This window comes from Rissa tridactyla, chromosome 1 (assembly GCF_028500815.1).
Source record: "Rissa tridactyla isolate bRisTri1 chromosome 1, bRisTri1.patW.cur.20221130, whole genome shotgun sequence".
NCBI classification, from domain to species: Eukaryota; Metazoa; Chordata; class Aves; order Charadriiformes; family Laridae; genus Rissa; species Rissa tridactyla.
The window spans coordinates 76,250,013-76,464,114 of NC_071466.1; the positions used below are offsets into that span (position 1 = coordinate 76,250,013).

General features: G+C 41.3%; 5 protein-coding genes across 18 annotated transcripts; 3 read left to right on the forward strand and 2 right to left on the reverse strand.

The window, feature by feature from the left end:
* The first annotated feature begins 34,188 nt into the window (after positions 1-34,188).
* On the forward strand, positions 34,189-50,179 carry NIPA1 (NIPA magnesium transporter 1). Its single transcript, XM_054188061.1, is given in 8 exon segments — positions 34,189-34,230; positions 34,232-34,252; positions 34,254-34,397; positions 34,399-34,564; positions 37,783-37,830; positions 41,700-41,790; positions 43,031-43,191; positions 44,476-50,179. Coding segments are annotated over 8 exon segments (1,185 nt in total). The 3' UTR covers positions 44,988-50,179.
* A 2,688-nt stretch (positions 50,180-52,867) lies between these two features.
* Positions 52,868-63,043, forward strand: NIPA2 (NIPA magnesium transporter 2). 5 transcript variants are annotated; one of them, XM_054190507.1, is made up of 9 exons: positions 52,868-53,082; positions 54,440-54,610; positions 55,784-55,840; positions 57,132-57,192; positions 57,542-57,764; positions 59,478-59,534; positions 60,303-60,393; positions 61,029-61,189; positions 62,057-63,043. In XM_054190507.1, the coding sequence occupies exons 5-9, from the start codon at positions 57,626-57,628 to the stop codon at positions 62,692-62,694; spliced, it is 1,086 nt and encodes a 361-aa protein (XP_054046482.1). In that variant the 5' UTR covers positions 52,868-53,082; positions 54,440-54,610; positions 55,784-55,840; positions 57,132-57,192; positions 57,542-57,625; the 3' UTR covers positions 62,695-63,043. The 5 variants fall into 5 exon arrangements, with proteins under 5 accessions (XP_054046482.1, XP_054046447.1, XP_054046462.1 ...); XM_054190472.1 differs by lacking the exon at positions 54,440-54,610; XM_054190487.1 differs by lacking the exons at positions 52,868-53,082; positions 54,440-54,610 and adding an exon at positions 53,209-53,364.
* Positions 60,300-147,687, reverse strand: CYFIP1 (cytoplasmic FMR1 interacting protein 1). Of its 3 annotated transcripts, none has more exons than XM_054190453.1 (31): positions 147,481-147,687; positions 126,765-126,888; positions 126,506-126,595; positions 125,029-125,106; positions 124,127-124,228; positions 122,706-122,887; positions 121,351-121,447; positions 121,083-121,211; positions 119,652-119,756; positions 119,386-119,477; positions 118,031-118,148; positions 116,110-116,232; positions 113,504-113,629; positions 113,049-113,215; positions 111,522-111,669; positions 109,951-110,098; positions 108,104-108,260; positions 107,266-107,362; positions 106,838-106,914; positions 106,638-106,746; positions 105,956-106,075; positions 104,614-104,813; positions 97,531-97,618; positions 85,165-85,308; positions 83,457-83,547; positions 73,407-73,537; positions 70,767-70,839; positions 69,486-69,580; positions 68,081-68,319; positions 67,028-67,175; positions 60,300-66,548 (listed from the first exon to the last, which is right to left on the reverse strand). In XM_054190453.1, the coding sequence occupies exons 2-31, from the start codon at positions 126,879-126,881 to the stop codon at positions 66,384-66,386; spliced, it is 3,756 nt and encodes a 1,251-aa protein (XP_054046428.1). In that variant the 5' UTR covers positions 126,882-126,888; positions 147,481-147,687; the 3' UTR covers positions 60,300-66,383. The 3 variants fall into 3 exon arrangements, with proteins under 3 accessions (XP_054046428.1, XP_054046418.1, XP_054046437.1); XM_054190443.1 differs by lacking the exon at positions 109,951-110,098 and adding an exon at positions 109,493-109,646 and having other exon boundaries at positions 147,481-147,686; XM_054190462.1 differs by lacking the exons at positions 111,522-111,669; positions 113,049-113,215; positions 113,504-113,629; ... (10 more) ...; positions 126,765-126,888; positions 147,481-147,687 and adding an exon at positions 109,493-109,646 and having other exon boundaries at positions 109,951-110,073.
* LOC128905069 (fibronectin type III domain-containing protein 9-like) lies at positions 91,106-91,777 on the forward strand. The gene has a single exon (XM_054190521.1). It carries the CDS (start codon positions 91,106-91,108, stop codon positions 91,775-91,777), a length of 672 nt encoding a protein of 223 aa, XP_054046496.1.
* A 7,631-nt stretch (positions 147,688-155,318) lies between the features above and the next one.
* On the reverse strand, positions 155,319-182,362 carry TUBGCP5 (tubulin gamma complex associated protein 5). 8 transcript variants are annotated; one of them, XM_054210943.1, is made up of 24 exons: positions 182,085-182,362; positions 179,168-179,221; positions 178,981-179,089; positions 176,887-176,983; positions 176,190-176,300; positions 175,555-175,634; positions 174,746-174,881; positions 173,606-173,723; positions 171,164-171,253; positions 170,529-170,622; positions 170,041-170,287; positions 169,632-169,834; positions 168,763-168,878; positions 167,163-167,431; positions 166,006-166,204; positions 164,349-164,537; positions 163,216-163,398; positions 162,849-162,933; positions 162,625-162,745; positions 161,469-161,647; positions 160,634-160,759; positions 159,954-160,042; positions 157,372-157,472; positions 155,319-156,378 (listed from the first exon to the last, which is right to left on the reverse strand). In XM_054210943.1, exons 1-24 carry the CDS (start codon positions 182,243-182,245, stop codon positions 156,332-156,334), a joined length of 3,204 nt encoding a protein of 1,067 aa, XP_054066918.1. In that variant the 5' UTR covers positions 182,246-182,362; the 3' UTR covers positions 155,319-156,331. The 8 variants fall into 8 exon arrangements, 7 of the variants coding, with proteins under 7 accessions (XP_054066918.1, XP_054066945.1, XP_054066927.1 ...); XM_054210952.1 differs by lacking the exon at positions 155,319-156,378 and adding an exon at positions 158,552-158,742 and having other exon boundaries at positions 157,394-157,472; positions 163,216-163,302; XM_054210936.1 differs by lacking the exon at positions 155,319-156,378 and adding an exon at positions 158,552-158,742 and having other exon boundaries at positions 157,394-157,472.
* Positions 182,363-214,102: the final 31,740 nt, after the last annotated feature.

The window sequence follows — 214,102 nt, forward strand, 5'->3', positions numbered from 1 at the left end:
TAAGTCACTTTAGGGACCATCTGCAAGTTCTAAGTATTTCAGAACAGAAAGATCAATATTGAGTAGTTGAGAGGCAGACAAAATGGCAGAAACAGCCTCAAAGGGTCGAGGCTGGAAGCGGGAACGTGATGCTGCTATGCAGAAGGGCAGAAGGATGCAGGGGGTGAAATGAGCAGCTGGCAGGTGGCGGCGGGGGCAGCCTGGAGGCAAACTGTAGCTGCTGGTGGCCCAAGTGAGAATCATAGAGTTGTCTAGGTTGGAAGGGATCTTTAAGATCATCGAGTCCAATCATCAACCTGACACTGCTAAAACCACCACTAAACCATGTCCCTAAGCACCATGTTTACATGTCTTTTAAGTACCTCATGGGATGGCGATTCAACCACTTCCCCGGGCAGCCTGTTCCAATGCTTGAGAAGCTTTTCGGTGAAGAAATTTTTCCTAATATCCACCCTAAACCTCCTCTGGCACAACTTTAGGCCGTTTCCTCTTGTCCTATCACCTGTTACTTGGGAGAAGAGACCGACCCCCACCTCCCTACAACCTCTTTTCAGGTAGTTCTGGAGAAACTGCACTGAGGCAAATAATCAAGCTTCAGCGTAAGTCTGTTGAGGATGATGAACTGTATCAGTAGCATGAAAATTAACCAAAAGTAAAGTTTCTCACAGTGCTTAGACTACAGTTCCCTGGCAGTTAAGGAATTAGGAAAGTAGGAACAAGGCTTGGCAGACAGGACCATGATTGGCTTTGGCCAACGTGAAGCCACAGGCTGAAGGTCAATGAAATTCTAACAGAACTGAGACCATTTGCTGGCACTTAGGCAAAGGTACACAACATTTAGTTTTTATTAGTTAAGAAGCACTATAGTAAAACACAGTGAATTTGGTTTTCCTGGGCTCATTTTCAAAGTAGCAGGTGCAAACATGACCTAACCGCTTAGCCCGTTGCTTATCACAGACCTCTCTTGGATCAAGATACAGTAGTCACCTTAAGTAAAACACTACAAAATTTCTGAAGTGCCTGAAAATTTATATAAAAAGATAGAAATATCCGCTTTTCTCAACTTGCTCTCTGAAACTCTGAAATAGTAACTTTCAAAAAGAATAGTGGTTTCCCTTGAAAATTCTGCCCAAAGGCTTGCATGTCAAAAGCTTTAAGTTTAACATAAAGGCACTGGAAGTTTTATCACGCATATCATGTTGTGTCTGTTCTGACTGGTCTGTGGCTAAGCAAGAGCTACCACACCAGAATGGGAAATATTTTAGCCTCTTCTTACCTGGTAGACTGGAAGTATAAGAAAACAACACTGGCACAGCTTGCCCAGAGAAGTTGTGGATGTCCCATCCCTGGAAGTGCTCAAGACCAGGCTGGATGGGGCTTTGGGTGACCTGGTCTAGTGGGAGGTGTCCCTGCCCATGGCAGGGGAGTTGGAACTAGATGATCTTTAACTAGATCAACTAGATCTCCTTCCCATCCAAACCATTGCATGATTCCATGAAAATAGTCATATTGTCATTCCAAGTAAGAATAAAAACCACTTTGAAATGTATGGAGCCCAAACCAGAAGGAATTAGCAAAACTTGGTTGAAAACAGTGTCCACTGATTGTGCCTACTGCTTGCTTAAGTGATTTGCAAGTCAGATCTAAATGAGATGCTTTGCATGTACAATATTCACTGCTGGTTTTTGTTTGGCTCTCCAAGAAGAATAACTTCAGACAATCTGCATTTATTTCAGAGAGTTTTCTTACTTTTATTAAATAACAAATGGCAATAGCCTTTGGCTGCCACTCTTGATGTGAATAATTTGAAGAGTGCATAACTAGCTAACTTTTTAGACTTGAATCACTGGCCCAATTAGCAGGTATGCACTTGCTTCAACAAAACTCAAAACCTATTTGGGTGCAGTAACCATGGAAATTCAAAGCTAGAGATACTTCTGAAGAATTTATGCATTATTTTGTGTTTCCAGATTTAGATTTCACTTCTGATGAATAATTTTTGTTTGCATTTGAAATGTACTGTAATAGCGTGGTGCAATCTCAAATGGCATTCTCATTTATAAAAATACGTGCCCAACACATTTTCCAGAGAGAAAAGTATGTCTGGTACAATGACATGAAAAAGCACTTTGATAACATTATTAAAAATAATTTTATTTTTACAAATAATCAGAAAATTCAAAGACTCTGGAACCTGAAGTTTGTCTCTATAGACAGTACTTGCAGTATTAAGTCCATCAATAACTGTTATTTTGATGCTATTTAAATAACAGTGGCATGTTGTTTCACTTCAGACTGACCAAGGTAACAAAGGTGTTGTATGGGTCTGACAGACTTTGGAAGGCAAGTTCAAGCCAAGCAGCTTGTGTTACCACTCCTAGCCTTGTGCTCCACTCTTCTGATGCACATTTCCCTCTTAAAGCAGGGTTATATGGGTTATAAAAGAGTTCTCCAGCCATCATCCTTCGTGCCCCAGCTTGGTAAAGTAACCTACTTAACACCCAAGAAAATCATTAAGCGGATCTGATGTTCCTGCCTTAGAGACACCGACATCCCCAGGAGCTGCAAGGCAGGCTGCTAGTGAGGTGGAAGTAGCTTCAGCTCTCTGCTGTCACTGCAAGTCTGCCAAGACCCTCGCACATCTCTCTTGCTTTCTCCAGAGAAATGCCTGAACAGGGAAAAATCTAGTTTTTGTGGACAGACACAGTGAATCTTTTACGTGTATCTGCTTCTAGGCATATAGTCAAATCACTATTATTAGAGATTAAAGCAAAAAGTAAATATATCAGAATGAGAGGCACACTAAAACCAAGGGGTCACATTTTCTGGTCCAGGTCTTAGAGCTCCTACAAACAACACAGAGTGCTCTAAAAACGTCTGGCTCTGGGTAGGAGACCGCTCTTTTGTTGTAAATGTGGCAGGGAAGCCATACCGGCTTCTACAAGGGAAGAGGCACTGTAGAGGTGCAGGATGTAGAGGAAAAGAAGGATGGTGGTGCACATGCAATCTGTGTAAACCACAAAAGGCTGAAGAACGCAGGAAGGGTGCCGTCCCCTCACCTCCGGGCAGTGCCAATTTGTGGCACTGTCAGGCAGGCCTAAGGAGATGGGGAAGAATAGGCACTAATTGAATAACATAAAACTATCTCCGTAGTCTAAAGCAGAACAGGCAGAAGGAAGAAAAGGATCTTTGGACAATCTGGGCAACACCGTATTTCTTTCTATTTCACTTGTGACAATGGGATCATAAGTATTGACAAGATCTGTCTCAAAAATTGAGGCAATGGCATTCTCAAGTAACTAAATCCAAAACCTTAAGAGCCAACAAATGAGTGGTGAGAATGAACTTTTTTTTTAATCAAAAAAGACGAAAAATAAGCAAGTGTATATTTACATAAAGATAGTATCTAGTGCTACCTACAGGCCTTCTAGGTATAAGCATGAAATCTTTACTAATTAATAATTCTTTTAAATATGTGAGCTCTAGGGAATCCATTCTAGTTATAACAGCAGTGGAACGTGGGGCATTTTTTTCTCTCATTAGTGAATATCAATAATTGTTATGCATGCGAATGGGACACAAAACCATCTCTGTAAGAGCAGTGCCTAACTGTTCACTGCAAGACAATGCCTTTATTGTTTGTAATTTTTTTTCAAGAGCCATTTGTGTTGTGCTCTCCCACTGAGTTTGGAAGCTTTTGTGTATTATTATCCATAAAATGCAAAATCCAGTCCACTCGGGGCTTAAAACAAGTCTCAGAGAATTTCCTGGCTTACTTCTCAGTGATGAAGGCTTTCCCCAGGAAAGCGATAAACTTCTACAATTAGCCTTTTTTATTTTAATACTCTCTGAACTGAACTGTTGGCCAAAATTTCGGTTTTATACAATTAAAAGCTCATAATGAGGCCCATTATTTCTTTATTATATTATTCGCAAAGAATACCATCAGTTCAAATTGGTCAATATATATGATTATGCCTCAGCAGTGCTTTCTACAGGGGGAAAACAGGACTGAGTAAGGACATAAGAGGATTCTCCTCCTTCCTCCACACACTAGTATTTCTAAAAAGTCACAATGGCACTTGCTACTAGTCATTTTTATGACTGAATAAATATTAATTATGTAAGCAGCAAAAAAAAAAAACAACAAACAAAGGATGCAGCTTCCATGCTCGAAAACCCAAGCCTCTTGCAATCAATATCTTTCCTGCTACTTCTCATCTTTTTCTCTAATATATCTCTGCTCCAACCCATAGCCTTCACATGCAGCCACACTTCCAAGATGATTTCACTCCTACCTTTACTGGGCAGTGATATGTACCTGTTCTAGTTTGGAAACTGTATTGTTCCTCCTTTAAACAGAATTAGGTTAACCCCTCCCTGCCTTTTTTTACCTAATTTTTAAATGACAAATTCTGCTTATACCCAAAATTTCAACAAGTGCTTCTCCTGTGGCAATTTTTCTTTGCGAAGTCTTGTGTGAATCACAGTACGTTGTACAGCTGACACAGCTCAGTTGCAGAGGTGGTGCTGGAAAAGCAATTCAGAGTACAGAGAGCTGAAAAAAAAAAAGAAGGGTGGAGCAACAAAAAACTGTCACACTAAAGCCACAATTTCCACGGGTAGCTAATTAGAATCCATTGTTAATTACATTTTGCATAGTTAATTATTTTTAAAATTAGAGTGAATCCTGTCCTTGTTAAAGCAAACAGTAACGTTTTCATTGACTTCATTAAGCTCAGAAATTCAGTCTCATGTATCCTTTATTTCACCCGTCCACTGCCAACCATGCTAATTTTCAGTCCCCCAGAAAAACGGAATCCCAAAAGCTTGCTTTCCAGGTTACATCTTCCATTACAGAGAAGGAAGGTTGTTTTGCTTTCCCCAGGCCAGCCCCAGTGTTTTTATCCAGGGAGTCTCTCACTTTACAGCCCAAACCAGTCTGATCTGATTTCGTCCTACATCTCTGCACTCAACAACAATAATGAATTGTCTGTGGCTGTTCCTGTTATTTCTTTAAATTATCAATTCAAAATGATCACTTCATAAAATATTTGAGGGGGATGTTATTCTCTGACTTGCAAAGTAGCTTTGGAAATGCCAGCTTGAGTATGCTCACTAGACAGATCTTTGGAAATAAACACTACGTAAATATTCAGATATCCATTACAGACCTGTTGAAATTAAAAGTATTTGGTATAGAATAGGGGATATATCAGAAATTCAGATGGAAAATATACATATTCCATATACTAAAAAATAGCAGCCTCCATAAGCTCTCTTATTGTTTTCAAATTTAATACCGTTATTAACTTAAAGCCAAGCAGAAAATGTTTGCATTTAAAAGACCTTTTCAATTATAGGACTATTCTGTATAAGATTTGCTAATAATACCATCTAAAGATATATCACAGTGCTAAACTACGTTCATAAAACTGTTCACCTACAAATATTAGATTTGTGAAATGATCAAGATATAATTTAAAAATCCACCCAAACACCAAGGCAATGCTAACGGTGATAAAAATCAACATGATATTACACTGGAAATTGAACTATATGCTCACTATTATACTAACCTATATATTGAGGGCAGAACGATTCTGTATTATCATAATACCATGCAAATAGATCATCAGTATTTGAATATATTCTATCTGACAGGAGGCTAGTTGCTTAGTTAGCATTTACAAATTAACCCATCAACGGGCAATGCAACATGCTTAACAATCATTTAACATGCTGGAGGGATGTTCAGTAGGCACTTTGAGCAGCAAGAACATTTTGAATTTTGAATTTAGAGCAAATAAACAAGAACGTTGCTTTTTTTACTAAATTATTATGCAAAGCATAGCTCATTGCAGAAGACTTAAAAACAAAATGGAAATTATTTGGCAAAATGCAAAAAGCATTAAATCCATTAAAGCTCTGAAATGAAAAAGTTTACGCCCTTTAGTTTGGGTAGGTGGACGCAGTGGGATGAAACCTTACTAGACAAAGATGGGAACAGTATCCTTTAGCCAATAATCAAAGCATGAGAAAAGTGTCCTAATATATAAGAAGGAAGCACGATACTAATTTTAATTCTTTCCATTTAGAAGCTACCAAGTATTGAGTTTCCCCCAATACCTGGAAGGTGGCCAAAACCACTTTAGCTTTTATACAATGCTTAATATATAGGGAAACACTTTATGAATGCTGATAGGAATCTTTACTCATTTAAGCAGGAAAGGAAGCAGTATTTCTATAAAGGATTTGTTAACCTAGAGCCATATGGTATCCTTTCATACAAAAGTGCTTCATAAGGGAAAAAAAAAAAAGCTTACTTTAAAAAAAAAAAGGAGTTAGAACATGTTGGACTTATGCCATGTTTTGTCCTTGCTGCAGGGTGTTGGAAAAGGCATTAGCAGCGGAATAGAAAGGTCAAGGACAGCTTGGCCAAAGCACAAGCCCAGGGATATTGGCCGGGGCAGGGGGAGGAGCGAGGGGAATCAAGACAAATTGTTAGGTCTGTCCTTAATATGCAAAATGAATACCAGCCCAAAACACCATCAGTCTACTTGGCTTACGAATGAGGCAACTGTCCACAACTGCCTTTCCACAGATGTGTAAAACCAGTTGTGGAGAATCTCTGCTGTGTTTCTCCAACGTGCCGCTTACAAAGGGAGTTTTTTGCACCTCTGTTTTGCCAATCCCTACCCCACTTACTACAATTTCAAAACCTGTTTTATCCTCAAGGGAGAATCATGTGGTATTTCAGACGTGCTAATCTATATTGCGCCTTAAAGTTTGGGGAGGAGATGCCAACAATGTCAGTGATCTAACATGAAGTAATTAGTTCAAACAGGAAAGAAAACAATCTACCAAGACAATGTGTGCTCCAGCTTGTTCCGGTGCTAGTCTTCTGTTGATTTTGCGGTATGCAGGCACAATAAACTGTTGCAACCAACAGGATTCCCACCTGTCGTCTTGTCTGCTTTCCGTACAACAGTGTTAACGCCACTAAATACTACATAGCAGTTGCACCCATCTTTTAATGCTTTCTTCAGAGCCGTAGTTTTGTGTCACCTCCCAACCAGATCACAGATTTGTCTCTATGCCATGTCATTTCAACATATCAGTTATCGGTATGTTTGAAAAATTAGACCTTGAATGTCTTTTTCATCTCATCTCATTCATAATGCTTTGAAGAAAATGAGAGCCTGGGAAACTCCAACATTGGGAAATAAGCTGCTATGAATCTTCTCTTCCATACCAATTTCAAATTACTGTTCCATTTACAGACAGTATATAGGATTTTAACATTTATGAAACCTTTGCTATAAGGTTGTCTGACTGGTACACTATGATCAAAAGCTGGTATGTCTATGCTGTGGTGGGAAGACTCCAGCTTTACCACAAAGAAGGTCAGGGTCCTTCTACAAGATCCCTGCCACTCACACAATGGCCCCTAATAATTGTGTGCACTTTTGTCTGTGTACACACACGTTTCAAAACACTAAGTGTATGTCTTCCTCCACCACCACATGGATTCTTGCTCCTATTTCTGTCGCAGATGGACTCTAACTTTCAACATAATACATTTGAGACACCAGTGTTTTTTAAAGTTTTTAGCCTTTGTCGCTCATACCATCAACCCTTTCAATTACTGATGGTGTTTTAAATTCTTTTCTCGAATCAAGAGAATCTCTTGATTCTCTCTGTGATATTGTTATTTATTAATGTATTATTAACATATTTATTAACAGGCTTAAGAGGACCTGAAGAAATCTGAGCTGGCTTTGAAGCTAATACGCATTTGAAATCAGAGCCAAGAGGTAAATCTAGTTTTACAACCTGTTACATTTATAATGAACTAGTTCTGGGGCTGACATTAATGAAGTTGTTTATTAATATGCTATTAATAAACAACATTTCATAAGTAAAAAGATCGCTTTACTTTTATGAGTTACGCAAATCATAAAAGCTTCCTTCCTGTGTTGAGGACAGGCAGCTCCAATCCCATCTGAAATCTCCAGCTGTACTTATGTCTTGCGTGGGTAATACAACTGCAGACACAAAGTTTGATGTAGAATAAATCAGATAGAACTGATTTACAGTGGCATAAACTAGATGTAATTGGAGGGGTGTCACTGTGTTTATACATCTAAAATGTAAAAATATCACAAATAAACCTCTAGAAACATACTATTTTTATTATAATCAGTGACCTTCAATTCTCCTCCCACTTACACTGTTGTAAAATACAGGCAGGATTCATTTTGGGTAGTATCATCAATTCTAAGCTCATTCTTTGGACTACTTCTAGTGCCAGTGACAAAGGATAGGCACCTCAAATGCAACTCATTGCACCCTAAAGTGGGATGAAGGAGTTAGTTACACTCATAATACAGGCATCTCTTCACTCCCTACACAGTAAAGACAGTGAAATGAATTCTGCAGCAAAATAATAAGACTGAAAGAATGGACTTACACTGATGGTGCTGAGACTAAAATCTTATCTTGGCTCTTTCAATGATCTTTAAGAAAAGTATGCAGCCCTTTTTTTTTATATAAGACGGAAGGTCACAGGACTCTGATCTCATTTCTAAAATCAATTCTGATAATAAGTTAACTCCATTCACTCCAGTTATGTTAGTCCTGTTACATTATGTTAGTGCTGGCTTACTCCCAGGAAATGTCAGACTGGATTCAGTTTGCATTTTATGTGTTGTTTTGACAGTAGAGCTCTCTGTTCAGAAAATGCTAGTTCAAAATTGTCACTACAACTTCCTTGAAGTATCAGAATAGTTTTCTAGCAGAGAATTATGCTACCCAAGTTTAAACAAATTTTAACCTAAGTCACCACAGCAAAGCTAGCAATACAAATGCAATGCTTCTTGTCATAGAGGTTTTCATTGTTTAATAGTAAAATAACAAGCTAGGATATAGTATTTCACATGTACATGAAAAACAAGATAGTAAAAAAATAATTCCAAAATATAAGACGACAATATATTTAACAAAACAGTTACTCAATCCAGTTGGGAACCTACTAGGGAAAAAGCACTATAGCCAGAGGTCATCATTTTTCTCAGATCTTCAAGCTGACATGAGTTTCACTAGGAGGTAACTTTTACTGAAGGCTGTTCTACAGCGAAATTCTTCTCTAATACTGATTCTCCAGCACTGAGGAGAAGCTCCAGAAACCTCCATTTTACAAGTTACGTTAGCACATTCTGACATTGAACCCTGGTGTGAAACCATGCTGGATTGGGGCGTTATAGCAGAATGCTCTCTGGAGTCTTCCTGCATTCCTGCTTCATTCAGTCTTTGGATACAAAAGGAGGCTGCAAACAGAAGTGTCTGGTGTCTATATTCACTATTCATTAGCTGGTTAATTAATAGTAATTTGCTTCTATCTTTCCTTCTGGGTAACAGATACAGGAGTTATTCAGAGCACAGTCCAAAAAACCCCTTTAGGTCCTTTTAGGTCCTTTTACAAAATTCAGGGGGTTCCTCCAGCGTTTAATGCAGTGTCGTCACTAGAAGAAGAAACACTCCACAGAGCAGAGTAGATGAGATAAATCTTGACTGTCATAGAGTGAAAGCAAATTGAATTGGAAACAAAAGGGAAGAGCTAAAAAGGCCTGCCCATGGAAATGTTGCTGCACATCAACCGACTCATGCCCTAGTTTTTCACCTTTTACAGATTGTCTGGAATATTAGAGATAACGCTGAGGTAACATCCTCGCCACTATGTCGATCCCCTGCCTATAAGTATAGGTAAGAGATGCTGCATATCTGTGGATGGATGTATTCTGGCACATTTTTCACATGCGCAGAAATTAGCATAAGTTTTAATTATCTTCAACATCTTGCGTAAACATATATTACATTTTAACATCCTTTACTGTTCTTTGGAGGAGTCGCACGCTGTCTTAGCTTTAAGTTGGCTTCGCTGACGGAAGTCAGCGGAGCCAAAATTAGCCAACTGCTTAGTGCTTTATAAGATCAGCAACAAAGAGACCTCCAGCTAATGTAAGTGTCGTAAGTGGCTTCACAGATGATACTTTAAGTGGTCAAAACTACATATGGGTAGAGGTTCTGCAGACTTGCATTCATACAAACAGCTATCATTTCAGTAGCTAACACACAGAATCACAGAATGGTTCGGGTTGGAAGAGACCTTAAAGATCACCTAGTTCCACCCCCCTGCCATGGGCGGGGACACCTCCCACTAGACCAGGTTGCTCAAAATCCCATCCAGCCTGGCCTTGAACACTTCCAGGGATGGGGCATCCACAGCTTCTCTGGGCAACCTGTTCCAGTGTCTCACCACCCTCACAGGAAAGAATTTCTTCCTGTTATCCAATCTAAATCTCTCCTCTTCCAGTTTGAGGCCATTACCCCTTGTCCTATCATTACGGTCCCTGATAGAGTCCCTCCCCATCCTGCCTGTAGACCCTCTTTAGGTAGTGGAAGGTCGCTATAAGGTCTTCTCGGAGCCTTCTCTTCTCCAGGCTGAACAACCCCAACTCTCTCAGCCAACACATCATTGATTCCTCTGCATGTAACAACGGCTTGCTGACTGCTGACTCTGGTCAAGTGCCATTTTGGTAGCAATGAGGACATCGATACAGCTTTAATATTTTGCTGCTCTAATACAAAAAGGAAATTATTTTATTCCCAGTTCTTTTACAGCTGCTTCTGGTAAATTGGATGTATTTTAGATTACAGTGATCACAAATACATTTTGGATAGACTGTAAGTGATGCTTTGCCTTACTTCACTGGCATATAGTGCCTGATATTAAATCTGCATGACAGTCTGGTTAGATTAGTTTAGCTGGAAAGGGCTGCTACTGAGCTAAATTAAGTTAAGAGTTTGACCCTTAAAGCATTAAACGTCCATCATGTAACTGCAATAAAAATTAACACATCACTAATTTTAGTATGTCTAAAATATTACTACAACAAATTACAGAATAATACTGGAAAAAGTACAAAACAAGTAACTCGGCCAATTAGTTCAGCTCTACTGTTTAGCTTTTTAGAGTTTTGTTTCAGAACTGTGCTGGTGATACAGAGTGAATATGATTTTGCACTGTAAGACTTTTTTGCCTGTTATGCAAATACTATATGCAAATTTAGCTCTCAGCAGCACCCCGTGTATTTCCTTGGCACACCCATCCTGGATGCGAGAAGAAATGACAAATGGTCTACAGCTAGTCTCCGTCAACAACTCAGCTGGTAAAAAAAGTAACAAACGATCCATTTTTTCGCTCATCAGTGCCATTTATAATTAAAGCATATTGCAGAGCCATCTTAAGTACTTAACAGGATTCATCCTCTAAGGTAAAGACTATAACTCTTGAGCAGTCCTGATTATCTGTGTTTCACTCAAGTTTATTAACATGCCTCATGACTATTAGCATACCATATAGACCCCACAAGCTTTACTATATTCATCGCTATAATGTATAGTAATTTGTTGTGGACTTCCATAATACTATATCAGCCAATTTCTGTTTGGTTTTTGGTTTTTTAATTTGGTGCAATTCTGAACTAAATATATATTCCCGACTTCTCCCATTCGTTTTATGGACATTAATGTAAACATTTATTTTTAAATGCATTCAAAAGCCAACATATAACATGAGTGCAGGTAACAGCCAACAAGGTTACCTTAAGCAACAAGGTTAATTAAAGTAGAAAAGAGCAGTACCAGTACAGTGATCATCAGAATGGCACTAAAGGAAAATTGAATATTGGAACTAAACAGCACAGGTCAAAACTTCTGAAGGAAAAGCAGGTTGGTAGACATCTGTTTGACCACTGTCCACTTGGGTGAGATGTTATAGCCTCTGCCTTCACAAGTCACATCATTCAAACTTTGTGAACTGTCCTACTGTACTGCTGTGTCATGGCTAAATCTGGAACAGTTTTATTGTTGCATATTTTGAACAGAACCTCTCATAAATTACTTAGATGGCTAAAAATATTCACCAAGATTTACAGTATACTGCATAAGCAGATGAATGACCTCCAGAGTACTTCGACAAAAATCAATTAAAAATTTCTGAGTTGCAGCAACCAGATGGCCAAAGCTGAGACCACATCTGGACTGCTAAAAGTTTTAAGCCAACCCTGTTATGTCAGTGTGTAAAAATATTACAAGAAAAATCCCAGATGATTTCAATGAACTTGAAAAAACCCTCTCCTGTTCTAGAATAGGCTTATTGGAGTAAAGGATCAATGCCTGGGAGAAGAGCCAGAGATTTATGCAACCGTTGCATCTGAAACTGTACAACAATTAGGGTTATCAGCTTTGTGTTTTTTGGAACTTGTCCACTTCACCATACCCAGGACATTGCGGAGATCAAGGACGGGGAGGGTGATTTTTACCTGCCCTACCATTATTGGACAGAAGAAAGGTTTTAGGAGCTGCAGCACTGGCTGTGTGCCTTACAGATAATTAGATCCTTATTTCCAGTATTCTACCCGTATATTTAGAGGTGGCATTACACTGCAGCAGTTAAAAAAATGCACTAAATAAATATACGTTGCAAAAGGCCTGTTAATACCTGAGAGACCTCCCATCATGACGAAAACAGAATGTTTCTACTATAATCGCAAAGGCATTCCTTAACTTCAAGTAGGTAAAAGGTATGGTGACTAGGACCCCATTTAAGTGTTGATTCAATGTCTTTCTTGTACAAGAGGTCTTCCGCCTCTCCATGCAAAAAGAGCAGCTGAAATGCTCACCTTGTGTATTTTTATTAGAAAGGGTCACAGTTGTACGTTTCCTAGAATTCAAGTACCGACACTTTTGCCCCTTTGTCCAAGACCTGTTTATGTAATTGAAAGGATGCTGGACTAGCCTGGGCCCTGGCTCAGAGACCGTGTCGCACAATGCAGCTGATTCTGTCACGAGCAAAGACCTGCCGGCCTGGAGTATGGCCAATGGGCTGAATAAAGGCCGCCTGAGAGCAGCCTGGAAGACACACAGCTCCGGGGGGCTGACCGCTCATTCTCACAGTGGGAGAGGCTCTGGGGGCAGTGGGCTTCTCTGCAGCAGAGGCAGAAGGGAGATGCTTGCCAGCGTTTCAAGTCAGCTGTGAGGCGGCCAGAATACTGGGAGATGGGGTCGAGCGACTCGGCTGCTGTAGTCCATGAGAACAAAGCTACTGAAAATGGTGCAGCAGGAAGGAATAACACAAACAAAGAGATGGCAGCGAACTACTGGCCTTACAACCAGAAAAGCCTAACAGGATATGAATTAAAATACTTCAGTGCAATTAAGGACGAAGAAAAGGAAATTGTGGCTGTAAATTACTGTACTACCCGCTTGCATAGGTGAACAGGAAAAGCTAGCCAGATACAAAGGCTTTTCTTCACTAAATGTTTTCTGATCAACTCCCACAGTGTTGCATTATTACCTTCCACATCTTAAATTAACATAACTTCTAGAATTTGCTCACGCATACAATTGTAGACCTTAATTTCAGAATTACTGCATCACCCAGTCCATTTTTCATTATAGCATAAGCTGTAAAAATTTATGCTTTTGGGATCAAATAAAAATGGCATAAAATATGTACCCAGCCCAGATGTGATGCAATCAAGAGGCAAAGGTCTATCGGGGGACCGAGTGTATCCTCCCCCAGCTCCTGGGGGTTTGGCTGCTTGTGCTCCAGGCTGATCTGAAGCGCAGCTGTCCAGCCTTGAATCAGAACTGTAGGAAGCCTTGGTGGTGGGTCACCCCCCTTCTCTCAAGAGGTGCTTTTGAGATGAGACTCTTGCCCTCAGTCTCTGCCTAAGCTAGGTGGCAGCTCCACCACGCCTGGCATATATCCCAATCGTCCAGACTCTGACTTGCTGTCTTGACTTTCAGGCTTTGACCTCAGACCTGGCTCACCACTATGGACTTGTCCAGTGATCTGGAGACTGTTGGATGAACTTGATTGCACTCACTCTACTATGGGACTGCACCCCTTGTCAGTGAGGTCACTGCCCCTACCTGCCTGGCTGTCATGCCACGCTCCCTTTCCTTTTACTGGGCAGCTCATGGTTGGTGCTTCCTGACCAGATCTTCTGTTGCTTCCCTTGGGAGTTTGCTCCAGCAGGTCTTCACCACAGCTAAACAAAATCAAAGAAATACACCCCTTTCTAACTAACTAGTAACTACTAATTCTTGCGGCTTTTCCCACGGAATTGAAGAACATCAATACCCCCTCACCGTGAAGGAAGGGATTATATGTTTTGATCAAATCACCCTTTGATTGCCTGTTGAGATGTCAACCAAGTTTTTGAAGTTGTTCACTCTCAGACATTTTCTTTTATCTCTCAAATAATTTACAAGCTTTTTCTACATCACTGGCTTTTCAACATGCTTTTAAAACATTATGAGCAGAGCTACACATCCTCTTTCAGTATGCTATATATAGTACATCACCCTATTCTGTGTCACATTACCTACTTCCATAAGTCCTCTTTGCTCTGGCATATCAAGGTTGCCCATTCAGGTGCTTGCCCAATAATGTGCCTAATCCTATTCACAGCAAACTTCTTCTGAGGATACACACCCTTCCTCTTCTTCCCCAGCTCCCACCCCCCCTTCTGCTAGTGGTAATTTGCCTGCTCTGTTCTTCGGATGAATATGATGAAGCCCAGATGTGGTTTAACCCCAGCCAGCAACCAGAACCATGCACCTGCTCACTCAATCCCCTGAGTTTGTATGGGGGAGAGAATAGAAAGAGTAGAAGTGAGGAAAAACTCGTGTGTTGAGATAAAGGCAGTTTAATGAATAGAGCAAAAGCCGCCCACTCAAGCAAAGCAAAACAAGGAATTCATTGCCTGCTTCCCATTGCCAGGCAGGTGTTCAGCCATCCCCAGGAAAGCAGGGCTCCATCACGCATAATGGTTACTTGGGAAGGCAAACATCATCACGCTGAACGTCCCCTGCTTCCTTCTTCTTCCTTCAGCTTTATATACTGAGCATGACGTCACATGGTATGGAATACCCCGTTGGTCAGTTGGGGTCAGCTGTCCTGGCTGTGTCTCCCACCGACTTCTTGTGCACCCGCAGCTTGCTCACTGGTGGGGCGGTGTGAGGAGCAGAAAAGGCCTTGGTTGCTTAGCAACAACCAAAAACATCAGTGCACTGTCAACACTGCTCTCATCCCTAATCCAAAACATAGCCCCACACCAGCTGCCAGCAAGAAAGTTAACTCCATCCCAGCTGAAACCATGACACCAGATTATGTGACAGGACAGGTTTCTCTGAATGATGAGAGCAGGGCACTCCTCCCGTCCCGGTGTTATCTGCAGGTTTCATTATCTGTGCATTGGGAATAGTGCAGAGCCCCACTGGAGCACATCTATTCAGAGATGCCACAATGACAGCTATGTTAGTGTATATTCGTGATCTTGGTATCGCTCAGTTACACCCCAGTTATTTCGTCTGATATGTACTTGCCTAAAAACTAATTTCCGGTCACAACAAAGTCTAATCTCTTAAGAAAGTTATGTCTATTAAACATATACAATTACTTTTATCAAATTTGTCATCTCAGCAAAGATGAAGATCTGTTTTGCTTAACAAGGAATGTTTCCAAACCTCCTTACGTCGATCCCTTCCTACTCTTTTGTAGTGTAATGCTGTATCAGTTTTTCTCCTGTTATTTTGCCTACAATCAATGTCAATCCAACAAACCTAATTATCCAAAAAGGGTAGATGAAACGTCCTAAGGATGAACCAACATTAACACCCCATTTTTCTTTAATTTCTACAGTATTCCCAGATGTGTTAGCATAAGCAATGCAGAGATCATCTCAAATATCTCTGTGAGAAGTTACCTAGACCTGCTGATTCCAAAGCGTCCATGGAAAGGTGATTGCAAAGACAGCCTAATTCCACATCCTTTGGCTCCTGAAAGATAAGGGCAGGGATTTTAATGATACCATGAGGCCAGAGGAGCACTGGAGAGGGCATACAGCATGATGGGACACACGCTGCTGTTGGCTAGAACTGCTGAGATAGGCTCTGCATAGTTGAAGGACTGGAGTTTAAGTCTTCAGCCCCAAAGTGCTGAACATACGAAGCCTGTAAGAAAATGACTTCAGATAGTCATTACACACCTCGTGTCGGCACCACTGGCAGGCTGACTCCGCAGGGCCTGGGCGCAGACTCTTCGAAAGCTATATGTAGGAGACTGCCAAAGGATGTACCCCCTTTCCTACATACATTATGAACTTATTACACAAGGATAAAAGGCTTGGGGGTAACTCGTAAGAGTTTTTTCTTCTTCATCCCAGAGAAGATGGAAGTGCTGCTGCTGCGCTAGCCCCTCATCCACGGCATAGCAGGAAAGTACCTTACCTACTGCATAGAGACAGGCCTAATAGAATTATCCACACCTGTTGCCCAATATGACTTAGATTTGCACTCTTAATCACAATGAAAACTAGGTTTAAATTTCTCTTCATAATGTCAGAAACTCAGCCTATTTTCCCCCACCCATTATCCTTGCAGAATCCCTTCCACTTTATCAAAACACCCACACATTTACGCTTCAGACTGATTTATTTCTTAATATTTCTTGCAGCGTCTTTAAACTACATTTCTGGACCAATGCCAGTATCAGGTGTCTCTCTAGGGAAATGAATTTAAGTCATATCCCGTCTTGTTCTTCTGCTTTTATTTCTCTATCATGCTTTTCAGAAATATGTATTCATTTGGGACTCTTTTTAGAGCTCAGTGCTCTCTGAATGTAAATCTATCTATTGTTCATCTTATCCTGGTCTCGTAACTGCAACAGCCTTTAAGAGTTAATCAAAAAAGAACAGACAATTATAATTGCAAAATTCACATTGAACATTGTCTTAATGTTTGTTAGCCTCAGCCTGAAATCATATTTAATAGTAGATGAAGTACTCCTGATTACTGTCAAAATTATCTTGAGCCTCTGAACTGGGAGATGGCAGGATCCACTTTTGGTATGAAAGCCAAAACAGTTCGAGATCTTGCCTGCTGCTCCTCTGGCTGGCTGGCAGTATAACATTTCTCTAATATTGGCAAATATTTGGCCCAAAACCACTCTGGTGCTGACTGGCCAACCTTTTTTCCCAGAAGGGGTCTCAGAAAGGGGGGGCACCTTGTTCTCTGACTTGAGGAAGATAACAGGCCTTTCATGAAGGGGCAGAGCAGAGAAGCAGCACGTGGCCTGCGTTAATCCCAGACCAGCTGCTGCTCTGGGCACCTCTCGTTCACGGTTCATGGTCCTCGACTTCACAGTTGTTGCCCTAATGCAGCGCATTTTCAGCAGCATCGGATACTGCTCCTACTCATCACACTAGAGATTGAGCCAACAAACGTAATTATTGATTTATATGTAGGATACCACCGTGAGCAGAAAAACAAATGATTCAGTGCCTCTGTCAGCATTAGCCTTATTAAAATTGTTGTATGAGTTAATTGTTACCTCCGTGCTCTCAGAGACTACTAGCTCCTTTCCCAGTCCAAGAAAGAGGACAATTATTCTAGGGGAAAAAATGGAATTTGAGGGGAAAAGGAAAAAAAGGAATTATACAAGTGGAACAAGCATTTCTCCCTTTTTCTTCATGCCTCAGGGCCACCTGGATCTCATTTCCAAGTCAACTACACTTACAGAATTTCACAGGAACTGGATTTGGAGGGGAAAGACTGTTTGTGAGGAACAGGGAAAGAACTCCTGCCTGTGGGATTGCCCTCAAGCTTTATTTTTCCAAGGGAGGAAAGGGCTATTGGAGACATGTGCTGACTCTACCTTCCAGTAAGAAGCGTCAAGGGCCATAAGTGGCTGCCCTTCCAGGCAGTGTGATTCTCTCACATAGTGCTGTCAGGGACTCACCTGCCTGTGCTGTTTTTAGCTTCTGCTATAGATAGACCTTGCTGCTCAAAAGCTCGTCCGTTTTCTTCAGCAGCATACGCTTTTTTACTAAAAGCACACCTCCTGCAAATCCTGCTCTTTAATAGGCAGGCGAGTGCTCCAGAAAACAATTCAGCTTTGACATTTACTGGCAGCAAAGAATCCTTGAGGAGCAAGGGGATGATTAATTACCATCTAGCCCTCCTGCCTTTAGCATCCAGTCTCCTTCATGCTGCCTGTGCTCTGGACTTCGGGGAGGGGCTTGAAGGGAACCTGAACAAGTGTGAATTCCCATTTGATGCTTCCTTTCCTTAAATCTTTTCCCTTAGGCTTTAGGAATAGCAGGCTACACATATATTTGCACGTGGGTTAATGCTAAAAGGAAGCATATGTATTTGCTTCTGTCTCTGTGTCTGATGCATTAATATTTTAAGCCTTAACTCTGTAACAATAGAGGTCTTCTGCTAAGTTTTCTTTGAGGCAAAAATAGCATCACAGTATTATTGCATATGGTTAAATTTGAAGTACAGGAATCTCTATCAATAAATATGACCCCCTAACTTTAACTCTGTCTCCCTCGGGTTGAGACCAAGAGTGAGAAGTTTGAGCTGAAGTGCATCATTCAAAGTTACAAGAAAGTGAAAAATGTTTACCTAGCACACATCTTAACAATTGTATGAAAGATTGCATAGCTGAATATTTTTTTTAGCGCAGACGAGACCATAAGCATCTTGCACGTTAGTGAGCACTTACACAAAGCGAGTGGTAGAATTAGAAACACTCCTTTCTCATTTCATGAAGATTACACACAAAAGTACCAGTTAAGAGCGACAGCCTAACCAGCCTCTCCTTGGAAGAGAGCAAAAGCCCCAGGAGGCAGTGGGTGCTGTAAAGCCCTGAAGGTCTTTTAGTAGAGGAACAAGTAGATTCTTTGTTCTCCTCCAGACCTTTTACCTCCTCAGAGATACATCTAAGGGTTTATGGCCCACTTCAATGGTGTTTGCAATAGTATAGTTCACCTGTAACTGGAAGTTACAACTTCCAGTGAATGAGAAATCCTTTGAATAAATCTTATTGATTTAAGCATTAGTGAGGTAGTTGAACATAAAATAACTAATTTATGATGGCCTTAGTGTGCATGGAATGTAAATAACAAGCTGTAGGCTCCACTATCTTCATATAAATGGCACCCCTTAGAATAAACAGGTAGGTACAAGTAAAACAGGTAGGTACAAGTAGCGTTGTGTTTTGGTATGGAGATTCACAGGGTTAGGGACGTTGAATCCCATGGTTGTAGGACCATGCACAGTCCGTCTGGAGGCCAAACATTTCTCCATGGCTCAGAGGACCGTGAGTCAGCCAACAGCAGGGCTGCATTTCCCTCCTTCCTCCCTTTCTCTTGAAGTAAACATGCCACAGGGCTTTTGTGTGAATCTTGCGTGTTATAGTGGAACAAGACAACTGTAAATAAGCAAGCCTTAGATCTGCTGGGTAAGTCATATTAAAAAGACTTGAAAATGTGGCCTTTGAACAGTGCCCTCCCCTCCCATTTCTCTGAGGTCTAAAAGCACCTCACAGACAGTTTTTGTGCTAACCAAGTGCAGAGTGACACAGAGAAGCGTACATGAAAACTCTCTTTTACATGACCTCTGAAGATGGCTGTGGGCCTGCGTTCTACAGAGGCAGGCTCCATGTTTTGACCAGAGTTTCTCTCCCCTCGTTATACTTGCTTCCTTCTTGCTGACTCCCTTCCTCCCCGCTTTGCCAGCAAGTCCTTTCTGCTGGTCCTTCCACGGGAGCCGTGGTCCCTCCTGCCTCCCTGCCACGACGTCTGGCATGACCGAAGCTCAGCAGCTGAGGAGGAGATAAACAGGCAGTTTTTCTTCCTGCTGCCCACTGACACGACTTTTTCATAGGTATACAACACGCAATGTTCCCACGTTGAAGCATAGGCGAGTTAAAAATAATTCTGTCACGGGGATACTACTTGATAGTCATACTGGCATTCTCCATTTTCGTAGCCACGTAGCACAAGATTAAAATATATCAAGACTTGTACGAAGGCCAAAATCTTTCAGACACCTTTACCCTCCTTTTCCATGAAGGAGGGGAGGAAACCTACAAGCTAGTGTAATCAGTCTATACAGGTACAGTAAACCATGTAGTACGGAGACGGCTGCTGGCCTAAATAAGCTATTCTGAAATGGCTTACAAATGAGATTTATCAGGGTTCAGGGTCAGCTCTTGCCTTAGCTCCGAAGGATTTTAAATGGATTCTCTCTATGAAAAAAACATAAAGTGTTCCTTTTAGATATGCACTTAAAGAACCTATTTTTTGCATACTTTCTAAGAGCTGCCTGTGTCTTTGAGCTGCTTGAGTGAGCCAAAATTTGAAAAAATCCAGTTCAGTACTGGGCAAAGAAGGGAAGGGGACCCTGGGAATGAAGGGCTGCAACTGTCTTGAGAGCTGGAAGTATTCGCCTGATGGTTTGCAGCCCATTGCTTATCTTAAGCATTAGATTTCCTTCACTAAGTGAAGAGAAAATCATTTAAGGCATTAGAACAAGGTGTTAAATATAATACTGGCGCTCCCCTCTTTAATAACCATCCTTCCTTCCAAAATGATGGCCTACTACCCAAGAATTTAGCATAGTGCTGCTCTTCAGTGCAAGTCCCGGATTTACCAGCCCATCCTCCCATTTCCCTGGTGAGAGAGCTCCACATTGTGGGAGGAACGTGCACGGTGAGCAACAAAAATAAGGGCCGTTGAAAAGAGAAGGCATTGCACAAAATTTGCCCTGCTGTTTTACTAATCACTTTTTCATGAGGGGAGCGTCAGACGAAAGATCTAATTTCTCTCTTTTTCAAAGGGGATGGACTTAGGATAACAACATTGTTTTACTCTGCTCTTCCCAAGCTTGTCAGCACTGCTAGAGAAAGATACAGCACAGAAATAGGGAAAGGCAGAGTGATCTCAGTTCAACCAGCTATATAAATACATACCCAGCTAAAATGAAGATAAGTTTAGATGTCTTGGAATCATAGACACAGATCAGCATCCAGAAGCAGCTAAATCTGAAGCTAGTAAATGTTTTCATCTTGCTGAAGCAATGATTTATTTAAAAAGTGCATGTACTAGAATTTTCTGTGCTGTCATTTCATACCTGTTTAGTTCCTTAATCCATTTTAGACATTAAGATCTAAACTGATATATTCTAAAAGGCACGTGCTTACCTCCCTTGTTTTTAAGAAAAGGTAACAGCGGAGGCACTGGCTATTAGTTAACTGAAATGCAGGATATGAGAATCAGAATGCCATGACGTGACCTTTAAGATTAAGTTGCTCAGTACCATGAAATTTTGTTTGCATGTGGTGATTGGATGACGTTTTGTTGTGCCAAAGTTGTACTTTAATTAAACTTTAATTAAAGTACAAAAACTTTAATTAAAAAAACCAAACCTGATTTCTTGCACCCTGTGACAGTGGCTAGCCTATTCCCTGTGACACCTTTTCTCTTGAGGCCAAATTCTGCTACCTCTGGGTGGCACACAATTTTTACTCTGAGAATCACCCCTTCTCATCACCATATGCTGACTTACCCATTTTCTTTCTGGTTTTGAGTCTCACTTCTTTTGCAGTTCCCAATCTAATCACCTTTTTCCTGCTCACAATCCTTTCCTTCCCTCGGTGTTGACACGTGAGCCATCATCTTTTCCACTGCCCTTTAATCTTCCATTTTTATACTCCATCAAAATTTAGCAAGTGATAAACCTTCCCAATCTGACACTGCAACTTGGGCCCATTTCCTTGTCACTTCATAGTGTGCTTAGATGCTGAAAAACAGATACCGAGGCAGCATCTTACAAATAGGATGAACCTTTAATGAAAGAAAAGGCTTATATAAGGAAGGTTTGCCTCTTAGGCTGCTCAAACCAGAAATTCAATAGAATACTGTTTTCTCCCCAAACTCCTAAAGGCTGACACCTTTAAAACTATGCACAAATCAGTTTACTTTCACAGCTATTTAATTTAATCTAATACTGTAGACTAGCAATCTGCATAGAGACGGAGACCCCATCCCTCTTCTTGACAAGAAAAGCATAAGGGCCCCAGCAAGGGAGGCAGTGGGATGGACGAGCCCACGTGCCAGGTTGCCCTTGAGCGACTCGGCTAATTCAGAGAGCGACAAGGCACAGATGTGCCTAAAGGACACCTCCTTTCCTGTCATCATGTCAATGGGGCAGTCATATGGGCGATGGGGTGGTAGAGTTTCTACCAGCACAGTGGTCCTTCCCACCCCTTCTTTCTGTCTGGGATGAGGAGTGAGGCTGTAGGACACCTACCTCTGTGGACTCCTCCTCTGTGGGTAGTAAGGGAGGACGTGGCAGGGATCCTCCAAGGGTCCAGGTACACTCCTCTCTGGTGCACCAATTGCCGTTGCTGAGCAGCTGGTATCTGTTGAGGGGGTCCCTGAGTAGGCAGTGAAGATTAGCTGCATCTGACTGATAAATTCCCGTACCCTTATGTTTTGCACTAGGATGATACCGGTAAGAAGGTCATTCCAACTCTGTAAAGTGTCATATAAAATCCTATTTATTAAATCTAACACTATAAAGAAAGAAAGAATAGTATAGATAATTGTATGTCCATTTAGAGGCTGGGAACCCCAAGTCATGCAGCATCAAATGGGCCTGTGATCCACGCACAGCCCACTGTGCAGACCCTGCCTGTGGGAAAGGTTACACCATTTTAGTCATTGCCGTGGGTTAACCCCAGCCAGCAGCTAGGACCAGGCAGCCGCTCGTGCAGTTCTCCCCGTGGGAGAACTTGTGGGTCGATATAAAGGCAGTTTAATAGAACAACAACAGAAAAGGAAAATAACAATAATAATGGTAACGACACAAGTCACTCTCACCACCCAGTAAATTGGTACCTTCCCAAGCGGTGATCATGAGTACCCGTCCCCCAGCCAACCATTAATATACTGAGCATGTCTCTCTGGTGCAGAATATTCCACTGGTCATTCCATCTTTCTGTCTAGGCTCCTTCTCAGCTTCTGTGGGAAGCTGAAGACAGTCCTTAAAAAATATGAACATCAGCTGGCAACAACTAAAACAATATGCATTACTGACATTCCTTTCATACCAAATCTGAAACACAGCAACCACTAGAAAGAAAATTAACTCTGTCCCAGCTGAAACCAGGACAGTCATTCAAGCGCTTATGGGATTTTCCTGAAAGGAAACAATGCTATTCATCATTTCTACTGTCAAATAGAAAGGGTGCTCACATGATAACTTCTTGCTGCACTGGGCAATGGTTCAAGGAGCTGGGGGACAGAGGTTGCTGTGGGTGCAGGGGATGCGAAAGAAGCCTGATGGGCTGCTGTCTGCCTCTGCATGCCGACCACAGCTTTGGATGTCTGCCAGGAGCAGCAGGGGGAACCATAGGGGCAAGCCCCTATGTGCAGCCTGGGTAAGCTCTTGGGGACAGACCCTGGCACAGCCTGGGCAACAGGCTCCATGGTACTCAGCTCCAGGCTCTGGAAGACCTGAGCTAGCTGCCAGGGAGCAGCAGGAGCAGAGCTGCTCTAGAAGGGAACACAAGCCAGGAGCTGAGGGTGACCATAGCGCAGGCAGCGCCTTCACCAACAGGGCACAGATCCTGAGCTGGGTAAGCAGGGCAGGGCAGTGACAGGCAAAGGCAAGGGGAAAAGTCAGGTCTGAGGTGAGTCTTGGAGATGCAGACAGCAGTTCAGGCATGTCAGGGACCTGGCCAGGAGCACGCACTGCCGTGACATAGCTCACACCCGGGCCAGAGCTTCAGCAGAGCTTCTGCATCAATGGGCAGAGAGTGTGGGTGGAGGTCCTGGCTGAGGCTGGTCAGGACAAGGCATACCTGCAGGGGCACTCGCGGCCCTGACAGCAGTACAGTCCAGCTGTCCCACATGATATGCAGTTGTTGAAGAAAATGACAGTGCCCTACCTCTGGACCCCTAAGTCATCTTTCAATTTCTCCGAGAAGCTGAGGACCTCTGCCTCATAGTAGCACCCTTCCTGACTTTTACCCATCTCATGCGGGTGCAGTGATTCACAGCTTTATGATAAAACGTTGCTGTATCTGCATATAGTTTCACAAGAGGGCCATATTAAAATTGCATGGAAAGGCTGAATTTGGACATTTCTTGTCTGAACCATCATTGTAAATAGATTTTGTGTTTAACCTGCATGGATCATCTAAACTGGCCAGACTGTCCAACTAACCAACTATAAAAATATGTATGCTACAGTTAAGTTGCTGATTCAGTTGGCAAGTGTTTGTCACACTGAAGAAAAATAGCTTCACAGCAAGAAATGTGTTCATTTAATTCTAGCATACAGGTAGGGCATCAAAGTTAATGATTACTGTTGCATTAAAGTTCAAGAAGCTATCTTGATTTCCTATTTCTTCTACATTTCAGTGTAGGAGACCTATTGCAGTAATATTTAAATGTCTGACTAGAAAGGAGTTAGAAAGCACAAAGTTTGACCCCTTCAAAAACATCATTCAGTGGAACATAGGTAAGCAACCAGAAAATACTTAGCAGAGTAGAACAGGAGAAGAATTTGAAGTTTGAAAAAAAAAAATCCAAGCAAAAAAAACCACTAAAAAAACAGCAGAGAGGGAACTCCAGAGGAGAGAGACTCTGTCAACACTCAAGTAACGGTAAAAATCAGCAGCCAAAATGAGTTTTCCCAGCCATTAGGTTTTGTATGAATGATGCAGATTGTAGTTCTTGTTACGTAATGACAGGAGATAGCCCTAAGGAGACAGACCTAAAGAGACAGACGGGAGATCTCTCTGATGGAGGGAGCTCCTCTGAGCACCACCCCAAAGGAGGCTGGGAGCTTACCAACAACAACACACTGAAATATTTCTACCTAAGTCACTGCTAGGCAGGGCTGACAGGCTGGACCACTGCTTAGAAGGGCCAGAGAAGATGAATGGATGCTGCCTGCAATTTCTTCAGGGTGAGCATCTGTCCCCACAGGTTCCCTAGTTCTTCCCCTGGGTACCAGCATGCTTCAGCCCCTACAGAGATATTTCCTGTGACAAAGGGAAAAACCCCTGGTATTTTATGTGCAAAGTGTCATTTGGGCATTCACATCTTGCCATGCTATTTTGGGATGCAGAGAAGTGCCACTTCCTCCTCGGCAGTGTGGGAGAAGATGCACCGAGCCAGCAGTCCTCAGATTGCTTTTCTACATCCGCCTCACCAGAATTGCGTTGTGGATTTTGGGTGCTCTTCCCACATAAGAGTTGCTTTTGGATGGGTGCAAGGGGAATGCTGGCTGGAGTGCAGCAGGGGACAGGGCAGGGAGAGGGTGGAGGGAGAAGGAGGCCAAGAAGCAGCTCCTGACAGCCAGGCTGAGAAAGGCAGCAAGAGAAGTCTGTGACTGCTGCAAGCTGCAGAGCCAAACCGGTGCCCCTCAGCAGGGACACCAGGACCAGAGACAATAGAAGGCTTTTCCCGACAGCTCTCAAAATCCAGAGGTTGCCACAGCCACGCTTCTTGGTGCTGCCTGTCTCCTCACCCAGAATGAACCTTTTAAGCGCTTCTTCATCTCCTGGCTCTGTTCCCAGGCCATCTTCTTGCTTTCCTCCCTCTCCTACTCATCTCTCAGCAGCTCCCCAGGGACAGGCCACCTTCCCTTACTACGAGCACCAACCATTATCAGTTTGAGAATAGCCATGCTAAAATGCCGTGTCCTCTCCAAAGATCATAAACAGTAGCCCATATCCCAGCATCCAATTAATTAATCAAGATGTACGGCTTTACCGAAGAAAATTGTTGTCAGGCAGCAAAAGAGCCAGGCAAGATAAGAAAAGCACACACAAAAAAAAAAAAAAAGGCAAAATTGTTGACTCATATTAGTTATTAACTCAAGGCCTCAAGAGAAAAATACTAATGTGCAAGTTTTAACACTGAGAAAAAAACAGAAAGTAGTTAGAAGACAGCAACTTGGCAATACGGAGGATTAGCCTGCTCCAAGGAGCAACAAAGACGGGTGTTTTCCCACATGTCTTAAAACTGTGTGGCCAACAAGAACATGACACCCTGCACCGGGGTGCTGTCTTGTGCACTAGGCATGTTAGACCTCGCTATCTTCCGTGTGCTTTCACCAGTGAATAATGGCTGCGTACTCAAAAAGCTGTATACTCCTGCTCATACCGTAAGATCCTCCGTGCATGGAAAAAGATGCCCAAATGTTAGAGAACCAGTGGAAAAGAAGACTCACAGCCCAGAAACTCAGGTGGCATTTAGGTGTGCCGCTTCCTGCTCAGCATGCTGGTGTTGGCAGATCCGTATGCTTAACCTTAAGTATTGAGAAGAGCTCAGTACTGAATTTTGGAAGCTAACGGCAACACATTCATTTCACAGTTCAGATGAGCAAGTGTTTGCCTGCATTTGCTGCTGCAAATAGCAGGTTGTTTTCTTACTTGATCAAAAAAAACTTCCATCCACTTTGTCTCAGCATCTGAGCATGGCGGTCATTTCCTCAAGCTACTGCATGGCTGTAGCCTATCTTCTAGCTGCAAGGCAAGCCATGGCTTTGATCCTCCTACTCCTGTTTTTCTCATCACATAGATCATTTGACAAAAGTTTGTGTTTTACAATGTAGGTGCCCAGGCTCTACAGGGAACAGCGCTTTTACATCCCGTTATATTGTCAGCAGCCACTTGGCCACACTCTCATTGCAAAGGCAGAAGGAAGACTGGGCTAATGCTTGGTGGACCCCCATGACTTGTGCAGGATACTTTATATGCAGAGTGCTCCCATTCCCACAGCAGGGAGCACTGGTATGGGTATAGGCACCCACAGAAAGAACCAGCCACTACCCAAAATGTGTCTCCCTCCTAAGCCGGGCAGTAGTCCTGGGCGTAGCGCAGTACTAGTGAAGTACATTTCTGGTTCCTGAGCTATGGTCGCTATTTTCCTACTTGATACTGCAGCTGGCATATTTCCTTCTCCCTACACATCTGACCAATGCCCATCTCAAAATCCAGCTGGCTTTTTGCTTTTTGAGGAGAGGGAACTCTGACAACGGTGGTTGAAAGCCTTCCCTGCTCTAATATGGCAGGTGTTGCTGCACCTGTCATTGTCTGAGCTCAGCTCAGAGTGCATCAGAAGAAGTTAAAAGAGAGATAGGGGGGGCAGAACCCAAAACCAAAACAGAACAAACAAACAGACAAAAGAATGATTTATTTAAAGGCCAAAAGAAGGAAGTCTCCCAAATATTAATTTTGGGTGTTGGCAGAACAGAAGTCACCCGAACAGAAGTCACGCAAACAGAGTCCAAAAGAAACATTAAGGTAGAGAATTATTCTGTTCCAGCTACTGGCTAAATCACAGAGAGGAAGGAGCTTCAGACGTTCCCGCTGTTCTATTGCTGGGGTAGCAATTATCTTATCTGCCTTTCACGGTGCTATTATGCAGTCAGCCTCATTTGAAGGAAAGATGTCCTGAGACAAAAGATTTAAAAATACTCTTTTGTTCCCAGGTTCCTTTTAAAAAGTTTTGGGTTGTTCTGATTCTTTTTTTTAAGTCACATTTATTTGACAAAGGAACCTCATCGTTTCATTGAGTTTAAGATGAGATCGTTAGACCCAAGACGCTATTATTTGTTACAGTCACCCATGACTCTCAACCACAAGATCCTATTTCAGCAGTGGTTATCATTAAGATCAGCATTAAAATACTTTTTATCATTAAAGCTAGAGATAGTATGATGTACATTAAGGACCACTTTATGCCTCTGCAGTCTGTACACAGGAAGACTTGCCCTGAAGGTTGACACTACCTGCAATATTTGCTGGACATCTCATATAGCCAGTAAATGGTTTTAGGCATTTCAAAGTTAGCAACGGCCAAGCACAGGGATTGCCCTTCGTAGATCTCTTTCTGACAGGTTAGCAACCCCGAATAACTTTTGCACAGAAGTCAGTTGTCTTCAGGGTACCAGTAATCATGGTCTTCATATATCCAGGAAAAACATAACACTGTGCCAACTAGCAGTAGAACTGTAAGAGAGAATGACCGCTTTGGAGTAAGCGCTTGAGGAACAAACACTATCAAAGAAATCTTTAAGTCTGATGTATGTCAAAGAGAGCCCAAATGCATAAGTGAAATAGCTGAAATAAGAAGAAACTCAGTAATTCCATCTGATAATTGTCACATAACCCTGGTACCTCATCCACTAAGGACCAGAAACATGACTCCCAATTTCTTTTAAGTTTGTAAGCATTCCTGTCGGCTGCTTTGCATGAACTCAGACCAAATTCAACACAAGCATTTTAGTCATCACTAAAACCCACTTTATGTTAGGTTCCATGACATACAACAGGACATTAATATTGAGCTATCACATAATCAGCACCTTAACTACTACAAAAAATGACTTTTCAGCATAGGTGTTGCCAGGATTTAGAGAAGATGAATGAATTTCCCTAGAAGGTGACAATGCCTTTCTGACATTGCCTAACATCTTAATGTTACACTTCATATAAATATAGCCTTGTCTTATTGAAAGGTGCAGATCAGCGTGTGCGATGATGGTGTGGTAACAGTGAACATCTGCCGAGCACAGCGAGACTCACCTCATGCCAATTGGTTTTCTTCCAGCTTAGAGAAGTAACTACCGCAGCTGCCTTTCATTACAGCTCTCAAACCAGCTCTGTTTTAAATATTAAACTCAGTTTTAAATATTAAATATTAACTACTAAAGTAGCTGGCTCTGCAGCTGCTCTGATTTGGAGCAGAGGAATTTCATGGAAAGCTTCCTTTTCCATAGACTGTCTGGTAGCCTCTCCCTAGAGATGGTTTGCATCAGCTCATCACCCTTGCATCAGCTCATCACCATTTCTCTTCTGCTAGGGCCCTGGTTAGGCAGGCTGCTGCTTTGTGCCCTCAGGGGCAATGGTGCGTGAAGTTGGAGATGTAGCTTTGTCGCTGACAGGGCACACATTTAGTAGATAAAACATATTACTAGGATGGTGGCATATTGTAAACACCTAGAATTGAATAACTGGCTCCCTGAAGCTCAATGGCTTGCAAATGCATGGTCAGTGAAGCTTCAGGAGGAAAGCAGTTAAATATGGGCCATTCTCATGATGAAATTCGTACCATATTGTTTAGTTTGATGACAAAACAATTCCAGTTCGGGTACATTGCAATGCATTTACAGTCTTCCAACAATATTGCCTTGAAACCCCATTCAAAAGCACCCATATAAAAATAAACCTTACAGTGAAACTCAGGCTTTGGAGTACAGGATGCACTCAACCTTACAAAGACTGATCTCCGAGCAGGCATCTGACTGTGTATTCTTACAGTAACGTACTGACAACATCTTTAAGTCTGAAACATGGCCCAGAACTCCCTTTAGCTCAAGCAGAAGATTAATGTGGCTAATAAGCAGCCAAGGTATGGGAAAGGCATTCCTCACATGCAAGATTGTGATCGAGCCTGCTTTTTTTGAAAAGATGATTGTGATGACCATACCTTCATTGGAAGACTTGTTGTGAAGGTTCATGTTAAAATACTGGTGTGTGCTAGGCTTTCCCCACCCTTCGAATGTATGAAGACAAAGAGCTGGGTGTACATATACTATACTCATCACATTAAGATGGCGTACGTAACTTCTGGAAATCAGCATAGAAAAGTATGCCCTAGTGAGAGTTTGCAACTAATGTAGGCGGACCACATCATCTGCTACAAGACTAACTGGAAAATCTGTGCTTTCTCCTGTGTTCCCTAGTCACTAGAAGTGATTTCTGCACAGCAAATGTGAGTAGACACAATGTTAATTAACATGGGTTCTCCACAACGTCATCATGAACATAGACCAGACCTAGCTGCCTCCCTTCTGCCTGCTGCACAAAGGACAGATTCTTTCTGAAGAGGTCTGTTTTCCTCGCAGGAGAGCTGAAATGGTATGATCTGTTTGCAGTAGACCTGCCATGATGTTTTTTTGTCCATAACCTAACATCAGTCTTGCACCACGTCTTCAGGAAAGATGCAGAAGTTCTCCAAAACTCTCAAATTATATGCGTCATTTAGCAGAGAATTTGTTCTCCACGGGCAAAAGTGGCAGCAAGCCTCTATTACTCGTTCAGACCAGACTTTAAGAATTGCATGTGGATAACAAGCTCCATTGCTTGAACCTTGGACCCTTTAACAAAGGAAACTGAACCTGCCCTCGCTTTTCCACTCAAGACTGCGCTGGATGGTGCTGATTTGCAGCCTGTTGTCCTGCCCTGGAAAAGAGCCGCTATAGCCCAAGGGCTGCCTTTCTTCTTGTAACCTGTAGGACAGAGAGACCACGGATGCTTGTGTGGCCTCCTATATTGCAGATAGGCTATAAGGCAGCAGTTTGTTGCAGTTTTGGTCATTCAATTTCAGACATCAAGGCTTAGCCTGATTATTTTTTTTTTAGTTCTAGCTCCAGAGGATATTTTCAGGAGTCTCGTGGCCACTGTCTACAGCACAGTAGAACCCAGCGCTACAATTTCATTTCACAAAGACCACTATGGACTTTAAAAGCCCAAACCTGGGCCCACAGACTATACACTATGTTCTCTGCCCAGTTCAAAAAGGTCCTTATTAATAGAGTAGAGAGCAAAAATACTGACAGGAGCCATCAGTGCAGTGCAGAACCTTTCAGCAGGTTTCCATTCATTCTCCCATCCGCAGGTATGGATGCCCATAGCAAATCAAGAGCTGGATTACAACCAAGATTCAAGTCACTTCCTTGCCACAGCAGGACCCATTCGTACCAGTGATGGCCCACTCATACCAAATCCACTTTTATAGTCCAGGCAACTGCTCACGTCTCCTTAGAAAGGATTTTTAGGACATCTTCAGGCCCAGGTTCAGGGGGTCATTACACAAATCTTCATATAACTGCCCTTACTGTGGTCATTGGTTCTCAAAAGCTGGCAAAAATTAGCAAGGATTGCCACTGTCTTCTTGCTGTTTTCGTTGCGGTCACAGTTCTTACTGCTTCAATTGCTGGCAAAGTGGATCTCTGTAGTGCTTCTGCCAAGCAGAATTACTGCTATTGCCTCAGGGTCTGAGGCAGCTGTTGGTAAACTTCCACCCTCCTCTCCCAGCTATTTTATAAGGAACTTCAGATTATCTTCTGGGCACAGCTACTGTGTTCTTATTCCATGTCAGATACAAACTGATCTGATTTTTCTCTAGCCTAGATAAAACACTAAAACAACTGCTTTAATTTTAAAAAAATATATGTAATTCTTATTTTACATACATAAACCAAATATAATAGAGGAATCCAAGACATTACGGAGGAAACAATAAACTCCTTTAGATCAGGCACAAGCATTTTTCTTCCCCTTCAGATAAGGGAATCATAGAATCATAGAATGGTTTGGGTTGGAAGGGACCTTAAAGATCATCCAGTTCAAACCCCCCTGCCCTGGGCAGGGACACCTCCCACTAGACCAGGCTGCTCGAAGCCTCATCCAGCCTGGCCTTGAACACTTCCAGGGATGGGGCATCCACAGCTTCTCTGGGCAACCTGTTCCAGTGCCTCACCACCCTCACAGTAAAGAAAAACCCGTCCTAACCAGAAAAGGTCCATCACCCCCACAAAAAAAAAAAAAATAAGGTGAACCCTCTACCAAATTTGCTTACTCACTTCCAAGAGACCTACCTCAATCACTCATCCCTTCCTCTCGGTAGGAGCCCTACAGAAGTCTATTAAATATTGCTCACACCTCTTGACTGATTGTGACCACCCACACTCTACCAGAGTAGAGTTAGCGACTTCTATACAGCAATCTGTACGTTTTTTATACCAGCTCTCACATATTGCTTGAATTAAGCAATAAGTGGCCAACAAGTGAGGAACTAGAAGTACTACAAGTGCTTAGATTGGAGTTGGAAAAGACAGACGGAGAGGAGCAGAGTTTGTTGGAGGAAACACCATATCAATCTGAGGTTCCTCCTATGCAATTTGTGTGTTCATGAGACATCAAACTGCTGTGGCATCAGTAATATTACAGTATTGCAACGTACAAGGCAAAATAACCCAAAGCATGTTGTTTTGCAGTGTTACAAACATCATGACACAACCTCGGCAGGAGGAATGATGCTATCACAACGGAACAGTCTCAGAAGACTAGGTGGACCTTAGGAGTTTATATACTGGATATATGTAATGGTTTAATGAAGGTCATCTGATTTCCACTCAAGTAGTGGTAACAGCTGTTATCTTGAAGGTACCTTTATGTTTTGGTCCGAAGTGTTTGTAAACTAGATAATGCAGATTTTTTTGCATCAAGTGACCTTATAAGACATTAGTGAAGTAAGGCTCTGGTTTTTAATGTATTTGCAAATTTAATATTTATCAGCACTGTGTTTATTACTTTAGTCTATGACTAATCCTTAAGAACGCTACAACTATTACATGGCAAGTGTAATCGTAACTAACTGAATAAGGCAGATTAAGTGTATTTAGAATTACCTATTCGAATACATACTTTAGAAAGCCATATGTAAGTTTTACAATTAGGACATTAAAATGACATGGCGGGAGAGCAATAAACTGTTTTCTTGAGATCTCTGGTACTTGGTTTTGTCTTGGTTCAACCACACCGGAGAGAGATTTTGAGTATAAAAATTGGTCAGGTTTGAGCTTTGTTTAGAAACTTGCCTGATAATTAGATGCAAAGGCTGTTAAATATATATCCCTATTCCACTGTGCAAGCATAAATTATTTCCTGTAATAAATGTCACTGTACATGTTACTAGGCTGTATATAGATCAGAAATGGGTATTTATAATTAGCCTGTATTTGTCTTCACCTCTATCTTTGTTTCCAAGGGTTGCTATGGATAACTGTTCTTCCACCTCCTGTGTTCTCATTTTGCAGGTCTTGTGAGTCTCACAAGGATGAATCCTCTCTCTTCCATAGCATTAAGTATTTACACAATGACCTGGTGAAGCAACCTAGGTGAAAATAGGGGCAACACTGCAGTAAGTGTTACCTCTTCTTGCTGTTAAACCTAAACAAAAGAGTATTGCAGCCTTCCTGTGCCTTCCTAGGACAGCTGCCTCAAGCAGTGTAAGGCAAACTGAGAAATATGCTAACAAGAGAAACATTTTCGGGAGTCTGCTTCTTCTCTAAACTCGTATCTCCTGGGAATGCTAAAATTTACGTTATGTAGTATGCCCAATGGTTACGAATGACAAAAATGTCCACTTTCTTTTACACCAAGTCAAGATATCCCATCTCCTTCGATGGATATTGCTACAGTAATCCATTTATGGACTGATTTATTTCAACACATATCTGGGAATGGTAAGAACTGCAATGAAATATATGCGCTACAAAATATTTCTGCCTAGCAAGGAAGATTGCTTTCAGCTCAGCACTTGATGCTTTGAGAGACTAAGCTCTGCCTGGCACACTGACCCAGCCGGTGGCAGGGTGGATGGAGCTGCAGCTCCAGGTCACGGGTGGGGGCCTCAACGGTGGCCTCAAGCCCCCGCCTGGCCTTCGGCTTGCTTCTGCCCTGCCACTGCAACACACCGTGCTCTCGGCCGGACTAGGGAGCTGACACAAATTTTAAAAACCCCAAGGGAAAGTGAGAGCGCTGAAAAGCAGGGCTGCTCCCACACCAGAAACCCTGGCCAGGCTCCCTCTGTCCTCCCGCAAACCACGTCCTTCCGCACATCTTCTCGCATCCCCTTGTCCTCCCGCATCCCTCTGTCCTCCAGCTTCCCTCTGAACATGCTCCTGCATCCCCCCCGTCCTCCCGCATCCCTCTGCACGTCTTCCCACATCCCCCTGTCCTCCCGCATCCCTCTGTCCTCCAGCTTCCCTTTGAACATCCTCCTGCATCCCCCGTCCTCCCGCATCCCTCTGCACATCTTCCCGCATCCCTCTGTCCTCCTGCATCCCTGCCCTCCCGCATCCCTCTGAACATCCTCCCGCATCCCTCTGAACATCCTCCCGCATCCCCCCGCCCGTCCTCCCGCGCCCCTCTGCCCACGGGCGCTCGCAGCTCCCTCCAGCGGGCCCCGCAGCTTCCCCTCCGTGTTTCCCCCCGCCGGGGACCCCCCCGCCCGCGCCCCAAAACGCCGCCAGCCGCGGCCGTGGAGTGGGGCCGGCACGGCACCTCTCTGCCCGCTGCCGCCTCGACCCCCCCCCCCCCTCCATCCGCGGCGGCACAAAAGCCGTGACGTCAGAGCGGCGGTTGGGGTGGGGTGAAGGGAGAGCAATGCCACTGTCATGACGTCATCCTGCTGCCGTCCCCGCGCGGGACGGGCGCCAAGGAGCCGCGGCTGCCGCCGCCGCCCGACCCGGAGCCGCCCCCCGACGGGGCGGGCCGCGCAGCGCGGCGCGGCGCAGCGCAGGGCGGGGCGGGTCCCGGGACCAGAAGCCGCTGCCGGGTGCGCTGGGCCCGGTCAGCCGCCGCCGCCGTGCCAGCAGCTGTCGGCGGGGGCGATGCGGATGGCGGTGGGTGCGGCAGCGGGCGATGGGGCAGCGCAGAGCCCCGGCCCCGCCGCCGTGTCGCTGGGCTTGAGCGTGGCCGTGGTCTCCAGCCTGGTGAACGGCTCCACCTTCGTCCTGCAGAAGAAGGGGATCGTGCGGGCCCGCGGGCGAGGTAGGAGCCCCCGCCGCTGCGGTCGCGGCGGCGGGCGGGAGCGCTTCTCCCCCGCCTCCGACCCCGGGCCTTCCCATCCTCCCTCTCCCCTCCCGTAACACCTCCCCGGTCTCCGGAGCATCGCTCCCGGCGCCGTGCGGGACGGGTCCCCCAGCTCCGGCAGCAGCCAGGCCTCCCCCGGCGCCGCTCCCGCCCCTCTCCCCCGCGGACCCCGCGCTGCGGCGGCGGCCGGCCCGGGCGCGGTGCGTGTGGGTGGGAGGGTTTGGGGTGTCGCGGGGAGGACAGGCACCCCCGGGCCTTGGTAGACCTTCTGCTTGGGGAGGTGACGGTGTCGCCTGGAGCGGGGGACACCTTCCAGGCGGCTGAACGGGGGGAGGCGGCCTTAGTTTGTCACCTGAAGCGTGTTTGACATGGGAGGTGGACGACGGGAGCGCGGCGTGCGGGAGGAGATAAATCAGCGAGGAGGGACGGCAGGTGGGGAGCAATGGGGCTATATTCAGCGTTGTCATCAGCAACAGCTTCCCCGCGTTCGGCCTGCGCGCGGGTCTGCTGTCACACTGGAACACGCTGCTGGCAACTCCTGTGCGCGTCCGTACATAAGGTTTCTCTTGCGGTATTTTCACATACTTGTGGGATTTTTCTATCTGTTTCTCCGGCCCGTGGAGTTTCTTGCCATGAACAGCACCGGCACATCTTGTCACTTGTTTAATTCTCGCTCTTCCATGGACAGACGCGACAAGTTACATCAGTCACGTGGTGGTTTCCTTTTGTAGAGAAGAAAAGCACACCAGGAACATGAAATCATTTCTTTCTTTTATTTTTCCTAATGAAATCCCATACCTCGTTATTGTTCTCTGAGATGAGCGCATTCAGGAACTGACTGTGCTGTCTACACAGTTTAACCGAAACAAAGCTGTAAATTCACAGAGTATGAAGATTTTCTGTATTTTATTCTGAAATTGGAGCTCCCCAAAGCATGCAGCCTCTGGGCAGCATTTGGTAGTTGCATTTTGATGCTCTGAATATAGGAAAATGCGATACATTTATTTGTTCTTAATCTTGCGTTTCTGTGAGGGGAAAGTTGTAAACGTGGGTTGCATGAGACCTTTTAATTGTATTTCTGTGGTCAATAGCCATTTGTTTTGCAGATGATGGTATCTGTGTGTGTGAGTGTGTGTCGATAACTTCTGGGAACTCTTTCTTATGCAAGACCCTTTTTAATGACCAGGATGTGCTAGGGATTTTCTCTGTATCCATGCGTGTATGTCACTATAGGTGTACACATACATGTATTTGAGATGATTAGCATTAGAGCAGCAGTGCCATTCCACTGCCTGCTGCATCTAGCATGTTCAGGGGGGATGCAGCGGAGCAGGGTGAGCTTGCAACCATGTTACTACCAGCTGGCAGCCTGATCCAACAAGTTTATTTTGCCTTTTCTGCAGTGACCTTATGGTTATGGGCCTCAGACAAACTACTGTTTTGCAAGCGTAGTCTCCCTTTCCTTCCAAGATGGCTGTAATCCATTTTTATTGTCCACAGAGAGATCATGTTTGCATCATAAAGATGAATTTTTTTATTTTTTTTTTTTGTAAGGGAAACAATGAGAAAACACAAGGAATAACTTTCCATCCCAAGGCAGTTGGAGAAGTTTCCATTTTGCAGTATAGCTGGGTCTAATTACTCCTGAGGAGCTTTCAGTGGAGCACTGGGTTAAGGGGGTGCTGGGTGTGTGCCTGCCTTCTCAGCACTGGCAGCTCAAAAATATCCTGTTTGGAAGATATTACGGATGTTTATTTATGTGTCTTACCGAGTGATCCGCAGTATTTCCTATTGCCATGCTCAGTTTGGAGACACCCAGGTAAATACCTGGGGTTTCTCTCTATCTAACACTGTAGAGCAGTGTGGTTCTGCCTTGAATCTAGCAGTTGGAGCTGCAAGCCAGAGATCGTCAGTGTCGGATGATGTCTTTTTTCCATTGGCTTCAGTAGGTTTTGTATAATTAACAAGGAGGCACGTCAAGTCTTTTCTGTCTTCTCTATTGAATCAATAATATAGTATCGATGCAATTAGTAATCTTTGCTTAGTTAGAAACAGCAGTGGGTGACAAATATTTTGCAAAGTTATCTTACTTGAGTCAATATTTTCTATAATTTGTGCCCCCAACAGTGTTTTTATTTTATATGCAATAACAAAAGCCTAAAAAAACGATTACACCCACTCTAAAGCTGGCCATTTTCATTAGTCATTTTCCATCTCATTTCAACTATATAGTGTGATTTCCAAGCGCTTAATATTTTATATGCCTCTAGAGTTATAGATTATTGTGTTTTCTTTTGCTTGGAATTTCAGAGTGGGTACAATATTGCCTATTGCTCCAGCAGCTCTTGAGAGAGCATCTTCCCAAATAAATGCGGAGCTGAATTGCTAGAAAGAGGAGCAGAACGTGAGAGCAAAACGTGATGGCAAGGTCATGCTCAGCAGAGGCCAGGCTTTAGTTTAGTAAGCAGTCGTTAGCCTTGATGTTGTACAGAAGCAGAACTGATAAAAAGTGGTGCCCAGGCTCCGCTGGCGCATCCCAATGCCAAGAGCCTCTAATCTGACAATGAAAATAATCACCCTTGAGTTTAGGAGACATTAAGGGACAACCCCGAGTTTTTACTCCTCTCTTTGAAATGTGACGGTATGTCGGGAATTCAGAGGCTTCGGCTGTAGCACTTTCCAATGCTCAAATGCAGGAGGATCAGTCCATGCTACGGTACTGCCAAAACTGCGTGCCAAAACAATTTCTCTGCTAGAATTTCTCCAATGCAATTTCATTGAGGCTATATTAGCAAACTAATTCATCCAAATTATGTTTTGTTTCCATAGGTTTCCCATTCTCCTAGTAGTGGTTCTAACGTGTATGTTTCATTGTCACCCTCAGACGCATTTGGTGACATTTTGGATGCTCTTCTAAGTAACACAGTGTTAGCGTCCCATAGGTACTTCACTGGAAACAAGAACTTCTGATGAATATGTTGTTTTAAGGTCCAGCTTGGACACTTAGGCCAAATCCAGCACCTTCTCTCTTGTTTTCCTCCCACTCAGTTGCCTTGAAGAACAGGGTTAAGATGAAGGTCCTTAATAGTTGAGACTGCTGAAATAGTTCTATTTTGTAATTCCAATATTGCGATTTCGTATTTTTCTAATACATCTTCCTATACTTCCTCTTTCAGGTACTTCGTACTTAACAGATATAGTATGGTGGTCTGGCACTATTGCAAGTAAGTATCTTAAAAGGTTTGATTTTTTTTTTTGAAGGGAGAAGTTGCGGTTAGATGGTGAAATGAGACATCATGAAATCTGGGTTCTCGTCTTGAATCTCACGCTCACTTACCAGGAAGCACGCATCCCTCAGAAATATCCCACCTTTAGTAAACTCTCAGTGTTTGAGAAGGCGAAGAGCTGGGACAATCCCAAGTCAGACATCTTTCCAGATTTCCAAACTGCTTGGTACTTGCAGCCCTTGGGAGCCACGTGCTGCTCTGACTCTGGGTTCCTGCACGGTTTGTGTCTCTGGATTGCGCTGCTCCACTCGGTTTTTAATAAAAGTCAAAGCTGAATAAGAAATTGTCACTCTGCACAAAAGGGCTCATTGAGGACATGTTATTTTTTAGATCAGAAAGCACTTAGCCAGCCTCAATTAAAAAAAAACAATCCTCTTTGATTTCTAGTTTGACAGATACAGTTTCAGTTTTGCTTTTAATCTACAAGATTAATGGGAAGCCTTGCGTGGTGCTGATAGGAGATCAGTGTAATTTTGCTCTTGGTATCTTCGTAAACTCTGCTTAGGCCAAGTTCACTCTCTGATGTGAATCCAGAGCAGGGGGAGCAGTTAGCTTTCTCCTCTTGCAGTTCAGGCCTAGTTCTACCCACGAGTTTAAAATCATACCCCACTTTAAGACTTCCGTCCAGCCTTTTGTGAATTATTTGGAAATGTTCTGATGCTGTTTCTGAGAACTATAGGAGTCCAGTTGTGCCCCTTGTTTCACGGCAGTGAGGTAGGTCGCTGTTTTTGTTGTCTTCAAGCTGTGCAAAAGAAATGGAAACTGATAGATCTGTTGAAGGACAAAGTTCGCAGCAAGTGTAGAAGCCAACAGAGCTTCAGAGGAAAGTCCTCAGCTAATTTAACTTGAGTTTAAGTAGTTCTTTGTCAGCTTCCTCTGCCAGGATCACTACTGCCTAAGTAGCAATAAATCTGTGCATTAATCACTGTTATCGCTTGTGAGGCTCCTGTCTTGAATCTCCAAGCAGAAGGAGTTAAAATAAGAGAGGTTTTATTACAGGAGTTTATCTTGGTGAATCAGAGAAAGCGATTTCATGCTTAAAAGAGCTGACTGAATTGAATGAAGGCAAAATAGCTGAAGGGAATGGTATCAGTTGGCTTTTGTCCAGTAGCTCGGTGCAGGTATTTCAAAACAAAGCCTCAGTAAGTTTACAAAGGAACCACGGGAAGAATTGCTTAAGGATATTATAGATTCAGAATTGCAATGGAGTCACAAACAGCAATAGCGAGGGCCAGGCAGGCGCCTCTGGGATGCAGAGAAAGGTGACGTTTGGGGAGTTAGCAATATCCCCGGTTATCTGGGTGAAATGATAACAGCTAACATCATTTTCTCAAGTAGGGATTTTGGAGTTTGGATGACTAACAGACCCCACATAAACTCTGTCAACTTGTTTCCACAATATTTGTTCAGATGGTGAACAAGCATTTTGGTGTTGGCGTGCTGACTCAGCACAACACTGCCTAACCCATGTGGGGCCTTGGGATCCGCTGCAGGACTGGAGACTTCCGAGGAAGGCCCACAGGTTCTGCTAAGGGACTTTTTTCTTACACTCTAGCCAAAAGAGTGATTGCAGCATGCGTGCAGGTATTCCAATGAGCATTAAACTAATTAATTGGCTAATTAATTAGTTTCTGTGCAGGTTTTGATAGCAGCGTGGATGTGGCTGGCTTTTATAGTGGATACATCTATGTTATTGCAGATGGGGAACGCACTTGTGAAGCGAATCTCTTTGTTTGTCTCCATGGATTGGGCTTTATTTCACATTGTGGAGCAGTGTTGGAGCTGCTCCTGAACTGGACTTTAAGATGAAGCTAGGTTGGAAGATGCACTCTAGGAACACGCCTAATGCACACAAGCTGCAAACAGACTTTCAGTCTGGGGAGCAGGCTGAAGCTAGTCTGAAATAAAACGCCTGACATGCACAGAGCAGGCGTCTTCTGCTGTATGCATCTACTCCTGGTCCTCTTGCTAATGTAGACGTGTCAGTGTGCATCAAGTTTTGCGTTGCCATAACTTCGGGGATATCGGTACTCCTTTAGCAAGTTTAGAGCTTGGTGTGCCTTCAAGAACTGAAACCGTGTCTGTATTTACTGAAGCCATGTCTTGATTTACAGCATTAATGTATCTGGAGAGGAATTTCTCTGCAGAGAGGACTGGATAGGTTGGCAGCAAAGGTCCTCAACATCAGATAGATGGTAACAGTTACTGAAATATTTTTTTTAAATTGGTCTTAATTAGTCCTGGTCTGTTGGTGGTGGTGGTAAGAGACTGTTACTATTACTCTATGGTGATACTGAAAACCTCTGATAAGTTCAGTTGCCTTACAATGTGTGCAGTTTGACTGAAGCTTCAGAGACCTAATTTATGGTGTTGGTGCCATCTGTTAGGGTTCTTCCAACAGAAAGTTAAGGCACCTGACCTCCAAAAAAAGCAACCTTTTGTCAGAGTCACTTGGAAATGTATGTAATCTGCAGAAACACGGCGTGCCGGCTGTGCTCCGTCCTCCGTGCAAGATCTGGCCCAGTGCTTTGGGATGCCTTGAAGATAATGCCAAAGTTGCTACATACATCTGCTGGAAATCAAGCCCGAGGCGGGTAGTTGAGTTACTCAGTTCCCAGGGGCAGGGAGACCATCACTGACTCTTGGGCTCTAGAAATGCTGCTCATTAACTTTTCTGGCTCACTCCCGCACTTGGAGAAAGCCGCAGTGAATTGAATTAGTATAATTTTGCCACACTCTGCAGTTTTCTAAGTTTGTTTGTCTCCGTCATTGTTTTCTGTAGGTTACACAGGTCTTCGGCTCTACTGATAATGTGAGCTAATTTGGTAAATTAATTAATGTTTGCACAGTGTTTTGCAGATGTAAAGAACTGGATGATGGTAATGATATTTGATAGTCAAAGGCAATGCCAGCCTGAGCATAAAGACAGCCTGGATTCCTGAAATGTTTTTAAATGCTGATAATGGTTCTTAAAATCAACTGGAAATTTAAGCTGTGTGTAATTTGTGTTCAATCTCAAGGTTCTTGCCAGTTGCCACAGACCCTGTAACTATGCAAGCATCATGTTGACCTATTATAAACTTGCCAGCACTTGCGAAACCATCCAGTTTTTCTTTTTTAACTGAAAACTTGACCGCATGAACTGTTTATCGCAGCTGTGATGTGCAATAGGGTGGCACATCTTGGAATTTGCTTTTATTGGGGGAAAGAAAAAACCAAGATTGTGAGGCTGTTATTGTGACTTCTTTTTATAGCGGTCAGGAATTCCTTTTAATATTATATAGCGTTGTGATAATTTATTGCGATCTGCTATATATTGAAGAGCCTTTATGCATGTGCTTAGTATTTCATTGTTAGATTCCTTTCCTCAGCACTGTCCTTATTTTCCCCACAAAAAGCAGCACTGTTGTTAGGAACTATAATCAAGCGCATTAGTGTTACATGTATGCGCGTTCTAAAGCAGAAATCATGGGTTATATATACTTTTAGCCCTCTTCGTATGAATATTTGAGTGTAATCCATGAGTGTTTCTAATTCATAGTCTTATTTATATGCAACTAAGAGAAGTCACAAATCAGATTTACTATGTGCTCTTGGATCTTCGTGTGTGGCAGATATAAATCCTGTATTAAAAAATAATTTAAAAATACAGAAAAATTCCAGCCATTTTGTTTACGTGCAAAATCAACAGAACTAAGCAAATCTGTAACATCTGTTTTCCAGTCTTTCCCAAACAGTATTGGGTAAGTTTTCATTACTTCTTTTTACAAAGGGATTTAAAGGCTTATTTCTGGTTCTCTTGACAGTGGCTCTGGGTCAAATAGGGAATTTCTTGGCCTACACTGCAGTCCCAACTGTGCTAGTGACGCCCTTGGGAGCTCTTGGTGTTCCATTTGGGTAAGAGTTTGCTTTTCTTGTTCTTATCTGAGTGTTGTTACTACTTAATAAAATGTCAGATAGACTCAGTGATCACTGAAGGCTTATGAGTGTTAACGATGGGTTACAACGTCACCTATTCCTGTTTTCACCAGCAAAGTGTGGAGGCGACGGAGGTGAGGCAGTGGTGAAGAAAGGGTTCCTGAGTATCTTCTGCTTTAACTATCACTATGATCTGGAACAGACAAAAATCTCTTTTTTTCTTTTTTTTTTTTTCCCTTCACTGTGATTATTCCAGACTCTTCTGCCTATTCTCTTATTCACAGTTCCCTTACTATGTGGATCTTTCCTTTTGTCTCACATTCTTTCTCTCCCCTGCTATCCACAGCCCACATGTGGGTTTCAATGCTGATTTTCATTTAATTGCATTTGGCCCCATTTCCTGAAGCGAGGGAGTCCCCTGCATATGCATACCCACAGCTTCTTGAATGTTCATGGCGGGGGGGGGGGGAGGGCGGGAAACAGTAAAGGCAGTGAGTGTTCCTAAAAGGAGTTTAATATGCGACTGTTTTGTGAATAGTTAAACTACAATTGTGTAACTGCTGCAGTGAAAAAGTACAATTATTTAAAAACAAAGCTAGGCATTGCTTCAAGATTTTTCTGTTGCCTACTGTTGTCCGCTGAGTTGTGTCTCTGACTGCACTGGTCATCTACTACAGAGTGTAAATTGCTTTGTATGGGTTTCTTGTCTGTCTTTAGTTTTATACTCTATGAAGCACAGCTATTATGTTATCCTAGGCCACATAATTTTGTGTGTTTTGGTCAGCTACGTGTCTGAGCTGAACCCTGTGATCTTTGTAACCAAAGGCCACTTTTATCCCATGACTGCGTGGCACCTATAAAATGGGGCTTCATGACAGCTCACCAGATTGCTAACGGGTAGATACCTGCCTCGGGTGTCAGATGCCTGTTTTGGGGGGTTTGGGTTTTTTTGGAGGTGGTGATGTGGCGGAGTTTTTGGGGTGTTGTGGTTGGGTTTTTTGTTGTTTGTTTTGGGGTTTTTTTCCTGAGATGAAACATCAAGGATTGAGTAAGACTGAGACCGGATGAATCTTTCCTAAGATGAGTCAGAAATGCATTTTGAGGATCCACCAACATTTGGTACTATTCCTTTAAGAGGGAAATTCATGTGGCACATCACTGCTGGAGCATTATTAACAGGATGTAGTCAAACTTTTAATTTTCTTCCCCTTTGTGAAAGGTCCATTTTAGCATCTTACTTACTGAAAGAAAAACTGAACATTCTTGGCAAGCTGGGGTGTTTGCTGAGCTGCGCTGGGTCTGTTGTTCTCATCATCCATTCCCCAAAGTCCGAGAGTGTAACGACTCAGGCTGAACTTGAAGAGAAGCTTACAAATCCAGGTACTTTGTTCTTTTATTAACTCATAATGATTTTGTGGGATTGATCAAGAGCACGCAGGAGGAAGAGGCTTACCGCTTCCATCAGGTAGGAAAATTGACTTCTGAAGAAACCATGACGTGACAGAGGCAAACCAGTACAGCTTGTGTGTGGTAAAACTGTGACTTGCTGTACTTGGAGCTTGACAGATTTGTTGATACATGTGTGCAGAAAGGAAAATGCGAATGCTTTTGAAAACATTATCCTGCACAGTAAACCCAGAACGATGGCAGTTTGAACTTGTAATTTTCTAAAATGATGAAAAAGTATATCTTGCTACCTAGAGATGAAAGGTATGATTCTAGGATCTCAATTTAAGTTGTTTTATACAAAACAAAAAAATGCTGATTGTCTTCTGTTCTATTAAAATTTTATTAAATATTTTATTTATTAAATTTTTTTTAATTAAAAGTTTATACTAGATACCAGTTATGTTCCAAGCAGATTGCTTTGCACAATAAAGGTGTGTAGAAATACACTGTTGAGACGTGTGCTGAAATGCTTGTTCTTTCTCACAGAGAATGTCCTGGAGGACACGTACTAGTGGTAGTAAGTGCCAGACCCACTCCTGTTTTTCTTGCATAAGAGCTAAACGGCCAACTATTGTTATTTTCTTTAATTGCTTTAAGTGAGAGGAACTCAAGCCTAATAACATCAGCTATCCAAAAAATTTGCAAACCAAGAACAGAAAACAAATACCCTGGTTTAAATTTACCATTTCAACCTGACCAGAATGAATTGGAAATATATTTATTTAAAGCTGTAAAGCATGAAATGCTTTTCACCAGTCTAACCTGTGTCCTGATGCTGTAATGTAAATGATACAGCCTCCCAGATCTTCCAGCTCTCCCTACTCACCTTAATGGGATCTAACTTTATGTTTAAGCCCTCTGCTGGATCCACACACCATGCTTTATAGAACTGGTTATGAATGAGGTGTTATCACTGCTATCTGTCACAGGGGACTTTAAGGAGTATAATCCTGATGGAAGAGAGAATTAAAAGAAAAAAAAAAGCCATCTTAAATCCAGTTCAAATGTGCAACAGTGTGTATCTTACTACATGATGATTTGTTTTACATCAAGAACATGACCACATCATCAGTTGCATATGCCCCCCTCATCTCTAAAAGCAAGTCTTAATCATGATGTATATGTGAAGTTCACTGGTATGACATGATTTGCCTGCTAAAATCCTTCGAAGACCAAGAGTTCTCACCTTGCTATTATCTTGTTTTTGTTTTCCAGTTTTCGTGGGTTATCTCTGCATAGTGCTGCTAATGCTTCTCCTGCTTATCTTCTGGATAGCTCCAGCTCATGGACCTACTAATATCATGGTTTACATCAGTATTTGCTCTCTGCTGGGCAGTTTCACTGTTCCCAGCACAAAAGGCATTGGGCTGGCTGCTCAAGATATCTTTCACAATAACCCCTCGAGTCAAAGGGCTCTGTACCTCTGTCTGGTCCTTCTGGCAGTATTAGGATGTAGCATTATCATTCAGTTCAGATACATCAATAAGGCACTGGAATGTTTCGACTCCTCTGTGTTTGGTGCCATCTACTACGTTGTGTTTACCACCCTAGTCCTGTTGGCTTCAGCCATCCTTTTCAGGGAATGGAGTAATGTAGGAGTGGTAGATTTCTTGGGAATGGCTTGTGGATTCACCACAGTATCTATTGGAATTGTTCTTATACAAGTCTTCAAGGAATTCAACTTCAATATCGGGGATTTAAATAAACCAAACATGAAGACAGATTAAAATATTTTTTGAGGGGAAACTGGATGGCTCAGGGAAGGACGCAGAGCCTTTCATTTCTAGGTCACTGATTCAATTATGATTCAGGTTGGTAGTCACCCTCTGACGATTTGGTGGCCTACGTGAAATGAATTGGAGGCCTCCATCCAGTTTCAAAGGAACAGTTGTCCATGTACCCCAGTCAACACAATACATGACCTTAATTGGAACCACTGATTGAGTGAGCATAGAGACCGATGTATTTCCTTATTGTAAAAGGTAATCCATCAGAAAAGATCGGGGGATGTTCTGACAGACCTGTGTGTGAAAGCTTGTTTTGTGGCTTTTGAGGTACTGTTTCTGTGGGCAGAGAACATCAGTTTCTAATGCACTCAATCTGACACCTTTCATGAGTGACGTATACCTTAAAATATGGGGGGGGAAAAGTGAGTGGAACAATTTGTTAATCTTAATATAGCAATGTGTTCACCGTCCAGGCTGTGAATTCTGAGACAAATGTTGGTTGACCCACAGACTGCAGATTTGTCCTTTTTAGAGACTGTCTCGGCAACTTGGTCTGCCATGCGGTGAAGACACTGGGGAGTTTTAAATTGAATTCTTTATACAGAGCAGTGGACCCTTAAAAATCTTTCACTAATTACTTATCAGCTGATGGTAGTGTCCAGGTATGCATTTTTCTTTGTAACTTACGTGCATTAAGACATACTGCATTCATCTGAGAGTTTTTATTTGGGAGCAGACAGCAAGACCGTGAAGGATGTGGAAATGATGCACAGACTCATTGCCTATATGGTGGCTTACTTGTAAGCAGCTCAGAACTATTTCAGTGCCTTTGTAATCCAAAAATACTGCATACATGTGAATGTATCTGTTTCAGATGGCCTATACTGGCTTAATAATTCAATTTCACTCTCTATAATATTGGACTGTATTCAAATTCTAAACAGGTAAAGCATCCAGAAGGAGCTATATGTTTTTGGAAGAATTTGCAAACCTGAACTGAAACCCTCAGATGCCTTGACAGCTTCTGAAAAACCCACAGTCCTAATAGGAAGAGGTAATCTATGAGAGGACTGTTTAAAGCAGTCCAGCATACTTGTATTCTAGTTAAGTGACTACGTACAGGAAACCATTTTGTGAAGTGGCTAATAAGCAGCGACCACAAAAAAAAGAAATGTAAGAGAGAGAAGAGCAATGAGATTTGTCATAGCTCGAACAAAGACAGTTTGATCCTCTTGTAAAGTGGGAAAATGAGGTTTAAGACTGAAAAAGCACAGGCATTCAGAGAGCTGAGTTTCAGATAACCAACAGGGATATACATTCAGATCCAGTAATTCACAGACCTATGTGAACAGTTCAGCAATAATATTTTGACAAGTACTACAATAACCTTAAGCTTTTAAGATTGGAATGATTCTGAACTGTTCAGTTTAAACCATTTAGAGAATACTGCTGTGTCAAAGACAGAAACAGTTAATTTTCATGTTGTACTTATATTTGGTAATTAAAACATCACGAGTCAAAAACTTCTAAGGAAAGCTTGAAAATTAATGAATGTTGGTTTCCATTTAAGTACAAAAAAGGAAAGGTACGGTGGAACTCAACATCTCTAGTTCAGAACATCTCTTGAAACAAACAAAAATACCCAATGTGATTACGAGACAGCATTTGAAAAAAGTCCCTGACGCTTTATCAAGAAATCATGAATGTAGCTTTGGGGCTGGCTGACAGGAATGCGGATGTTGATTAATGGGGAGTAATACTGTCCACTCTCATGACGTTTTTTGTTGACCTGAATTACCTTAAAACTCAGCCTCCACCTTCACTTAAAAGGAATGTTACAAGCCCTTCTGATAGCAGCAATAATCATGAACAGTGAATCCTAAAGATTTAGTATTCTGAAGGGACCCACTATGTTATTTGGAAGCTTCTTTTATAACTCCAGACTGGGGGGGAATGACTCTGAGTTGGCAGAAATGCAGGTTGTTATAGACCAGCACAGAAATTGCGTATCTTGGTGAAATAAAATAGCACTAGCAGAGAAAAGGCCATCTTCATGGATTTTCAAATATTGCGTATGGTTTCTAGAAAGTTTGAGAATTGTAGATGAGGGGAATTGGACTATGAAAGCTTGTTAAAACTAACCTCTGTCGATTATTGATTGGAAGATGGTGTCTTGGTTGTCAGCAAACAGTTACGTTTTGTCATATTAATTCCCTTTTTCTGATTAAAACTAGAGCTGTACATAGGTTATGAGACCTGTAGTGACCTACTTTTTAAAACAATGTTAGCTGTTTTCTGAAGCAGTCAAGTTGTCTTTTCAAAATTCAGGTTCAGAGTTCATGAGTTGCATGTTGGTTTTGTACTAGCCTTTAATCTCTGAAGACTTCTGTGAAAATCTTTAGGTTAAAATGGAAATGATTGGGGTCTCATCTTAGTCCTCTTCTGGCCATATTTTTTTGTCTTGTTTTGTTCTAAAATTCATTCCTATTTATTTAGAAAGTGCCTATCCTAATATGTTAGGTGCATATGCAAATTATTAGTAAACATTAGATCTAGAAAAATTTGACTGCCCTGTCTAAACCTTGCCGTTTCCTGCACCACACACACAAGTTGACTTGATAAGCACTCACTATGCAGAGTAAGAATAAAGTAGCAGCTGTGTTCTGTGGTCCTCCAACCATCTTCACAGCTAGTACATGTCTGCATAGGTTTCTTCTCTTCTTCCCCAGCTGCTCCTCATCTGTGATGAGCTTTCTAGAGATGCCTAGTTAACCTTGTAGTTTAAAACAGAGATGTCAAAAGCCAGCACATAAAGTGAAAGAAATTCTCGTGGCCTTGCACATCATTTTTATCTGCAGCCTTTTACATCATGAATGCTAAATAATGGAAACCTTTATTTTTGCTACTGTATTCAGTATGCAGCAGTTCTGCTGTACCTGGATCTAGTTCAGTTCTAACTTTAGAAATGTATTAACATTTTATGTTGTCACTGTTGGTATGGTTCTTCCCCCCACCATCCCACACCCTCCTCGTTCTAGGTGTTCTGCCTTTTTTAGACCCATTGCTTTTCTGATCTAAAAGGAGGCACTGTTGAATTTGCATTTTAGCCATTCCCTCTTTTTTCTTTTTTTTCCCACCCCTTTGACAAGTAAGCACTTTGAATAAGACAGATATTTGAATTCCATCATCTCAGGGAGCAAATGTGCATAGTTGTCTCCTGAGCTTTGGTGTCCCTCGTGGGTCTGCCCTTTTCACCTTCTCTTTGCATAACATCTATCGATAGCTACGAGCCAGATGACTTCAGTTCTGATTCCAAAGTAGACGCGGGAGAGGCTACACGAACAAAAAGTGGACTCGTTGCAGTGGTGGGATGCATTTGAATGAAATTCAAATCCATCTGAAAGGTGTTTCACACTGTATGTCTGGCTTCTATTATACTTGTCAAACACATTTCCTTGGTACTCACTTGAAGACAGCTCTTTGATCATTATCCCTTCAGTGTATGGAGGATTTACATGTGTCAGTCACGATCTTTATTAGGTGTCAAACACAAGAATCCCTCAAGTATTCAGTAGGAGAATAGAAACCTTTTTGATACAACCAAAAAAAAAATTTGATACACCTTAAATAATTCTGTAAAAAAAGAAAAATATCTAAACAAGTTATCTGCTGTATTGACTTTCCAGGACTCTGTATGTGTAAATAGAGCCTATTTATTAGTGAGCTGCAACTAACATTAATAAGAACCTGTTATATCACAGTTTGACAACTGAGGCTTCCTATTAATAATCTCAGTTTATATTGAACTTACGTATTTTTCTGAAGTAACTAGCACGGAAAAATGAAAACACTGGATTTTATTTGTTGAAATACTAGAATCTGAGGTTTAGCTTTCCTTTTTATTTAAAAACAGAGGATTTCTATTTGAAGAAAGATTTGGGGTTATTAAATATGGGGTGCTTAAAATGGGCCATTGTTGCGTGTTCTACCCTTCTCACCTTCTTGTTTCATAAATATAAACCACCAAGAAGGATTCTACAGATCTTTGTCAGTTGTCTTGAGATGGTGTAACTGCTGAAGTTTTGCTGTTAAATCAAATGTTCTCAAATGTTTATCTATCACCTGTTTTCTTTACGGAGATTAATCTTTGTAATAATTCTTTGGTGCTATTGAATATGGGCTTAAGTGACGCATAAATTTAGCGTGCACCATGTTAGGCACCAACGATGTCAACAGTTATTATTACTACTGCCCAAGTGTTTCAGACAGCACAGTTGAAATGTTATGGATTAAGAAATCTTTTTTTTAAAAGCTGCAAATAATTTTTTATGGGTTTTTGTTGTGTTCCGCCCCCCCTCCCTCCCTTCCCTTGACAGTCGCTCTACAGAGTGGAAAATATTACACAAAAGGGATATTTTTAAGTTAAATCCTTTTTCAACTGTGGAACATTCTTTTTTTTTTTTTTTAATGACTACTTTTTTTTTTTCCTGGAATGTAAAAAATAGTTCTAATGCGATATGGGGAAAAGGTGGATGGCAACAAACATAAGTGTCAGGTTTGGTTGCTTCAATGCTATTGCAATATAGTTACTACAGATTACATAAAAATGGTTTATTTTATTAGCTTCCAAATAATGTATATATAGATTTGTTAATGGCTTACAAGTCAAGCTTACTCTCTTTGCTTTTTAAGAAATAGTTATAGGCATGTTGTATTTGCCTTGTGTAAATTATAAAAGGCTATTTATTAAGTTTTCTGATAACTAATCTATTTATTAACCTGTATTGTTTTAAAATAAATGATTTATTTCTAGCTCAATGCTTGTTTAGTGACTCCTCTTTATCACACAGGGGAAAAAAAATAAAAATCAGTTTCCCACACAACTAGCTGCTGTACAGCCTGATCTCAATTCCTAAGCCCAAACTATTTCCCTTACCCTTTAATAAAATAGCAGCCTTGCTTTTACTAAGAGTAGTGGATTCTTTCGTGTTTACAGATCAGTTGCCACACGAAGGGCTCAGCTGTCGTATAGAGGTGTCTACCAGCAAGCTGTAGACTTAATTTCTTCATTGTTTTGAAGTTGTCTCACAGGTAAAATGACCGCTTCTCTGGTAGAAATGTCTGTTGGGGGCTGAGCTGCTTTAAACTGTGTCTTAAGGGTCACCACGTGCTCTGTTCGTGCGTTGCTGTACGTTGGCTGCTTGCTACAGCTTTTATTTCAAGATATGCTGCTCCACAGTTGGGTATGCGTTGAGTGGCAACAGCTGTAAGGAAGTCTGTGTCACCAGTCTAATTTACTGTCATAACAGCTTCCTGCAGAAAGAATCACTTGGAAAATCACAGTGGCTGCCCATCTAATGCTTCATCTGAAATTCCTAGCTCCTCACATCAGGTACTGGCAAATACATGACTTTCAGGCATGTTTTGAGGTTTTTTTGGTTTGGATTTTGTTTTTTTAATTGTGGGATTTATGATTAAGAACTGTTTCAGTCTTTGTGCTTGTTTTTTGGAGGATGCATCAGTATTACTACTGGTCAAAATTAAAAGTTAACTTTTAAACAAGGAAATTAGCTTCTCTCCAATATAAAATGTTGTACGCAGTGGAAAAGATTGGCATGGATTCTTTACAGGGTATGTCACTGCAATTTTATTTTTAAAGGTGTTGATGATATTAATGCAACATACAAGATAGACCAGAAAACTAGAGAGGCTTTTCTTTCTACATGCAGCATCTCTGATCTTTAAGTAAATAGGATAAGGAGTATGTATTTTGAGAACACATTTTTAGCAGGAAAATTCAACTCTCTATTTTCTTCTTGTGCATCTCTGGAGTTAGGCCTCTATGGCAGCGTTGTGGTAAAATCAAGTATGCCATTTATGCCACCATTATTGAAAGTCTGGGATATAAACAATCCTGAGCATATGTATCTCACACACACAGTTCGTATGGGAAGAGTGTTAAAGACTAAAATATGGGGGGGGGGGAAAGTCCCATTGATTTTTTTCTGATGTTTAGTTTAATATCTTAAGCAGAGTGTCTTAAATCCCTTGTAAGGGACAGCACAACTGTTGTATGAGTATACTTGCAGACATGGCTTCTTTGTTGTGCTCAGCTGTCTGCGTTGAATCATAGAGTTGTCTAGGTTGGAAGGGACCTTTAAGATCATCGAGTCCAACCATCACCCTAACACTGCCAAAATCACCACTCAAACAAATGCAACAGGGGCGTGCCCACCAGAGACTTTGTTACAGCTGCCTGATTCCCTGATCGATTTTTCTGCCAGGTACAGAGCTCGCTGGATTCACCACCCTGGTGGGTTCCTTTAAAACTGCCAGCTGGCACCATTCCACCCAGGGACCATGTACCAGAGAGCGTCTCTGGGTAGCCGGCACATGGTGGCTTTCATCGCAACCCCTTCACTGCCTGTACGCAGTTGAAAATCACTGCACAAGGGTCCGTTGGTGTGTAACACAAGCTAGACTACCTGCTAACCCGGTAATGTTTCACGAGGCTGTGTGGGTGGCATTTTTGCTTTGTCCTTTTTAAAGCTTATGAGATGTTTATACACGTAGTAGATACTGTGCCCTAAAAAATCCTGTCCATTGACTTGCAAAAGTACGTACACTGCCTGACCTCTCTTGTGAAATTCTTTGAGCACAAAGATGGCTTGTGCTGCTGAGCTACTCCACAAGAATGGGTTAGGCAGGTTACCACCGTGCTGGTATTTGGAGTTCTTTCCAAATACTCTGCAAACATGCCTGAAATACCATGCTGTTGCAAATTATTGAGAGATAAACTTTGAGTATTTTCTGTTACTGATCATAACCCCTGGCTTTAAACTAAAGAGGTAATCATAGAATGGTTCAGTTGGAAGGGATCTTAAAGGTCATCCAGTTCCAACCCCCCTGCCACGGGCAGGGACACCTCCCACTAGACCAGGCTGCTCAAAGCCCCATCCAGCCTGGCCTTGAACACTTCCAGGGATGGGGCAGCCACAACTTCCCTGGGCAACCTGTTCCAGTGCCTCACCACCCTGAGAGTTAAGAATTTCTTCCTGATATCTAACCTAAATCTCCCCTCTTTCAGTTTAAAACTGTTACCCCTTGTCCTATCGTTACACTCCCTGATGAAGACTCCAAGGTCTCCCCGGAGCCTTCTCTTCTCCAGGCTGAACAACCCCAGCTCTCTCAGCCTGTCCTCACAGGAGAAGACACATCTCTTTGCCTTCTCATTAAGGAGAAATCTCTTCATTTATTGTGCCAAATTGAGAGCACTAAAAAATTTGTATTTTGTGTAAACAGATGATAGCGTGTTAAGTGGAACTAGCAATTGAAGAAACATGAAGAGGAGGACTAACAGATTATGACTTAAGTCCCACAAAAAGTCTGTAATGCTTAAATTAGTCAAGTTAATATTTTCAGGTGTTTGTTCTCTTCAGTATTATTTTAACTCGGGAATATATACATGTATGTGCTTCCAGAATTTGGCATGATCACAAGCTCATTGATTCCTTTAGCTCCTTTAAACTGTCATGGCTATGGGTACTTACCCGGTAAAAACTGGAGGGGGGGGGGTTGCCGGCCGTACCTGGGGTACGAGGGAGGCCGGCTGCCGGAAAGCGGGTCGCCCTGAGGCGCCGCCCGCCATCCGTGACAGGGCACAGTGAGGGCCGAAGCAAGCGCTGAGTAAGGCGGAGCCGTTTCCACAACGAGCGTTTACCCCCGTCCCGGAGCCCGGCGGTGCCCAGGCGGGCCGCTGGGGGGCGCCGCGGGGAGGCGGTTACCGGCCGTTAACGGCGGCGGAGAGGCAGGGGCACGTGACCCGCGGCGGGCGGGGCGCCCTCTACCGCCTCGCTCTGCGGCGGGCCGCGCCCCTTCCGGCGGGCGCTGCCGGAACCAGCGCGGGGGGGGCGGCCGGGCCCGGGACGCCGATTGCCCTCTTGCCTGCCGCTGCCCGCCGCCGGTCACCCGTCCCCTTCCCTCATGGCGGTGGAGCGCCCGCTCCGGCCTCCCCCTCCCCCCTCTCCTCCTCTTTGTCCGCGCGCGGGGGCGGCGGTGCCGCTCCCGGCGGGGATGTGAGGGGCGGTGAGCGCAGGTAACCGGGGACGGGGCCCGGACGGTGGCGGGGGCTGGCTGGGAGGCGGGGGCGGTGGCGGGCCCGGCCGGCCCCTCGGAGGGCGGAGTGAGGAGGGGAGGCGGCGATTGGGGGCGATCGGGCCGTTGGCGGCGGAGGGGAGGTGGTGCGTGCGGCCGCCTGGCCGGAGAGAGGCCCCCGCCGCCGGGAGCGGCCCTGCCCATGGCTCCGGGCCGGCCTCGCCGCCCAGGGACTCCCGGCTGTTCCCGGTCGCCGTCTGCCTCCTGATGCCACCGGTGCCAGGTGTCTCCCTTCCTTCCTTCCCCGCCTCGTTCCCTCTCCCTGAGCCGCGCAAGGTGCGGGGCCTTGGGCGCCGCGGGAGAGGAGCGGGCAGGCCGGGGCGAGCCGTGCCGCCTCCGGGCGGGCGGCGGGGGCTGCCTGGCTGTCAGGGCTGCGGCCGTTTGAAGCTGCTTGCAGAAGGCCACGGAGACCTTGGCCGGATTGGTTTCCGCGTAGCGGGGAAACTTGCAGTGGCTTGGGCTCAGAAGACCAAGGTGAAAACATAAAAATCTGGGTGTTTGATAGGCGCTCCGGCTGGGCAGAACTGGCGAGTTACGGTATGTGAGTTCTGCCAGAGCTCCGGAGCTGTTGTGCTTCTTCACGGAGCGTGTGTGTGTTGTTAATCGGGGAGCTAAACCAGTTTGTCTTCCGTTTGGCTCAGGAGTGAGTTCAGCTGGGGCTGAGGGCTGTGCAGCTTGGTTCCAGATCAGCTTCGGCAGAACTTCAGGGCCCTGGCAGTGCTTTAGTTTGAGGGGGAAAAAAAAATAATGTTAGCTTTGCACTGTAGTTCAGAATGATGATTTGTGTTCATTCTTATGCTGTGAAGATATAGGCTGGGTTTGACTCTTTAGTCCCTGATTTGTTTTTTTCTGATCTTTTCTTTTTCAACCAGTCAACTTTCTCCGTTTTCCTGCAACGTTATTTTTAATGAAAACGTCATTATAAATATGAAAAACGTAATGCAAACATTATTTTTAATGAAAGTATAATAAACATAAGTCACCGTGGTTCTTTATGAATGCTTTTGATGTGTCTCACTGTATACAGTTAGCTTTTTTTTCCCTTCCAACTTAAAAAATGAGTTGATAGGAAATTATTGCATAACTTTTCATCAGGATCATTATATGTGGATTTTAGTGTCACACCGGTTCTGGTTTTGTTAAAGTTACTAATTCCCAGGATAAAATCCCAGCAAATACAATGCAGGCTATAACAGATTATCAGTCACGTCAAAGGAAAAACAGTGACTAATGTCTAGATTGGACTTCAATTTACTGGGTTATCTTAAATTTGAAACCGGCTATCTTAAATCCTAAAGGTAGAACTTCAGTGAACCTGTGCTGGTGACTCACCCTACTGAGCATGGAGCTAGGGTAGCAGGTACAGCAAGGATGAAGCAAGTCATGTCATCGGCTCTGGTCTGTTTTGATACACTTCCAGGAAACACAGTCAATACAGTGTTACTTCTAAAGCTGTAGTTTGTGTTTAGGTAATAAATAACACTCTGTTTTAGTGAAGTTACTTTTTAGTTTTATGTGAAAATGTTTTAATTGAAGAGCATTCTTCTTCTAGAAGAGAGAGTAACTACAAATAGCAAACACAAAGAATAAGATGTACAAAAAAGTTTAGTGTGGCCAGTTTCTTAAGATGGAATGCTTGTTAGTTTTACTTTATCAATAGAAATCTGCTATAAAGGATAAGTTTAACTAAAACTTTTAAAATAGGCAACTTTAGAACTGTTAATATATGTTTTGCTTTCTGATTACTTGTGCTAAGTGCCTCTAACATTATATTATATATATGCATATATACAACATAATTTTTTTTTAACTTGCATATGTAATATGTAAATAATTATGTGTACAAGTTTGCACGCTCATTTAACTTTGACAGAGCTGGAAAACTATATCTGTATTGGGGCAGACTTACAGTGTAAAATTGAAGGTTCTCTTCCTAAATAATGTATACAGAATCTTTGGGTACTCTATGCGTGCCTCTTGGTGTTTTAAAGATGGACGTGACTAAGTTTTGAACCAGCAGCTCTTTTATCTTAATGCTATGTTACATCTGTCCCTTCAGTGTTCTCCCTATACCTATGTTTAAAACATATGTTCAGAACATAACTGAGGAAGACTTGGATTAAAGAGTTAGCTATGTTTGGGGGATTTTAATAAGCTTACTGAGAGTATTTCTGTTTTGATACTCCCCGCCACCCCAGAGTTCTGTATATAACCGTCCTCTGAAAACTCACCATACCAAAGCCTATAATTAAAACTTTATATTAGTTTTTGTAATAAAAGTGCCTTAGCACTTAAATTGCAGAAAAAAACCGAAAGGACGAGGTAGTATTTCCGTTAAACTTTAGCGTGTTACCTTGCAAAGAATAGCTTAGATTGCAGACTAGTTTCTTTGATTAGTAAAGTGAAAACCAAAGGGATGAAATAACTATAACATACCTAAGGAAGATGAAATTTAAAATTACACTACTTTGTTATTCAAGTGTTTTAAAAACAAATATCCTGTCCCTTTTTAAAGCACAGATGAGACAATATATGGTCTTGTGTGTCATGTATGAAAATGAAATTAACGGGAAATGATGGACATAATTTTTTAGCTGAATTCTTAAAATGCCAATTAATGTTATTTTTAACTTATATTTTAGAAACCTAACATTGAAATACTTAAGAAGTGAATGCCTCTGGATTTTGGAACAAAATTGGTATGTATAATGAGCCTTCAAAAGGCTCATCTCTGAACATTTGCATTTTTGTTGTTTATTTGTTGTTACTATGCGAGGATTAAGAGAAGAGGGTTTGAGAATTTTGAGCTGTGGATCTTGCAGCACTTTGAACAGTGCCATGTTGCGTGCTTATTAGATGGGACTGTTTTCCTATGCTTTTTCACAGCAAGTAAGAGGATCTGCGTTCAGTGTTAACATTAACCTACCTGGAGCGCTCTGCTAGGTTTTTCCTAGGGGTGTAGCGAATTAATCATAGTTGGAAGGAAGAATGTACAGGGAAGGGTAGTATTGGAAGAAAACAGATTTTGAAGAAACAAGTGCAGGAATCGGAACTGTGAACTGGCGTGGCTGACAGGAATATGATTTTATCTAGTCCTGGACTCCCAGTGGGCGCATCCACCTCTGCTGGAGCCTGGGCATGCAAGAGGGTGCTAGGTATCGCAGTGTCTTCACACCAGCGTTGTACTCCTGCTTGAGGAGCCTCCTGCTATATCTCAGTGTTCAGCTTCTAATAAGCACTAAAGTAGAAATGTTTCCACCCCCTTTTCTTTGCCTCTCCTTTTCCTTTTAGATGAGAAGGTTGTTAATGCAACTTACGTCATATACCATGCTTCTCAGTATGTGGAAAATAATTGCTTAGGGAACTAAATTGTTTTATCTATAGATGTTTTCTTCCTTTAGAACAGTTCTCTATGCTGTCATAATTATCAGTTGTCTTGAAATCAAAGCCTAAAAATAGTTTTCATTTCCCGTCATACTATAGAGAGGTTAATCACCTTGACAGTACTTTGAGCTTTTTTTTTCCTTCAGTTTAGAAGTTATTTATGGAGATAACCTTAAATTCAAAATCTTATGTGTTAGATGGAGTCCAGGATATCCTCATTGCAGCGTGTAACAGGAGAAAAGATGCACTGAAATAAATTTTCAGCTGGAGGTTGAATATGTAAAATCCTGATTTCTAGCCTAAAACTTGCTGTCTTCTGCTAAGCTGTTGTTGAAAGTCTTACCTAAGGAAAGTTGGAGTCTTAGCAGTGAAAGAGTGTAAACTCTAAACTCTCGATAGTTACTGTAGCTGACCTGAAAAGATGCTTCGTATAGGTATGGGGAGTTCTTTGAAAAATACATCAACAAACAGATGCCTTATTTCGTGTTCCGGATTTCTGTGTTTGTTACAGGATAAGTGCACATGCGTACATCTCAAGCTTGTTTGTGTTAGGGAAATTACTATATGATTAAACACCCATTCTAATCTTCTTTTTCATTTTTCTAGTGAGTTTATATGGAAGAAATGCTGTGGCTGTTCTCAAACTCTCTTACAAACTGATTTCAATGTAAGTAATTGTTTGATCAGTATCGTCAGTTATATGGTGTGCCAGACATAGGTCTGTGTACTTACTGAAAAGAAAAATAAATCACAAGCCTTTAAATTATCCTTAACTTTTTTCAAAGAACTTTGATTTGTTCAGGTTTCACTTTTTTATATGCTGGGTCTGAAGCCCCTTTTTCTGTGTGTTCAGACTCATTAGTTACTCATCTGTGGTTCAAGCTTACACGTGCTTCAAAGATTGCCTTTGTTTGTTTGTTTGTTTGCTTAAACACTCACAGCAGAACCAGTCACATAAGCTGTTGAGATTTTCTTATATAGTACTGCTTTAATTCTGATGTGTTTATTTTGCTCAGGTTTCAGTGTTGCGTCATCTTGTGTTGAGTAACAGAAGTTCTGCTGTTCATTGATCAATGTGACAGTCTTTAGTAGTTTACGAGATGAGCCAAACTCGTGGGAAATATGACTTCTGTATTGGTCTGGTGTTGGCTATGAGTTCCAGCATTTTCATTGGAGGAAGTTTCATCCTGAAAAAGAAAGGCCTTCTCCGGTTAGCTAGGAAAGGCTCCATGAGAGCAGGTAAATACACGTTTAAGAAATTTGCTGACACTTAAGTTTTGCTGTTTAACAGAATATTACTAAACTTGTTTGACTTTTTTGTTTGTTTCAGGCATATGTAACCTAAAACATAGAGATCATGTGTTTTTTTCCTCTGGGTCAGATACACCTAACTCTGTGTGGGATACACACTATTTAATTTGCATGTAATGCCCTCTAGGGACACTTGTTGAAGGATTCCTTCGCATGTCAGCTAAGTCTGAATTCTACTTACAAATCGAAGTTGGAACCAGCATTCTTAACTAAATCTGTGCCCCTGAAAGAGTGACTTTAGGAGAATGTTAACTGCGTTTGAGTGTCAGGAGACTTTTGGAAAACTAAAAATCACATGCAATAATCACATGTAACGAGTAGTGTTCCTCAAGGATTCATGCTGGAACCAATACTATTTAATGCCTTCATCAATGACGTAGACCGTGACATCGAGTGTACGCTCAGCAAGCTTGCAGACAACACCAAGCTGAGTGGTGTGGTTGACACACCTGAGGAATGGGATGCCATCCAGAGGGACCTGGACAGGCTTGAGGAGTGGGCCTCTCTGAACCTCATGAAATTCAACAAGGTCTAGTGCAAGATCCTGCACCTGGGTCAGGGCAACCCCCGGTATGAATACAGGCTGGGGGATGGAGGGATTGAGAGCAGCCCTGAGAAGGATTTGGGGGTAGTGGTGGATGAAGAATTGGACATGAGCTGGCAACGTGTGCTCACAGCCCAGAAAGCCAGCCGTATCCTGGGCTGCATCACAAGCAGCATGGCCAGCAGGTCGAGGGAGGTGATTCTGCCCCTCTACTCCGCTCTGGTGAGACCCCACCTGGAGTACTGTGTCCAGCTCTGGGGCCCCCAACATAAGAAGGACATGGACCTGTTGGAGCGAGTTCAGAGGAGGGCCACAAAGATGACCAGGGGCCTGGAGTACCTCTGCTACGAGGACAGGCTGAGAGAGTTGGGGTTGTTCAGCCTGGAGAAGGGACGGCCCTGGGCAGGCCTTATTGCGGCCTTTCAGTACGTAAAGGCAGCTTATAGGAAAGACAGAGAGAGACTTTTTACCAGGGTCTGTAGTGACAGGACAAGAGGCGATAGTTTGAAACCGAAAGAGGGTAGATTTAGATTAGATGGTTGCAGCATTCTCAGATTATTCAGAAGGCTGAATCTAAGTATTTTTCATTCAGTACCTGTCATCTCTGCTTCTAAAAGATGGTTGATCTTGAGATACGCAATTCATGCTCCCTGGTTTGGAATGGGAAATTGTGACTACATTTCACACGTTAGTATGTGTAATCAACCCCAGAAGCCACACAGGATTTCCACAAAGTGGCACTCTTGTAAGAGGCATCTAACTTGGCTTTTCATGTCATTACAATGAATTGAAAGAACTGTTTTTCCGGGTCATGCAGATATGGTCATCAGTGCCATTTCTAATACAAAAGAAATAAAGTAACTTGTTTTCCAAGTAGGCTGTAGGAGGCATATGCATATCAGAAATTTGAAGATTTTATTTCAACCCCTTTAACTATAAAGCCTAAGTATGAAAAGGCTGTCCATATTATTAAGGGCATGGACTGCAAAAATGATTTTATGTTATGGCGATGTTATCAATGACAGGGCTTACTGTTTGTTGATACATGTTTTTAATGTTAATATGTTTGTATATAGCAAACATTCTTTCAATTTTAGGTCAAGGGGGTCATGCATACCTTAAGGAGTGGCTGTGGTGGGCTGGACTTCTTTCAAGTAAGTATCAAAAATGTATTTAAGTTAGTATAAAATACAATCTGCATTATATAATTTCAGTAAATAACTATGCCACCGATGGCAGCAATGGTTACAAAAAAGGAGCAAGGTGGGGATTCAACAAGGTACGGTGATGCTGTCTGGTGATTTGATGGGTGTAGCTTAACGATTCTAATAAAACTTCTCTGACACCAGAAGTCCTTTCATTAATTTAATTGCCCTCTTTGGGCAGTGGAACTAGGTAGATGTTTGTCTTCCTGTATCTCTTTGCTAGCATATGCATTCTGGCTTTTGTCTTAGCAGAGAAGTGCTTAGATATACAGGTTTCTTTAGAGGGAAGCATATTTTGGGGTGATGTCCATTTCCTGAAGTTTAATTCCTTAAACTCTGTACTCTCTGGCTGTGTTCAGGTAACTGTGGCTTAATGTATGCATTGCCCTGTATCCTGCTATTGCAGATTTCTCCATGCAGAAGTTCATGACTCAGGTTTGCAGGCTGGGGAGCTACAACACAGACACCAAAATAAAACACTTTCTAATTTGGCTGAATTAATTTTAATACCTGTTGTAGTCCCCTGGCCCGGTTTTAAAATATAATATCAGGGCCGGGGGTACGGGGTGTTCTGCTAGTAGTACTGTTCGCTGAACTCTATAATTAGAATTTTCCATTGTTCCCTTACTGCATGTTTGTGTCTGCAAGAACACTTGCACTGACTCACAAGTTTGTTGCGTAAGGCATCCTAACTCCTTTTTTATTATTACTCTGCAGTGGGAGCTGGCGAAGTAGCTAACTTTGCTGCCTATGCTTTTGCACCAGCTACGTTAGTGACTCCTTTAGGAGCTCTCAGTGTTCTTGTAAGGTAAGAAACACTACCAGCGGTGTGACTTCGGAGAGAGAAGTAAAATATTTATTGAGAAATGTGTCACTGAATTATGCTGTGATAAATGTGGTTTGCTCTTAACTACACATAAAGTGTGCTTATAAACATCAGCAGTAACTTTAAGTTTCTCCAAATGTGAAGTGACTGTGCTCTAAAAGGGTCCTAGCAATGCATCTACACCTTGATCTGTGAAAAGCTGTCACCTTCAGCATTTCAAAAACATGTCGTATACAACACAGTAGTATTTTAATTCTTAACTACAGTTCAGATTTTTGTCTTTTAAAATAACTTTTACAAGTGCTTAGATACTGATTTTTTTGGGGAGGCAGCACAAGAAAAGGCATTCTGGGGAAAGATGACAAATATTAACAGTAGTTCTGTCCATAACAAGTATCTTGAGATAGAAAACGAGCTATGTAGCTATTTTAAGGAAATGCTCAATTAGTAGATTACCATAACTGACGTATGGACATTCATAGTGTTCCCGTTCACCAAAAGCTGCACACTCTGTATGCTAGTGACCTCTACGGTCAAAGCAACCTGTAAGTTGATGAGCAAATCAAGAAGATATTACTAATTCCATGTTTCCTGGTGCATTTTTTTTTTATTCTTAGTGCCATTCTGTCATCCTTCTTTTTAAATGAAAAACTTAATCTACATGGAAAAATAGGGTGTTTGCTAAGTATACTGGGATCAACTGTGATGGTAATTCACGCTCCACAAGAGGAGGAAGTAGAAACTTTGAATGAAATGTCCCACAAACTAGGTGATCCAGGTAAGAAAAATGCTGGCTTGACACATACGCAGGCCACCATTTCTTTATTATAGTTTCATTACTGCTGCTTTCAGGTTCCAGGAAGATAACTCGTGTCTGCTTCGTGTTGTCAAAATGAAGTAGAGATTTGAATTCTGTGACATAATTCCATAGGGGGTTTGCATGATGCCAGTGAACTTGTCTGGCCTTGAACAAAGCGTCTTGATGTGAACCACTAAGGTGACAGTTTAAACGAAATGCAGCAGCACGGCTGGATAAACACAACTTCTATAAATTTTAATGGACATGTGTCAGTCTCTAAGCCCAAATTTGAGCTATCCTTAAAATGAAAAAGTAGGTGCTGTGGTAGGTGTCTGCTGAGAAGTGCAACCCTGGAGACTAGCTCCTATGCTTACGTGGAAGATAAGGCACGCACAGGTACACATCTGCAAAATACTGCATATGCAAAGCCAAGTTCCATTTTAAACATGAGGAAATAGCCAGCGCTGAGATGAAAAAACTGATCTTAAGGAATTACCTGATAATTGGAAATCTGCGGATGAATGCAGCAGCCTGCCAAAACGTACCTCCCTAAAAAGCATTCAGACACGAGCCTGTGTCCAGTGGCATCTACACCTCAGCGAGTCAGCACGTGAGGCAATCTAATCCTGTAGAATGGTAAAAATACAGCATGCCCGAGTCTCATGCTTTGTTTTAGCTAGCTCACTCTAAAATGGTTTTAACTTTGATGTTGGAGGAGTAATGAGAAACATCCTGAACTCTTCTGTTTAAGCTTAGCAGTGTTAATGTGTGTTTTCTTGGTACCTCTAAGATGCTTTTGCTAGCGTACATAAATAACAAGATTTATTTTTTTTCCCCCAACCACAGGTTTTGTGGTCTTCGCAACTCTTGTTGTCATTGTGTCTTTAATTCTAATATTTGTGGTGGGACCTCGCCATGGACAGACCAACATTCTCGTGTACATAACAATTTGCTCTGTAATTGGAGCATTATCGGTCTCCTGTGTAAAAGGTTTGGGCATCGCTATAAAGGAACTTTTTGCAGGAAAACCAGTGCTGAAACATCCCTTGTCTTGGATTCTGCTGCTAAGCCTTATTGTCTGTGTGAGCACGCAGATCAACTATTTAAACAGGGCTCTGGATATATTCAACACTTCGATAGTGACTCCAATATACTATGTAATCTTTACGACATCCGTTTTAACTTGTTCTGCCATCCTTTTCAAGGAATGGCAACATATGGCAGCCGATGACATTATTGGCACCTTCAGTGGCTTCCTGACGATTATTGTGGGGATCTTTTTATTGCATGCCTTCAAAGATGTTAATTTCACCCTAGCAAATCTGCCCCTCTCTTTGCGGAAAGATGAGAGAGCAGCGAATGGCACTTTGCTGAGCACATACGACTGCTTTAATCATGACGAAGAGAGTTCTGCCTGTCTGGGTGAAATACAATCCACTGAGAGCCTCTCAGCCAGGAGAAACGGAAGTCTGTCAGCCTTCTGAAAATATCTACGTGTTACTTAAGAAAAGACGATTCTGTAACTCTGGAATTTTTTTTTTTCTGCTGTGAAATGTCTGAGCTTGTCTGGAAACTCATGTACTTTTTAACAGTATGTGTAGACAATCGTTAATTTTTATGTTCAATTAGTTTGGATAAAGAACACTGAAGGGGTTTTTATTTGCCTTATTTTTACTTTAAAAAAATACTAAAATGACCTCAGACCACAGTCGGTTTTGTTGCTTAAGTTATGTGTAAATACTTTCATTTCATTCTTCTGGTTTAAGATGTATTGCACTAATGATGATTTTATCAAAAATAAATCGCTTTATTTCTGCATTGGTGGTAAAAAGATTGCAGTGAACCTGGATCCTTTGTACTTGTGCCCTGGCTGAACGGAGTGACCGTAAATGTCAGGAGCTGCAGTAAGTGCGTGCTCTTGTCCCAGTTTGGAAAAGAGAAAAGGGAAAGCTACAACCAAGGCAGGCTAAAGCTGCTGCTCAACTACAGCTGTATGTTAAACTTCAACCTCTGCAGGATTTACATCAAAAAAACCCCCAACCGTACCAAATCAGAGTAACTGGCTGGCAGCAACAAAGCAGGAGCTTCTCTGCTTGGGTAGGTGAGGCGGGAGTTCCTGCAGTGCCAGTTTATGCAGGAGGAAGAATTTGAGTTGTTAACAGCAGCAAAAAAGCTATTCCCTCTTTTGTAAAAGAGGCCGGGTCCGGTCTGTTTGCTGCCCTGCCCTGGCTCTGTAGCTGCTCCCTGCTTTTCCTGGTACAGCCTGAACACACAGAATTGCAGTTTTGTTTGCGGGAACATGGTTACTGGCTGTGACACTAAGGTTTTAAAAAATGGCCAAAAAATTAGAACATAACATTGTTGCTTAAAAAAGGGGTGAGGGAGGGGAGTGGTAATTTAAGTTTGCAAAAGCAGAAAATAAAAGTTAGTGATACAATTTTTATAAGACCATTTCTACCATAGCTGTGAAAGTTAGATATTATTTGGGACAGATAGTTACTGCTGTAAGTTGTCAGTTTTAGTGCTTACTGTTCAAGAGTCTAATTTAAGATTACTACTAGGGCAAAACAGTTCGCACCAGTGTAACTAACTCTGCTGCCTTCCTTCAGCGTGTCATACGTGCAGGAGGGGCCAAGAAGTCAAGCAGCAAAACGGTTCTTTAAATTCTGGTTGAAGAATGGGATTTGAACTTCTACCTGATTTTAAGGGACATCATGTCAGCAGCGCTCAGTCACGGAAACGTGTCGTCTAACGCTTGCACAAAGAGGACTGTCACGGGGAGCAGCGGGGAAGTCGTCAAACTGCCGAGGAGTCACTGAACACCGGGTTGTCACTTGTGGTACCAAAGCACCAGCCTATCCAAAGAGCAGGTTACAATTTCACGTGGTGGAGTCTGTTACTTGATGTTGTGATAGGCACTTCGGCCTCCAGGCGCACCGGGTTTTGATGATAAATAATTAAAAATGAAAACGTTAGGCCTTTTGTGCACCTTGCTGCTTTTTTCCGTAGAGGTAGGAGAAGCAGTTATACCAGGTGAAGAGGTTTTAGCTCCCATCAAGTCTAATAATCCTGTCGAAAAAACACTAATCTACCTTTGAAAAATGTGAAGCAAACATCTCATAGGCCTAATGTCTGAATTCTCTTAAACTCATGCTAAAGGGAAAAAAGTGCGTAATGCATATTAATGCTAATAGTTTTAAGATGTTAGAGATGACTCTGTTTGCTGATGTCAGCTAACTAGTAAGAATTAGAACTTACTTTACTCACACCATGATTAGTTATTTTTAAATGGTTCTTAAACAAAAAAAATCGGTCTTTATTAATTAGCCATTTCTCCACCATAGTGCCAAGGCAAAGCCTCGGTGTGAGACTTACCCCTAAACCAATGATTATCTCAAATTACGAAGGTTATTAATTTCCTTAATTGAAGCCTGAAGCACAGGGAATACCATTTGGTTGACTAGAAATCTTTGCACAGTGCTGTGAAGGACAGAAAAGAAACATTTCTTAAAGAAAACTGTCTGTTAAGCATCTTGTAAAAGAAATCCTGGAACAAGCTGGTGTAACAAAGCACAAGCGTTGCCTGCTGCTGTCTCCCACACAGCGGGCAGCCTCCTGTGCGCTCTCGCCACAACAGGGAGCGCTCCAGACTGGCAGCTCTCGAGCACAGGCATCCTGGGAAAAGCTGTGGTGGTGGAAATCTGCTTATAGATTGGCTGGCAAATCTCTATCCTCTGTTTTGCCATGGAATTTCACAGTTAATTTCTTTTCTTTCCTCAAAATCCAGTTCCCAGCCACCCCGGTACCTACACGTTTCTCGTCTCCTGCGTATCTCCTCTGTCAGACGCTTGTTTCTACCCATTACTGGACGCGATTCTGTTGCTGTGAAACATCTGAAAGGAGCCGAGCAGGAGAAAAGATGGGCTGTAACCTTGAACCAGCAAGAGGGAAGGGAGAAAAACAGGTTCTCAAAGGGATGCGTTCTTGGTGTCACAGTGGGTGTTAGAAACAGTAACCAAATAACAACTCCAGAAATCCATATCCTGGGTAAAACATGTAATTATCTGTCTGGGTCTCCTCCAGATGTCTTAACTCACGTTTGTTTTGGGTTGATCCTAATTGCCAACTGAAAATCTCCGTTAGGATCCTGCAGTAAGCGTGCAGGAGTTAGTACTTCTGGCTGAACAGGCTGCTTTAAAATTCAAGTTTTACAGCTGCAGAGTTTTACAAACAATTTTACTGATGCCGTGTTTGCAGAATACAGTTAGTGTAATTAAACAAATACTTTCCATAAGTAAATCATGATTAACATCGTTAGAGCTTGTGTACTGGGACAGATTACACCTGATCACCGTAGTCAAGATTCTTGTAAACAAGAATTCCTTATCGCTTGTAAACGTATTTTGGTACACAGGTACGTATCGCCAACCAAAATATAAATTGTGTTAGAAGCTCTCATTAGGAAAAAGTAAACAGTCCCCATTCTAATCAATCAAACTACTGCCTTTTAAAAACATCAGAATACTGTCAGACACCTCCTTGTTAAATAACTTCGAAACAATCAACCTTAATTAGCCTTCATTTCCATAATGACTGATCCCAGAGAATAGTTTTGCAAAGAGGAAAAACAATCAACTGACGAGAAAAATTATTCACAAAGCACCAGCAGAGTTTGTTGGTTGGGTTTTTGTTTTTTGTGGGTTTTTTTTTTTTTTAATAAAGGCTAATTAAGCAATTAATGCTCTAATACAAACAATTTGGAATTCATTTCTAAAAATTTTTTTCTACAGAACCCAGTTTCCTACCCTCCACAGCTATTACTGTGATAGCTTCAGGGGGGAAATCACGCCAGTCCAGTCTGAAACGGCCACCTCCGTACAGGAATGCAAAGAGATTTCCAAAATCTTTTACAGTCACAGGTTTTTAATCAAAGTGTATAAAATTTTAGTCTAGAAAAATAAGTATAGATTGTATACAGTTACTGTGCTTGGGAGACCGAAGAGGACAGCGCACCACCGGAATGGCACAGGCATACTGAAAAACGCAGACGAGAGTACTCCTTAAAACTGTCGGTGGGGTTTCTGGTTGGTTTTTTGTTTTGTTGTTTTGGTTTTTTTTCCTTTCTCATACTTTTAGCCTAAATAGGTGCAAAAAGTATCGTTAGGTGGGAAGCCTAGTTGCTGGCAAGGGACTGATGAATAGGCGGCTGGAAGCAGCGCACGTGTTCCACGGGTGTGCTCTCGCCATCGCCGGACTTCAAATACTTGTCCAAAATAGCAATTATTTCATCATTCAGAATCTGGAACTTGCGAATTCTCTCAACCATTTTCTTCAAAGGCTGCAAACGTCAAAAAAAAAAAAACCAGACACACGGGACTTAGCTTTGGAGATAAAAAGCCTTAGACACAGAAGCAGCAAATGCTGTGACCCCGCCTCTCCCAGCAATGTTACGAATGTTTCCCTTACACGGCTGAAAACCCAAGGTGCATTTTTGCATTTTCATTTTCGACACTGCTGCTTTTTGTACAAAAAAGGGCAATTTACAGCAGCCTTGTCATAATCTGAATGCACGTACGAGAGATGGAAAGCTTTAAGAAAATCCCACATGGTCAGGAAATCGGAATTCTCACTGACCAGTCTTCAAACTCCAGTATTAATGCCTTGATCTTTTGTTCCTAAGAACTCTGGTGCCCTCATTTTCAGCATTTCAGCCTAAAAAGTGATTGCTACATCTATACTGCACCCGAGTACAAGCAGCTCTGATTTACTGTCGTCTTTATTACTACACTGAAGGCAGAACAGATGTTTTCAACTCACCACATTCTTTATGACCTCGTCTTTGCCATCATGCTTTTGGACCTTCAAGAGGTGGTAGCAGAAATCCAAGACATCAAAGCGACGCTGCTGTCCCAAAAGCACGATGATCATACAGCCAGCCCAGTGCAAGCCGTCTCCAAAGCACTGCCTGGAACAGGGAACACACTGCATAAAGCACGTTTCACCTAAACCTTCAGAAATATATCCACAATAAATGCTCGTGAATCAGCCATTATACTAAACTACGCATACAGCACTCTAGCGTACGTAAGACATTAAGCTAGGAAATACTGCAAGATCTCTAGTAAATTAAGTTCTCTTTTCAGAGATGCAAGTGGATGCTTAACAAAAAAAATAGAAGCCCCCTCCAAATTTTACACAGGGCAGAATACCTCCAGAAACATTTAATCCCCATTAGACTCCAGTGGCATTACATGTCATTTCCAAAGGAAACAATAAAGTGGGAATTCAACATCACTCCGCTCCTTTGGGCTGCGGGCAAGCAAGGAAGCAAACATCCTAGGTCCGATGCTGTTGCCTCCACCACTGCTCACTGAAAAGCACGTTACAGCTCAACGGTTTTTCAAAATAAGGATATTATCAAAATTAACACAACCAAGAACTAGAGTTTCTGGTTAATTCCTGTTAATCATGTTAACTTCCAAGTGCTCATTTTTGCTCTTAATTCAAAGAAGGATATACTTGTTAGAAATACATCCACCGACGTTCAGCTATTTTATTTAAGTTCAGTGCCCGCAGGGGTCTGACGGCTATTGAAGGAGGCATGCTAGGGCCTGCAAGTCATGAGATCATCCATTATACGCTAGCAATACTTAAAATAGAGGGTTATTTTTGTTAAAGATACAATAATATCTGTGTTCGGGCATGATGAGCCCCTCCCAGCGATCGCAGCCCTTTCCCTTGTTTTCGCTCTAAGCTCTTGCAGACGGGCAAACAAACGCCTCCATTCTAAGGCCCCCCACCCCAGTGACAGGGAGGACAAGCAATGTCCTGTTGCCGGCAGGAGTATGGCGGGCAGCTGGCAGTACGTACTCCACCGTGAACTCGTGCGTTCCCACGGGGATGCAGTAGACGAACTGCATGGCGCTCCAGAGGCGGTGGAATTCCACGCACTCATCCACGTGCATCACCCCGTTGCTGGGCAGGGGTCCGCGCCAGATGGGATCGTCCAGGAAGGAGCGGATCCTCGTCAGGATAACCTCAAACATGGAGAGGCCGCAGCAGAGGCGTTCTTTGGTCAGCAAGTCCCCTTCCCTTGCGATTGCTATTTGCTAAGGCGGGGAGAAAGAAAGTGCAAAATCCTGGTAAAAGCCACTTGACTATGAGAACTTATCTAAAAAGAAATACAATAACACGTTTTTCAGTTTCACTCGGTTCCTTCTAGGAGAAATATCTCCTGAGTTTAAGTGAGGTCAGAGGCCACTAACCTGGGGTTCAGTTCAGTGGGAAAAAACATTCAGAGAAAATCCTGAAAGCCTTTTCAAGCAGACAGGCCTGAAAGCAAGTAACGCTAACTGCGGCAATTCTAATCCTGGACTAGTCCCAGGAAAATTTAAAGAATTCTTTGCCTGGACGGGGGCAGAAAGCAAAACCAAAGAGTTCGGCGCTCGGCTGCCAGTACAGGCTGTAGCTCCTGCCTGCGCTCTCCTGCGTATGGCCCTCAGCTGCGGCTCTTAGAGATGGGAAAGCTCCACGAACAGGCTCAGGCAAAACCCAGAGATGGCAATGCCCGTCGGGGCTTGTCCCAGCTTGTGCCATCACAAGGAGAGCCCTCTCCTACAGCACAACAGGCACCTACCGAGCTGTAGCGCGTATGACAGTGAAAGCAGCCTGCGGTCTGCTCCAGAGCACCGCAATCTTAGTTTCTACTATTGGCGCCTCGATCACTTGTAAATTGCCACGGTTAGTGGGGAATTAATGTACCCCTCACACTGAGAGAAAAGGAAAATAGTGCTGAAGCTGTAAAGGCAGTTCAAGAACGTTCTCATTGATCACCATGTTTTCAGGGAAGCTCAACTCAGCTCATTTTCCAAGAGTTTCTACTCATCTGGCTGAGAGAGGAGCAGTTTGTTTTAAAAGAGATACAGATATACGCATGCACAAGAAAACGGATTGCTTTTGGTTGAATTTGCACTAGGACCTTCTAAGCTGGCCTTTATACCGAGAGGGTATCACATAGCAACATACATACAAATTAGCATTTTCCCTAAAACATGTCCGTTCCACCCCAGTCTCAAATGTTTTAAACTTCTGAGCTTTAACAGCTTTACCAAATCCATGGATCTGAAAAAAAAATATCCTACTGTGTGAAGGAAATAGGAAAATATCTTATTGCTGAATGTGCAGGTTGAAGTTGTGACACAGCTGTCAGCACATGTGAAAGGACAGGCTTCCCAGTGCTCAGGAATTTCTGATACAAATGAGAACGATTAATTACCTGGGGCGTTCCCAGTCTTTCAATGAGAGGAACCAAATGTAGCGGAGCATATTTTGATTCTAGTCTCTTCATTTTAGCATCGAGTCTTTCACCCTCTGAAAGAAAAAAAAACAGAGCACTGATTCATTTAAATGGTAGCTGACTTAATTTTATAAATTGAAATTAAGAAAGAAAATTCTTATTTTTGCACAACCTTTATTCGGTGCAGTAGAAAACTGGGTAAGTTATTTTCATGGGTCTAAACAGCTGGTTAATCTTCAATGTGCTTTTAGAAAAATATATATTTAAAAATGTTGCATTGTATGTGCAAACAGAAAGAAACTAAGGATTTGTAGTAGAATACATTTCATTAACTAAATTGAATATCGAATATAAGGCTCTATTACGCTGCTGCTGCTAACATTCGACTCCCACTTGACCTAAGCCAAACAAGCTGTCCTCATCATACATAAAATGCTTGACTCTAGAAGGTGGGGTAAAATGAGGGTGAAATTCTGTGTACAACAAGGCTTTAAAAAGCAGTTGACACCCCCTCGTCACGGGTAAGTAGGAAATGTTCTCCATTAAACAGGAAAATACTGTTTACAATGGTCTGGTTAGTTTTACGCAGAGATGCAAGTAGCTCCAGTAAGTCTGGAAATATTCTCAAAGGTTTTTAGCTGATGGATTTCTCCGAGCAGAACAAATCAGCCACTCTGTCAGCAAGAAATGGAAAGGAAAGGAAAGGAGGCAGGGGAGCAATACAGAAAGAAGCGAAGCGTGAAAAAAAAAAAAAAGCTCACTTTCTGATGATGAAGGATGAAGAAAGCAGCTACGAGAGGAAGCAATCTTGCAAACATTCACCACTGCATGCCCAGTTTAGTAAAAAGGCACGTGAAAAGTCTACTAGGACCAGGGACCACTTGTATTTACTTACTTTGCTGACAGATTTCCTATACCCTGCATGATCAAGCCTACCCCATTTAATTGACAATCATATAAGCTAAACAGCACCTTCGGAAAAGCCTCTCACCACATGCATATAGAGGGATAATACTGCCCTGGGTATCCATCCCACTTCTCCGTCACGGTATTCCTCCTCTTCCTCTTGTAATTTGCACTAAGCCTCACCAAGAAGCACATTATTTTTCAGCCAGGCAAACAGGCCCGAGTCTGTTACTTCTGTCCCATAATTAACAGCAGTGTTGTAAAGGATGACTGGGGACGGTCACCAAAATGGCAGCAGCAGGCAAGACAAGTGGAAAGCATTAACCAAGGAAGGTGTTTTCACTTAGCCAATACCTTTGACGTGAACTCTGGGCAGGATATTTTGGAACGGTGCCGCATGCAACAGGTCACACACCTCCTCTAGGGACTGGAATGAGAAGGAAACGAGATGCATTTAGGACTGAAGAATCCCCAAACCACACCAGATCCCCAAAACGGGCTTCCAAAAGCACGCCCTCGCAGAAACACCAGAGGGCAGCCAAGCCTCCGCCACCAGAGCCGCTCTGAGCTCTCGCTCTCCTCATGGGATCGCCCCCAAAGACAATTTGATTTCACCAGGTTACCTTAGCTTCCCAAATAAACCCCAGCAGCTCCCCTCCCACCCTCAGCTGGCAGTTTGTAAAGGCCAGGGTATTTATTAAAAAGACTAATGCAGAATGAATAATTTCAGTGTGAAAGCGGCAGACGGCTCCCGCGCAGACAAACAAGAGGGGTGAGGATGATGATTCACTGCTTGGTTATTTTTACCAACGCTATTCCCACAACCCATTACCGCGGTGGGAGCATCTCCCCGCCAGGCGGGCTGAGACATACGACAGCAACAGTGAACCACCTCTTGGGAAGTATTTTACATCTTTAGGGACAACGGGAGGAGACAGATGTCTCCTGTTTCTTGGCTGCCATACGTGCAGAGAAAATGCAGAGATGAGCAGAAGCAGACGCATGACTTTGCTATGCCCCTCTCCTCATTTCTAGAGCAGAGGCCCTGCTCATTTGTACTCACCACTAGTACTAGGAGAGATGTGCACAGCCATACCCTCAGCAAGGCCAGGGCACCAGAGCTCACATGCCTTTCCTAGGTCTAATTCCTTGATGGCAACACCACGAAAATGCATGTGGTAGGCAGTCAAGACTAACGAGACCCACCCACTAGCAGAGACACACTACAGACCTACATTTTGCACTGGGGTAAAGTCCAGGTAAGTTGTGATGATGACCACAATAGAAAAATACTGAAACACGTGACAGGACACCGGGGCACCACCGAGGGCAAAAACAAGAGGAGGGGCAGCAAGCAGGGGTGCATTACTAGAAAGTGTCACCCAAGTGGCATCCCAAAGATGGTACCCTCTAGTGCTGGTGTCACTTTGGTACACTCCCAAGCAATCCTCCGGAAGCAGTGAAGACCCTTCACCTGTCTGGCCTTTCACCACATCCCCTGTTAGCCTCTGGGGAGACCTTATAGCAGCCCTCCACTACCTAAAGGGGACCTATAGGAGAGATGGGGAGGGACTCTTTATCAGGGAGTGTAGAAACAGGATGAGGGGTAACAGTTTTAAACTGAAAGAGGGGAGATTTAGGTTAGATATTAGGAAGAAATTCTTTACTGTGAGGGTGGTAAGTCACTGGAACAGGTTGCCCAGAGAAGCTGTGGCTGCCCCATCCCTGGAAGTGTTCAAGGCCAGGCTGGATGAGGCTTTGAGCAGCCTGGTCTAGTGGGAGGTGTCCCTGCCCATGGCAGGGGGGTGGAACTGGATGACCTTTAAGGTCCCTTCCAACCCAAACCATTCTATGATTCTATGATTCTAATACAAGGCAATCCAGTTTTTCATTTTGTTTCAGCTATCCCATTACTGGATAACGGGTTCACTGCTTGTCACCCACCCCTCCAATTACTCTCCACCACAAGGGAGAGTTCAAACACCATGAACAGGATGCTGAGGAACAGCATGTCTCCATCACCTTATCTAACATCAACACCTTTAATACACCCTGGAGGAGGATTCTTACGTGAGGATTTATTTTTGTGCAGCAGCAGGCCCCCAGCCAGCTTGCTGAGGAAATGACGTGGCTGGTTTGCAGTCAGCAAAGATCTCTACGTGATGGGCAGCCCAGCCTCAGCGTGGGCAGAGCGACCTGTACTCACAGGCAGGGGATAGACTCCCCACCCAGCTCTTCAAGGCACAACGCAGGTAAAGAAAGGGAAGACTGCACACTTGTTGCTTTTCTGGTCCATAAGCAATGCCCACCTTTCCCTCTGTAAGCACCCGAAAGCATGAAGACAAAGAAATTATATGTGTGGCCATTCTGTTTGAGCAGCAGATAGTAATAATGTGGAAGAAGAGTGGGAAAAGCCCATGCTGTCAGCAGCAGGCAGCTTTGCATGCCGTAAGGTAGAGGCTAAGCATATAGGATGCAGCTGAAAGACCAGACATGTTTCGCAGCTCCATTCAAGCTAAGACAGACGAATGTGTGGCAGAGTGAACGCCACTGTCAGCCATCCAAGCAGCAAGAAGGATGTCCAAGAAGTCCACATTAACTTTGCAGTGTCTCAGATGACACCAGGAATGACAAGCAGGAAAGGAAAATAACAGTACCAGATGCACAACTCATTGACATAAAGAGAGTAGCCACTCTGTGACAGACTGCAGGAATAATGTCTTTGATCGTAATTTATGATCAAGGTCATAATATTTGATCCCCAGGTACTACACACAAGGCAAAGTCAGGCACCCCTGCTATCTCGCAGACACGAGGAGTCTTGTCCCTGCAAGACTGTAAGGGATCAGAGCAGGGAACTGTTTCTATCCATCTGCCCATCAGCAATAGCAAACTCGCAGATTTCAACCTCGTTATTTGTGACGTGAGTAACAAAAATTGGAGAGTACATTTTGAGAGACAGATGGATTTTAAACTAGCACAGCAGGCACCTACCAGACTCTGTTCAATGAGGAGGCAAAACAGGACAGCATTTCCCACTTCCCGCAAATTCTGGAAGCAGACAGTCTTCAGTTCTGCATATTCAACGATGTCCTTCAACTGATGGTGAAAAAACTCCAAGATCCCTGAAATCAAAAGAGAAGCAAAAAAAATTAAATCTCGGGAGCCAGAACAAAATTTAGCGATGGTCACACAGGCACACTTACTACCTTGGGAAAGCAGACAAAAGATTCCAGTCATGTGGATAAGTCATACAGATGAGGACTAATTTTTCTTTCTGCCTCAAAAGCACACCAATTTTCTAACCAATTTGCCTATTCAAAGGTTGCACTGAACGTGCACTGTATCAGAGCACAACTAATGAAGGGTGCAGGTTTAGAATTCTCTCTCCACGTATCAGCACACAAGACTTTTTATCTCCAGACATGCAGTCTAGAGGAACCTGAAAGAAGCATACATTAAAAAATCAGAGATTATGAAGCGTTAAGCCAGTGGTGTGCTGACCTTCTTAACTGGATAAATCATGCACAATGGAGTGCCTAGCTTTTCCCTCCTGGAAAAGGGAGCCAGTGTTGAGAGGTAAGAAAATAATTTCCAGGAGCAGGAAGACAGACTTGGGCTCTCATCTGCTATTAGTCCTGTTCCAGCTGCTGTCCCCCAACCTGCTGCACCACCCAACGCATTCAATTTGCAGCTGTTATTTTCCAGGATGACAGAGCCAGCAAGGAGCAGAGTGCTAAAGATACAGGTAACAGGGGTGGTGTCACACCATGACTCTGACAGTGCCACAGACAGCCAGAGGTGATCTGCAACCTCACATAACAATTAAATACAGAAATCACAAGTCATGCTCTGCTGGCAAGGGTACATCAGATCCTGCTGACAAGCACAGTCAGAAGACTGTTTCCGTTAAAGTTTTGCCAAAAACTGTTAAAAAAAACCGCTAAAATGATGATTTTTCAAACCACGTAATTTACATAAACATATGTCTTTTCCACCAAACCTCTCCCAAACAACAGTGATGTGTAACATGCTGGTGGGTTTCCAGCTCCTTCCTCCCCTAGCCCCAAAAAGGTTGCGCAGTCCCTTGGTTAGAGACAAGCCCAGGAAACCCCAGGCTCGGCAGTTTCTGCAGGGACCCGAGCTGGTCAGCACTGCAGAGGTTAAAGCAACGTGAAGGACAAGCGAGGAAGGATAGAGCAATGCAGCAGGTCAGACAGCTCTCTGGCTTTTTTACAAGGTAATTTTTATCAGCATTTTTTTCCATCCGTCTGCACAAGCCTGGCTCTTTTAAAAAGCCACCAAAACCCTCGACTGATGACAGAAGAAAATCCATCCTGAAAAGCTTTCAAATTGCATGCTGGGTATAGCAGTTAATTTCCATTACAGTGAATTAAGTCAGACAGTTAAATCTCCACCCAATCACATCTAAAGCAATTAAGAGGAGACAAGGAAAGGGAGCACAAATGCCCCCCCACCACCTTCTCATGTGTTCCTTGGGCACAGCTGACCAACACTTCCCATGCAGGAGATTAGACTTCGCTATTTACCCAGCAAGGCAATGGCTGAGAGCGGAGTGTGGAAACATAAAATAGAGCCTGGAGCATATCTATGCCAAGGAAATCCCTCAAATTCAGCTGAATAACTTGAAAACATACCAGCGAAGGAAGGGCGGTACAGCTAACCCACACAATTTTACAGAAACCCTCACGTCATTAAAATTAGTAACACGAACCATCAATAAAGTGCATGGTGAAGGGATGCAGGGCTGGCTCTGTTACATCTCAACGAACTGTTTGTCAATAGAAAATTTGCAGTAAATGAGTAGTGTTCCCACACACGTTCAGTGGAGATAAATTTCAGACCTAACTTGAGTAGTTCAGTGACTCAATAGAAAGGCAGAACTGAAAAACTAATGGAGATAGGTCAGATGTAATGAGTGCTTGCTGAGCTTGATTTATTCAAAGGAAAAAGCATTTAAATCTAACTAAAAAGCAAAGAAGTCATGCCAGAGCATCACCAACTCCCCCCTTCCCATAACACGGGGACAACACAATGAAAAAGCTGTGCAAAAGACTGTCCGTGTCCATTCAGTGCTGTGGTATAAAGGCCAGCTGCAGTTCCCAGGTGGTCGAGCAGCAGCGAGCACTTGTGTTTGCTGTTTAAACACGCCTGCCCACCACAGCAATGAGATGCTGCAGCGCTGAATACTGGGATTCCTGTTTTAAAGATGAGATTGAAAAGGTACGTTGGTATGGCAGAAAATTTTTCACATAGAATTTTTGATGCTAGATGCAGAGTGAGGGAAGTGAAGCAAGCTTTACCACAAGTCCACAGTGTGTTTTCATTACGCGCCCTAGTATTTCCTTTGTTTTTCTCTGTCGATGGAAGGGCTTCTACACCTAGCAAGAAAGATCTTCTGAGGATCAGCTGCTAGAAGCCAAGACAAATATTTTTCTCATACCAAGACTGGATGCCTTTCTAGAAGCAAAAGTCCATGGCGTTATCCTGGACTTAGGTCTGTGCCATAGAGGAAATCAAACTAGAATATCTACCAGTGCTGTTGGTCTTAGCATCCATGGCATGTACAGAGATTGATGGTGAACTGCCAAAAGGGCTGGAAGACACCCTGAAACCCAGTGGGTAACCATAGACTTCCCATAGTTACCATGGCAAGAAAGCACTATCTGAGCAAGTAAGATACCGGCTACAAGAACAGACACGGGGATGTTTTTCCCTTTATCTTGTGTGGCGAGTCAGGAGCAATTTGGTGAGAAATAGAATCATAGAATCATTTAGGTTGGAAAAGACCCTTGGGATCATCGAGTCCAACCATCAACTCCACTCTACAAAGTTCTCCCTTACACCACATCTAAACGAGTCTTAAACACATCCAGGGATGGTGACTCCACCACCTCCCTGGGCAGCCTATTCCAGTGTCTGACCGCTCTTTCTGTGAAGAATTTTTTCCTAATATCCAGCCTAAACCTACCCTGCTGCAGCTTGAACCCATTCCCTCTTGTTCTATCACTAATTACCTGTGAGAAGAGACCAGCACCAACGTCTCTACAATGTCAAGTAATTGTAGAGAGCGATGAAGTCTCCCCTCAGCCTCCTCTTCCTCAAACTAAACGGCCCCAGCTCCTTCAGTCGCTCCTCATAAGATTTATTCTCCAGGCCCTTCACCAGCTTCGTTGCCCTCCTCTGCACTCGCTCCAGCACCTCGATATCCCTCTCATATTGAGGTGCCCAGAACTGGACACAATACTCAAGGTGTGGCCTCACCAGTGCTGAGTACAGGGGGACAATCACCTCCCTCCTTCTGCTGGTCACACTATTTCTAATACAAGCCAGCATGGCATTGGCCCTCTTGGCCACCTGGGCACACTGCTGGCTCATGTTCAGCCGCTTGTCAATCAGAACCTCCAGGTCCTTTTCTGCCAGGCAGCTCTCCAGCCACACCGCCCCAAGCCTGTAGCGATGCATGGGGTTGTTGTGGCCCAAGTGCAGGACCCGGCACTTGCCCTTGTTGAAGCACATTCCATTAGCATTGGCCCATCGGTCCAATCTATCCAAGTCTCTCTGTAGAGCCTCCCTATCCTCATGCAGATCGACACCCCTGCTTAGCTTCGTGTCATCTGCAAACTTGCTGGTGATACACTCTATGTCCTTATCAAGGTCATCAATAAAGATCTTAAACAGAAATGGTCCCAACACCGAGCCCTGAGGGACACCACTTGTGACCGGCCGCCATCTGGATTTAACTCCATTGACCACCACTCTTTGGGACTGCCCATCCAGCCAGTGCTTGATCCAGCAGATCGTATGCTCATCCAGGCCATGAGCTGCCAGTTTTTCCATGAGAATTCTATGGGGGACAGTGTCAAATGCTTTTCGAAAGTCTAGGTAGACAATGTCCACAGCCTTTCCCTCATCCAATAATCGGGTCATCTTGTCATAGAAGGAGATCAGGTTCGTCAGGGAGGACCTGCCTTTCATAAACCCATGCTGACTAGGCCTGATCCCCTGCTTGTCCATTATATGACTTGTAATGGCACTCAAGATGATCTGCTCCATGACCTTCCCTGGTACCAAGGTCAGACTGACAGGCCTATAGTTTCCTGGATCCTCCTTTCTGCCTTTTTTGTAGATGGGTGCTACATTTGTTACCCTCCAGTGCATTGGGACCTCCCCAGTTAGCCATAACTTCAGGTAGATAATGGAAAGTGGCTTGGCGAGCACGTCTGCCAACTTTCAGCACTCTTGGATGTAACCCATCCGGTCCCATAGCCTTGTGCGCAGCCAAGCAGTGTAGCAGGTCACTGATCACTTCCTCTTTAATTGTGATGACCTCATTCAGCTTCCCCTCCCTGTCTCTCCTAGCTCATGAGGCTGGGTGCCCAGGGAACAGCTAGTTCCACTGCTGAAGACTGAGGCAAAGTAGGCATTAAGCACCTCAGCCTTTTCCTCATCCTTTGTGACTATGTTTCCCTCTGCATCCAATAAGGGAGGGAGATTTTCCCTAATCCTCCTTTTGTTGTTAATGAATTTATAGAAACATTTTTTGTTATCCTTAACAGCTGTAGCTAGGTTGAGCTCTAGCTGCGCTTTGGCTCTCCTAATTTTCTCCCTGTATAAAAGCTGAGCAGAGCAGCAAGGACGACGATTCTGCTGTCACAACATGGAAACAACTATTGGTCATGATGGAGGTGGAAGGGTGGGGGCATGTCACACTCACTCAGTCCCCCACCCAGACCGTGGATTTTGTGGAGAGTTTCAGAAAAGAGACTGATGTCCAGAAAAACAAGGAGAAAGTTTTACCAGTGTTATATGGGCAGCTCTGCAGTGAAATTCTGAGAATAACTCAAGTCGCCTACAGCAAATATAAAGGAGCAGGATGGCACAGAAGAGAAACCAGGAGCAGCAGAGAGGACTGTGACTGGCAACAAGGAACGCTATTACCTAAACCCATACAGAAGGTGCGACTGAAACCAAAGCAAGTCAGTAAGCGCACCCAAAAGCGGCAGGATAGAAGTCAAAGAGGCTTGATGTTCATATCATAAATACTACACGTTGTCTTTTATAGTCACTCCAGGTGACGGAGTTGCTATCAAAGTCCTTAATAATGATCCTTCTTTCTTCACCAAAAGCCCCAGTCTCCATATACAGACATATAAACACACACACCCACACATATACATTCATGAACAAATTGTGTCATTATTTTGAAAATCTGACACCCGGTATTTCGCATGCAGTTGTTCCAAATGCTGCTATCAACGGTGCATTGCGTCCTCTTAGATGAAGGGCTGATTTACTGGCAAAACAGACAAAGTTGTCAGAGCTACATAGGCTATTTTTGACGGAACAGAACTGACACTGAAAGCATGATCTGTTCCTCAGTGGAGTCCTGTGGCAGAAATACCTCACCATGTTTTCATCAATGTTTGAGCAAAGGCATTCCCAATTACACCTCCTTATACTGTACAGTACACAGAACTGTATTTTTATGAAAGACTACATGTGCATACTGAAGCCCTAGAAAAAGAACAAGTGTCTTAGGAAAGTTAATTTCACTTAACTGCATGCAACCTTCCTCTTTCCCCTGATTTTATTTGTTGGTGCAATTTGTAAATTACCGAATTAGTTATATATACATAGCATTTTGCAAGGCAAATGAGTCAAGGCTTTTTGGTCCTTCTCTCCAAGAAACCAAATTTAATTAAACCCCTCTATTACTGCAGATGGGATGACATTAGGTGTCATAATAATTGATCTTATAATCCTCGTTTCTGATTTACACAGATCTCAACAGAAGTAAAGGCTATTGATATAAAATAGATCCAGTAAAGTATAGAAGATTACTTAGTAAAGGATTAGGTTCCATCTCTGCTTCCAAAATTCTATCTCAACAGACTTAAACAGCAGATGCCAAGTTTCAGCTGTGCAGTCTGTACACTAATTAATTTAGGAAGTCAGAACAAATCAACACATGCAACGCAAAGCTGGTTGGATTTCTTCACTTTGGTTACCTTTCGTTTTCTATAAAACAATCTCAGTTTACACCTACAGACTCAAATCAAACACGTTCCAGAGCTTGTAACAATTCTGGCACGTAAAATATTAGGACAAAAATTGGGTATTAATTCTAGAACTGAATTGCTGACTAACAACAGACTAAGTCTTGAATATAATTCTTGGTCTATTTGTGCTATGGGTTATTTTCTGCAGAGTACTCACTCGACTATTGTCAAGTAAAATCTGCTGATCTGCAACAGCAAAACTATTCCCAAGAAACTGGGTGCTATAATGACCTTTAGTTTATGTTCACTTTCACACAGACCTTCAAATGCTAGCTACAAATATGTTTTTGGGTCACAAGAGACGTCATTAACTCTGCATATCAGCATCACGTCATTTCTTTTAACAGAAATATTCGTAAGGGTTAAGCATATACGTGTATCTGGGAATTATGATCAAAGAGCCAGTGCACTTTATTTATATTGCTAGAAATAAATATTCTACTGTTCTGCATATCTAATCACTCTTTACTGTCCTTTCACAGTCATCTAGGTGATTTGGGTTGCTCCCAAATTCTTTCAAATAGTCTGTGATTCCCTCCCAAATCTTTCTCCAATGGACAGGTTCCAGAAAAACCTATAAATAAATTCCCTTCATATTCTTCCCTACAAAGACTCAAACCACCGCACTCCCACCAAGAAATTAACTTATTATCCTACTCATCCAAGTTTGATCAAAAACCTGGGATAACGGGAAACATTACTAGCCCTTCTGCTGTGCCCCAAGCAATGCTTCCCCAGCAGCCTCTAGCCACTCCTGGCCTCCACCACGCTCCCCAGCCCAGGCTACCTCCAGTTCCTATTAGATCCTGACCCGAAATACTCCAGAAAAAGGAGAGGTGAAAGACTGTTTTTTGTCAAGTTGCTGTGCTGAAGCAGTTCAGAAGGTATTGCCAGCAGCACAGTCATCCCAGGGAGAGACAAGAACACAGCAGCCATCAGCACGGGACACTGGGAGGCTCCCCCAGACTGCCATAGGAACACATGGGATTTCATGAGATCACCACCTGGTGTAATGAATGTTTTCCCCTGCACCAGCTTTGGGTGATTTGTTTCCTTGATTTTTTTATTATTTTTTTTTTTAAGAAGAAACATGGAAACGTTATACTTAGGAAAAAAATACACAATTAGGTTACATTCTCACCGATTTTATATCTTGCTAAGCTCATCGCCTTTTTAAAAAAACCATTCTTTCGGGGGGGGGGTGATATACCAGTGACAAAAATCTAAGCCTCATCTCACAGCAGAGCTGACAAATTACTTTCCTCATCATGTCCAATGACACTTCAGAGTGACAGGACATGAAATACTCATTTTTCAAAGGCAGGAATGCTGTATTCAAATAGTAGAAAAATGGCAGAAGAAAATGTTACCTCCAAGATGAAATTTCAACTTTAAACTCTTATAGGCCAATATTCCTTTAAGAGCTTTAGTGACTTTAAAAGGTCCCTTTAAAAATCCTTATGCTTAATGTATTTTTAGACAAATATTTTTATGACTACAAGATGAGCAAGTTCCCCACTACTTTAGACTGTTCCTATGGAAACAAACCCATTGGTGAACAGGACTCCCTAACAACTCTGATGACACTGTCTGTACCCTGTTCCTCTTAGCAGGAATAAATCACCGCTTAGAAATCCACAAGTCTAGAGGGCTGATTAGGTAGGGCTCAAGTAATTGCAATCCACAGAGTGCAAAGAAAGCTCTCCAAATGAAAAGTCTGAAGTGCATGAAATAGCTAGAGGCTTACTTACTGAGCATACTTAAATCACTTTGCACATGGAGAATGGACTCAGGAAATTAATTCTGAATTGATAAATGCATGTTATATCAAGACAGATGGGCGTCTACATTTTTAATTTGTAGATCAGAATCACAGTTTTGGTCTCTATGCGTAGGTAGTCCCAATTATAAATAAATGATTAAATGATTTGTTATGAGAGAATAGGAGCAGCATACAGACATGCTCCGTAACACTCAAGCTTACTACTACAACTACTAACTTCTGCAGAAAGCCTTCAGAGGCAGAGGAGGGAACAGACAACAGTTAGCGAGTATTAGCTTGCTTTTTCTGTGGGGAAGCAAGTAAACAAGGTGTGACAAAGACTGCTACAGAGGAGAATTTAGCACAGAAAGGAGAGGACAGGGATTCAAATCAAACACCGTGTGAGCCTGCCCTTCTACAATCTGGCAGTTCCTCTCAAGATGCCAGATGAGGGGTACAATCTACAGCACGTCCCCATTAGAGAACATTTTCCTTCTTCAGTCAGAGCTCCTCCAAGGGCAGACAGCTCCATGACGGAAAGGCATCAGAGAGTGCAACGTGATTCTTTAGTGATGTGAGAGCGGGGTGGAGGTGCCCTGAGCTTCCACACACGTTTTCTGTCTAGTGTCTTTGAAAGGGACAAGGGTTATAAAGGTTGTCTCTGCCATTTCTTTGAAGAGACTCTCTGGGAAGTTATTAAGTGTCCACTGCTAGAAATAGTTCAGAACAGGAAAAATAGACCTGTCAAGACAAAACCTGTTAGGAACAGGGGCAGTGAAGGAGCACAGAATCAGGCTGGATTTTGAGATCCAGTCCAAATCTAGTTGCGATGATCTTCCATCGTAACACCAAGAGTTACCCTGATCTCTTGGTACAGTAGGCATCTAAACATACGGGATTTCTTTTGAAAGAGTAAATATGAGGTCAAAGCAGTTTGTGATATCTACAGAACAGGAAAGTGATGAAGAATTTTAAAGTGTTTTAATCAATCCTGTGAAGGCTACCGTTGCACAAGTAAAGTTTTGCCTTTCCTATTGGACAGATTGCCTTTTAACCTCAAGAGAAAGTTTCTGCCTAAGTCCCTGGGCATCCCCTGCCAAATACTTACTCCTTACGGGTGAGTGTTTCTGGCAAGAGACTATGAGCTTCCTAATGTCACCTGCAGCATCGCAGACCCTGGTGATGCATAATCTATATTTGAGAATACCTACTGCTTGTGCGGTCAGACCTTAATGTGTGGCTAAAAACCTCAGATAGATTATTTTTATACTGCTAATTACCATGATTCATCCATTTCTACGCTCTGGAGAGAAAAACAGGAAGGAAACACTTAGTAAGTCCTCGATTTCGTTTAACATTGGTAATGAGCGTCAAGCAAGCTGTGGGAAGCAGAAAAAAACCAACCTCATTCCAGTTGGAGTGGCATTTAATAAACCTAAGCGACTCTGGAAAAATAAAGATATACTCAGGAGGTGGGTGGCACATGGAAGGATTAGTTTGTGTTAATTAGAAATTGCGGAGGAGGAATATTTTGAAGGGGGGGGGAGGAAAGCAGTTTCAGAATTTCAGTGAACAATGTGATAAACACTAATTAGCCAATTATTTCTCCATAGTGGCAAGCAGCTTTCAAAGTCATTTCTTCTTCTGCAACTGTCACACCTCCTGTTAAGTGGCTACGATGCACCCCACACAAGCCTCAAACTATTCTGGCAGGACCAGTTCGCCTCTCAGCAGTAGCAATCCTTTTATCTTATATTTGATAAGGGCAAAGGAAGAGGGAATAGAGGCTTTTCCAGAGAATCAGGGTTATCTAAATTAGACATTTAAACAGAACAAGTGTGAGAGGCTAACTTGCAGAGGGAAAAGCTCAACATGTTTATGAGAAAGACTAAAAATAGAAACTATTGTGAACATCCCAGCTCAAGATTAGTTCTGTCATAAGGCTGTCATACATATGTCATATACAGACTGTCATCCTTTGATTTGCCCTAAGCATAGAAGTCTTAAAACTTTATTAAGTACTTTCAGAAAGCCCAGCATTCAATGATTCTTGTTATGGAAAAAAAATGAAAAAGACTAAGTGCTGATTACTGGGAGAGAGAAGAGAAGGAGGGCAAGTGAAAGGTACCCATAATCCAGAAGACAGTGATTAGTATCATCTTATTCGGGCTACTATGGTAACACCAAACATGAACTAACCTGGAGAACCATACTCATGTCTTGGTAACCTACAGATCTTAGGCATCACTTCCATTAGGGTCTTGACGTACTGAAGAATGGTCCCTTGTAACTAAGAGAAAACAGACGTGTGTAAACATGTCAGTCTTATTTGAACTAAGAAGCTTCACAACAAATTGCATTCAAACTACACATGAATTGAACAAGCTCTAAAAATCTTGTATTAAATTCTGTCAGCCATCATCTTCAAAAAGGCATTTTTTTCAAATGAGTACAGTTGCACTTTCCTTCATATGGCATCAGCCACCTTTTGCTACAGGAAGAGTGGCACAACAGCTACGGCCATGAAGGTAAAAAAGAGGAAATCATGCTCCTCTCTTGCAGACTGTCTCTTTTGTCTAACCAACTTATAGACTTTTGGTAAAAAAAGTTGCATTTGAATGCTTTCAAAAGCAACAACAAAAAAATCCTTAGCATTAGGTATGTCTGTAACAGCTCAAACTGGCTACTCCAGACATACCAGTTAAGACACATTCGCAGCCTACAGTCCACATCAGTTAAGACAGTCCACACCAGCCTACAGTCTGCCTTCCTCCCACTAGAGACCTAACTCATACCTGTCTCCCTACATCTGGAGCATCTGCATCAGGCATCAGCAGGATACCTCCCCACAGGCCCTTAAAAAACACCTTAATAAAGGCATTTTAACCTTAATAATCCCCTTAATAAATGCCCAAGTGTTCAATGCAATCTTTAATGAATCAAGACAATTTACCACTTAAATACATAATATTTTAAAAATCCCCCCAAAAAACAACAAACCAACACTTGACTCCAAAGCATGAAAAATCTCTGTGTTTTCCTCTTTCCCTGAAGACTAGACCACAGCATACCTTCAAGAGGACTCCAGCCTTTTTAGAACATCAAAAACATACTTAGAACACTGTGAAAATTACTGTAAACAAACTGCTAAATGTGTCAAGTGCCTGAAGTGAGATTATGAATACTACAGCTATCCCCTGGTACAGTTGGATTATTTTGTCAGCATGCTCCTTACAGGCAACAGGGACCAGGAGGAAAAGACCATTTCTTTGGCTTAGACTTAACTGCAATGCATTATGCCCATACACATATACAATATACCAACAGGCAGCTCCTCAGCCTCCTCCTAGTTACAGAAAAGGTCCTTTCCAATATGAGATACCCAGGCTGTATGGATAACTTCTTCAACATCTGGTCTGAGCACTCTTCTAAATAGGCTTGATGCTATCTGTTGCTAGATTAAGCACAGAGATTAAGCCTTCTTGTTATTAAGGCATCATCTGTCACTGATGTTATTAATGAAAGCCCTGAAGTTAGGCAAGGCAGAAAGCACACTCCAGCTGTTCTCAAAAAATACTGAGAAAGTGAATTTACAGTACAATCTTTAAGTGGAAATCAACTAATCTGAAATGTTCATACTTTCCAGAGTTTGCCCAGGACCTAACAGCATAGGTCTACACAAATTAAATTCATGCAGAATCCAAGGTTTTCAAAACACTGTTCAGGCTACCAAGGCACATCTTCTATTGCTTTCATGGGACATCAGGTACTCTCAAACACAGCTTATATTGAAATTCAATTGAAGTAACATTTTAATTAGTTTTATCTGAAATCTTATTTTCACTTTGTTCTTCTTGAGACATCTCCTACCAGAAGAATAGCAGAAAATGAAAGACAATTGGCATACCAGGCTCTTGACAACTTTCAGCAGCTCCTCCATCACGACAGCAATACCCTGATACCCAAGAAGTCTACAGATGACTTTAAAGTGAGGGGGACCAACAAAATTCCTGTAGTTGCTGTAGATGCTGGAATACGCCAGATTCAACGCCTAAAACAAGATAACAGATAGGATTAATGAGAATTTCAGCTGACTGTACCTTTATAATAATCTCATTTAAACAGCATTTTAAAGCATATTAAAAGTAAAAGAATAAATTTGTATCTCTCTCTCTCTCTCCAGGAAGTTAAAATACAAAGCTTCCCCTTTCTAAGGCAGAACCAAAAACTCTGTATTAGCAAGAAAAACTTGTAAATACTTTTTTTTCACCAGGCATCTTCCACTTAACCATTTCTAAAGCCATGAATATTTCCTCCTTCATACTTTACTCAGTACTGTTTACTCAGGTAAAAAAGGACAAGAATAGTCAATGCCAATGTTCAGATCCCTGAATTTAAATCACAGCTTCTATTCCTATATCATCCATTTTATGTACAAAACATCTTGAAAGAAGTTACTTCAATTTTCAGTTCATAATAGGTGTTTTAAGACTCTGAGGACTCAACTACAAAAAGCCAGTCTTCTGCAGTTACTGCTCTCTGCAACTAATTAATAATGATCTCTCTTTTCCAAACCCCTTTGCTTTGATCTTGTGTACAGCTAATATAAGTCTGGGATGTAACCTCACGAAAATTATTGCAGAGTTGCATAAATAGGATCAGGTGCTTTGCCATATTAATGACCATTTCTTCTGAACACAACTGCAAGACAGATGCTGTGTAGGGATTTAGGAACTGTTTGCTGAAGCCACAGATCAAAGAAGAGTTAACTAACTTAACATCCTCCATTTCTGCATGTTCTCCTAATATCCTGAAATTTAATTTTAAAGGGAAATCTTGTCAACCTTCCTTGCAGAAGGTTCTGTTCTCTTTCCTTTTCTTTTCTGTAGTTTTCATTCTCTCTAATTCACGCATGAAAGACATACTGTTGAAATGCATACGCATGAACTACTGTTAGACTTTCAACTCCACACAAATCAGCTGTAACAGAAAATTTCCCTTCACCAGTATCAAGGAAGAACATTGACCTTCCCTCCAGTGCAGGCCCTGCCCCGATTATCCATGGAAGTCAATACCAAATACTGTGATACATGGCATTGCACAAAGAAACTACCAGGAATTCAAGTCACACACAGAATCACAGAATGGTTCAGGAACTCTATCAAGCTCTTGGAGGATTTTAGTCTCATAAAAGGAAAGGATTTATAAATCATCTTTAGAAGATATCAGGATAGAAGATACACATCCACTTTCCAACATGATTTGAACTGTGGTCTTAGAAACTTAAAAACTGGATTCTAGACTGATGATATATGGCGAATGCAAATTTGGCAACAGGTTAACACTTCCTGGTCACCTTTTGTGGATGCCTTAGATGTAGTTCACAAACCCCCATGAGTCAAAAATTGTTGCACTATGAAAGAAGCACACGAAAGCACAGGCTCAGAAGAGACCATCTAGGTCATAACAAGAGAGAAACAGAGATCCAAACCCAATTTTCTGAATCAGGCAACTTCTTACCTAAGTGAGAAACTTTGCATATGTTATTAAATCACATACACATAGAAAATTACATAATTTTATTATGCTTCAACAACCACACATAGTTATAACTGGCAATTTATTTCTGCAATGTGAAAATTCAAGAAATTGCCAGTACTGAAATTTACTTGAAGGTTTAGTTATATTTCTTACATGCCCGAACTGCGTGAAGAAACTATACAGCAGGACAGCCTGACCTGCAGAAGGTGGGTTTTTCAGGAGGGGACGTTTTTCTTATCTTGAAGGTCCTGGTGAACAAGAAGCTGTCCACGAGCCACTAGCCTGTCCTCGTGACGAAGACGGCCAACAGTCATCAGGGCTGCATCAGGCAGAGCATGGCCAGCAGGTTGAGGGAGGTGATCTGTCCCCTCTACTCAGCACTGGTGAGACACACCTGGAGTACTGGGGTCCAGTGATGCGCTCTCCAGTACAGGAGAGACATGGAGAGACGTATGGGAGAGAGTCCAGCAGTGGGCCTCAAAGATGATTAAGGGACTGGAGCATCTTTCCTATGAGGAAAGGCTGAGAGAGCTGGGACTGTTCAGCCTCGAGAAGAGAAGGCTCAGGGGGATCACACCCATGTGCGTAAATAACTGATAGAGGGAGTAAAGATGAGGGACCCAACTCCGCTTAGCAGCACCCAGTGACAGGACCAGGGGCAATGGGCACAAACAGGAAATCCCATTTAAACATCAGAAAAAATTTCACTACCGTGAGGGTGGTCGAACAGAGAGGCTGTGGAATCTCTGTCCTTGGAGACTTTTGAGACCTGACCAGACATGACCCTGAGCAACCTGCTGCAGGTCACCCTGCTCTGGAGCATCCCCCGGCCTCAGCCATCCGTCGGTCTGGGAAGCTCTGTTTTAAGGACCGTGGGCTTGTGTTGATTTTGTGGAGGAGTGATGTTTTCAAGTTCTCGGGTATCTTTTCTGTGAACACAAACTAACATAGACACTTGGCTAATGATTAGACTCCTAATATGCAACACAATCCTGCTATTAGGTCAGAACTGGCTAAAAGGCTAAACTCCAAACACACTCCACTGGCTAGGGAGCTTGAAGCTGCACCCCTCTAAGACAACGTGTGAGTAGCTCTGCCCTTACAGAAATGGGGTCTGGGGCATCAACAGGGGAAAGAACCGGTAAAACCTTACGAAAACACATGCAGACAAATGTCCCAATACACGAAGCATACATACAGTTGTCCATAAAAGGTGAGATTTCACCTTTCACTTTTAGTGTTTTCAATCAAGTAAGTCTCAACAATAAATGCATCCAAACTATCTATTTCAGCAATAGCACAAGGAGAATCTTACTTCAGTAGGTTAAAACATTTTACTGCCGTGAGGTTAAGGGGAGGGAACTCCTCTTCACAAAGCAGAAATTTGTCATGGAAAAGCAAGCCCTAAAAACATGATTTCAGTATTAAAAACCTCACCAGTACATAACAATAAAAAGCCAGCCAATCTAAAAGTACATCCTTCTTTAATGTTATCCTCGTGGGGAAGTACCTAAAATGGTCTACCTGTAAATGCTGGATTAGTAGAGCTTTACAAACGGTGACAAGGGATTTAGAAAACACCATCACACACCACTGCTTCCCCCCATGATGCACAAAAGCATAAAAATCCTTCAGGAAGGAGCCACTAACAAAGTTGGGGGGGGAGGAAAAAAAGGAAAGAGCGAGGGAGCTCTTTTTTTTTTTTTTTTTTTTACGTTATGTTTGCTCCCTCCCCTACTTAAATAAAAAAAAAGAGAGAGAGAGAGAGTTCCTAGTTGCTGATGTCATCAAAGTGCTAACATTAATCACTCACAGCATCACTGGTGGAGGCACAAGAGCATATAACAGGGATGTTCAGGCAGTACAGTGTCCAAGGGGAGGCAAGCAAGAGAGGGGGAGAGAAGACGTTATTTTTTCTCCTGTATGTTCTTTGAAGAGCAAGGCAACAGCACCTTGAGACGAGATGTGCTCTTGCACGAATTTAAGTGGAAGAGACAAAGAACCCATGCCACCATCAGCGTCAGAGAAAAAAACTGAAAGCACCAAGCAATAAGAATTCAGCCCAGGGAATCTGAGGGAAGGAAAAAGCAAACTGACAAGGAGAGAACAGGTAGCAAATAACTCATGCGAAAAAGGACGCAGAAAATTTAGTGTTTATGTCATTTTCGCAGCAGCATCACCATATGAAAATTCTGTTCTGAAATTTCCGTCAGGAAGTGACGGTAAGTACTGACTTTATAATCTGTAAAACATCGAATGGGTTTTCCAAACATTTACATGTCAGTAATTATGTGTTTTCTAATAACTGATGTTTTGTAACAATAGAAAGGTACTATTGTTATTTAATTAAAATCTAAACATTCTACTTATAAAGTGCTACAAGGATGAAACTATTGTTTCTAGACTGTGTTAGGAAGTGCTCCATAAAAAATAAATTATAATTTTAAAGCAATTGGGATCTACCAGCTAAAGAGAAGACAACTGAGGAAGCAAAAGCTCTGATTTTACTAATGTGCCCAATTTAGTATCTGTAGAAGTTGGGTAAATGCCAAAATGTGTCCGTCTAATAAGTTTATTTGATAGCAAACTCACTTCCTTTATACTGCTGCTGTATCAAAAAGGCTGCACTTAACACACAATTAGAACGGCAGATCAGTCATATCTAAGGTTTTACATTGTAATGAAAATGAACATAGATCTTTTTCTTCCCACTTCCCAGTAAGTATAATCCAAAAGCCTCCACCAAGAATTTTGATACATAAAGTCACAGAATTCTTACTATTAGTGTAATGTAACTACCAAAATTGCACTAAAAATAATATATATTTTGCCAGCTTCCTATCTAGTATAAAATACAATAAAAGTATTACACAATAATTTAAGAATATGTTATGTGCAAATCTTTTAAGCTTTCTTCATCAAGAGAGTTTTCAATAGTCAATTGTTATTTAGCCAGAAGACTTAACATCTGAAACTTGATCATAAAAAAATTTAATTCATTTTTATAATGAAGTCATAAACAATGAAACACAGTGTTACTGTCACAGGCATTTATGTTCATTTAAAAAGTAAGAAACTTTCACAGTGGAAAAAACTTTCATGAGTGCCACTAGAAACTGACTACTAAACTAAAAGAGAATCAGATTAAATTGCTGAGGTAGGTTCTTTTGAAAAAGTTACCCTCATAACAGTAAAAGCAAAAACCCCTGCCAAATGAACAAAAACATACACTGTCTGTTATTAAGGTTTGTTTTGTCATAAAATAACAATTTTAATTAAAAGTTTACCAAGACAGAAGCCAACTTTTTGTCCTGAAAGGAAGATATGCTTTAACTGAAGCATTTAGAAAATCACAGAAAATGGATGTGGTAACATAAACTTAGAATCTCAAAATATTGGTAGACAAGTATTTTGTGTGACAGGTAAAGAGTTAATTAGTTGGATGGTCAATCTGTCAGTCTTTAGTTTAATGCCAAAGCAGACAGCAGTTCAATTCTATTTAGATTTCAATGATATTTTTTCATGACAGTTTGACTCATAACATAAAGTTATGTTAAACATTAAGGTTTTTTTCCTATTAGAAATGTTTGTTCTATTGAAAAGAATACTCCAGCATTGCTCCAAAGGAGTGAGGCATTTATAAACGCATCTGTTTAAACTTCTGATCGTTTGTTTTTCCCTGCAGGAGGGGTATATATATCAGAAGTACAAAGCATATTGACCTCTCCTCTTTAGACTCTTGAAGAGGCTTTGTTTCCTTAATGTTACCTAACCACAAATTCCTTATTCTAGGGACTGTCCCAAATGTGCAGGCAGCTTGTATACCAAAGTTGACATAGAGTCAAATTTTGAATGGGATGCTGAGGGCCAGCATCCCCTTGCTACCTGCTGCAAGCACAGTCACCTGAAAAAAAACCCATGAATGGAAATGGTTCCCCAATTGCAAATTCTGCAAATACACTACCTCATGGAGACAACATACAACCGATCACCTGGACAGGCGGCAGCTCCAGTTGAGTTCCTGTAAGCATAGCTCTAGTCTTTCACTTGGGAAAAAAGTACACAGTTTAAAATATTCCAAATTTCATGAACTACCCCAGCTCTCCCTTTGACACAGCAGTACCAACAATAAGAGCGTAGTTTCCTAATAAAGTCCTTTCCTAAATTACAGAGCATTACGATTAAAATCCACACAACATCTCCAGTGCTGCAGCTTCTCAGGTACCTCCCTGGGAAACGAACACCTCCCCTTTCCACAGCGAGATCAGCATCAAGAGAGGAAAAACAACTACTTAAGCAACATCCCAATGGGAATAACCGTCCAAAACATCACTGGAAGCACGGCAATGGTAATTTGGCCAAAAATGGCCAGTTGTGCCGACACCTTTTATAGCGTCATGTACCACCCTAACTGGAACAGCATGCTATCCAGTTACTCAAGAAAGAGCTTTCAGAAGGAAGAGAGGGTGCCCACCACTCGCTCCTCCTTTGTTGTTGAAAACCTGACTCCGCTGACAACGTACATCGTGTGCGTGACCTGTCAGTCCGCCAACCCCTCCAGTGACCAGTGCAGAGTTTTCAACACACTGGAACGAGACCCGGCATCTGCAAGCAACACCAAGAAAGAGCTCGCGCTGGGCATCTGGCTCACCAGCAGCGTCCTGCTCCTCATCATCGCAGCAATCCTCCTCTACGGCTGCCTGCACATCCTGTGCCGCCGGAGACGCGAGCGTTTGCGAGGGCAAAACGGAACCTCCAAACAAGACCACGGGAAGGCGTGGACCAAAAACACAGCGCAGGACTCAGAGGAGCTCGGCCGGCAGAGCCAACCGATGCAGGACACTGAGGAAAAGCATCCAGGTGGCATCCAGCTGGCCACAATCATAGAGAATCCCTCAGCATGCAAGGAGCCCGTCATGCCGACTTCCAAAAGCCGTGAACGCGTGTCAACGACAAGACAGTGCTCTGCCATAAATTAGAGAGGAGATTTTTACTACATATGACATCCCAACTGCTTCAACCATGTTGCATGCACTGTCAGCGCTCACAACGGGGAGCTCTGACTGCTCACCGCAACATTCCCAGCTGTACCTCCGGTGTCACATCCCTCTCCAACAGCCCGCACGCAGCCAGAGGTACTCAGAGGCAAAGGTTCAGATTCCCAAGAAGTGAGAACTTTGACCACTCTATTATTTAAAAATGAAGCATGTAGCAAATAATCCGGTTACATTTTGAGGGGAATTTTTGGTTACTTTTCTTTAGCCTAAAACAGCAAACAAATATAAAAACGCATCAAAAGTGACCAAGGGACTTTTTTTTTTTTACTAGCATAAATTGAAACTGAGCAGAAGTTTTCAGATGGCACCCCAGAGTGCTAACCTACAGGCAACTGGAATGTACACTCCAAGTGCAGTGGTTTGCCAGTGTGAGTTTCACCCCCACAATCCCGACTGCTTCTCGAACTACACACTACAAGCTACTACACTCAGACTACATGCTTCACCGACCATGGTACTCTCCAAAGCTCCCATCTGAATGAGTCTCAGCGTGTAAGCTAAACTCACCAGGATATTACTGGTACCCTTTCGCCCATCTTTGAAATTTCCCCTTGGTCTAAAAACATATGCAAGATAGCAACTCTCTAAAGACACTTATAATGAAACTAAGGAAATATCCTGAGTTATCGTATTTTGCACTCTTCCATACCCACCACAAGCCACCTTCTGCTCCACGGGCAAGTGACTCCCTGTAGAGGAAACAGGAGTTCAGAGAAGTAACTCCTGGCTCTTTGTTCTCCCTTTCCCTTTCAGTTTTAATGATAAAACTCATTCACCAGCTGCAAATTTCTATCCAACCACAGAGTACGTTTTGTGTAATGAAGGGGGCAAGGAACTAAAAACATGCCAAAACACATTTTATTTTTGTAACAACCAAACCTGCCGATCATCTCACTCTGCCTTGAGCTTCATGGCAAAGTGCCAAGAAAGGCCCTTGGAACAGAAATTTGTTCACCCTCACAATACAATGTGTCTCACCTGGCTTCCATGTATAAGTCACCCTGTTTTAAATCTCTTAAGTGCATTTCTGTTCCATAAAAACGTAATAAATGTTAGTATTGCTGTATAGTATGGTATGTCTGAAAAACTAAGATACACTGTGACAGCAGGCATTTTAAACTGCTATCAATAGGAATGTATGCGTAAAGTCAGCCCCGGCTGACACAGCTCGGTTTTATCAGTAAAGGCTGGAGAACTGCTGGCTGGGCAGCTGCCATCCCTTCCCACCGCACCTGGGAAGCCGAGGGAGTGTACAGTTTTGGCAAGAGAGCACCCACCAAATATTTCCCAGCAGGCAGTGGGTCTTTTCAGCTACTGTATTTTGACAACATTTCCCACAACTTGTGAAAGACGTCAACTCTCATATTGCTAGGAAGACAGGAACTGGCATAAGTTTGATGCGTCGTCTTTACTTTTTTCTACTAGGATAGGTACGACCCACAGAAACGCGTGCTGAATGGGGGCGAGTATTACTTTTAGAAGACACTTCAAAAGGCGTGTTTATAGTGTTAAGTTAGCAATAGCGTGTCCTCCAGTCCCTACATAGATAGCATTTCCTCTAGATGACACACATTTTTCTTTGTCTTACACACCAGTCTTAAACAAACTGTGAAGATGACAACAGTTTACTGCTGTTTCAAATGAAGGTGTTTCATGAAATAGACACTGAAAAACTCGCTTCAGAGCATGAAGCCAACACTACAGGATTACTGCCAAAAAGGGGTGGCCGGGTAGCAGGGACACAAAGAAATGCTCTAAAATGATTTTGTAATCAAATTAACGATAACAATTTTCTGACTAGGATTTAATCAGAAAGAGAAAAGATTATTTTAATGTTAAGGGGATGGAGCCAAGAGACGTATATTCTCATCTCTGCCAGCATCTTGGACTCTTGAAAATCTGTTTACTTCTCTGCATCTCTGTTTCTTTACGTGGGTTTTAAGGCAGTCCAATACATACATTTACAGGCATTTATATATTATACACACATGTATATACCATACTGAGAACAGGGAGCAGTTCAGTCTTAAAGCAGTTTTGAGGCAATTCACCTACTGCATTTTGTTATTTATACACAAACACATGTATACAAAAAGACACATCTATGTATCAGATTGGGAAGGCAAGGAGCTACCATGGAAGTGCTCCCAGGAATGGGATCTACCTCATCTAAAATAAAACCATCCCACCCAAGAAGTTTACTGTGCACTACTTAGATAAACATATCACCTCACGAGGAACGGACCATCTTGCACCCACTGCAAATGAGCAATGCATGAAGAATGTCACCTGAAGTTGTCGCCAGTTGTCACTGGTTGTGAAGCACTCATGTCATCACACATGTGAGCACAGTGCTGCGCAATTCTTTGTCTCTTGCTCAGAAAGTTTTATTACAGATTCATTGAGGTTTACCCCGGCAATTCAATGTCTTTGTAGCTCACTGTCCAGTTTTAAGCGTGCTCTAGTAAGAGGCAAGCATTCTAAGTGATTACTAAACCAATAACAAGATGCAATATAATGCAAACTGATGTTAATTTGTGCACCAGCAGGAGGTAAAAACCATTATATTCACATTGAGAAGTATTTTCCAAAGGGGTCTGTTTTCACAAAACAAATGAGTTAGCATCTACAAAATGCAGAAGACATACAAACATTAAAATCTTTGGAAAATGTTGTATAAGCCAGCAAGGAAGCTCTTAAATTCTGGTCTACACAACCTCTATAAAACCAAGTACTTCATTAAAGTGCAAAGTTAGTTTCAAATCCCCAGAAAAGACTCTTTCTTGTATGTGCATTAAGTATTTTATGCACCCATCCCATGTTGCCAAATTTCAATCTGCTAACATTCATTTCATTAATCCTACACACACTTCACCTGAGTAAAGAGATTTCAACAACCACGCTCAATGAGCTTTTAAAATACTCCAGCTCACTTAAAAGACTAATGAGCTTTCGCAGGTCAGCTCCTTCCCACCTAACAGCTCTGCTCCCATGTCAGCCAGGAGAAGTAACTGGTATCCGTGGGTTTCTGTTTTGCTAATTGGATGAAGATACCGCTTAGAAAACTTTAGATGCAACAGAGAATCTGGACACAACTGTCTATGCCAAGCAACAATGCACATTAATATAGACCAAATGCTTTGATCCATTTAGAAATATCTAAGAATATGTGAATGCTTTGAGATCAAAACAAAAAATTCCTTTAATTACTCTTAAGCAAGCACACTGCTTGGGCAAAGCTTCTGCACAGAAAGTGTTTAGCTGTTACAGTTCAATAGTTCAATACATGCATATAAGAGTGTACATATGCACGAGACACCACAATGCTCTTGTTTTGACCTAAATAAACAGCACAGATTGCTAAAAAAATACCAAAAACCAAAAAACAACAAAAAATAAGAAAACAAAAAAAAACCCCAAACAAAAAACAAATCCAAACACACACACACCCCAACCCCAACCTAACCAACGTAAAAAATACGTATCTACTCCATAGCCCACTATTATCCATCCAGGAGGCAATTCAACAATGTAACTGTTAAAGGAGCCAAAGAAGGATGTGCTCCGTGACAAGTCTGGCTACATAATACAGAGAATAATATCATGCAATTATATCACACACTAGAATGTGTAGGCTCTATCATGTAAGAATTACTATCTGTTAGATACAGTAGAAATGTCCTCCTAAAATTCCATTCAGATATCCTCAATTCCAAAATACATTAGATTCAAGAATAAAAACATACTCTTGTAAAAATTGAGTCAGGAATATCTGCTAATATAGGCATATCTAGTCATTAAACTTGTTCCAGAAATGAATCTAAGAACCCCCTCGATTGCTCCTGCTTATATAGAAAAATAAACATACTTCTGAAAATGTATAGCACTCAGAGTAAAGACTACTAAATTCATTTTAATAATGTAACCTGACTGATAAAAAAAGGGTTCCTCAGTTAATCCCCACTGTATCATCACTTAGATAAATTAAGTTAGCAATCTCTACTAAATTCAGTGGGGTTTTTGCTCTTTACACTGCATCTGGTGAATTCCTAAAATAGTAAGGAACACAATAACTCTAATGCAAGAAAATCCCACTTTCCTATAATTTACTGTTCCCTGTTGGAGAACAATTATATAAAACACTATTCACAGTACCAGACAATCAGCTGTTACATTCCACATTAAAGACATGTGAATCCTTTTCCATCCCCTTTACATTTTAAAAGCATGGAAGTTTTACAAATGCAGCAGATACATTAGCACTGAAATTTGTAACTTCTGAGCTATCTTTTCAGCTCTCAAAAACTAGCTTGCTGGGCAAATCACTTCACAGAGATCGCACTGTATAACTAGGGTATGACGTGCAGAAAATAACAGTAAGATAAGCACTAATTATGCTCATGTTTAAGTAGGAGCCAGATAATGAAAGTAGCTAGACATGAAAGTGACATTTACAGCGCACTTGTATAAATTATGAGGATAGCTAAGTACATAATTTTAAACCTTTTTTCTTTTAGTCAACGATCCTCTCATTTCATCCTTATATTTTTATTGATCTTTTCCATACTTCCATTTTGCCTAACGGATACTCAAGAAAACAATGGAAAATTAAGAGTGACATCTTGTTAAATATTCTCAAATGAATTTTACTGCTCTTGGAAGTAGATTAATATTTCTGACTGGATATTAAAAATGCAGATATATATAACGTGCTATGCCTTTAATTGTTGTTAAGACTCAGGTAATAATTCTGAAATGTAAGAAAATACATCTGCAGTGATGAGGGAGAATAAATCATCCCTCAAACATACAATACTGCACACATGAGCATAGCATTGGTCCTGTGAATACAGGCTAACTTTCCTCACTTGTATAGCTCCATGAAAGCCCACAACTATTCTCTTGTGCCACGTACTCTTTCAACTTGTCACCTACGTAAGCTCCTTTCCAGCCTCAGTACTGGGCATTTCCATAAGGCACAGAGTATGTGCCTGCATATCATGTACACTTCTATTGAAAACTTGCATATACCTTCTAGGCGCTCCTAATCCACAAAGGAAGAAAGATGATGCTAATACAGGAGATAAGATGGTCAGAAGGACAAGTTCATCACAGGAACTTTGAGGTCCTTGGGTTGAAGATACCAAAGAAATGCTACTTTTTTTTTTTTTTTAAATAAATAATTTGAGCGGTTTGGTATCTGATAGTTTGGGATGGTCAGAATCTATATTCCTTTTAAGTCAGATAACATCTGAAGCAGTTTTTTCCTCGCTGTTCCCTTTTCTCCTGCCATCACAGTCTTCATTCCTGTAACAAGTGAGCAGCTGCACTCAAGATGGGCTCTTGTTCTCACTTCACCAGATGACTAATTAATCTTTTCTTTGAGTCTGCTCTGCCACTATAAGCAACTATGCAATGCAAGGTGGTTGAGAGAAGGACTTATTTTTAGCTATGGCAGATAAGACTAACCATCAGAATAATCACTTGCTCTTTGGCTGAAAAATATGGTAAGCTTCACAGCAACGTCAGGAAAAAAACCCATCTGTTGAATTTAAAATAACCACAAAATGTATCTGAGTCCATTTTAATAACTTTCATATTCCGTGATTTCTATAATTAAAAAAGATACCTTTAAACATTAGCAAACCATAAATATAAAGGGAATTAGATCCAACCTTTGATCCATAGAGATACTGCGGCTGTGCATTAGGCTGCTTATCTCTCTGAAACTCCTGAGAAAATGGTAGCACGGTGCGAACAAATCTATAAAAACAAAATAAAGAATACATTAATTATACTCAGGTTAGTAGGTGTGCACCTAATACACCTTACCCTGTATAATACTGCTTTTGTCTACATATAAAATCAAAGCCAGACCAGTAGCCTTTCAGCCCAAGTTGAAACTGGGGAAGCACATAGCCTGCATTGCCCAAAAGCCAGGACACAAATCATAATGCAGTTCTCCATCACTTACTGGGACCCTGGTCTTCCAGGGGTGTGCAGGGTACCAAAATATTTGTCACCTCTCCTCTAGCCCAGCCCAGAAAAAAGAGAAGCAACTAACAAACTAGAAATAGCCTCTCACAGAGTAAGGAAGTTCCCCGTGTTCCAAAATAAAGTCCTTGAGAATGAACTACACCTTCAGAGAAGAACATGACATTTCTATTTAATGTTTTGAAGCTTTTTCCCCCCAAAAGAAACTCACAAATACTTTAGGTTAATACCTTTAAAAAAAAAATCAGGAGGAAGGGTATAATCCCTGTAGCAAAACTAATGTTTCAAAAGTGATCATACTGTAGCGTGAACATGTACCAATACAAATCATGTTTAGCTCTACCTTTTGTATACTGTTAGGAGGATGACAAGAGAACTACAAAGCTATGGAATACTGCAAAAGATAGGATCAAACAGCCCACTAACAAACGAGGGCACCGGCGCCTGAAGAACGGTGCTTGGGCCAAACTCTGCAGGCATGAGTCCTCTCGTGAACAAGCAGCACAGACCTACTCCCCTGATGTTGCTTGTTAACTGCGTAACGCACATTTTGTGGCACTACAGTTTCAGTGCAGAAAGAAGTCAGTCAACACCTACTACAATTCTGATTCTGCTTAACTTCATGAAGCCGAGCAAAATTATCCGTGCGTGTGTTTACAAGGTTGGATGGCTACTTTATTTTTTGACTTGATAAAAAGGATTTCTTGGTAAATGGTGCAAAGCTGTATATACACAGAGAAGATGAAAAACAGCTATTTAAGAAGTGTACATCAATTTTTATATCAGATCAGGCTGTTCTGAGCGATAGCTGAGTAAAATAAATGCATCTAGAAAAGGTTTCAGGGAAGGAAGTTTGCAGTACATTATAATATCATAAGATACAATTATATCTTGATTTGGTTTTGTTTAAAATATGTTTGAGTTTAATCAACACACAAAATAAATGATTTATTAATAATTTTTCCTGGAAAGAACATAGAAATCCTATTTTTAATACATCCATTTCCTAGCTGGAAACAAAAGCAGACACACTAATACAAAATTATTTCACCCAGACACGTATAAACTGCACCATTATTTCCACTGTGTTTTATTTCTGAGTAATCTAAATCATTCTTGTGAGAATCTCTAACTCCAGGACAAGGCTTTCTATATTTTTTTAACCTGCTCAAAAATAGGTATACCCACAGTTTCATCTACTTATTTATATGTATTTTAGCCCTGTCTGTCCAAAAGTACTTGTACTTGCTGAAATCCAGACAGTGCTTGCATTTAGAGCTTTTGAGGAAAAAAAAAGATCATTTATGTGTATTATTTTTGATACTATGTATATAATGTCTCCTTACATTTACATTTCCTCAGCTGACAAGTTTCCCCCCTTCTCTCTCACTTACATAGCAACTGAAAATTTCGTCTTGAGATTACTTGAACCTGTTCTCGCACAGATACTTAATTAATGAGTTTACCAGAGATGATGTAAACATTTGGTGCAATTCAGAGTAATCTGCGACATATGACAGTCCCAGAGATTACTCTATTCCATCTTCCTTCTCTCCAAATCCTATTCCTTTTTAAACAGACACCAATTTTCAAGCCCTAAGAAAAATCTCTAAAATGAAAGAGACCAAAAGAGATACTGTGTCATTTGAGATAAGACTGGGTTTCAGTGTGCAGATGTATTGGGCAAGAGCTGATTCGTTATCACTAAGTTAAAAGCCTCACAACGAAAAGAGTGTTTCAGAATATAAATGTGGGTGCATCCCATGACTTGGGAAGCTGTAACTATTATTCTTTCTCTTTTCAAAAAGGTATTACGAAGATATTTGAACTACAGTGTCATTAGTGTCTGGGAGCTAACCAGTCAGACTGCATTTGGATTGAGAAGAAATCACAGCCTCAGAAATCAAATACCAGAGAAATACTTCCAAGACACAGCCTCCTAAGTTTCATTAGCTCTGTACAAACACAACTAACTCTTGTGTGTTCCTCAGTGCTCCTCTACGTTCTTGGGGGTTTCTCCATCATTAATGTTTTAGAACAGTAGCAAAATAACTTTAAAGGTTTCTTAAAGACTTGAAGCAAGCACCCATTTTATACTTTCTTGAGGGATGTGGGCAAAAGATTCCGAGAGAGGAAGAAAGAGGTTAAGGAAGCAGGAGCAAGAGGTACAGTCACTTGGTATCTTCTGGCAGGGCTATGGCTACATACAACAGGCAAATCAGAGTGCATCATTCTAGAAGGTATGTGACTAATCCAAATATATAATTCAGATAAATATTAGAGATCAAAACCGAGGGCTATATAGAAACCTTTACAGTTCAGCATCATCTGCTATTCTTCAAACTTTTTCAATGTGTGCGTGTGTTTTCTTTTTGATATCCTGCTCGCTGGCTTCCTCCTGCTCCTCCTCTGAGAAACAGAAACCTCTCTTTGAATATCAATGCTAAATCTAGGCAAATTTTTACCTTCCCTCAGATACTGATGGATGCAGGTTTTTGGCATACTCCAAGATAATCAGTTATTTTCATTTTTAATCAGTGTTGATGATCTCACGGCAATTTACCCATTTTAATCAACGCAAGTTGTAAGCAAAGTAGATTAAGCAGATGAAAAGCCTGATGGCTTACCAAAGCTTTACAACAGTGATTGCTAAAGGACAACATGAGCCCCAAAGCAAGTATTTTAGGGATCAAATAATTTTATGTCTGTATTTCTGTGATATCTACCAGGAAGCTGTTCATAGTGAGCACTTTACAAACTAACCTAGATGATTATGTGATTTTAATCACCATAATCTATTTAAGAAAATAAGAAGAAATCTGAAAGAGATCACTTTAGTCAATGAGTCCGCTGCGTTGCTACTGCAGGCACCAGATGAGACAGACAATCTCATTCTTCCTGAGCTTCATCTCAGAACTGATAAAATTCTTCCTGCTCCTACAGAAAGCATCCCTCTCCACTTCCCTGCCTAATTGGTATGAACACTTTTAACTTCCAGCCTTCTCAAATCAGCTTGTCCTGTCTAACAGATCTAGAGCAGCCCCCACACCTCCTCTCTTAGTGAATGCTAGGATCTAATTCACCCTTCTTGAACATGAATGTCAAGATAGAGAGAACAGGAGGCTACAAATTGAAGTGTGAAGAAACAGTAGACAAAACAGAGCACGAAAGAGTAACAGATATCTGCCACTCCATTGCTATCACCTTTCCTTTTGGTAGAAAGACTTTTTTTTTTTTTTTTTTTTTTAAGGTGAGGAAAGATAAAGTGCTTGTTGTCAAATTTGATGGAGCACTTGACTACAGTCACCCCTACTTTGCATCAGACTATAAAACTGCACCATTTGGCTTTTTGTAGCAGAAATTAGGTAGTTTTCACTGCCAGGCTGCTTTTCAGATTTGTTCCAGCAATGTCTCTAAGGGCTGAAAATTTTTTCTGAAGAGTGACTATCACAGAGTATACGCAAGACAAGAAGACACAGCTGTTCTCTTGTGAAAACTAGTCTCAAAAGCAGTATGAGAGAGACAGAGAGCTCGCGAAAGGAAGGGGAAGGCAGGCAGGCAGGCAGAAAGAAAAATAAAAAGCTGGTCTTTTTGTTCATTCTGCGACAAATCTGTATCCTCAGAAGAAATATGCCATACTGCACTTGGAAGAGTGCTATACACATGAATTTTTAGCACAGAAAACAGATTTGGATACTGTGTTGAGAGGAAATGGTGCTACAAGTCTGACTACTGTCTCCGGAAGCTTGTATTATTTCTGTCAAGAAAGCACAGAAAATCCTCAGTTCAAATAAACGTCTAGGTTTTCTCACAACTTGCTCCTCTGTTAGCCCTGAAAACAAAACATGCTATCATGGAAGGAAAAGACCAGCTTAGAATTGGTAAAAAAAAAAAAAAAAAGGCAGAAAAAGGAACACTACAGAGAGTGAAAAAGGAACAAAGAATAAAAATCTGGAAGTTGTCCTGTCATTTGAACCCTCTGGATAGCCCTAGTCCTCCCAACTCCATAAAGATACGGAGGAATGAAAAAAGTACAGATGTGGGCATAAGCATGAAAGAGATTCCTGGTGCGGAAAGACCTTTGGCTTGGGAAAACACACAATTGAGGGCTCTTAAAAAACTCCCAAGCTGCACAGAAAAGGCAACAAGTGGGAAACGGCTGCTCGTGGTCCCTTTCAGTTGGAGAACTGGCAGTCAACAGCTTGAGACCAAACTAAAAAAGATACTTTTTTGTGCAGCACACAGCTTCACTGCAGGCTCCTCACTACAGCACATCATGAATGCCAAAAACATCACATAGCTTTAAAAAAGGTATGGACAAAGCAATGAGGGAAAAAAACCCTAACTGTAAAGGGCTAGAAATGCACTAACATCCCACCATTTTTTTTTACTAAACGCCTGATCTTTGCTAGAGGCTGGCCTGTTTCCTAGGAGAAAAATCCTCCCTTGTTTTCAGACTCGGCCTCTGCATGGCTGCTGCCAGCACCAGGACACTGGGCTTTGACCTCACCTGCAGTTCATATTCTCATGCCATTTTCCAAAAGTTTGTTCTCTTTCTTTCCTGACTGACAACAGGTGGGTTAAAAACACCTTTAGATTTCACTGCTAATGCCCATCTGCAGACGTCCCTTCGCTCATCTCCCCATTTCTTCTCCACAACTGTTGCGTAGTCTGGACATGTCTGCGCAGCTGGCCAGCACTAACGAGACTAAATTTCAGAAAACTGGCAACTGCAATTATTAAATTGCTAAAGCTTTTAATAGCAGACTCACTGTTTAATCTCAATACATTGTAGGATATAAAAAATTCCTAAGTCTCAAATAATTAAACATGCAGCATGTTTCAATACTTCTGTGTGAATAGCCTTGCCTTTGAATCAAACCTACAGGGTTTCTAAGCACTCTTTTACAAATGTTTGAAATCATCACGTTCATGCATTCTTGGGAAAAGAGCTTCAAAAGGTACTGGATACAAGTTAATCTGCCAATACGCTAACTTTAAAAGAAGGACACTTACACCTAGGCTGTGGTCAAATTAATGAGAAGCAAGCCACAGGTATTAACACATTTCCCGGGAGCTCTACCTCCAACCCCTCACCAACCGAGCAACTTCTCTGCTTTTCATCATACTTATTTCTCTTCCAGCCTTTCATTGTTACTTTTCTTCCCTTGTTTACACATAGCTTTCATGCAAGACATTACCTATTGAGAGTCACAAATTAAACTAGCAGCTCTCACAGAGCTCCTCACTGCGTGTTCCTGTATTTGCACACAATAACCTGTACAGTTGAATGCAGAGAGCTCATCAATTTAAAGTTCATGCTAACAGCAGGGCAGCAATAGATATAATGACTGTATTTAAGAACTAGGAAAGGGCTAGAAACTCCCTGTTCCCTTTTCTAGCAAAAATATCAAAGGGCAGCACATAGCATGTGCACCACACACATTCATTCTCTCCACACTGCTGGTTTTGACTGAAACCAAAGCAATTCTGTGATTAATTGGACACGTGGTACACACACTGCCTAAGATCTGGCTCCCTTTATCATTTCTTAAATAAATTATCCTGAATTAATTACCCAATATGCTTGGGTATCAGCCTAACTCGATTTGTGCATACAGTTTTTAAATAGACAAGCAACAGTCCTACAGGATCCTGCAAAGTTTCCTTCAGTGCTCCATGCTCGCTTCCCAAGCATTGTGGTCTGCAGTAGGGCACTCCTTACAGCTAAGATGAACAGAGACTGGACTGTTATAGGAGCTGTTGAGTGTCTTTCATTAAAGCTGACAGGTGAAGGATAAGCATTTCATCAAGATTTTCTTTTAATATTATGCTTCTATGATTCTTAATACATCACGCTGAATATTCCAGCATTGATCTCCAGATACATCAACTGCTCAGTAGCTTCCTCGGAAATCCATTCAACTCTCCTATGTAGACAGATTCATGTAACAGAAGTTTCTTGCCTAAAACTTAACCCAAAAAACACACTTCCCCACCACCACCCCCCCCGGACAGAATGTTGGATCTAAAATGCAACATAACCATCACGGAAGATGTCAGACAGGAAAAACTCTCCAAGGAGACAGTGAAAGATGAGAACAGGCTTCCTCCTCTTCCTACACCTCAATTATTCAATATCACTTTACTGTCACTTCACAGTGCTTTAACCAAAACCTGAGCAAAGGCTAAAAGCAACATCAATCTTAAAAACAACACACAAACAGGAAGCCCAGAAATGCAAAGTCTCAAGGATTGCGCCTTCCACTCATTCAAACTTTAGATCCTACCTTTCTGTTTCTATTACTCACTGTCCTTAAAGTCTGCAACTATAGTTGCAGTGAACACTGAACTCTTCCCTTTTCCAGTAAACAATCCTTTTTGTCACATTAACACAGAATCAGGAATATAATTTTATTTCCACCGCCTCATAGTTGAGGATCCTGTTTACCAAAATATTTTCCTGACACACACTTTACAGCATTTTTGCGCACACTTTATTTTTCAGTATATCATAGCTAAGTCATTAAAATGTCAGAATTTGGATGCTGCAGTTACATTTGACTACTTCTGTGGACAAATAACAGGCTTTCATACATTTGACAGTACTTAGTAAAATGACTCATGCTCCTTCGTTTCAAGTAAAGCACTAGAAATGAAAAACACACTAAATGAATGGAGATGGACTTGTCGGCATTTGCTAGGAAAAAAGTTGCAGGAGGGTGATAGAAGAACTGCTGCAAACAAAAGGCCGCCATGCTAACCTGTTAGTGGATCCATTGTAGCAGTAGTTTGGAAGGAAATCGTAATTGAGTTCCCAAAAGACATGAAGAGTGATTCTTCCATAAGGGGCTGACACATTGTGATTGGCTTCTCTGAACATGGCATCAAAGCTGTCCAAGGTCATATATCTACTCAGAAGCTTGTGAGTCATTTTGTTTATCTCTATCAAGCCATCCAGCTCCTACAAAAAACAAGAGGAGAGAAAGTGAGCAGTGCATTTAATAAAGTGGAGAAACTCAACAAAGTACATCAATAACCTTGATAAATAGAAGACTAGAAAGAAGTCAAAATGAACAACTGACTCTCCCCCAGTCTCTTACTTTAACGATAAGAGCTGGAAAGAATCAGTGCTCTTGGGATTGTTTTGTAACCATCTCCAACCAAAACCTCCTGAGACTTTAAGGGTATTCATTAAAATTGTTCCACACTGCAGATGGGTCTCAAACACAGATCTATGCCAAATCTTCTTCCACTGAGAAAAAGTTAAAAATCCAACATTTAAATGGGTTCAGGCATAGGTCAAGAAGCATCTTCTGCATTTCCTACTTTACAAGCTGTCACAAAGTGATTTCTGCTCAGTAGGACAACTGGTGAACTAACTTATGTAGTTGTACTAGTAGGGATAACATCATATTTACCATAAATTCTTCTCATGGTTTACTCCAGGGAAGAATGCACTAGGATACAATGAAAGACCAGACCAGACTTTTACAAATGTTGTGAAGGTATCCAGGAAGTCACTAGCTGCAGACTACACAACCATGCCTTTCATAATGTTTCTCCTCTTGACAAGAAGGTGACTAAAAGAATGCCTTTTGCAAGACTAAGCTGCTTCTCTGCTAAGAGGTTTTGTCAATCTAGATTTTGTAAACCAAACAAACGTCTACCATAACATTGTACGATTTCACACCTACAGAAAAATTAAAACAAAACACAAGAGGGAAAAGTGTTGTTATTTTTCTAATAACACTGCTTAAATTATTTCCCATTCATATATATTTAACTAAGGTGTAGGATAAAACAAGTCTGCCTCTTAGTCATTCAGCCTCTTCTTTCAGGAGTGACTGTACAACTATTTGCTGAGAGAATACTTAGAGGACTTCTAGCAAAACTGGAGAAAACTTTTTTTGCTTCTGCCATTAAAAATAAGTACAGATTTAAAGTGGAGGAAAAAAAAAGGCTATATGCCTATCATTCTCAATGCAAATAAAAGAAATAAAAATTAAATTAAATTAAAATAAATTAAAACAAACCAAACCAAAATAGCGCCTAGACCCCAACTGCAGTGTTAGCGCTCTGGCAGAACTGCAACACAACACTCACCACAATGGAAGTCAAATCCTCACTTTCAAATCGACCAATTGCCAGTTCCATTGACCTGTACATGGCTGCTGAAATTCGCTGAGTGATCAATCGGTTCAGGTCTATTGACCTACCAAGAAGCTAAAGAAAAAAATGCTATGAAGTTTCAAACTGGAAGTCAAATTAGAAGACAAGCTGTACAAGGATATGAGACTCCACGGATTAACAGCCATGGTGAACTTGGATTCCAAACACACAGAAACAAAGTAGATGGACAAAAATTATAAATTCACGAACAAATGAGGTACTACAATTTACATCCCAATTCTCACAAAAAGAAGTAAAATCATACGTTGCATTTACATCTAAGTATTTATATAGCATTTTATGCTACCATGACATTGTGCTGACAACATATTGAGAACTGGTGAAAGACACTACTAGGAAGGCAACGCTACCAAACGTGACATTTTTATTTGGCTTGTGTTTGCGTAACTGCAACAGACATTTGCACTAAAACAGGATCTTTTAAGTTTTTTTTTAATTTATCCTTCATATGACAAAAAAGCTGATCCCAAATGTCAGTTATGCCACATAGATGACAGAACATATAGCACAGAAAGAGTTTTATATACCTACATAAATCAAAACCATTGGAAAATTGCCAAGCAACTCGAATACAACAGAGTATGAGTTAACTCACTTGGACATGTCTCTGTTTCAGCAGTGTCTCGTAGCGGTTGGACTGTAGCAACTGAATGGTTGCTCCCTGATTCTTGCATTCTGAACGTAATCGTTTATCCAGAAGCAGGCTATTAAGAAAGGAAGAAAACACTTAAAGTACATTAGACAGGAAAGCAGAGCAGAAATGCATGAATAAAAGTTCTCTACTGGAATACGTACCTGCCAGCCATTGCCTTGTAGTACGCAAATATTTGGTCTGCCAGCTTGTAGACAAATTGGTCAAAACATAGGTTTACCTTTGGGGGGGAGAAAAAAAGTGCATTTAGAGATACTTGAAATTAAGAGGGGAGCTTATCCAAGACCTCCCATTGTTTATCAAATGTAATTAAGATAGTTAATGCATCCAAATTTCCCAGTACAAGAAAAGATGATGTTCCGTTTTCAGCATTCATGTGAAGCATTTTGCACAGGTCTACAGGTTTCCTCACAATGTATCACCCCACCAGTTACCCATCTTCCGGTCTTTCTTCTCAGTTTGTTTTTTTATCTCCAACTGTTCTGAATCTCTTATAATAGGTCTTGGCCTTTAGCATCATTTTCACATTCAGGTACAGACTATGTTTCTCCAGTAGCTAAGGTTACTTTACCTCTGCCTCAATCTCATCATAGAGGAACTGCTTCTTAAATTTAGTAAGTGCATAATGAGCACTGTCATTATAAAGGTCCAAAGAATACAGAACATACCTGAATGAAAAAGAATAAAGAAAAGTTACATGTCTATAGAAATTATGATTCTTTAGAATGGTGCAGTCAAGATGATGTAAGCCAGTCAATATTGTAAATCATGCTTATTTGAGTTTATATAAAAAGTATCACAATTTCTCCTTTAAGAAAGTCTTTTGTTAGTTCAAAAAATTGTAGAGATAAGTATACAGCCTGAAACTTGTTTTCTAGATGTAGCTTTCAATCAAAATGGAACTATGCTTTTATCACTATGCATTATATTTGACATCTTGACGTGAAGAAAAACTTCTTTGAGGGTGGCAGAGCACTGGAACAGGCTGCCCAGAGAGGTGGTGGAGTCTCCTTCTCTGAAGACATTCAAAACCTGCCTGGATGCGTTCCTGTCCAACCTGCTCCAGGTGAATCTGATTTGGCAGGGGGGTTGGACTAGATGATCTCTGAAGGTCCCTTGAACCCCTCCAATTCTGTGATCTTTGAGGACTAAGTAAGGAGAACTCACTCAGGGAATAACATATTCGACTGGTGCAATGATACTTATATGAAAGGTTTCGTATTTCAATTATTCACTTCAAAAAGAAAACTTTGAGAATCTGGAAACTGGAAAATGTAAGAGGAGAATTTTATAAAGGTTTAAAATACCTTCTCAGTGACTGCCTATTAAAACCAATTAAAAAAGTCACATCGTAATAAGGAATGGCAATCATTAAGAATAATCATTGAGTGGAAGAGCATATGTCTTACTCCATCATTGATGCTTCTTTGGTCTCCAAAATATGGTCTGTCAGAATCCAAGGCATGGACATCTCAATGGGAAATTGGATTCTTCTGCCCATGGTTAGCTCTAAGAAGAATTCCCTGAACCACAGCTGGGACAGATCACAGCATTGCTGCAGGGTCTCTTTTAGAATAAATAGGTGAGAATTACACTTCTTATAGAAATACATCAGCAACAATACAACTGTGATTCTGATGATGCGATGTGAAACAAAAAAAGCAGGCGTGAGTCACTAGAGCTATACATAGACCAAATATGTAAACCAAATTCAAAACATAAAGCCCATGACATTTTCAAAGAGTTTTAAACTCCACGTTGGCCCCCATAGTGGTGCCTTATTACAGAACAAAATGTGGAAGTGGGCCAGACTACCAGTTAAACAGAAAAACCATGTACACCAGTAAAGGGGGATTTCTCGTTTAATTTCTCAGCTGGGAGCTGAGAAAGTCGTACACTGAACTTGGGAAGCAGCAGGCAAAGAAGACAAAATTGTATCAGATCCACCAGTACCATCTCTCTGGAGGACTGAATCGTTCCACATCTTCCTGTTGATTAGATGGGCAGGAAATGGCAGACAGACACACAAAGGAAGGATTAAAACAAAAAGTTTCTAAGGCTGCTGTCAAGGGCACGGAGGTGTGCTTCCCACCTCTCCAGAAAACACTCAGCACAAGCCTTCTTTTGCAGAAGACTTGAAAACTGAAACTTTTTTGGAGTTAACTTTTTACAATAAGATTCTCTGAAGACCTTTTGAAGCGCTGTTCCCCAGTAGCATTATGACTGACATTAACAGGCTCCCCCTTCTCTGAGGGTAAAGAAGTCTGGCAGCAAAACAAAAATGAAAGACAACACAGCATGGTGATGACAAAGACTAGATACATTCAATGTCAGTAGGTGAATTCTTTAGGACAGCATGTTTCCGATTACAATTAACTGAATAGTAAGAGTAGTGAAATGACATCAAATTTACCACAACAGAGAATTTGTTGCCTCTGCACTTAAAACAAAAACAAAAAATCCCCCAAAACCCAAAACACAAAAACTACTTCCTTTTTAAAATTTCAATGTGTATAGGCTTATCTGTCCCTTGTTTATATAAATATGTACATTAAAAAAAAATAGAAAAGGGAGGTAACGATATGAAATTTGACGCGTTATAAACAAATGTATAACAAGTCAAAATAAAAATCCCACCACAATATTGAATATCATGTCTCAGAAAAAGTTTGGACAGACCAAGGCTTTTGATAAATAAACCAAAGGTAAGTTGACTTAGGCAATCGGAAACATTTTCCAGGTCGTGTTAGAGGTGTTAGGACATGCTAAGCTGGACACTGATCATCTACGTATCTTACCACTGAAATTTATCAAATGAGTGTAGAAGAAAGACTCGCGATGGAATTTTTCTATGTCCAATATGGTGGGCCCCTCAAGGCTACTTCTCAAGGTTTTCTTGGAACCACTTTTGTCAGCAATGAGGGACTCTAACATAGTTCTCACCATGTAAAGCTGTATCATTAAAGGAAACAATTGTGGTGGAAAGGGGGGGGAAAAAAGGAAAATACACATGGTACATTAGTTGAGCAACACTGAGAATTACTATCAGTAAGCGACTGCTCCACTTCAAATTGAAAACTGGCACTGTGTGGGTAAAAGCCTTTCAGGCGAGAGGAACAGATGCAACGCTAGCCTACACACCAGCACAAACACCTACCCATGCCAAGGGGACCTCCACTGACACTTAGCAGCAGACCATTTGCAGTGGAACAGTTCACATCACCACAAAAAGTAAAAGTAATAAGTAATGTCTTACCACCAAAGTTTAAAAGAGGCGGATAGATGTAGGACTGCCTCAGAAACTTGTGTGTCACATGCAATAGCTTTTCCAATCCCAGAGACTTGAGCTGCTTCAACAGCTCAGCAGAGTTTAAGGACTCTGTCATAGTGCGAACCATGTAGAGCTAAAAACCAACAGACAGGGGCAGGCAGGGGAGAGAGAATCCGTTAATAAAAACACATGGGTGAATAAGGAAGGGGAAAGAGAAGCAGAGAAAACGTGTTAGTTTGTTAAAGATGAAAAGCAGCACAGTAAGCATGCAGAGGAAGACATACAGAAGGGTTTCTTTGTTCAGAATAATCACTGCAATCCAGCGCTCCCTCAAGCGAAGGGAAAAGTTCCCGTTCATTTTAGAGGATGCTCAGAGAGCCATTAGCTTCTCAAATGATTTTGCGAAGATTTCCAAGTATTACCAATTCATTCATTCATTACCAGCCATTTTACAACTGCATGAAACTGAAAAAAACCTATCTAAAATCCATATATTTGACATCCCTTCCTCCTGTCAGCCAAGACAAACAAGTGTGCCAGCCCAAGAGCAGAAAAAGCAGACAGAACCATGTACTCCCAAACAGCCTGTTGCAGCCAGTGAAACAAAGCCCTTAAATGTACCAAGCACAGGAGAAGCACTGGTGGTGATATTTAATTTTTCCCCCCAAAAAATTAGAAAGCAAACCATTTTTTTCCAATTCCCAGAACAAAGTCTTCATTAAACCCATCATACCATAATTTAAGCAACTTTTTATTACCCAAGATTATTATCCATACATGCTCTCTTCCCCACAGATTTTAGGTATTAAGAAATTGTCTTTACAAACCACAGTTGCCTTCAATTTTTCACCCAAAGTGCTCAGTACCTCATTTTCTCAGGTGAGCTATGAGTACCAGACCATACACTCTCCAAACAAATCCACAAAGAAAATAAAAAAGATAATTATATGGAGGTAACAAGAACGAGCCTCTAGGTATGGGATTTCAATGACTACCACAGAAAACACACTTGAAATACCTTGTTTTAGCAGCAGCAGCAGATTAAATAGATTTTAGGGGGCAGTTTTATCATTCGTTACTGAACAGTAAGAGGGATCTTGTTAGAAGTCAAATACTCTCCCATATTTTACTTTACAGGCAATCATTTGTTTTAAACACATTTTAAAACTACATAGACATCTATTGAGTAATGGGATTTAACAACAACAAAAAATCCATCAGCCATACCAGAGATGGGAGTCAGTCAATAAATAATTCAAATAGTTCAAAAATATTATTTAAAAAACATTATGAGCTCAATGAGAAAATATTTCTTCCCAGGAAGTCAAATTAAAGAGACTGAACAGTGGAAAAATTATGCGTCAGTAGAAAATGACTGCAACAGAGGATTTTGGTTAAGTATATATAATTTTATAAATATAAATCTAATCAGAGTAGACTTTTAGCTTTAAAAAAGAACAACCCAAAACTGTGATTTTTAAATAGCTCAGGCCAGAGAGAAAACATTTCATGCAATAATTGCTGACAGATACCACAACCACCAGACAGGAAAATACCTGAGTGCTGGAGGGTCCCACTGCACGCCTTGGGACTTTGATGTCAAAACCACTTTTGGGGTCCTTCTCTCCCCTTAGAGCTGGGTCATTGAACGGTTCATGACCCGCTTCCCAGTCACACACTGTCTTTCTGATGGCCTGCAAAACACTGAACACAATTCACACTACTTTAGACCAGTATCCAAGTGCACTGATGAGAACATTTTACTTTTTTTTTTAAGCACTCTTCCAAAAGCACAGAAACTTTGCAAGAGCATTCAGGAGCTCGGAGTAACTCAGAGCAACCACAAATGATTTCGCCAACAACTTCAAGAACGCCACATCCACCAAACAATCGCTCCACGCTATTTATCAAAAAGGATGGTCCAGAGCTCTTCTCCTCTGTCAGAAGAAAACTGACCTCTGAAACTGGTTCACCAGAGACAAAAGTCACCTGTCAAGAATTCACCTCTGGGATCTCTACCAAGTGCATCAAGCCAGTTTGTTCTCCTAAACCACAAAAAGCAGATTATTCCATCAAACCAAAGCAGATTATTAACCAAACTAAAGTGAGAGACAATTCTGGCTTGAAATGAAAAGAAGCAGCAGAATTCCTGTTTCCAGCAGAACTCCAGAATTCAGCTGGAATTTGTACAAACAGCTTCATACTTCTAAATCCAAATACTGAACTGGGCTTCACATACTTGTCAGAAACACAGTCAGCCATATCCTGTGGCATGCTGAATGATCAAGCAAATGTCTCCTCCCAGATCTGAGCAGGTAAGAAAGTGTTACTTCCCTATTTCATGAAAGCCCCTGGCACAAAAAGACTCTCCCCGCAAACTTGATGATTTTGGAATAATTTGTTTGGAGTAATTTTTAGCTTCTGACTGGATTTTTGTGGCAGTCGGAGCATTTAGCAATAGCTTAATTAGCCGAAGACTTTCACCTCTAAGAATTTTGCAATGAAATGTGGGAACGAACAAATAGTAAACAAGTCAAGATTACAAGCAAACAATTAGGGACAAAAAGATAAGGTCAGGAAATGCCACCAATCAGTGTGGGCAGATGGAGCACTTGAAAGAGAAGTGTAAGGCTAATAAGCCAAAAGCAGCAGAAGCTGAGAAAGAAGGCAGGATGCTAAGAGCACAGAGATAAGACTATAGGGTGTGAAACACTGGAATCATAAAGAAGGTGGGCAGTAACACCTTTCTTCAAAATAAAAATACTAGTCTTGCTTCCAGTGTTACAGAACTTAGCTTTCCTTAAAATAAAAATAAACAAGGAACACAAGGCTTCCTGCAGTACTCCTAAAGGGCTAAAGACAGCCTGGACTCTCACTGTACCCATGCTGGCAGCCATTCATTTTTGACTTCATATTTCTTCAGCTTCCAATAGATATTCAGCTATGCTAACTTTGAGTACCAGACAGACTAGTAAGGGATTACAGACTTGAAGAGGCAAAATTTAACAGCTGTGCAGTTCTGCAACAAACATAGTAAGATTTGCGAGAAAGAATATAGGAGAAGATGACAAGAAGAATTCTACCTCTGAATGACATTTTTCTTCTTTTTAATGGCTTGTCTTAACGGCTCTCTAAGCGTGACCTGGGCAAAGTCCTGAAGAGCTGCATAAATGGTATGGCGAATGGCATGATTGAAAACACTTTCCATCCTTCCCATCAGCACCTGAAGACCTTTGATCATGGCAATCACCTGCAAAAAAAAAAATTGTGTATTTTTCTTATTTTGTTTGCATAATTGTTTTAAAACCCCCTTTTTAAATACAGAAAATGAGAAAAGGGGAATTAACAAGTTCCAAAAGATAAAGGATAGTTTTTCTGTACTCCTCCTACATATTGAATGGAGGAAAAAATGCTCTTTCAGAGTCAACAGAGGGCATGCTGTCTTTTTGCACTGGGTATAGAAAACGCTTGTAGAGAATGTTCTCCTTTGTATAGAATTAATCTTTGGAAAATCCCCATAAAAAAAGGTTTATCTTACCTCAACCAAAGCAAACTTCTCCTCACTAGTATAGTTGTATCTTGTTGCTCTTTCATACTCTTCCGCATTGTCAGGACAATCTTTATTAGAATATTTGTCAGTTGGGTGTACCAGCTTCCACGAATACTGCAGTTCACACAGCAGAATAGGGAGAAAAAAGATGGGGGTAAAATAAAAGGACTGAGAAACACAAAACCCAGCTGGACACAAATAACATAATTTAAGAAATACTTCAGTGTTTTCAAGAATATCTGAAAAATAATATTTTGTACTATTCTCAAAACCTGCATAAATTCTGAAACTATTATCTAGTGGAAACGCCAAACAATAATTTGCCTAACAAATTTTCTTTAAAGCCAGCAATCCTGTACTAACTTAAAAAATGCAATACACACTCAGCAGGTAATGCACTCCAGAGTATTTTTTACTGAGCAAATGCTAGCATAGGCAAAAGTTTCTTCTCCACTTCAAGCACAAGAAACACAGAGACACCTCAAAAGCATAACAAAAAAATCCATCACACCCACACACAAAAAAAGGAGCTTCCAACTTGGCCAAATATTCACATATAGAATTCAAAAGACAACTGGAAAACTACATGGTTTGGGTTTTTTTTTTAATGTTTACTAGGCTTAAAGACACGGAAAGAGATGCATTACCTGTGACAGTATCATCTGCACAGCATGCATTTCTCTTAAATACTGCCTTTTCAGTCACTGCAAACACAGCTCAAAATGTTCCTGAGCAGTGTCAGGCTGATCTAATATCCATCAGGGTACATCCACTGAAAAATCCTAGTCACGTTCAAATACAATTTTCTCACAGTTTGAGTTCAGCAAATAGCAAGGTCTGACTGATATTATCTTTGCTTAAATGTTAGATTACAGAGCAATATAAATTTGCTGGAAAATGGATAATATAATATATAAATATATAAATAATGGATTAGTATTTGCACCAATTTGCCTACAGCAAAGAAGAGCACCACACCCTGCAACCCAAGTGCTACACAGAGGACGCTGGGGAAATTATTAAACAAAGATTATGTATTTTGGGGGCATCAACTTCACAGGGTTAAGTTGGACATCAAATGTATCCTGAAACTTTTTATCTGAACATGATGCATGTAACAAGGTTCATGGATTCTGAGTGAATGCAGAAGACAGGTAAATATGTAGGATACTCCAGATCAGAATAAATCCTCAGTAGGAGGACAGGGAGAAGGTGAGCACGAACTTATGTGAGAAGTATTTAAGAGAATCCATATAAATCAGAAAGACAAAGAAAAGCAGTGATAACAGGCAAAAAAACCTGCTGTGGTCCTCAGAGAAAGTATGTGCTGAAACTGGAAGGATTAAAACAGAGCTGAGAGAGTTTCTACATCATTTCTACAGAGAAATAATAAAATAGAAAGATTGTCACTGTGAAGAGAAGCCTGAATGCAGCAATTTGCAGTGACAGAAATAAAGGGAGCAAGTCTGCAAGTGGCAGAGGCCAGAAATAGATGACAGCAACCTCTCTTAAGAAGGAGAAAAGGAGAATAAGATTTTCACCATAAAACACACTGTTGATTTAAATAGGAATAGAATAATACAGGAAAAAGCATGACTCATCTATTGGCTTTTAGAAGAGGCACTTAAAAATACAGAAGAGAAAGAAAACCGGGTCTCTATCTATGCCCACTGTGACCGCACTGGATTCACGCAGTACAAATGGCTTGATGCTCCCTCAGACATCAGAGGCAGACGAGGAGCACGTCTGGCTTCTCTCATACAATACGTCACCTGTTTCAACCCTTCCTAGAACACACTTTGGTGCAGGTAAGATGCAGCTTTTATCTAAGTGTCTGCAGCATAAAAAGGACTCCTGCATCCTCCTCTTCAGTTTCTGCCTGAAGCAGTTTCTTATTGAAAAAATAAAAACAGTCACTTTTCTGACTGGCATCTGTTTTAAAAATAAATTACTAAAATACAGAGAAACAACTCTGCAGGTTCTTTATTTCCCCTCCCTTATCTCCTCTCAAGTTTTCCTTTCCCCACATTTACTTTCCTTTTGACTAAAAGCCTAATCTAAAGCCAAAGGGAGCCTTTCCATTCACTTTTGTGCCTTTGTTTAAGACCTTACATGCTTCATTTTACTAAGTGATGATGTCTAAACGTAGCCAGGTGAAGCTGTTTTATTGCCTCCTGTGTGACTGAATGTTGGTATGGATATTTCTAACAGAACATAATTTTAAACAACATTTAGAGGAAAATAATGAAGTCAGTCTATGAAACGTAAGTATCAAGAGCAAAATAAAAGCACCTGGTCAAGGCTTACAGGTGATCACCTATCCTTTAAATATAACAAGTTGAATGTACTGTATGAGATCATACATGCTACCGGAGCTTCAAAGCAGCGACATTACTCATAGCTTCTTAGAACTTCATGTGCCTTCCTCTGAGAATGTGGTTTGCAGCAGGAGGAGAAAATGAGTGAAAGAAGAAGGAAGAGGGGAATTAAGGAAACAAAACACAACACACGTTTTTCATGCCACTGAAGCAAAGCCTGTCCAACCTCACCAAACTGCCTCCTTTTCATCTGGTTTTATTCCCCAGATAACATACCACTTCCATGACGTGTGCACTCCACTGGGAGAGAAGCTGCAGGCCTTGGAGAGAGAGATCAAAGAGCTTCCGATACTCTGCATCTGTTTTTTGAGCTTCCTGTCGACCAGACCCAGTCACCACCTAGAACATTGTTAAACAACAACAAAAAAAACCAAACCCACATCAGAACATGCTGTATCCAGCATCCATAGACAAATTTCTACATAGATTTCTTTTAAGCATTAAAACAGCATCAGGTACCAACACCTGCATTAATATCAGCTTTTTCTTCCAGAGACTTACATAGTTAAAACTTTACAGACTTTGGTCAAGTGATGGAAACCACTGGTACCCCTAATCACCAAAATATTTGACTTCAGCAAGGCGTTCGACATGGTCTCCCACAGCATCCTCATAGGGAAGCTTAGGAAGAGTGGGCTTGATGAACTGACAGTAAGGTGTATAGAAAACTGGTTGAAAGACAGAGCTCAGAGGGTCGTGATTAGGAGCACAGAGTCTAGTTGGAGGTCAGTGACGAGTGGTGTTCCCCAGGGGTCAGTACTGGGCCCAGTCCTCTTCAATATAGTCATCAATGACCTGGATGAAGGGACAGAGTGCACCCTCAGCAAGTTTGCTGATGACACAAAGCTGGGGGGGTGGCTGACACACCAGAAGGCTGTGCCGCCATACAGAGAGACCTGGACAGGCTGGAGAGTTGGGCAAAGAGGAACCTTATGAAATTCATCAAGGGCAAGTGTAGGGTGCTGCACCTGGGGAGGAATAACCCCATGCACCAGTACAGGTTGGGGGCTGACCTGCTGGAGAGCAGCTCAGCTGAAAGAGACCTGGGAGTCCTGGTGGACAACAGGATGACCATGAGCCAGCAATGTGCCCTTGTGGCCAAGAAGGCCAATGGCATCCTGGGATTCATCAAGAAGTGTGGCCAGCAGGTCGAGGGAGGTCATCCTCCCCCTCTACTCTGCCTTGGTGAGGCCGCACCTGGAGTACTGTGTCCACTTCTGGGCTCCCCAGTTCAAGAAGGACAGGGAATTGCTGGAGAGGGTGCAGCAAAGGGCTACCAAGATGATGAGGGGACTGGAACACCTCTCTTATGAAGAAAGGCTGAGGGATTTGGGTCTCTTCAGTCTGGAAAAAAGGTGGCTGAGGGGGGACCTTATCAACACTTATAAATACTTAAAGGGTAGATGTCAGGAGGATGGGGCCAGGCTCTTTTCAGTGGTGCTCGGCGACAGGATAAGAGGTAATGGGCACAAACTTGAGCATAGGAAGTTCCACCTAAACATGAGGAGGAACTTCTTTACTTTGAGGGTGGCAGAGCACTGGAACAGGCTGCCCAGAGAGGTGGTGGAGTCTCCAACTCTGGAGACATTCCAAACCCACCTGGACACATTCCTGCAGGTGAATCTGACTTGGCAGGGGGGTTGGACTAGATGATCTCCAGAGGTCCCTTCCAAGCCTACCATTCTGTGATTTGCAGGTGAATTCAAGACACTAATGATATATATATGTTATAGGTTCTATATATGTATAGATGTGTGTATATACATGTGCAATTTTTTATTTTTAGCTAATCTCTTAACTTTTAGTTTCATTTAAACTGCTATGAGCACCCATTTGGAGTAAGGGCTAGACAACCTATTCCAAAAGAGACATGCCAAAAGTTCTAGGATACATATCCTAGACAGATAGATAAGCAGAAGAATACTGCAGTTTGTATGATGTATCATTACTATTGTAAATTTAAAGAGTGTAAATATCATGCAGAGACTGGGTCCTAGCCCTACAGTCAGCTTTTCTTGATTCAGGTGATCAAGCTGTGTTATTTACGTAGCCTGAGGTTTACCTGCTCTTCAGATAGTTAACAAAAACTGTTAATCAGTGACGCAAAAATTGCATAAATAGCTGTAATCCCACACACCTCGCTGTTGCTGTAACGAGCCAGTTCTGATATGAAACGCATATGGTCTTCTCTGATTTGGATCATCTGTTCACATATATTGTATTGGGGACTGCTGCTGGAAGACGTGCATGTCCATCTGTTTAAGATGACAAGAAACACCCCATCTAAATCAGTTTAGGCAATAAACAGTACAACTGATACTGCAAAGAAAGAATCACAATGCATGACTTAAAAAACATATCTTCCTTCTCTATCTGAGGCCTTTCCTCTCCTCACATCTCTACCTCTGTCCCTTCACAATCCATTAGTTATGGATTGCCCTTCTGATTTCAAACAGTACTTCTTCCAAGTCTTAAAAAGAACCTTTTTTATTTTCTTTTCTGTATTTTTAAAGGCTGCTGCTATGAAATACAGGAAATAATCCTCTGTTCAGGAGCGCACACTTAGGGACAGGACTGAAAAGTATTGAAAGGCAGGGCAGAAGTATAGGTATAGGCTGCAAGATACATCTAGGTACCTTCAGGTTGTTTTTCATTACTCTTATTTAACTATGAAGAACCTACAGTATGCTCCCAACTATTAAAAAAAAAGGCATTATTAAATACTATCAACATGTTACCAAGAGGGACACAAAAGACATGCTACCAGGAATGTCATGTTAAGCAGCCTTATATTTTTAGTAGCTCAGCAGGCCCGCTGCTGTTGATTTTCTCTTAGCAATTACATGCAGGTTATGTGTTTTTTTTCTGCAGGAATTAAAATGCAAAGCACCGCATTCTAAATTCATGTAACTGCATGGAGGGAAGGTCTTGGAGGAGCATGGAAATGTTCACCAAAACAAAGCAATAACCATAAACCATGGAACCATTTATGTAAAACCTGGCTGCATTTTCCATCCATTTTGCTGTGCTGCACGCCTCGCCAAACAAAAAAGAGGGGGAAAAAGCTAAGTTGCTGCTCCATATACAATATACACATGCCTATTTACCCATGCACTACTACTGCTCACCTTGCTTAGTAAAATCCTTCATTTCTTTTAAAGAAAGTTTCATATTTAAAGGAAAAAATAAAAATGAAATTAGTGTAAGTTAAAATTCATTTTCCTCCAACCCAGGTGATAAGAAATGTCACAGATGCAAGAATGAGCTCAGCAGCAAAGAAGGTTCTTTAAACAACTTGTTTCTTCAGTTGCATCTATTACACGAAGTATATTAATAGGGAAATACCCACGCCAAAAAGTAGACCAAAGTGAAAATCCTATTAAAGCAATTACCACAAACCCACAGACTAATGGATGATTATGAAAATATACTCCAAGGATCTGACTTTCCCCAGCCCAGACACTCCCCTATTTGTTTCCTTCTTGTCCTTACCTGGATTTATTTTCCTCGTAATGGGCACTGGTCTTAATGTATCTTGCAAGTTCTATTTGCATGTCACCAAACAGTGGGACAACCTGCAACTGCTGTACACAGGGAATAAATCAAATTAGATAAGTTATTAAACACAAATCTTAGTGAAAGGAAAACATTATTTACCTATAATTTAGTCCAAAGTGATCTTTATTCTATTTAATTATATTTAAAATGAAAGGGGAATTACCTTTGAAATCGCATATTAAGATCGAATCTTAACCAACCTTAAAGAACTTGTCTATCTTGGCTAAATTTATCCTTTTCTTTGCATCCAGCTTGTAGATGTTACTGACACTTCCATCCATCAAGTACAATCCAAAGCCCATAACCTGAAAAAGAAAAAACAAACCTCTCTGCAAAAGGACCTCAGAGGGAAAAACCTGCTGCAGTAAGACCGTTCTTCAGATCATTAAAAAAAAAAATTAATGTTTGAAATTATTCCTCAAAAGACCTGAAAACTCCTGAAACACCCACCCTCCTTCAAACAGAATATATTCTCAAATACATAGCTTTCTGTAGTATTCTTTTATGTATAAGTTTTTACATTAACATTAGCCTGATCAGTTATCCTTGTTTGTATCCCAGTTATACTTGTTTGTATAAAGATTTAACATACAAAAAAATCTCACTGAAACTAGAGTCTGGCTATTTTTAGACAGGTTTTTTTTCCACTTCCATTTTATTAAAATTCTGTATGTGCAAATTGATCTGTAACAGAATTTTAGGCCTATCATCTCTGAGCTATTGCTTTTTACGGCTTTCAGCATATCTCTGAATTATACACACAAGAGCTGAGAAGCATCCAAAAAAAATCTAATTACATTTTGACCAAATTATTCATTAACATAAAGTTATAATTCAGTATTCACAGTAGTAGGAGCTGACCATTAGCCACTTAATACGTTCTAAGCACACGTTTACCAAACAAAAAGCCTAAATATGAAATACATGGTGGACATCCTTGGAGATAGAATACAAATGTTCTAGAGTTCATGTATTGTTTCAGGATGCTTCCATTTGGTCCTAATAAACAGAGCTCTTCAGAAGTTAAATGCTGAAGTGACTCAAAATATTTGTCATGAGGCAAATTTTCAATTCTTACTCTATACATTTTCTTCCACTGCAAGACATGCAGCTGATAAGATCAACCATATTCAACTTCATATTGCCCAACACTCTCTTATTACACGTATATACTCCAGCTAACTAAACTTATCTACTATCCCTAATTTCAAAATACTTGTGCCCTGAAATCTTTGATACACGGTCTCACCTCCAAAAGCTTTTTATACAAACTTGCCACATATCTAAAAATAAAACGTAGTAGTTCCTTTCTGTTATCATACTTCATAGAAACACAATTCCATAGAACCGTTTTCCTAGCAAGGCTGCATTTCAATTGGGACAACTTCAATTTATGAAAAACAAAAATGGATTAGAAACTTTCTAAATAGTTCTAACGTGCAATACAATAAAAAGGCAATGGAGAGGAAAAAAAGAAAAAAGGAATAAATGGAGTTATTTGGTTAATATCGTTTGGGTTTTTTCTTAAAAAAAAAAAAAAAAAATCACCTACAAAACACACCCCAGGAATTCAGACATCTGTGTCCTGCCTGAACAATTCTTTTTTAATTTTGTACCAGAAAGAAACTTACTTTCAAAAGCATATGTTTCTCACTAGGCGTTAGATACATTTTGTTCTCATAGTAGTCCACACACAAATTTACAATATCTGCAAGCAGTTCTTCATAGCCAACGATCACCTCCAACTGCTGCTGTAAGGACTGGAAAAAAAGAAGAAAAGGATATTAGTCAACTAGTTATACTCCCTGGGGAACAACAGTTACTACCAAACTGGAAGAGTTTTCTTTTAATAGTTTTGTAAAGCATTGGGTATGTTAAAAAAAGTCAATGAAAGCTTACTTGTGTTATCTTGTTGTGGTTTGCAAGGAACATGGAGAGGTTCTGGGATTCTTGAATGGACTGAGGATCTGCCATTTTCCGCAGAAACTGAGCGGCTCTTTGAAAACAGAAGGAAAAACAGCATTTCCCTTCAGCAGGACTGCTTGTAACCAAATCTGTCCCCTCTTAACAGAAAGACACTCGTCCCCAAATCTACAAGGGAAACTGTAAATTGTCAGCACATCTCTAATTGCCAGTACAGTGGTATATTATTCACTGCTCGTACAGGATTGTCAACCTCAGTGCATCTCCCATCTCCAAACTCCTGAATCAAGCAGAAAGAGAACACAAGAGAAAGAGACAGCCAGTACTTTTTTGCCACAGCTTTACAAAAGCAAGTTATCCAAACACAGACTTGAAAAATCTGTATCAAGAGCCTGTTTCATAAAACATAAAGGGAAGATTTAGGCAAACAGCTGAAAATACAGGTGAGAGTTCACTATAAGAGAGATATGGACTTAATTAATCCCAAATTCCCACTGCACCTTAGTTAAAAGACTCAATCCAACCCAACACAAAAACCATTGGGATATCTCTCAACTGATGCGGGCAGCAGTGGCTCTGTAGACCCAAGCCATGCAACAACTCAGGAAAAGTCAGCCTGCCAGAAAACAGAGTTTGTCCTCCAGAAGCATGTCTCCAAAGAAGAAAAACACGCAAACCAAGTAAGTTTAACAGGTCTCCAGGCACAACAACAACTACAAAAGGTAACTACTGGTAAAGGTAGAAATGAAATCTCATGTAAGTGGAAGCAGCACAGATCAAATTGGCTAGTCATTGCCTGAATAGTTTTTATGAAAGACCACAGATGCTACAGCTGGCACAGACTAGCTTCCCCTGCTGCTCTGACCACCGTGTTCGACGAAAGACACCCAATACCATCTGGCAGCTCAAGCACAAAACTTGGCCACTGATATCCCACCCTCCTCTCCTCTCTGCTACACCTGTGATCACAACCACCTTGAATGGCAAAGCTGAAATGTCTTAAGAACAAGCGTAACAACTCTCATCTACAAATGTCAAAAGTGGATGCCTAGGACAGGATACGACATGATAGGACAGAACAGAAGCGAAGTGCCAGAAGCAACCAGAAAGCCAGTTTCCTCTCAAACTTAAAAAGAAAAGCTTTATTGAGCTAAATATACTCATTACATTTAGTGTACACTGCATCCCTAATCTCAAGGTAATCTGTCCCACACATGAAGAGACTACTTTTGAAGAGAAAGCTGTCAGAAAAAGAGCAACTGCTGCCACCTCGTGGGGAGGCCTGTATCCTGGCAGCAGAAACCCGGCTCCTCTTGCTCCTTGCCACTTACCGCTTGTAGGCTGAATGGTCATTCTTCACGCTGCACTTCATATTTTTCAACTCATCCAATACCGCAAACATGTTGATGAATTTGCCCAGCGTGATCAGATATGCTTCAGACACGAAATCCTTCCTCCTTTCTGCGTGGCACAAGCGTCTCACCTCCCCACAAAATCGTTCAATCGCATTTCTCTAATGGGGTAAAAAAGAGAAGAAATAAGGAATAAAAGCCATGAGATTTCCAGGAAAAAAGTTTAATCGTGTAACTGGAGCCAGTCCAATGAAAAGTGCCACTGAAGCAGAAAAATGTTTAAAGCATGCAAAGCTAACAAGGCGTCAGCACAGACTTTCCAGCTCCACCTCTGTGTACTTGCTGTGTGCTACAAGCGTCACCAGTGATTTTTGCCACAGAGCTTGCCTGGCACAAGGGGCAAAGTTATTCTTTGCAAATTGAAGTCATAAAAGTTGAAAATCCCTTTGAAAAAAGTGATTTCATCTTCTTCAGTGAGAGAGCGTACATGCATTAAGAGGCAGATTGTAGGTATATTCTCTTAAAACAAAATACCCCACAGCACACTGATTAATAGCAGTACGTGCCAACTTGCAAAATCATCCTGCCACATGTTTATTTGAGGGCTTATGTCCAAGAGCACATCAGGGCCATCTGAGATAAAGATTACAAGTACAAAAAAACACAGCAACTTCGAATGTAAAGAGGAACCTGTTCTGAGCTTAGAGCACTAATCTCCTTAAACAAAAGGAGATTGTTGGTAGTCAGTAAGATCCGCCAGTTGGGGAAGAGGACAGGAAATGTTGCATTTCATTCAGTCTCCTCTTCCGGTGTGCTTGGGGGCTCTAGCTGCTCTGGCTCCCACCGATTAATGCCTGGAAACATCCTCAGTCCATTGATATTCAAATGGCAAGCTGCCAGCATGGGAGGAGAAAGCAAGACAGACTGCTTTTCTCCAGTGCCCCGTGTAGCTTGGGTGGCTGGCGGGTCACGACAACTGGGTGAGCTTGCCTCAGTTATGAATTTCCATAGCAAAGTTGCACCTGCTGCTCTGGTGTCCAGACTTGTGGATCCCTCACTCCCCAACAAATGGTTTCTGTGCCAAGACGCTTTTATATATACATGTGAAACATATTATTTTTCTATTTCCTTTCTTCCTAAAGTGCCAGAACTGTCCCCATGTGCTACCTAGGGACCATATGCAGTTATCTTTGATTTTATGCTGAAAGTCTTAATGGAGATCGCCTGAAGTTTTTAAGATAGGCATTACAAATTCTGCCCTTCTGTGAGACAATATGCGTTAGTGTTTTTTTTTCCAAGTATAATGACTAGGTTAGGTATCTGAGCACACAATATCAAGCATACAAAACAGGAATATAAAAATACAAGCCTACTGACAAATTTGTTTCCATTCCATTTACCTGAAAATACATAAAATTCATCAGTTTTGTGACTTCTGGCTCCAGAACTTCCACAGTTTTCTCATAAATTTCTACTCTGTTAGGCTGCTCATTGCACTTGACCTGAGGACAATTAAAGAGATATTACACTTGGAACTTTTCCTGATAAAGCCTCAGAAACTAAGATCCCCAATGACAACTTGAGAAAACATATTATCATCCTAAAGAGACAAACTTAAGGCATAAATTGCCGGTTTTGGCAATTTTATGCTAGTCTTCTAAGATTGTATGTGTTTAAAAAAAAAATTCTAAGATTTTTCTCTCTGTTACAAATAGAGAGAAAATCTCACGGCAAATAATTTAGTGTTCAAACACCTCTGTATCGTTAGGACAATATTCTTTCCACCTTATTAAGTCACTTGCTGAAAGTCATATGCTAAAATAGGGCCAAAACCAGAAATTAAAACAGATTACCTGATTTCCAATCTAAATATTTAAACCACAGGATAATCCTTCCTTGCATTTCAGTACAAAAATAACTGCATTACAAACTCCTTATAAATCAGGCAGGTGTCAGATTGTGGCTATAATATTCTTCAGTTTTCTGATGCATCTTAATATTCTTCCCACCCCACCCCTATACAACCATTCCCAGACACCTGAGGCTGCCTATGGACTTCTCACCTATTCACAGGGTCTTAATTTGCATACAGGTCAATAAAACACTGCATAGCTCTGACATTCAGAAAATTACTACCTAGGATGTCTAGAAACTTAAATGTTTTAACTTTAAAAAGAGACCAACTAGACCCCAAGTGCTAAAAGACACTATGGCATGCCCAGCTTGCCTATTCATGAGTCAAGAAGACGACAGCAAGACAGAAGTTCACAAAATGCACAACAGTTTAATTTGCATCCTTTACCTGAGGAATGGCTCTTGAGCAGCTTCTCCATGTGTATAACATGACTGCGTATTCCTGACCCTCTTCTAGCATTTCATTCTGTAAGAAAGACACTGGGCATAATTAAGCATTGTAATACAAAGGGTTAAATCCACTGGTCTTAACATCATTCCAAAACCTTGTCCAAACAAACCTATTTCTCTTATCAGAATGTATATGTACAAACACAAATATATTGCAAGCTGAATGATACATCATACTGTATGTATGTAAAATAATATTACCATAATTCATAGCCTCATCTGGCATATTATATGTATTAGACCTGACCAGTTACTGATGTCCAGCTTAGCTATAACCCAACAGCTACAAAAAATTTCATTTATTCTCAGTCATCTGTTTTAGCACCCAACCTAATTCTGAGAGAATTCACATCATCATCTTCATACCGTTAAGCCAACAAACACCTACCAGATCACCAATCAACAACTGCAGCAATTATGCCTACCTAATGACAAAAATGACCTCCTCAGATCATATTTTTTTTTGTGTCGTTCTTTCTTCCCAAAACTAAAGACACCGCAATCTAGAAATAAAAATGCTAATCTGAGATGGGGGGGGGGGGAGGGGGAATATTTGTTTTTCTTTTTAAACTCCGGTACTGCAGGTGGAATGGTCAAGGATGAAAGAGTCAGCACATGCAGAGCAATATCCTTTTTTACATGTCAAAGGAGAGGGCCTACATCTCCAAACAATCAAAACAGGCTAAGGAGTTGTCAGATAATTTTAAGAGTAGATTGGTGTAAATTTACATAATTTTCAGTAGCATGTAATCAGGTGCTTAAGCTGCTCATTCAACTCTTTCTGAACTGGCTTCTAGAATTACAAGACATATCATTCCTTATTTTCCAAGAGTGCATGAAACAACGACAAGTTCAGTACAGACCAGTGCTTGCAGCCTGCAACTTCCTGCAGCACCACCATCAGAGATGGATGGAGTTACTAATATGAAGTCTTATCTTATACTGTGGAACTGTTAAAAACCACAGACTACCTTAACAAAAACATGCCAACAAATGACCAACATACACACTCCACAGTGAGGAAGCCAACAAAACCCTTCAACACCAGTAAACTGACAGAGAAGTAGTGGATATTTGGGAGGATGGAAGGTAATATTTCACTCAAGTTACAGCAGTTAGCTGTCAATACAACCAATTCACCTCAGAATAATGGAAAAATGCACAATGAAAGCAAGAGACTTTTAAGCAACACTGTCTGATCAAGAAGAAAGACCATTTAAAAATTATCAAGAAGTACATGTATGAAAAAAAGAAAAGCCATACACTTTTTCATCTCACTGCCTCCTGGAAGTGTTGTAGGTTACCTGGTTTCTGGTTTTCTGTGATCACAATTCTTACAATGAAATGCAAGAAGATATGTTCCTCTCCTTTTACTCCAAGTTAACACAAAAGTACACATCTGAACATCTACTTACCATGCTAGAATGGACAGTAGCTTGCTCAATGTATCTTGCAATGCCAGTGACAAATGCATTTCTGTCTTCAAAATTAGTGTTGAAGTTTGGCTGCAGAGAAAGCAAAATGTAGAATTTAATGCTTGGTAGGGGAAAAAAAAATATATATATTGCAAATTAAACACACTTTGGTTTGATCGTTTTTTGTTTTTTTTTAAAAGCACATACTTTTTTTCTTAACAGCAATGGGGAATGGAAAAATTCTGCAAGGACAACACACCTGGTAAAGCAAAGATGATGGCGGGGGTTCAATACACGGTTGCTGATCTGGCAATGGTAACTCTTCCAGGAGATCCACATTGGACAAAGCATCCTCCAGTGTTACTTGAGCAGTCATTTTGCACCTGGTTAAAAAATACATGCGTACATATAGATATGTATACACACATACATATATGTTATTATACCCACAGAAAACAAATGAGTAATATGCAGAGCAAGGAGCAACTTATGTTGTGGGAAATGTGCAGTTTCCCTTCAACAATAACAGAAGGGAAACAGTCAAACTGAAACCCATCTGGTTTTAGTACACAAGTTCAAAAAAGACTTTTAGGACTAACATCCTCCTCCTTACTTTTATGAGTTGAGAAATGTTCCTCTTCCCCCATGGACACGCACCAGAAATACACAAAAAATAGAGGAAAGGGTGACATCTATCTAACACACAGTAAAGAAAGGAAGACTGCTATGTAACCTTCTCTGGTTAAACTAGAGGCAAAGTTATTCTGTGGTCTGCTTCCGTTACAATAAACACAGAAAAATCCAGTAACAAGCACAGGTATAAAACTTTCCTGTAAGGATTCAGTTTTGGGCCGACGACTCTTCAAACCCTTATCTACAGATAAGGATACTACCAGCCCATCTTCAGGAGACCTGGCTGTCACAAGGTGCTGGCAGTCTCCACTGTTTCATGTTCTAGGACATCCAGATCCTCTTTGAGTAGAAAGTCATGAGAAGCACAAAACCCCTCAGGGTCATGCCAAAGGTCAAAGAAAGTGTACACACACACACCCCCACACAAGAAGGTCAAAGAAAGGGTATCCCCCCCTTGATAAGCAAGACTGGCAAATTGGTAACAATGGACAAGGAGAAGGCTGAGGTACTCAACAACGTTTTTGCCTCAGTCTTCGCTGGCAACCTCTCTCCCCACACCTCTCGAGTGGATGGACCACAAGGCAGGCACTGGGAGAGGAAAGTCCCTCCCACTGTAAGAAAAGATCAGGTTTGTGACCACCTGAGGAACCTGAACATACATAAGCCTATGGGATGCGTTCCAGAGTCCTGAGGGAACTGGCTAATGTAGTTGCCAAACCACTCTCCATGACATTTGAAAAGTCATGGCAGTCAGGTGAAGTCCCCAGTGACTGGAAAAAGGGAAACATTGCAACCATTTTTAAAAAGGGTAGAGAGGAGGAGCCCAGGAACTACCAACCTGTTAACCTCACCTCTGCCCCAGGAAGATCATGGAATGGATCCTCCTAGAAGCTATGCTAAGGCACATGGAGGACAGGGAGGTGATTTGAGACTGCCAGCATGGCTTCACCAGGGGGAAGTCCTGCCTGACCAACCTAGTGGCTTTCTACAATGGAGTGACTGCATCAGTGGACAAGGGGAGAGCTACAGATGTCGTCTATCTGGACTTCTGTAAGGCCTTTGACATGGTTCCCAACAACATCCTCCTCTCTAAATTGCAGAGATATGGATTTGATGAGCAGACTGTTTGGTGGATGGTCACATCCAGAGGGTAGTGGTCAACAGCTCAATGTCCAGATGGAGATCAGTGACAAGTGGTGTCCCTCAGGGGTCCATATTGGGACTAGTACTGTACAGTATCTTCACCAATGACATAGACAGTGGCATTGAGCGCACCCTCAGCAAGTTTGCAGACAACACCAAGCTGAGTGGTGCGACTGACACACCTGAGGAATGGGATGCCATCCAGAGGGACCTGGACAGGCTTGAGGAGTGGGCCACTCTGAACCTCATGAAATTCAACAAGGTCAAGTGCAAGATCCTGCACCTGGGTCAGGGCAGCCCCCAGTATGAATACAGGCTGGGGGATGGAGGGATTGAGAGCAGCCCTGAGAAGGAGGACCTGGGAGTACTCATGGATGAAAACCTGGACATGAGCTGGCAACGTGTGCTCACAGCCCAGAAAGCCAGCGGTATCCTGGACTGCATCAAAAAAAGCGTGTCCAGCAGGTCGAGGGAGGTGATTCTGCCCCTCTAGTCTGCTCTGGTGAGACCCCACCTGGAGTACTGTGTCCAGCTCTGGAGTCCTCAGCACAGGAAAGACATGGACCTGTTGGAGCACGTCCAGAGGAGGGCCACAAAAATGATCAGAGGGATAGAACACCTCTGCTGTGAAGACAGGTTGAGAGAGTTGGGGTTGTTCAGCCTGGAGAAGAGAAGGCTCCAGGGAGACCTTATAGCAGCCTTTCAGTACTTAAAGGGGGCCTAGAATCATAGAATGGTTTGGGTTGGAAGGGACCTTAAAGATCATCTTGTTTCAACCCCCCTTCCATGGGTAGGGACACCACCCACTAGACTAGGTTGCTCAAAGCCCCATCCAGCCTGGGAAGATGGGGACAAACTTTTTAGCAGGACCTGTTGCCATAGGACAAGGTGTAATCGCTTTAAACTAAAAGAGGGTAGATTTACACTAGAGAGAAGGAAGAAATTTTTTACAAAAACTGGGCAGTGAAACACTGGAACAGGTTGCCCAGAGAGGTGGTAGATGCCCCATCCCTGGAAACATTCAAGGCCAGGCTGGATGGGGCTCTGAGCAACCTGATCTAGTGGGAGGTGTCCCTGCTCATTGCAGGGGAGTTTGGACTAGATGATCTTTAAAGGTCCCTTCCAACCCAAACTATTCTATGCTTCTATGATCTCCATAAACCTCTAACTGCTGCCACTGCATGGAAGATTTGAATCAAGAACGGCAACAAGAAGAAATTTTAGGAAGAAAGCATGGAATAGTACAACTCAATCATCCCCTTTTGTATAATGATCTACTCATCTTCCTCGGTGAAGTAAAAAAATGCTCATTTTTAAGGTAACACCTCTAATCAAGCTGTCTCTTTTTTTCTATAGGGCTTTGCAAGTTATTTTCCCACATTTACCAGAGTAAAACAATGCACCTACTGTGAAAGGAGGAGTCAAGCACTGCCCTTGGCTCTAACCAGGAGGGCAGGAAGACCAAGCACTGCACTCTGGAGGAGCAGGACCCTGCCTAGCACATGTCACCCCCACGGAGCCGTGCCATCCCCACGTGCAGGGGAAGATGAGCAGATCTCGCCGCAGCTTTGCTGATAGCTCACCATCAGATTCCCAGGACAGGCTGGCAATCCCACCATTTGCTGCACTTGTAGTGGCCTGGCAGAAAAACCTCCTCACTTTCTCTTACCTAATTATGGTTTCCTGGGGAAAGCCCCACAAAACAACAGCTTTACCACCAAGAAGAAGCTCAGCTGACAAAAAAGAACCAAAACCCAAAGCAAAGGGAAGGAAGTAGCCAGAAGTGATTATCCATCTACCTTCAGAGAGCAACCCTGCATCCCAAGCCATCGCCACAAAGCTTGACGTACCAGGTATGGAGAGAGCTCACCAACAACTTCAAACAACCACCATCAAAATGGTGCAGGGTCCTTTTGCTTCTTGAAACCCCAGCCCAAACCCTTCTTCAAGCCTGAGCATATCCGGTTTTGTTAAAATAAATAAATAAACACCCATAATGTGCAATTTATGATCCCTGCCAAAAAATGAGGAAGGACTGGACTGACAGGAGTGCTAGCTGGCAGACCTGCTCCGGGACGCTTGCCCAGCACCTGCTTACACCCATCTCAAACTCCTTCACAAGAACCACAGTTATTCTCAAATTAGAGAGCAGCAAAACACAGAGTCCTCCCTTCAATAAATAAACAAATGCCAAAAAAATTCTACGTGTGAGCAAAAGTCCTGTGAAGAGGTCAGACACTCAACAGTTTTATCCTAGAGAAAATGGAAGAGAGTTGCCAATAAGTCATTTCAAATAAATAATATTTTAATTTTTGGTCTGAGTATCTATAGATCAAGCTTTAGCGAAAAAAGGAAATAACACAACACATTACTTGAATTAGTTTAACTGAGAGGCTCCTTCCAACTTGTAACTTTTCTTCCTTCTAGCCTCTCCAGCAAAGAGAATCACCTGGCTGTGTGGCTACTGTGGGACATGTCGACGGTGGGACCAAAGGGCCCCATAGTCCTCTCCCCTGCTGCAGCCCAGGACAGGCACACAGCCACTAGGCAGCTCCAAGCAAGAGCAACAGGGGCATGCTACAAAAAACTGCTCTACCCATGCTCCAAAAACCATAGCTAAAAATGGCTGCCCATTCTACACCAAAAATTACTGCACCTATTCGCATAAAGGGGAGCAGTCACTGAGTGCAAGGAAAGTGTCAACACCCTCTCCCCAATCCACACATTCCCAAAACATGGTCCATCAATGACTCAGATCCCTGCTGCAGAAGAGAGCTGGGCATTCACAAAAGCCGGGTCCTGACTTGTGTCTCCTCATCACCAGAAGCCCTTAATCCCCTTACGTGCTATTTCAGAAAGCACACCTGCACGCTTTTGGCCTCAATATTTACAATTGCACAGGAGTGCAATCCTCCAGCATCAGCTTTCTAAATTCAGACTATCAGACATTAAAATATCTGTGGATTTTTTTTTTTAAATACTTGGAAAAAAATTTAAAAATAGAAACCAAAGCATAAGCAAAACCAAAATCCCATCTCACTTAAACTGCTATCTACTCAATAGCACAAGTCTGGAAAACCCCTGTTGCCAGGCCAGACGCACAAGCTAAGAAACAAAAGCTCCCCGCTGCCCTCTGGGTTGTGAAGAGAAACAGGGGAAGGTGCATTTCTCCAAGCCCTTCGGCATGATTTCCCAGAGACAGATCAGCATTTTTCAAACCAGGAAAACATAAGCAATTGGGCACAGACTGTTACAAAAGCCTTCTTGTTTCAAGGTTGCTCGCTGACAGTTCCACTTTGTAATTTTGCCAAAGGGATACACATGCTCGGTGTTTCATTGGCCAAGTTCAATGCTCCTGTTCTCCAGCTTTTTCACCCTTGTACCTCACAAGACGTGAAAGAGGAAGCATCTCCTTCCTGCCCAGCTTTAAGACATTTGCAAATGTTGTGAGGGCATGATTCACCCTTCCCCTCTGCCCCAAGAAGTGAGCAGCCGAGGTTTGACAACAGCGGCAGTGGTGAAACAGCCGGAGCTTGGCCACGCTCACACCGTGTTAGCCGGAAGACAATGTCCCACAGCCAGGTGACACCACCACAAGGTCCTTGCCACATCCGCGCCTGATGTGGAAGCCCTGGGACCAGGACAGAAAAGATTTCCTTGAAGTCTGGGGGTTTTTCCCCCTTTCTTTTCTGCTGCTGTTGTTAGTAAAACCAGCTCCAAAAGATGTCTGTTTCTAGTGTACAACGATGGAGGGCTGGCAAAACCAGATTTTTTTTTCCTCCTAAGTCTCATAAAAATTAATTTAAGAAAACTAAAATTCCAAAGACAGAAAATTAGATAGTTTTGTCTCCTTAAGAGTCATTTCATTATGAGTTCTTACAGGTGAAATTACTGGGCTGGAGAGCTAATACTTTAACAGACTCCTTTTTGGCAGAGAACATCAGAAACTTCAAAGACCTACTTAAAAAATTCAGAAGCTGCACTCTGATTAGGAGTTTAGCTAAATGAGAACAGATTAAAATGCTGTAGTCATACTGATAATTATAGTTATACTAGTAAATTTACCCAAGCTGTGAGAAGAACTTTCTTACTAAATTCTACAACGTTTCAGCTTTGAACCTACCTGAGATTTTCCAGGATGGATTTTCTCAGGTAGAAGACGTATAAGAATTATTTCTGAAATAATCCTCCTTTTCTTTTTGTTATCTTTGTACCAGGACACGTCATTACAGCAGTAAAGTCAAAATGCACTCCAAGAACACATTTTCCTGGATGTACACAACTTAATTAAATACCATTCATTATCTGACATCCTCTCTCCAGCACAGAGAATCACATATGCCAGCATGCTGTTTTGCTAAATTTTGGTGTTTGATGAGCACACCCAGCTTTCTAAGCAGGAGACAGCAGCATCTGTGCTGATTCTCAGCTCCTTTTTTTGGATTTCAAATCAAGAAAATCCTTGTCTCCTGCACAGACTAGCTTCAGCCTTACGATGCCAAGTCCCACCGTGTCCAAGGATCAGAGGTATCAATCACAGGGTTTTTAGGGAAACTTTTGAGTATGTTAGTTAATGCAGGCCACTGGCTAGCTAAAATTAAGACATTCTCCTTTTCTTTGGTTCCAAAGGAGGTGAGCATTGAGTGAGCCTGACGCTGCTCAGAAGAGCTTGGGCTGCAGAGAAGCTCACTGCGCCACCTCTATCACGTTGTCCACAAGAAAAGCAAAATAAAAAAAAAGGCACCAGACCTCAAAGTCTCTTAAGCGTTGTTTACATTTTGATTTAGCTTCAGAGCTGGCTTATTATTTAAATATACTCAGACAAAAGATTTGCCACTCTTTTTAAAATGTCATAATTCTGTACTGTTGTTCAAAGCTGTGCAACTGCGTGTTATGCAGTTCTCTGCTCACAACATTGCTCTCGTATTTAGACAAGAGGAGGTCAATCCTAGTAAAAACACTGTTCTCACATCTCCTTCCTTACAGAATAATGTTGAAGTCTTTGCAAAAAATCTATATTCTTAATTCCAAGCATATTAGAAAACACCCAGCATGCACCTCTCAGCCTTGCTCTTTTAGGCCTCCTGAGGTTTCAGACTATTTGTAAAAAAAAATATGAACAGGGCAAATTATGGCAAAAAGTCTTTTGGAAAAAAAAATTAAAAAGTGACCAGAAGAAATAATAAAACAGAAGGTACTGACTGAGAGAGCAAAAAGTAGAGAAAAGAGCATTAACTTCAGAATCTCTGAGAGAAAAAGGACTGCTGTAACGCCATTCATCTCTCAAGATCAAAGTTTAAAAAAATTCCCCCAAATTCTAGGGAATTAAGTAGATACAAAAAAAACTTTGAGTTTTTAAGATTTCTTCCAGTGGCAGAGATAAGCAGGTCAAATTATTTATCAAAAAGAAGATCAAAAGGCAACTCAGGCACTCAGTCTATAAATAGCTAAAACAGGAAAATGATGCTTGATGATAGGAGATAGTTCTTACACGTGTTCAGCAACGGCACAAACAATCCAACTTGTAACTAGCAACCAAGTTTTAAAAAAATAAATGCAGCTAAAGCAAATGAACTTAGGTAACTGTAGGCTTCTTGAGACCTTGTTATAAATGTAGAAATTACCACGCAGTTCCTCTTTAGCTTCTGCCACAATCATTTGGCCAAGACTTCCCCAAAACCAGCCTCCAACGGCCTTAAGAATCTACCCAGCTGAGCTTTAAAAAGATGTAGATTCCAACATACAAGTTCAACCTCAAATAACTGGGTTTGATAATATCTACTTACAGGTGAAAAATAAAGCCTTTCACCATAAAAATTATCAGATGAAATTCAACGGCTGTGTTAGACAAGATCAGGAGATAACAGGGATGGTATCATGTCATCACAGAACATTTTAAAAAATAGAAAGCTATATTGAGTATCCTGAAAATACATAGATAAAGAATAAGAAGGAATTCCTTGGATAGGTACAAGTACATATGCCATTTAAATTACTTGCAAACTGGCATTATTCCTTGGACTGAGATTGTCAAGTGACCATTCCCACAGAAAACAGAGAAATAGTACAATTCAGTCCTTTGGTCAAAAAAGAAAAAAAAAAGTAGAGTATCAAGCTACAGCAAAAGCAAATTTTCTTCAAAAGACACTGATTTAGACCATTACATAGCAAGCAGAGGCATTCACTTTATGGCAATCCTTGCTCTCCTTTTTGAAAAAAGGAGTAACAATACTAAACTTCCCTCAAATAAACAAAAATAATTAAAATCTAAATCCCATAGCTGACAGGCATTTTAGCTTTTGCATCACTCATTCAAAGCTTCAACAACCTGAGAACGCCTAAGCACCCACACCTTGAAATCTTTAAGGATTTATCCTCGCACAACTGGTAGAGCTGTAAGCCAGCACTTGAAACATGGCGGGGGGTAATTTCCAGGTGGTTTTTACTGTCAGCGCCTTACAGCACATCTTTTGCCATACTGCTGCACACCGGAAAGATCAGGCGATGGACACAACTAGGTCTATTGCTACCACACGCTCATCTCGTGCCCTGGAAGGTAAACTTTAATGGAAAACAAAAGAAGGGTTTAGCTGATATCACGGCAAGGGGAAGACCTGAGGAGTGAGCAGGCAATGCCACAGAGAGGGAACGAACCTCTCCCCAGCACTGATATCGCATATGGAGGCACAGCAGCCAACCTCGCCGCTGAGGGCACTCAAGCTGATAAGGTGAGCAAAGGCTCACCTCATTTAAGCAACGGCTCAGCTGTTCATGGATGATGATTTCCTTTTATCATTAACCTCCAATAAAAAAAAAAGTATGAATAAGACAATGACATAAAAGATCTGCACCTTCTTCAGCTTAACTTCAGCCCAATTACCAGAATGTCCCCAATAGTCTGAGAGTAAACAAGTGTTTACTGTTCAGCTGTGTTCAGTTGGGTCCTCAAGCCACCCTGGCATAAAGTGCTGCAGCATGCTAGTAGTGGTAGATGAAAAAGCAATGGATGAAAAACTTCCCTCCACTCGTTCAATCTCACTTTTTGGATGGACTCTGAAAATGGGTGCTGAAAAATGAGACACATCCCATCTGCTCCTGAACGAACCACCAGCTGCCTAGGCTGTCCCCACAGCAGCCGCAGCAGAGCAAACCTCTCCTGAGTTTTGCTCCTGATGGGGCAAATCCCATCCTCTTCAGAGCAGCCCACCTACCGCTGCCTTCTCTTTTGACCGAACCCCTCCCTCCCTGCCCCAAACACACACACCGGTACCTCCAGCAACACTTGGCTGGGCAGGTAGGAAGAGCTAAATGGGTAAAGAGTTGAGCCACGCTGAATATCAAGGTGGGAAGAGACAGGGAAGTAGCACCACTGGCTAACCTCCCTCCGTAATTAATGAAAAGCAACAGGGAGCACAGAGAAGCACAAGAGCCCAACATAGACAGTGCAAGTGCTTTTCCTGGAACAAAGCATAAAACAAAGTCACCATTCAGATACAAAAGAGAGCACTGAAATTATCATAAACTCTTCATTTTTACAAACTGTACAAGTCAGACCACAGGGACTCATTTACTTCACCATTCTTGGACACAAGTATCACATCTCAGAAAAAACAAAATTAAGAAATTCTCAAAAGCTTATCTTTTCAGTCGTTTAACCACAAGCTCCAAGAAAACCTGATGTTTAAAAGAAGCATGAATCTATTCAAAATGCAGATAGTTACACTTCAAACGGCCTGAACACAGTTCAGGAAAAACATATCCTACAGCCACCATAACTGCAGGGCAAGTTCCCACCGCTCGAGAGGAGAGGTTGGGGCCCCCCAGGTCACAAAAGGCTGGGTCAGCAGTTTGGGGCTGCAGCTGGCAGCCGGGGGCCGCAGGACAGGCTCCAAGTTGGGATCAGCAAAGCCTGACCTGTTTCTCTCTCTTCCACCACTGCGGGAGAAGTTCCCACAGTATGTTCAGCAATGTGGTAGTGCAACCGCACAAGTGGGACAAGAAGAGATGCTGCGGCAGTCCCCACCTCCTGCTGCACAGAACGGGCCACAGGTGCACCTGGTACAATGTAAGCTCTTGAATCCAACACCAATAAAACACACACTAATATTAGTGTGAGAATACAGCCCAAGAAAGCAGAGGTGTTTTGGGATGTTCAGGGAATTGGTTTTGCTAAGACCATGCTCTACGTAACCCAAAAAGATCTCAAACACTGAAATTTGTAAGTGGAAAAAATACTTTCATATCCAAAAAAATGGCGAAGGATCATGCCAAGGAGTGAGATAATTAAGGTGGAGTTTAAACGACTAACAAAGATCTGCTGGATTACAGAAATTTTAGAATATTTTATGACTTTGCAGATGAGAACACTGTTTCATTTGACTGAAAACAGGTGTTGGGAAGGGATGTCCTGTGCCTTTTTGCAGTCCACTGGACACATTTTTTTCATTTTGCTTTTAAATAGATGCATTTGATCTCCAAGTGCTAGTACATGTTCCCAGGCTCAAAATAAGACAAAGAGGAAGTCTGTCTGCACTTTAAACAGCACTTCCTTTGACATTGCCTCTCTTCTTTCCTATGTCTGCAAAAGCATCTTTGAATCTTAAATTAAAACAAAATCTCAAGCCTGGCATGGATACTGAAGATTACAATTGCTGTGCAATCCATAAATTGAAATATGCATCCACATGAGTTGTTTTGTCTTTTTAAAACAGGCATAAATAAATAAATAAATAAATAAAGCAAAGCTTACCCTACTTTACAGGACAGAACACCATGATGAGAATCAGGAAAACTCTATGTATAGCAGTTAAAGAGGGAGAAGAGAAGCATATCCTTCAAAAAGGCAGAACAAAGGCATTCTATAGTCCATACACAGAAGGAGAGAAATTAAAAGAGAGATAAATTTAAAGAGATGCTTGAATGGCCTGCTGAACCGGGGTCTATAGGTCCAATCTCGGTGAACCCATGGGAACTAATGACAACATTCCCACAGGAACAGGCTGGGTCTGCACAGCAGCAGAAGTTAAGTTTTATCCCTATAGCAACACAACATTTTCAGGTTTCTTCTGTTCCATTGTGCCATTCTTCTATGTTACTGGCGTGCAGAAAATCAATTAAATCATTTTTCTATGAAGAAAATTTGATTCAATATTCTGTGTAATGTTCCTAGTCAAGTTAAACCATAAACTGATCACAAAAGACCCTTGTGAAGGGAAGAGTTAACAAAAGGAATGGATTTTCTCTTCCAAGAACAGCACAGTGATTACTATAATATTCACTTTTCTTTCAAGCCTCCAAGATCTCTCTCAAAAAATCCCTTTTAGTTCTATTTTAATTAAACTTCAAAAGCCTCAGCCATTTAACTGCATACCTATCAATTCAAAGTGAGCAGAAAACATTTTAACAGACTGATAACTAAAGTGCTTCAGAGAACAGCGATGTGCTGGATCTTCTCCGTTTGAATGCTTTTTCCATGCTCTGGACAGCACAATCCGCCTTTTTGCCAGGGGGATCAGCGTAAGATGTTCCTTTCGGGACTGGAGCTCCTCTCCGTTCCTAAGCAACAGATTTGCATAAACTGAAGGAGCAAAGAAAAATGCTTTTCACATCATTTACTGGCCAGCCTGATTGAAGTAAAAGACAGGAGAAAGCAAACAGCAGCTGACAGTCCTTTGTGCAACAGATCTACATACTGCTAAGCTTTCAAAAATACATCTGCGACTGGAATTAAAAAAGGCTCAAGAAGAGAAAAAGAGAAAACAAAAATTCCGGCACTGAATTATCCCAGCACCATAGCAAGTCTCAGAAGAATGGCCATAGAATAGAAACAATTAATTTGGTATTAGACTCCTATGGGGCCATGTGGCTCACATTTAACTGCTTTGTCTTGCCACTGGAGGAGTGCAGGGGAGGAAGCAGGCTTCCAAGAGCAGACACAGATTTGGGGGAAAATGTAAGGCTAAAGGGCAGAAAATTCTTTTTTTTTTTTTTTTTTTTTTAGAAAAACTCAACTTCCCAAACTAAAAGCTCTTTGCATTCAGTCATATGTGAATTTTTCAGGCAACCTTCTTCGTTAAAGCAGCCTACACTGCTACCTGTCCAGCTTCTGTCCCCTGCAGGGAAACATCACGACCGGCAATCCCTGTCTATTTACGCAAGCAATACCTACGCTATAACTGTGCAACCAAGGTTCAAGCGCTCAGTGATACACCCGCCTCGAAAACCAAATTCTGTGCAGTATTGGATACTTCAGTAAGCAATGGCAGCGCCATTTATGAAACCTAAAAGCCACGCTTTCATGAGTCAGTACTGTTCCTCCCTCCCACAAGATAATCAAGGTCAGGAAGACACCGCTCCTAATGATGCTGTCATGTAGCTGAAATGGCTCGCTGACACACTGACCACCAGCACTCAGATGACAAGCGGTCACGCTTGTCAAGTAACTATAGGTGTTCCCTTCCAATGTCCTGGATGAATTCAAGCACATTCCCAATGACAGGAAGGCCTTTTGTCACAACAGGTTACGAACGGAAACTCTCAGGCTCTTTGGACAAAGCCTACACCAAGACTGGTGAGCCACGGTAGGACAGAATCGCCTTTCTTGATGCCTGCCACCAGGTACAGGTCTACTACATACTCCCTTTTAAAGCATCAGTAGGAAAACTCTCCCACAATTAGAGAACAGCATGTAAGCCTAGCACTCCTGTATCACAGCACAAGGCTGGAGTCACTATATTCTTGCGAGCAAGTCAGCACAAGAGTGGGTTTATCTTTTCCTGCTGTGTTAGCAGCCAGCAGAAATGCATGGACAATGCAGCTAGCAATCACCAGGTACGCTGATGGGCAGCCCGGCTAGTGCTATGCATGTGCAGTACCATTCCACATCCTGAAGCTTTGGAGGAGAGATGCGACTTCCTGATGGTAAAATGCAGCGTCAAGTGCTATCCCCATGCAGGAATCTCAAGCGTAGTGCGATGCACACACTTCAAAAATGGGAAGCTGATTCTGCTCATCCCCGCTTGTTTTATTTGAGAATCCATTACAGTTATATGGGAGAAGCCTAACCCTGCAAAGTTTGCCCCAAAGGCACCCCAAGGATGGCATGGGCTGTCACTGCACCTTGGTCTGCAGCATGCAACCCCCTCTGCAATGGCACTTGTGCTACAAGAAAAATGCACAGAGGGGTTTTGCTTGGTTTGTTTTATCTGTGTATCTAAGCCTGAACCCCAACATATAAATTGCCAATATAAAATCATCTATTGGTGGGGCTAGATGGCTGAGGGGTTTTGTGCTGATTTACTAATTAATTCTTACAGAGCTGAGTTAGTTCTGAGTGAACATGGAAAAAAGTATTAATCCTAAATTTATATACATACTAAAACCCCTTTTGCAACGTTTGGCCTCTCTCCAGGCTGGAATGAAGTTAAAGATTTAACTGTTGTCTCATTCCAAATTAGGTGTGCTGAGATCTGTTTTGCTACACTTATTTGCCTCACCCCTTTAACATTCCCTGATATTACATCTCTGAGTTGCACCAACTGCAACTTACATTTTGCTTGTCCTTCAACTTCCAGTTCTTTCTTCTTACTGCTTGTTGACTAACTCCCTCCCCTTCTCTTTTTCATGTTGTTCTCCTCTCACCCAGTCCACTCCTCCCCTCCCCTGTTGTTTAACCTTCTTGTTTTGCAGCACTGCTGCTGTCATCTCCTGCAGCTGTCCTCAAGGCACATTTCTTCCATACTTGTGTTTCTGATTCTTCCTGCTGCTGCATGGGTGTGTTCTGAAGCAATGCTCCATGGCATTGCTTTGGGCAAGACTTAAGTTCAGCACTGCGGCACAGCACTTATGGCATGTTCAGCAGTTGTGAAAAGCTCTCTTATTTCTTAGCAAAGGTAAGATTCACAGTGTAAGGATTCTGCAGAGAACAAGGAAGGAAGAAGCAAGACCAATAGCCACCCCAGAAAGAAGAGGAGAAAGCATGTGCACATGGAGTTAGCCTGGCATCGCTCAGACACAGCACTATTCAGGCTGCAGAAAGACTGCTACCACATGCCTATTCAACATGGGTTTAGTTGGTTGTCCTTTATGTTTGGGGTGGGGGGGAATACGGTTACTTTAATCAAAAAGGGCACACCTGTGTGCATATGCTGAAAGGAGCAGTGGATGTTGGGCTGAGCACCAGTCTGTCACATCACAGGTGAAGGAGATGAGCCACAAAGATGGAAAGACAAGAGTCTGGCGTCTTTCAATCTAAGCAATAATGCAACCCCTCAGCCTTAGGCAAACTCTTTATTTAAGCATGTGAGTTCTTGAGCTGTACTTTCATCTCACAAGACTGGGGAGAAATAAAGAAGAAAACATTGTTTTCTCAGGGGAGGTGAGGATAGCACTCTCTTCCTGAGCCCAGTGCCAGACATGGTCGCTCCAGGGTCAGTCTCGCCACTTCTGGGCCAGCCCAGCAGCAGCCCCCCAAATCTCCCTTCCATAGTGCCTCCACATTACACATCCATCTCCATCTTACAGCATAAGCCCCCAATGCCGTGGCAGGCATTAATTATACCCAGCAGGTTTTTTCAATGCAAACCTGCAGGTGAAACTCTGACTTTGGCACTGACTTAAATTTTACGTTTAAAACATGAACAAAGGCTTCAATAATAATGACTCTTCAAAACAGAGGCTGCGTGCTGTCATTCCTACTCCTTCCCTCTACCTGAAAGTATTTACCAAAATCAGCAATAGAAGTCCCTCAACTTTCACTGAAGCAAAAAATGTATGCTGCTTTATCTGAAAAATAGGTTTGAAGATATTTTAGGCAAATTTGTACTTATTCATGCTTAAAAGCAGATTTTTTCTTCATATCCAACACAGTTCAAAAGTAATGTACAATTTTTTGCAAAATTAGAGTATTAAAAAAAAGAGTGTCTTCAGAAGCTGTTATAAAAAAAAAAATGTACCACCACATGCATTTCATGGAGGAAGGGGAGAATCAGACAAGAAGCAAGTTATAGTTTAATAGTTCTCTTAAAAAAAATTAAGGAAATACTATAGGACAGGGTGAAGGAGAAAAAGGAAATAAGCAACTAGCTTTTAGTTTCTTCAGCTTTCTTTTTCCTCTAAATGAGTTCATCATCTATAACATTTTATACTTTCATTTGTTATACTATATATGAAAATATGCAGTTTCAGTGAAAATTCATCAAAAGCTTTACTTCTGGTATCACCTGATAAGCATCCACATCTATCTTGAGCAATGTGTCATGATAGTTTACCTGAACTTTACATCCAAAACATATAATTCAGTGCACTGTCCTCATTGATTTAATATAGGTCAGTGAATCCACTTAAAATAATTAGAGCTATATTGAAAGAAGACTACAAATCAAGTTCAGGTCTATAGCATTTTTATTTCCTGCCAACAAAGTGTCCATGTCCCTACCAGAATTAAAGTATTTTAAAGTGACACACAGCAACACCATATTTTTATCTAGACCCTGGAAACAAATCTCTTGCATACCTGTAGTGCATAAAGGCAAGCATCTCTGAAAGCTCTTTGTACCACTTACACAACTGGATGTGCTACTTAGCATGTCAACTCTTGGGACTCATTTCCTAACAATAAAACCACAGCGCTGGTTTTGAAATCTGAGTATTTGTTTCTAAAATGAAGACTGCCATTTATTTTTTTTTTTTTCTTATATTTACTATTGTATTCATTCATAAGAACATTACTGAGACTCAACCCTGCTAATCATTTGTAGGGAATGTCATCTAACAAGCATAAGTCTACACGCTGTCTGAAGTCTTCAGATGTCTTTTGGTGGAAGGAGGAGAAGGGGAATGGCATTTTTTTTTGCTCCAAATTAGTAATCCTTGGCTTTAAAAAGTTGCTTGGTCATTCTACTACCTATTGACCAACATTCCTGAAAAGCAGACCTGCAGAAACCAGCCCTGTGAGAGGCTTTTTAGGAGACACACCATTAAGCTGAGGAAATCTCCCAACATCTGGTCCAAACATGGAGAAATCATGCAATTTCACTCCACAAGTAACTGCTTTGTAAACCAGGAGCACTCACAACCCAGGGAAAGGGGGGCACCAGAGCCTGCTGCCCTGGCATTTACCTCGCAATGAAAGCAAGAACAGAAGCATCAGTTCCTCATGTGTTACCCAATTACTTGAAATAAGAAAAGCTTTATCAAAGTTAGCAGTTAGAACCTCCCCTCTTGCACAGGACATTCACTTTAAGCTGTGCCTATGCCAGGGCACCTGTCCCAGCCACACCCACACCCACCCACACCCCCACCCACAGAACCACAGAGCAACCACCAAACTGAAGGGCCACCACATTCACCTTCAGTTCTCTCTGGTTAGTGAGAAGAGTTTAAGAAGGACCTTGCTGCCTGACTTGGAGGGTTGCAAATCCACACCTGGGTGAGTCCCAAACAGGGAGCACTCAGCAAACAACTCATTTAGCTATGAAGGGATTTCCACCTCAAGAGCCCTCCCTCAGCTCAGGGCCTCACTGGGCTGTGGCACTGATGCCCCATTTGGGTCTCTGCCAGCAGGAGCAGGGGTCTGGCAGGATGAAAACAGATACAGAAAATTTTGGGAAAGGATGTGGCACCAGGGCACAAGCTCTGCTCCCAGCCATCCCTGGGAGCAAGGACCACCACCTCCCAGCCAGGAAGGCTCGGAGAGCTGGGCTCTCTCCCCAGCACCCCCAGCCAGATCTGCTCTCATGTCTGCTGCCCACAACCTTAAATCACCTCTCCCACAACGGTCTTTCTCTAGAAAGGCTACACAGCTGTAAATCCACTTGCCGTCCTGCTGACGATCAGCCTGAGGGGAGGGGTTGCTACCAAGGTGGTAAGTGCCTGGCAATTACTTGTGCCATACCCACGTTTACCACCGTCCTACTTTTTCCAGTTAGAAGTCACAGACTGACACTTTTCCCCCAAAATACTGAACTTTCTGAAGAAAGGATTTTCTCCACAATGCACACATTTACGAACGCACATATATTTACAGACATAATTGAGGTAGAGCATAAACAATACATACTGACACAGAGAAAATCTTTTAAGTCCTATCAAGAAAACAAGCTTCAGTGTTTTTTGCTGGTGTGTTTACGAGAGATAATTCAGCTTACGAGAGATAATTAACAGCTACCCAAAAGATTAGTTACAACATTTTTGGTGCCAAGAGACAGAAAGATTTTCTGCTGTTTTGCACCCTCTGCCTTCCTGTAGCAAGACTCATAGAGGCACTGTATGTTAATTTTACCACTAGAAAGACAGGTGATGTGGATTAATGGAATTATACTTAAAACAAGCAAATCAATACACACTCTCAGTTATCAGTATTACAGAGCAAAGTGTAACCAAGCCCTACAAATGTCAGCTTCTAAGGGCAGATGTATAGTAAAGAAGAATCCTAAACTGATGTCCGTAGCTTAAAATGTAAGTATCATTACTAAATTCTCAGTAAGTTTTTGCAGGTATACAACCATGTTTCACCATGTTGAAATGTCCTTATTTCATGTTACTATATCAGATCTGCACACAAGCATGAAAAAAAGGACAAATGTAAGTAGCTTTCATTTGTTATGCATTCAAATAACACTGTAGCCAGTAACTAACAAAATGCCTTACAGGAGTAAGGTCTGCCACAGGCTACTTGTAACAAATTACATATTCTAAATATCAATAGTTTCCGAATCTGTTATATTTACTACTCCCTCTCTGTACGATCTAACTGAGAGCACGTCCAAACGGAAGCTCAGGATTGTTTAAATGAATCACATTCCCAAGTGCAGGTATGGATCCACCCAAACCACTTCACTGGCCATTCACTCCTGGTTTGTGTCAAGCTCCTGCAGCACCCCTAGGTAAATAAGCGCTTAATTTGGTTCAAGAATAATTGCTCACTAAGTTGGGGCTTGCCATAGTAAGTACAGCTATTTAAAAATATATAAACAACAAAAATTCAGAAACTCGCAGCATCACTGTTTCAAGAGAAGTGAAGTCAATCATACAGCTGACTTCTGATTGACTGTGACATAACACGCGGCCTGACATTAAAGTTTACTTTACTTTTTGGTAGAGCAAAGGAACCACATGAAGAACTTGCCCTGAGAACGTAGAGCAATGACTGTAAAATGAAACTATCTTGATGCACGCATAAAATATGCGTGGAAGTTATGCTAAAGTTAATTTTCTCTTATGTAGCACTGCAAGCAATTCTAGCAGCTTTCAGGCCAAAGAATGAATAAAACTGAATCCAACAAAAGCAGCTTTGTAGGGATTTTTTGTTCCATCTTTTTGTTCCAACTTCGCAGCTCAAATCCAACCACCCTGAAGGTTCCACCTCAGCCTGAATATCTTTGAAATCTTCAAGAAACAAAACACAAAATAAAAGTCAGATGATTCCGAGAGTTACGACAAGATTGTGAAACCTACCCTCGGGAGCGAGCCACCTTCCACGGCACCTCTCTCACAGAATGAATAAGCAAAGCACTAACCAAAACTTACAGAGTATATCAGGCAAACTTTTAACATAGAACACACAGCTGGAACAGATATCTTTTAAATATTTAATTATGCTTTGAAGTCTGTGTAATGGGTCAAGAGAATTTGTGTGTTCAAGCCCAGGGGCTAATTTTCACCTAAGGCAAACTGAAGAAACAAGAATTTTATTAATGACTGCTTTGGATATTGCGGGTACATCAGTTAAGGACTAGCAGCTTTTCTAAATCACACATTTGGGAGTTAAGAACTGAAAAGTCTTGACTGTTTGTGGAACATTCCCCTTCTTATAATGTAGATTATTTTTTTTTTAAACAACTTATGTAATTCAGCTCCTCTTCAGTTTAAATACTGTGGTATCTATTAAGTGAGAATTTTTAAGTTAACATTGCTGAACACATTTCAAGCACCACTCCACTCTGTTCACCATAACCCTCAACAGGAATTGACCAAACCCAAGGTTTGTAAGCAAAACACGCAGAGTCTTACTCATCTTCAGCAGCACAATTTGAAGGGTGCCTTGTTTATTTTTATAAGATCTCAAGAAGTTTATTCTCAAAATAAATATATAAGTAAGTTAGGTGTAGCAATCTGAAAACCACAAAGTACAACTGAGATATTCCATCGATCACATCATCCTTTACAAAAAAAAAAAAAAGCACAAAAAAAACCACCAACATAAGAAAACCATAAAACTCCCACCAAACAAACAGTAAGCTTCTGCAGAGAAAGACTACTGTACATTTCTGAGAGGGCAAGCCAAGCAAGCTTTGATGATACCGGGACTAAGCCTTCCTGCTGTACGTCAATGCTGTTCGGGCTGCTTACGAATTTGTCCTCCACCTCCTTCCCCACAGCTACAGAGACACTGGCTGCCTACACCAGATAGACTTCACAGACCAGTCGTCTGGGAATGCTTAAAAGAGCCTTTTACATTAAATCAGGAGAAGCTCAGTGTTTAAAAAGCCAAAGAGTTTTTAAAAAGCTAGAGCAGGAGTTAGATAAAGTCAAGAACCAGAGCATTGAAATAAGGACTAACAACGCATTTTCAATATATATAGCTCAGAGATACTCAGTCTGAGCATGGAACAGTTTGTGTAAGTGCAATAATATAAACATAATCCAGAGATCACAGAATTGCATTACAGTATTATTAGAAGTTCCATTTTGAAAAATATGCTAACCAGCAACACTGCATGTGTACGTGTTCAGTAAGTTTATTGTAATGAAGTTATGGCAAATAAGTAACTGGAATGCAATAAGGACCGGAGCTGCTCATTAGCCTAAGCTTTCAATTTCCCACAGTTTACAGCAAAGCGTGGTATGACCTTCTAATTAAGGAGAAATTCGCTCAGACAGCTTTCCTCCCCCTCTAACGCAAACTCTCCAGCCATCACTTCAGGCAGACTGGCTACATCCCACAAAGACAACTTCCTCCTAACAGCTTCCCTGGCACAAACAACCATTTACATGTTTAAATGCTTCTCAAACCTGTCATCAAACTGGGCAGGAATAAAAAAAATCAAGGCAATGAGTGCCGACTGAAAGGCAAAGACGGTTAGCAGAGTTGTTGATGAACTACAGGAATACTCGGAACGGATGATCAGAGGGTTAGAAAATCTCTCCTACAAGGACAGACTGAGAGAGTTGGGGTTGTTCAGTCTGGAGAAGGCTCCAGGGAGACCTTATAGCAGCTTTCCAGTACCTGAAAGGGGCCTATAAGAAAGCTGGGGAGGGACTTTTCACTAGGGCACGTAGTGGTAGGACGAGGGGTAGTGGCCTCAGACTCGAAGAGGGCAGATTTAGGTTAGATATTAGGAAGAATTTTTTCACCGTGAGGCTGGTGAGACACTGGAACGGGTTGCCCAGGGAAGCTGTGGATGCCCCATCCCTGGAGGTTTCAAGGCCAGGCTGGACGGGTCTAGTGGGAGGTATCCCTGCCCATGGCAGGGGGGTTGGAACTAGGTGATCTTTAAGGTCCCTTCCAACATAAACCATCCTATGATTCTATAAGCACATGTCTGTCTTCATTTCTTTGCTCATTGAAGAGGGAAGGGCTACCGGACCATCCATCCGGGGAGTTCCCTGCTTACACTGCTGCTCTCACTAAAACATAGTTGTGTCAACAGGATAAAAGTCAACTTCCTCAGGAGGAAATTACTCGATGTCCGCAGACAGACGCTGGATCATCTCCTTTACCTGAAGAGCGGGACGAACTTGCATAGGGGCTTTTTATTTTTATTCCCCCCCGCCCCATCTAATCCGCTCCCAGACAGCCTAGACCTCCCACCACCTCTGCGTTATGGACTAAAAAAGGAAAAAAAATTAACTTGCAGGTTAATTAACCCCTCAGGCTTTTTCACCCCCACCGGCGGGGCCCGCCTGAGGGCCCCGCCGACGAGACGCCTCACAAGGCACCCCTCCCGCCGCCGCCTCTGAGGCGACGCCCGGCACCGGCCCCGCCGAGCCGGCCCGGCCCCGGGGAGGCCCCACAACCCCCGCGGGTTGTGGGGCCTCCCCGGGCCGGCTCGACGGGGCCGGTGAACCGTCCGGCGCCTCAGAGAAAGCGCCTATAAACGGGGGGGGGGGGTGGGGGTGAAGACGCCGCCGCCGCCGCCTCAGGGACGGGCCCCCACCCCGCGGGCAGGCCGCTCCGAGCCCGGGGAAGCGCTGCTCACCCGCTCGCCTCCGGCTCAGGAGGAGTCCCGTCCCGTCCCGTCTGTTTGTCTGTATGTCCGTCCGTCCGTCCGTCCGGGAGTTTCGCTCGGCCGTTCCGCCGCCGAGGGTCGCGGTCGGCCCGGCGGCTCCCGCTCCCTGGGCCGCGCCTGGCGGGGAGTTTCCTGCCTGAGTCACTTCAACCGGGAGCTGCGCAGGGAAACACCCTTCCTGCCGCCCCAGCTCCTCCTCCTCCTCCTCCCGCCTCATCCCAAACCTGCCGCCCCCTTCCCTCCCCTGCAGGCTCCGGCTCCTCCTCCTCCTCCTCCCGGAGAACCCCGGTTCCCTCCGGCACCACCGTGAGAGCCGTCGTGCTCCCACACACACACTCCGCCATGGAAAACCGGCGTCCCGGCGTTATTAATTTCCACAATTTTGGCAGGATGACGAGGGAAAGAGCCCCCCGGGATGTAACCTGGAAGCAGCAAAGGGTATCCCCTAGGAAAGAGCCTTTAAAATGTCCTCTAGAGGGTGCGCACGGATCTCCTTTTCGTATCCGAAATGCCACTGTTCACTGAAAATAAAAATAGGAAAAAAAAAAAAAAAAAAGAACGGCTGTTTCCCACCGGCTGTTGACAACCTCCCGCTTTTATTTTCCTGTAAAACACAACAAACACGTATATTCCAAGGAGACCTTATAGCAGTCTTCCAGTACCTGAAGGGGGCCTATAAGAAAGCTGGGGAGGGACTTTTCACTAGGGCATGTAGTGATAGGATGAGGGGTAATGGCTTCAAACTGGAAGAAGGTAGATTTAGGTTAGATATTAGGAAGAAATTTTTCACTATGAAAAACATAGTGAGACACCAGAACAGGTTGCCCAGAGACACTCCAATGAGACACTGGAACAGGTTGCCCAGAAAAGTTGTGGATGCCCCATCCCTGGAAGTGTTCAAGGCCAGGCTGGATGGGGCTTAGGGCAACTTGGTCTAGCGGGAGGTGTCCCTGCCCATGGCAGGGGGTTGGAACTGGATAATCTTTAAGGTCCCTTCCAACCTGAACCATTCTATGATTCTACGTACTTGCTCATTTTAAACTTTGCTTACCTTGTCCATGGAATTTTCTCCCATTTAAAGTTTTTTCTTTTATTGCTTCAAGATTCATCTAATGGACTTGATGCTGCACCACAAAGTGAAACTGCCAGCTCTTTTTCACTGAAGTTTGTCAAGATTGTTCTTTCCATCCAATATTTTATGGCAGACAGAATGCACAAATCTACGATATGTAGGGGTTACAGTGAGCTAAGCGCATGGGAACTTCCAAACAATTTTTCCTCAAAGTCTATTTGCTTGTATTTGACTGCTTTAACGCACCCAGCATTTTATTTACTCTTGAAAATCCTCTCTAATCACCAGCAAACTACACAGTATGGCTGCAGCAAGCAATTTTAGGTCTCTGTTTTCAACAGCTGTTGGTGGGACACTGTGCTATTAATGATTTTTGTGCTGAGAACAGAATAATTAGTCCTTTACTTCATCTATTGTTTTTTTCCAAACAAATTTCCACTGTATTAAATTTCCTTAAATAGCCTTTTTGTACTAGCATCTACAAGAAGGCCTTTGGAAAGTGGGCATGAATTGCTAAACCCCCTAATTCTCATTATTTCAAGTAGTCTCTAATCCTCTAATCATATCATCAAGAATTCCCACAGCTTGTGGAGAATTACGCATCATTGCAAAATGTTATTGTTACCATTTCATCATATCACAGGCACATCTTCACAGTCATATTTTCCCCTGCGCTGCAATATAGTCTTTTCTGTGAAAGAATTTATTTTCTAGGATGTGGCTGCTTATCCTTCTTTGACTGTTTGTATATTTCAAGTGCATATACCAAACAAATGAATTTCCCCCATCACAGCTCTGTATCAGCCTAGCTTCCAAGCCCAGCTCAGACAAAACTGTAAAACACAACCAGAGCTGGATGCTTCATTTTCTAAAACGACAGCTGGTACTGTTCAGCACAATCCATCCCGCACCCTTTTCCACAAACCCTGCTCAGGGCAATGAGCTTGCTTAAGTAAAAAACAACTCACCTTCATAACGCAGGATCAGGTTTGTTTCCTTGTCCTGGGTAGGCGCAAATTCAGAACAGCCTTGTCTTAATGCGGCCACTTGACCAACAACAGCAGAGAGACCTCCATTATCAAGCCATGGAGGAGCAGCAAGGATGGGGAACTTGCCCCAAGCAAAGCCAAAAGCTCCCAGTGAGATCTGGTGAACAGGAGCTTGACCCCCAGATGGGTGACGCTTCGCAGTGCTCTGGTGTAAGACTGCCACTGCAGCTCCCATCCTTGCCGAAAGCCACCTGGTGCCAGGAGCAGCTGCTTTGCAGGAAAGCAAGATGCTGACAACAGGCACTGTGCTGTCCTAGTGATGACAGCTCGTCCTGAGGATTTGGCTGGTGCCCCAGGTCTTGCTGTGCTCCTTCTAAAGGAATTGAGTGGGCAAAGGAGTGACTTCCCCGCTGCTGGAGCAATCTGCTCTTTACCAACATTCCCATACTCATGTTTATAGCTACCCATAAGGTCAGATAAAAGAAACCATATTGATGATAATTGATGATGACATGCAGCTAGTCATGATTTGTGCTGCTTTCCCATTATTTGATATTGGAATTAGAGCACAATCGCATTTTACCATCTGGACGTCTATGTTCCCATGTAACTTGAGGCATGCTTATCAAAACTATTTTGGAAGAGCCCACATCACACCATTCCAGCTGCTTGACTTAATTCTGTAATGCCCCCATGACTCCCTCCTCTTTCCCCTTTTGTGCAATTTACGTACTGCAATAACAGTACTTGATTAAAGGGGTTCAGCAGGCCTCCATGACCTGCTTCTCCCTCTACCATATCACCCTTCTTAATTATCCTTGCCACACTCAACGTGGGCCTTCTGGGCCTAGCTAAAGATGTATGTATCCACGTATTCCTCATCAAGCCATTAACTGATCTCCTATCCACGGGAAAATTGGTGTGGTTTTTATGAGACCAATGGCTAGACTTAGAATCTCAAACAGCCCTTTCTTGGGTGGTATTTATTTAAACCTAGTATTTAACCCATGTCTGTCAACAATCTTTAGTGAGATTATAACACTAATGTATCATGCTCCTGGCAATTTATGTACCTTACACCTATACCAGATGAAGATCAGATAACAAGCTTAATGCAATTGTCTGAAGATTAGCTAAAGCCTTTGTTCAAGACACTGTGCTACCCACATATACCCACAAGTCTACTTCCCAAATTCCAGCTATTTTCATTTTGTTTTTAATTTCTTTCTGTGGGCTTTATAGTATTTATACAAAGTCAATGAAAGAAAAACTTCCGCAAGAGCCCACAGGAATCCATGGAAGAGTCCAATCCCACAGCAGCCTGAGAGCTTCAATGGGAACCTTGTGGTCCTGCCACAAAGTGGCCGCTATGTCTAAGATGTTGATGCTCTCCACTCCTCTGCTTTTGCACCTTTCCACTCAGATATTTTAGTGATTAAGCTTAACAGTATATCTAGCTATTCATTTATTTTTCTTTTCATCCTCAGAAAGGAGGTAAGGCAACACAGGAAATTGTCATGATCTGGCACAGAAAGGTATTTATGAAACCATGACAGGCAATGGCCGCAATTAACAACAAGAATAGGACATCATGCAAAACTATAAAGAAAGAAAATAGGTAATTGCCTATAAATCAGTTAAAAAATTAAATACAACCTCTAGCAACTTATCAGCCACCTGTCCATACTCTACAGGACAAGATTTTTCACACAAGTCAGCACGGACTTCATTTTGTGTCAGACCTGGCAAATGATTTAAAGCATAGGAAGGCTACGAAAAGGTTACATGCTTCCACACTACATGTAGCAAACCCTTTGTTTTAGCTCTCAGGAGGAGACAGGCACCTATGTGAAGGGCACAGCACTTGGGAGAGTTTAAGCAGAAGACACCGAGCAGAAAACAGCAACTGTCTTAGAAGTCTCAATAAGCAGCCAGCAGAGAAAGTGAGAACCTGCCCACAGCAAGAAGCCTGACCAGCTACATAAAGATGGAACTCCTACCATCACTACAGCCAGGAGCACTCCACTTCACAAGGCCTCATGCAAACGCAAAGTGATCTGGTCACCCACACCTACCCCTAACTCCATGAAAAGCCAGATTCCTACCCCTGAGAGCATGTGTGCCACCAAGAGCACGGCTGCCAACAGCAAGCATGCTGCACATTCATAAATATCCATTAGCATGTGACGAGACGTGCAGCTCTCCGGTTCCAATTTCCTTCCTACTGCTGAATGCCACTGTCTCAAATGGATCTGAGCAAGCAGGGTTTCCTAGTTCTGCTTTTCAGCTCCTCAAGATGCTATAAAAACATTCTGCTGGTAACTCAGAAGGATTTATCTCTTTATCTGTAAAATGGGCCCGAGTCCCCCACCCTGCTTTCCAAGAATGCTGCGTGCCGTACTGCCAACCACACCGGAGTCCACCCACCAACTACCTGATAGACATGAACAAGCGTTAAATGCCTTCTTGATTCTATTATAAATTACATCCATTCTGCTCATGGAGAACATCAGAACGGAAACTAGGGCACGTATGTTAGGCAATTCATCCCACCCACCCTCCACCCCAGCCCTGCCCCCCAAACGTTGGTAACTTTACTAGCTACCTAGACCCCAAGACCTGTGAGCCCCTACAGCCTTCCCAGCAACAAACGCACAGTGAGACAACAACCCACTGCACAGTCCAATAAATATAAATTGTATCAGTGAGGGAAGGTTTTTCTGTAAGTGTGCAAAAAAGTCTAAGAGGAAGGCTAGAAAATGTGTAAATCTCTACAGTTAATAAGATTAAAAAGCACATCAGAGGGATTTTATTTTTATATTTTTAATCACCCTGCAATTTTGAGATGCTATCTTTCATCCATGCTACCATGGAAACCATGCAATCGACAACTGGTTGTTACATTTTTTTTATATGAATAGCTCGACACAAGCAAAGGTCCTGAAGAACCTAGTGGTTAATTGGGGGTTATTAAAACTAAACAGCAAAGAAAGCATTGGAGAATTTACTAAATCTGTAGTAAAATGTGGCCTAGAGATTATAGAAGCCCACAGGAAGGAAGAAGATAAGGAAGAAAGTATTGAGCCAGATAGATAAGAGCTTCTATGCTGCAACTTTTATGAGAGTGCATCCAGAAGTTAAAAAGAGAATAAAATAAAGGTGGAAACGAAGTGCAGATGAAATTGTGACAGCAACCAATAACAAAGTGTGTTCTTTTCCAAAGAATCTTAGACATCAGATGTAACATCTTACCATGAATGTTATAATCTTCTCTAATTCCACCTAACCAAATCATTACTTTTAAGCCCCCAGATCCATGCTTGCTGTTCCACCCATATGAGCGCTGCTTTTTAAAACCATACACGTCTCCCTTCTACATCATTTAAGCACTTATTCTCATGTTTCAAAAAGCCATGCAAGCCTTTTTGTGCCTTAGCATAAAACAGAAGAATATGGTTGAGACCAGGATCTAAACAGTTTTTTCTGTTTCTAGTTTCAAGTTTTCTAGGATGAGAATAATCTGGCTGTGACTATAGACCAGATTATGTTTCTTCTCCTTCAATAACTCATTAAAACATCTTCTCCAAAGTGAAGAATGATTTTTTTTAAACTATCAAATAATTATTTCTTATTTTATGCCTTTTAGATCAGACATATTCAGGGGAAAGCACATGCGTTTTCTCATTTAAATACAGACCAGCCCTTTAACGTTAAGAAAGCAACAGCCATGAGCTCAGAAAGACGTCAACTAAACAAAAAAAAAAAATTCCCTTGACATTTTAAAATCTGCCACCTAGTGGGCTTTTTCAAAAATACAGTTTTAAATCAGAAGGTACATTCTTAGAAGCTTAAGAAGTTCAGTTTCTGCGTGCTTTGCTGGGTACTTTATACGTTCCTTTAGGTAGACTTGACAATTTACAAACAATAGACTATGATATATATAAAAAATAATTGTAATATTATATATTATTATATTAATATAATAATATAATATTAATTATATAATTATATATAATAATATATACTATATAATATAGTAACTATAATATTATTATAATTATTATAATAATTATACTATATTATTAATATATCATATATTATTATATATGTCTATATATATAGACAATATTACTAACAATAGAACCCCCTTAAATCTATACACACATGGAATAAATCAGGCCTCGTATTTCTAATATCTCTGCTTTTCTTACTTGAAATTCCAAAAGTATAAGTAAAGCATACTCAAATGCTAGGTCTCCTCCATCAAAGAGGAAGAGTGTCCAAAAAGTTAAGATTCAAATCAATTCAGAGAGAACTGATAAAAACAGGAATTTGGAAGCAGGGTCAAAAAATGTCCAGAAGGAACAGATCCAGGACAGAAACCAAGTAACAACGCTTCTCTGTAAAGAAATCAGAAAACGTTACAAGGAAATTTGAGCAAATAAATAGCTAAAATACCCCAAACCTCATGAAAAGCCTTTGTGGGTTGTTTTTTTTTCCCAAACAGGTAAATAGCCATTTTAACTACTGCCAGAGGGCTGATGAAAAGGTGGCATCACAGGGCACGCACGCTAATAGAAACGACTTATTTGTTCTGTGGTTCTAATGAAAGAGAAGGGGATGCCATAAGACAGGCTCATTCAAGGGAATCTGTCAGCTGACTATTACAGACACACAAAAAGCTAAGCATGGAGGATGTCCGTGACTAGAATCAGCCAACACTGCCAGAGCTAGATTTTCCACTGTGCTTTTGTGACGACAGAAGAGCAAACAAATACTGGAAACTGGGTGAAAAATGCTATGCAGGCATCACCATCTCCAAAACACCCAGAAGTCTCTGCAGAATGCAAGGTTAATTCCTAAGCTGGAAACTGGGTGAAACCACAAATTCTTTCACTTGCATGGGGTCTTTCAAATAAAATAAGTAAAATCTGCAAGGGGATTTACTAGGAATTATTATTTCAACAACACAGAGAATCTTTTTCCCATATCTAGCTAATATTATCCAGGGTAAGTCTATGAAAAGCAGTAATTTCACTGAAGGTAACCACTGTATCGAAAGGAGAAATAAAGCAACCACTTGTTAGATTTTTAAAAGCAGAGAGTACAAAACATACATATACGCAAAAAGTAATGAACCACTGAACTTCCTAGTACAAGTATGCCTTTTAAAGCTATTAGCATGCTATTCAGTTTTACTCTGCATGAGCAAGAAATATTTAATGAAGAACATACACTGTCTCTACATGCAATAAGTAACATGGAATCTCAAATGAGAACCAGTCATGGTAAACTAAAAGCAGAAATTACCTTTGCTAATAGGTGCCCACGTACCACAAAAAACAGCCACTTGTAAAAGTGTGTCATGTGGTAGCAAAGGATAATGCAAACACAATGTTCTCTAAGGCAAAACCTCTACTCAGTCAAACAAACAAAAAAAACATGCTGTAGGGCACCAGAAAGTTTCCCAGTGTTATACTTTAAAAAAAAAAAAAAAATTCTTTTTCCTGAAAACATTTTGTGGCTATAACTTGGAAGAACCTTTTCAGATCTCCTGTTCAAACAAGAACACCAAGATTCATTTTCATATAAAGTAATTATTAGTTCACAGCAAAAAAAAAAATAATTGTTTTTTAATGTGAGCCGCACAGTGTCACAGTTGGTAGTAATATACTTCATCTACCTTGCAGAAACAGCCCTCAAACTTTTAAGTTACCAACCGATTTCAGCAGAAGCACACACAATGGTGAAATTCCAATTATTAAATCTTTTATTTATTCAAATAAAGAGGTAAGTGGCTATGATTGATTTTCCCTTTTTAAATGCAGGTGTACTGATGACAGGATTACAGAGAAACTTCCATGGGGAGGAGATAGCACAAGTCATCTTGTGCAGAACACATTCCACATTTACTTTTCTAGAAATGTACCCTTCCGTATTACAATCTGCCACTTTACAAGATATTAGCTATTAGATGTAAGCCTTTTGCAAACAAACCTTAGGAGCAGAATGGTCAAGTCATATCTGACCACCTCTGAAACATCCCAACAATCCAATAGTTAATATATTACACACTGTGATCTTGATCCTAAATGGACAAGAGTTACCACTAAAATTAGTATGCATCTGATCATTTAAGGTAAAAAAATATTGGTATTTTATGGTGTGCAGTAATCCCTTTTCATAAATTAATCTTGTATTTTTTACATCAGCTTATTGTAACGGTCATAACTGTTCCCAAAGAGTTCTTAAGAACCATTAAGCAAGTAAGATTAATGCCTCTCAGCCTTTTTTCCAAAGGAAAAAAAGGCCAAATATGAACACAACCAACCTTCTGAATAATAAGAATTGAGTCACACCACTCCACATTGCCCCGTGACCTATTCACAGCTGCAAAATTAATGGAAAAAGTAGACCAGCAATCATTCATAATTTATATTAAAAAAAAAATTCCTTTTTACTACATGAATTACATTTTATGTATTTTCAAGTAAGATTGTTCACACAGGATGAATTTTACACTGTACATCTTTTTTGATGTTGAAATGTATACATACAGAGAAAAACACTGGCACAACAAAGACACTTAAATACCTGTACATTATTTACATTTTAAAATATTCTACACAGCTCCAAAGAGTCAGCGTCATTTAGCTACGCATGTTTCAAACTGGAGTGTAAAATGCTTACAGTTTTTTAACAAGAGATTTTCAGCATAAATGCTGCTTTCAGTTCTTTAGTAATTCAGTGGATTCAGGTGTTAACTTTGTTCCATGCCAGCCATCAGTGACAAAGCTAAAGATTCCACTGTAAACCAAACCATAAAAAAGTAGTTAATATTTGCATTTGCGGCATTCCACAAGTATGTGTTGCAATATTCAATTCTGTAGTTTAAAGGGAAGATACCAGTTTATTTTTTTAAATTGTAACACTTCAGGATTTAAGACAGTAAGACATTTTATGAATCTCTGACAGTTCAGACAATATTTCACCACTTTTATCATTAGTTATCCATTAGTTATGTCGGGTGGTAAGAACCGGTAAGAAATTAGCTCCTTTCCACATTAGTGCTGTACACAAAAAAAGAATAAATGTTGTGGGGGGTTATATGCAGTAAGACATTCTCACAGATGGTTCTTGCAGACAAGCTCTTGTAGACTGAGTAGCAGCGACGTCAGATATTACCTCTTTTAGAAACCCATTAGAACATGCATCTACACCCCAGCTAACACCATTCAGCAGGTGCTCCCCTAACTCAAATAGGCACTGATTAGCAATTTAAGCTAATATCAGGCTGCAAGTAGAAACACAGACATGTCGTCTTCTGCTGTTTCTGCTACTGAGGAAGTAACTTCCGACAGACGGGCAGAGCCAAGAGCTCAGTGCAGTTGCAGCTGAGGCACCATAATACTCAAATTTTATCTGTTCAACATATATCATAGCTGTCATCCAAAAACAACAAAAAGAATGCTTTTCTATGCCCTCCAGAACTTAGTTTATTTCACTTGTTTAGAATACTGCTTGTCACTTGCTTAGCTACATCAGCATCCCTTCATCAAGAAAACAGGTAAACCGAAGATAGCTGCCATAAAAAAAAAAACCCGTGGCACAAATACTCTAAAAAAATAATGAAGTTAACTTAATAAGAAGTTAGTCTTCATGTCCATCTGTGAATACCTCACAAAATGAGGTTCTTTAAGATGTACTGACAAACATGAAAACAGATTAAAACGTAAACACAATCCTAGTAAAACCTGTGTCCCAGTAAGTGCAGGTATGTGAAAAGCCTCGTGTACTTACAGTGAGGAAAAGAGCCTCGACAGACAGCTTTGTTGAGAACAGTTACAAGAAACATGTGACAGTTTTTAAAATCAGATTCCATCTTCTCTATGGATTCCATCCTACAAAACAGTTTAACAGAGGAATGCTTAACAGACTAGCACTATGTTATCTTCAAGATAGAACCAAAACCTCACAGTAAATCATCAAATCACAGAATGATATGGGTTGGAATGACAAAAGTAATCTTTGCATAGCATTCTGGCTTGCACTTATGCCTGTGTATACTACTTCTAGAAAACCAGGGCAATTTTGACAGGAGCATCTGAGCACTATCACAATAGCACTAATAATTTTCTCATCTTGGAAATCTCTGCAGTGACTAGGAGGAACCATGTGCTTCCAACTGACAACTATTATTCCCATACAGCTTTGTATTTCAAGACAACCTTTCCTGGCCCCTGTTGCTTCAGAACTCCTTGGGGTAAATCTACACTGCCAAATAAAACAGGGACACGCACCCTGCTTTACTATCAGCTAACTCTTGAATTTCACTTTGGAGTGTTCCAGCTAGAGCTCACCAGAGAAGGGAGAAGATGTAGTTCACAATAGTCACTCCATTCCTCTTTCCCCCCTCTCCCAAGAGGATATAGATGACATTACATCAACTATGACCTTTTCCTGCTACAACCAAGAGCATGCAACCACATGCCCTGAGTTTCAGTCTTTATCAACAGCATTCACAAATTATTTCTGACACTTCAAATTGGAAAAGCACTCCAAAAATAGCAACTTCCTAATGCCACAGGGGACTGGGATCCAAGTTCTAGGCATCTGTGCCAAAGAGAATTAGTCATGAAAAATATGGATGTGAGCCAGCCCACACCAGCTGGCCTCAGGGCCATGGATCAAACCTTGAGTGTTAGACACAGCCTTGGAGACTTGCCCACTATCATTCATCCTTCAAGCAGCAGGTTACACAAGCAAAAGTATGGAGTATAAATTGGGAGAGGAATGGTTGGAGAGCGGCCCTGGAGAAAGGGATCTGGGGGTGCTGGTCAACAGCAGGCCCAACAGGAGTCAGCAGTGTGCCTTGGCAGCCAAGAGGGCAAACCACATCCTGGGGTGCATCAAACACAGCATGACCAGCCGCTCAAAAGAGGTGATTATCCCACTGTATTCAGTGTTGGTGTGGCCTCACCTTGAGTACTCCGTGCAGTTCTGGGCCCCACAACTTAAGAAGGACGTGAAAGTACTTGAATGCATCCAGAGGAGGGCAGCAAAGCTGGTGAAAGGGCTGGAAGGAATGTCCTGCAGGGAGCAGCTAAGGACTTTTTGGCTAGTTTGGAGAGAAGGAGGCTGAGGGACAACCTCGTGGCTCTCCACAGCTTCCTGAGGAGGGGAAGAGGAGAGGGAGGTGCTGAGCTCTTCTCCCTGGGATCCACTGATAGGATGCATGGGAACAGTTCAAAGCTGCGCTGGGGGAGGTTGAGACTGAACATTAGGAAGCATTTCTTTACTGAGAGGGTAGTCAAACCCCAGAACAGGCTTCCTTTAGAGATGGTCGATACCCCATGCCTGTCAGTGTTTAAGAGCAATTCAGACAATGCCCTTATCAATATGCTTTAACTTTTGGTCAGCCCTGAAGCAGTCAGACAGCTGGACTGGATATCATTGTAGGTCTTTTCCAACTGAACAATTCAATTCTATTCTAAAAAAATCTTATTTTTAATCTTGTCTAAGAGATGGCATAGAGAAGAGCAACCGATTCACAGGCCAACATATTCATCTTATCTTGTAATTACAGGTGGGTTTCTAATGTTAATCATGGCACATAAGGAAGCACACATCTTTTCTAAAAATCCCAACTATGACACACATTCCAAGTTATTTCTATAGGAAAGGACAGACCAAAAACAATTTCAGATTTTACCAATAATACAAAATTTGAGCATTTGAACTCATGCATCCAAACATTCTACATGAAAATCTTGACTCCAAAGTCAATGGCAGAACTTCCATTGACTCCAACGGCTTCACATTTTTACCACAGATTTTTTTACAAAGGCTTTATAATTTGGGCAGTCTATATTAGAAAAATAAGGAGGCTCAGAGATTAGATTTATTTTTTTTAAAGAAAAACTAAAATGCATTGCCTTCTAGAATGAAGGCCAAACTAAATCATCCCACTTTTCATAAACCAATTAATGAATTGTCAGTATCTAGCCGCCTACAATTTTAAATCATTGCCAGGAAACATGATGATAAACCAAACCTGTGAACCTCTCATTTTACCATCCCAAACAAATATGAAGGAAAAGAAAATCCTCTTTGTTGATATGCTCTAGAATCTTTTCAAACACTTAGAAGTTATATATTGGCCACCTTTTTAATTAAAAAATACTGAACATACACTGACACAAGTGCATGAAACTTAGGTTCTATCTAAAATAAATTTCACTTTTGCTAAGAAATAGCAATTAGCCTCTGATACCTGCTGTTAAACACTGAGAAGTCCTGTTATTTCACACAAAAAATATCTAGAAGTCATATTCTGAGCTGTGAAATTATGACCACATGGAATTTTAGATACATATACTTACTTCCAAGCCCCCAAACCAGCCTGCCAACGGTCTGCAAACATCAGTACTAAATTTAACACTTTCATTATAGCTTCTTTCACAAAGCTCACCTAAAATAATATTTAAAACAAAAGGAATAACAGTCAGAAATTCACTGTTAAGCATAATCATTTTCATTATTGAGCTGCAATACAAAGGTATCCCATGCCATTTAACCTGGTCTGTAAAAACAATCTCTTAAGTACAATGAGATTCTTCCAAATTTAACATGTGTGTTGTATTTGCTCTCTTAATTCATTTCATGGCTGACTATTTCGATGAGGACTATGCACAGACGGTATGTGGGATAAAAAGCTACAATGCTATCCATATACCTCCACTTCCTGCCATACCAGTATGTATAATCCTCATTACATTACCAAGCCTCAGTTTGTTCAAATCCTCCCATCTCTTAAAAAAAAGTCATATAAAATCCAATATAAAGAATTTAATTGTATCTTCTCTTCTTGATAGAATTGAGCTGAGACTTGCAAGGGGCACTGAATCTCAATGTTAAGTCTGGAAGAACTACCATTTCCTCAACGAGTACCTATTTATTGCTTAGTATGTATGAACTGCAAAACAGACAGCATAATTAGTATTAAACTACTTTCTTGTCCTGATAAACTTAATGTATCACATATGCCAATGTTTTTACCCACCTTTTCTCTCAATAGGCAGCGATCATGGATTGTAGATAGATATCTGTAGTGAATCTTTATCAATTGATCTAAATCTTTGGCTTCTTCTACCTGATGCTGAAACTCCAAGCCTGTACTGTGAAGAATCTTAAGACAACAACCATAGTTATTAAATCCCATGTTGCACACAAGTGCTTCTGACTCTCTTCCAATATTTTTTTTTTTTTTTAAGAGTCTAAAACTGCCTGATTCATTCACTCTTCCCTCTCAAATTTTAGGCTCACCCTCCAAATTACCATTAACCTAGCAAAAAAATTTGAGCTCTTCTCATAACCGCACAATGACATTCCTCATATTAATAGAAATGCTGCCATTGCACATGGGCAAACAGACTATTTTTGGGGGAGCCGATTTGGAGTATATTAATTTTAATATATTAATTATTAATTAAAGGCAAAAAAGTCAATAGTAGAGCAGATATGAATCTACAGGCATTGCCTTCATATTTGAGTAGTCATGGATACACTTTTGGATCTGTGTACTAGAGATCTAACTAAACCGTCTGTAGTAACACTTTTATAAGCATAACAGCTCTTAAGAGAGTAACAGCTTACAGAAACCCATTTTTACATGTCTGTCCTTCAGTCATCTATCACAAAGACAACTAATAATATCGAAAGATCAATCATATGCACGTAGAACTTCTAAAGCATTTTTACAATTACCGATTTAAAACTGCCAAGCTAAAACTGAAATATGTTTAACTCAAAATTATTTTTATGTTTTAAATGAAAATGAATACCGCATCCCCAGTTACAAGTTCATAATATAAATGAAATTGTTATATAAGACAAACCCTAGTCATGATGTAGTTGTGCAGGCTGTTAACAAAATGCATAAGTTTCACTCTTAAGAGGAACATGCGATGTATTTGTTGTTTTATACTTTCTGTTTGTGGTCCAAATAGAGGAAGCGTTCCTTGTTCTAATAAAGTTCCTTCCTTAACCTGGGGGGTTTCTGCAGCACAGACTAGTTCTAAAAAGTAAAAAAGCGAGAGTATTACATTGAAGTGCTTATGAGGACAAACTGTAGCTAAATTATTACTTAAAACTGAAATTTGTTTTTTCTTATTATTCTGCACAGGATACTGATGTAAGATTTTTCTTGCTATTATGATGTGTTATTAAAAAATAACAACAATACAGTTTGACAGTTTGATAAATACTAGAACAGGAAATGCTATTTAAGAGCTAGAGATTATGTGAAGGGATAAAATAAAAAACTCTACATTACACATAAATGTGTATACTATCTCCACAAAGGGGAAAAGACTTAAGCACAAAGCCATACTCAAACTTTAAGCAATAAAAAACCCACATATTTTTAGGAAGAGAATTACTTAACTGATGCACAAAACATAGATGAACCCATCAACTTTCTAATTTATTTTTCTAGGACATGAAGCGTGTATCCACTTTATATGGGAACGGAAGAGTATAAATATTAACCTGGTGAAGGAGACACTAAACAATCTCTTTCTACGAACCCCAAATATTTAAATTGCAGCTTAAGGGTATATATTTCCCAACTATCTAGCTTACTCTTTCAATCTCAAATAGAGTATTTTTTCATTTCACTTTCTTAACTTGTTTGCAAGGTATTACTCATAAAAACTTGGATTATACATAAAGCAAAACATTAGGGTGTCGTAGACAGACCTTCTTTCAACAGAAAGGTCTGAAGAATGAAGTAACAAGTTTCCAATATAACTGACTAGACCTAAATCAAAGAGACAAAGGAAATGCCTGAATAGTGTTGTCCCTGAGGCTGAAGTTAAAAATATGCCCTGCTTAATATATCTAATTTGCTAAGCTAATAGAGACAACTATTTTATAGAATGAATCAAAATTCTAACTGGTTTATACTGCTTACTGCAGAAAGCAGCAGACAATCTACACCCTTAGACCATCAAACAAGTTTTTAGACTATCTTTCATTGAAGAAGTTTCTTACCATCAAATCGTAAAACATCTAGACTATACTTGGCCCACTTTATTTGCAGCAAGAGCAGAAAAACTTGATTGTAAATTTTTTGGCACTCTAAGCTTATAACTATATCCACAGGCCAAGGAACCTAAGAAGAGGAAAGGATAATCAAGACAGAAAACGTAAGACACTTTAATACAACATTTCAAATCTGTTCTAGAATAAGAATTAAAGCAATATTAAATCACTACCTTGTAACTCAATGTCAAACCATCTAAGGTGTGGACGGGGAGTTTCTTCTTTGCTGTATCAACACTTTCAAATGATATAGACAACCTACACAAGGAAACAAGTGATATAATTGGCAATAACCTATTTTAAATTAGTGGTTAGTTTCATTATTTTTTTTTTAATTTCCTATCGCTAAGTACCAACTGGCTGATTTAATCTGGGGTACTTGGGTAGAAGAGATGACAACAGCTCAAAACTTCATTAGAACAGATTCTTTTAATGATTACGCAAAAATTAGTATTGTGCTCTGTAGGTTTAGTACATTAGCACAGGGAAGTGTGAAAGAAACATAACTAAAACTATATTTTGCAGGATTTTGCATGTTACCTTGTACTGTCCTCTGGATAGCGTTGCCCAACTGCTTCTTGAAGTTGAACATTTAAGAAAGCAACATTCTGCCAAGTTTCCTTTTCTCTAATTTTGTCAAAAATAGATGTATAGAAGTCATACATGGTATCTCCAGCTTCAAGCAAGAAAAAGTTTCTCATTGCCTGCAAATATTCTACAAGCCTAAACAGGAACAAACATATAACATTTCCTCAGTCTTAATCACACAAGTGAAATCAAACACAACTGTTACAGAAATCTTAAAAACTCTTCACTACGGGAACTCAGTATTGAACACAAACTTAATGACGTCCACAGTAAATCCTTTGCTTAACCCTCAGATAGCCTTCACATAGGTTCAAATATAACAAAATAACCAAGCCATTTTTTCCTGTAAGCTTGAACAGCCCCCATTAACTTCAATGTAAATGCTCATCTTATTCAGCTATCTTATGGGCTAGGCAATTCTCAGAAACAGCTTAGAGTTTGGAAATCCCATCCCTCTCTCTAAACAGGACTTAGGGAAGGAGATGAAAATTCAGAGAGAGTTCTGTCTAAGAAGAGACTTTAACATGGAGCCCCAGAAAATTATGATACAGATTTTCCTTTTCTAATAAAGTAGGAAGAATAGTACTGCTACAACTCTTACAAGAACCCTGACTATAAATACAGTATTTCAGACAGATGAAAAGCATGACAACTTATGAACACCTGAAAGGTAAAAGGAATAGGCCATTCTAGCCTAAGTAACAGAAAATTATTGCATAGTATTCTTTTGTCTACTCCACATTTTATAGTATCATAACTAAATCTCACATTAAACAAACCTATTCTGACTTCCTAAAGTTTGTCTTCCAGTTTCAAATGACAACACCATTAAAAGTACTGTTTGAAACAATTTCCCTGTTGAACATCCACTGCAGACAAATGATAGCTTTGCTGTGGATTTAAGCTAGACCAGGTTTTAACCCAGAATTCTATCATGTTAGATCCCCCTTTTCCTCCTTAATGACTTTATCATTATTATCAAATTGGAGCAGAAATACAACATAAAATTCCACCTTTTAGTATATGGCATACCACTGATAATGAAAATAAAAAAAAAGAAAAGGAAACCAAATCTACTTTCTTACCTATAATCCTTCTTTAAAGTTTGCATTAGATTACCACAGCATTCCAAGTATTGCTTGTCTATGTGTGGATAAAGGCAAGACCTCAACGTCAGTTCAAAAGTCTGGCAGGTCACTGATTCTGAGGATCTATCCACACAAACATCCCCACCAGTAAACTTCTCGTGAAAGTCACTCTGTTCCAAATATAATCTTAAAAATAAAACAAACTACTTAGGGAAGAAGGTTGATAATTCATACAATATATAAAACCAAAATGTCATACCTTCAAAGACTTCAATCGAAATTGGATCCTTTGCTTTAAAATACATGGTGTGGAAGTAATAAAAGCTGTTTCATAACTATAGTACATATTAAGTCTATTAAGTGATCCTTCATACTGGTTTTGTATGACCAGGCATAATAATATCAAAAAGGCTGGCATACAGTAATCACATAATTGCTCAAGGACTAATTCTGAAAAAAGAACGCCAAGTTCTAACACTATACAGCTTAATAAACAAATCCATTACCATAGGAACTTTTAAAACTATAGTGTTTATATACAGCAGTCAGATGAACTTCCCAGGAAAGAAAAATAAAAATAAAGAAACAAAGTAAAACTCTGAACAACAATAAAAAAAGCAAAACCCAACAACAACAAAATAACAAACCAATAAATAAAAAAATAAAAACAAAACAAAAACGCAAAAAAAACCCAAACCACCACCACAAACACAGAGAATTGGTTTGAGGCACCTTAAATATAAGGTGCCTATATATTATCTGTCATATTATTTCATGGGAGGAGAGTATGTACAGTCTACGCTTGGTAAGTTTAATTATTTTGTCACAGAAAAAATTAAGTTATAATAATAATTCGTAAAAAGCTGCTCGCTAGCTGAATCCATTGTAAGAGGAAGCCCGGCTTGTAGCAACTATCACCATGATAGACTGTATGAGTCAGACATTGAATTAATCTATCAGTTTTGACAAACAGAACAGTCCCAATGAACAAGGGAAGTAACAGCTTTATCTGCTATTAATTATGATTTTTTTAAAACAAATTCCTCCTAGGGTTGAAATGAAAACATCAAAATCACCAACTAGTTATTAGGAAAAACATAAATAGCTATTTCTTATTTGAAATCACAAAATAAGTAAGATTTTCAGAGTTCATCTTCCCTGCTAATTTCCAAGACACTAATAACCTCTATATGACTTCCCTCATTATGAAGAATTTTTATGCAATTAAGATGAATTTTGAAAAGCTTTTAAAGTTAAATTACTTCAGCACAGCACAACTGAAGCTGCATTCTTTAAAGAACATACTTGGTGCAAATCAAAGACATTGTGTACACATTTCAAGCAAATACACTTAAAAGTTTAGATTTTACAACAGCATTCACTATTAAAACACTTATTTGCTAAAAGCCTGTTGTAGTAAAGACTATTTCCATTTTCTACCCTAACAGATGTGAGTAGCAGATTCTTCATCTACTTTAATTGTTTTTCTTTAACTAAGCATAAAGGTGGTGTTTACTTAGCTTCTGTCACTGATTGTTTGTGCTCTTTTTTATTCTGCCCTTACTTGTTTTCAACAGCAATAAAAATTTGGTCTGCCAAATGTCACCAGGCAGAACACTGCTCTCAAAAACACAGCAGGAAGATCATTCATTACCTGGCAAAATTAATAGCCAGCAGTGGGTCATGGACATCATCCAGTTCCAAGTGTCTTTCTGCTATAGACTGCATCTTTATCAGGCTCTGCTTTGTGGCCTGCTGTTCTGTAATAATATCGGGAACAGACTCTTCTCCATGCCGCAGGCGAGACTGCACCGATTCCAAGAACAGCGTATACAAACTCTTTCGTTCAGCATCTAAATTGGGCAACATATTGCATGGTAAGATTCTGTCCTAATAGAAAACATAATCTGAACTAAAGAAGACCTCCATAGTCCAACATTTACTTGCTTACTTTCAACATCCTAAATTTAGGCCCCTATTCAGAAAAAAAAACTCAAATACATAGTTAACTAAGTATTGCTAAAACAGTAGGACTAGTCCAATGCCCGAAGTCAGGCATATGTTCAACCAGATTGCTGAACGGGTGTCTGAAATATGAAATATTTATGAGACTATTAGAGAACTTTCTCCTTCAGATGCAAAGGCAGCACCTGAAACAACCCTGCAGTACTCACTAGAATAGATTACAGTCTCACACCAAAGGGAGAAATAAACCAGAGACCCTCCAAAATAATTTAACTATCTCTACTTCTAAACATAAAGAAACAGCAAAACCAAAAAACTGTATTTTGTTTCCTAAAAAAAAAAAAAAATAAAAATCAACATTGGTTGCACTCTTGTACTATGTTTTACAATCATTCAAAATAAATAACCCAAATATCTTTCATCTAATTATTAGCAAGCTTTTTTTTTAAAAAAAAAAAAGTTCCATATGCTATCTCGGAATTATTCCGCCACTTAGTAATGGAAAGCAACTATTTATTACAACAAAACAGCTTTACTGTTAGAACATAAAAGTTGTTTTTGTCTCATAACAAAAAAAAAAATGTTTTGCAAGCACATGAAAACAAGTTTAAGAAAAATTTAAAGCAATAAAAAGCAAAGAGAACACTCAATCTTTATTCACTTTGCTCTTTTCACTTATTTGCATTGGAAGAGTACTTTCAATCAGACCTGAAGTTATCAAGTCATGATACTAACATTCAACAGGGAGCATTGTATTATTCTAAAATCATGCGAACACTACTACACAAAATATGCCCAGGCTGTTAGACACCTTAAGGCATGATAGTCCACAAACTGACATCTCACCTCTTGACGCGGCTTGCTGCGGAGAGCCATCTTTGCATTGAAGATTCTTCAACAGCTGCATGGATTTTCCAGCCATGATGATTTGCTTCAGCACAGGTTTCAGAAAGGAGACCATAGTGTGTTGCCTGCTTGAAGGGGCCTGATCACTTCCAGAACTGGCACTGGCATTATCACTCATCTTCTCTTCATTCTCTGTCTTCTCTGACACACTATATAATGTGTAGGTAGCATACCAAAAATCTCTGTGATTAACTGGAACGTTTTTGTTTCTGTGAAGAAATAAAAAGCTGTTGAGTACTTCCCATTTCAAAAGATGAAACTTCATTACTACAAGATGTGTATCATCCATGGTCTGTGCTTTGCCTTTCTCTTAGAATAGTCAAGAAGCACTTTAAAAACTATATGAAATAATCTCATTCATATCATAAACTATCTCTAGAAAGGATGACAGCTTTAGCAGCATAAAGAATCAGCTTGCAGGACATAAAACAATTGCATAACCGAACAAAAGCCCCAAAACAAGGCAAATAGAGTAATTATAATTAATTCATCCAAGAAGTTAACTATTCACAGTGGCATGCATACTTAACAAAATGATTAGTGATTGACTTGCAGATTTATTTAAAACCTATAATGAAGAAAATACCACTGGGAAAGCTGAAAAATTCTTCAGTAGGTGAAACTGAATTCTTGTTTAACTTTGCTTTGTGTTATTTACATCAGATACACAGTTTGGTCTGAAGTCAGATAGAAAACAGCCTAAATTAGATAATTAAAATGAAGTACAAATACAAATAAAAGTTGAAATCACCCCTGTTGGTAGCACTGAAAACACAACTACAGAACCACAGGAAAAAAGTCAACTAGGACATAATACGGATGTTAAAAGATCTCAGCTACTAAGGACTTATTGCAATAGTACTAGAACTGTTCTCTTACTTGATGCTCGCCTTGACCTGCCTTAACAGACAGAGGTTCAACTAAGTTTGGCAAATAGGGGGAAATGGATTTGTAATTACAAGCCAAAATTCTAACTTCTGTATTCACTTTCCACTTCAAGCTGTCAAAAAAGGGATCAGCAAGATGTAGCATACAAACAGAAGAGAAATTAACAGCTCAAATAACATTTAGGATACATGCATGCAATTCAAGACACCACAATAACTTGTACTACAAGTCAGAAGCAGTAAGTACTTTAATTCTAAATAGCATTTGATTTATAACAACTATAGAGTAGGAGAAGAATTAAAAAGTAAATTTTGGAATTTTTGCAAACATCTTGGTTTTGAAAAATGGTTAATTGCTTTTAAAAAAGTCAACACACTCAGAGTCAGACTGCTGATTATTATAGATGGAAAAAAATATAACAATTGAATTTATTCCAGAACAATACCTGGTAGGGGTCCATTTTTAATGCAATTCCCCTAATGCGAAGTTTAAGACAAGTTATAAAAGTATGATTAAGAAATTAATTCTACTTAAGTAAAATAAAAAACGTGAAAACCTACTTTCATTGCCACCTTTTACTTCCTAGATTCTACAGCAGGTTTTGTATTCATACTTGCACAGCATTATGCAAGTCCAGTATCAGCATCCCTACCTCTGAATGATAAATTCCTTTGCAGGATCAAACAAATTACCATGGACTATCCACTCATCCACTGTCTGTAAGTATGGCCTCACAGTTTCAACCCAGAGAGAGAACAGAAGGGACACCTGAATTTAAAGAAAGAAGAAAAAATGAAGAAAAAGGTGTCTGAATGTTTTTACAATAAGCATTGGAAGCAATATGGCAAAGCCCAGCCTCTTAATTGTGCAATTACAGTTTTTAAGATATACATACACATAAAATACACTACACTTAGGGATTTTTAAAGATGACACGTTCAACTAAAAATTACAGCTTCAGTAGTTTTAATGGAAGCACTCATTGTGTATGCTTCCTCATGTTACTTTTTGTCATTGCAGTTAGACCCAAACAGCAGTTTTCTTTTTTTTTCCAGTCTAGTATCTCTTAAGCTGTAAGCGATAGCCATAAAACATTCCATGGTTTTCTAATGTAGAAAATGGAAAACAAAAGGATATCTACTGTATTTTTACTGGTATAATCAACAAGTTACTGTAAAAACCCAAACCCCTACACTTCAGCATTAACTGAATTATGCAACTGTAGAAATAGGAGGAGGGAAAGCTATTTCAAATCTCCCTCTTCCATAACAGCTTCTGGTCTCTGATTTCCCACAATTCCTCCTCGCAGTCCTAAAAACACACTGCTGCTGATCTCCTCATACATCTGATTTTGTCCAGGTTGACTGAACTCATGTCAGAAAACAGTAATGCATTATGGCTATCAAATTTGTCCTCAATCCTTAGTAGCTGAAGGCTAGTGTACTCCGTCACCATAAAGATACTTCAGTTACTAAATATTATAGTGTGTCGTTCTATTAAGGAAGGAATAACTTCCCCTACCGTTTGCTCAGATGCTTCTCCAACACTGTCATGTTCAAGAATAGCTTTGTAGAGAGTATTAAGCAGATGAGATGCTCGTACAACATTTCTAGTGTCAGGTGGCACTTCCGCTACTCCTGTGCTGAAAACTTTGTGAAGCACCTTCAGCTGTGCCAGTCGGGGAGCCAACTTATCTATTACTATTGAAAGTGTGACTGTTTTATCTGGAAAAAAACAAACAAACCCAAAGTTATATAAAGGTAATATCCAACAGAAAATCAAATTTTATCAATGTTATTAATGAGATTTTAAAATGCGGCATGGCTTCTTTCACAGTTTCAAAACATATCTACAGAATGTTCTGCATGTTCCCCTCTTCTACTAGTTTCCTTGTGTGCCCCCCTCTTGTAAATTTTCCCTTGCACTGTACCTTTGTTGATAATGCATTTTTCAATTTCAGTAAGCTCTTCTTTAAAGCTAATGAAATATTTATACAAGGCCCACATAAATGCTTGATAGGTTCTGAATGGGGCTTCAGTAGTTTTCTTTGGAGTGGAAACTGTTCCATGCATTATGTTTTCTGGACTGTGTCCCATCACTTCATCAATAAACTTCTGTAGTCTAAACACAACTTGACCGTATGCCGCTATCTGCTCCAACACAGATCTCAGGCAATTCTAGAAAACAAAAAAACCCACAAACTTTTTAGAATCATCTAATAAAAATTTGTATTTAATAAAGCCTAAAAATTAAATTACAAGATATTTCTATGAATTAAAACATAATAAAATTCTGCCATCTCTATCACTTCATCACATTCTCACATATGGGAACAGCCCATTCAGTTTTATTAAGTCAGATGTGTTTTGACTAAATTAAGAACAATTGTGGAAATGTGGAAATTCAGAAACAACTTACATGGGTTAAATGAGTTACAATAATATCATTCCTCACAGCCACTTTTCCATCATTCAGCTGAAATATAAAAAGCTTTTTCACTCCTGAAAGTAGCCTTGAAAAGAAACAAAAAGAGTAGTAATTTTTCACCCTTAATGGACTCATAATTATATAATTAATAAGACAATTAGGTCTCCCTTGCCTGAAAGTTTCTTTTTTTCAAATAAAAGGGGACAACAGAACAACTATGATGCTAATGGTACTGTAAGTTGTTGCCAGAACAAGAACAATAAAACACTGGCATCACATAAACATCTCCTAAAGTTCCTTTCCAGTTGAGATAATTTCCAGCTATAGGATGATTGAAACATACTTTCTAAATTTGGACACTATTAAAAATCCCCAGGGGCAGGATATGAACAAGCTGGTTCTTCTTAACAGTTAGACTCGAAGAATCAAGGCATAAAAGTAGTAAGCTACTTCTTTGAGAATCTGAATGGTTAACACACATAAGCAGCATCTTTACTGTCAGCAATGGTGCAAGCTAGAAGTTCAGTAATAACTCTTACATCGGACACAACTTCAAACATAAATCTCTCCTTTCCTTGAGAGAAATACTAAAAGATAAAATGTAAGCTTTTTGATGTTGCTCTCACCAAAGAGTTTCCCGTATAACCTGAGTTTCAGTGACTAGCGTTCTCTCTTCTGGTACATATAAAGGATCGCTGGTGTACAAGTGATGGTCCCTTAGAAAAAAGGAAATGAAAACAATATAATGGCTGAAATAACAGCTGAATCACCTGACAGTAAGAATCAGCAATAATCTTAAAGCTCCGTTTTGTTCTAATTATATCTAAGTAGATTCAATGTTCATGGGTTCATTTTAAGTATATAAACAAAAGCAGACTGTTTTCATATTGTTAAGCAAAATACCATAGAAAGCATATCTAGTTGGAAGATCAAGTACCATCTAGTCATACACTGCAAGACAAGCAATTAAGTAGCAAATACCTAAAGGACTGAATCTAGGTTGGTTTGGGTTTTTTTTGGTTTTGGTTGTTTGGGGGTTTTTTTAATTTTTGATCCTTGATTATTTTATTATTTCACATTCAATGCTGTGAAAATTTACAGAGTTCATTTCTGTTAAAAATACTAAGCGAAAAAGTAAAACATCAATTTCCCTAACCCATGTAAGAAAATACACACTTTAGCCTAACAGTTTACTTAAGAAACGAAAACTTTCACAGCCACTTAAGAACTTTCCCTTATGACCCGGTGTTATGCGATTCTTTGTAAACCTCCCACAGCATTTTTCGTATTTCATCGAATCATAGGGTTGGAAGGGACCTCTGGAGATCATCTAGTCCAACCCCGCTGCCAGAGCAGGGTCACCTACAGCAGGTTGCACAGGAACGCATCCAGGCGGGTTTTGAATGTCTCCAGAGAAGGAGACTCCACCACCTCTCTGGGCAGCCTCTTCCAGTGCTCTGCCACCCTCAAAGTAAAGAAGTTCCTCCTCATGTTTAGGTGGAACTTCCTATGCTCAAGTTTGTGCCCATTACCTCTTATCCTGTCGCCGAGCACCACTGAAAAGAGCCTGGCCCCATCCTCCTGACATCTACCCTTTAAGTATTTATAAGTGTTGATAAGATCCCCCCTCAGCCACCTTTTTTCCAGACTGAAGAGACCCAAATCCCTCAGCCTTTCTTCATAAGAGAGGTGTTCCAGTCCCCTCATCATCTTGGTAGCTCTCTGCTGCACCCTCTCCAGCAGTTCCCTGTCCCTCTTGAACTGGGGAGCCCAGAACTGGACACAGTACCCCAGATGCAGCCTCACCAAGGCAGAGTAGAGGGGGAGGATGACCTCCCTCGACCTGCTGGCCACACTCTTCTTGATGCACCCCAGGATGCCATTGGCCTTCTTGGCCACAAGGGCACATTGCTGGCTCATGGTCATCCTGTTGTCCACCAGGACTCCCAGGTCTCTTTCAGCTGAGCTGCTCTCCAGCAGGTCAGCCCCCAACCTGTACTGGTGCATGGGGTTATTCCTCCCCAGGTGCAGCACCCTACACTTGCCCTTGATGAATTTCATAAGGTTCCTCTTTGCCCAGATCTCCAACCTGTCCAGGTCTCTCTGTATGGCGGCACAGCCTTCTGGTGTGTCAGCCACCCCCCCCAGCTTTGTGTCATCAGCAAACTTGCTGAGGGTGTACTTGCATTCGAGTGAAGTATAGAACAATTATTTGAATATTTAGTATTTTGACTCATTAATATCATCAGTGGCAAAATTTATGTAATCATATTCAAAATTCAAAAATCCAAATAAAGAAATACCAGTTATATATCACAAATATATAACACACATCTGCTAACAACATTGCAACAGAAACAGCATTGCCTTATTTATGTTACCGATTAGCTAATATTCACTGTACATTTTAGTTCATAACTGGCTAGATAACCAACTGACACCAAAATAAATTTAACTCCTTGATTAAGAAATTCATTAAATTAAGGAAGCAAAGACAAATCTGGTCTGTATTACTGCAGTACCGATACATCAGAATTTGGGACAGAGGAAAGAATCAGACTTTTTTTTTTTTTTTTTAATTGAACCCTTCTTTCTCATTTTCTTTCCAAAACCTCAGTGGATCACAATGATATACTGCTTTATGTTCCTTCCCCGCACAAAATCTGTGTTTAAGACTAACTCTGTAAGGGACGCACCAAAAACAAACAAACAGTTAAGCTTTAGAGAACTCCTCATTTCCAGCACCACTTACAACCCACCTGTATTAGTTCCTCAGAGACATTTGTAAAGGTAATCCCAAACAAAATGCAACAGTAAGATTTGCTTCTTTGAAAAAGGAAAATGGTCTCTCTGATATGACAAACTAATAAAAACTAAATAAAAAGAAAATAATCTAGTAATTGAAAAAACAGCTTGTTTGTTCATCTTATTGATTTGTACCTTTTTAATTCTAACTAAATCACTAATAACTATACTATCTTTATGCTTCCACAGTAAAGATGCTTAATAAAGTCATCATTTTTCATTACATGCCAGTAAGAAATATGTAAGCAATACTGTTTTCTTACCAGACTGCAGCTAGGTTGGAATGCAAGTGCAAACTATGTGAAAAGCGAGGAGCTCTTCCTGTCCAGTACTGAGGAACTACATGCTGCTCCAGCCAGCTGCGGGCATCAGGTTCACCAACTGTGAAAACACGTGATAGCTGGTGAGGTATTTTTATTTATTCACGAAATGCTTATAAAACATGGGAAAAAGTTATTAATAAGCCTATCCGCTCAGCTGCAGAATCACATATCTTTTCAAATAAGTTACAACTGGCAACTATTTACACTTTACTGCTCTAACATATATGCTATCATGCACAAATCCATTTACATAGAAATGCCTCATCTCCTAAAAGCTGAAAAAGTCTTAAACAGTAAACTTGGAGATTTACGTAGTTTCCAATTCTTCCTTGGAAAAAGTGCTTCTGTCTCAGGCAATTCTCAAATAATATATACAAAACCAAGCTGACTTAAAAAATAAACTGCCAAATATCACTAACTTTATCACTATGTTTCTTTTTACTATGCATCTAGCACATGACCTAAAAACGTTTTTTTTTCCCTAAATGTGAAAGCTTTACCTAACCCCAGTTAGATAGCTATGACTTATACAACCTATGAATATTATCCAGTCTTCCTACACAAGGTACCCTATATCCTACAATATTCTATGCAAAAATATACAGCTAGAGTTAATACTCCCTGAAGCTATTCAAGAGTAAGCCACTAGTGTTTTAATTACATAAAATTTTTTTTTTTTCAAAAATGCTTCATACTCAGAATTGAGTCAAATGTTTCTGTCATCAATCAAATTTTGTTTCAGCATTCTGATACTTAATAATAAAAAAAATTACATTCTATCCATACAACTGCATTCTGTATTTACTGTATAAGTTTTCATATCTACATTGGAATATCCATATCTATTTCTACAGAAATAAACAGAAGTCTTCTCATTAGCATCAACAGAAATCAGATCAAACCTTTCATATTGCTTCTTTACTGTTAAAACAAGCAGTAGTGAACAATAAGGTGCACCTTAAAACTACAATTACAAGTCTAAAAAATAACACCTCACTAAAGAACAGTAAATTAAGCCACATTAACTTGCTAAATTTGAGTATGTATGACCATACCAGAAGAATTATAGCTTATTCTAACCTTTCCAGGAAACATTAGGTACTGTTTTCTTATTTGGATCTTGGTCTTCTAAAGGTGTCCTGTCCACTTGAATACCCGAGTCCTCCCTGCTTAAAGGCCGAGTATCTTCCTCCTCTTCACTTTCTCCAGACCAATCCTATTAGGTGCAACAAAACCCGGTACGTTTCAGTACGGCATAACAAACAGATCTATATTCACTTCCTATTGACCTGAGAAGCCGAACATAAAGTCTTACATTCTTTCTGCCACCATAAAGTAAATTCAGGACACTAAGTCTAACATAACTGTCTGCCCGAGACTGGTTTAAGTTATACATAACATTAGTATCTAGACAAATGACAGAACTGGACAAGACCACAGAACTACCAAAAAGTTATGATTAGGAACAGTCAGGGTCAGCAGGAAGATCCAGTTTAATTGCAGGATTAAGTCAAAATATGGTGAAGAACAAAAGCATATCTATTACTGTTACTCTGCTTGGGTCTGTGTGTATTTCATGGTATTACGTAAGAAGCAACGTATCAGGTAATCCTATGAGGATCACACAGAGCATACAAATTAGGTCTCCAACATACTTGACACTGGAATAGACTGCCCAGGGAGGTGGTGGAGTCACCATCCCTGAACGTGTTTAAGACTCGTTTAGATGTGGTGTTAAGGGATATGGTGTAAGGGAGAACTTTGTAGAGTGGGGTTGATGGTTGGACTCGATGATCCCAAGGGTCTTTTCCAACCTAAATGATTCTATGATTCTATACTTCAAACCAGTTTATACAGTTGGGGTTTTTTTACCTTAAGAAATTACTTACTGGTGTATCTACTCCTGGTCCAAAGTAAATTTCTTCTCCTTCCATCAAATACTTTCCCCAATCAAACTCTTCTTCCTTTTCTAAGAGGTGTATAAACACAAAAATAGTAAGTATCATATAACTCTGACTTCCTTTTCCTCTAAAAACATTTTCAAAGCTAAAATTACGTCGTTACTCTAAATCAAACAAAAGGCATTCCCTTACACCTAAGGTTACACCACTGTTCCTTTAACAAGGTTATACACTTTCAGGCATGTAAATTGTGACATACCAACCATGTATATTCCTCATTTATTAATTCTCAATTTTGTTGCTTATACACTCAAAATATGCAACATAGTGTGCCATAAGCACATTCATATGTACTATGTTATACTACCCTATGCTTCAATCTTGAAAAAACATGCAAGAATGCAACATATCATTTATTGTGGCTAGTCCCATTTAGCTCAGTGGAAACATTCTAAATATATAATTTACATATGCACAAGGATCCTGGACTGTAAACAACATAAGGCAAGAACTGTCTTACTCTCCAAAAAAGACACCACATATCCATGATGTGACGTGTAATACTTTAAAAATAACAATCACACTTACAATATATTATATCTTAAACATGAAGCTTACTCAACTGTAATTAGTGTTGTTTGAGATAACCTCTTCATATTCACATTCCTGGAATGGGCTGAAAGTGCATTCAAAACACCGCCGAGGGAATGTGCAGAGATCATTCAAAAAGGAATCTTAAGATGCAAGATTTTCTTTAGGTTAGTCTGAAATATTCTTCTTTCAGTCTATGATACAACACTGTAAACAAATGGGGGATGGTATCCACTCAAACTTAAGCACAAGCCTCATTTTTAGGCACTGAGTGAAATAGTCCTACTTTAGAAAGCAGGCAGCTGGGATCTCCCTCTGGAAACCTTTCCTTAACTACATAGGGAACATAGGAATTTATGTCACCAAAGCTGTGTCAACAGAGCTCCTACTGAGATGCAAGACAGAGACCGAGGACAGAAACCCACTGTCTGTCTTTGAGCATGTAAGCACTGCTGAACAGGTGGACAATGTTAGTAAGTGACAGTGGTACAAGACAAAAAGAGTTCCCAAGGTACTTTGGTGGCTGGAGAACTTAATTAGGTGATGTAACATAAACGGGGGTAGGAAAGATTTGCAGGCTATTTTAAATGTATACGTCATAAAAAGAAAATCAATAAAGCGCCTTGAAGTGAAGTAGATAATAAAATGGAAAGAAAAAATGTCCTTCTTATCAGATTGCATTAATGGATTGCATCTTTTATTAGCAACATAAACATCTTGTAAACTTACCCACTTCTTTGTCTCTTGGTTTTTCCACATAGGTGGTGTTGGATGGAGAATCAGACAAACACAACAGAAGAGACAGTATGGAATAGTGTGTATCTGTCTTTAAAACACATTTTAAAAAAAAAAAAGCAAGTCAATGAGTAGTCTAAAAGATTTCGGTTAGGAACAAACTCAGTCTATTATCTGCAGGGATGCTCCATATTAGTTCCCATTGCCCAGTCCCGAACTACAAAAAGAATATCTGCAACACGATACTGAATGTTATTCTTTCTGCCTCCTAATTAGCCAATCAATATACAAATACTTCAAAAGTAGCCACAGCACAAGATGCCTCTTACTGAGCTGATAATCTAAAAATATGAAAAAGAGGTAAGAGGAACTCTGAATTACTATGAAAGTAAGAAGTCACCAGAGGACAAGGGATAATGGACAGCTACATTAACATGGATGAGGCAGAAGGACATGGGTAATGGGCCTGCAGGAAACCAAGTCTTAGTTCTCTTATTCGTACGGCTGATTAATTCAAACAGAGGCCAAAATGAAGTTAGCTAAAACACTTTGCCAAAATCTCTGTATTTTAAGATTATGTTCACATTATCTTCCCTCATCTGAACATCTACACAAAGCAGTAAGTATGCATCTTTAACTCCAATATTGCACTAATGCAGTTGTGAAACAGAGGCCTTCAATCAGGTAAGAATACTGTGCCAACAGTATGCTGCACAGATTGGTGTTGTGGTCTATTCCCTAATATCTGCTTACAGCACAACCATTTCTTCCTAAAGAAAGATTTTTTCTTTGGCCTGATTCTAACTTTCCAAAGTTCTTCAGCAGACCATTTCATATCTAGACATATGGAGATTCTGCTATCTACATCCTATATACTTTGACACATACATACACACACTTAACAAAGCGCTTTGGGAATAGGAGCCACTTCTATTTTAGAAAAAATTAAATCTCAATTTTCTGATAAAGCAGCATCATACTTATCTGTTCCTACTGAACATTACTGCCTATACAAGAGTTTGTCAAAGAACACAAGTAGGTTGTTGACAAAATCACACATGCGAGCTGGTGTTTCACTTACCAGTCATAAAACTGGGAAGACTGAGTATTTATCAGTTACATGCCACTGCTAAAAACTAAATGCAGTTTAACTTCCCAAATATGAAATATTACCTATCTCTAGCTATACCCCAGTTGCATTTTCAAAAGGAAAAAAAGAAAAAAAGACTCTTTCAATTCTTATGATACTTGCAACATGCAAGTATTAAGTCCTTGCTTGAGCTTTTGTTTCCGTTTGTTTGGTTTTAATTTTATTTGAGTCTCAAAACAAGCACAACTTTTCAACAACTAGAGTACAGTATAATAACTGCAGATATGTGTAAGCTATTTAGGGTTGCAGATCTTTCCCCACAAATTAGAGGAAACCTAAAACAGTGCAAAGAAAGGTAAATGTCAGTTCAATGAGAAGTAAAATTGGACTACAACCCAAAACACACAGCCCTATTTAAAAATATCATTATACAATGCACCCCTCTTAAATCACAAGCTTAAATATTCCAATAGCAGGAACTTTCAGATTTCAAATATCAAATTTATTATTAAACTACCACATTGGAAAGTGTCTTAAGTGAGACTACTTTTGCCATATCCATCCAGTCCATATCCTAAACTGATTTGATACAGAGTGCATCCAGGCGAAACACAGTCTCAATAAGAAAGCTACTGGGCAAGAGCACTGGATTTGGAAATACTAAAATCGAAACTTCCAGATGCATTACTCAATGTAAAAAAATGGGGCAAAGAGTTAATAACTGCTCAGTTAGCCGTTGTTTTAGAACAGATGGGAACCTCAATACATTTAGATTCTAGCTACAACATTTGTACAGCATTGACCATAAAACACCTGCTTTACAATGAGAAGATGTCCTTTAAGTCACAGAACTCCACATGCTGAAACCCTGACAGGACAATAAACACATTTCTAAAAATATATGGGGAAACTGAAGAATACAACCAATGAAGTCCCCATCACTAGTACAAATATAAGGGTGCTGGGGAAAAAGAACAAGGAAATCACAGCATACATACCTTTGTTTCTTCAATACTTGGGAGTGGTGAGTTCAGAAATTTTTCTGTTAGTCTTTTCCAGCTTGCAGCTTTTCCAAGGTCAGAATGAACTATCAACTTTTCATGTATTCTAATAACAAAAACAGTTATCAAAAATGCTTCAAAAAAGTTAACTACTCCATTATTAATCCATAATCATAAAACTTACCCTTCTATTGTCCTCTCTACTTTGTGACTGTTCACATCAAGAAAACGGTGAAATCTATGTAAGAAATCTGTATTAGAATATGTTTTAAAAGGAAGCTTAAGCAAGGAAGAAAATAAAGCTGATTTACATATATAAGGACAACATTATTAGTTTAATAATGCATGCTTAATTCAGCAACAGCATTAAACATCAAGAAAATTTAATCTCAGTGTCTCTTAGCTCAAGAAAGATTAACTACAATTGACCTTAAAGATGGAAAAATGGAATGCAGGTTACATTTAACTAGCACTTTAAGCTGAATGGAAAATTACTACCATATCAGCAAACTAAGCAATTAGAGTACGCTGTCAGTTAAGCCAAGTGGAGCAAAGAGATCAAGAACTGTATTATCAAAGGCATCTGTGTTGAATGCACAAAAATTATCTGGGACTTGCATCACTAGCACAGGAAAAACAAACACCCACATGGGAAGGCCTCTCAACCCAAATGAAGCTCCTTTATAAATAGTAAAGGAGAGTGCCTAAAGACAGCTTAATCAAAATAAAGAAAGATATAACACCAAAGGCAGCATGTACAGGGACAAAATAAGAACTTGTGAAAGGTTGAGATGGATTTTGCTGAAGAAATTAGAGTCACCTTCTTCAGTTATATAGAGAGAAAAAACAGGGACTGGGATATGACAGCAGTGAGCACAAGGTAAAGATACTCTATATGTAGGCCATCAAAGCCAACCTAATATTGCCTCAGCTTCCAGCAACAACTGTGCAGAACACAGGGGTAAATCTCTCATAAGCACAGAAAAAAATGAAAACTATTGGATCTGAATCAGGAGTTAAGCTAAATAGACTGAAGTTGGAAAGACAACCTAAAATCACAGCAATGTCAAAGTAATGAACTAGAAAATGAGACTGTAAGGCATGTAGCAAGGATTTTTACTGAGTTTTACTGGAGGATGAAGAATGTCCATATTAAAGAAAAGAAAAAAAGACTTTTTTAACTACAGACTGATTAGTCTGATTTCAGCTGTGTGTAAGGCTTTGGAATAAAAGCACAATAAAATTTACTAGGTAACTGACATTTACGCTAAGAAAATGCAGCTCATCTCATCTATTACAGCACATCCGCTTACATAGGAAATCATTAGTTCAAATGGAAAATGGTGGCAAGTACAAGAACTGGAAGATTTAGAACTTAAAGCTTTAATTAATGACCTTAATACATACAAGCAAAAAAAGCACCCATTTTTTTAGCAAGTTGGGCACATCATGAATAGAACTAAATTGCTAGGTGGAAAGAAAGAGATGAATCTGCGAACTACAGCACATAAACATCATCAAATCTAACAATAGAAACCACAAGTTTCACAAACTTGAAGCTAAAGAGAGTTTCTACTAGAAAATAAGGTCTCAATCTCAGGCTGAAGTCCCACACACATTTCTTAGACAACAATTTTGGCATAAAAACCTTCCTCTTCCCGACCCTCCCTGTCAAAACATGTTGTCAACCATTCATCGCTGTCTCTATTTTCCTGCTATGTTGTTTTTTAAAAACAAAAATCCAAGCCAACAATTCTCCAATCTAAAAGAGCACACAGATACACAAACAACTGGGTCACCAGAAGAGGAGATGTCACAAGAGGAAATGGAAGAGAGCGTGCGTTTACCTGGCTCAAGAAACCCTGCTACTGTTACCAATCTGCAGACTCAGACTAACAGCTGTTATAAGCAACTATTTTGATGCAACTACAAAATCAATAAACGCAATCCTATAATGCATTACACAAAATATTTCCAGCAAATATAAAGAATAGGGAGACAGCAGTTACAAATACGAAGTTCCTACATTCCCAATGAATACAACTAGCCTCCTCAAAATTCAGCAAAGAGTTGAACTTCTCAGAACACCAGCTACAGGTCATCCCCAGCTCTCCCGCACCTCGCACCCACCTTTGGTGTTGACCAATGGCTACTTGATTATTAAAATAGTCTTATTTGAGCCTATTAATAGTCAGGATTCACAGCCTGACGGTGCAATGCAGTTATGCTATTTCTCACCCCCCAAAAATGAACTTAAACAGCATTAAAAACTTAAGTAGCATTGATTTTAAATGAATTAGGTACTTGCTGCATTAACTTAAGCAAGCAGATAAGACTCCAAAGAGGCAGCAGTTGGTGACAGTACGGGAAACTAGAAACAGATGATGTAAAAACTGGCAGCAGACACTGAAACAACTGTCATAACTGAAAAAGCAGCATGCAAAACTTTAGTAAGGGCATTTTATATGGCAGTGTAACAGAATTAACGGGATATAGATAATATATATTACAGGTTAATAAATACCATGTTTATGATGAGCTGAAATAACACCACACAATTTTCTGCAGATTTATAACCTTTCATACAAGCAGCACAATATTCTTGGCCAGAAGCTTTATCTTGATTTGGTGGAGCTCTCTTTATTTGTTCGTTACACGTACTGATTATTTCTTTACTTCCCTCTAATAAACAGAGTTTTGGATGGCTAAATGAAGATGTTGAAAGGGACCTTTCCATGGGCCAGGAGAAAAGCCCTGAAATGCCAAGATTTAAAAGAGATGGAGGGACAGCCACCGGCCTCAGACAGGGACTCGCAAACGGCCCCCGGTGCCACCCCAGGGAGGGGACGGCAGGACACGGCCCTCTACCACAGCCCAGCAGCCACAAGCACCCCCCCCCTTGTTCCCAGGCGAGCGGGCGGCCGCGGGTCAGAGGAGGGGGCCCAGCCCGGCGCCGGCTGCCGGCCCCTCAGCGGCGCCAGTGGGCCCCGGCGGGAGCGGGGCGGAGCGGCCCGCTCCTTCTCTCGCTCGCTCGCCCCCAGCCCCGCTGCTGAAGGGCACCGTCGCAGCCGCCGAGCTTCTCCCCGGGGGCGGGCGCTGACCTGAAGTTGGACCAAGCGAAATTCAGCGCCGTCTGGAAGCGGCCGCCGCCCAGCTCCTCCTCGGGCAGGCCAGTCACGCTGCGCACCAAGGCGCGGACGGCCCGCTCCTGCTCCTGCTCGAACCGGCTGCGGTGGCCGGGCGAGGCCAGCGGCGCCGCCATGGCCGCGGCGGCGGCGGCAGACGAGGGGAGAGAAAGGAGCGGGAGGGGTAGGGGGGGACGACGACGACACCTCCGGGAGGCGCCACAGAGCCTCCCCTCGCCGCCGCTGCCGCACTTCTCGCGAGACTTCTCCGTGACTTCACGCGAGAGACAGACTCCCGCCAGGGCGGCGGGGGGGGGGGGGGAGTGCGCGTGCACATGCGCGGAGCGGGAGAGGGGCGGTCGCCTGACGGTGCTGCGGTGGTTGGAGCCGTGAGGGGCTCGGCAGCACCGGGTCTGGGGAAACTGTCTCTTCGGCCCCAATTCTGCAGCGTCTTCCTGTCACGGAAATGTCGCTTGTCTTCGGAAACAACCCCATAAAGGCATGATCACCCGGGATGAGTGATTGGCTACCGGTAGCCATCCAGATAAGGGCCTGGGGCTGGCTCTGCCTTGCAGAGTTCGTGTCCGCAGACCAAGATGCAATGCAAAGGGGGATTGGAACTAGATCATCTTTAAGATCCCTTCCAACCCTAACGATTCTGTGATTCTATGCAATACCTGTCTTGATAGGAGGATCAGAAGCTGTTCGTTAGAATTGCATTGTTATTCAGCATGAGCCGGCAGTGTGCCCTTGTTGCCAAGAAGGCCAGTGATCTCCTGGGGTGCATTAAAAACAGCGTGGACAGGAGGTCGAAGGAGGTCATCCTCCCTTCTCTGCTCTGCCCTGGTGAGGCAGCATCTGGAGTACTTTGTCCAATTCTGGGCTCCCCAGTTCAAGAAGGACAGGGAACTGCTGGAGAGAGTCCAGCTGAGGGCTACTAAGATGATCAAGGTGCTGGAGCACCTCTCATGAGGAAAGGCGGAGAGACCTGGGTCTGTTTAGCCTGGAGAAGAGAAGACTGAGAGGGGATCTCATCAATGCTTATAAATATCTAAAGGGCAGGTGTCAAGAGGATGGGGCCAGACTCTTCTCAGTGGTGCCCAGTGACAGGACAAGGGGCAGCAGGCACAAACTGGAACACAGGAAATTCCATCTCAACATGAGGAAAAACTTTACTGTGAGGGTGACAGAGCACTGGAACAGGCTGCCCAGGGAGGTGGTGGAATCTCCTTCTCTGGAGATATTCAAAACGTGCCTGGATGTGTTCTTGTCCAACCTGCTTTACGTGAACCTGCTTTGACGGGGGGTGGGACTAAATGATCTCTGAAAGTCCCTTCCAACCCCTACCATTCTGTGATTTCACAGGCCTTTAGGTATCAGTGGTGGTGAATATTTCACATAGCACATTTTGTACTCTGATCAAATCCAGGAGAGAACATCCAGTGTTGTGATCTTTCCCAGATGACAACTTCAGTCTTCTTGTAACATACCTTTGGATATTCAGTATGAATGTAGCAATATGCAGGGCTCTACTGTCCCCACCAAGGAAACGGCTTCCAAATATGGCTTCTCTAATAGGTAAGATATTCTTCACAATAAAAAGGATTAGCGTTTGGGTTGATTGCATATGCCGGAATATGCCGGAATTTTTATCAGTATTAGAATAACACAGAATTTTATCTCATCCTACCAGTCTAGTCATCTATTGGTGCTTTATTCTTATTTCACTTGTATGTATTTCAACATTGTTTCAAACATTATTTATTGCGAGTGGAACATGGCATCCTAATACCCATTATTCAACCAAATCTAAATTGTATCTGTGAGGAGAGAGGGACCGAGCATGCTCTGTCCCACCAACCCTACAAAGTTACATACCACCATCTCATAACATGATGCACAGCTAACATTGAAGTCTCTCCTGGTCCTCAAAGTCTACCTATAAACCTATCCACAAGAAAAGGAAAATTCAAGCCAAGTTACAATGCTGCTGCCTGAACAAAGTGCATTACATGCTAATTTTTTCAGTCTTCCCACAGTTAACCCAGACTGCTGCTTTTGGTTTGTTAGTAAGGGACATAGGTGACGTCCATGTCTCCCCTTTCTCTTCTCCACCACTAAGAGAACAAACTCTGGGGATACTGTTCCCTACTTGAGCTTCCCCACAAGTCAAACTTTAAAAAGCAACAGTAAAAATCGCTGGCCACAGTAAGAGCCATCACCTTGTCAGCAGTGCTGAAGCTGCTTCTGTTTCCAAAGGGACCCAAAACAAATTCAGGAGCTCATGCAGAGGTTTTTCCAAGGGCTGTGCTACCCACGTCACACCAGCCACCCTGTGACTCTTTTCAGTCATACTGGTTTGGTACCTGTAATTTAAGAGCCTGCATTTCAATGTCTTGCTGGGACCACCCTGCACCAACAGACCCGGCTGCCACCCAGCTTTTCTGAGGGAGCTGGCTCTGTTCCTCCCTGACCAAATCTCTGCTTCTGCACAGCTGGGCAAGCCACCGTTAGTGCATATTTGGCACACAGGACACAAGCATGCATGTCAGGAGTGGAGGAAGAAACCAGTTTTGCCCTAGCTCCGTGTCAAATGTTTGCCATTACAACATTGAGCATCTTAAAATGATTTTGTGCGTCCATATGGCTTTATAGGGCAGCAAAAACAACAGCCTGTCCATGAACTTCCTTCTAGAAAGAAACTAATCAAATCAGTGGGAAATGTTATTATTGACCAATTCCTGTAACAGCCCCTGCTTTGCTGCAGTTATATCCTTCGTTGTTAGGCTTTGTCGTGCTTGATCTCGTCAATGAATATAGGACTGTAATCCGCCTGGCCAAAATGTTAGTATTCCTTTTCTCCTTAAAACCATTTATATTGGCACAATGAAAGGCATAGCCAAAGGATTAGGAGGAGCAGTAGAAAGAAGGCCTCAGAAATGTCCTTTTAAACTTAAAATATATATAATGTACCAACCTAATGTGAAGAATTATGCAAAAATATAGTAGTTCGTATTATTTAATAACAATAATAACATTGCAATTTTTATAAGTTATAGTGTATTAAGAAACACTAGTATGTTTTTACCTCTGTAGGCTAAATCTTACCTTAGGGTTCAGATACAGAACTGCAAGGAAATGGTGGCCTCAGTGTACCTGTGGGCAGGATGCTCAACATGAACATGAGCTTGGAGGTGCTCTGCTCCAGAGCCTTTCTTATAAAGCCTTAACTTACTAAACATTCAAAGGAAAAGTCTATAAAACTCTACTGGTGTTCCTACATCTTCTCTGACATTGTATGTGTTTCCTACTTAAGATTAGCAGCAGTCTTTTTAGTTGAGTTAGCCAAACAATGTTTTGAGCCATAATTTGTTTTCCTAAATGTTAACTAAGGGTCCACACAGTCAGTAGACACTGCAGTGGTATGTACAGTAGTGATTAATAGTTGGAATACTGTGAATGGCATTTAAACAAAATTATTAGATATTAAGGTTTCAAGTGTTCTTTATACAATGTGACTGTGGTTATCACTGAACTCCTATATATTTAAGCATAGCTGTGCTATCCCTTCAGTCGCTGCTCAGAGGGGAAGTTCCAGGCTTTGCAGCACAACAGGAGCATGCAGTGTTTCACCTGTGCCCTTCATGGCAGTCACCCATTTCAGCACCCCACCAGAAAAAAAAAAGGGGGTATTTTTGCAGCAAGAAGGATTCCAGATCTTATCAGCTGCCTCATGACAAGCTGAGTACCATGAGACATGGGCTTTAATGACAGCGCTGTCTGAAAGGTTTCCTGCTTCCTGGCGGCCCCATACAAGTCCATTTCCCCTCACACCACACCCTCAGCTGTGCCGTTTGTGGAGCAACACAGTAAACTGTATGAAGGAATTAATCCAGGTGTAAAACAGTCTTGTTTCTGTTTTTCCAGGAGTTTTAACCCAGGTCAATTCACTGATCCATTCCCTTGGAGGCATCAAGAAGTGAGGGAAGAACCCCATATGCTGAAGCCCCCAGGCAATGACAGTACACCCTCTGTGGCTGCTGAATCAGAAATCTGTGTCTGGTTTTCAAAACAGGATACAAGGGCTGGGACAAATGTATAACATCTGTGCTGCCTCAGTCATAAAAGGCTTTAACGCTACAAATCTTTTATTTTTTTGCTTTCCCTCATCATAAGCCCCATTTCTATTTTCCTTTTGACAATTTACAGTAGCAAGGCTTGGTATTTGATTTCAGCTGGGGGAGGAAGCACTGGGCAGGGAGAAGGCATGAAGGCCCTGTCTAAAAGTAGACTTACATTACTTTTTTTTAAATAAGTTTTAATGCTAGGAAGCTTAATAGTTTACTTTATATTCCTTGATTTCCATGTTGTAACCATCACTTCCCACCCAGCTGTCCTTCTAGGTCACACTGCTATGAATTAGATGTATTTCAACTAAGATCTCCCTTGCTCATAGGATTAGGTCATGTTTGGGAGGTGTGTCCCTCTCTATAATATCATATAAACACCTGCGTCCAGTCACATATTGGAGGAGGAATTGCAATGCATTGCTGAATCGCGAGTCATTTAGAGAAACTTCTCTGAGCAGGCAATCTTTCCCCTGCTCCTCAACCCCAACTGATGAGCCAGTTTGTCAAGCAGGATTCGAAGGCAGGAGAAGGAACACATGAGTGGAATGCTGCAGTGGACCATTAGACAAGCCAGCTACGTGAGGTTCACGCTTCATGCATGAGACTTGTCAGGTCTCCCATCACGTTTATCAGTCACCTCTGTTACCAGCAGAGCATAGGATAAATTCCACAGGACTGATGGACAGTATATTTAAGATACTGTGTTTAAAGAAGTGCTTAAGATTTAAAGGGTTTTTTTTTCATTTTCAGTGTATCTATAGAAATAATTATTTAATAATTAGCTGGAGAGGGTTACAGAAAACCGTTATTTATCATAAATATGCTGTGGCTGTACTTCCCTTTAACACCAACTTCAGGATGTGTGAGACTAATGTGAGTTCTGAGCTACCAGTAAAGAGTAAGACCTGCCTTTACTATCATGCAAAAATCAGTCCAGGTGACTGAATACTGGAGGAGGCTATAAGCTCATGATTTACACCAGAAGTTACATAAAAATACCTCAGAAAAGTGACAGGAAGATGATGCAGGAAGGAGTTCATCTGATAACTTTCTGCTACAGTAGTTTTTGAAGTGCACCATAACTTCTTACTCTTGATTCTTTATCTGGTGGAGTTTCACAACTGAATATAATGTAGGACAGATTTCAAAAACTGATGAAACTGACTTAAGGTCTGCAATTTGTAGTGGTTTGTGCTTCCTGTTAGTTGGATATATGTTTAAATAGACATTTCACGGCCTTAGTTAGGAGTATCATTAATTGCAGATCCAACAGATTTTTGTGCGAGACCAATAAAGATTTGATGTAGTCCTAAAGGAAAAAGAGGATAGAGTACAGATAAAGAAATTGTAAAGGTACCAAGCTGACAAACTGAAAAGAAAACAGTAGGACAGTAGGGGTAATTTGAGGAATTTGCTGTTGTATTAAAGTTCTGCTTAAAAATCAGGATTTAATGTGCAGTTAAATTTCCTCTCAAGGCTGTTGTCTATTGAAACAGAATGTATACTGCCAGTCTTTTGATTACACCATTATCATCAGCTTCAGCAAAGATCATTGTACAGTTCTGATGCACATAAAGCATTATTTTGACTACAGAGTAGGATATTAGATAAAATTCTGACTATGTGTAATTTTTGATTACAGACTTTGGAGGACAGGGTGGGCCAGCAGTCACCCTTCAGGTATGCATATTGCTGAAACCTTACAGACTTCTAAAGTTTTCTTTATAAACCAACAAAAAACCCTACAAACATATATGACATGAGGGGTAAAGGAAAGAGGTAGAAAGCCGATACTGGGCTTAATGGAGACCTTAAGGGATGCAGCCATCATGCAGAGAAAAATGAAAACAAGAAGAGCTGGGCAGGAGACTTCAAAGAAACCCTTTTTTTTTAAAAAAAAAAAAAACAGCCAAAAACAAAGAACAAGCAAGAGATGTGTGATATTTACATAGTTTGGGTTTGGTACAGATTAAATAACATAGATAGAGGGTAACAGACTGTGAGGTTACGCTTAGGTTTATGTGATCCATCCCATCAGGAAAGTAGTGGTAGTGCTGTAATACTTTGTGCTGTTTGGTTTCATAGAAGACTCAGTCACAGAACATAGAAATGTTGTTGTATCCCAGGTCACTATCTCACTGTCAACAGCAAATTGTTAGAATATTGAGATACCTCTAGTGTTACTGAATAGTTACATTTCAACGGTCAGGTTGTAGCTTAGTGAAACTGGATCCATGGAAAGCTGCTTTGCCGAAATAATGATGTTTTACTCTGAATTTTTACTTGGATATAATGAATTTTCCTTCAGTAATATAATTCCGAAAGGTCAGTGGGGTTGCACTGGGCCCCAGGTTTTCTTACCTGTTTGTGGATTAGGCTGAGGAACTGTTCTTTTAATCTTCTGTGGGAACTGCGCTTGACCTTTGTGGATGCTAGCAAGTGTTTCAGTTTGTGGAGCCTGTTACAGCCATTTATATCCTGGTTTTGCTTTCTTCGCTCTTCCCACCCATGAAAGCCTTCAAACTTTCTTAGACAGTTTTACCATATGCTGTTTTTCTTTTTGCTAAAAAATGTAGATGCGTTCTTCTTTTATTGTGCCCTTTCCAACTACAAATGTTTTGCTCTTCTAGAACTGTCTTGATTTTTCTTTTCATTGTAAACGCACTGGCTTAAGTTTATGCCCATGACAGATCCTTCTGGGAGCGTGTTGTTATTCTGTTCTATGTGCAAAAATGTTACAACTTGTGTAGTGGTATGGTTGCTTGGTTTTTGTCAGCTGCACTGATGTGCAATCACTTTATCTATAGAGAAACAAGAATGTGATAACAGCTTTCTTCCTTCGTGCAGAAAAAATACCTTATATCTGGGCTTTCGAGACCATCTCAATCTTCTCAGATTTAAATGCAATTTTCTCTTGTTTACAAAGTGACCTGGCCATGTAAGCTTTCATTGTAAAACTCTTTAATCTATGAAATAGTGGAGCATCTAATTTGCAAGATCTCTTAATCAAAAGTTTCTTAAAGCATGTACTGGCCTGGTAGATGAGAGGAGAGCAGTGGATATCATCTACCGGGACTTCAGTAAGACTTTTGAGATGGGGTGGATGAGCAGACAGTGAGGTGGGTTAAAAACTGGCTGAATGGCTGGGGCCAGAGGGTTGCGATAGGTGGCAGAAAGCCTAGTTGGAGGCCAGTAAGTAGCGATGTACTCCAGGGATCAATACTGGGTCCAGTCCTGTTCAACATCTTCATTAATGATCTGCATAATAGGGAAGTATACCCTCAGCAGGTTTGCTGATGCCACAAAACAGAGAGTAGTGACTGATATGCCAGAGGGTCATGTTGCTATCCAGAGGGACCTCAACAAGCTGGAGAAATGGACTGACAGGAACCTCATGCAATTCAAAAAGTGTAGGGTCCCCCACCCAGTGGGGAACAACCCCAGGTACCAGTACATGCTGGAGGTAACCCATCTGGAAAGCAGCTTTGCAGAAAAGAACCTGGGGGTCCTGATGGGCACTAAGTTGAACATGAGCCACCAATGTGCCCTTGCCATGAAGAAGATTAATGGGTATCCTGGGCTGCATTAGGAGCATTGCCGGCATGTTGAGAGAGGTGATCATTCCCCTCTACTCAGCAATAGTGAGGCCACACCTGGAGTGCTGAGTCCAGTGCTGGGCTCCCCAGTATGAGAGATATGGACCTACTGGGGGGAGCCCTATGAAGGGCCACAAAGATGATTAAGGGACTAGAACATCTCTCCTATGAGGAAAGGCTGAGAGAGCTGGGGCTGTTTAGCCTGGAGAAGAGAATACTCAGGGGGATCTTATCACTGTGTGTAAGTACCTGATGGGAGGAGTAAAGAAGATGGAGACAGGTTCTGCTCAGTGGTGCCTAGGACCAGAGGCAACAGGCACAAGTGGAGACACAGGAGGTTCCCTCTGAATATCAGGAAACACTTTTTTACTGTGATGGTGACCGAGCACTGGCACAGGCTGCCCAGGGAGGTTGTGCAGTCTCCATCCTTGGAGATATTCAAAAGCCATTTAGACATGGTCCTGGGCACCCAGCTCTAGGTGGCACTGCTTGAGCAGGGGGATTGTACCAGATGACCTCCAGAGGTGCTTTCTGACCTCAGCCATCCTGTTATTCTGTACCTATTGTAATCTCTGTCCACCACTGGCCGTGGACCTCTTCCTATCTTCCAGCACTACTCTGCGTTCACTGGGCTTTTTCCTTATCACCAGAAGCTTTACTTTCACTGCTAGAACTGCAGCACAGTGCGCCAGGGCATGCATCACGGTAGAAAATGTCCAGTCATTCACCTGGGAAGGAAAGAACTCCAGAGAGATCCTCAACTACTGTAGATTGCATAGCTCTGCGATCCTAACCGTTCACGTTAGCTGACATGCTGTTATCAAGTGTTTGACCACTGTTTCTCACACGTGGTAGACCAACCAGTCAGAAATTAAAAGCATCTGTTTGCTCTTGGACCTGTCTGCATTTAAGAAGAATCTAATACAAGTGAAGACAAGTGATAAAAGGGCTCAGATTTGATATTATAGTACTAGTGAGTGCTCGCTGTGCTATTTGAAACAAGTGAGCGGCATTGATCCTGGCACCCAAACACGCCTCAGTCACCTGGGCTTGATTCGGTACTGCCTTCTACCTCCTGCAGTCATCTGCAACCGTGCAATACCACCAGGCACCCATCAACTTGAATGGCCCTCAGAAGTTTCCAAGGGGTGCTGTTTGGAAAACACCTCTTCATATCTCTCTGGAAAAGCCTATATTGTTTTCAGTTCTCTCCAGACATTATGCTTGGGTGAATCTGTTATAGCTCCTGGATCAGCAAATCTGGTGATCAGCAAATATGAACTCCTTTCAGGTGCTAGGCTGAAATGAGCAGTGCCTTGTCTATTGGGCTGGAGAGGTTTCCCATTCCGAGCTGTGACAACATTAGTGTTGTTAAGGTCATTTCATTTTATTCAGCTAAGTAATGGAACCACAGCTGGGGCTGCAGTGGTGGGGGGGGAGGTTGAATCTGATGTCCAGACATAGAATGGAAGACACATTGTAAGGGTGAAATTTAAGAATAAATGAAGTACAAGAAATTAATTTGGGCTTGTCCTTGAGCTGAAAATTTCTAATGAACATATAGCAAACAACGTAATTGGTATATAATAGGCTGAATTATGGGGAAAAAATGTTTATAAGGTCACCAGTAGTTTAATATGATTACAAGATGGATTAAACCAAGTTGAAATAATTGGAAGTAACATTTATTCTTCAGTTGAGAGAGCTGCAAGAAATCTACAAGTTAATTTATCTGAGCTGGCAGCAGAGATTAAGACAGCCTTCTTACCCAAAACCTGGTAATATCCCTGCCTCAAAGAAAGAAAAATGACAGCTGCTCAGAAGTTTCTCAGGAACTACCATGGGCTTTCTAAGAACTGTTTTGATCCAGTGGCATCTGGAAGGATGAGAGAGAGTCCAGATGGTGAAAGAGGTAGGCAGACTTCAGAGCAGTCTAAACAAACATAGCAGTATGATCCTGAGAAGAGGTGTTTGTGGGGTGCTTGGTGAGAAGGAGCTTGGTGATGAAAACTGTCAACTTTTCTCATTCTCTGTACATTCAAAAAAACAGAACTCTGTACATTCCTTTTAGTACAGAGAACTGTGCTGGAGATGAGAATTCTTCATGATTTTTCATTTTAAAATCAAGTAATCTTCACCAAATCCCACCCTTCTATATCACTCAAACCTTTTGCATTAGTGGGGATGAAATCTATGCCTGCATGCAATTTAGTCCCACAACTTGTGCAGGCAGCACATCGCTATAGAAAAAGAAGCGTTTGCATTAGATCGTGACTGCAGTTTTACAGACAAATTAGCATTTGCTTTATGCCTTACAATATAGCTGCCTTACACATTTTGCTGAGCTTAGAAAATATATCCTTTTGGAGATGCTCAGCAAGCATAAATTATATAAATTATGAAGGTTTTACTAGCCCTTTTATCCAGGTGATATGGGAACTAGGAATTGTTATCCAGCTGATCTACGACTGAGATACGACAAGTGTTTAAATTTGGAGAAGGGGGAGCAGGGAATGTTTACCAATTTACTTATATGATTTTCCATGAGAGTTATAGGACTAACTGGTGTTTACCCACCATGACCTCGCAAAACATTCCCAAAAAGACAATCAAGGAGCGAGGATTTGGGGATGGTTAGTAATGTTTTTTATGAGGTCATTCCCAAGCGATAAACCGTAGGTGGCTCTGTTGTTAGGGAGGCCGTAATATTTTCATGCTCACCCAACACCTCTATGCTCAGAGGATTTCCCATTGCATAAAACAAGTCTTGCTGCTGAAACAAATGCTGGGAGCCAAGCTGGCCTCAGCAAGAGATCAGCTTAATCTGAAGAATGCGATGGCTTTTTGCCAAAACACAGAAGAAAGCCAGGTCCTGAAAAGTCCTGTAGGCCACATCGGTAATGAAAATTGAATTGAAGAATGTAAGATTAACGAGGGGAACTGGTAAAATGTCGGGTAAAATAGAGAACTTTTAATATCCTCAAAATTGCTATTAGTAGGTGGCCCAGTTTGAGCAAATTATATATCAGAACTAAAATCACCGTTGTCCACTTCCAGACTTCCTGTGACAGAAATCTGGCAGCGCTGTCTCAGTGCTGTTGGAAGCAGAGCAAGCACTGACTCAGGGAGAACCCCTCGGTGAAGGAACTACTAGAGTTTATTTCTAGTTCAGAATTAAATAGCAACCATACAGTATTGAAATCCTATTTTAAAAACAGAAAAGGTAAAAGTTCTTGTTATATCTTGCTATAGCATGTGTTCCTTGAGGTCCTTAGGGATGATATCTAGGTAGCAATTTTAATGCAAAATAACAATGATGCTTTGTTTAAAATCTTGGGCATGTTTGGACTGGTTCTGAGTGTCATCAAAATGGTGAATGATCAGGTAAAATTTTGCTGTGTGAATACGCTGTTGGTTCATGGAGTTCTGCTTGCAGATACATAAAATGCCATGAAAGTCTCCGGAGTGTGCTGCAAAAAGACATTTCTGGAAAATCTAACAACTGTAGACAAATGTACATGCCTTCTTGGCTGGGGAACACGGTCATGACATTAGCATGTGACTGGAAGCTCACTTAAATGTAGAGGGCCAATATACACCTCACCAGTAGCCCACCAGTAAAAGACAGAAACACTCCATGTTTCAGCTATAACTGAAGAGCTGCTTCAGTTTCGTAACAGCGGCTGTGAAAAGCAAAACATGCAAAAACATCAGAGAACTACTTATAAAACAGGGAGAACAACAGCAACAGCAAAACAGCTTAACAGGAAGCAGCAGAAGAACGAAGACCAAAGCTTCATGAATGCAAAACAGGTAAAGCGACAAGCAGTCCCCAGAGAATATCCTGAGCTCTGTATAGAGCAGCTGAGCAGGCCACTAGGAGTGGCTGGAAGGTATATAGTCTGCTTGCCACTTTCTACTGGTCTTATATAGAAGAGCGCTGCAGATGCAGAGACATACAGGCTGGTTTCATGCATGTCTTACTGCCTCGGGTACCAGACAGTATGAATGCAGCTACACTGCTTTTGGGATCAAAGTCCAGGGCAGCGGAAACACTTTCTCATGACACTGAACCCTATCAGGTTCAAATAGATTTCTACAGCTATCTGATGCAGATATTTCTAGACCACGCTCCAGCTGCAATAAGGACGACAGAGCTATAGGGAGCCCAGCAATACAACTCTGAAGTGCTTCTTCATAGAGCTGACATGCATGAGTCGATGATGCCCTTCCACTTAAGGACTGCCTCCATATGGACTAAGACAGTGAGCTCTGCACAGCATCTTAGGTACTGGTAGGACTTAGCAGCTTGGATGCAAGCCATACTCACAGAGCATGGCACCTGCCACTGACAACTTTTCCAGACTGAGAAGTGTGATGCACATCACCCTAACTGCAGTATTATTTCTGCACTGCTAGCCATGAAGAAGGTAACTATAGCGAGTAGCTGGATTTCTTTGGATTACCTTCATTATTCTATTAAAAATATTAGTGCAAAAGAAATTTGTTCTTCAATAAAAGAAACCAAGTGTATTGCTATATGCATTCCAAAACTGACATTCCAAACCTGAATGTATAGAGAAGTATTACAGGAAGAATGAGAAGAAAATAGTTTTACTTACCTGCGTAGGCAATGAACAATGAATGTCTAAGCAACAAACAACCTTCATAAATTGAGAACTTCCCAGAAATACATGCTTTCGGTGCAGACCTCATAATTTTTGGTGAGGCGACATGGAAAATCACTAGGCTGACTAATAAAAAGATTGACTTATTATGAAGTAGATGCTCCTGGGAAATCCTCAGAGAAGGATCTTCTTACAACATCAAGAATCCTAACTAGGACAAGCCCACATCAGCATCAAGCGCAGCAAGACGATTGACAGGCACATTTAGGACACCATCAACATGACTCCCATAACAAGTGATAATATGGATGCCATCTGGAAATCACAGAAAGGGATTTGGATGTGGATGAGCTTCTGTCAAAGTTGATCTCAATTTTTTTCTGCTATTTTTTGTGCAAATTCCTGACTGTGATTATTTTTATATCATAAAAATTCTCTTGCTTATATACAATCTTAGCATACTTACGGATGGAGAAGTTCTAAGGGTTAAGGGCTTCAGGGCAGCAAATGTTCAGTTCTGCAAGGTTTCAGGGGAAGGATTTAAGCAGGCTGGCTTTGTCATCATTTGTCATGATGGATCCTAACAATTTTGAAACACCTTTTTCGCTGCCATGAACAGCAGAAAAGCTGTAGAAGGGTTGTGGGTTCCAGAGTATATTGCAGGTTGTTCTTATGATCAGGTATACATTACTAACTTGTACTTTTATAGGTTCCACAAGCCATACAAATACGTAACTTGTCTCAAGACAAGTCATTCCTGCCAGGCCTGGTTGCCTATGCATGAATTTCCTTCTGAGGCTGGAACACCTGTGTATTTTCATTGGACTTTGCTCTGCTTTATAACACTGAGACGAGACTCTAATCCTTTGAAGGAAGAGCACCTCACTTTATCACCGCCAAATTATTACAAGCCACTTCAAACTTGTGATCTTTCTGTCAGCAATAATGGGATCCTGTAAGCTATAATTGGGGCAATTCCCGAGTTATCATAATTACTCTTTGTTTAAAGCTTTATTTCTTTTTAGCACTGAAACAGTCGTAAAATAAGTAGCTGTTGAGGCCTGCAATATAGAAAATTTATATGCTTGGATTCTCATAAATTCAGTTCTTAATTAACCTCTTTGTCAAAAGGGATGCGTTTGCACTATGTAAGTGCACTGTCTATTGATAAGTTGATACTAAGAGAGGGCAGGCCAGGTGGCCAGCCCGGAATCTCCAAAGTGCCATGGCAGATCACAGGCTAATGCTATCTGAGACGATGTTTCACAAACTGGGGAGTCATAAATTAATATCTTGTTTAAAACAGAAGTGTCATGACAGTGGGATGCAGGATGTCTCCAGAAGCGCATTTATATTCATCTGAATCGGCAGCGTGCCGAGAAATTTGTCGGAAGAGCTTTGCTGTAAAGAGCAGGTTGTGGCAGGGGGTATAGTGCCCGGGCAAACAGCTTGTCAAGGGAATCAGCTCCCGGCTCCAACCAGCCCCAGACGTGTCCCGGCAGCTCCTAGCTGAACAAAACACGGAGAGGACTTTGGGAATCGCTCCAAACACAGATAGCCAATAAAGTTTGTGATTGCTCTGTTTCTTTTTTTGTTTGTGTTCTGAATCTACTTGCTAGTTTCTTAATTTATTTTACTTTTCATCTGGTCATCTGGCAAATGTCACCTGGTTTGGAAAACACTTACTTTCAGCATGAACTGGCAAGAGCTCAGGTGCCCTGACTTCAAGGCAAAGCAACATAACAAACTTCCACTAAATTGTACCTATGGTACTAAGCCAAATTAGAGTCTATCCTGCTACCTTCTGGAAGAAAGCAGTGCAAGGAGAAGCTGTGAAAGAAGCGGAAGAGTTGCCTTCTAAGCAAGTCAAACTAGGAGAGAAGCCAGCCTAATACTGGCTAAATAAAACATGAAATGTCAAAAAAAAAAATAAGAGAAGAGGTGGAAAGTGAAAAACTGTAACAAAGAACAAGAGGATCAGTCACCAATGCCATGAGGCTGTTGACCAAGAAGCAGAGGGCAATAAATTGTGGCAGATCCCAAAAATCATGGAACTAAGATAAGGAAGCTCAACACTGAGAAAGAAGATGATCTGATATCTAATGGCAGATGTAACTTTTTTCAGGTTACTAGAAACTCAAAGAAGTTTTTATGAAAAAAGGTCAACTTGGTCACCTTAGATTTTAACCAAATGCTCAAACTATTCTTGTGTCCAAAACACCATGAAGTTAATACTATAATAACAGAAGAAAAATATAAAAAAGCAAGGAGAGGCTGAGGAGTGCTTCACTTTACTAAAGGTGGATCTCCAGAGTAAACCAGCAGTAGCCCGGTTCAGTACTGCACATGCTGAGATGTCTGTCTCTCATATCGCATCTGCTCTCTGTGTGGGCAGGACTCAGAGAGAGCCTGCCTTGGGGCAGGAAGAGGATTTTGCATCTTCCAGTTTAAGGGCGTCAACCCGGTGGGACACTTATAGTCAAAAATACTGGAAACTTCCTCACATGCAAAGGAAATACGCAGAAGGAATTTGGGAGAGAGTGAGCAGATTGCTAGAGAAGGCTGCCAGAAAGCAATTACTCAGTGAAGTGCACAAGCTATGCCTGGGATGGGGATATCGCTCAGTGTATTTAGCAAATTAAGTTCTTTCAAGGAAATACAAGTAGAAACAGATTGCTCTTATTTAAAGGGTGGTGAAAAAGGAAGAAGCACTGGACTTTGTTTTTCATCAGTCAGAAAAAAAGTGACTTGCCTGTAAGAGACAAGTGAATTTCTGAAGGTATGGCTGAGTGTAAAGACATGCCTAAAGTGTGATAGTATCACACTTCCATTTTTCATTTCCATTTTTGCCCGCCAAAAGATTTCTTGGACTCAACTGTATTTGTCCTGCTTGATCTGTACGGTCAATATGCAGAGGCCCTTCTGATTTAAGGACTCCTAGTAAGCAAACACTGGATGTAAAGATGCATGGGGAAAGTCTGCCTTCATCACTTAGTTGGAATTTCAATACACTTGTAAGATGTGAACTAATTCAGACAGGATGATGCAGATTCGACCCAGTCCTCATGTGTGAAGTTTTCAAGTTCAGCAGCAAGGAGGAAGGCCACAAAGAATGTACAGAGCTGTGTCAGGAGACTTTAAAAGGCAAATACAAAGATGAGAGACGAGGCTAAATCTGCTCATTCAACATTCCCATTCCCAGTACAGACATCTGCTTTGGCACTGGTCTGTCTTTCTAGTCAATGGAGAGCAACAGATGTTTCTGGGCATGACTCATCCCATTTGAATACTGATATTTGGACTAGATTAAACAATCTCCACCTTGAATTTGCCACTTTCTCTCCATTGACTGTAAAGAGTTGACAGGGTGATCAGCTCAGCTGTAAATGCTTCCAACATAGATGTATAAAACTACACCAGAACAAGTGGGCATTGTAACAGATGACCTCTAGAAGTCCCTTCCAGTCTCAACCATCCTGTGATTTTATGAAGCCCAGGGAAAGTGCTGACATGTAAAATTGGAGCAGTCAAAGGCAGCTGCCCCTCAAGGCATGTACCCAAACTAGCTGTAAGTCCAGTCTTTTGGAGCACTTGGAATGATAACAGGTCAGTCATGAGGGGTCAGTGATATTGTCACTCCATTTACTCATCTGGGTAAAAAAATGCAAGCTTTGACAAGATAGTACATACAGAAGCTCATTAAGACGTTGTCAGGAAAGTAAATGAAAAGTTACTGAAGGGTCGTTCCAATTACAGACAACCTTAATTTTATTAAGATATTGATCTGTGCCATCGGTCATTGTCAAGAACAGATAAACACGAAGCTGTGGCCCTTGGGAACTGAATAAACAACTTTTTACATAACGATAGCTAGCCAGTTACTAAATAATCATTTTTTATCCCTATATGACCAGACCAACAGATGTTGAACTGATGTCAGAGCTGCTGAGGAATATAAAGGGCCTTGGGCTGGAGGGAATAAATGTGCAGCTGCCATAGGAAAAGGGAAAGATGGAGGCCTGCAATCAAAATGGCATGTTTCTGAGGAGACCGTAATGGCCAAAGAAGAAACTAACTTGGAAAAGGTCACCTTATTGCCTGAAAGTCTCATTCTGCCACTAATTTCTGGAAATAGATCAAGTCAGAAGAGTAAGTGTAATCATCTCCAAGCTGTTTATGAGTCAGAGATTAAAGTGGGCTGATAGGGTGTGAAGAAGTACGGAGGTGTGAGGAAAAGAAAGCACTCCTCTGTGACTGCTGTCAGATCCAGTATCTAACTGCCCATAGGTTGATTGCATTAACAGAGGGAATGCAATACCCTTTGTAGTCATCATAGGATTCGTTTTTCAGTATTCTTTAGGTTTGTGTTTTAACGCAGTTGGCTAGGCCCTCCAGTAGCACTTTGACCTACAAAGGCCATAAGTCCCAACCCAAAAACCCCCTTAAAACGTCCTCCATAATTTTCATGAACTTGGAGGGGGGGGGGGGGGGAATCAGAAGTAACCTTTCTCATGTGTCCAAAACACTGCTAAGTACTAGCAAGTAACTTGGACAGATGGACATCCGTGGCAGCTGTCTTGGACTAACAGCCGCCCTTTGCCTTTTCAGTACGCTCAGCCCTGAGGATTTTATCAGTAAACCCAAGGAAAATATTTAGGAGTACAGTGACAATGAATAAAGAATTTGTTTCCCTAATTACCCCACCAAACCCACCCACCATACTCAAGAGCTATAGCCCTGTCTGGGCTGCGAGGTGAGGTATGCATTTATCTCTACAACACAGTTTTCCCTCTGGTGGTTAGCATTCCTTTCCAATTCATATCCCAAAAATGTACATCTGCTATGCAAATAAATTGTGTTAACCAAGTCAGGAATGCAGCTAAGAGGAAATTGAGGAGAGAAAGAGAAGAAGGAAAAACAAAATGTCAAAATTCTTGGTGACTATTGAAAGTACTCGTCTGACTCCAAAACGAGTACAAAGAGAAAGATGGATGCATTAGGTTGTCATTGGCAATTTTATATTCAACATCTTTATTGCTTTCCTGATATATTCAGTTCATGAGGGATTTGATTCTCTGTTTGCTATTCAGTTTTAAATCAGGTAATCGTGGAAGGTAATACCCATATCCTTCACCATGCTAAATAAAGCAAGCCAACTTATGTGGCAAGGGCGTAGATGATGTAGCAGACTTATTTACTGGAATATTTTAGGTTAGTCCGGTTTAGTTTCTTAGTTCCTCACGAAAGTATTTCCTCATGTTCCTAGTCAAAAGAAAGGTTCATGACAGCCAACAATCACTGCCCTGAAGGAGCACGCAGGCTTTGCTGCTGGTCAGCACTTCCACATCCCATGTGTGAGGTGAGCTACGGAACATCAGGAGATATCACAGCATGACAGATGGGAACCAGGAATAAGTCTCAGAAACATGTGCTCCTGTGCACAGCATCAGCAAGGATGTGGTGTGGACGATGATCACTTTAAAATACCCTGTCCCATATCTTGAAATGCCTCCAGAATATCTGACCCTACCCTGAACAAGCACAGCGTCTCCAGGCCTGGCCAGTGAATCTTTTGGTGTCTGGTGCACTCAACTCTGAAATCACACACACACACAAATATCCAAGAAAGGCTTTGCTCATGAAAGCATTGCAGGAGGAGCTCACAGCCTTCCAGAAACTATAAAAGCAAATTTTTTTGAAATTAATAGAAGCCTCTTTTTATCATGCTTTAATAGTCTCCATTATTTAGCTACTTATCCGTCTTGTCTTGAAGCGTATTTCCGTGTTTGGTCATTTCTCTCCCTCTGGGATTTGCTGTGATGCTGTCAGCAATTACATGCACTACGGGTGCCAGACCACTTATTCTCAGCATCCCAGGCTTTTTCAGCTTCTGCAATTGTGGCCTGTCCCCTTCTCCCTGAGAATCGCTGCGGATTCCCCCTTGGGCCAGCAGGGCCACTGGCTTCCATCTTCTCAGCTAAGCTCAGAGTTACCACTCCATTCCCTCAGCTCAAATCGTGGCTCCTTCTTTTAATTTTTTATTCTGTGCTTTTTGTGCTGGCTGAAGTTGCTTTAAGCTACTGACCCTCATTACTTATTTTTTAAACAAAAAAAAAAAAAAAAAGGATGCTAAGCACCTTAAATGGAGTGCCCCTAAATTTGATCCTCAAGGGAATTCTGCAAAGGTTAGCCCTCATGACTGTCGTAAATGCAGCTGCCTGGAAAGGCCAGTCCTGTGACCTATTTTAAACACACAATCACTGATTCATGGCAGAAATCTCATTATGGACATTCATTTTTTTTGAAGAACTGCTGAGCAGTGGATAACAGCCTATCTTCAAATTAAATCCAGTTCAATAAATAGCGCAAAATTAAATCATTCAATGTCTGGTCTGCCTTGAGCTATACTTAAGCCTGTGCATGATTAACAGATTAGAATGTGGAAAAAAAAAAAGCAGCTTAATCTGCCTGCTGCAGAGATACTTTTATTCCCCTGTGCTGCAGATTGTTTTATCTCTAGGTACTACACCAGTCAAGCTCTGCCTGTGGGTCTCAGCAGATGGTGTGGCTAGAGGAGCACTGAATTTCCAATTTATCCTGGAACCTGGATATTTATGTTGTGTCCTTTTAATGATAATACTGCTTTGGTTCTTGCAAAGAGCAAGAATTTGTCCTTATATTTGCCCTTATTATATTTATTACAGTAGTATTCCCAGTCAAGATCGACACAGACAAACAAACGCTGAGAGGCTCAGACATGGGAAATGACTGGTCCCAGGCCATGCAGTAATGCAGTATGAAAGAAAAAGCGATGGCATCCAGATAGCCTGAATCCTGGTCTAATGCCTTATCTGTAACACGCTGTCTGCTATGTGGCTGTCACTTATCCTTTGAATTAGCACTTTTATTAGGGCATTTAAATCCTAAATGCTTCTCATGATGAACTTCAATTCATTAACAAAGCTGGCATTCACAACCTTTAATTTTCTTAAATGGAGCCTGGTTTTATTTTTTTTATAAGGCTGCATAGCTGTATGACTACACCACTGCACTTAAAATAAAAGTAGCTATAGTAGGTTAATGTAAGACTCAATCCGGCAAAACATAAACCGAGTTTTTCCAGTGCAGCAGCAGCATATTTCACATTCAGCAGAAACAGAGAGGTGAGAGTGCTCAGCATTTTGCAGGATGAAGCCATTATATACTTGCAATATTACATACACTGTATATAGCGCTGGTGACAAAGAGTATCAGACACACATTGAGACCACGCTCAGCTGCCTGGAATATCACTGCACAGTCTTTGGCACCTAAATAACCAGAACATCACGAGCAACTTTTGCATTTCATAACTGCAACTCACATAAATATAGGGGCATATCAGAATACAAATGAGGCACACTGGCATATTCATATATTTTGAAACATGCAAAAAAATACCGCTGCTGTGCCAGATGATGTTCTGCACTCTGCTCTGATACCCACCCTCATTTATGCCATCGGATGTTTTCTGCCAAAGTGCCTGAACACATTAGAGAGCTGCCGGCACGGGGGATTTTTCAAATTGAGCAGTGGGATTTTAATTTAGTAATTCTTTTAAATGGCCAACGTAACACCCTCAAACCCCTGTGTGGGCTTAGGAGCTACGCGGCTGAGTCAGACTATTGCCTCAGGTACGGAATCCCAATGACAACCAGCCTGCGCCAGCTGTGAAAGCAGCGTGGGCTAATGAGCAGGGCGATGGTACATCATCTGCAGCTGCTAAGGCTCAGGCTTATGAGCAGTGCAGTGCAGAACAGGCCTAGGAATAGGTTTATATGTCAAACAGTTTCCTTTTGGTAAGCCTTCGTGCTATTTTCCTCTATCAAGATTTCAGAAACGAGTCAGGTGATCCCTGACCCACTTTTAAACAGGGAAGTTACCCCACCTTCCACATTACCAGAAGCAAGGATTGTCGTCTGGTTTTAGGTAATACTAAGGAAAAGCAGTCGTTCTTAGTTGTATTTTTCCAAAGAATTGATGTTTGAGCTGGCTTTGTTGTGTTAGAGGTTTTTTTCTAACAGTAATTTCCGTAGTGACTTCTACTAAAAGAGCGGCAAAGTGTTTTTAAGACCATTCAGTGTGATAAGGCTGTGTTGAGAATTTAGAAATCCGTTTATATGTGTCATACTATTTTCCTGGAGAAAGACATCAGAAAAACAGAGTCTGTAATGTGGAGAATAGTGAGTACTTTTTAAGTTGCTTGCTTAAAAATAACTGCATTTTTAGTGACCTACTTCAAATTCAAGTGGCCGTGAGTCTCATACCTGATTGATCTCTAAATCTCGGGGTGTGTAAAATTCCTGAAAAAAAGAATTGAGACTGAGATGTTGGATATTTGAGGAAAGATTGACTTTCTAGACTCTCCAAAACATAGTGACAGGAAAAGAAAACATCCCAACGTCGACAGCTAAACCTCCCAGGTGCACTCCAGTTCCCCTCAAACCAGCCAGAAGCACTGTGACAGAAAACAGCGCTTTGTTCAAGGTCAGGCTGGATGGGGCTTTAAGCAAGCAGATCTAGTTGAAGACGTCCCTGCTCATTGCAGGGGGTTGGACTAGATGATCTTTAAAAGTCTCTTCCAACCCAAACTATTCTATGATTCTCCGAAAACGTCATTTTACCTGATTAGCTCCTTGTCTGCAATGTCAGACTCTGCCTTTCTAGAGCCCTGAGGGCTGGGGACACAGCGTAGGTGAGCCCCCATCTTTTCCCCACTTTGTATTTTCACTTTACTATTATTATTATTGCTAAAGGGACATCCATCCTCATGTCCTTTTTCTTTATTCTTTTTTGTGTTGTGACAAGTGACAGCTCTGCACATGCCATGTGTAAGAGGTACTTGTCTATGCGTAGCCCAGCCGACATCAGCAGCCAAAGAGACACAGCCAAAGGTAGGGCCATGAAGTCTCAGCATCTCCTAGACGTGTCAAATTTGCTGTGAATATGCAGATCAGCCGGGCTCCAGCAATCAGTCTGCATATGTCCAGCAAGCATGAGTCCAACTGTCCATTTAAGTTTGTCCAGTATGCCTGGACAGGCAATGGTGTGGGCCACCAGAAGTTCGAAAAGTGCAGAAGCTCAGAGTACATCAGCAGTACTGACGTACTGCTCCAGCCAGAGCTGCAGGGAGGTCCCGAGCTGCACAGATCGATTTTTAGAGTTGAAGACTGTAGGGTCGGGCAGAAAAAAATCCCAAATACGTCAGTAAGGCCAATGACAGGAGAGGGTAGGTGAGAAAATTTTCCCCAGATTTCACATGATCCTAAATATTTTCATGGAGTCTCTGAACTATTCTACGGACCTAGAATAACCTGGAGGTTTGAGACTGTTGTGTGCTCTTGTTTAATTAAGGGTTGTTAAGAGTCCTACTGAAACTGTGTTGCTAATGGTCGTATTATAAAGTCTCTGCGGCAGTAATGTGAGAATACAGGAATAATTCTGTCATCGTAACAAAAACTAAAGGGAGCGCTGTAACTGGTTGTGAGTTTGTGATTCAAAAAAGCATAGCTGTGCTTTTCTGTTCATCTACCTTTTATATTTATCCAGTAAAATACTCCAGTCCTAGTTAAACTTCTTGATCAAACTCATTTTTTAGAGTTTAAATAAGGGAAGGTAATCTTGGTATTAACAGAATGATTTTGGTATTGAATTTACTGTAATGAGCATAGCATAGTAAAAAAAAATTTTAAAAAATCAAGACCTGACTTTAATTTCATTTCTGCTTTAATTGGTTTTATTGCAACTTAATATTATATTATGTAGTGTAGCTTTGGTGACAACTTTTCTTAATTTAATTATATTGTATTTCAACCTCTAAAAAGTTTTCTACAGCAGAAATACATAATAAATCACATTTCTGTCAATGGGTAACACAGGTAACATGAGTACACCACTTTACCAAACTGAAACTATAGCTGTTTCGTGTTGATAAGCTTATGATTCTTGCAGCCGCATCCAGGGACACCTTCCAAGGATGTTGCTTCTGGACTGATGCAAGCAGAAAGGGATAATGTGAAGAGCAGACAGTTAGTACGAGCAGGAGAACTGCAAGGTGTAGACAGGAAACACCCTTTCTGGTTTCGTTATAAGTAATTTGTTTTAGTCTGATCTAAAAGCTATGTTATTCAAAAAGACTGAGAAAATTAATTTTTTTATTCATGAACTGCAAAATTACGCATTTTAAAATGATAATCGAAAGACAGCAGTCCAGTTTGATTGGCAAATTAATTGGGATTGAAACATTAGCCATGTGCTGTTTCATTTGGTCTGGGTTTTTCCCAAACTGAAATAGATAAACCAGTTTTGAAATTTAAAATCCTTTCACACACTTTTAATTTCCTGTAAATACTATTTAAGACGTTTTGGATTACAGTGGAAACCTGTGTATTTCTTCAGCTGAGAAGCTATCTACCTACCTACTGATTGCTGATGAGGGTACTGATGAATGGCGAACGTCCATCATTTGAAAACTTGAGACTTGTCACTCTAATCTATTAAACATATCAAATAGTTTTCATTTTTTTGACTGTCTTCTCATTCAGTGGCAGCAGAAATTGATACAGACAGCATTCAGCAAAGCCACACAGTTTGGTGTTGAGGCCAGTTTTACTTTCCTCATGAGTCAGTTGGAGGCATCATAAATTAAATCAGGAAAGACATTAAATGCTTTCTATTTGAGCATTATTGGGCAGAAGGAACTGTGGTCGAGGCAGTAAAACTGCATCCTGCAACATGTAGGGCTGGAACTCACATCACAGGGAGCTCTTACTTGAGCCACATAGGGAAGGAAAACAGGTCTCCTAACACAAACACAGATAATTTTAATTACTTTAATTGGTTTTACAGGAGCCTTTTAAAGAGAAACTAAATTTTGTTAGGACTCCCACAGGATAAAGATAAATTAACGAAGTAAATAGACACAGGGCATCTAGATCCCAGACAAAACATTTACGCAAACTGATCTATTCGGCTTCCTTGCAAAATAACTGTCAGGCTTCCCCTGAGGAAGAGGGATGGCATTGGGCAATCCCTCAGCAATCCCTAGGCATCATCTGAACCCTTGAAGTCAGTAAAGCCAAACTACTGTGAAAAGTGGTGATTTAGATTTCCCTGCAAAACCTTTTTGTCAGTACCATAAGGTGTGGTACATCAAAGCCCAAGGTACTCTTAGATGGAGAGAGTTCATGCTGTAAATTAGAAAAAAAAAAAAAGGAATAATATAAGAAAAGCAACAAACAAAATGCATCAAGGATGAGGGAACTGAGATTAAAGAGTTTCCCAAAGTACTGGGCATGGCTGGGTTGACAGGCTGAGAGAGCTGGGGTTGTTCAGCCTGGAGAAGAGAAGGCTCTGGGGAGACCTTAGAGCAGCCTTCCAGTACCTGAAGGGGGCCTATAAGAAAGCTGGGGAGAGGCTGTTTGCAAGGGCATGTAGCGATAGGACGAGGGGGAATGGTTTTAAACTAGAGCAGGGTAGGTTTAGATTAGACATTTAAGATGAAGTTCTTTACAATGAGGGTGGTGAAACACTGGAACAGGTTGCCCAGAGAGGTGGTGGAGGCCCCATCCCTGGAGACATTCAAGGCCAGGCTTGATGAGGCTCTGAGCAACCTGATCTAGTTGAAGATGTCCCTGCTTACTGCAGGGACCTTTAAAGGTCCCTTCCAACCCAACACGTTCTACGATTCTATATCCTTGATGACTGTCAGTAAGTCAGGACATCAGGGCCCAGGACAGCTGGAAGAGGGCCGTGTATTCCTGACCTGGGCTGTGTATTCAGGAGGTGCTCCTCAGGAGAAGATTCAAGCCAGAGCCTCAAAGGAGGTCCTTGGTGTTCAGCAGGTGAAAGTCTGCTACAGCTGAGTTACTCAAAAGGCAAGGTGATACTGCTAAGAAACGCCTTTATTTCAAGTCACACTGTAGACTGAGCTTGGATGAAAATCGTTTGGAAGTCCTTTCACCAAGACTGAGTAGATAAACCCCAAAATTGCTGAAAGTAAAGGTGCCATTTAGCTACCTGTTTCTGCTTGGTTCGGAAGCAGGCATGGCTCTTTATGGTGGAGAAATTACTTGAATCAGTTCTGATTATGAAGAAGACACCCCACTCTCTTTGCAAAACAGCTGTGCACACATCAAGGAGACTCAGAGAAGATATACCCTTGCCATGTTTGTGTTATGCATACTCTGGGGACCTGAGGGTGTGGACTAAGCCTTACAAGGCAATAACCCACTAGTAAGTTTCCCTTCTTTTCGCAATTATTAGTGAGTACAGGTGGGAGAGCCCAGTCCTTACAGCAGCGAGTCAGCTCAGATGTAGGTGGGTGTCCAGCGCATCTCTTAAAGTGACTCTTGGCAGAAATGAAAGACGAGAGTGCAAAAAATCGTGAATTACCAAGTGCCGGGCCCCTGAGGGCACCCACAGCACCACTGTCCCTGCCCAGCCCACCTCAGGGTCCCCAGACCCTGCCCACAGCCCAGGAGCCCATTTCAGCCCAGCTCGGGGCCGTCGGTCAGGAAAAGTCTAGATCAAAGTTACCTTGATTGAGGTAACTTACCTTCATCAGGACTCTGATGGAGGCAGCTGTGGCAACACTTTCGAATACTTAAAATATTAGAAAATTTAGTAGAATCTTCTGCCGGTTTTACCAGTAGTCTTGCAGTGTTTTCAGGCGGTGTTTCCCAACAGCACGTTGAAGGGGAAATCACAAAAAAAAATCCCCAAACAGTAAAACCACAAAGTATGGCAATTTGTCAAAACAAGATGTAAATTAGGGGCTTCCTTCCCTTTCACCCCAGTATCAAAACGAATGTGACGAGCTCTCTGTAGCCCCTGCCTGGGCAGCCCTTTCAGCCTCAAGTGGGTCAATGCTCTTCCCTGGAGGATGCGTGACCGGACCCATCCAGCAAGAGGATAAACAAAAAAGCCCGTGGGTAAGAGGAATGAAGACAGTGAAGGAAGGACGAAAGAAAAACCAACAAACAAAAAAAATACAGCATAGGAGACTACAATAAAGTTTCCCTTAAGCAAAGCAGAGGTATAGGAGTTCAAATACATACTGATGAACTTCACGGCTGGTGAGCTGGAGCAGCCTGATTTGACCCATTCAGTCGTACCACCAGCAATGCCTACATGCTCTTCTCCATACAACCAAGTGCAGCAGCTAATAAATGATGCGGGAAGCCTGCCTGGACAGAGGATAATTCCAGGAGGTGCAGAGATGAGGTTTTTCCCAGAACATTTTTATAGTCAGCCCAAAGGCAACAGGCAGAATAAGCAGGAACTTCTTCTGGGAGGAGAACGTGAGGAGCATTGCAGGAACTGTGCTGAGATCAGCTTGAAGCTTTCAGGCTGCATTTAAATACTTTCTGTTTGAGCTGCATGGTTCAAATTAATTTGCACAGCAGCTCTGCGATTGCATGTAACTTGTTGTTGTTGTTGTTCAGCTAAGAACATTAGTTATCTCTCATTTGTAAATCAGCCGGTATATCCTGTAGTGACCTTTTACCTTGTGGTTTTCTTCTGTTCACCCACTTGTTTAATGAGCTGAGTTTGTGGGTTTTGTCTTCATTTTTCTAACAATTATTATGAGAGTGAAGCTACTGTGAGAGCAGAAGAGTGGATGATTTCTGTGCTAAAGCTTTAGTAAATTTTGTGAGATAATTTTCATATAAAACCTAAAATTGCATTGAACTGTGTATATAGCTAAAGCAGCAAAGAGCCTGACAATTAACATTTGCGTACCAAAAACTGCCCAGAGTAAATTTAAGCAGTTCCCCCCTTCAGAGAAAACTTGTGCAAGCATTTTGTCCTTTTTTTCTGCCAGGGCGCTGATACCTAATGCATCCTTTACTTCTCACTCCCAGCTAAGCTCGGTCCCAACAGTGAGAAGTGCAGGTAGCAGACGCTTGTCCTGGAACTGCAAGACAGCAGTTCCTTGTTCCTTGTCCTCGTTCTGCGGCTTTGAGAAGCAAATCTCTCTTACCTCTGACAACCACAAACTTGATAGAGTGGGTAGGAGTAAAATACCCGTGATGGTTGATGTGCACGTCCATGCAGTTGTCTCTCTAATGGGGATTCCCAGACATGCATGAGTCTGCACGCATGTGGGCATGTGTGGGGGCCCTCCCAGGAAGTCTTCTATTGTCCTCACAGACAAATAACACAGTTTATTGCTTCCAGTTTTTAGTATAATGAACTACATGTAGTCAAAGTTTAAACACTAACCATGACGTTTTCCCCTTAAAATTGTTGATATCTAGCAGCTGAATGATCATCTTAGTTGGGCTCAGCTTTGGCTGGACATGCCTGTACTCACAAAGACCTTTGTTTAGGAGCCACAAGATGAAATGGTGGCACTGGGACCTCAGGCAGGGTTATCCTGCAGAGCCTGAGGAAGTGTGGTTAGCCAGCGCGCAAGTTCTTTGTTGATAAAGGTTACAGTCAAACCAAAATGGTTTTCATCTTGTGTTTTCAGCATATGGATGCATCACTAAATAAATGGTGTGTTGCAGCTGCATAGTTATTCCATGATCCCCCTGGCCAGGTTTTGTAAAGCTTGAAATGAAGGCCCAAAGCAAGTGACTGCCAGCAATTTTTAAATCTGTTGTACTCAGACAGCTGTAAAAAAAAAAGGAAATTATGGCCTGCTGACAACCATTCAAGTTGGGAAACTCCAATTAACAGCATAACAAACCCAGAGAAGACTTCCTCATTAATAACTAGTAATGACAGCCAGGGAGCTAAACCAGTTTCCAGAGGTTCCAGGAACCCATGAGTTTCCCACAATCGCTACCTTTTTGCCCGCTAACATTCTCCTCATAAAAGTTAGATCATTTGGCACAAGAATACATTTCAAGTGAATTCTACATTCTAGCATTTGTCTTTCTCCCATACAGGCACAGTAATGTCTCCTGGACATATCTCCTGGAAATGATTTCTGATTGAAATTCTGAATTTACAAAATGATTTTTAGAAAACTTGATGGGACAAATTTATAAAGTAGATGCAGTGATTGAGCTCTCACCATTTTCATTTGCACATGCCATTACGGATTTGTGCGTAAGACTGAAATGAATAAAAAGGCAAATCGATTCTCAGTCCAAAAATTATATTCTGTGCATGTAAGCATTGCTTTATGAAGGCACAGGAGAGCTGTAAGTATTGTGTTACAATGGCTGTCAGAGGGGTTTTTTGGGGGAAAAAATAATCCCCGGTTAAAAATAGGTCTCAAATTTTCTAGTTCATTTCTTTGCTTGACTGAACTGTAAGAGATTTAGTTCCCTAATTATACCGACACAATGGCTTAATTTGTTGAGTTGCGAAAGCTTGCTGTTATTCTTAATCAGCATCTCTAATTCAGCAATAGTGAGCCTGCAACAATGACATAAAACAGAAAAAGATTCACAGTTTCTGCCATTACAAATAATTATTTCCCACACGTTTTAGTGTTGAGGCACTTCTGGTATTTGAAGCTGTGAGACCCCAAACAGATTACCATCGGAATAATTTTTCTTTGGCAACTACTGTAAATTGCCAGGCAGCAGGAGGCTCAAGGGAGGCGCTGGCTATTCATGTAGCCTAAGCCCATTTCTGGGTTATGAGATGACTGTCTCACTGCTGATGGGGTAACAGGGCACACTCTGCAGGGGAACAGCTTAAAGATTTCAAATTAGAGTCATCCTCGAGTTGGGTTGCAGGATAGATGTTTTCTTCTTTCATTGTTACTGATTTATCTGAATTTCCACGGTTAGAAATAACACTAGATTTTCCCTTCTGAACTTCCTCTTGAGCCTCAACAAATTCATATACTTGCTTTGTTCCGCCTTCCACCTCCTGCTTTTTCTTCATATATTTCCCAATAGCATTTTCTATCATCCTCAATGAGGGCATTACCTTCTTTTCTTAGAGGAAGTTAGAGGTGCTCACAAGATCACCGATGACATAAAAGGGACCATGATTTAAATTTATAAAAAAACCTGCTTTCAATATTTATTTATTTATTTGCCATATCAATACCTAGTTATCATGTTCTTGGAAAAGCTATGCCTTGGAAAACCTGAGAAGCCAGCTAAGAGCACAGTCAATCCCCACTCTGACACTTACAGTGTAGTATATTAGCAATAGGTTCATCTTTAAAGATTTGAAGTGGAAATGAAATGTATCTGCTTCTCTCGGTTGCAGAAGAGCTCCCCTAGCTGGGTACCCGTCAGGCTGCTGCAGCCGGTTCGGCCATGCTGGACTGTGCTATCAAGCATCCCTTAGCCCAAAAGCAGGATGCAGTGCTGTATTTGGCTTCATCTGAACACCCCGCCAGCGCATGCTCTCTGCCTGGCTCTTACATTGGGCAGTGGAGAGCAGCAACGCGCTTACCTTTCGGCTTTGCCAGTTCTCAGTTAAGAGTGACTGGAGAAATCTCGGAGAGAGGAGCGAGGAACATGCCTCCTCCCTTCCAACTCCACATGGTCCCCAATCTCAACCACCAGCTCCCCTCAGTCCGGAGGGGCACTGAGGGGTTTCGTACCTTCCCGCTGCCCCCGCTCTTTTACAGAGAGCCACCGCGTGGTATGATTTGCATGGCGACTACTTGCTTATATTAACTAACACCTGAAGCTGTACACCTGCCTTCTCTATGTCAGCCCACAGAGAAGTGGACATGTGCCAGTTTAACTAGCAGAAGGAGTACAGTCAGAAGACCAAGACAGTCATGAACACCACAGTTTTCCTGCCCCATTTCCTCATATTTCTTGCAGGTACCGAAGAGCGACCTCAGAGCTATGTGCAGAGAGCAGAATTACCACCTTCTGCACGTGGCTTTGCATCTGAAGCCCCTTCCACTTTCTCCATAGCCTCTCAATTTCCACCGAGTGTCTCAAAACTTCTGTGGTATTTTTGACCTTTTGCAGGCCCTCAATCTCTGTTCTGCTTTGGGGGAACTCCACTGCAAAAAATCCCTTTTGTGCTGGCCACCTCGCCCGGACCAGCTTCTCCATCCTGCTGTTCTCAACATATCCCTTCTGAAATGTGAGCTACTAAGAGTGGTATCACATGTGAAACACATGGTATTGCACATGTTGGAACATCTGATGACAAAGCAACTTCAAAAATAAAAATATTGTCCTAGTTTGTTGGCTTCTTGAAGCTTTTTAAGCTGCTATTAACCACGGACTTCCTTTTGGCTGAAGCCTGTGAGTGACAGTATGTGCAAGCAGAGCACTCATTAACAGCCAGGATGTTTGAGGGCGGTGCTCCCTGTGCGAAGCATATTTAATTTTATCAGCTAATCAAGCTATTTTTAATCACAAAACGCTCTTTGAAAATGACAAGAGCATGCAAGAGCCAAAAGATGGCTAGATATAGAGGCAACTATTTCTATTTTGAAACCTCTGCTGAGAAGATAAAAATGATGCTGAGGCTGAAACGTGGCGTTCCAGCATTTACTGTCTCTCTTGTCAGTAGAAGTACTGTGGGAGACGGAAGAGCAAAAATGAAGTTAGAGAGATAATACACAGGAAGCCAATGTTATGTTAGATTAAAAACAGCCAGTGCTTTCAGTGCCAAGCTTGGAAACTAGAAAGGAAATACTGCTCAAGTACTCAACTATGCAAAACATTTTATGCCTTTTTTTTTTCTGCTTTATAAAATAACATAAAGCACAGAATTGTCACCAAGAAATGGCAGGAACTGGATGCCAAATGGGCAGACTGCTTCGCAGATCAATGAAGAAGACCCTGGCTGCCTCTCTCGGGTACTGAACGGTCCTGCTCTTGGAAGGAGATGCAGATCTTCATCTGTATATGTAAACAGTGTCTTTACGGTTCATAGAAAAAGCCTCGGAAAATCATCCTCCTTATCTGTGCTGAAGAGAGAACAAATTAATACAGAATGGAAAAGCGAGAAAAGTGAAAGCCGATCTCTTCGGCCCAGCAATCTGCTCCCCAACACTGAAATTGGGTACTTTTCATGACCCCTCAGGAAGTCTGGAGCTCCACGATTCCAAGCCTAGCCCAGGCACCCACCCGCTGGGTGGCAGAATGAGTACCGGCTTTGCTGGAATCTCCCCACGCCAAAAAAGCCCTAACCCAAACCAACCGGAATAAACACTTACAGGCTAATCCACTTTCAGCAGAGGAACTGATGCAAAGGTGCAGAACAAAACATTTACTGTGAATCTTTTTTGGTTTGATAATCTTTTAAGGACTGCCTGGGATTTCATCTTAATAGATGTAACCTGTGGTAAAGTGATTTCCATCTTTCACTTTTTCCACAATGGTTGCCACAGAAGTTTGTAGCTCCGTTGTCTGAAAAAAAATTAGCGTAGCACATACACACTTTTATTTCTATGATTTCTCATTTGTCTGGCAGGCCATCTTACTCTGTGAGACGTCTCATTCTTTTCAAGACAGTACCTAGGCAGGTTTCAGACCTTGATTTTAGTTTTTAGGCAAGTATGTATCATAAAAACCAATACAAAATTAGTTTAAAGTAACACATATTGTGCTGTGGCTCCTTTGCCAGCGATGGGGCTGATGCTACAGCCAACTCAGTATTTGTCTTACCAAAGTGAAACCCCAGCAGCTCAGAGTTATCCATTCTCATCTGCACTTCTCAGGATCCCATCTCGGTAAATCCTCCCAAATTACTATTTTGCAAGATGCCACAGAGTCGTAGACTATCTCAAGTTGGAAGGGACCCATAAGGATCATCGAGTCCAACTCCCTGCTCCTTGCAGGAGTACCTAAAACTAAACCGTATGACTAAGAGTGTCATTCAGATGCGCCCTGAACTCTGAGATGCTTCCTGCTGTGACCACTTACCTGGGCAGCCTGTTCCAGTGACTGACCAGCCTCCCAGTGAAGAACCTCTTCCTAATGTCCAATCTGAACTTACCCTGATGCAGCTTAGATAGGACATTTCCTTGTGTCCTATCACTGGTCAACTACACTGGAGATACCTCTTCAAAGTACTAGATGTGCATGTTCTTTGAATAGGTGAGGGGTTTTTGGCAAGTGTGGTTTTATTCTGTCGTCCTCCTTTACTTGCTTAAGGGTCTGGATGAAATCCTGGTCTTTACAGAGCCAGAGCTGAAACTCAGGCTGGTATACTTCCTGTTTAAAAAGCCCAAAGCCATGATGAATATGTATGTTAGGGCAGAATTTCCTTTCCGATGCCATCATTTCTACATTCTTCTGCTCAGGAGCCTACAAGTCTTGTTTGGCACCGTCTCCTCACTCAGCACACCATAAACTGCAGGAAGCCCAGTCTTTAACACTTACTTAACAGAGGTCAAGTAAAGTGTTAGCAGGCAGACTGCTGGCTCGCCACCTGGACAGAAGAGAAGTGTGCTTTTTCTCTCGCACTGCTTTGTGCTCCTCATGCGTTGCCCAATAAATGTGAAATGAGATTATTGTTTAATACCTAGACATTCAGACAGAAAAATGTGCAGCAATTGCAGACTCTGTATCTATATATTTATACTATAGAAGGAACATTTTTAGAATCTATGTAACTGGCGGGTCATTTCTGTGCCCCGTTGTATGTGATATTGTTGACTAAGATTGTGTCATGTGCCTTACTACAAGTGAACACATACCACATAGACT

Coding starts and splice junctions, on each gene's coding strand:
- NIPA2 (XM_054190507.1), top strand. CDS start 57,626: ATGAGCCAAACTCGTGGGAAATATGACTTCTGTATTGGTCTGGTGTTG. Junction 59,535..60,302: donor GTGGGCTGGACTTCTTTCAA/GTAAGTATCAAA, acceptor ATTACTCTGCAG/TGGGAGCTGGCGAAGTAGCT. Junction 60,394..61,028: donor GCTCTCAGTGTTCTTGTAAG/GTAAGAAACACT, acceptor TTTTATTCTTAG/TGCCATTCTGTCATCCTTCT.
- LOC128905069 (XM_054190521.1), top strand. CDS start 91,106: ATGGGAATAACCGTCCAAAACATCACTGGAAGCACGGCAATGGTAATT.
- CYFIP1 (XM_054190443.1), bottom strand. CDS start 126,881: ATGACTGCTCAAGTAACACTGGAGGATGCTTTGTCCAATGTGGATCTC. Junction 119,478..119,651: donor AGATAGACAAGTTCTTTAAG/GTTGGTTAAGAT, acceptor CCCTGTGTACAG/CAGTTGCAGGTTGTCCCACT. Junction 116,233..118,030: donor CTCGTTACAGCAACAGCGAG/GTGTGTGGGATT, acceptor ACAATGTTCTAG/GTGGTGACTGGGTCTGGTCG.
- TUBGCP5 (XM_054210936.1), bottom strand. CDS start 182,245: ATGGCGGCGCCGCTGGCCTCGCCCGGCCACCGCAGCCGGTTCGAGCAG. Junction 179,222..182,084: donor TTCGCTTGGTCCAACTTCAG/GTCAGCGCCCGC, acceptor TTTCTTACATAG/ATTTCACCGTTTTCTTGATG. Junction 167,432..168,762: donor AAGGAATTTATCATTCAGAG/GTAGGGATGCTG, acceptor ATTTCTTCACAG/AAACAAAAACGTTCCAGTTA.